This window comes from Somniosus microcephalus, chromosome 14 (assembly GCF_052327205.1).
Source record: "Somniosus microcephalus isolate GS21.2 chromosome 14, FLI_Smic_1.0, whole genome shotgun sequence".
Classification (NCBI taxonomy): domain Eukaryota; kingdom Metazoa; phylum Chordata; class Chondrichthyes; order Squaliformes; family Somniosidae; genus Somniosus; species Somniosus microcephalus.
The window spans coordinates 14,834,014-15,122,371 of NC_141000.1; the positions used below are offsets into that span (position 1 = coordinate 14,834,014).

Below are 288,358 nucleotides of genomic sequence, written 5' to 3' on the forward strand. Positions count from 1 at the left end.
CTGAAGGAATTCTTTAAATGGCTAGAGTAAACTTGGTGAAAGAACCCATTCATAAACACATTAGCTGTGTTGCGTGCAAAGCAAGACACCTCCCAAGCCACTGCCTTATTCACCATAGTCCGGGCCATACAACTGCAACATTCCAATGTCATACAAACTGTGCAGCTCTCTGCTATTGATACAGTGTCCTCTCCTTTGCCTTCTTTCATGGCTTCTTCTACTTTCAGGATGGCATTGAGTAGGAGCGAACAAATATGCATTGGGAGAGCATCATGGGAATATAGACCCCTGAACGTGATTGAGTAGTGCAGCATGCATATCATTGGAAGGGAGATCATAGAGGAATTAACAACAGAAAATGCTGGAAAAAGTCAGCAGGCCAGGCAACATCTGTGGAGAGAAAATAGAGTCAACGTTTCGGGTCAAACCCTTTGTCAAGACTGGAAAAGCACAGGAAATGAAATAGATTAAGAGGCCAGGCTGGGGGAGAACAAAAGAGAAGTGAAGAGACATTAAGAGGTATTCAAAATGAGACGAGATGATGATAGGACTAGTGGAGACAAAAGACGGCTCTAGATCTAGCCCTATCACCATCTCGTCTCGTTTTGAATACCTCTTAATATCTCTTCACTTCTCTTCTGCTCTCTCCCAGCCTGGCCTCTTAATCTATTTCATTTCCTGTGCTTTTCCAGTCTTGACAAAGGGGTTTGACTCGAAACGTTGACTCTATTTTCTCTCCACAGATGTTGCCTGGCCTGCTGAGTTTTTCCAGCATTTTCTGTTGTTATTTCGGATTTCCAGCATCCGCAGTATTTTGCTATCAGATCATAGAGGAAGTGAGAGGGTGCTGAAGTTGGAAGCCACCACAGAGCAGATGGCTGGTATCCTCATACATTACGTTCACGTTAAGTAATACAGCATAACTGCATCTCACAGTGCACTGAACATCTGTCACATTACTATAAATACAAAACAATGTCATTGCTTCTATGAATCTACATACAGGAAACTCTTTATTATCCAGCACCAAAGGGACCGGCGTGGTGCCGGTTTATCAAAAAGTCCGGATTACAGGGAGGTATAATTAAAAGGTACGAGAGCTCCATACACAGCAACAAATCCAGGCTTCCCTGTTGCTTAGCAACATGTGCAGGAACTCCGGCCACAGACCAAGCATCCCTGTTGCTTAGCAACAAGTGCACGAACCCCAGTTACACAGCCACAGATCCAGGAACTGCCACTAATATGAAGTAAAACTTACCTGAACCTACTCCTGAATTTTGCCGGTTAACAGAGATTTCCGGTTATTTAGGTGCCGGTTAAAAGAAAGTTTCCTGTTGGTATTTGTCTTCTTCTCTTCTACATCAGAGTGAAACCCCTAATGGTGTCTCCCAAGAAACCAACAGCTGAAGACACAGAACATGCACCATCTCAGCCCAGCACCAACACGTTGACGTGTAACATACTGAGTGCCTGTGTGAGTTAAATATGGAGTTAGGGTGAGCCACAAAACTAGACAGTGGTTAGAATGTGGAACTTCCAATACATGGAGTGGTTGAGGTAAATAGCATAGATACATTTAAGGGGAAGCTAGATAAACACATGAGAGAAAAGAATAGAAGGACATGCTGATAGGGTTAGATAAAGTTGGGTGGGAGGAGGCTCGTGTGGAGCATAAACGCCGGCACGGACCAGTTGGGCCGAATGGCCTGTTTCTGTGCCGTAGACTCGATGTAACTTGACTAAATTTGATATTCTAGTGATCGGGGGAGGGGGCCTGTACTGTAAGACCTCCTTTATGGATCCAGGCAGCTGAAGCATTAATCAGGAGGTCAATGGTATGCTGTGTCAGTACTCTTGTCATAGCATAGCCTCATTGAACCTGGGCTCTGGCCTTTGTATGTTATTCATGCAAAGGTGTCAAGAGCCAGGATTGCCAAGCTTATTGTGTACCTCCCACAATGGGGCACAATGGACATGATCTTCACCGCACGTCAATTACAAGAGAAATGCAGGGAACAGCACCAACCACTGTACATGGCCTTCTTTGATCTCACAAAGGCCTTCGACACTGTCAACCATGAGGGATTATGGAGTGTCCTCCTCAAATTCGGCTGCCCTCAAAAGTTTGTCACTATCCTCCACCTGCTTCACGATGACATGCAAGCCGTGATCCTGACCAACGGTTCCACCACAGACCCAATTCACGTACGAACCGGGGTCAAGCAAGGCTGTGTCATCGCACCAACGCTCTTCTCGATCTTCCTTGCTGCAATGCTCCATCTCACCCTCAGTAAGCTCCCCACTGGAGTGGAGCTAATTTACAGAACAAACGGGAAACTGTTCAACCTCCGTCGCCTCCAGTCCAGATCCAAGGTAGTCCCATCCTCTGTCGTCAAATTACAGTATGCAGACGATGCTTGCGTCTGCGCACACTCGGAGGTCGAACTCCAAACCATCGTCAACACCTTCACCGAAGCGTATGAGAGTATGGGCCTTACACTAAACATCCATAAAACAAAGGTCCTCTACCAACCTGCCCCCGCCACACAGTGCTGCCCCCCCGATTATTAAAATCCACGACAAGGCCTTGGACAACGTGGACCACTTTCCATACCTCGGGAGTCTACTGTCAACAAGGGCAGACATCGACGACGAAGTCCAACACCGCCTTCAGTGTGCCAGTGCAGCCTTCGGTCACCTGAGGAAGAGAGTGTTTGAAGACCAGGACCACAAACCCGGCACTAAGCTCATGGTCTACAGGGCAGCAGTGATACCCGCCCTGCTGTATGCCTCAGAGACATGGACCATGTACAGCAGGCACCTCAAAGCACTGGAGAGGTACCACCAATGCTGCCTCTGCAAGATCCTGCAAATCCATTGGCAGGATAGGCGCACCAACGTCAGTGTTCTTGCTCAGGCCAACATCCCCAGCATCAAAGCTCTGACCATGCTCAATCAGCTCCGATGGACGGGTCACATTGTCCGCATGCCCGATACGAGACTCCCAAAACAAGCACTCTACTCGGAGCTCTGGCACGGCAAGAGAGCCCCAGGTGGGCAGAGGAAACGCTTCAAGGACACCCTCAAAGCCTCCTTGAAAAAGTGTAACATCCCCACCGACACCTGGGAATCCCTGGCCCAAGGCCGCACAAAGTGGAGGAGAAGCATCCAGGAAGGCGCCGAACACCTCGAGTCTCTTCGCCAGGAGCAAGCAGAAGCCAAGCGCAGGCAGCGCAAGGAGCGCACGTCAACCCAAGAACCCCACCCACCCGCCCCTTCAACCACCGTCTGCCCCACCTGTGACAGAGACTGTCGGTCCCGCATTGGACGAATCAGTCACCTGAGAACTCATTTTTAATGTGGAAGCAAGTCATCCTCGGTTCCGAGGGACTGCCTAAGAAGAAGAAGAAGTACCTCCCAGCAGACAACCTTCCACCTGCCCTTCTTCTTCATAAGAAGGGGCACAGAAGGTTGTCTTAATATGAAGACATTGTGGGAGCTGCTGGGAAAGCAGGCATTCATTTGCCCATGGACCAGCTGGATATTAATAGACTATAAACCATTTTGGTTGAGGCCGGGCATAGCATTACGCAAAGGACTCAAATGGCATGCAATTGATGATGTCACCACAAGAAAATTGTGTTACCATGCCCTGCTAACTTGCTTGGTCAGCAGGAAGGAGACGTAATCGTGTGCCCTGTGGAATAACACATCCGTCACTTCCTTGAAGCATTTGCGGACAGGAAACAGACTGATGCAGCACCCCGAGGGCTAGCTGAGGTCTGTGGTGACTTTGAGAGTCGCTTGTAGCTCTGTATGAATTGTAGATGTGGTCTCCTGATTAAGCAGGTAGCAGCATCCGTCACTGCTTCCCAAATTAGCGTAAGTGTCATAAGACTCTGCTACCTGACATTGGGTGATGTGTTTACCTGTTCTTCATCCTCCCTGCACTAAGAGCAATAAACAATGCACTGAACCCATTCCCATTCTCAATGCGTCATAATTTGCTGTGGAAGGGCATCTAACGGCGTCTGCTATTAGTTGCACTTGCCCTTGCACATTTAGATTTTAAAATGTTGGCGTAGCAAGTTGCTGAATGTGCAAGCTGCTAACATCGCAGCGAGGGAAACAGTAGCTCTGGGACCTGAGCAGCTGTATATCTCCTTAACCAATCAGATTGAAGGATTGTGAAATTAACAGCGAGAGGAAGTGTAAATTAGATTGGATGAATTCAACATCAAATCAGGTACAGAAAGAGAAATAAAGGTAGGGAAAGAAAGATGGGATTAAGAGAGAGAGAGAAAAAAAAGACAGAAAAGAAAAGTAAAAAAAGAGCAAAAATTTTACATTTTAAAAATCTCCAACAACAATTAAAGCCTGAAGGAACAAGACTTAATTTCAGTGCCAGAGAGGTTGACTGACAGTAATTAACGCTTATCACGTCGTTAAAAGTGTACTTGGACAGAAATGGACAAGACTGAACTTTCTGTGGTGAGTTTAGTTTGTATCTACTGTGCAAATACAGCAACGTCACGCCGTTCAATGCATTTCAATGGTAAGCCAGAAGGGAGATGCTGTCTTCACAAAGCTATCAGCGGAGTGGCACACCTCAGACAGCAACTTTTGGACATTTGAGTTTAACCCTGCATCTGAAGTTGCTGTACCATTTGCCCATAAATAATGCCAATCACCATTGGCCACGCCATTATTTTGACAGCAAATTATGACCCAATATTTTGCCTATTAAAGCAGTCTCCAGCCTTGCAGCTGATACCTGGCACTGAAATGACACAGTCTGCAGCCATTACTGTAGTAACCATTTGAGATGGGAGTTAGCCCGGCAACAGTGAAATGAGGAACTGCTGCCTTAGTAAACAATAATCCCTTCCTTAGTCCTCTTTAATAGTGACTGATTTGGGAGCTATAATGCACAACAGTCACTTGTCCCCACCAGCATCTTTGATGTGCTCCCAAAGCAGAAAGTAATCTTCCATTATCGTGCAATCCGAAAAGTACTGGCAATTAGTGCGCAAATAGTGTATGGCTCAACACTAAGGAAATGGTCATTTCTATTCTCATGTGCATTAACTAATCAGTTTGACTCAATTCAGTATAAAGCAGCTAAATGTGATGCTCAACAATTGCTAATTCATGTTTAATGTATTTTACCATTGTATATTTAGTCAACGATGATAGATTAGGCAGTTTGGCTCACTAATGGAACCTGTACCAGCAGACGAGTCACTATGAGTGGATATTCTTCCCTCTCATCTCCAGATAACCCTGCAAGCCAATGAGAATGAAAGAAAGAAAGAGCCCCATCACATTGATCGTAATAGTTCAAAAATATTCAAATGCAAAGCATCTGCTGGTCTTTCGGAATTATATTAGATTCCTAAGAGTTGGTAGCAATGGTCACTATCAAATTAAAACAAATTACAGACTAATGTATGGAGTAATGGTAATAGATACTGTGGAGAGTTGCAAAATTCAGTCGAGAGTTCTGATGGTGTCAATCACAAGGTAGAAGTTTGTCATTTATGAACTTGAGGTCTTACATCCATTTGTTATTTGATATATACTGAATATATTGATTCTCCTCTACCCCTCTCTGTTGAGAGGTTCTGACTCACTGAGGTATGGTCCCATGGGTGCCCTCCAGTACTTTGCTTAATTGGCCATTATTTTGATATATGTAAAGGTATTGAATATTGATTAGGTGCAGGAAATCTGGCTGATGTTTTTTCCCTCTCTAGCCCAGGAACAGTGAGGCTAATTAAAGCATCCCTGCAGACCCCTAGCTAAGATCAACGAACTCAACATTGAAGAGGGCTCAAACTGGGTGTTTCCTGATTTGTGCGTTCCACACTGGGCAAGACATTTACCAACTGAATTTACTGTGACTGTCATGAATCTTACCATTCATGTAGAAATGACTCATGAGATAACACTGGGCGGCCAGCTGGTGGCGCCATCCAAGGAAAGTATAAATACTCGGGCGTGGGCCCAGCTTGCTCAGGACGTTTTTGTAATCAGGAACTAGTGATGTAACTGGGAACTCATGGTTGTGAAACAGTTGATTAAAGCCTTGTTTTATACTCCAACCAAGTGCTCAGTAGTTTTCTTACGTCAGTGACCATTGTACATTATTCCACCATGTCCTCCTTGACCACTCTGCAGCATTTGATAGAGTTTACCACACCTCTCCTTCACCGGCTCTCCTAAATTGTCCAGCTGCATGGAACTGTCCTCGTATGGTTCCCATCTCCACCTGTCCAGACAAAGCCAGCACATCTCTAGGAATAGCTTCTCCTCCCTCCTGCAGAATCACCGTCCCTCATGACCCCTTCTCTTCCTTGGAAACATCATGTGCAATCACAGGGTGAGTTTTCACAGGTACACTGACAACACCCAACTCTATTTCGCCACCACCCATGCCCATTTCCGTGCTGTCAATCTGCTCGTCTGATATAAGGTCTTTGTTGAGTCACTTGCTTCAGCCGAACATCATTCTTGATGCTCGTCATAAACACCGCTCCCAGCCACTCAGGCTGAACAACACCATACACAACCTTGCCATCGTGTTCAACCCAGAAATTAACTTCATCCCCCACATCCTCTCCGTTGCTATGTCTGCTTTTGTCCATCTCCAGAATATTTCCCTTCTCCTCAATTACCTCAGTTCCCCCACCATCAAAACCCTTATCCATGCTTTAGTCGCCTCAAGACCTGATTATTCCAACATTCTCCTTGCTGGCCTTCCATCCTCCATAAATTACAACCGCCTGCATTCTGTCCCATACTCAGTCCTGTATCCTGTCACCTCCTTCTTTACTGAGCTACATTGGCTCCCTGTTCCCCAACTCATCCAATTTAAAATCCTTGTCTTCAGATCAGAGTAATCTTTCTTCACATGGAGCCCAGGCACTGGGTATTCAACTGCAGGGGCATCACAGCCAAGCCTGATCCTGCCCTCATTCAACCTACACACCCACACACACACACAAAGGGGACGACATTTGTTTATGCACCGTATGAGGGCGGTAACCGAATTATCGCTGGCGATTTAGCACCCGGCGCGGAAGTACCACCCCGGCCGCTAAATTTGGCTTACCGCCCCGGTGAGGAAACGGAGCACTATCTCAGGGCGGTGTCGGGGGCGCAAAGCGCGGTAGCGCTGGATCGCGCTCCGCATAGCGCTGACGCATTTTAGCGCCCCACCCCTTCTGTTAAAGGGGAGGGACGATGTGAGCTCTGCATGGCCTCTGGTGGCCCACACTAGCCCACCAGGGCAGCGTGGTGCCGTGGCTGCAGCCCGGAACCGAGACACCGAGCCGGGCTGCGCAATGGCGGTCACGGACCATGCCAAGGGCCACCACTGAGGGCTGACCAAAAAAATAGAATGGTGGCGTGGGTCGCGGTCGCACCTCCCTTTAATTAACGCTCCACGTGCGGCGGTCGGCCCGGCTTGTGACCCGCAAGGCTGGCACTGACACCGCCCGTGGCAGCATCGCGGAGCGCAGCACAATTTCTGCCACGGGGTGGTATGGCGTCGCTGTGGGGCGCTATGATGTCATCGCCGGCAGTGCAGCGGCCCGGGGCGTTATTGGCTAGCGCCTCAGCAGCGCCCCACCAAATTTCTCGGGAGGCGCTCACCCCCACCAGGGCGATAAGCCCATTGCGCCCTGTTAGCGCCCCCCGGAGGCATTAACGACAAGCGCAATGGAGCCGAATTTCGCTGCCATACACTTTCCAGGTGGTCACTACCCATTGGTTAGTGATAGGAAGCAGGATCTCTAGCTATTATTTCCCTCCCTAACCTTGGTCTCTAATGCCAACTTTTGCAATCCAGTGTCACCCTAGTTGAAATCAACAAAATCTGCCCCATGTCCCCATGTGTCACAGGTTATAAACATCTGCCCCATGTCCCCATGTGTCACAGGTTATAAACATCTGCCCCGTGTCCCCATGTGTCACAGGTTATAAACATCTGCCCCGTGCCCGTTTTTCAGCCTGCGCCTCTGCTACATGTATAAACTTGACAAATATTTAATGAGCTAACATAAAACATTTTCAATACCAGCAGCTATCATAACATTATGAAAATGGGGCCAATGAACTTTAAACAAAGCCGATATAAGCCCAGTTCCAAGGAAACCACGGCCGCCCTTAAAAAGGACGCAAAACTTTTTATAACCTTTTGTGTCTCAATAAACGAGCCAACGTTTTATCCCTTTATTGGGTTTTATTTTCTAACTGGTGCCTCCACTGCTGCTTATCATTGTTTGCAGCACATAAATTCGTATAAACTTTCATAAACCAATATATTGTGTGATTCACAGCAGATACAACCCTAGATTGCATCCTTCCACTCCGCGCTTGTCAGCAGCCATGTTGAACTGCTACTAAACATTTAATGAGAAATCAGGACAAATTCTCTCCTGGTGTACGTTTTCTGTGCACAATATTGACTTTTAAAGCTGAACAAAAGGAAAGAAAATATTAAATTACAGACATACTATCAGCAGGGAAGTTATGTTTCTGCCGCTTTCTACTTTACTCCACTCTCTACCACTTAATCCAGCAAATCAGGCGTGTACCAGTTTCACAGGTGGTTCAGTGCTCTTTAACCGGACTAACTTGTTTTCTGGCGTTACACCAGCATGCACCAGGGCCAACGAGGCCAGACTGATGTCACCTTCGGCAGATCAAAAGGTGTAGTCAAAGCAAGGGTACAAAATACTAAGTAGCCTGTCATGTGATTTGGTCGCATTCTGCTGCATTCACATGCTGCAATGCAGTCCTCTAGTGGCAGGGTGACCACATAACAGACAGAGTACCAAATGCATTCTGCTAGGTTCGCAGTGACCACAAGTGTGCTGGGTGAGGAATAAAGTATACATCTTGTTTGGGAAACACAGCAATTACCAATACAGCAGGTTCATCAATGAATTACATACACCTTCTCTTTAGGTATGCTCCCTTATTTCCCGCCAAATATTTCTCAATTTTAACGAGAAAAACAGCCACGAAACTCCAGCTTTCGGTCTGTCTTATAAGAAAACAAAATGCAGCATCTGAATACAAAGAAATCATAAGATGATCTTGGTTATACCCAGTATTATCACTCGGAGAGTTGCAAAAATAAGCTGCAACCACCAAATGTAAAAGATGAAATAATAACAATAAATCACCGATCTGTTAACTATCTCATTTATTCAAATTCATTCTCGGAATGTGGGGGTCGCTTCCAAGGCCAGCATTTATTGCCCATCCCTAATTGCGATCGAGAAGGTGGTGGTGAGCCTCCTTCTTGAACTGCTGCAGTCCGTGTGGTGGAGGTGCTCCCACAATGCTGTTAGGGAGGGAGTTCCAGGATTTTGAACCAGCGACGATGAAGGAAAGGCGATATCTGTCCAAGTCAGGATGGTGTGTGACTTGGAGGGGAACTTGGAGGTGATGGCGCTCCAATGCATCTGCTGCCCTTGTTCTTCTATGTGGTAGAGGTTGTGGGTTTGGGAGGTGCTGTCGAAGAAGCCTTAGCGACGCTGCAGTGCAGACAGTAGGTGGTACACACTGCAGCCATGGTGCACTGATAGTGGAGGAAGTGGATGTTTAAGCCAGTGGATGGGGTGACGATCAGCTGGGCTGCTTTGGCCTGGATGGCGTTGAGCTTCTTGAGTGTTGTTGGGGCTGCGCCCATCCAGGCAAGTGGAGAGTATTCCATCATACTCCTGACTTGTGCCTTGTAGATGGTTGAGAAGGTTTGGGAGCCAGAAGGTGAGCTACTCACCACAAAATATGCAGCCTCTGACCTGTTCTAGTAGCCACAGCATTTATGTGGCTGGTCCAGTTCAGTTTCTGGTCAATGGTGATCCCTAGCATGTTGATGGTGGGGGACTCGGCGATGGTAATGCCGTTAAATGTCAACAGGAGGTGGCATCCTACCAGTAGCTGCTTAATTGCCTATGGAGTTTCTGCCAGTTGTTCTAGTTACAATGGTTTCCACATAATTGCTGCAAAGGGCTACTTCACACCATTCAGTCAATATTTTCTCCATTCACCAAAATGTACTCTGGGAATGAAATACCGTACAGTGTGTTATATCACGGACCATTGTTTCAAAACGATTCAGTCAAATAAGTAGCCGTTAATAAATGTCTAGAATATTACAGACGTCTCCCCTCCTCTATTCTGAGTATTTCCCTCTCCCCTCCGTACTCCACAGTGTTCCTATCAAGCAAGTTTTGGAATCATGATATGGATCGTTTAACATTTCACACAACTCAGTAAAGAGCCACTTATCCTGTACCCCTCCTCCATTTTGGAGTTAACGTACAGAATGATAACTTTACAACTGCAACAATTTATGGGCATTTTGGTTTGTGCTTCCTGCCAAATCAGTGGCCAGCTGAACAATGTCCAAACACAAACCTCAGCCAATTAATCCACCTCTCAGCAATTCCATTAATGTTCCTTGTAATATATTTACAAGGTGCAAATGTGGTGTTGAGAATGAGCATTTATCACATGTACTGTAAGCAGTCCCAGCCTTTTCAATACTGATTGATCATTACCAGTCCATGCAACATGTAGGTCACCAGCACTAAGAATGACAATGATACAGGCATGAATTATTACCCAACGCATTAAAGGATGTGGTTGTGCCCAACATTTTCCACATTGTTTTAAGGGTTTGCAGCCAAGACATACTTCATGCAGCTTAGTTAACTGAATTTCTTCTGCAGGACATGCACTGTTACAATTTAGGGAGACAATTGTCATTTCAAGAGGTAATTATCGTTTGTTTGGTAAGATATTTTGCAGTATTACACATTCAATATCTTTGACAAACAATAAACATCAACTTATAAGAAACATGACTTGCTATGTAGCATTAGCCATGGCTCAGTTGGTAGTACTCTTGCCTCTGAGTCAAGAAAGTTGTGGGTTCAAGTCCCACTCCAATAGGTCTGAGTGCAAAATCTAAGCTGGCATTTGAGTGCAGTACTGAGGGAGTGCTGCACTGTCAGAGGTGCTGTCTTTTAACTGAGGTCCTGTCTGCCCTCTCAGCTTGCTGTGTGCAAATTGGCTGCTGCATTTCCTACATTACAACAGTGACTGCACTGAAGAAGAACCTCAGAAGTTCATCAGCTATAAAGTGCTTTGAGATGTCCTGAGGTTGTGAAAGGTGCTATATAAATGCAAGTCTTTCTTACAGCATGCAAAGCAAGACCAAGGTTGCTCAGATAAACCTACATGGTGCTTTGGATGCAACGCTTGAAAATACCTTCTAGGTGGTGTCGACGCTGGAGTATTTTAACTTATATTTACCTCTGAGTCCATATTAGTTTCATGTTCCTGTGCTACTTTACTTTCTCTGGGCTTTGTGAGTACTGGGCAACTTTGCAACATGGGAGTGGGAAAGGGGGAAGGGCAAATATTGACCATCCGACCACAATGGAGAAATGGGGAAATATTTAGGCAAATAGGAAAATGTGACCAAAATGTGAATGAATTATTAACCAGCTCATTAGCAATGGGGTTGCTAGAACAACAGATTAAAATTCCACAAAAGGCAGTGATCTCATTCAAATATTTTGGGTATATGTTCCCTAATCATTGTATCTGGACAATGACACTAAAGTTAAAGTCTTCGCTGGAGGCAGCTATTGACCTAATCCCCTTCATTGTCTTTCTTGAATATCCCTTTTAGGCCTATATCTGCTAATGTATTGGCCTCTTTCCTTGTGCTGCCAGTGCCTAGGTTTAAATGTGTGGAAGATACGATAGTCAGGGATAATCACGTGCAGGTGCTCCAGTTATACAAGGCTAAACCTCTAAAAGCACAAGGCCTCGGCTGAGGAGATAAAATGCTCATCCTTTGAAATGTTTGAGTGATTTTCAGTGTAGAGTTTGTGGCGCATCTGTGGTCCCGCATTGGACTCATCAGTCACCTGAGAACTCCTTTTTAGCGTGGCAGCAAGTCATCCTCGGTTCCAAGGGACTGCCTAAGAAGACGAGAAGAAGTAATGTCCTGTATCCTTTGCTTCAGAAAGGATCACTTTTAGTTGATCAATATTGAGACTTTCTTTTTAAAGAGTCTCTTGTGATGAGACTCTTTCTTTGAAATGGGTAGTCGGTGAAACCCCCTTTGTAAAAAGGGTTCCTAATGGTGAAAGTTCCTCTTTAAAAGGGTTCCTGATGAAGAGGCTTTTTCTTTGAAATGTGAAATTAAGGTGGTGAAAATTTCTGTTTACTGATAGAGACTCCATCTTTCAAAAGCTTGATTTATGCATCCACCCACCCAGATAGGTTAACTGGACTAACTGAGATAGGTTTAGGGCTAGAGCAAGAGTTAGGGCTAGCATTGTTATAGTTAAGGTTAGGGTTAGGGCTAGGACTAGGGCAAAGATTAGGATTAGCATTGGGGTTGGGTTTAAGGTTGGAGTTAGGGTTAGAGTGAGGTTTAGGGTCAGGGTCAGGGTCAGGGCTAGGCTAGGGTTAGGCTAGGGTTAGGCTAGGGAAAGTGCCAACTTAGTGTTGAGTCTCTCTTTTTGAAAGGGTTTCTTGTGATAGAAGTTAACTAGTGTCTTAGTGTTACACCAGGAATAGCTCTCTGTCTTAGTGGTGCACCCGGGATAGCTCTCTGTCTTAGTGTTACACCAGGGATATCCCTCTGTCTTAGTGTTACACCTGGGATAGCTCTCTGTCTTAGTGTTACACCTGGAAAATCCCTCTGTCTTAGTGTTACACCTGGGATAGCTCTCTGTCTTAGTGTTACACCTGGAAAATCCCTCTGTCTTAGTGTTACACCTGGGATAGCTCTCTGTCTTAGTGTTATACCTGGAAAATCCCTCTGTCTTAGTGTTACACCTGGGATAGCCCTCTGTCTTAGTGTTATACTCGGAATATCCCTCTGTCTTAGTGTTACACCTGGGATAGCTCTCTGTCTTAGTGTTATACCCGGAATATCCCTCTGTCTTAGTGTTACACCTGGGATAGCTCTCTGTCTTAGGGTTACACCTGGGATATCCCTCTGTCTTAGTGTTACACCTGGGATAGCTCTCTGTCTTAGGGTTACACCTGGGATATCCCTCTGTCTTAGTGTTACACCTGGGATAGCTCTCTGTCTTAGTGTTATACCTGGAAAATCCCTCTGTCTTAATGTTACACCTGGGATAGCTCTCTGTCTTAGGGTTACACCTGGGATATCCCTCTGTCTTAGTGTTACACCTGGGATAGCTCTCTGTCTTAGTGTTATACCCGGAATATCCCTCTGTCTTAGTGTTACACCCGGGATAGCTCTCTGTCTTAGTGTTACACCTGGGATAGCTCTCTGTCTTAGTGTTATACCCGGAATATCCCTCTGTCTTAGTGTTACACCTGGGATAGCTCTCTGTCTTAGTGTTATACCCGGAATATCCCTCTGTCTTAGTGTTACACCTGGGATAGCTCTCTGTCTTAGTGTTACACCTGGGATAGCTCTCTGTCTTAGTGTTACACCTGGGATATCCCTCTGTCTTAGTGTTACACCTGGGATAGCTCTCTGTCTTAGTGTTACACCTGGGATATCCCTCTGTCTTAGTGTTACACTTAGGATATCCATTACCCACTGAACCATTGGTGAAACTATTAAAGCCAATAATTCAGCTGGTTTACTGTCTTGAATCATGAGGGGAAAATTGAATTTCTACCACCAAGTACTGTCAGGTAAGTTTTATTTAATTCATTTTATGGGGATGTGGGCATCGCTGGCAAGGCCAGCATTTATTGCCCATTCCTTATTTCCCTTGAGAAGGTGGTGGTGAGCCACCTTCTTGAACCACTGCAGTCCGTGTGGTGATGCTGCAGTCTGTGTGGTGATGCTGCAGTCTGTGTGGTGATGCTGCAGTCCGTGTGGTGATGCTGCAGTCTGTGTGGTGAAGGTACTCCGACAGTGCTGTTAGGTTCCAGGATTTTGACCCTTCTAAGTCGGGATGGCTTGGAGGGGAACTTGGAGGTGGTGGTGTTCCCATGCTCCTGCTGCCCTTGTCCTTCTAGGTGGTAGAGGTCGCGGGTTTGGAAGGTGCTGCCAAAGAAGCCTTGGCGACTTGCTGCAGTGCATCTTGTAGATGGTACACACTGCAGCCACGGTACGCCGGTGGTGGAGGGAGTGAATGTTTAAGGTGGTGGGTGGGGTTAGGATAATAATGTATAATAGCTTTGGAGTTGGTTTTGTTGAATCAGTATGGCATGAGAAATATGGTAATAGAGATTGTAATAGTGGAAGGGTGAAGGAAGGCTGCAGAAGGATCAGGGTAAACAGGCCTAAAGTCCTTTGCTGTGGATTAAGCTGGGTTAACGGACTTATGTCCTTTACTGTGGATCGTTCAGGGTTAACAGACCAAATGCCCTTTTTATCTGTGCTTTTTTATCTAATGATCAGCTTATATTTTCTTGTTCCCAGTAGAACAGCAAAGGCTAACAAAGAGATGTTGAGAAAAAGAGAATATATAGCTACATTAACTTATTCTCACACTATGCCATTTTCTGCATTTTAAATAACTGCAGCATTGGCTGGCTGCACTGTGAACTATAAGCAGTCCTTCACGGCAGGGTTGTGAGTTTTGTTGCTGTCCCAGCCTGCTGCTAACTGTGGAGACTGGCTCAGGTCTGGTAGTGACTGATTAATTGAGAGGAGCAGATTGCGAAACAGCACAAGATGTCCCCTCACTCAGTAATTCTCATCAGACAATACAAGTGCTGAAACACTATTGTTACTATGGTCAAAGCCTGAATTAGACATGCTTCATTAACATCTAGTTCACCATAATATGACCTCTCCCAACTGTGAAATATTTGAAACAATCACTCCTGATCACTGAACTAGTTTGAACCGGGCCCTGTTTAATAAATGCTGCTATTTCTATTGTTTACTCCCAGGCCGTGTCCTCTGTTCTCCTCACATTTTAATTTGTTCCGCGTGACGAATAACAGGGCTTTCTCCTTCACAAGTCCTAGGATTTGCTGTTTAAAAAAGTTGAAGTGCCCATTTTGAGGGGTTCCCAAATAAAGTGGGCCTTAGATCTTACACTCAGCCCTTCTCCAGTCCTCTGACCGGAGCAGGTAATGGAACTTTCTTTTTATTTCCTAGGCACCAGGACAGACGAGGGAGTCCTTCTGTCTGGTGTTTCTGAAATCCCTGGCATCATTGGCCTTGACCACTGCTGCAGGCCTCCCCTCACCTCCCTCCCCTCGCCCCCCTCCCCTCGACCCTTTCCCCTCACCCCTCTTCCCTCCCCTCGCCTCTCTCCCCTTGCCCCCTCTCCTCGCCCCTCCCATCGCCCCCTCCCCTCGCCCCCTCCCCTCGCCCCTCCCCTCACCCACCTCCCCGCGCCCGTCTCCCCTCACACCCCTCGCCTCGCCCGTCCCTCCTCGCCCCCTCCCCTCGCCTCCACCCCTCGCCCATCTCTCCTCACCCCCCTCCTCTCACCCCCTCCCTTCACCCCCTCCCCTCGTCCCACTCCCCTCACCCACGCCCTGTCCCCTCGCCGCCTCCCCTCGCCCCCATCACCCCCTCCCCTCACCCCCCTCTCCCCCTCCCCTCGCCCCCTTGCCCCTCTGCCCTCGCCCCTCCCCTCCCCTCCCCTCGCCCCCTCCCCTCAACTCCTCCCCTCACCCCCTCGCCCCTCCCCTCCCCTCGCCCCCTTCCCTCACCCCCACCCCTCGCCCCCTCCCCTCACCCCTCTGCCCTCACCCCCGACCTCGCCCCCTCCCCTCGCCCCCTCGCCTCCTCCGCTCGCCCCTCTCTCCATGCCCCCTTCCCTCGCCCCTCCTCTCGCCCCTCTGCCCTTGCCCCCTCCCCTCACCCCCTCCCCTCACTCCCCTCCCCTCACCCCTCTCTCCACACCCCCTCCCATCACCCTTCTGCCCTCACCCCCTCCCCTCGCCACTCCCCTCCCCTCGCTCCTCTTCCCTCACCCCCTCTCCTCGCCCCCCTCCCCTCACCCCTCTCTCCTCACCCCTTCCCCTCGCCCCCTCCCCTCGCTCCCCTCCCCTCACCCCTCTCTCCACGCCCCCTCCCCTCACCCCCCCCTCGCCCCCTCCCCTTGCTCCCCTCCCCTCACCCCTCTCTCCTAGCACCTCTCCCCTCACCCCCTCCCCTCGCCCCCTGCCCTCGCCCCCCCTCCCCTCGCCCCTCTCTCCATGCCCCTCTGTAACAATTCTGGTTACATTTCTACTCCTTTATCCAGACAAAGGGAAGTGCTAAATGCAGGCCTGCACCTGAGCTAACCTCCAAATACAGGTGGGTTCAGGTCAGGTCAACTCAGGTGCCTGTGCCTGACTAGTGCCCTAACAGAGGGTGGAGGTGTAGGAGAGAAAAATCAGCCCCTAAATTTCTAACAATCAGCTCTTTTCTAATTTTAAGATGGTGTCATTCATGGTTAAATTGGTAGCATCCTCCCTTCTGAGTCAGAAGGTCATGGGATCAAGTCCCACTCCAGAGACTTGAGTACAAAATCTAGGCTGACACTTCAGAGCAGTACTGAGGGAGTGCTGCACTGTCGGAGGTGCCATCTTTCGGATGACATGTTAAACCGAGGCCCCGTCTGCCTTTTCAGGTGGACATAAAAGATTCCATGGCACTTTTCAAAGAAGAGCAGGAGAGTTCTCCTGGTGTCCTGGTCAATATATATCCTTCAACTAAAAACGCACGATCTGGTCATTTATTTCATTGCTGTTTGTGGGAGCTTGCTGTGCGCAAATTGGTTGCCATGTTTCCTGCATTACAACAGTGACTACACTCCCAAAGAACTTCATTGGGTGTGAAGTGCTTTGGAACGTCCGGTGGTCATGAAAGGTTGTGGCGTTACATAAAGACACATCATTCCCTTTAACTTACCTTTTGGGGCCGTTGCCCTTTTAACTTACCTGTTGGGGCCATTGCCCCTTTAAGAAGCGCCCTAGCGCGCTGACGTCACGTCACGTACGACGTGACATGCGTGCGCCGGCACAGCCCGGCCTCCTGACTTCGGCCTCAATGGCCAGCGACGCAATGACGCACATCATGTGACGCCCTAAGCGCGGGAAACGCGAACAACGTGATGACGTCACAACACAAACGCGATGACGTCATCACGCTCTCCACAGGACTGCGAACTCAGTCCTCGTGGAGTCCCCGCTGGGACAAGACCTATACCACGGTGCTCCTACAGTCAGCCATCTTACCTGCCATCTTACCTGATGTAATTAGTCTGTTCCTGTAAATAAACAACTTGTTAATAGTTCGTCGAAGTCAAACTCTCTTATTTAGTGGCGATCTACACGAACCGCTACATTGGTGACCCAACGACGTGAGTACGGGAGCTCATCAATTCCAACGCTACAATTGGTGAACCCGTATCCGTGAATGATTTTCACGGTAGCAACGCGCGCCTGAACCTCGTCTTCCCACAAGACGACCGACGCACAACCGACGAATAACCACGGAACAGCAACCGCCTAACACCGATTCCACCAAAAGCGACCCCGTCCTTGCGAACATCTTCGCAAAGGAAGCGCAGCTTGGAGGTGAGCCCGTTTTTCACGAACGATTTCACAGAGGTAGAGCACGACCAACGGCAACCGTCGACAACCAGCGCTTCAATTGGTGGGTTGGTGAACGTCTTTCACAAACGAAGCACGCTATGGAAGCATCAGCCGTTCCGCTGTCGCTACCGCAATCCAGGGAGCCACAGTCTCCCTCGTGCTTTATGACGGTAGAAGCCCCGTTCGCCGAGAACATCGATGCGGCACAGACCATGCACATGCTCACGGTCTCCGTATTCGACTTTTCTACCGCCGCACGGATCGTCCGCCTCTACGTCCAAAGCAACAGCAAGTATAAATCTCTCCAAGCGCGGGGTACAGCATGTTCGGGCCCACAAGATCGGAGCGCGCCCTGTGGGGATACCATGAGGACTCACCCCTGCAAAACACGAGGACACGCTCCTGGCGCACGAGGACCCATCCCTCGCGAACCACGAGAACCCATCCCTCGTGAACACCGACGACTCCTTCCCCGCGGTCGACGCACCAGCCCTTCAGCCTGCTGGTTGTGTTACCTACTACACGATTCGGCGTGAACAAAAAGCGTGCCGCCCTCCCGGCTGTTTTCTCCTAAATCTACAACTGTTACAAGTGTTGCCGCCCTCCAGGCAGAGTTTACCCCGCCCGAAAGCAACAACAACCTGGACTGTTGCTGCCCTTTATCCAGTTTTCCCTTTAGCAAACACAAACGTCTACTGAAGCTGCACACATCGAGGACGGGTCCAACGGGCATCCTGCGGCCGCGATCAGCCACGTGAAAGTTGCTGGCCTCACCGATCACTGATCAACGCAGCAACTCTTCACCCTCCGTTGTGTTATCGTCGTAGCACTATGGCACGCACCGTTCCGTGCGTTCCAGCCTCCCGAAGGTTTTGCTCACCTGTCGGCGAGTTCACCGACCTCGCCTGTCAAGTCCTTCTGGATCGCTCGTTTGGCGTTCCTGCAGAGTTCGTCGGAACAAGGACTTGTTTCAACATCAACGGAGACATCGCCCACGTCCGCCCAACCTGCCCATTACTCTGACAAGGCCTGCTGTTTCGCACGTCTCCACGGTCCTTCGCCTGACGGATACGTTTTATTCGCCACGACGCGCGTAAGGATCCGCTCACGAGCAGCATCTTCATACCTCGCCTACCAAGTCGAGACAGCACGACCGCCGTGACCACCAGCTCGTCAGACCATCTCATTCTTGGACTTTCGTTAAAGCGAATTCTGGGGGGGCCCATGTGGCGGTACCACCGGTTGTACCTTGCATAAAAACACATCATTCCCTTTAACTTACCTTTTGGGGCCGTTGCCCTTTTAACTTACCTGTTGGGGCCATTGCCCCTTTAAGACGCGCCCTAGCGCGCTGACATCACGTCACGTACGACATGATGTGCGTGCGCTGGCACAGCCCGGCCTCCCGACTTCGGCCTCAACGGCCAGCGACGCAACGACGCGCATCACGTGACGCCCTAAGCGCGGGAAACGCGAACAACATGATGACGTCACAACACAAACGCGATGACGTCATCATGCTCCCCACAGGACTGCGAACTCAGTCCTCGTGGAGTCCCCGCTGGAACAAGACCTATACCACGGTGCTCCTACAGTCAGCCATCTTACCTGCCATCTTACCTGATGTAATTAGTCTGTTCCTGTAAATAAACAACTTGTTAATAGTTCGTCGAAGTCAAACTCTCTTATTTAGTGGCGATCTACACGAACCGCTACAAGGTGCTATATAAATACAAATTCTTTCTTTCTACAACTGTTACCAGCAGTTGCAAGCAGGCAATACAACTCTGTGCTGACCACTCAAACGGTACTACTGTCAAATGGAGTAACTGCATTATTAGGTTCATCACTTTAACTCCACAAAACGATTATAATCTAGTTCCGCTGAAAGAATGGACCAAACAGCGATGCATCCTATCATCACGGGCAATAGCAAATTTTGGCCATTCAAATCATGCAGAATGAATGATCCTGGAGAAATAATAGGTAGAGAAAGCTGCTTGTAAAAGGAATGTCAAACATGCCTGCATTAACCAAGTGAACCCTGTAATAAAATTTTATGGCCATCAGCTGACCAAACCACACACCAAGCCAAGGTAAGAAATCAAAACAAATTCAAAGGTGTCCCTCAGTACAGGCACCTCTTAGGAGGCAGATATACTGCCACTTGTGCATTGCCGTAAAAAGGTTTCCACTTCGCAGCAATGCATTGATGCTAGTTTAGAGGTAATTTTAAAAAGCTGCACTCCCGGTGTAGAGCCCACCATAGAGTCATAGGCCTAGAAATTCGGTTGGTTGCGCCAGCGATTAGCGCCTAAAGAGCCCGAGAATTGGGGCGTTACCCAATGTTCGGGCGGGCGCAATGAAGATAGCGCCACCTCCCATATTGAGTATCCTTTTAGCGCCTGCACTAACTCTTTGCGCGCGCCCACGTGCGCAGGCAGATCATGACGTCATTTCAGTGTGCAACGCCTTTTTGGCGCCCCTGACCGGATATTCGGTGGCGCCCGCAACCTTTCCACCTGGCGCTATTAGTGACAGTTGGATGGAACGTTCCCAGGCCCTTCTCGGAGTCGGGGGGCGCTATTTAAAGGGGACAGCTCTAGTATAAAAGCTGCAGCCACTTGGCCTGTTCATTCTGATCGTTGCTGGAGAGAGTTGCTGACCTTCTGTTGCACAGTAATTTTCTGATTTAGCCTTCGGAGTCTTGGGACCTGCAGCCCTGTCCGGAGCAGTTGGAGCGCTAGACATTACTGCATCTTGCCCGTCTGGCATAGCAATGGGAGCCGCTTTGGAGGGGAACGTCCTCATGGCCGGACATTTGGAAGGGGCACAGAGACGGCAGGAGAGAGGGCCGGGATTGGCCAGAAGGAGGAGGGGCAATGGAGGTCGCCCAATCCGACGATACGCTGCGAGGGTTTTCAGGCAGCAGGTGTCATACCTTACCATGTCGGAGGAGCAGTGTCTGCGAAGGCTCAGATTCGGTAAGGAGGTTGTGACTGAGCTGTGCCACCTGCTTGCTGAAGATCTGCAGCCGCATCTACGGTGCAGGACCTCTCTGTCGGTGGCCGTCAAAGTGACTGTTGCTCTCAACTTTTACGCCAGCGGATCCTTTCAGTCAGCCACTGGGGACATCGCGAATATATCACAATTTGCAGTGCATTGTTGCATCCGGCAAGTGACAGCTGCCCTCTATAGAAGGAGGTGTGAATTAATCACCTTCCCTGTGACCCTGGAGAAGCAGGGGGAGCGTGCGCAGGGCTTCGCTGCTATTACGGACTTCCCCATGGTGCAGGAGGCCATTGATTGCACACACGTGGCTTTGCGGGCGCCATTACAGAATCCTGAGGAGTTCCAACCGCAAGGGGTTCCACTCCCTCAATGTCCAGCTGGTCTGTGACCACCGGCAGATGATCATGGCAGTCAACGCACAATTCCCTGGGAGCAGCTACGATGCGTTCATCCTGCGGCAGACCTCAGTTTCTGACCTTTTTGAGGGCCCGGCTCACCCACGAGGCTGGCTTCTTAGCGACAAGGGCTATCCTCTCTGCCCATGGCTCATGACCCCACTCCATTTGCACCGCCACCCCGGCAGAAGAGCTTTACAACAGCAGCCATCAGGCGACCAGGAACATTGTGGAGCACACTACTGGTGTGCTCAAACAGCGTTTCCGCTGTCTAGACCATTTGGGGGGAGCCCTGCAGTACTCGCCGGAGCAAGTGGGTCGCATCGTCGTCGTCTGCTGCATGCTCCACAACTTGGCCATTCGACGAACCCAGCCAATGCCAGCCGACCCTCAAGGTCCAGCAGAGCAGGCGGACGAGGAGGAGGAGGAGGAGAAGGAAGAGCAGGCGGACGAGGAGGAGGAGGAGGAGCATGCGGACAAGGAGGAGGAGGAGGAGGAGGAGGAAGATGGGAGGGCTCCTGAAACTGGAAGGGCCGTCCGTCAGAGGCTCATAAGGACTCGGTTCTAGGCCCCTCTGACGGAATGATGGGTGTCATTCGTACCGCGCACTTCGGCTCGTACAAAGCCTATGAAGGCCACCATGATTGTAAATAGTTACGAGTACCATTGTAAATAAAAAAAATTCTTTATTGTCAAAAAAGTGCTTCCTTCCAGCATAACAACGTCATGTCAACAGAAACCATGACTAACAGATAACTCTCTGGCAAAGCCGCAAAACTAAACAAACCATCACAAACAATCACAACAGGTGAAGGCGACCTTGAACTTGGAGAAAGAAACGTCTCAGCACCTCCCTCTACTGTTGGCCCCTTGATGGAGGCCGACTTCTCTTTCGCGGTCGGCCCCTTCCCTCCCTGCAGCTCCTACGTAATTGAACCCCAGTGGCGGCGTCAAGGCTGGGGGACGCCTGCTGACTGTCTGGAAGCGCAGGAGCCCCTGAGGGTCGGCCTGGACGACCTCTGGGCTTGGAGGGCGCGGAAGCTGGCTGCTTGAACTGGGCATGGCTGGAAGCAGTGTGCACTGCAGGTGGTGGCAGCTGCACTGCAGACGTTCCAGCGGTGGCATGAGCAATGCTCACCTGCCGAGAGAGGACACCTGCACCATGGTCGGACGACACACTGGCTCTCTGAGGGGACCGGTTTGGATCATCCGCCACAATTGACTGCTCCACTGATTCATGGCCTCCTGTGGTACTGGAAGGGCCCGGGGTGATCCTGGCTGATGCAGATAGGGTGGCAGCAGTGAGAGTTCGCGTTGCCTCAATCTGGGTGTGGACGAGGCCAGCAAGTGACTGCGTGGCAGCAGTGAGGACCTGTGTGGCAGGTGCCAGTGCTTCGGAGAAGCCCTGGACAGTTCTTTCCATTGCTTCAGACAAGGCCGGAGCAGTCCGTTCCACTGCCTCGGACAAGCCCTGGACAGACCTTTCCAGGGATTGTCCGAAGCTCTGAACAGTCCTTTCCATAGCGGCCTCGAAGCCCTGGACAGTCCTCTCCATTGCTGCCCCGAAGCCCTGGACAGTCCTCTCCATTGCTGCCCCAAAGTCCAGCACACTCTTTCCCAGTGTGTCGATCGACTGAGGCATCCTCCCCACTGCAGCCATAAGCTCAGTGTGCCTGAGCCAGGCCTGGGTGCTCATTTCGGCAAGGCTACGCACCTCCTCTGCACTCTGTGCAGCAGTCATCGTGCCCTGCCTTGCCCTCCGGAGAGCCGGTCCCTGAACTTGCCTACCCCCCTTGCGTTGCTGCAGGCCGCTTGTTCTGGCAACTGGCTCCTCATCAGAGCCCCCCCTGCCCTCCCCTCCAGGGAACTACTATCCCCAGTCTGCAGATGTGTAGGCTCCCCTGAGGCTGGAACGGATGTTCCGGCTTCCTCCTGATCCTCGCCTCCGGAGGCACTGGCACTGGCAGTTTCAGGGCCCGGATCCCGAGCTGGTGATGCAGCATCTGAAAGCAGGGAGGTGGAAGAGTGGCTTTAGCAAAAGGACAGCTTGGCAGCAAGGGATGCCAGATTGCGGCAAGGCTATGACATGGCTCCACAGTGAGAAAGCATGCTGGCGGGGGGGCCAAGTGGAAGGAGACAGTTGTAAAAGGTGAGAACCTTACCATCGCTGTCGACAATGGGGTCGGCAGCTGCAGTGGTTACAGGACCACTCAGACGTCCTCCAAGAATCTGGTGGACTCTCTCCTCGAGATCCTTGAGAGTGACCACTTGTGGAGGTCCTCCACCGGTTCGAAGCTGGTCTTTGCGAATCTTCGCCAGCTTGGACTGCAGGGGAAAGGAGGGGAAGTTATGTTACATGATGCCCTGAGTGATCATCTCATGCCCCCCATGGTGCAAGAGCCCTTGCATGATGCCCTGAGTCAAATGTGGATGTGTGTGCCCAGAAAGGGCCATCGGTGCTTGCTGGCAGATGGCCAATGGGGCACAGGCCACCCTGTAGCCATAAAGACAGGTGTAAATGAAGGGATGCAGAAGTATACAGAAACAACACTCATCCTGACGACCCGAGTGAGGTCGTTGAATTTCTTTCTGCATTGGACAGGGTTCCTGGTCACCATGTTGCTGGAGTTGACCCTCTGGCATACATCCCTCCAAGCTCGTCGGTAGTCCTTATGATTCGGCCTCCTGCCATTGTCTGGGTACAGAACATCTCGACGGCGCTCCACTGCAGCTACCAATTGCTCAGAGCCTCATTGGTGAAGCGCTCTGCTCTCTGTCTCACCTTCTCCATTTGGTCCAAGTTTTTAGCGCCAGAGAAGGGCCTGCGCCGATTCTGAGGCCTACAAGGCGCTGAGTGTGGAAGCTGAGGCTGACTGACTCACCCCTTTAAGAGCCGGCCGGCGCCTGGAAGTCTCGTGGTTATCGGTAATTGAGAGCACCTGCGCTGCGCCCATCCACACCGATATTGGGTTGCGCCAGAAGTTTAGCGCCTTAGGAGTCCCGTGCAACGCCTGAATTCGCGTCTGAATCACCTTTGGGGGCGATGCAACCCAATATCGCGCCAGGCAGCGATAAGTTGCGTCTGGCTATAAACTTTGCGCAGCGCCAATTCTAACGCCTCAAGCGGGGCTATACCGAATTTCTAGGCCATAGAGTCATAACGGCACAGAAGGAGGCCATTCGGCATATCGAGTCCGTGCCGGCTCTCTGTAGAGCAATCCTGCCAGTCCCATTCCCCCGCTCTATCCCCATAGCCCTGCAAGTTTATTTCCCTTAAGTTCCTATCCAGACTCCCCTTGAAAATATTGAGGCCTAGAAATTCAGTGGGCTTTGCGCCCAGTTACCACCCAAAGAGGGCTTCTGCGCCAGTCTGCAAACTTCGGGCGAACTTCATTGACGCGCTAATTGCGGCGGTAGCCGTTAGCGCTGCGCCGCCACCGATGACGTCATCGGTGTGCGCAGCGCCCCGGTACCGCCCCGACACCGGCCCGACCCCCATCTTCAGTAGCGGCCACCTCTTCCGTGGCGGCCGCTAATAACATTCGGAGACCGGGTCCGTACAGCAGCCTTAGCGGGGCGCTTTAAGGTGGAGGTGCGGCCGGCCGCTTTTTCGGCGGCCGCCTGCCCGCACCTCCTTCCCCGGCCTCCTCCACCTCCCCCCCCGCGGCATTGCCGGCTGGTTTCCGGGAGCCCGGCACTTCTCCGTTGTGCCGGGCTCTTTTGCCGGCACTCGCGATCGGGGCTCCGGCTGCTGCAGGCACCTCCCCCTTAAGAGAGGGAGGAAGGCCTGCAGTACCGCAGCCTGCCGCTCTGCTGCGGGTGGTGCTGCGGCCACTAGCGCGCCGGTATTCAGTTTCAGCGCCCCAAGTGGGGGCGGCCACACCCTTGAACAGCGGCCGTCCTCGACTTTGGGCGCTGAAACTGAATATCGGCTGGGCGCGAGTGGCTCCGCGCCCAGCGGTAAATTCTGGCCGCCAGCGAGCTGGCGGGGCTATAACTAATTTCTAGGCCTGAGTGTCTCCGCTTCCACCACTTCCGTCGGCAGCGAATTCCAGGTCATCACCATTCGCTGTGTAAAAAAGTTTTTCCTCACATCCCCCCTGTATCTCTTGCCCAAAACCTTAAATCTGTGTCCCCTAGTCCTTGTACCATCAACTAGTGGGAACAGCCTTTTCCTGTCTAGCCTATCCAAATCCGTCATAATCTTGTACACCTCTATCAAATCACCCCTCAACCTCCTTTGCTCTAATGAAATCAAATCCAGCTTCTCCAACCTGTCCTTGTAGCTAAGATCCCCCATCCCCAGAACAATTCTGGTAAATCTCCTCTGCACCCTCTCAAGGGCCTTCACATCCTTCCTAAAGTGTAGTGACCAGAACTGGATGCAATACTCCAGTTGTGGCCTAACCAGTACTTTATAAAGGTTCAGCATAACTTCTCTACTTTTGTACTCAATATCTCTATTTATGAAGCCCAAGATCCCATATGCTTTGTTAACCACTCTCTCAATAAGTCCTGCCACCGTCAGGGACTATGCACATTAACTCCCAGGTCCCTCTGTCCCTGCACACTCTTTAAAACTGTGCCATTAAGTGTATATTGCCTCTCCCTGTCCTTCTGCCAAAATACATCACCTCACACTTCTCTGTATTAAACTTCATCTGCCACTTGTCTGCCCATTCTGCTAGCTTTTCTATGTCCTGTTGCAGTCGATTGGCATCATCCTCACTGACTGCCACACCCCCAAGTTTGGTGTCATCGGCAAATTTAGAAATTCTTCTCTGTATTTCAATATCCAGATTATTTATATATATCAAAAAAACAGTGGCCCCAGCACTGACCCTTGGGGAACACCACTGTCTACCATCCTCCAGTCTGAAAAGCAGCCATTTACCACAACTCGCTGTTTTCTGTCCTTAAGCCAATTCCTTATCCAATCTGCCACTGACCCACCTATTCCATGAGCCTCAATTTTGTTAACCAGCCTTCTATGTGGCACTTTGTCAAATGCCTTCCAAAAATCCATGTAGACAACATCCATTGCATTCCCTTCATCAATCCTGTCTGTTACTTCATCAAAAAATTAAATTAGATTAGTCAAACACGATCTGCCTTTTACAAACCCATGTTGGCTCTCCTTAATTAACATAAACCTCTCCAAATGCCCATTAACTTTTTCCTTGATTATTGTTTCTAAAACTTTACCCACCACTGATGTTAAATTGACTGGCCTGTAGTTACTAGGATTGTCCTTACACCCTTTCTTGAACAATGGTGTCACATTTGTCACTTTCCAATCCTCAGGCACCTCCCCCGCATCCAGGGAAGATTGGAAAATTATGGCAAGCCCTTCTGCTATCTCCTCCCCCAATTCCCTTAGCAACCTGGGATGCAAGCCATCTGGACCAGGTGACTTGTCCACTCTAAGCATACCCAGCCTTTCTAGTACATCCTGTCTATCAATTTTCACCCCTTCCATGCTTCTACCTTTTCCAATTCTATCGATATTTTGTCAGTAACCACCTCCTTAGTAAACACCGATACAAAGTACTCATTGAGTATTCTAGCCTTGCCCTGCGCCTCTAAGCATATATCACCTTCTTTGTCTCTAATAGGCCCCACCCCACCTCTTACTACCCACTTACTGCTTACATGCCAGTAGAAAATGTTGGGGTTCTCTTTTATGTTCACTGCCATTCTATTCTCATATTCTCTCTTTGCCAATCTTATTTTCCTCTTCACTTCCCCTCTCAACTTATTGTATTTGGTCTGGTTCTCTCTTGAAGAATTCACCTGACATGCATCATACACCCTCTTTTTTTGTTTCATCATCTTCTCTATCTCCCTCGTCATCCAAGGAGCCCTTGCTTTGGTTCCCTTACCCTTCCCTCTTGTTGGAATGTACCTAGCCTGTACTTGGAACATCTCCTCCTTAAAGACCACCCATTGTTCCGTTACAGTTTTTCCTGTCAGTCTTTGGTTCCATTTAACCCTGGCTAGATCCTTTCACAACCCATTGAAGTTAGCCCTATTCCAGTTTAGAAGTTCCACTCTAGATTGTCCCTTGCTCCTCTCCATTGCTAATCTAAATCGTATGATACGATGATCACTCGTACCCAAGTGTTCTCCCACAGACACTTGGTCGACCTGGCCCACCTCATTCCCCAGCACCAGATCCAGCAATGCCTCCTTCCTAGTTGGATCAAGAACATACTGGTCAAGGAAATTTTCCTCAACACATTTCAGAAATTCCTCCCCCTCCTTTCCCTTTACCCTAGCATTATCCCAATCGATATTTGGGTAATTAAAGTCCCCCAATATCACCACTCTATAGCTCTTGCATGTCTCTGTGACTTCCCTGCAGATTTGCTCCTCTACTACCCTCTCACTATTTAGAGGCCTGTAGAATACCCCCAATAGCGTGATCGTACCCTTTTTGCTCCTCAACTCTAAACAAATGGATTCTGTCCTTGTCCCCTCAAGAACATCCTCCCTTTCCAACACTACAATGTCTTCCTTAATCAGCACTGCCACCCCACCTCCCTTTTTTCCTTCCCTATCTTTTCTGAACACCTTGTACCCATGAATATTAAGTGCCCAGTCCTCACCGTTTTTAAGCCACGTTTCCGTTATTGCCACATCATCATATTGCCACATGGCTAATTGTGCTTGTAGCTCACCAACCTTATTCACCACACTTTGTGCATTTACGTACATGCATTCTAAACCCACTTTTGAATTTTTCGTAGTCTTTCTCAGCCTGCTCCTATCTAATATGGTACTACTACTGCTTCTAGTACAATTTTCTCTAGTACTATCCAACACACTCACTTTTATGCACCTTATTCCTCTTTTCTACTCCTATATGCTGGTGCCCATCCCCCTGCCAAGCTAGTTTAGACCCTCCCCAACAGCACTAGCAAACCTCCCCGCGAGAATATTGGTCCCAGCTCTGTTGAGGTGTAACCAGTCCGGCTTGTACGGGTCCCACCTTCCCCAGAAACAGTCCCAATGCCTCAGGAACCTAAATCCCTCCCTCCTGCACCATCTCTCCAGCCACACATTCATCTGTTCTATCTTCCTACTCCTGCACTCACTAGCCCGTGGCACCGGGAGTAATCCGGAGATTACTACCTTTGAGGTCCTGCTTTTTAATCTCTCTCCTAGCTCCCTAAACTCTGCCTGCAGGACCTCATCCCTCTTTCTACCTATGTCGTTGGTACTGATATGGACAATGACCTCTGGCTGTTCACCTTCCCCCCTGAGAGTGTCCTGCAGCCATTCAGTGACATCCTCGACCCTGGAACCAGGGAGGCAACATATCATCCTGGAGTCATGTCTACGGCCGTAGAAACGCCTGTCTGCTCCCCTAACTATCGAATCCCCTAACTCTATTGCTCTTCCACTCTTTTTCCTCCCCCCCTGTGCAACTAAGCTACCCGTGATGCCGTGGACTTGACTCTGGCTGCACTCCCCAGAGGAACCATCGCCCTCAGAACAGAATACTGGTTGGAGAGTGGTATGCACTCCTGGGACTCCTGCACTACCTGCCTGGACCTCCTCTTCTATCTGGCGGTCACCCATTCCCTCTCTGCCTGCATACTCTTAAGCTGCGGGGTGACCACCTCCAAAACCCAGAGCTCGAGTTGCTGTAGCTGGCGACACATCCCGCACATGTGGTCATCCAGGCTTTCCCACATGGCACAGGATGTGCACTCCACGGGACTGAGCTGCCCTGCCATGCCTCTATTTAATAGACTAAGAACTAACCCAGCAGAAATAAACTTAAAACGTAACATAAAACACTCCCCAGCTACTCACCAATCAGCTCTTTCCCTCTATTTAATAGGCTATTAACTAACTTAGCAGAAATAAACTTAAAAAAATACACTCACCAGCTACTCACCAATCAGCTCCTTCCCTTGTGCTGATGTCACTTTTTTTACTCTGACGTCGCTTTTTCAAAAACTGCCTCTGTTGAGTTGCTGCCACTCCTTTTAACTGCTCCACTCTCGCTGTGCTCCCTCCAGGTCCTCTCCTTCCAGTCTATATTGTGAATTCGGAAGTGCCTCCCATGAATTTCCATCCTTTAAGATGAAGGCATGGAAAATCGCCCGCTCGAATTCCCGATACGCGCTCCAGCAAGGCAAGACACCACGCTGGGAGCACAATTTCATGAAGTTTACCTCTTATAACTCCAGGGTCCAGTCCCAATTTGACTCCAAGGGGTTGATTTTAACCCTCAGTGAGTTTCAGGTAGGCAGGTGACGGGGGCGAGTGCAGGATGTTTTTAACTGCCCACCCGCTCGATTGCCGCCAGACAAGTAGTGTTAAAATTGACCCCCAGAACATGGTAATGTGCAACCTTCTCAAGGAGGCTGTCTCACACTGCTTGGGATTGACACCACATGGAGTATAACCTCAGTGCGATGTGAAGCCAGATTTAAAACGTGCTCAGGGGTCCCGTTATTGTTCTCTTTCAGATTCCCATCGACCTGCTGTGCGTTTTTAGCATTTGCTGTTTGTATTTTTCATATTTCATCTCATTATATTACTGCATTTTCTACGTACAGGTTCCAGAAAGGGGGTCACCAAGGTGCTTCCCCCCATTCTTTGACATGACATTGGAAATTTTCTGTTATATTCAACTAGAGAAGTACAACTAATCTTAGTCAGAGCAGGCAGTTGTGTCCTCCAGTACACAGAGTCCTATGCGTATCACTGGATTCTGAACAGATATTGGGCCAGCTCCATATTTTTGAGTGTTCTAGTTGTGGGCCATTCAAAGGACAGGGATCACTGTCCGCAATCTATAATTCATATCGGAAACTTTCCTGACAATATATTGAGTTATACCTTTCATTAACCACACATCTATCAGTGATCCAAGTTAAGCCATTGCATGTTCCATCTGGGAAAAATTATTTGCCTCCTGTCAGACTATTTCAGTAAGACTGGCGGTGTTAGCATGGCGGTCCCTAATGGAATATCTGAGTGTTTTTCCCGGTCCCTAATGGAATATCTGAGTGTATTTTCCAGTCTCTAATGGAATATCTGAGTGTTTTTCCCGGTCCCTAATGGAATATCTGAGTGTTTTTCCTGGTCATAGAAACATAGAAACATAGAAGATAGGAACAGGAGTAGGCCATTCGGCCCCTCGAGCCTGCTCCGCCATTCAATGAGATCATGGCTGATCATCCAAATTCAGTACCCTGTTCCTGCCTTCTCCCCATATCCCTTGATCCCTTTAGCCTTAACAAATATATCCAACTCCTTCTTGAATATATTTAATGAATTGGCCTCTACTGCCTTCTGTGGTAGAGAATTCCACAGGTTCACCACTCTCTGGGTGAAGAAATTCCTCCTCATCTCAGTCCTAAATGGCTTACCCCTTATCCTTAGACTGTGACCCCTGGTTCTGGACTCCCTGACCATCGGGAACACCCTTCCTGCATCTAGTCTGTCTAGTCCTGTTAGAATTTTATAAGTTTCGATGAGATCCCCTCTCATTCTTCTAAACTCCAGCGAATATAAGCCCAATCGACCCAATCTCTCCTCATACGTCATTCCTGCCATCCCAGGTATCAGCCTGGTGAATCTTCGCTGCACTCCTTCCATGGCAAGAACATCCTTCCTCAGATAAGGCGACCAAAACTGCACACAATACTCAAGATGTGGCCTCACCAAGGCCCTATACAACTGCAGCCAAGGCCCTATACAACTGCAGCAAGACATCCTTGTTCTTATACTCAAACCCTCTCGCTACGAAGGCCAACATACCATTTGCCTTCTTAACTGCCTGCTGCACCTGCATGCTTACTTTCAGCGACTGGTGCACAAGGACGCCCAGGTCTCGTTGCACTTCCCCTTCTCCCAATCTATTGCCATTTAGATAATAATCTGCCTTCCTGTTTTTACACCAAAGTGGATAACCTCGCGTTTATCCACATTATATTGCATCTGCCATGCTTCTGCCCAATCACCCAACCTGTCCAAATCATACTGGAGTTTCTCGGCATCCTCCTCACAGCACACACGCCCACCCAGCTTTGTGTCGTCTGCAAACTTTGAGATATTACATCTAGTTCCCTCGTCCAGATCATTAATATATATTGTGAATAGCTGGGGTCCAAGGACCGATCCCTGCGGTACCCCACTAGTCACTGCCTGCCACTCGGAAAAAGAACCATTTATTCCAACTCTTTGCTTTCTGTCTGCCAACCAATTCTCTATCCAAGTCAATACCTTGCCCCCAATCCCATGTGCCTTAATTTTACACACTAATCTCTTATGCAGGACCTTATCGAAAGCCTTTTGAAAATCCAAATACACCACATCCACTGGTTCTCCCTTATCTATTTTACCAGTTACATCCTCAAAAAATTCCAGTAGATTAGTCAAGCACGATTTACCTTTTGTAAAACCATGTTGACTTTGTCCGATCCAGTCACTTTTTTCCAAGTGCTCTGCTATTACATCCTTTATAATGGACTCTAGCATTTTCCCCACTACCGATGTCAGGCTTACCAGTCTGTAATTCCCCGTTTTCTCTCTACCACCCTTTTTGAACAGTGGGGTAACATTAGCTACCCGCCAATCCATGGGTACTGTTCCAGAGTCTATCGAATTTTGGAAGATGACCAGCAATGCATCTACTATTTCTAGGGCCACTTCCTTAAGTACCCTAGGATGTAGATTATCAGGCCCTGGGGATTTATCGGCCCTCAATCCCATCAATTTCCCTAATACCATTTCCCTACAAATACTGATTTCTATCAGTTCCTCCCTTTCATTAGACCCTATGTTCCCCGACATCTTTGGGAGGTTATTTGTGTCCTCCTTTGTGAAGACAGAACCAAAGTAAGTATTTAATTGGTCTGCCATTTCTTTGTTCCCCATTATAAATTCCCCTGATTCTGACTGCAAGGGACCTATGCTTGACTTCACCAATCTTTTTCTCTTCACATATCTATAAAAGCTTTTACAGTCAGTTTTTATGTTCCCTGCAAGCTTACTCTCATACTCTATTTCCCCCCGCTTAATTAATCCCTTTGTCCTCCTTTGTTGGATCCTAAACTGCTCCCAATCCTCAGGTTTACTGCTTTTTCTGGCCAATTTATATGTCCTCTCCTTGGATCTTATGCTATCCCTAATTTCCCTTGTTAGCCATGGTTGAGTCACCTTTTTTGTTTTATTTTTATGCCAAACTGGGATGAACAAATTCTATAGTTCATCCATGTGATCTTTGAATGTTTGCCATTGCCCATCCACCTTCAACCCTTTGAGTGCCATTCCTCAATCAATCCTACCCAACTCGCACATCATACCATCATAGTCTCCTTTATTTAAATTCAGGACCCTAGTCTCTGAGTCAATTATTTCACTCTCCATCTTAATGAAGAATTATATCATATTATGATCGCTCCGTCTCTAATGAAATGTCTCTAGTGCGAGTTGTGTATAGGCCCCCTGGTAGCAGCTATGAAGTGCTAGATTGTATAAATGCAGAGATTAGACAAGCATGTAGTAAAGGCAGAATGGTTTTAATGGGAGATTGTAACTTTCATATAGAATTGGGATAAGCAGACTAGCACCTGTAAGAAAGGTAATGAATTTCTTGGGTGTGTCCGGGATAGTTTTCTACAACAATATGTCCTAGAGTCAACAAGGGGTAAAGCCATATTAGATTTATTAATGAGTAATGAGCCAGATTTAGTTAACAGCCTAACTGTGCATGAACGTTTATCCAATAGCAATCATAACATGATCAAGTTCAATACAACGTTTGATAGGGAGAGATGCGAAACAGCTACTAAAATTCTAGATTTAGGTAAGGCCGACTTCAACAGGATGAGGCTGTGACTGTCCACAGTAAACTGGGCAAATCTGTTAATGGGTAAAACGACAGAAGATCAGTGGGAGGTGTTCAAAAAATATTTAATTGTGATACAGAACCAGTTTATACCCGAGGGGTTAGCGTGCTACTTGCCAAAAAAAACAGCCATGGATGACTAAAAAGTAAGGGACAGCAGAAAACTAAAAGAAAAAACATACAAAAATGCAAAGAATAGCACAGATCCTGGCGAATGGGAAAGACACAAAGAACAGCAAAGGGTCACAAAACAGATAGTAAGAGCTACAAAAGGGAGTATGAAAAGAAACTTGCGAGGGATAGCAAAATCAACACAAAGAATTGTTACAATTATATTAGGAAAAAGAGGGTAGTCCAGAGCAATGTTGGCTCCTTAAAAACTGAAAGCGGTGATATTGTCAATGATAATAAGGAAATGGCGGACATGTTGAATAATTACTGTGCGTCATTATTTACAGTAGAGGAAGAGGATAGCATGCCAGAAATCCCAAAGAAACGAATGTTGAATCGGGGACAGGGACTCAATAAAAATAATGTAAGTAAATTAACAGTAATGAAGAAAATAATGGTACTAAAGAGTGACAAATCCCCAGGGCCAGATGGTTTCCATCCCAGGGTTTAAAGGAAGTAGGTGACCACATTGTAGAAGCCCTAACAATAATCTTCCAAAGTTCTCTTGGTTCAGGAACCATTCCTTTAGATTGGAAAATTGCGCATGTCACTTCGTTATTTAAGAATGGCAAGAGAGGGAAACCAGGGAATTATAGGCCAGTTAGCCGAGCATCTGTTGTCGGGAAATTGCTAGAGTCTATAATTAAGGATAGGGTGACTGAACACCTTGAAAATTTTCAGTTGATCAGAGAGAGTCAGCATGGATTTGTGAAAGGTAGGTCATGCATGACAAACCTGATTGAGTTTTTTGAGGAGGTGACTAAATTAGTGGAAAAGGGAATGTCTATGGATGTTATTTATATGGACTTCCAGAGGCATTTGATAAAGTCCCACATAAGAGAGTGTTATCTAAGGTAGAAACCCACGGAATTGAGGGCAAATTATTGACCTGGTTCGGAAATTGGCTGAGTGACAGGAGACAGAGAGTAGGGATAATGGGTAGGTACTCAAATTGGCAGGATGTGACTCGTGGTGTCCTGCAGGGATCTGTGTTGGGGCCTCAACTATTCACCGTATTTATTAATGACTTCAATGATGGGATAGAAAGTCATGTATCCAAATTTGCCGATGACACAAAGATAGGCGGCATTGTAGGCCGTGTAGATGGAAGCATAAAATTACAAAGGGATATTGACAGATTAAGTGAATGGGCAAAACTGTGGCAAATGGATTTCAATGTAGGCAAATGTGAGGTCATCCACTTTGAACCTAAAAAGGACAGAACAGGGTCCTTTCTAAATGGTGAAAAGCTAAAAACAGTGGCGGTCCAAAGAGACTCGGGGGTCCAGGTACATAGATCATTAAAATGTCATGAACAGGTACAGAAAATAATTTAAAAGGCTAATGGAATGCTGGCCTTCATATCGAAAGGACTAGAATACAAGGGGGTAGAAGTTATGCTGCAGCTACACAAAACCCTGGTTAGCCCACACCTGGAGCACTGTGAGCAGTTCTGGGCACCACACCTTAGGAAGGATATATTGGCCTTGGAGGGAGTGCAGTGTAAGTTTACCAGAATGATACCCAGACCCCAAGGGTTAAATTACGAGGAGAGATTACACAAAGGGTTGTATGCCCTAGAATTTAGAAGGTTATGGGGTGATCTGATCGAAGTTTTCAAGATATTAAGGGGGACAGATAGGTTAGATAGAGAGAAACTATTTCCGCTGGTTGGGGATTCTAGAACTAAGGGGCATAGTCTAAAAATTAGAGCCAGACCTTTCAGGAGTGAAGTTAGGAAACACTTCTACACACAAAGGGTAGCAGCAGTTTGGTAGATCAATTGTTAATTTTAAAACCGAGATTGATAGCTTTTTGTTAACTAAAGATATTAACGGATATGGGCCAAAGACGGGTATATAGAGGTAGTTCACAGATCAGCCATGATCTTATTGAATGGTTGAACATGCTCGAGGGACTCAATGGCCTACTCCTGTTCCTATGTTCTTCCTGGTCTAATTGAATATCTGAGGGGGTGAAAGTGGGTGCTTTTGTGCCTCCCGTTAACGTCCCCAGGGGGCGCTAACGGGGTGCAAATGGCTTTGCGACTTACATCGACCTGCGGCGGCGCTACGGTGTTGCGCCCTGATCTCCTTCGCCCGGAGATCGTGACATCATCGGCGTGCGCATCACCCCGGTAGCGCCCCGGACCCGAAATTGACTTCCGCCCCCTTCAGCAGCACCGGTCGAAAACACCGACAGCTGCAGGAGGCATGCATCGGGCGGCCGGCTGCTCCGGGGGCGATGATTAAAGGCAAGGTGGCCAAGGCAAGTAAAAAAACACTTACCTTTACTGTTCCAGGTTTTTTCGCAGGTTCCTGCCCGCGATCGATCAGCTCGGCACTCTGCAGGATCGCGGCTGCCTTGGTGGTCCAGGTAGGTAATTTTTAAATTGCAGAGCCTGCAGCGATGGCCGTTTTCCTGGTCTCTACTGCTGGTGTGAGAATGTAGTTGCGCTTTGCTGGTCTCTAGTGGTCACCTTCAGCTACATCTTAAGAGCTTCATGGAGACTTTAGTTTAAGGCCAGTCAGTCTGAAAATAAAGTTGAATGTTCCTTTCTAACTTGTAAGAACTTTACAGGCTGTTGGAAACCTTATCACCACGAGCAGGAATGTTTGTCTCAAATATGTGGAATGTATTTCTGTTGTAAATGTTATGCACGTTCCCTCTTCTTTTCATTTAACTTCAATTTGTCCCACCAACATGTGGCGTGGCTCACTGATGGACTGTTGCCACTGGAAGTGATACAACTTTTACTTTACAATACTAACCTCCTGTGGGTTTGCACAAAGGGGGATTGAAATTTGTCCTGGGCGATAGCACAAAACGGGCTCTATCGGATCGGCTATCTGTTCTACGATATTCAGTTCCACTGAAGTCGCGACCAATTCTAATCCTCAGGTATAGTGGGGTTGGAGGGTGAGGGACAAATTGGACCAGGGAAGGCAGATATAATTCAGTCCCAATTTTAAAGTTGTACGCTCTATGGGAGACTTCTAACTCTGTGCGACTGATGGAAACGGGACAGTAGCAGAGTTAAAATGGGGTTGGTCGCCTTACCGCTCCGTCCCCACTCCACCGCCATTATTCCCAGAGCCTGATTGAGGTAGGCCCTGGCGCCCACCTGAATCAGGCAGGAGCCTCATTCATTTATGCAATTCGGGGTCCCATGACGTACATAGGACCCCGATGCAGTTTTGAGGCCGACTGCATGGGGTGTGCTCCACAAACGCTCTGGTCAGTAAAACTTGGCAGTCACGAGGATGAGGCCCCAACACGGTAGGTGAAAAATCCCCCGGGCTCCACAAGAACACTGCGGAGAGCTGTCGCCTTGGGCTCCACCCCCCCACCCCCCGCTGGGATCACCCACTCCTCGGATCATCCTGCTGGCTGGGTGGGCCCCCGGGCCGCCCGATATTGTGCCAGCCCGGAGCCAGCACAACGCCCGTTTGGAGCATGTTAATGGGCTCCAGCCTCAAAATGGTCCAGGCCTTCCGTCAGAGGGATCGGCCGGCCATTCCGCCTGCTCCGTCGGCCATTCCGCCTGCACCACCAGCTGCCTGATAGTTAAAGCTACACAGGAAACATAGGAACAGCTAGATGAAAAAAGACCAAGGCCCATCTAGTTCGCCTTCTACCATCCTGGTAGTCACATGATAAAATGATAATGCAGTTGTCAACTAGTCACAGCAATCAATCTTTATCAATTAGTCGACAACAGACCCAGACATGACGCAAAGAAACCCCCAGTGGTGGAGAGCTTTAGGAACCATGGCTCGGAATTCCAATCACGCCCGAAAATGCGCAGGGCCGGTTAACGTGCATGCAGGCAATGCACCATATTCCTGCTGCCTGCTGATTTTAATGCAGCAGGCATGCAGCCAGCATTACCCGCGTAGTGACTACATGCCTATCGAGAGGGGGGGTGGATATTGGGCGTCTATGCCACCACTTAAAGGCAGCCAACACCTCTTAAAGGGGAGGAGCTTCCTGGCTGCACAGAACATTGAAGTAGCTGGGCCATAAATGGCTGAAGGAGGTGTTGTATCTATGCTTTAATACGTTCAATCAAGCATGTAGATACGTTGAATTAAATCAGAGTCAGGCAGACAGGCTTATAACTGCAATCTTCTCTTTATTGGTAAAATAGCTGACTGCTGCTTTCCCGGGTAATTCCCATAATGCCATGCACATTACATTACCATATTTACTGGTGTTAAACTCGCACATTACATTACCGTATTGACTGGTGTCAAACTCGCAATCAATACACGACAGGAGGGAGTGAGCGGGCACCAATGTTCTTCGATGCTGCACTTGAGGCCTTGGTTCAGGCAATGGAGAGGAGGAGGGACATTCTCTTACCCCCAGGGAGCAGGAAACCTTCTAGGCATCTTCTTCGTAGACAGCAAGATGAAATATGCTGTGTGTAAATGCCAGGAGCGTTGCACTAAGGACATGGCTGCAATGCCAGAAAAAGTTCAATAATCTAACTAGTGTTGTTGAGGTTAAGAAGACTTTTCCAATACTTTCTGCCCACAGCTGTACAACTTGCAGCCTCGTTAATTATAATACTGACTGCACTCACAAGACTACTCATCCCCATTACCCATCACTCTCCTACTATCACTGCACCGCACTTCACCACGCCTCCTTCTCCTCATGCTCACACACTCACCAGTATTACAAGCCTCACTTGCCTACAATTCGCACCTCACACACTGACTGACATGAATCAGTCATTCATGAAAGGAACTTATGAAATAATACTGAGCAGCCTGCGGGTGGCGCTGTCCAGGGAGAGTATAACTACTCGGGCACTGGCCCAGCTTGCGCAGGACATTCTTAACAGGAACTAGTGAAGGACGCAACTAGACCTCCATGTTGTAAAACAGTTGATTAAAGCATTGTTTAACGCTTAGACTAAGTGCCTGGTAGTTTTCTTACATCACTGACTATCAGCTCTTCCATCAAGACAGCCACATTCTCCAAAACAACTCACAAGACTCTCACTAACACACCCCTCTTTCTTGCAGGAGATGGTTGCGCACAATACAAGGCAATGGAGGAGGAAGAACCCGGCTGGTGGCTCTCTCCCCCCTTGAAGAGAGCGTGCTGGCCATTGTGGGAAGGGCCAGAATGGAGGCCGTGCCAACTGGCAACGCCAGTGGAGACGTTGCGCTTAATTTCTTCATACCTCATCCTCTGTGTCTCTTCTGGCTTCCCCTTCACCCCACACACTCTGCATGACAAGCTACAGGTGCTTTAAACACCCACTTCTTTCTCTCCGCTCTCCCTCACACCACAAGCTAACCCTTGTCCCTCTCTTGCATTTCAGCTGCTGAGAATGTTGACGCCAATGTTCCCGCTAAATTTTTTTGGGCCTCCCGGCCCCTTTAAGGGGCCATGCGGCCCAATCAAAAATCCGTGCGCGCGCGGTTTTCTTATGTTCTTATTTAAAAGCCGGTGAGCCAGACAGCCACGCAGCTTAAAGGGGACATTGGTTGATGCCCCTCAGCCAGTGGAGGAAGAGGAGACCAGCCTTCCAGAAGATGCACTGTTACTTGATCTGACTCTCGCAAGCTCCAGCTCAGACATTGGCACAACACGAACATTAGAGGCTAGGTTAGAGGAGTGTGCGGGAGCTAGAAGGGGATAGGACGCCAGCGTGTAATTTGTGGATATGCCACAGGAGGGCGGCAACAGCCTTTGCTGGTGAGCACCGATAATCATACAGATGGTCGATGATTTTAGAAACGTTATTACTTACTTTGGCTCTAGCCATGAGTTTTTTTTTAATCGATTCAAAGTCTGGCCACGGCATGAGATTTTGAAAAAGAACACTAATCAGCCAGCGTCTGTTATCCAAATAACTAGTCTGAGGATGTCTGGGGTCACCGTCTCTGCGGCATTGTGTCTGCCTTTTGTCTATAATGTTATTCTCTGATTTTCATGCAAGCGCTTGTCTAAAAGCCTGATTTGCAACCCCACTACCTAACTACTAAACACAAGAGATCCAGAATGATACCTTCACACCCCTGCACGGGGAGATGTGAGTATTCAGTGAAATTCACCACATCATAACAGTGTTATGGAATATTAAAAATAACAACAGACGACGCTGGAAAAACTCAGCAGGCCAGGCAACATCCGGCAGAGAGAAATAGAGTCAACGTTTCCAGTCGAAGACCCTTCTTCAGAACTGAGAAAAAAAGGCAGGAAATGAAACAGATTAAAAGGCCAGTTTGGGGGCTGGGAAATGGGGGAGGGGATGAAAGAACAAAAGAGAAGTGAAGAGACATTAAGAGGTATTCAAGGCGAGACGAGATGGTGATATCACAGGTAAAGAGACAAAAGGCGGCTCTAGATGAGGTGTGAAATGCGCTGGCAGAATGAGAGACAGTTGCCATGTGGGAGAGAAAAAAGGAAAAGGCATAATCATAATCATAATCATAATTATAATCATAATCAACTTTATTGTCATTGTTAGTGCACAAGTGCAGTACGACGAAATGTAGGCTTGCGGCTCCCGAGAGTGTACATTTAGATTAAGACATTTAAACATTCAACATTCATTTGGCTTGTAATACATTAACATAAACATAACCCTAATAAAGTGCATTGGCAGATGTGCAGGCTTTAGAGTTTATTTGTGGAGTTCAGTAGGATGACAGCCCTGGGAAAGAAGCTGTTCCTAAATCTGGTCGTTCGGGTGCGAATGCATCTGTAGCGTCTCCCAGATGGCAGGAGGGCGAACAGACTGTGGCTGGGGTGGGTAGGGTCTTTGATGATGGTCCGTGACCTCCGTAAACAGCGTTTCTGGTATATGTGCTCTATGGTCGGTAGCCGGGTGCCGGTAATGTGTTGGGCAGTTTTGACTACCCGCTGCAGGGCTTTCCGGTCATAGTAGCTACAGCTGCCGTACCATACTGTGATACAGTTCGTCAGGATGCTCTCTATTGTGCAGCGGTAAAAGTTAGAGAGGATCAGGGGTGACAGGTTACATCCCTTCAGCCTCCTTAGGTGTGGATAAAAAATGTATAGAAATCTAATAATAGGGGCCGAGGTTATGATCTGAAGTTGTTGAACTCGATATTGAGTCCAGAGGGCTGTAAAGTGCCTAATCGGAAGATGAGGTGCTGTTCCTCGAGCTTACGCTGAGCTTCCGTGGAACAATGCAAGAGGCCGCGGACGGTGAAGTCTGAGTGGGAATGGAGCGGTGAATTAAAGTGACAGGCGACCGGAAGCTCGGGATCCCCCTTACAGACTGAACGGAGGTGTTCCGCAAAGCGGTCACCCAATCTGCGTTTGGTCTCCCCAATGTAGAGGAGACCACATCGTGAGTAGCGAATACAGTATACTAGATTGCAAGAAGTACAAGTAAATCGCTGTTTCACCTATTAAACTTGAGCTTTCAAATGCCTGTCAGAAATGTGGACTAACACTGGTAAAACGGGACACGGATGATCGTATTCATTCTTCCTTCAGTCGCATTAGTCACTCGATACGTGTGTATCTTCCACACGTGCTCCACATCTTCCGAGCTGGGAAATGTGGAGATCCCACATCAGTGAGATTTTTAGTCAGGAGCCATATATCTGAGGTATCACCTCACACCCAAAAACATAAACACGATTAAAAGTGACAAGCTGCGTGTATTGTTTGGGCCACAAGGGACAGACAGCACATTCATGCATTCTTCACCCCTCTCTTTAATCCTCTTTTACTTGTCTTTCACTTTTGCTCTTTCTCTCTCATTCATTATCTATCACTTTCTTTTTCTTTTTTCTATTGTCCTTTTCGATTTCTGTCTTTCACATCACTGATTGAGATTTCCTGGACTTTCCTCATGGTTTTACTGACTGAACAGAGAAAAAAAACAAGAGGGAGCTTCAGAAGCAGGGCTATTCCAGCATTCATAGCTGGAGAAAGTCCTCTCATAAAACTATAGGATCTAGTGCGAGAAAGCAAGGCAAATATCTGGAACTACCGGTACACTCCATAAAAACATAGAAAAATAGGAGCAGGAGTCGGCCATTCGGCCCTTCGAGCCTGCTCCACCATTCAATATGATCATGGCTGATCCTCTATCTCAATACCATATTCCCGCTCTCTCCCCATACCCCTTGATGCCTATTTTGTCTAGAAATCTATCTATCTCCTTCTGAGATGAGGAGGAACTACTTCACTCAGAGGGTGGTAGGTCCATGGAATATGCTGCCCCAAAAAGCTGCAGAAGCTACATCATTACATAAATTTAAAACAGAAATAGACAGTTTCCTAGAAGTAAAGGGAATTAAGGGTTATGGGGAGCGGGCAGGAATTTGGACATGAGTCTAGGTTCGGATCGGACATGGCCCTGTGGGTAGCGGAGCAGGCCCAGGGGCCGTGTAGCCTGATCCTGCTCCTATTTCGTGTGTCTAATTCTGTTAGATTCAGGAGATGGTTCTGTGATAGTGGATTGGCGGTTAGGATCAGATCAGCCATGATCTTATTGAATGGCGGAGCAGGCTCGAGGGGCCGATTGGCCTACTCCTGCTCCTATTTCTTATGTTCTTATGTTCTTAAATATATTCAGTGACTTGGCTTCCACAGCCTTCTGTGGTAGAGAATTCCACAGGTTCACCACTCTCTGAGTGAAGACATTTCTCCTCATCTCAGTCCTAAATGTCCTACCCCGTATCCTGAGACTGTGACCCCTCGTTCTAGACCCCCCAGCCAGGGGAAACATCTTCCCTTCATCCAGTCTGTCTAGCCCTGTCAGAATTTTATATGTTTCAATGAGATCCCCTCTCATTCTTTTAAACTCTAGTGAATACAGGCCTAGTCGACCCAATCTCTCCTCATACGACAGTCCTGCCATCCCAGGAATCAGTCTGGTGAACCTTCGCTGCTCTCCCTCTGCGGCAAGTATATCCTTTCTTAGGTATCCTTTCTCCACACAGGAGTGAGCTTACGATCATATGCCGGGAGAGAACTATCTCACATGAGAACGTCCCATCAAATGTGGAAAGATTGGTAGACCTGCGTATCTTATGGAGGGCTCACAATCCTTGTGGGAAATTTTTCTTTATTCTTTTGTTATTATTTGTTCTTAAGATGTGGATGACACGGGCAAATCTGCATTTATTGTCCATCCCTAGCTGCCCTGAGAAGGATGTGGTGGGCCTTCTCTTAGAACCGCTGCAGTTCTTGTGGCGATGGTGCTCCCCCAATGGTGTTAGGTAGGGAATATCAGGATTCTGACCCAGTGACAATGAAAGAACAGCGATATATGTCCAAGTCGGGATGGTGTGTGACTTGGAGGGGAACTTGGAGGTGATGGCGTTCCCACAACAACGCTGCTGTTGTTCTTGGCGGGAGAGGTCATAGGGGAGGGAGATGCTGTTGAAGTAACCTTGGTGAGTTGCGGCAGTGCATGCTGTACATGCTGCAGCCACGGTGCACTGGTGCTAGAGGGGGTGGATATTGAGTCCCGTGGCAGGGGCACTAATCAAGCAAACCTCTCCATCCTGGATGGTGTTATGCATCTTTTGTATCATTGCAGCTACACCCATCTGCGTGGGAGTTTGGGACGCTGCTAAATTGGTCGGGGCCCGATTTTAGGCAGCCGCCTGAAATGAACACAGGCCGCGTTTCAATATCGAAATGAGGCTCCTGCACTAATTTCAGATCCGGAACCCTAAATTTGTTTGCCCTAGTTGGGGCTTGCGATGCGCAATCTCTCACTGGCATTTCTGGGCCTTGAGCTGCCTTACCAAAGGGACCACTGGAGGCTTCTCAAAAAAAGGCCCCAAAACTTCAAAAATGTCGAGTTGCAAGGAACAGGAGCGCTCCACAAAGTAACTGCTTGCCCCATCCCCATGGTTTCCACCCTACTTCAGTCATTTCTAAATTTATTATTGCTGCAAGCCACACCTTTTGTGTACTTCAGTTTTTTATGCCTGCAGTGCAGGCGATTGACTGTTGGGTATACCAGGTTATGACAAGCCCATGTTCCATTACACTTTCAGTTTAACTACTCGTCTTCACGTGTCTCAAGACCCAGACTCGGGGCTGTTTTTGAGTTTTTGTGTGCTGCATCAGTTTTTTAAAACTGTTGGTCTGCTTTTGCTAGCATTCTGAGATGCACAACCGGAGCAAGTTTGAGCCAGAGCTCTTTGCTTTGTTTGATTTATATGTGGTATAAAGAAGTTTATATATCTATATATATAAACCGGTACGTCTCTCTGTCTGTCTCTCTGTCTGTCTCTCTCTCTGTCTCTCTCTCTCTGTCTGTCTCTCTGTCCGGCTATACAATCAAAAGTTATAGAGCGTACCTACACGTATGTTATATCAAAAAAAAGCTTATCGTTAGGGGACTCTCGTAGGCATATTTACTTTTTCATCAGACATAAATTGTTTGGACAGTATACAAAAAACGTTCAAAAATCCTCAAAAATCCACTCATTAGCGGTTGACCAATCCTACCTCTCATTAGCATTGAGTGACGTGCTGCTTGACCAATCCTACAGTTCACTCACCTGATGGTTGACCAATCAGTGCGTCACGGGCGGGTCCTAATCCTCCAGTCTCCCTAAACTTCGCCGCCATTTTTTCTATCCCCACAGGGACAGCAGCAGCAAAAGAAACCTTCACATTGCAGCTCCCGATCCCGCTCCCGTCCCGCCGGAGTGGCAAGTAAGTTGTGCTCACTCGGGCTGTGCCTCGCAACCGCTTGGCCCGACACACACAGTGGTCAGGGGAGCGGCAGCGGCCGGCCGTCAGCCGCGCGATCCGCGGGGGAGCTCAGCTCGGGTCCGTCTCGGCCCAACAGCCCAGCCGCGCCTCAAGCACGAGGCCCCACACGGCCACTATCACAACGGCACCGGGCCTCAGGCGCTAGGCAGGGAGAGGGGAGGGAGGGGGAGGGGAGGGAGGGAGAGGACAGCACAGGGAGAGGGGAAGAGGGAGAGAGAGGGGGGACAGACAGGGGCAGGGAGACCGCGTGGCCCAAAATTGCCCTGGCAATGCCGGGCACCCCCAGCTAGTATCTATATATATAAAAGGATCGTGGTGTCTGTCTGTCTGTATGACCGGGCTTAACTCAAAAGTTATAGAGCGTACCTACACATATGTTATATCAAAAGAAAGCTTATGATTAGGAGAGTGTCATAGGTGTATTTACTTTTTGGTCAGACAAAAATTGTTCGGACACCTATACAAAAAACGTTCAAAAAACGGACAAAATCCGCTCATTAGCGGTTGACCAATCCTACGGCTCATTAGCGTTGAGTGACGTGAAGGTTGACCAATCCTACGGGGGGAGCGTGCTGCATCACGGGAGGCATTTCATGGCATGTGTGGGCGGGGCCTAATCCTTCAAACTGCCGTTAGTGCAGGAGCGCGAAAAACCAGAGACCGGAGCGGCAGGGGTCCATCGGGCCGGGCCTAAGGCGCTCTTTCCCCGCCTCTCTCTCCAGGCTAATCCCAAAATAAATCCAGCAGTGGAGCGGCGTCGGAGGCCCGCAGCAGGAGCTCATCAGGGCTCACTCGGGCCGGGCCTGAGGTGCTAGGCCACGCACGGGGGCTCGGGCCAGAGCGGGAGCTCAGCTGAGGTGAGTCAGGCCGGGGGCCTAATCCTTCAAACTGCCGTTAGTGCGGGAGCGCGAAAAACCAGAGACCGGCGTGGCAGGGGTCCATCGGGCCAGGCCTGAGGCGCTCTTTCCCCCCTCTCTCTCTCTCTCTCCTTCCCCCCTCTCTCTCTCTCCTTCGCCCCCTCTCTCTCTCTCCTTCCCCCCTCTCTCTCTCTCCTTCCCCCCTCTCTCTCTCTCTCCTTCCCCCCTCTATCTCTCTCTCTCCTTCCCCCCTCTCTCTCTCTCTCTCTCCTTCCCCCCTCTCTCTCTCTCTCTCTCCTTCCCTCTCTCTCTCTCTCCTTCCCTCTCTCTCTCTCTCTCCTTCCCTCTCTCTCTCTCCTTTCCTCTCTTTCTCTCCCTCCCCCTCTCTCTTTCCCTCTCTCTCTCTCTTTCCCTCTCTCTCTCCTTCCCACATAGACAGACAGACTCATTTATATATAGAAAAATTATTTTTTCTTTTTTCATAACAGCGTGCCCTCAAGAAAACGTAGCAGACTTGGACGCACCACTTCTGACTGGCGATCTCCATTAACAAAAAACGAAGTTAAAGAACCACCTCCTGGGTGCTTAGGAAGAGTTCTTCAATCCCAACAGTCTCATAAACAGTTTTATAAACATGGCACAGGGTTCTTGAGTTCCCTCGGCACCGCCGGGCACTCCAGCTAGTGTATATATATATAGTAAACACCTTTGAAGTCTCATTTATCTCCACTGTTTTTTGCTGAAATACTTAAGAAACCTCATTATGTAACTCAAAGTTAAAATAACAAATTGGTCCATTAATTGCAATGGATTTGGACTTAATGGGCTGGATTTTCCAAGCCCCGAGGAGGCGGGTTTGGAGGCGGGAGTGGGAGGAAAATTGCAGAATCAGGGGGCAGGAACCCTTCCCGCCCCCAACCCGCCTCCATGCCCATTTCCCAGGAGGCGGGTACCCGACCCGCGCTGGGAGCCGCCTCCCCGAAGCGGGAAGGGGATTAGTGCCAATTAACTGCCTGTTAACAGGTAGTTAACAGGCAGTTTTTGGCCTAATCCCTATTTTTAGCCCTGAAGTGTGGGCTGCCCGACGGCTCCAAACCACGCCAAGTTAGCGAGGCGGACCGTCGGGCTGAAGGGCTTGGAGGGTTCGAGATGTCTGGTGTTCAGGTGAGTGATGGGTGCATGAGTGCAGAGGTAAGTGTGTTTGGTGTGTGTAAAGTGTTTAAAGAAGTTTTACTTACCTTTACTTACTAATGCAGGCTTCCTTCCTTCAGGTCTCGGGAGTCCCTCATCTCACTGGCACAGAAAACAGAATGGCCGCGAGCTGTCAAAAGTTGTAGCATTCTGCCTTCTGTTCTGGAGAGATTTCTAACTGAGTCTGTGGAGAAGGACTCAAGTTAGAAGTCAGATTGTCAGCTGGGCGGGCTCAACAAGGTCAATCAAGGGAAAATCACATGGGTTGGCCACAAATCGATGGAGGCGGGACAACAACCCAAAAAGTGGGAGTCCCGCCTCCATCACGTCCCCATTGACAAAATCCAACCCATTGACACAAAATGTCACTGGTTGCAATGATTTGACCTTATCAACAACAAACAACAACTTGCATTTATATAGCGCCTTTAATGTAGTAAAGTGGCCCCAGGTGTTTCACGGGAGCAACTATCAAATAAAATTTGACACTGAGCTACATGAGGAGATATTAGGACAGGCGATCAAAAGTTCGGTCAAAGAAGTAGGTTTTAAGGAGTGTCTTAAAGGAGGAGAGAGAGGGAGAGAGGTTTAGGGAGGGAATTCCAGAGCTTAGGGCCCAGGCAGCTGAAGGCTCAACTGCCAATGGTGGAGCGAATAAAATCGGGGGATGCGCAAGAGGCCAGAATAAGTACTTTGAATTTTTATTTGAGAAGGTTGAATGCTGGGTAAAAAAATTTGCCTCTAGTTTAAATTCTCACCATTTCAATTGTTGCTTTTGAAATTCAACGCTGAAGAGATGGGGCTGGATTTCCCACTGGTTCCAGAGCATGTGCCAGAGGAAAATGTGTAAGGGAGGCCTTCCGCTGAATCCCCGCCCCCAAAAACGTGGACCTCCATTTCCCTCTGACCCCACTGGGGGTGGCCTTCTTCAGTTGCTGCTTGCCACTGCGGGCAAATGGTGGCAGGGTGGGGGGTGTAGCTTGCTGAAACAGCCAATTTCCCTCCCCTTACCACCCTGGTCCACCTTGTTAAAAGAAATGTCTCATTGGAAGAGGAGATGAGGCCTGCTTGTGAATGGCCAGAGGTGCAGCCGACCTGAAGGCCACAGGGGACCCAAAGCAAGCAGCAGCTAAGTTTTTAAAATATTTTATTTTAAGTGTATTTAAACTATATTCAAGCTTATTAAAATTGTCTTTCCAAGTACAGGAAACTCTCTTTTTACCGGCACCTAAATAACCGGAAATCTCTCTTAACCGGCAAAATTCAGGAGTAGGTTCAGGTAAGTTTTACTTCATATTAGTGGCCGTGTAACCGGGGTTCCTGGATCTGTGGCCGTGTAACCGGGGTTCCTGGATCTGTGGCCATGAAACCGGGGTTCCTGGATCTGTGGCCGTGTAACCGGGGTTCCTGGATCTGTGGCCGTGTAGCCGGGGTTCCTGCACCTGTTGCCATACAACAGGGACGCCTGGATCTGTGGCCGTATATGGGGCTCTCGTACCTTAGTAAGTATACCTCTCTGTAATCTGAACTTTTTGATCAACCAGCACCACGCCGGTCCCGTCGGTGCCGGATAAAAAAGCGTTTCCTGTATTTGTAAAGTACATGTATGTTTATTTGGATAGTTTTTTTTAAGTTTTAAGGTTGCAGACTGGGAAGCACGGGGGCCTCCCTCGGGCTTCCCCTTTTCCTCGGCCTTAAGAAGAGTCAAGAGGAGCACCGTAGGGATGCCTGGCTGTACAGGCACTGTAGGTGGCCTCTTGTTCCTATACGTTGGTATTTACACCTCCCTGTCTGCAATTCCAGGTGGAACGATTGCACTGTCACCCTCAGCAATGCTGCAGAAGCCTGCACCTCTCTTCTGTTGAAGTACCTGAGTTGTGCCAGCTGCTAACTGCTATGGGCACAGCTCATAAGGGAGACATTCAACGCACTAAGGTCCAAGCCCACTTCCAAACGATGATGGTGTCCCTATGGCAACAAACTCACCTTAGTCGATTGCTGGCATTCAGCTGTATTCCACATCTACCAAGGCTTCCATTCCGCTATTCCTTTGTGCAGGCATTGCCTCAAATCAATCCACGCACATTCATCGGTGACACAAATATTTCACGGAAAAACAAATTGGAAAACGTTCCTTTTGTTTAAGACCACCGTGCCACCCCTGGTGTCTGATCTTGTGTGGCCGTTCAATCCCAGCCTCCTACTTCCCTTACAGTGGCTGGAGGTTCTGAGGTGGCTGGCTAATGATTTGCACCAGACTTGGAGGCATTTCCCCTTTAAGAAGAAAGTAGAGAGAGTGAACACACTCTGCAAGCCATGACATGCAAGCCAGCTTTCAGGAGGCGCTCCTTAATGGGGTGAGAACTGGTGCTGGCAATGAAATATCCTGTCACGTGAGCGATCCACTGCTTCCCTTCGTGTTCAACTGTCAGTAAAGGAACAGTTGCACAAAAAGTAAGGGGGTATGAAGGGTATTGTGGTATCTGCACATAGGTGGTAAGATGCAGATGGTGTTACAACTGGGTAGGATGCTTATTACAGTGCATTGTTGCAAGGCATGACAGCCTTCTGTTATCTTGGCTGTCCTGGAGAGATCAGTGAATTTTCAGCATTGAGTAGCCACGCTGGGGTTGCTAGAGGTGGCACACACTTCCAAAGCTACCTCCTTCTATGGATCTGGATCATGCCCTTTGTGACCCTTGGCCCAAAAGGTTGAGTACCCCTTCGTTAGATTACAGACAGTAAGGCTGCGAAATTCGTTGTTGTGGCGCTGGCTGTTAAGGCTGGTTTTGTTGAAAAAATGGTGGCTGCCTCGCTTCCAGTGCAGAACACATCAGCCGCCATCTTGGAGAGGTCGGCAATGTTGCTGTTGCCTGTGTTCGCCTCTCCCATATAAATATGCAGATCGTGACGTCAATCGCCTGAATTGACGTGCTACGGCAATTTTGGGCATCGCCGTACTCTATACCACCCTCTCCTAACCACGTACGGAAGAACGTGCGTGCAGCAGTTGTACAGAGACGCTGTCAGCGCTTCTTAAAGGGACACACATCTTTCAAGTAAGTTTCGATTTCAGCTTTTGGAGTGGTTTGTTTATATTTTATTTGACTTGGTGCAATACATTTAAAAAGTTGTTCAAGTGTGCAGGTAGTGCAGGGAGTGCTGCTGGACATCTGCAAGGTTTTGGCTGTTAAAGTAAAGCCTCTGAGAGCACCACTTGCTCCCAGTCTTGGGGGCTCTAGCTGCAGTCCCCCTTGGGCTGCAGCATCACATGGAGATGGAGAAGAGGCAGCAAAGAGGACAAGCTGCTCTCAGAGGGAGGAGGAGGAGGAAGAGGAGGAGGAGCAGGAAGAGGAAGAAGCAGAAGAGTACGAAGCAGAAGGAAGGAGGCAACCCAGACAGCCCCTTTCTGACTGGGATATAGAAACATAGAAGATAGGAGCAGGAGTAGGCCATTCGGCCCTTCGAGCCTGCTCCGCCATTCAACGAGATCATGGCTGATCATCCAAACCCTAGCACCCGGTCCCTACACCGACAGCCATCCCACCCAAGCCCTATCCCCGTAACCCTGTAACCCCACGTATTTAATCCCCGAATCATCCACCTGCGGTACCAGTGAACGCAGCCCCAATTTTCCTTTCAATATTTGTCTCACATTTTACCTTCCCTCTGTTACTCTCCATCACAGCATCCTCTTGGCCACAATGCTGAAATAAAAGCCACCACAAAGCAAACTTTCCAATCCAACTTTATCCATATATGCATCCAATATTACATCAAAAAATCAACTAATCAGCCTTGTGCATTCCCTTAGTGACTGTCTTGTGTGTACCTTTGCCTATCCTACTGACGTCATGCAGAGCTACCCCAGTGGCTGCAGCATGGCTAGTGGAAGGCTGCTGACTTTCAGTGAGGGACACTGCAGGTGGCCTTGCTGGTCGATCTCAAGGAGCTGGTGGCTGGGAGTGTGAAATCGTGTGACGGTGTGTCTTCTTCTTCTTTGCTCTCCTCTCCCTCTTCTTGGTCAACCACTGGTTGGGCAGGCTGCCTTTCTTGGGTGTCTGAAATGAGGAAGGCACAAGGGTAGGGTTGTGGTGAGGGGAGGGTGGGAAAGCAAGAGTTGCATGCCTACACCATGTGCAGCTTGTACATCAGAAGATATTGTGGGATGAGGGGGAAGTGGGATGTGAGAAGGAGGATAAAATATGAGGATACCGGCATCTTGTATTCTTTCAGCCCCGCTGCTGGCCAAGGGCTCAGCCATGCCCCTGCCAAGAATGACCCGCACCGTCTCCTCCAAGGGGGTGAGGTGAAGCTAGGAATGGGAGGTGTGCCTCATGTTTTGTAGATATTGTTGGTATGTGAGTGATTGAAGCGGGGGGTGGGAGTGGAAGGGGGATCATGCATTGAGCAGTGTGTGAGGCTAGTTGGTAGGACGCAGCTTTTGCAGATGCATTCACTGACCTTGACCACTCGTCTGGGGTCATGAAACCTCTTTGGGCACTGGAGCCAGGTCGTGGGTGCGGCACTGCTGGCCGTGACCGCCTCGGTGATCTGGCCCCGCATCCTTCCTTCTAGAGGACCTCCTTGCCCCCTGTGGGTAGAGGGTCTCCCTTCCAGTGTTGACTTCAGCTTTAAGAGCTGAAGACTGCCTAGTTTCGGAATGATCATTGAAGGGTTTTTATTTTCAGAAGGCAGTTGAGCTTTAAGGGCTCGAGACTGCTTTCAAAAACGACAGCCTTGCTTTAAGAGAATGCAGCGACGCGACCTTGGGCCTCCTGCTGAATGCACAGCCTGGAGCAGCGTGTTCGTCACTGGGCTGTGCGCTAAAATCATTCAAATCAGCAGGCAGCACCAAATTAATGTGCTGCCTGCACTTTCTAAACGGACGGGAACAAATCTCGCCCCGCGGTGCCACCGCCCTTTCTCGGGCCCTATCAAATTTCACCCCCCCCCCGATACCACAACTGAAGGGTCCTTAAATCTGTGGGCTCAGTGCCCTGAAGGAGCGTCAGCCTCAGACATTGCAGTTACCCGCAGTGTTACAGACACACAATGGCTGTCTTGGTCCCGTCAGCTGCTGCAGCGACGCTAGATTTTATCCCTGCTGAGCTCCCGTCAAGGGTGCTCAGAGTATCGGAGTCCACCATGAGCATTTAACGAAGATACATTGAGGAGGGTTAAGCTGGTGCTTGCCAAAGTCACACTGGAGAGCCGCAGTGCAGTTTCCGTGCTATTTCCATGTAAATCCACCGCAGAGAGTAACCCCTCAGTATTTGTCGTGCAGCATAATCTGAATTGAATTGAACAAATTGAAACTTATAAAATTCTAACAGGACTGGACAGACTAGATGCAGGAAGGCTGTTCCCGATGGCAGGGGAGTCCAGAACCAGGGGTCACAATCTAAGGATAAGGGGATAAGCCATTTAGGACTGAGATGAGGAGGAATTTCTTCACCCAGAGAGTGCTGAACCTGTGGAATTCTCTACCACACATGGCAGTTGAGGCCAATTCATTAAATATATTCAAGAAGGAGTTAGATATATTTTTTAAGGCTAAAGGGATCAAGGGATATGGGGAGAAAGCAGGGACAGGGTACTGAATTTGGATGATCAGCCATGATCTCATTAAATGGCGGAACAGGCTCGAGGGGCCGAATGGCCTACTCCTGCTACTATCGTCTACGTTTCTATGAGACTGCACCACATCCAAAAGAGATTAGGCATTTACTTCTTTCACTATGTTATAGGCAGTAAACTAGGACCATTATATGGATTCTCTAAAATGTGTGGCTGTGATTCTCCTGTCAATCATGAGCAACGGCATGGTGCCTCAGGTAAACATGGAGAGACAGCAAGGCAAACAGCAGAGAGAGCGCGGTCTACGGTTCTTTGAAGTGCCAGGATGATTGAGAACCAGGCTCTTGCCTTTATCAAGTAGTTTTGTGTGGGTCCTGAAACTATTAACATGAGCTGTGGAGTAATTAAAGCAGCCTGCAATGCCAGAGATTTCTCGAGACCCCAAATGCCAGAGCAAAAGCCAGGGACCATTCTGCATCCATGTGGATCAAAGCATCAAAACCTTCCAATGCTGGTTAGATTCCTGGTGGAAACTTGAGAGGTGGTGCCACCAGATTGCTGAACAGGCCACATGGAGTTCGATGGCCACGTTCGATTGGTTGCAGCATCTGCTGTCGTCTAAATCCACTTTGTACCCCACCCCCACCCACCCCCATCCCCCCACGATGATTTGAACCATTTCTTCCACTTGATGCGTTGCTGTTGCTTCACCAGCTACGTATCAAATTACCTGAAAGAAAGCAAATAAATTAGCCTAAATAACAACAGAAAATGCTGGAAAAACTCAGCAGGCCAGGCAACATCCGTGGAGAGAGAAACAGAGTTAATGTTTCAGGTCGAAACCCTTCTTCGGAACTGAGAAAAAAAGCAGGAAATGAAACAGATTAAAAGGCCAGTTTGGGGGCTGAGAAATGGGGGAGGGGATGACAGAACAAAAGGGAAGGTCTGTGAGAGGTGAAGAGACATTAAGAGATATTCAAGGCGAGACAAGATGGTAATAGGACAGGTAAAGAGACAAAGGATGGCTCTAGATGAAGTGTGAAATGCACTGGCAGAGTGAGAGACAGCTGCCATGTGGGAGAGAGAAAAAAGGAAAAGGCACAAACCAAAAGTGTGGATAAAAAATATATAAAAATATAATAGGGGCCGAGGTTATGATCTGAAATTGTTGAACTCGATATTGAGTCCGGAAGGCTGTAAAGTGCCTAATCGGAAGATGAGGTGCTGTTCCTCGAGCTTACGCTGAGCTTCCGTGGAACAATGCAAGAGGCCGAGTACAGTGAGGTCTGAGTGGGAATGGGGCGGTGAATTGAAATGACAGGCGACCGGAAGCTCGGGGTCACCCTAACGGACTGAAAATTAGCCTATTTGGTCTCGTGACAAAAAAGGCCCCGCTGATTTTTGGCAAACCGGGAAGAGAATGATCGACTCTTTACTAAGGTTATGCCACGTTGAGTGCGGAGAGAAGCCTTTGAGGAACAGTTAGTGCAACGTGAGAGCGCAGTTTCTGTTTCCCCTTTTTAACTGACAGCAGAGAGAACGCTGAGCAGCAGCTAGTCATTAGTCACCAAGATAGAGACTGTGGACAATTGCTGGAAGCTGCGTGCCAGATGATTTTAAAATTCTGGGCACTGTGGCTACTGACATTCTTTCTCACTGTGGATGGCAAATTGGCTCCAAACAATCGATCTGTCTTCAAACCAGTCCTGTTCCCATAAGCATTTAATAGACTCTGGTTGTGTAAAATGAAAGTCGCTCTATTTTTGCAGTATTTGAATAGGACCATTTATATCCAGGCTTCAAATGATTAATTTTGGCTTGTGTGCAGATGCAGAATTCCGGCTCCTATTTATCACAATGGAGACCATTGGCAGGAACGGGCTGGCTGACAGAATAATTAAAGAATTACTCTGGGAGGCTGAGATCCAGCAATCTGTTCTCTTTTTAAAAAAAATCTGTTTCTTTTATCAGCTTGAATGATCAAAGGCCCAGGACACAGTGTTCAAAGTCTGAGAACATGCTCTTATGTTTTTCTTTCTTATAATTTATTTTCCCCCCTTTTCTGCTATTTTACCCCCCCTCCCCTTCCCCCTGTCTTGAAAGCATTGGGGTAGATTTCAACCCCGCCTGGCAGCAACAGGGTGGGCGAGAGGTTAAGATGATGGTGGGATGGAGTTGTGTCCCCTTCCTGGCTTGTTCCCCCACACCCCCTCACTATCTTAACTTGCCTGAGAACAGCACGGAGGGATGCTCGCCCCCCCCGCAAGGCAGGGCCTACTTTACAGTGGAAGGTTGCGGGCTGGTGATATCATCGGCGCCATGACGCCATTTTAAATTCTGTGTTCGGACCCCAACAGCCGAACCACGGCGGCAGTCGCAGAGAGTCGCCAGAAGAGGCCAAGGTAAGTCTTTTTATTTAACTTTTCTGTGGAATCCTTATGGGCCCTGAAGAGCAGAAATGCTCCTCCCGGGGCGCCACAAGGAGTCCCTGGGCCTCCACGGTCCCGGCCTTGCCTCTCCCTCCCAGCGTTGCTCCTCCCCAGCACTAACTTTATGCCGGGGACCGTTCCCTTGGGTCCCAGCGTCCTCGAGCTCCCAACCCAAATACAGTCCTGCTTTATTCAAAGGAAGCCCGGGAGTTATGAATGACCTGCGCCTCACGTTGAGCTCCCCACAAGGGTTTCCCTCCTGCCCCGAACGTGCCTCCAGTTTAAATTGACCCCACTGAATCTTTTGCTAGGATGCAGTCCTACAGGCTCCAACTGCTTCCTAGTACCTCAACTAATCCTCATTTGTGAGCTTCGACAGTGAGTGTCAGCAAACTATTTAACCATGTGGGCATCACAGCCAAGCCTAATCCTGTCTTCGCCCGGCATCTACACATGTGCACTTTCAGCAGGAATTGCAGGATACCAATAGGGAACAAAAACTTTGATGGTTTCCTCCCAGCCCAAGGGTGAAACTGTAGCCCCCCTACTCCTGCCTTGGCTGAGATCAGTTAGCTCAACACAGGCATTCCTGGACAGTACGGTTCAGCCGGTCACTGCATAAAATTCCTGAGCTATCAGGTGAGCATCATTTTCCTTTATTTGAGGCATTGTAAATATTTATTATAATGCAGTATTTGGGGGTGGTCTGACTGACAGATTGGATGTGGGGAAGGAAGTTGAGCCAGGGTCAAGCAGAACACTGAGGCTTTGCATCTGTGGGCTTAGTCCAGTAACATAGCCACTGACATGAATCAACTGAGCGGCCTGCAGGTGGCGCTGTCCAGGGAGAGTATAAATACTCGGGCACGGGCCCAGCTTGCGCAGGACATTCTTAACAGGAACTAGTGAAGGACACAACTAGACCTCCATGTTGTAAAACAGTTGATTAAAGCCTTGTTTAACGCTTAGACCAAGTGCCTAGTAGTTTTCTTACGTCAACCACTACAACTACTACAGGTAGACTATCCTTTATCCGAAAACCTCGGGACCAGCCGAGTTTCGGATAAAGGAGAATTTCGGATTTCGGAAGGTGGGTCGGCGGGGGTCCGCGGGGGGGGTCGGCGGGGGTCCGCGGGGGGGTCGGCGGGGGGTCGTGCGCACGACTTACGCTGACGCTCAGCGTAAGTCAGTCGGGGTCGGCGGGGGTCGGGGCCGGCGGGGTACGCGGGGGGGTCGGCGGTTGTCGGGGCCGGGGGGGTCGGCGGGGGGGGATCGGCGGTTGTCGGGGCCGGCGGGGTCCGCGGGGGTGTCGGCGGTTGTCGGGGCTGGCGGGGTCGGCGGTTGTCGGGGCCGGCGGGGTCCGCGGGGGGGGGGGGTCGGCGGTTGTCGGGGCTGGCGGGGTCGGCGGTTGTCGGGGCCGGCGGGGTCCGCGGGGGGGTCCGCGGGGGGTCGTGCGCACGACTTACCCTTTATCCGAACTTCCGAAACCGGAACCCTCTAAAAACCGAAGGTTTTTTCGTTCAGCGTAAGTCGTACGCACGACTTACGCTGAACGAAAAAACCTTCGGTTTTTAGAGGGCTTCGGTTTTCGGAAGTCCGGATAAAGGGTAGTCTACCTGTATACGTAACATCCCATATTATTCATACGTGAGAAATTAGCTTTCGTTTTCATATTTTCAGCAGTTCCACGCAGCAGTTGGCTCATTCACACTTATTCATATGACTCTCAAACCGATTCCTAATTAGATATTCATTTAAGTAAAATAGACAGTAACTTCTCTTCAAATCCATTACTCTGTGGGCAAAAGTTCCTTCCAACCCCAAGTCTCGCTCAGAGTCCAAGTTTAATAGTCTGCTACAATTTCCACCCCGTCAGCCTTTGAAAAACCAGATTATATCCCCACGTAATCATTTTCCCAATGAAAACAAGTTCAGTTCTGGGAGTGCCTCTTCATAACTGAGAGCCGTAAATCAGACTCTCAGCCATTTTAAGGCAAGTACAACTGTTTTGTGCAAGCAATCTTACCGATGGCTCTATGCTCGGTGGAATGGGTGGGATTGCTTGAGGAACAAGGCATCCCACCCGCCCCACCTCCAATGTGACATCACGAGAGAGGAGGCACCCACTCACCCTCCGTTGGAATTCTTGAACCTGGCCAGAAAGGGACAGAAATCCGGCAAAAAACGAGTCCACTCCAAGTTCGGCCCCCACACAGATTATGCCAATTTCATGCCCAAATCAGTCTGGAATTTTTAACTTACAGTATTCCAAATGTAGCCTCACCAATGATAGAAGATAGGAGCAGGAGTAGGCCATTCGGCCCCTCAAGCCTGTTCCGCCATTTAATGCGATCATGGCTGATCATCCAAATTCAGTACCCTGTCCCTGCTATAGAAACATAGAAGATAGGCTACATGATAGGATACACGTGTACTAGAATAACTTGTCCCAACTTACTATAAAATATCCTTGAGATGCTTTACAGGGAAATTCCTCATCATTTAAAAAATATATATAGCAAGCAAATTAGTAAGACCTCTAAAAATATTATACTAATACTTCAACTTGGCAACATCTATTTTTGGGGGGCAGATCAATAACTGGAGCAGTTGCCTGATCAGATATGGTTTCATTTGAAGTTTACAAGCTTCTGACCCTCTGGAAATCTGATATTAAAACGAAAAGGGACAAGGGAATAGAAATCAAACAGAATCAGTGATCAAAGGGCTGGCAGCCGGGAAGGATGTTTGAAATGTTTAATATGTCATGATTTAAATGTCAGACCAGAGACTACCCAGATGATACTCCTGGTTTTTTTGGCGGGTGGGTGGATAGTAAAAATATTGAAATTTCCAATTGAAATTTCTGGGTACACATAAACTACCGTGGTTAATCCTAGATGAACAACGTGGGCACCTGAAGTAAATGGACATACTTTCTACAGGGCTTTCATCAACTATCCATCACTTTACAAGGGAAAGTTGAAAGGATTTTTGTATTTACATTAAATCTTAATCACTTGTGGACTTGGTCTGTTCATTAGAATATGCTGTGGTTTTAGCACATAGAAAAGACAGAAAGACTTACATTTATATAGCGCCTTTCACGACCTAAGGACGTCCCAAAGCGCTTTACTTCTAAACATCTGAGAATAACTGTAATTTTCTTCTGATTCTGGCTTTTTATCACAAGCATTTTTCCCTGTGTTGGTGTCTGGTTGGCAATTTGTTACAAGCAGGCCACATCTCTGTGAACTGAAATTTGCATCTGGGTGTAGGTTAGCACGCCCAAGCTGAAAAATTAACCACTTGCTGGAGAAATACATGGGACGTCCCCACCCATGACCTCTTGTCCTTCCTAAACTTCACTCAGAGGGTAGTAAATCTATGGAATTTGCTACCCCAGAGAGCTGCGGAAGCTGCAACATTAAATAAATTTAAAATGGAGATAGACAGTTTCCTAGCAGATAAGGGAATTAGGGGTTACGGGGAGAGGGCAGGGAAGTGGACGTGAGTCTAGATTCGGATCAGCCATGATCCTATTGAATGGCGGAGCAGGCCCGAGGGGCCGTATGGCCTACTCCTGCTCCTACTTCTTATGTTCTTATGTTCGTATGAGGAAAGTAGCATATTGCCAGACCAATAAAGACCCAATTTTTCGAGTCGTTCCTCGTATTTGTGTATTTCCTCACACCCGGCAGCATCCTAGTGAATCTGCAGTGTACCCTATCAAAAGCCTCAGTATCCTATAGTGCGAAGCCCAAACTGCACACAATATTCTAACTGAAGTCTTATATAGACTCATCGCCATAAATAAGGAGAAACTGTTTCCAGTGACAGGAGGGTCGGTAACCAGAGGACACAGATTTAAGGTGATTGGCAAAACAACCAGAGGCGAGATGAGGAAACATTTTTTACACTGCGAATTGTTGTGATTTGGAATGCACTGCCTGAAAGGGTGTTGGAAGCAGATTCAATGGGCTGGATTTTGTGAATGGAGACAAGTTGGAGGCGGGACTGCTGCTTGTCGTGTCAATGTCCCACCTCCATCCTCGCCTGACCAACCAGAGGGATTTTCCCCTGATTGAGCTTGTTAAGCCTGCCCTGTGGGCTCAGCAGGCTGATTAGGGAGGAAGTCACTGATACAGCACATCAACGTCAGACGTGTTATCTGTCAAGGCTTCTTGAAAGAAGAAATGTCAGCGTTTGACAGCTCTGTGAAGTTGTCAAACACTGACATTCTCTGTAGTTTGATGAGTCCTTGTGTTCAGGACTCATCAAACCTTTCAACTTTATTGATTTCACATGGCTGTTGGTTCGGAGGATCCAACAGCCAGTCTGTGAAATCAACAAGGAGGATGTTGGCTCTCTTGATCCAGCGCGGCTGAAGGCTGTAGGAAGAAGGTAAGTGAACATTTTTAAAAACTTATCACTCACCTTGCATACTTACCACTCCACACTTGCACCCATCACTCACCTCTACATCTTACTTCCAGGTGCCTCCGACCACCGCAGAACCCCTCCACATCTCCTCCAACCCTGCGAGGTTCTCCGAGGTCGGGAAGCCTTCACCTGTGACGGTAAAATCGCACTAATCCTTTTTTCTGTCTGTTAACTACCTGTTAACAGGCAGTTAAAAGGATTAAAAGCCTTTCCTGCCTCCAGGTGACGGGACCCGAAGCTGCACATCTTCCCGCCTCCTGGCAAAAGGGCACGGAGGCGAGATGGGGGCGGGTTTGCCATCCGCCCCCACTTTCTCCAATTTTACGGCAGTCCCACCTCCATGCCCGCCTCCTGGGGGCTTGGAAAATCCAGCCCAATGTAACTTTCAAAAGAGAATTGGATAAATATTTGAAGGGAAAATATTTACAGGGCTATGGGAAAAGACCAGTAGAGTGGGATTAATTGGATAGCTTTACCAAAGAGCCGGCACAGACACAGTGGGCTGAATGGCCTCCTTCTGTGCTGTATCATTCTATGATTCTACAATTATAAATCTTGTGATAAAACCTAGAATTTCATTAACATTTTTCACAGCCTTATCAACCTGTCCTTAATATCTCATGAACCTGTACCCCCAAATCTTCTGCTCCTCTACAGCAGCAAGTCTACTTCCATTCAGAGGTTTTCAGGATACGTGCAAAGGAAGAGAGATAGCGAGAGACAGAATGCATTGGATCGCACATGACAATCACCTTCTCCTTGGTGAGAGGTATAGAACGTAAGAACTTAAGAAATTGGAGCATGAGTAGGCCATACGACCCTTCAAGCCTGCTCTGCCATTCATTAAGATCATGGCTGATTCTCATACAGTCCAAAAATCCACCGATCTCTGCCTTGAATATACGCAACAACTGAGCATCCACAGCCCCCTGGTGTAGAGAATTCCAAAGATTCACAGCCCTCTGAGTGAAGAAATTTCTCCTCATCTCAGTCTTAAATTGCCAGTGCCCACCTTGCCCCTTCTGGTCAGTGGACTTCTTTTGGTGCAGGAGCCACACGCATTGGCTGGCAGAGCCAGGGGTCAGTTCCTCCGTTACCTGCTGCTGCGCATTGCGTCTGCCTGCTCTTGAGACGTTTCTGCCCGAGGCAGGGTAGAGCATCTCCCCCTTCGCTATGCCGCAGCCCGCAGCAATGCTTCCGTGCTGGCCTTGTCAAACCGTGGAGCCCTTTGCCATTGCCACACTCATCGTGCCAGTGAAGCAGAAGAACAGTATCGAGGGATTGAATCTTAAAGCCAGCAGAGTCTTGGCTCGGTGGGTAGCACTCTCACCTCGGAGTCAGAAGATTGTGGGTTCAAGTCCCACTCCAGGGAACTGAGCACAAAACCTGAGCTGATACTCAAGTGAGGGAGTGCTGCAAGGTGCCGTCATTCCAATGACATGTTAAACTGCCCTCACAGGTGGACATAAAAGATTACACGGCACTATTTGAAGAAGAGCTGGGGGGACTTCTCCCTGTGTCCCGGCCAATATTTACCCCTCAACTAACATCACTAAAATAGATTACGATAGCAAAATACTGCGGATGCTGGAAATCCGAAATAACAACATAAAACGCTGGAAAAACTCAGCAGGCCAGGCAACAACCATGGAGAGAGAAACAGAGTCAATGTTTCGGGCCGAAACCCTTCTACAGAACTGAGAGAAAAGGCAGGAAATTAAACAAAAGGCAGTTTGGGGGCTGGGAAATGGGGGAGGGGATGAAAGAAGAGACATTAAGAGATATTCAAGGCGAGACGAGATAGTAATAGGACAGGTAAAGAGACAAACAATGGCTCTAGATGAAGTGTGAAATGCGCTGACAGAGTGAGAGACAGCTGCCATGTGGGAGAGAGAAAAAGGAAAAGTCACAAACCAAAAGTGTGGATAAAAAATATAAAAATATGATAGGGGCCGAGGTTATGATCTGAAGTTGTTGAACTCGATATTGAGTCCGGAAGGCTGTAAAGTGCCTAATCGGAAGATGAGGTGCTGTTCCTCATTGTCTGTTTCTTTACCTGTCCTATTACCATCTCGTCTCACCTTGAATATCTCTTAATGTCTCTTCTTTCATCCCCTCCCCCATTTCCCCGCCCCCAAACTGCCTTTTGTTTCATTTCCTGCCTTTTCTCTCAGTTCTGTAGAAGGGTTTCTGTTGTGTATGTACCTGTAAGAGAATAACTGGTCTCAGACTGCAGTACCGGCAGTGACCACCCCTGTATAAAAGGCGCTAGTGAGCCTCTGTTGTTCCAGTTTCACTATTGACTTCCATCAGTAAAGACTTGTTTTGTTCAACTCCTGCTGTCCGTGTCTCAATCATTCACGGACGTAATACTGGCGACGAGCAGATACGAACCTACCTACAGTCTGCACCACCTCCTGGGATCCATTCCTACAGCGAAGTGAGCAGAGGTCGAGGCCAGAAAGAAAAGAAAGTAAGAGGCAGTAGAAACGGGCGTCGACCGTGGGCATCCGCCCCTGTGTTGCGGAGTTGAAGATTGCTGGAGAAGCTGTCGGAAGCGGGGCCTGGTTCCTGTCGATGGTGCTTCAGCTAATCGGGCTGGTGGCAAGTAGTGCACTGATCCTTCCTGGGCTGCGGCGGTCGCGAACTCGAGCGGGTGGTTTGCAACGGGGCCGAGCAGCATTGTCGGGAAGAAGAGAGAGAGAGGGTGGAGCACACAGGGCGCGGCCGGTGCTACGAAGCCGGGCTGCGTATAGACCCGAGAAGAGGGAGGCAAGAGTCCCACAGGGTTGTTCCACGACGGGAAAATAATAAAAAAAGAAATATTAAACGCGCAAGAAACCGCGAGGAGCTGCAGGTTGCAACGGGAACTGCGGAAAGCAGCGCTAGCAACAGCGGGGAAGAAGGCAAAGCGTGGGAGGCACCATCTTAATCAGCGGGGAAGAAGGCAAAGCGCGGGAGGCGCTATTTTGTTAAATCGGGGAAGAAGGCAAAGCGCGGGAGGCGCCATTTTAGATTTGCAAGATGCCGAAGACTGGCTGTATCACTGCTTTTGATAATACAATAGAGGACTGGACCCCGTATGTGGAAAGAGTCGAGGTATATTTCGAGGCAAACGAAATAGCTGAGGAGAAAAAGGCATCGATATTGCTAAACTTAATGGGCACTAGAACGTACGGCCTATTGCGGGACCTGATTACTCCAGCCAAACCGAAGGCGAAGAGTTTTAATGAAATTGTTGCTGTCCTACAGGAACACCTAAACCCTGCACCGCTGTTGATAGCAGAAAGATTTAAATTCCACAGGAGAACTCAGCATAAAGATGAGAGCAATGCTGAGTACCTTACGGAACTACGAAAGCTATCAAAGCACTGCCAGTTCGGAGCAGGACTGGCAGATACCCTACGGGACAAATTTGTCTGTGGACTCCTGAGTGAAGGAACACAGAAGAAGTTACTCTCAGAGAAAGAGCTGACGCTAGATAAGGCTTTCAGCGTGGCAGTATCGTATGAAGCAGCAGCCAGGGGAGCTGCAGAAATTCAACAAAAACCACAGGAATACGGCAACCACGAAATGACACGGGGATTTGCAACATGTTATCGCTGCGGCAGAACTAACCATGACCAGAAGGACTGCTGGTCCAAAGACAAAATATGCAGGCAATGCGGGAAGATGGGACACATTGCACAAGTTTGCAGGTCTGGGAAGAAGACCAGCGACAACAAAAAGGCTACTAAGGAACCGTACAAGAAAGTACAAAAGATGACGGACAGTAGTTCCGAAGACCAGATGAGCGATAGTGAATGCGGGAACAGGAGACTAAGCTGTCTCAAACTTCACAATGTAATCGCAAAAGAGGATCACCGAACCATTTGGGTCACCCTCACGATAGCAGGGTCGCAAGTTAAAATGGAATTGGATACAGGATCAGCGCTAACCGTCATGAATCGACGAGACTACGAGCGGCTATTTTCACACATACCCTTGAGAGAGACATCCATCGTCTTGACGACGTATACGGGGCAAAAAGTATACCCCAGAGGAAAAATAAGGGTGCCTGTCGAATACAACGGCAAGAAAATACGGAAATTGTATCTCTACACAGGGTAGGGCAGCACAGGGGGTGACCATCAGGCGGAGCAACAAAGGCAGGCAGGTAGTGCAGGGACCCCCTGCGGACATCCCCCTTTCAAACAGGTATACCAAGTTGGATACTGTTGAGGGGGATGACTCACCAGGGGAAGGCAGCAGCAGCCAGCTCCCTGGCAGCAGGGACGCTTCTGCTGCTCAGGAAGGGAGGAAAAAGAGTGGGAGAGCAATAGTGGTAGGGGATTCTATCGTAAGGGGAACAGATAGGCATTTCTGTGGCCGCAAACGTGACTCCAGGATGGTTTGTTGCCTCCCTGGGGCCAGGGTCAGGGATGTCACTGAGCGGCTACAGGGCATTCTTAAGGGGGAGGGTGAGCAGGCAGAGGTCGTGGTCCACATTGGGACCAACGACATAGGTAGGAAGGGGGATGAGGTCCTGCATCAAGAATTTAGGGAGCTAGGTAACAGATTAAAGAGCAGGACCTCAAAGGTTGTAATCTCTGGATTACTCCCAGTGCCACGTGCTAGTGAGTATAGGAATGGGAGGATAGAGCAGATGAATGCGTGGCTAAAGAGTTGGTGTAGGGGGGAGGGTTTTACTTTCCTGGATCACTGGGCCTGCTTCTGGGAAAGGTGGGACTTGTACAAGTCGGACGGGTTGCACCTGAACCAGAGCGGGACAAATATCCTTGCGGGGAGGTTTGCTAGCACTGTTGGGGGGGGTTTAAACTAACTTGGCAGGGGGATGGGATACAGAGGGGAGCTGAAATAGGGGGTGATGTGCTGCCAATTATAGAGAAAAAAACAAGTCAGCTTGGTAGACAGGGCAAATATATAAGGGCAAGGCTGGATGGCATCTATTTTAATGCAAGGAGTCTTGCAAATAAGGTGGATGAACTGAAGGTGTTGATAAACACATGGGAGTACGATATTGTTGCTATCACGGAGACGTGGTTGAGGGAGGGGCAGGACTGGCAGCTCAATATTCCGGGGTACAGAATCTTCAGGCGAGACAGAGGGGGAGGTATAAGAGGAGGGGGTGTCGCAATATTAATTAAGGAGTCAATTACTGCAGTAAGGAGGGATGATATATTAGCAGGTTCCTCTAATGAGGCCATATGGGTGGAGCTTAAAAACAAAAAGGGGGCAAGCACTTTGATGGGAGTGTACTATAGGCCTCCAAACAGTCAGGGGGAGATAGAGGAACAGATATGTAGGCAAATCTCAGAGAAATGTGCAAATAATAGGGTAATAATAATGGGGGATTTCAACTTCCCCAATATTAACTGGGATAGTCAGAGTGTGAAAGGCTCAGAGGGTGTAGAATTCTTAAAGTGCATCCAGGAGAGCTTTTTGAGCCAGCATGTAGAAAGTCCTACAAGAGAGGGGGCGGTACTGGACCTAATTCTAGGGAATGTGGCCGGCCAAGTGGAAAAAGTGCTAGTAGGTGAGCACTTTGGTGACAGTGACCATAATGTGGTAAGATTTAAGGTGGTCATGGAAAAGGACAGGGATGGGCCGGAAATAAAGGTTCTAAATTGGGGGAAGGCCGATTTTAATAGGATAAGGCAGGTTCTGGCCAAAATGGACTGGGATCAGCTACTTGTAGGAAAATCCGCATCAGAGCAATGGGAGGCTTTCAGAAGGGAGATTGAGATCATACAATGGCAACATGTTCCCGTAAAGGTCAAGGGTGGTTCCAAAAACCACAGGGAACCTTGGATGTCAGGGGATATACGAGAATGGATTAGGAAAAAAAGGAGGGCTTTTGGCAGATACAAAAGGCTAAAGACGGAGGAAGCCCTAGAGGAGTACAAAAAGTGCAGGGGGATACTTAAAAAAGAAATTAGGAGGTCAAGGAGGGGCCATGAAATAACACTGGCGAGCAAAATAAAGGAAAATCCTAAGATGTTTTATAAGTATATTAAGGGTAAGAGGATAACTAGGGAAAAAATAGGGCCCATTAGGGACAAAAGTGGCAATCTGTGTGTGGAGCCAGAAGATGTAGGAGGGGTTCTAAATGAATTTTTTGCATCTGTTTTCACTATGGAGAAGGACGATGTAGACATAGAAATAGGGCGGGGGGACTGTGATATGCTTGAACATATTCACATCGAGAGGGAGGAGGTATTGGCGGTTTTAGCTGGCCTAAAAATGGATAAATCCCCAGGCCCGGATGAAATGTATCCCAGGCTGCTGTGTGAGGCAAAGGAAGAGATTGCGGGGGCTCTAACACATATATTCAGGACCTCTCTGGCCACAGGGGATGTGCCAGAGGACTGGAGAACCGCTAATGTAGTACCATTATTCAAGAAGGGAAGTAGGGAAAAACCGGGGAACTACAGGCCAGTGAGCCTAACATCAGTGGTAGGAAAATTATTGGAAAAAATTCTGAGGGACAAAATTTGTCTCCACTTGGAGAGGCAAGGATTAATCAGGAATAGTCAACATGGCTTTGTCAAGGGAAGATCATGTCTGACTAATTTGATTGAATTTTTTGAGGGGATGACTAGGTGTGTGGATGAGGGTAACGCAGTGGATGTGGTATATATGGATTTCAGTAAGGCCTTCGATAAAGTCCCGCACAGGAGACTGGTCAAGAAGGTAAGAGCCCATGGAATCCAGGGTGCCTTGGCACATTGGATACAAAACTGGCTTAGTGACAGAAGGCAGAGGGTGATGGTCGAAGGTTGTTTTTGTGACTGGAAGCCTGTGGCCAGTGGGGTACCACAGGGATCGGTGCTGGGTCCCTTGCTGTTTGTGGTCTACATTAATGACTTGGATATGAATGTAAAAGGTATGATCAGTAAGTTCGCGGATGATACAAAAATTGGTAGGGTGGTAAATAGCGAGGAGGGTAGCCTCAGTCTGCAGGACGATATAGATGGGTTGGTCAGATGGGCGGAACAGTGGCAAATGGAATTTAACCCGGAAAAGTGCGAGGTGATGCACTTTGGGGGGACTAACAAGGCAAGGGAATACACAATGAATGGTAAGACCCTAGGCAAGACGGAGGGTCAGAGGGATCTGGGTGTGCAAGTACACAGATCCCTGAAGGCGGCGGAACAGGTGGATAAGGTGGTAAAAAAGGCATATGGGATACTTGCCTTCATTAGCCGAGGCATTGAATATAAGAGCAAGGAGGTTATGATGGAACTGTATAAAACACTGGTTAGGCCACAGCTGGAATACTGTGTGCAGTTCTGGTCGCCACACTACAGGAAGGATGTGATCGCGTTGGAGAGGGTGCAGAGGAGGTTCACCAGGATGTTACCGGGGCTGGAGCGCTTCAGCTATGAAGAGAGACTGGGCAGATTGGGTTTGTTTTCCTTGGAGCAGAGGAGGCTGAGGGGGGACATGATTGAGGTGTACAAAATTATGAGGGGCATAGATAGGATGGATGCTGAGGAGCTTTTTCCCTTAGTAGAGGGGTCAATAACTAGGGGGCATAGATTCAAGGTAAAGGGCGGGAGGTTTAGAGGGGATTTGAGAAAGAATTTTTTCACCCAGAGGGTGGTTGGAGTCTGGAACTCACTGCCTGAAAGGGTTGTGGAGGCAGGAACCCTCACAACATTTAAGAAGCATTTGGATGAGCACTTGAAATGCCATAGCATACAAGGCTACGGACCAAATTCTGGAATATGGGATTAGATCAGACAGGGCTTGATGGCCGGCGCGGACACGATGGGCCGAAGGGCCTCTATCCGTGCTGTATAACTCTATGACTCTATGACTCTATGACATACTGCCAAATGGTGGACCACCGTTATTGGGACGGGAATGGATCAGGAAGATAAACTTAGATTGGCACTCCATTCATGCAATGACGGTGGACGGTAAAAAAGATGAAGACGTCACTCCTGGACGATTGTCAACAATCTTAGCTAACGCCAAAGAGGTATTTCAACAAGAACTGGGCACGCTTAAAGACGTAACCGCCTCGATAAAAATAGAAGAGAATGCAGTTCCCAAGTTTTTCAAAGCAAGACCGGTGCCATATGCAATTCGCCCAGCCGTCGAGGCAGAGCTGGAGAATCTGGAGAAGGCAGGCGTGTTGTCTAAGGTCGACTGGAGCGAGTGGGCGACACCCATCGTTCCTGTCATGAAGAAAACGTTAAGCAATAAGTCCGGGGAGCCAAGGAAGATTCGCATCTGTGGGGATTTCAAGGTGACGGTGAACCCAGTCCTTCACACAGTACAATATCCTCTTCCAAGGATAGAAGACATCTTCGCCTCACTGTCTGGAGGGAAGCGTTTTACAAAAATTGACCTAGCACAAGCATATTTGCAGATGGAGGTTGAAGAGTCCTCTAGGAAGTATCTCATGATAAACACTCACAAAGGTCTTTACCAGTATCATCGATTGGTATTCGGAGTAGCATCGGCTCCGGCGATATGGCAAAGAGCGATGGAACAAGTCCTGCAAGGGATTCCGGGGACTCAGTGTTACTTGGACGACATCCTTGTGACAGGTGAAGATGACAGTGAACACCTTAACAACCTAGAACAGGTGCTCACTAGACTACGGGAACATGGGCTGCGAGCCAACCGCCCCAAGTGCGAGTTTTTTAAGAAACAGATGTCGTATTGTGGCCACGTGATTGATGAAGAGGGGTTACATAAGTCCCCTGACAAAATTGAAGCGGTTGTTAAGGCCCCAGCACCTGAAAATGTGTCGCAACTGAGGTCATTCCTCGGATTGGTGAATTACTACCATAAGTTTTTGCCGAATTTGTCGACAATTCTGCACCCACTGAACGCCCTGCTACGAACGGGAGTAGCATGGGAATGGAGCAATGATTGTAAGCGGGCTTTTCAGAAGAGTAAGGACTTAATCACTTCAAGGGAAGTATTGGCTCACTACAACACAGCACTGCCGATCAGACTGGCGTGTGATGCGTCTCCCTACGGCATTGGGGCGGTACTGTCACATAAATTCCTTGATGGTTCAGAGAGGCCGATAGCTTTTGCGTCACGCTCGTTAACTTCTGCCGAGCGTAACTACGCCCAGATTGACAGAGAGGCCCTCAGCCTAGTGTGGGGGGTGAAGTAGTTCAATCACTACCTGCACGGTCAAAAATTTACTCTACTAACTGATCATCAACCTCTTGTCTCCATTTTCAACCCTCAGAAGGGCGTACCGATAATGACAGCACAACAGCTGCAGAGGTGGTCCCTTTTCCTAGGGGCACACCAATATGACATTGAGTACAAAGGAACTAAACAGCATGGGAATGCTGATGGATTGTCACGCCTACCGTTGCCGACGGTGGAAGAAGAAGACCTTGCAGTGGATCCAATGGAGTTATTCCACTCGACCATAGTCGAATGTCTCCCTGTGACGAATGCAAACATAGAAAAGGAAACACAGAATGACCCGACACTATCACGGGTCTATGATTTAACGGTGACGGGATGGCCAGCACATGGCGAACCACTGCTGCCAGCATTCTCGCCGAGAAGAGAACAGCTGTCAGTGTGCAGAGGAACCTTGATGTGTGGATCCAGAGTAGTAATTCCACCTAAGTTGATGGATAGAGTGCTCAATGAGCTTCATGAGGGTTATCTGGGTGGGGTAAAAATGAAGAACTTAGCCAGAGCGTTTGTGTGGTGGCCGGGAATCGATAGAGAAATCGAAGAGATGACCAAGAGCTGTGCAGGATGCCAGAAGGTCCAAAACGCCCCACCACAAGCTCCTCTGCATCCATGGGAGTGGCCCTCATCTCCATGGCAAAGGGTGCACATTGGTTTTGCTGGTCCCTTCATGAGCTCGATGTTTTTAATTGCGGTGGATGCACATTCAAAGTGGCCAGAGGTAATAAAAATGTCCTCAACAACCACGGAAAAAATTATCACAGTTTTACGAACCATATTCGCCAGGAATGGACTGCCTGAACAGATTTGCTCTGACAATGGACCACAGTTTGTGTCTGAAGAGTTCCGGAGGTTCTTAAGGAACAATGGTGTTAAGCATTACACATCTGCCCCATATCATCCAGCCACTAATGGATTGGCCGAGAGGTTTGTCCAAACATTCAAGAAGGCTATCAAGGCAATGTGTAATGAAGATATACCCCTACAACACAAGGTGGACAACTTCTTGTTTGCCTACCGGAATGCGACACATGCGGTTACCAACCAAACTCCAGCCATGATGTTCTTCAATCGAAGACTACGATGCCGCTTGGATTTGGTTAAGCCAAACGTCCGAAGAGATGTGGAGAACAGGCAGTTTCAGAATATGAATGAAAGGCCGACCAGGAGTTTTAAGATAGGTCAACCAGTTTTGGCCCGGGACTACCGCACTGAGAAATGGCAGCCAGGAACGATTTGTACACGGCAAGGACCTCTCATGTATACCGTGGACGTTGGCGAGAGCATTGTAAGATGCCATGCTGACCAGATTCTAGAGTCACTGGAAAATGTCAACTCCACACCACGATCTGATACACCTGGTAATGAAATCGACGTTCCAATTGCAGCTACCGCAGAACCGGTAATATTGGAAGCAGATGAACCAAACAACGACATTGATCCCGACTCAACATTGCCAGAAGAACCTGATACCCCAAAGAGGCGTTATCCAGACAGAATCAGGAAGCCTCCTCAAAGACTGAACTTATAATTGCTTAAACTTAACCAATGTATCTAGCAACCGTAATTGTGATTGTAATTAGTTATCATTTAGTTGTTAAATGAATGTTATGTACTGTTTATCTAAAAGGGGAGGAATTGTTGTGTATGTACCTTTAAGAGAATAACTGGTCTCAGACTGCAGTACCGGCAGTGACCACCCCTGTATAAAAGGCGCTAGTGAGCCTCTGTTGTTCCAGTTTCACTATTGACTTCCATCAGTAAAGACTTGTTTTGTTCAACTCCTGCTGTCCGTGTCTCAATCATTCACGGACGTAATAGTTTCGACCCGAAACGCTGACTCTATTTCTCTCTCCACGGATGTTGCCTGGCCTGCTGAGTTTTTCCAGCATTTTCTGTTGTTATACTAAAATAGATTATATGGTCATTATCACATTGCTGTTTGTGGGTCCTTGCTGTGTGCAAATTGGCTGCCGCGTTTCCCATATTACAACAGTGACTACATTTCAAAAGAACTGCATTGGCTGTAAAGCGTTTTGGGACATCCTGAGGTTGTGAAAGGTGCTATATAAATGTAAGTCTTTCTTTTCTTTAGCATTTGGATTCCAGGGCAGATTTCAGTCACTAATACTTTGAAAGGATTTTATATCAAACTGTCAACTGGCTTCAATTTTTTTCCTGCCCTTTATAAAACTATCAGAAGCTGCCAAAACAGTCATTTAAGGTTCTTGCAAGAACCTCAGGGTTACTCAATGGTGATTGCACCTCCTTAGCTCTGCCACCTTTTACTCCGTGCCCCTTTAAATCTGCCTCTGGCCTTTAAGGTGGAACGTGGACTCGGACTGGATGACCCTGCTCCAATTACGCACCTCCACCCACTCGATGCAAATAGGCAACTCCAGGAAATCCAGGCACTCCGGTACGGCCCAATAGCGCTGTGCGCACACTGCGCCCCCCTCCCCCCCGCCCCCCCACCGATCCACATCCACCCTGGAAAAATTGGCCCTTGTGATTTCAAAGGAAGAAGGGGAAAAAACTGAGAGGAAAAGTCTAAGTGGATGATTTGCACGAGCCCAATGGCAGCCATTGCTGCTTTGTCATTAAATGAATGATGTCATGATGCCAGCCAGACCTTGGTGATCTGCATGGGAATTCAGCTTTGTGCATTTTACAGTTTTATTCCCCCCAGAGTATGGCTTTTACCACAGAGATTATGCCTTTTATGATTAACCCCCAGTAACTTATCTTACCCAGTCTCCTAATTAATAAAGATCTTGTATATTAACACTACTCACCCATGTATTTCTAGCAGCAGCAGCTGGCAATCCGACAGCATCATTATTTGATGATAAAATTCTGCGAACAAGCTCTCCAACAATAGCTGGAATACAGAAAATGTCAACTATGAAATCTTGTGTATAATTGGGCAGACCATAATTCATTAGCAAAACAAAATAGATAGCTTGATGGGAAATGTTGTGCATCAAAACTATTCTGTTTGAACCTGAATTTTCCTCTTAAAAAATCCTCAGTCTAATGTTAAAAAGCAAATCAGTCCTTCCATCCACCAGACGGTGGAATCTCTTAGCTAAGCACTTGCAAGCTCACAGTGCCCAGATTCACCAAAATTTCTGAGCAAAGCTTTTGCAAACTCATTGGGGGAAAAATTCTGTTGTTTGCGCCTCCCGTTAGCGCCTTAAGAGGGCGCTAATGGGGTGCAAAGCAACTAGCGCCCGGGCGCGGCGATGTTTGCGCCGCTCGTGAAATTAACTAGACATTTTGCGGCGGTGCTAAACACTACCGCCACGATCTCCTGATCGGCAGATCGTGACGTCAGTCGAGTGCGCAACGCCCCGGTAGCGCCCCGGACCAGATATTGAGTGGCGCCCCCTGCCTTACCGCCTGCCGCTAGCAACGACAGGTTGAGGGGAGCGTTTTGCAGTCAGAAAGGGACTGGGGGAGCGCTATTTAAAGGCGACCACTTCCTGCCTTTTTTTGTTGGTGACATTTTTGCACCACGCATTCTGAGAGAGAGAGAGACTTCTGGAGAGATTCAACGCTGTGTGAAGGAGTTTTGGGTACTGAGCAGCACTTTGCAGGTTCATTTTGATTTGCCCTTCCTTGCTTCGCCAACGCTCTGAGGTAGCGCCTCGTTCCTCGGCCTTTGTGCCTTAAGACAGGTGTGAAGCGCCTGCTTTAGCGCTCCAATCAACTCCAGTGGCGATAAAAGCCAAGTTTGCTGTCGGAGGCGATAATTAGCGCCAGGCGCTAAACTTTGCGGAAGGCCGATAATGGCGCCCCAAACGGGGCGATACTGAATTTTTCCCCCATTGGCTCCAAAAATCTGCAGATCCTGATCCCTAGTTACACCAGTTTCACACCCACCGCTGCCCTCCAGAACTGTCCCCTGCCATACATTTGCATCTTATTTGCATAGGATTAATGGGCACCCGCTCCACTACGGGCGTATCTCTGGTACCTGACTGCCAGACGCTGCCAGGAAATCCGTCTGTGTCGGATGGCCTCATGGAGTCTCCCCTTGCTCCATGTGTATCGGGACCATCCTAGAATTTTTAAAGAAATTAATGGCCCAGAAATTCGGGTCTCCACAGGTGAGTACGCATGGGGTACTCACCCGTAGGCCCAATGGAAGTGCCGGTTTCGTGCATGCACTGCGTATGTGCGGGAAACCGGCACTTCCATTCCCCTGAAAGAAGGGGTTCAGAGGTCGAACGCGTGCACAGGAGAGGCAGCACGTGCACATCAAACTTACGTTTTATTTGCAGGTTTTCCCGGGAGGGTAAGTCTCCAGAAATTAGACATGTAAAAAGCAGTCGCAAGGCCTGCTTTTTACAAGGTAAGTGGTGAATTAATTAAAATTAAAACATTTTTTCCACAGGTTTATTATTTTTAAATACTTTAAAGAAAGGTAAGTTTATTTTTAGCCCCGTTAGAAAATGTAATACATTTTTTCAAAAATTTAAATTATTGTTTAAAATAGTTATTTCATGTCATTTATAGTTTATTTTAAAAATGTGATTAAAAAAAAAATTTATTTGAAGATTTAGTGATGTTTTGGGGCTTATAGTATTTATAGGTTTGACAGGTTCCTGTCAAACTTATGAATGAAGCATTCCCTGCTACCATTGGCTCTCCATGGCCCACGTGATCCCAGGGGGCGCATCGAACTAACTGCGCCCCTGGGATACGCAAGTACTGCACGCCGGCAGTTGGAGGAGGCCCAGGATCGGAATCCCACGCGGGCCCACAGCTCAACAGCCGGCGCGCCAGGTAAGTGCAGGTCGGGGGCTTGCACTCGCGGGAAGCCTCCGACCTGAATTTCTGGGCCATTACCTTACCTTCAGGGATCCAGGCCCTATCTGTGGCCTGCACCCCCCTGTGAGCCAGTTGCTGCCTTCTGGAAGCTGGTATGCCTCATCTCTCTTGCGTAGTACCTTCCAGTCTTATCCTGGGTCCTTTCTAGGCTAAGGAACCCCTAGGGTAGGGAGTCGGCACCCCTGGCTCTGCCCTCTTGGCTGCAATGGCCTTGTAAAGAGGCACAACCATCATACATCTTTCAGCAGCCACTGTTAAACAGCAGCATTAGCAGAGGTCTCTCTCACACTCAGGAATACTGCGCTGCATAACAGAATAGGGGAATCAAATGCCTTGTCTCAGTTAAACCAGGCCACTCTGTAGAAAGATAAATAATAAATGAGAAGGTAATCATTCTTATTATAACATTTGAAATTACTTTTCCTGGAGCAGGAAGAGACATCAAAATTAAAAAGAATTCAGCAAAATAAGTTGGTCACGTAAATTGAAATCTCACAGACCCATATTCTGCCCATTAATGTTCTATTTTAGGACAGTATCATGAATAGAATCGTTGTGAATTCAAAATTCCTGAACTGCAAAATGAATTAAATTAGAATTAGAGTTGACTCTCACACATTACAAACAACCATGACCATTGTCTTGATCATTGACCAAGTTAAAGAGAAAAAATTCATCTGCCTTAGCCTGTCTACTGAATCCCCAATTAGTCAGACATCTGTGCTTCCCTGGAAGAATGCTAAAAAAAATTGGCTTTAACTTATAAAGAGGGCCAGGGATCGATCAACAGCAACATCAAACAACCTTTTATATAGTGCCTTTAAAGTAGAAACATTTCCTAAGGCACTTCACGGAGACGTATTCCAAAAAATTGACCCCCAAGCCAAAAAAGGAGATATTACAAGTTACAAAAAGCCTGGTTAAAGAAGTGGGTTTTAAGAAGGTGGGGTTTAGGGAGGGAATTCCATGGCATGGAGTCTAAGCAGCTGAAGCCAATGGTGGGGCAAAAGGAGGAGAGATTCCCAAGAGAAAGGGAGAGTTTGGAGGAAGTTATAGGGATGGAGGAGGTCACAGGGATAGGGAGAGGCAAGGCCATCAAGGGAGTTAAACATGAGGATAACAATTTTAAATTTGAGGCACTGGGAGATCAGGAGCCAATGCAGCAAGGACAGAGAAGTAGAACCTGGTGCGGGATAGGATAGGGGCAAGAGTTTTAATGAGCTGAAGTTTACAAAGGATGGAAGACGGGTGGCTGGCCAGGACAGCATTGGAATAGTCGAGTCTTGAGGTGACAAAAGCACAAATGAAAGTTTCAATGGGAGATGGGCTGAGGTACGGGCCGGCGACGGGCGATGTTACAGAGGTGGAAGTAGGTGGAATTTGTGACGGTGAAGATATGGGGGTCGAAAGCTCAGCTCTGGGTTGAATAGGACACCAAGGCTGGTTCAACCTGAGCCAGTGGCTGGCGGTGGAGGATGGCAAGGGAACAAAGTTTGTGGCAGGAGGCCAATGATGATGGATTCAATCTTCCTAATGTTGAGCAAATTGTTACAGATCATTGAAAGGAAATAGTAACAACATGCCACCCTGATTGGAGTGGTGGGGTGGACGGTGGAGTTATCCAGCTTTCAAGTAGGGAGCTATAGAAACATAGAAGATAGGAGCAGGAGTAGGCCATTCAGCCCCTCGAATCTGTTCCGCCATTTAATGAGAACATGGCTGATCAAAATTTCTGTCAATGTCAACATTTCTGTAATCAGGCTCAATTTTGGGGCTGTGCTGAATTAGCCGATCTTAACCAAGGCAGTAAAACAATTGTTAAACTGTGCTCTGTGTCTCTGTGCCAGGGAGGGGGATAAACTGCACTCCTGCAGCTGAGCACTGTGCTGGGACTCCCGCTGGAAGTCCATACATGTGGATGTTGGATGAGGATAAGATCACTTTCAGCTACAAGGCTGCCATTTGTTGAATATCCGGCAGAATAGCCTGCAGCGGTCGAGTCAATAGAAATATTAAACCGAGAGAGATGTAAAACAGGCTGCCAACTCGCTATCACCCCTTTTACACTGTTGCACAAAGTCAAGGTCTATCCCAAGGACTTTAAATAAGTATTGACCTTATTACATCTTAATACTCAGCTGTTGATTATTTCTTGATGAACTGTAGTGATTGACATGAATCGGTCATTCATGGAAAGAAAGACTTGTGAAGTGATGCTGAGCGGCCTGCGGGTGGCGCTGTCCAGGGAGAGTATAAATACTCGGGCACGGGCCCAGCTTGCGCAGGGACATTCTTAACAGGAACTAGTGAAGGACACAACTAGACCTCCATGTTGTAAAACAGTTGATTAAAGCTTTGTTTAACGCTTAGACCAAGTGCCTAGTAGTTTTCTTACGTCAGTGATTACATAAAAATTCTCATGCCGTTAGTGTGAAAGTTAACATGCGTCAAAAGGAAAAAGTGTCTTGTCATCAGAAAAGTGGCATAAACTGAATATGGCTACTCCTTGAGTTCCACTATTGGCCGAGAAATTAACCTCGACACTCGTGGAGTCGGGGGAGCACTACTGCTTTTTAAAATTTTACACTTACCAGTCGTTGGTGGCCGCTGACTTATCCTGAGTAAGTCAAAAGATTTATTTTCCAAAAATAGTTCTGTTATAAGTAAAATATTTTTTTTTCCCACCTTATGAATAATTCAGCATTTAGAAGCAAGGTAGGTGGCCTGTTCTGTTCCTGAAATATGATGTTTCTTATTATAATATTTTTATCTGATGTCTGTGTGCTGCGCACAAAAACTGGAAACAGATTTCCGAAGGAAAAAAAAAAATTCCTCTTGGGAATATTGGATTTCGTGCTTCATGTCAAGTTAGCCTACTTTGAACATTTGCACTCAACATGGGTGCATTATTACAGTAAATATAGCACTAGTCATCACCAGGGTCCCCACGGCACGCATGGCAAGAGTAGAATAGACAGACCTCTTATTGTTTGCTGTAGGTAGCCCCTCAGTCACACAGGCTAACATGGTTTATGCTTCGCTTTCGGTGTCTGCGTAGAAGATTGTAGCAGTCCGGTTAAATCCCTGATGATGTGTATCCTCCAGGGTAGTGTGAAGTTAAAAAAGCTTTTCCTACCTGTAATCAGGTCTCAAAATCAGGGTCCCACATCAAAACAAAATTAGGAAGAAAAACAGTGCTACGGACCAAAGCCATGCAGAGCTATTCCAAAATAAACTGTTTGGATGTAAAGGGCTTGGTGGTATATCTGGGACATTTTGTTACCGGTCAGCTCCAAATACAGGAAATCAAGGTTAGTTGAAATCAGACTTTGTTACAGAATTTGACATGCTCCAATGCGTTGAGTCTGCACGTGAAATTCCCTTACCATTGAATTCCTGAGTTCAGAGAAGAGGCTGGGTTCTTCTCGATGGAGAAAGAGATGAAGGGAAATGGTCGAGTCACCCAGGAGCTCTTGATTGTGCCCCTTGACAGCGGATTTTGTCTGAATTGAAAAGTGAAAAATACATTTGAAATGGGGGCAATCATATTGGGCCAAATCTTGCTGGAGCGGGGCATCTTGCGCCGTTATTTTCCCGCACCCTTCAACTCAAAAATGTTTTGCATCGTAAATTGCTGGAAGTGAGAGCTGATAACGGGGCCAACAGTGTATCTCCTTAACCAATGAGATTTAAGGATTCAGAAAGAAACAGAGGAATGTCAGGGAAGGAGAGTGAATTAGAGTCAAATCAGGTACAGAAAGAGAACTAGAGATGGAAAGAAAGATTGAATAGAGCGAGAGAGAGAGAGAGATAAAAGAGACAGAAAGAAAAAGTAAGAAAAAATGTAAAAGTTTGAAATTTGAAATTTTTTAAATCTCTAACAACAATTTACTACATGCAGGAATGAGACTCAATAGTTAAAATTTTTCCCTTTCTGGGCCAGAGAGGTTGATCGGCATTACATTAACAATTATCACATAGTTCAAAAGGTAATTACACTACTACTTACGAGCTCTAACTTTCTGCAGCAAGTTTAATGGGCAATTAATGTGCAAATCCAGTAAGTTCTTAAAAATAGTGGGGAGGTAAAGATGAGATGCTGTTTGTGTGAAGCAAATGGCAGAGCAGCATAAATGGACCAGCAATTTCTGAAGATTCGCAAGTCACGGCGTACCTCCTCATCCCCTGAACTCGCTAGCCGATGTGTGCATTAATAACAGCGTGCATCGTGAACTCACCTTTATTTTTCCAGAAAGATTTGGCCCAATGTGTTGTGATGAGGTCATTACTTGGGAAAAATTGTATCAAATCATTTCTCCTATTTATTCATTCCCCCATACAATAAAAGTGTTGTCTGTGTACCAAAGAGTCTTTTTTGATGTTAATGTTTGTAAAATGTTAAGAACATATGCGTGTATTTTGTAATGCAACAGGGTACAGTCAGGGAAACAACATAACAAGGCCATATATGGTTCATATATTTGTCCGCAGTAATTCATGGACTGAGCGATGCTGCTGAGAAACGTAAAATTAAAAAAATGATTACAGTCTCAACTTATGGAAGCAATGCAGCTTTAAAGTAGGAAACGACAACAAGAGATCTTTCTTGTCCCCGAGATCCCAGCTTGTTAAAGTCTCACACAGTTTTCAGCAGCCAGACAGACTCCCCGCAGTGAAACAAGCAACAGGTTAAAGAGGCAGGAGTTGTAGCCCTGTGCACACATTGGGTTCTCCCATTTCTGTCCTGTAATGAGCAGCACAAGCCGCACCTTTAAATCACGCTCTTTAATACTTCTGGTGAGAGGGGGGACACGGACAAGGACAAGAGAGCAGACCAGAAAGGAGCGTATCAAATAAAAAGTGAATTTATTCCAAATGGGGAGGGAAAACCCAGCAGTCACCTTTAAAGGGACATTCTTATCGTCTGTTCACCATTTAAGATAGAGAGGGCTAACTGTATTCACTTCAAAAGCACTATTTTAAAAAGGTTTAAATATTAGCCCCAATTTATTAATAATGGGGAAAATGTCATTGAGATAACTAAATGTGTGGAGGACGAAACTCGTGTAGTCCACCTTAATTTTCCAATGGAAGATGCTTTTCCGAATTTGAAGAGGCTACAGTGTAGAAAAGGCTTGCCCAGAGACCTTCACCTGCAATGCACATGGCTGGGGATTGGAAATACTCAGTGAGGGAAGCAGCGTGAAAAAGGCCATTAAAGGGGAAGTTGTGGCGGGGTCAGATAAAATAAGTAGTTGATGACAATGGCACAGCAGAGACATGTGGGCAGCACTGCTCCCTTTGATGCTCAACGGTTGGAGATCCTACTGAAGGAGGTGCAGCAACGGAGGATAACCATCTGTGGCTGAAGGCCACACTCCAGTAAAAGCAAAGAAGCAAGCTGCCTTGAGGGAGATTATTGATCAAGGCTCTGTAGCCACCCAGGTCCCTTGCACCTGCCGAAAATGAGAAAGAATGACGTAAGAAAACTACTCGGCACTTGGTCAGAGTATTAAACAAGGCTTTAATCGACTGTTTCACAACATGGAAGTCTAGTTATCCTTCACTAGTTCCTGTTTACAAAATGTTCCTGAGCAAGCTGGGCCCGTGCCCGAGTATTTATACTCTCCCTGGACAGCGCCACCAGCAGGCTGCCCAGTATATTTCATAAGTCCTTTCTACATGAATGGCACGATTTTATGTCAAAGAAGTTTGCTGGCATCAGGAGGAAGGTGAAGGTAAGTGTGTTCCTCATTTTTGCACACACTTCTTCTGAGATCCATGAATGGCCTCCTTCTGTGCCGTAAACTTCTATGATTCTACGACGAAGTGTAGCACAAACAACAGTCGAGACCTACTATGCCCTCTGAGAGGTACCATTTCAAACATTGTACACAACCATTGCCCTTTTGCATACACCCTTTTACTACTACTTGGCACACTTTTCCCATAGGTGGAGGTGACACGCATGGTACAGCAAACACAGACTTCCAGCCCAGGCCTTTCTCTGCTGTTAGAAGGTTTTTCTCTGGAGTCAGCAGCTATGGGCACAGAGATCAGCCTTGTCTCCTAAGAGCTAACCTATGCCCCGCCACCGCCCCCTGCAAACCCCCCAGGTAAGTGTTTGGTTCCCTTCTAAAAATATGACTTCCTGGATAACAGATATTAGTACGCATACGGATATTTCTGAGGTCGGCCATCACCTGAACATTAAATGAGTGCAAACTCTTTCTTTGTATGTAGGCCTTAAGGTTGATTTAAGAAAGCCTAATGCCCACATGACTATCATCTGCAACACCTCACACATAAGGGAAGCCTACCACCCGGCGCAAGCTGTGCATCTTATCCGGCTGATGCCTCCTTTCCATGGAGAAAGTAATGAAGGTGTTGCAAACACAGCATTTGTCACCAGCTTGATGCAGCTGTGCACCATAGACTGCCTGATGTCCCTTGGAAGGATCTGGTAGCATGAAAGCTTAATTTTTACAGGAAGAACTATCCCTGTTTCAGATGCTGTCTGTTGGTCAGGTGGGACAACTATATGGCAGCCTGTCTTATGAAACAGACGTAGCCTCTTCTTGTCCAGCACATGTGGAGGTATCTATTGACACAGCTCCCAGGGCAGTGACGGGTGCAGATAGAACTCCTCAGGTGTCACTGCACCTGTAATTAACATAGGAAACATTGGAACAGTCGGCCTTTCAGCCCCTCAAGCCTGTTCCGCCATTCAGTTAGATCCTGGCTGACCTGTACCTTTGTTCTGTATCCCTTTATACGCTTGCCTGAAAAAAATCTGTAGTTGCCTGGTTTCTCTCTCCCTCCTTTATTAAATAATATAAACTGACATTTGCAATTTTCCAATCCAAAGTCACAATTCCTGAAACTAGAGAGCTTTGGAAAGTTATGATTAATGCATCTGCCATTTCCTCACCTATTTCTTTTACTACCTTGGGGTGGAAACCATCAGGTCCTGGAGAGTTTCTATCATAAGTCCCATTATTTTCTTCATTCCAATTTTTTTTAACATATTGCCCCTTGAATTATTTTTAGGTTCCCTTGTACCACTGGTATTTTGTCCTCTGCCTCCACTGTGAAAACAAATACAAACTACTCACTTGACAAGTCTGCCATTTCCTTATTGACCATTATGAGCCCACATTTCCCTTTACCACTATCTTTCACTTAATATTTTTTATTAAAACCTTTGGCTTTGATATCCCTTGCAGGTTTATTTCCAGAATCTCCTTTTGCCCATCTCATTACTTCCTTTGTATCCCTTTGTTACTTTTTACAGCTCTCCAAGTCTACTGAATTCCCACTTTTTCTTGCATTTGTGTAAACTTTTACTTTCAGCTTGATACTGCCCCTTACTTAATTTGTTGACTGTGGTTGCTTAACTACACAAGTGGAGCCTTTGAGGGAAAAATTCAGTTGGCTAGCACCTCCCGTTAGCGTCTGGCAGGGGTGCTAATGGGGCGCTGATGCAGTAGCGCCGGGGCGAGGCGAATCCAGCGCCACATGGCAAATCCGCCCCCCCCCCAGTGCCGCCGCTAACAGTTACCACCGGGGACTTTAGCGCCAGGCAGATCGTGATGTCAGTGAGCGTGCAACACTCACTGGGCACCCGATCTGCAAAATTTATTGTCGCCCCCTGCCTTAGCGCCTCGCCCCGACACCGACAGAGAGAGGAAGCATCAAGCAGGTGGATGCCAGCTCCAGGGGCGCTACTTAAAGGGATCATGAGTAATGAGTCGCAGCTGTCGGGTTATTGCTGTTTCACTGCTTCCTTGTCAGTTTGACATTGTGCAACAGTTTAATTCAGTAATTTAAAGGTTGTTTAGTATCAGGAGTGGTGTGGCTACTAACAATTAGTTACATTTGTTCTCACAACATATCAAAGTGCTACACTTGGTTACATTAATGGGGGCTGTACTGGCAGTCAATCTCGCCCTCTAGGATCTACGGCGGAGGGAGCGGAGGCACCGAGAAAGATTGGAACATGTGGCCAGAGGGAGGAGAAAGGCCATGAGGGCTGCTTGAGTTGTCCAGCTCCTTCTCCTTGACCTGCTGCTGCTGGCTGAGATGGCTGCACAGCCAGCAATGATGAGAATGAGGTTCTGCAGCATCAATGAACCTCCCCTTTAAGAACTGGAAAGTGCCTATGGCAATGATGACTTGTGATTAGACTGCACCTGATGTTGGTCGGCGCTGCAAGTTTAACACCACTGAGCTAGGCCATTAGCGCTTGATTTAGCACTCCAATCCTTTCTTTGTGCAATGAGACTTAATCAGTCTGAAGCATTAGTGCCTGACGCTAAATCTCAAACTCTTCCAAAGTTACCGCCCATTCCTGGGCTATAATGAATTTCTCCCCCTTTGTCTTTTAGGGATTAGGATTGGGGTTAGGGTTATGGTTTTGTATCATATCAAATACTTCTTTGAATATTTCTCACTGGTTGTAGGTTTACCCATTTACAGTTCAGCCCAGTTTACTTTTTGAATTCTCATCCCTCGAAGTTTGCCTTACTTAAATTTAAAACCTTGGTAGGTGACTCTCCCTCTCAAACCTAATATCAACAACAACTTATATTTATATAGCGCCTTTAACATAATAAAACGTCCTAAATATCAAATTCAATCAGATTATGGTCACTATTTTCAAGAGGCTCCCTTACCGTCAGATTGTTAACTAATTCCGGTTCATTACTCATTCACTAAATCCAGCATGGCCTGTGCCCTTGTCCGTTCTGAAACATATTGTTCAAGAAAACTGTCCTGACTACATTCTAGAAAGTCATTGCCTTTACTACTTGAGCTTCTCCCAGTTTGTGTGGAAATTAAAATATTCCATTATAACCAATTTGTTTTTGCTCTGCCTGCCTGCGCTCCCGATTTCCCAACCCCTGCCCGTTGGCTGCAAGGCTCTGCACCACACAGCAGAGTCTTGGGAACTCGGAGGAGCTGTGATATCTCCACATCTTCCCCCTGTTATGGAATGCCGTCAGACCACACACTTCGTCTCTGCCACTGAGAGGGAAGGGGAAATACTTGGCTAGGATCCAGACCATCATTTATATCTTTCACAGAACCAAGGAGCGCGAAGACCATGACTTCCATATTGAGAGGCCCTATTTCTACATAATGCCTAATTGTGCTAAGCAGTTAAGGTCAGCAACTAAGCAGGAGATCACTCCGGTCTTATTCTCATTTTCACAAAGACGCTGCTGGCTGGTCATAAGAAATAGTGATGATAAAAAGACTGCGACAGGCCCACTGGGTTTACAAACTCCCTGATGACATTTGCCCCATTGAGTTTTTTTAAGACTCTATGGGGGATAAATTTGATAACCCCCGAAAACGGGCGCGGGTCTCTCGATGCGTGATTAGCCCGCGCCCGTTGGGTCCAATGCAGGCAGCATGTAACCTTTGTGCTGCCTGCTAATTAAAATGATTGCAGCGGTGAGGAAGCGCTAAACGCGTTGTTCCGTGGCTCAGCGCCTCAGCAGGGGGCCCAAGTTCATGCGTGACTAACACCACTCAAAGCTAGCCTGCACTACTTAAAGCCAGCCTGCACCTCCTAAAGGGGAGGTGCATTCTGGCTGGAGCAGGTTCTGGAAGTGGCTGGGGAAGAGAGTGTGAGCAAGAAGAACACTGAATTATGGTGCAATAGGGCAGAGAACGTGATCCAAGGTTCAGTCGCTGCTCTGGAGGTCTTGGTGGAGGAGGTAGACAGGAGGAGAGAGGGGGCCGGGAGGCCCTCCAGACAAATTCGAAAAAGGCAGTGGGAGCAGATAGCCGTGGCAGTCAATGCCAGAAGTCAAGCCCCTGAGGGCCTGGATGCAGTGGCGCAAAGAGTTCAATGACCTCAAATGAGTGGTCAAAGTCAGTGAATTCATCTTAAAATGCCATATTCCACCAACTGCACCACTAGCCTCACATGTTGCTCAATGCACCATACCCCGTTACTCACCTACCAACAATCGCTATCAATCACGACTCATACCTCACATTCATAGCTTCACCCAAACATATTGCACCACACTCACTGACACACTGTGGTAAACCACTTTTATCGTTCACTATCGTTACACTATAGTTATCACTGTTATATCGTTACTCTATGGTTATCACTGTTCACACTGTTGTATCACTATACGAGGTCGCCTCTTGTCACGCTGTTATACCTGGGCTGACCACTGCTGACTCCGCCCATGACTCCACCTACCTGCCCAGGTATAAAGGTAGTCGACTGGCTGGCATTCCTCCTTGTTGTATCCGATCACCCACGAGGGTGGGCTCTGTTATTTAGCCAATAAAAACCTATAGTTACTTTCTTAACTCGTCGCTTTTCATTGGATGAATTGATAGGTATATCACACACTTCCCTGTCTCTTGCAGGACAAGGTGGCTTATAACCGGCGGCAGCAGGGGCTACCTGCAGGGAGACAGGCTTGCCTACATCAACTCGCCCCCATGGAGGAGATGGTGCTGGAGATTATTGGAGTGGCCATCGCTGAGCCCTTGGCTAGTGGTGGGGCTGGAACAATTGAAGATGAGGGTGTCCTCCTACCTAATCCTCCTCCTTACATCCCACTTCCCCCCTCATCCCACAATCTCTTCCGATTTACAAGCTGCAGATGGTGTAAGCATGCACCTCTTGGTTTCCCCCCTCCCATCACCACAACCTGACCCTTGTGCCTTTCTCCTTTCTGTTGCCAAGAGCTGCAACCTGGCCAGGCAGTGGTGGAGGAGCAGGAACTGGAAGAGGAAGAAGGAAGTAATGCTGAAGACACAGCACCGTCACTCGATTTCACACTCGCAGCCACCAGCTCAAATACTGACACTCCGCGTTCTTTAGAGGATAGCTTAGACATGGGATCTGCACGTGATGAGACACCGGGCATGGGGAAAGAATAGCGCAGGTGGCAGCTCCCCGGAGGCCAAGGTCGCACACGAGTTCTGCTGCAGAGGACTCAGATAAGGACTTCAATGGGGCAGGCTTCAGAAGAAGGCTGATGGGTAAGTACAATGAAATGCTTGGTGCAGTGACAGGCCTGCGAGAAAGCTTGCGTGTAATGTCAAGGTGCGTGTAGAAGTCCAGCACCAACTTGGCTCATGGCTTTGCGCAGAGCTTGGAGCCCATCCTATCCAGCATGGAAGTGATGGCCTATTCCATTAACACACTTGCGGACCCAATCAGGATGCAGCATCTGATGACCAATGTCTCAGCCTCCATTGCAGCACAAGCAGAAGCCACCCAACGTCTGGATGCTGCAGTGGAAGCTCAAACTCCTGTCATGCAAGATCAGCTTGCTGCCACGCAAGTTCAGACTGCTACCATCGTAGCTGCGCTTACCAGTGTTCAAAGGGGCTTGCAGGGTGTCACAGCAGTTCATCAGTCTGTCCTCCAACAGAATACTAGGATTGCTGAGATGCCGCCCCAGGGCAGTGGTGGTGGCTCTGTGGGGCACGACCCTGCTGTCCTCTCTCAAGTTGGCAGCATTCGTCCTCCCACTCCTGCCACTCTGCCAGTGCCTTTGCTGTTGCCTGTCAGCCAGCCAGCCCGCCCAGGCTGCCGAGGTGGTGCAGTCCAAAGCCAGGCCTTCTAGGCCCAGAGCTGCTCAAGGTCATCCTCAAAGGCCATCTGCAGTCTCCTCCAGTGAAAGTCAGCAGCCTTCCACCAGCCATGCTGCAGTCACTGGGGTAGCATCGCGTAGGAGCACTAGAACAGGCAAAGACACACAGAAGACAGGCACTAATGAAATGCACAAGGGTGATTAGTTTACATTTGTATGCAACATGGCATGATTTCATTTAAAATTTGGTTTGGAATGTTTATTTTGTGTTGGCTTTTATTTTTGCATTGTGGCCAAGCGGACGCTGTGATGGTGAGTGACAGAGGGAAGGTAAGGTGTGGGACTGTTGGTGAATGTGGAATTAGGTTTGCATTTACTGGTACCGCAGCCGGGTGAGTCTGTAATGGGCAGCCCGGCCAGAAAGGGACTGTATGGTTTGCCTCGTACCTTCCTCTTCCTCCTCCTACTCCTCAGCAGGTCGCTGTATGGCTGGTGGTAAGGGCTATGCTCTCATGCCGCAGCATGCAGCAGACCACTACGAATCCCGACACCTGCTCTGCCGAATACTGTACAGCTCCTCCAGAGCAGTCCAGGCAGCGGAAGTGTTGCTTTAGCACATCAGTGGTCTGCTCGACGAAATTTCGTGTGGAAGCATGGCGTTCGTTGTATGAATGCTGCCCACATGTGCACAGGTTCCGGAGTCATGAGCCATGTTGTTAACGGATGGCCCTTGTTGCCCAGTAGCCACCCTCTGGCTTGTCGTGGTGGCTCAAATGCAGATGGGACAGCGGGCTGCCACAGAAAGCAGTCATCGTGACTGAATCATAGAATCATAGAAAGTTACAGCACGGAAGGAGGCCATTTCGGCCCATCGTGTCCGCGCCGGAATACTGCCGCCAGGATACAGAGCATTGACCTGCATGATTAGCTGAGTATGGTCGCACACCAGCTGGATGTTGAGGGAGTGGAATCCCTTTCGGTTACAGTACATCTCAGAGTTTACATACAGAGCAACGTACATGCAGTCATTGGTACCCTGCGTCATGGGGAAGCTGGCAATCCTCGCAAAGCCGCGTGCTCGCTCCGCCTGCTGCTCTCTGGGTAGAGAGAAGGAAATGTATTCAGCTCTCTTGGAATACGCAGCCTCAGTTACCTCCCTTATGCAACAGTGCACGGCAAACTGGCAGAAGTTGCAAATATCTCCAGCTCCAGCCTGGAAGGAGCCCGACGCATAAAGGTTCATGGCCACGGTCACTGTCACAGGCACTGGCAAAGCGGTCCTCGCCCTGCTCTGAGGATGCAGTTGTGGTTGCAGCAGGTGGCAGATTATAGTGAGGACATCCTTGGTGAAACGCAGACGTCTGGTGCACTGTTCCTCACTGAGGTTCAGGTAGGGGTATTGTTCTATGAAGGATATAGCATCGTGCTGAGAGCCCTTCTCCCCACTCTTCCTCCTCCCTCTTCCAGCAGCTTGTCCTGCTCTGTGTCACCTCTGGTCATTCTTCCAGTCATTCTGTAGTCCAAGTGGAAGGCCTACTATGGCACCTGACATGAATCAGTCATTCATGAAAGAAAGACTTATGAAATAATACTGAGTGGCCTATGGGTGGCGCTGTTTAGGGAGAGTATAAATACTCGGGCACGGGCCCAGCTTGCACAGGACATTCTTAACAGGAACTAGTGAAGGACACAACTAGGCCTCCATGTTGTAAAACAGTTGATTAAAGCTTTGTTTAACGCTTAGACCAAGTGCCTAGTAGTTTTCTTACGTCAGCACCCATGTCTGGGAGCATGTGGTCTGTGTAGAATCCTTGAAGTCAGGACAAAGTCCTTCTGCACCCGCCACACCACTCCCTGTAGACTTTAGCAACTTGAAATAACTGTACAAACCACCAAACACTTCTACAAACTCAGCAACGGCCAGTAGAAATCAATCAGCAACTAAGCTGCAAGTTGGTGATGATTCCTTAAATAGCGCTGGTGGGGGCTCCTTCCTGCTGCTCAACACGTGTTCAGCGGTGCGTGTTTAAGAGAGGGCGTTAGCTGGAGCATTGAGCAGCGCTGGCATCACAATCTGCTTACTCTGCACACTTCTGCCGCATGCTCCCTGCACCCATGCTAATGATTGATCCAAGGTTGCACCCAGCACGGCCCGCACCAGAAGTGTGCGTGCATGCCACAGATGCCATTTTGGAACCAAATCGGCAGCCGTAGCCCCCAAATAACAGGCGCTACAGAGCCGAACTTAGCGGCCTACCATTATAACTAACAACTCTTCCTATTATAGGTGACCATTATGAGTTTGTTAAATGTCCATCAATGATGTAAAGCACAGGCCAGAAAAATGTAGGAAAAGACAATTGATTTAAACACAAAATTAGTCTGGGCCCATTTTCTCGGCCATGAGAGACCACACCGCTTAAACTGAGAGGCTGTGAACTATGTGATTCTTTTTTATGTCCGCTATGTTATACATTTTAATTTACATCAATATGTCCTCATGTTACTGACAAAATAAGATGATAGCCAAAAGGATGTCAAAAAATATCTTGCATCATTTCCTGGGTTCCTACATGCTAGTCATTTTAGTTACAGCTGTTTGCTATTTATTGCTGATTGGTGATTTTGTACTTGCTTGGTATCTCTTGATTGGTTGGTTTTGTTCCCGCTTGCTACTTGTTGATTGGTAGATTGCCTAATTGTTCAGTTGTGATTTATTGCTGTCCCAGGAATATGACATTTGAGACAATCAGATAGAAGTACCCTTTCACAGGTGATACTTTGAGATGAGGCACACATGTACTATGTGCATATAGATTGATAAGCATAAGAGGTGATCACAATGAGATAAGGTGGGATACAACGGTAACAAGGATAGCTATCTCAGGAATTGGACCCTGGTGAGTACTGGGAGCACATAAATGTAAGTGAGCCATCAGCTAAACCACTGTAAAAAGTGCTTAAAAGGGGCTAACACCAAGTTTCCATAAACATATTAATTTATAATTTATGAATAACGTGTCAGATATAACATTTATGGAATATGTTTTCTGTATTTATAGACGGTATCTATTTTCCTGGTAATGAATTTATCTAGGTTTTGCAATGAGTCCATTTCAACATTTAACTCCGATAATACTACTATCTCTGATTAATTAAAACCCACATTCATTGAACGCCTTCTTTATCCTTATTGCCTAATTTGGATTCAGTGCCCTGAATTGAGAAGATGGCTCTTAAGCTCGATATTCAGGAACGTAAGCTGATCAGTTTTATTCGTCAAGTAGCAGTTATGAATTGACTCTGTTATTTTTTTGTGGGGGGTGAGGGCTGTGTACAGTGATGACAGTGTAAAATATTGGTTCTAATTACTAAGCCAAATGGTATACATCAATGAGACCGGCGGCAGCTGCTATGATGGAAAATGAAAGCAAACAGGAGTACTTTGCGCAATGTTCTACAATTCTGCTAAGTGGTTTTCCTTACCCTCTCCTGCGGCTAGACATTTTGGAAACATTTCTGGCGCACTCCATATAAAGGATTCTTCCTCTTCCATTGCTAAATATCCACAAGCCTTCTGCTAAACGCTTTAACTGAATAATGTTAAAACAGATAATGCAGTCTGGGGAAAGAAAGTCTTGCATTTCTGTAGCACCTTTCATGACATCAGAACATTTCAAAACGCTTTACAGCCAATTAAGTACTTTTCAGGTGTACTCGCTGTTGTACTGTAGAAAATGTGGCAGCCAGTTTGCGCACAGCAAGGTCCCACAAACAGCAATGAGATAATGACCAGATAATCTGTTTTAGTTATGTTGGTTAAGTAATAAATATTCTCTTCTTCGCCTCAATGCCATGGGATCTTTCATGTCTACCTGAGGACAGACGGGGTCTCGATTTAATGTCATCCAAAAGACAGCACCTACGACAGTGCAGCACTCCCTCGGTACTGGACTCATGTCAGCCTACATTATGTTGCCAAGTCACTGGAGTCGGACCTAAACCTACAACCTTCTGACTCAGAGTCAAGAATGCTGCCACTGAGCCAAGGCTGGCACCCAAGAGAAGATGTAGACTGGCAGAATTTGACAAGATTAATGAAAGATGTAGACCCTAAAACTCCGCTGAGGTTCTCCCGCTCTCTTGCATAACTCTGCTGGGAGATTGGCGGCACCCCCCCACCCCCACAGAGAAACAGTATAAACAGCCATTTCTATCCATTCACTGTGTTTCCCTGCGGTTCCTGCCAGTCTCTCACCGAGACCCGGAGAACCCCTGTAGAATTTCAGGCCTATGAAGTTATACAAAAAATAACCTCACTGGCCTAGAAATTGGATCACGCTGTGCCCATTGTACGGGTGTAAAAAAGATGCCTAAGGGTCCAATATGGCAGAAGTGTGCTACCCGCCATCTTGGTAAAGGCTCCTCCATAGGCGTCCAGGCGCCCACGCCTGAAGCGGATGTTAGGGCCTTTGCGCAATTGGATTGTGAGTGACCACAGCGTGCGCCATGCATGCTGCGGTCAGTTTCTTCAGGCACTCGGCAGCCAGTGGTCTTCAAGGAACCGCTGGAGGCTGCCACCGCAAAAGTAAGTTTTAAGTTTTTTTTTTACTTACCTTATTGTGGAGCCGGGCGAAGCAGAAGTGCTCCCGCCCACCCCGTCCCACATTAAATCAGCAGACTATTGCCGGCCGGCAAAGGAGGCCGGTGGACCAATTACCCGCGACCCTGCCACCGGCCGATTTTGACACACGGGCTGCATCCGGATCACGATCCAATTTCTAGGCCACTGATTCTGCGTGGCAAAGTGGAATAGGAGTTACAGATATGCTAAAAAATGGTACTGACATTGATGGAGCGGCCTGGCTCGCAGAATACATTTTCCTTCACTCTCTTTTTTAATTTTTTTTTGGTTTGCTAATAAAATATTATTCTTTTTATAAAGAAAAACAACATTTCTGCTTTCATTTCCTTATTATTTCTGCCTGGCTTAATCTGTCACTATCTCCCAGTGATTTAGCGGTGTGATTTACGGGCCTTCGGTCAGCTCACTAGTCCAGACACATCCAGCCAGTACAGTATTATTTCATGGAGATTTCCATTTTAGAAATGGCGACGAACTGCCAAAATCAATATCCAAATGAAATTGTTTCATTACCTACCCCAGGATCTCATTACTGAGATGGAAACTGTCTGGGATCTACATTAAAGGCTGTAACACTATCGGAGTGTTCAGCAGACTTCATAAACTGAGAGTGCTTGACTTTCCTGATCAATTATATCATCTGAACAATTGTGAGAGATATTTATTTATGATTTGTAAGTAGATGTGCTATACTTGGGACTCTCTCAATGGCTGAGTTAGGAAATGCACTGCCTAATGTGGCAATTCACCATACAGACCAACAGGCCCAACATACAGACCATCAGACCTAACAAACAGACCATCAGATGCAACATACAGACCATCAGACCCGACACACAAACCAGCAGACCTGACATAAAAACCATCAGACCCAACATACAGACCAACAGACCAGGCATACAGACCAGGAGATCTGACATTCAGACCCGACATACAGACCATCAGACCTGACATACAGACCAGGAGACCCAACATATACACCAGCAGACACAAGATTCATCCCCAGTCCCTCTTAAGAATAATTTTTCAATTAGTGTGGCATTAGGGCTACTTTTCCCTAAATCCAGGATCATATAAGGTGATATCATAAACTACTGATGATAAAAAATGATTGAAAATATTAATAACCTTAAGAATTAATGGGCTAAAAGTTTGTTTACCCCGAAAGCTGGTACGAGGATCATGATGCACGATTCAAAGGAATGGAGGCAGCACGCTAACTTTGTGCTGCCTGCTGATTAACGTGATTGTGGTGTTCAGCCCAGTGCTGAATGCACTGCTGAGTGGCTGAACATTCAGCAGGGGGCCCAAGCTCGTGCGAGGCTAGCACCAATTAAAGCTAATACAAAAACAAAATACTGCGGTTGCTGGAAATCTGATATAAAAATAGAAAATGCTGGAAATACTCATCAGGTCAGGCAGCATCTGTAGAGAGAGAAACAGAGTTAACGTGTCAGGTCGATGACCCTTCGTATCTCTCACAATTTTTCAGATAATATAATTGATCAGGAAAGTCAAGGGTCAACGACCTGAAACATTAACTCTGTTTCTCTCTCTCTACAGATGCTGCCTGACCTGCTGAGTATTTCCAGCATTTTCTGTTTTTATACCAATTAAAGCTAGCCTGCACTTCTTAAAGGCAGTCTACACCTCTTAAAGGGGAGATGCATTCTGCCTGCAGCAGGTCATTCAACTGGCTGGGAAAGAAAGTCAGAGCAGCAGAAAAAACAATGATGTCACAACAGGGGAGAGAGCATGCACCAAGATTCTCTGAGGCAGCACGGGAGGCCTTGCTGCAGGAGGTGAACACGGTGAGAGAGGTTCTGTTTCCAAAGGGGGCCAGGAAGCCCTCCAGGCAAATGGGTAAAAGGCAATGGGAGCAGATAGCCGCTGTGGTCAATACCAGCAGTATAGCCCCAAGGACCTGGACGCAGTGCAGGAAGAAGTTTAATGACCTCTCAAATGCCATATCCCACCATCTGCATTACTAGTCTCACCCACCGCTCAATGCACCACACTCGCATCACTAGCCTCACCCTCTGCACAATGCACCACACTCCCATGACTAGCCTCACCCTCTGCTCAATGCACCACACTCCCATCACTAGCCTCACCCTCTGCTCAATGCACCACACTCCCATTACTAGCCTCACCCTCTGCTCAATGCACCACACTCCCATCACTAGCCTCACCCACCGCTCAATGCACCACACTCCCATCACTAGCCTCACCCACCGCTCAATGCATCACACTCCCTGACGTAAGAAAACTACTAGGCACTTGGTCTAAGTAGTAAACAAGGCTTTAATCAACTGTTTTTCAACATGGAGATCTAGTTGTGTCCTTCACTAGTTCCTGTTAAAGAATGTCCTGAGCAAGCTGGGCCCATGCCCGAGTATTTATACTCTCCCTGGACAGCGCCACCAGCAGGCCACCCAGTATCATTTCATGTCATTTCCACATGAATGACAAGATTCATGTCACTCCCATCACTGACCTCACCCACCGCTCAATGCACCACACTCCCATCACTGACCTACCAACAATCTCTACCAAACACAAGGCATACCTCACATTCATAGCTTCACCTCACCCTCACACACTTGCCACTGCTGCAAGCCTCACGCTCACATCTCACAGCTTGCATGCACTATCAGCTATTCAACAATGACAAACCTCACCCAAACACATTGCACCAGACTCACTGACACACTGCCCTTTCTCTTGCAGAACAAGGTGGCTCATAACCAGCGCCAGCAAGACCTAACCAGCGGGGGATAGGCATGCTTGACTAACCTGACCCTGATGGAGGAGACGGTGCCGGTCATTATTGGGAGCATCATCGCATTTATTATCATCACTAATTGCCCTTGAGAAGGTGGTGGTGAGCCGCCTTTTTAAACCGCTGCAGTCAGTGTGGTGAAGGTACTCCCACAGTGCTGTTAGGGAGAGAGTTCCAGGATTTTGAACCAGCGACAATGAAGGAACGGCCGATATATTTCCAACTCAGGATGGTGTGTGTGACTTGGAGGGGAACTTGGAGGTTGTTAAGTCTGTGTGTTCCAGTTGTATTAAGATTAATTACTGACACAGACTACAAGAATAAAGTTCAACAGGTCTTTACTAGTTGGAGGTCAGGACTATACTAAATACAATATCACTACACAGTACTTATATACCGGTGGTCACCACCGGTATTACGTATACAGCAGCCAGAGAAAGTAGTACATCTCTTAAGGTGGAACAGGCTTAAGTTCTCTTAAGGTGGAACAGGTTACATACACCACAGAGGTGGTGGTGTTCCCATGCGCCTGCTGCCCTTGTCCTTCTAGGTGGAAGAGGTCGTGGGTTTGGGAGGTGCTGTCGAAGAAGCCTTGGCAAGTTGCTGCAGTGCATCTTGTAGATGGTACACACTGCAGCCACGGTACGCTGGTGGTGGAGGGAGTGAATGTTTAAGATGGTGAATGGGGTGCCAATCAAGCGGGCTGCTTTGTCCTGGATGGTGTCGAGCTTCTTGAATGTTGTTGGAGCTGCACTCATCCAGGCAAGTGGAGAGTATTCCATCACATTCCTGACTTGTGCCTTGTAGATGGTGGAAAGGCTTTGGGGAATCAGGAGGTGAGACATTCACCGCAGAATACCCAGCCTTTTATCCACTTGTATTTATGTGGCTGGCCCATTTAAGTTTCTGGTCAATGGTGACCTCCAGGATGTTGATGGGGTTGCATTCACTGGTACCACAGTTGGATGAGTCAATCACACACAGCACAGGCAGAAAGGGTTGCCTCCTCCTCCTCCTCCTCCTCCTCCTCAGCTGGTCACCATATGCGTGATGGCAAGGGCTGTGCCTTCCTGATTGCCAGGTTGTGGAGCATGCAGCAAACTAGGATGAATCTTGAGACGTGCTCTGGTGAGTACTGCAAGGCTCCACCAGAGTGGTCCAGGCAGTGGAAGCGTCGCTTAATGACGCCAATGGTCTGCTCTACCAGATTCCATGTGGCAGTCTGGCCTTCGTTATATGCATGCTGCCCACGTGTGCATAGGTTGCACAGCGGAGTCATGAGCCAGGTGGTCAGCGGATAGCCCTTGTCGCCCAATAGTCACACTCTGGTTTGTCGTGGTGGCTCAATGACTGAGGGGACAGCGGACTGGCGCAGAATAAAAGCATTATAACTGTTGCCAGTATACCGGGCATTCACCATCATGATTTGCTGCGCATGGTCGCACACCAACTGCACATTCAGCGGGTGGTAACCTTTACGGTTACGGTACATCTCAGCATTTAGATGCAGTACCCGCAAAGCCATGTGTGTGCAGTCGATGGCGCCCTGCACTATGGGAAAGACCAATATCCTGGCAAAGCCACGTGCACACTCTGCCTGTTTCTCTTTAGTCAGAGAGAAGGCAATGAACTCCCCTATAAGAACATAAGAATTCAGAGCAGGAATAGGCCATACGGCCCTTCGAGCCTGCTCTGCCATTCAATAAGATTATGGCTGATCTTCGACCTGAACTCCATTTCCCGCTGATCCCCATATCCCTTGATTCCCCTAGAATCCAAAAATCTTTCTATCTCAACCTTGAATATGTTCGATGACTCAGCATCCACAGCCCTTTGGGATAGAGAATTCCAAAGATTCATAACCCTCTGAGTGAAGAAATTCCTCCTCATCTCAGTCTTAAATGGCCGACCACTTATCCTGAGACTATGCCCCCTAGTTCTAGACTGTCCAGCCAGGGGAAACAACTTCTCAGCACCTACCCTGTCAACCCCCCTCAGAATATTATGGGCTAGAAATTCATTACAGCCCAGGAATGGGCGGTGTCATTAGAAAAGTTGGAGAATTAGCGCCAGGCGCTAATGCTTTAGACTGCACGTGAAATTCATGCTCACTGCTCAAAAAATTGATTGGAGTCCTGACTCAAGTCTTAAAGCCAAAGCTCATTGGCATTACACTCAAAGGGTTTTTCTGCAGCCTGGAGGAGTCCGTGTTCCACGTATATATGGAGAGTGAGAGGTTGCAGCCCCTCTTTCATCACTTGAAGGGGCTGCTCCTCGATTTTTGGTTGCACTTCAGTCCCACGCTCTTGATCTATGGTCACCCGGTGCGGAGGGGAGCGGGCAGGTTGGAGGACCTCCTTGTGGGCCTGCTCCTGGGTCTGGCTAAAAAAGCCATCAATTGGTCCAGGCAGCGGGCGGTCGAGGGGGTCGTTCAGCCGGATTGCCTGCCTCTCTTCCGCGGCCATGTTCGCGCCCGGGTGGCCCTGGAGATGGAGCACGCGGTGTCCGCCGGCACGCTTGAGTATTTCCGCGACCGGTGGGCGCCGCGGGGACTGGAGTGCATCATCAACCCGGATAATCAAATTCTAATTTAATTTGTTTAAGTTTCATTTGAAGTTTGTTTAATTTACAGTTAAATTTGTTTAAAGTACCCAATAAAAGAGTACACTCAAAGGGTGGACGAATATCAGGTGCAGTCTAATCGCAAGTCATGATTGCTGCAGGCATTTTTCAGTACTTAAAGGGGAGGTTCATTGATGCTGTAAAACCTCATTCTCAGCATTTCTGGCTGTGCAGTTGCCTCAGCAAGCAGAAGCAGAACAAGGAGAAGGAGCCAGAGGACTGAAGCAGCTGTGCTCCTGGCAGATCCACGCCCCAGGGAGCGAGCCCGCAGATTCTGCAATCAAGCACTGGAGGCATTGGTGTTCGCGGTGGAGAGACGGAGGGCGGTGCTCTACCCAGCAAGTGGCAGGAGGCCCTTGCCGCAAGTCTTCCAAACCATGTGGAGGAAGGTAGCCCAGCACATCTCAGGCAGCACTGTGGTCCCCAGGACCCACACACAGTGCAGGAAGAAATTTAACAACCTCACTCGGGTGGTCAGGGTGAGTGAATGCTTCAACAAGTGCTACATACCACCATCTGAACCACAATCTTCACAGACTGCCCAAAGCAGCACACCCCCAGCACTCGCCCACTAACAATCTCTACATACCAACACTCACACCCACATCTCACACCTTGCACAAAATGACAGCTATTCAACTATGACATGCACATCATTCAAACACATTGCTCCACACTCACTCACACACTTTCTCTTGCAGGCCAAGGTGGCTCACAACAGGAGGGAGCAGGAGTGCACAGGCGGGAGACAGGCCGACACCCAACCATTGTCTGCGCTGGAGAATCGAGTGCTGCAGATTATTGGGTGCCAGGAGGTTGGCACCATGGCCACCAGCAACATTGACCCGCTTGGGGAAAACAAGGGTATGTTCATCCCTACTCTTTCTTCTCACATTCCACTTCCCCCTCACCCCACAAGCGTTTTGCACTTTCCAGCTACTCATGCTGTATGCATGCATTCCTCCCTTCCTGCCCTCTTCACTTCATCTTAACCTGACTCTTGTACCTTCATGCTTTCACATAATGAGCAAGCATCTGAGCAGCCTGTACTTGAGGGTATCGTAGAGAGCGAGGCGGGAGAAGAGGAAGAGGAACACACCACATCACTGCGTGTCTCACCCACAGGCACCAGCTCAGATACTGGCTCTACGTGTTCTTTAGAGGCTAGTATAGTAGCAGGATCTGCACAAGGTGAGGCACCGGGGACAAGTGGGCTGCAGCAAGGCCATGGGGAAAGGGTAGCTCGGGGGCCAGCTCCCTGGAGCGTGATTTCTGCTGCACAAGACTCCGATGGGGACCTCGATGGGGAGGCATTTAGAAGAAGGGTGATGGGCATGCACATGGAGATGATAGACACAATGGCAAGGGTGCCCAAGAGCCTCTCGACAATGGTAAGGAGCGTGGAGGAGTCTGCCTCCAACATTGCACAATGCCCTAGGCATACCATGGAGCCCATCATCTCCAGTCTGCAAAGGATGCTAGACTCCCAGAGAGACTGTGGCGACCCAGACCTGATGCCGTGATCGGCGATCTGGCAGCTTCCATTGCAGCACAGGCAGAAGCCATGCAACGTCTTAGTGCTGTAATGCAGTCTATGCTTGGTGGCATCCAATCTCAGACTGCTCTCATGCAGTCTCAACTTGATGTCACGCAAGCTCTGACTGCTGCCATCGTGGCTGGGTCAACCACCGTCGACCAGGACTTTCATGGTGTCACAGCAGGCCAGCAATCTGTGCTGCAACAGATTGGTAGGGATGCTGAGGTGCTGCCCTGGGGGAGTGGCAGTGGGTCAGTGGAGCAGGAACCTGCTGTCCCCTCTCAGGATGACAGCATTCCTGCTCCCACCACTGCCACTCCGCCATTGCCCTTGTCGCTGCCTGTCATCCAGCCAGCTCAGACTGCTGCCGCACATGCTGAGGTGGTGCAGTCTACAGCCGGGCCTTCCAGGCCCAGAGCTGGTCGAGGGCATCCTGCAAGGCCATCTGAAGTCTCCAGCACGGACATTCAGCAGCCTTCCACCAGCCCTGCTGCAGCCACTGGGCCATCACTTCATAGGAGCACTAGAGTAGGCAAAGGCACAGTAACAAGAGGCACTGAGGGTTTGCACAAGGGTGAATAGTTAATATTTTTGGTGTAAATATGTGTTCACTGATTTTTGATAAATTTATTAATTCAGTTTGGATTCTTTTGTGGTGTGTCTCATTTCAGCTTTGCACTGTGATATGGTCTGTGACAGGGATGGAATGATGGGGATGTGGTGAGCAATGGGGATCTGGGGTTTAATTCATTCGAACCACAGTCTGATGAGGCGGTCATGGACCGCCCTTCCGGAAGGCCAATTGAGTGGCTGCCTCCTCCCTTGCTCCTGTTCCTCGCCCTCCTCATCCTCTTCATCCTCCTCGTCTTCCTCTTCATCCTCCTCCTCCTCCTCCTCTCCGTCTTCCTCCTCCTGAGGTGGTCCCACAATCCCTGGTGGCAAGGGCTGGGCCCTCATGATGGCCAAGTTGCAAAGCATGCAGCAGGCCACCACGAAATGGGACACCCGCTCAGCTGAGTACTGGAGGGCTCCTCCCGAGTGGTCAAGACAAGGAACTGTTGCTTGAGCACCCCAATGGTCTGCTCGATGATGTTCCTGGTGGCGGCATGGCTCTCATTGTAGGAGTGTTGGGATTGTGGAGGGGAGTCATGAGCCAGGTGGAGAGCGGATAGCTCTTGTCTCTGACCAGCCAGCCACGATCTTTCTCGCTGCCTCCGCTCCCACCACTGTAGATCCTGGAGGGCGAGGTCGACTGCCAGTACAGCCCCCATTAATGTACCCAAGTGTAGTAGTTTGATTTTTTTAAAGAATAAATATAACTACTTTTTTACAACACTCCTGATACAAAATAATGTTGAAATTACTGAATAAAACTGTTGGACTATGTGAAACCACTGACTCTCCACTAACCTGACAGCTGCGACTCTTACTGATGATCCCTTTAAATAACGTCCCTGGAGCCGGCTTCCTGGTGCTTCACCCCAGCTCTCCCTGTCGCTGTTTACTCCAGGTGCTAAAGTAGGTGGCGACAACCAATTTCGCAGATCGGGCGGTCAGTGAGCGTTGCACACTCACTGATGTCACGATCCACCTGGCATTGAGGCTCCCAGTGGTGCTACAGGGGGTGGGGTTGAGATTTGGCGTGCGGCACTGGATTTGCCGCGCCCCGGCGATAATGCACTAGCGCCCCATTAGCACCATCTGCTGGCGCTAACGGGAGCAGCTAAGGAGACTAATTTTTCCCCTTATATGTTTCAATGAGATCCTGGCATAAAGAGCATCTGTCACCTCTCTAATGCAGCAGCGGATGGTGAACTAGGAAATGTTACAGATATCGCCTGCTCCAGCCTGGAAGGATCCCGTGCAAAGAAATTCAGGGTCACGGTCACCTTCACAGCCACTGGCAGCACTGTCCTTGCGCTGGTTTGAGGCTGCAGGTAGCAAGAGGTAGCAGAGTTCTGTGAGCACTTCCTTCATAAAGCGGAGACACTTCACTCACTGCTCCTCTGCCAGCAGCTTGTCCTCTTTGCTGCCTCTGCTCCATCTCCCTGTCATGCTGCAGGCCAAGAGGGGTGACAACTAGAGCGACCCATGACTGGGAGCAAGTGGTCTGACCAGAACCCTTGAAGTCAGGACCAAGGCCTTCTCCACTTGCAGCACCACTGCCTGTCACCTCACCAACTTTAAACAACTCTGGAAAGTATCAAACACTTCTACAAACTTAAACAGAGCCAGTAGAAATTAATTAGCAGCTAACCTGAGAGTGGTTGTCCTGATGGGGGAGGTCCTTGTTGCTGCGGAATGCGTGTTCAGCTGTGCGAGGGTAAGACAGGGCGTTAGCTCCAGCGTTGAGGACGAAAATGGCAGCGCTGGCGTCAAATCAGCATTGCACGCTGATTGACGCCACAATCTGCTTACTCAACATACTTCCGGCGCACGCTCCTAATGCCCGCCCTACCGCCCTCACCAAAATGGCGTCTGGCGCAGCCCGCACCAGAAGTGTGCGCGTGCGGTGTGGACGCCATTTTCGACACAAAACGGCACCGAAAGATCGGTCACTACGGAGCCAGATTGCTAGCCCAATGCCTCAGCATCATACACACAGGAGTCACTGGGAAAGATGTGTAATACCCACTGGAAATGTTATGTACGCTAAGTATGGTTATCAATCTTTAACTTAGACACTGTGTTATCATTGTTATAAATCCCTGGGTTAAAGTTGCCCATGTGAAGGTACGGCAAGAACTTTTAAGGACACAATGTGACTAAGAGCAGGCTTTCCATAATTCTGCACCAGTATCAACTGTTGCAGACAGTGAGGCTGCGCAGTCTCCAGGCAGAAACCCCAGGAGGAAGGGGTGGAGTCGGGGTTTTCGAGCGGGAAAAAGGAGCAACTGGAAGAAAAGAGGGCAGGAGCTCTGAAAAGAGGGCTCAGGAGGCAAATGGCTGCCGCATCCCGTCCCGGGTTTCCAAACTCGGCCGCCGCCCTTCGTATTAGTAGCTCTGCATCCAGAACTCAAAGTGGGATTCAGTGATCGTGAAGAGAATTCAACGAAGGGGTTCGGAGTCGTAAGTCTTGCAGACATTATACATACCATGAGCTCCAACGAAAGAGTGCACTCAAATTTGGACACAGGGACAGATTCTCCTTTGAATCCATGTAAATGGAGAATGTATGTTTATTATGTCTAGATTCATTCTAATGTATGCAAATGTCTAATTTAGTTCATTGACCTGTAATCTTCTTATACTGTCTGACGTTAAAACTATAAAGTAAGATAATTAGAATTAAGCCATTGTAGTAGTGATCTCCTTACTGGACTATAGAATACTGTCTACAACAGAGACCACATCTCACATATATCTAGAGAACCGTGAAGGGGTTACAGATGTATTTCTATTCTAACAGCTGAACTAATAAGGGGCAATTTTGTGACTCTGTGCTTCTGGCAGGGTGTCTCGCCTGTGGAGAGTGCATGCTGGAAATTTGGGTGTACGCTGCACACAATTTTACACCCATTAATTCAGGAAGCTGCCTGAATTTCTAACACGCGCTCCCAGATGGCAAGACTGCCTGCCACAAGCGTGTCATCGGAATATTGTCCCTCGAGTAGCTGACCTTTTTTTAGAGACTTCCAGCTGTAAAGTGCCTTATACAGGGAGCAGTACTCCACAAAACCATAGTCCCTGTTTCAACATATCAAAAAGTAAATCAAATGAAGGCCCTAGTCAGTCTAGCCCCTTGTTGACCGATCTAGGGAATGGCTTGAGGATAGACACCGAGGAGAAAGTCATACAGCGATTGATTGTCCTGTAAGTTGATAGTGAACATTCCAGACATGAGCATCTGGATAGTAGGGTTGCCATTTGTCCAGATTTGAACCCAACAGTCTGGCTTTTGAGCAGATTGTCTGGAAGTTTTAAAAATAAAATCCTGACACCAAAAATCAGAATATTAAAATTAATGATTTACTTCTTCCATTAAATTCCATGTCTTATGATGCGGAAACACTAATTCTTAAGATTATAAAGGTTTTCAATACATTTTCTAAAGCAGCAAAGCAAATATCCGAACTAAGATCATGTGCTCTGCCTATGTCCCAGTCATCAAACGGTAAAAATCCGACTGGAAAGAAAGATGGAAATTGTAGGGTGATAGTTTATTTCTTTTAAAAGAATGAAGTCTTGTATCCTGTTAAAGATGATTTGACTTTTATTTATTTTTACTTTTCTTGGTGCATTAGTTCTTTCCCCTCAATTATTCCTTCATTTCCTTTTCCAGTCTCTCACTGTGATACTGTGCAATTCTCTTTGGAGTATGTACAGACAAGAAGATATATTCACTGCCTGCCACTGATTAATACCGCACGTTTAAAATTTAAACACTCCAATCTCACCACATCAATCTCTATAACAGTGTGGTTTTTTAATTATTTTACTAGATGAAGTGGTTGAGTACATGTAAAATACAGCCTGCTTCACTGTTTAAAGTGTTTGTCTGTGCTGTATGATCCTAGTTTATTTTAATTATGTACTTGAATATTGATGAATTACTACTGACCTATTCATTGAAGTCTGTTTCTCTCTTACTGCAACATTTGTTTTATGGGTTAAAATTGCAAAATAAAAAAAATCCCAAAGTAAACAGGGAATTGAATATTTCACAATGAGTTAACCCTTTCATTAGACTAGCAGAAAAAAGAATTTCATACCTACCCATTAACATGGTTGGTACTAGCATCGCACAGAGCAGTGAAACCTATGTACCTCGCACCAGTTGGAGACTAGGGCTGGATTTTGATTCTGGAGGCGTGTAGGAGGCGGGACTACAACTTTCAGGGTTGTAGTCCTGCCTCCATCGAGTTGTGGCCAGCCCACGCGATTTTCACTTGATTGACCTTGTTGAGCCCGCCCAGCGGGCTCAGCAGGCCAGTTAAGGGCCACCCGGCAACAGGTGACATCACAGATTGATATTTCATCTGTCAGGAGCTTTTGACAGATGAAATATCAGCGTTTGACAGCTCTTTGAAGCTGTCAAACACTGACAATCTGTACTCCAAGTTAATTCCTTCCTCTCAGGCTGATTTAGAGATCTCTCCAGAACAGAAAGCTAAATGCTGCAACTTTTGACAGCTCGCGGCCATTCTGCTCTCTGTGCCGGTGAGATGAGGGACTCCCGAGACCTGAAGGAAGGAAGGCTGTAAAGGTAAGTAAAAGTAAGTAAAACTTCTTTAAACACTTTACACACACCAAACACACTTACCTCTGCACTCATGCACCCATCACTCACCTGAACACCGGACATCTGGAACCCTCCAAGCCCTTCAGCCTGACGGTCCACCTCACTAACTTGGCATGGTTTGGAGCCATCGGGAATCCCACACTTCAGAATAAAAATAGGGATTAGGCTAAAAACTCCCTGTTAACTACCTGTTAACAGGCAGTTAATTGGCACAAAACCCCCTTCCTGCCTCAGGGAGGCGGGTCCCAGCACAGGTCAGGTATCCGCCTCCTTTGAAACTGGCATGGAGGTGGGTTGGGGGGTGGGATGGGTTCGTGCCCCCCTGATTTCGAGATTTTAACCCCCCCCACACGCCTCCAACCCCGCCTCCATGGCCCAATGGAAATCCTGCCCCAAGAGCAGCAACGGTACAGCAGGCAAGCGGATTGACCGTCAGTCCTCTTACATGGGCTTGTGCGACCTGGAGTGGGGAATGGTCATGGGAGAAGCAGGGAGACTGTGATAACAGGTTGTGTGCTCCTCCTCAGTGGTTGGAATAACACACACTGTACATTTTAAACCCATGTTGTGAGTCAATCAAGCCAAAGAGGAACTAAGGAGGCATCATATGTCCTCTCCAGGGCTTCTGGATTTCTGCTGGTTTTAATATCTGTCTGCAGCGAGACAAGTCGCATCCCAACCATGAATGTCACAGTTGGGAGGTAGAACAAAAAGCTTTAAATGGATGTACAACAGTTGTGGTTCTTATGGCTGGGTTACTTTTCAAACTATCAAGTTATTCAAAGTTGTGAAAAAAGAATATACACAATATCCCACTACAGTGTATTCAGCTGGCGACGTATCATATGGAAAGGAACATCCTGCTTCACCTGCAATATGCAGAGTTCAAAAACAAAATAAATCCTGACTGTCAGAGAGCTAGTTAGATAAAATAACTGCTCATGTACAAGTAAATTCTTTAATAATTGTTGCTGATAGATATAAAATAATGAATAACTAATTAACAAACAAAATAGTAATATGTAATTATAGTTCATCCGAATACCATAATTAATAACTTTTCTTAGTGCAAGAAAAGTTATTAATGATTCAAAATGTAATTGCAATAATTAATAACTGCACTTAGTTTAATAACTGACATCTCTGAAGGCAAATTAAATAATTAATAACTATTGTTAGTAGAGATAAATAATTGTAATAAATTGTATTGCACTCCTCGTGTAAAGGATATGTCTCAGAGCAACTTTACGAGGCGGATAGAGGAGGAAAGTTGGGTGGGGAAGGCCAAAGGCTTGGTCAAATCAACAGCTGCTCTTAATTCAAGTACAATAATTGACAGCTGTTTGTAATATGAGAAAATGTCCAGGGCTTTTTATAACCTTTCAATATGTCAACCCATCCAAGATACATTTACATATATGTAACATAGCATTCAGATTCTCAAAGTATGCTTTTCATTCTTTGAAAACACATAAGAAACCAGGGATAAACACAGAGGGCCAGAAATTAGGATCGGGTGCTTGCCACGCGTGCAAGCCCCCGATGTGCACTCACCCTGCGCGCTGACATCTGAAGCCCGGGCCTGCCCGCATTTCCTGTCACAGGCCCGGTTCCGATGTCGGCGCGATGTGCTTACCTGATCCAGCGGCGTAGTTAGTGCGATGTGCCGGCTGGGATCAGGTGAGCACTCTGCAGCCAATCAGGGGAGGGGAAACTCATTCATGAGTTTGATAGTAAAGACTGTCAAACTCATGAAAAGTACGGGTGCCCAAAAGACTAGTTTAACTTTAATTAAAATTTTAAAAAACATCCCAATAATTAAATAAACTATAAATAACTTTAAAAAACTATTTAAAACAATTAATAAAATTTTTGAAATTTTTTTTTTTACGAATTCGGGTCTAAAAATAAACTTACCTTACTGTAAAGTCCTTAAAAACAATGAAGCTGTGGAAAAAATGTAATAATTTTAAATAATAGACCACTTACCTTCAAGAATCCACTGCTTACGCCTCCTTTTTTCATTTCCAAAAAGTTCAGTCCCTTGCACACGCGCAAACCTGTCTAAACGAAGGAAGTTCAACGCGTGCGCGCAGGACTCGCTGGACCTCTTAACCCCTTAGTTCGATGGAGAGGAAATGCCGGTTTCCCGCGCATGCGCTGTGCATGCTGGAATCCGGCACTTCCAACGGGCCCACGCGTGAGTACACCGTCCGTACTCACGTGTTGGGACTGGAATTACTGCACCAGAGCATTTAACCATTTGAGCTTCTCTATTCTCTACGTCCATGTACAGGATCCACTCAAGTTAGATTTACCTTGTCCTGCCTTCAGTTCAAGCTGGTATCCCTCCACTCCCTGTTCTGTTAGCAATCAGCCCATGTCCATCTTTGAATGTTTCGCCTGACTCCACATTGATCATGCCAGAGAGTAGTCTATTCCCTAACATAACAATTTTCATCTGATGTATTTACTCCTTATGATATGTTTAGTTCAGAGCATTTTCAACTTATAATCATGTCCCTTTTCACTTCTTGCACCTATTGCTGCTGTATCAGCACTGCAGGCATTATACATAGAAATACATAGAAGCCCATACCAGAAGGGGAATTCATAAGAGGATAAAGTGTTTCATGAGATGAGGAGGCATTCAAACTTGGGTGCTTCTAGCATTGGGCATACTTGTGCTGTGAGAATGAGTGGTGGTGAAAGAAGATTTAGAGGAATGAAGATAGGAAAGTTACAACATGGAAACTGGTCATTAGGCCCAACCAGTCCATGTTGGTTTTTACCCTCCATGCAAGCAAATAGTTCTAATCACATTTACCCACCTTGTTCCCAAATCGCTTCCCTCCCTTTTCCTTCATCCACCTATCCAATCTAATCTTGAATGTTGACAAAGCTTCGGCCTCCACCACTTTTGTTCATTCATTGAATGTGGGCGTCGCTGGCAAGGCCAGCATTTATTGCCCACCCCTAGTTGCCCTTGAGCTGCCTTCTTGAACCGCTGCAGTCCGTGTGGTGAAGGTGCTCCCACAGTGCTGTTAGGGAGGGAGTTCCAGGATTTTGACCCAATGACGATGAAGGAACGGCAATGTATTTCCAAGTCAGGATGGTGTGTGAGTGAGAGGGGTACTTGGAGGTGGTGTTCCCATGCGCCTGCAGCCCTTGTCCTTCTAGTTGGTAGAGGTCGCGGGTTGGGGAGGTGCTGTCGAAGTAGCCTTGGCGAGTTGCTGCAGTGTATTCTGTAGATAGTGCATGTTATAAATCTCACCATCATAAAGAAACTACTCACGAAATAACACTGGACGGTCAGCTGGTGGCGCCGTCCAAGGAGTATAAATACTCGGGCGTGGGCCCAGCTTGCCAGGGACATTTTGTAAGACAGGAACTAGTGAAGTACAACTAGACCTCCATGTTCTGGAACAAGTTGATTAAAGCCTTGCTTTATACTCAAACCAAGTGTGTAGTGAGTTTTATTACGTTAGTGCACACTGCAGCCACCGTGCACCGGCGGTGGAGGGAGTGGATGTTTAAGTGTGGCGGATGAGGCAGCCATCAGACTTAGGCGGGAGCCTCATGCATAAATGCTAATCGGGCCTATGAAGCAGGTCAGCAACTGGTGGGAAGGACAAAGAGGCCCTCCAAGGTAAGTGTAAAACTTTCCTTTGTGGCAAGGAGGAGCAAGACGCTCCTGAAACCCCCATCCTGCCACTTACCTGCAAGCCACGGGCTGCCAAAAGCCGCTCGATAGTTCCCTGCTGGAACCCACTCTACACCCTCTCCCCACCCATTCTTTGTGGGAAGTGGACGAGCAGCATTTAAATGAGGCACAGGAGTTAGAATAACGCAGGCTTGAAACGTAAACCAATGAGTGCTTTTTGCATTTTCCCCACCCCTTGACTGCCCGAAACCCAGTCGGGGTTAAAATCGACCCCCTGATTTTCTGGGTTTGATCCAGTACCTTGATAGCTATGTATAAGTGAAGATTATTCAGCAGTTTCTTCACATACAGATTCAAAGCCGCGCAGACATACAAAATGCCGCCATCCATCGACTCCGTGAGCCCCGGAGTAACCAGAGCCAATCCACAGATTATCCGCTGGCAGATGTTAAAATAAATCTCCACGCAGCTTGATTTATATTGCGGTGGATGAGACGGACTAATGATGAAAACTGATGGCTGGGGTCACTGCTTCTCAAACATTTCTCACAGTCACTTTATCTGTCAAAAGTATTGAAGTGCATTCTCAGCATACACAGGGGAGTGTAGTGAATAAGTAATGCCAAGTGTAAGCCTACTGTGTATTTATCACTGTTATTTCAGTTGTACATTTTAAGGATAATTAAGTTCCCTTGACTGTGAATGACAGGGATAAAGTTTCTAATGTACGAGACTGACTCCCAGACAGATAATGCACTAACACTGGAAAGTCTATTCTAAAATAATAAATATCCTTTTCTTTTCTTTCTCTTTCTGACACGATGAAAGGAGCTCCGAAAGCTCAGCTAAATCAAAGGTAACTAGTCAGTTCAATAATAAATATTACATACAGCACGTTGAATGTTTTTTCTTTACAACATTCACCAACATGACAAATGATCTATTTTTTGAATCAGGGCTTCAATAACACATTGAAGGAATGCACTTTAAAAGAGGATCTTACTTTTTGCTGATGTGCGGTGAAGTGGGCTATGCAATCTCCGCAGTGCTTCAAATAATTGGCCAATGGGAGTGGCCATGGGGAGAGACGTATAACGGGCGGCTGAATCAATATCGCCCGTTTTACATTATCGCCCAAAGTCAAAATGACCCCCTGTTGAGTCCACCTCCTTTTATCTCCGTCTCTGTCGCAAGACAGTGATAAGGGAGCCCAAACTGAGAAAAGATTGCAGTATTTATTTTTCTGTCGGTCAGACACTGAGCATGGAGCTGCCCATCAGCACCAATATTGGACACCCTGCATGAAGTGCCTTCTACAACAGATTCGCACCCCACCGCGGGTCAGTCATCCCAACTGGGCAGCTGTGCCCTCCTTCTCAGAGCTTTTAAAGATTTTTAACACAATTGACAGAGAGCGGCTGAACAGCTATGAGTTAGTCCTCCACCCCTTAATTGTTTCAATTGATACATCCAGCAGCCTGGCTTGTTTGTTGACGATCTTCTCTCCAGTAAACAGTGAGGCAGGAAAGCATTGCCTCCCCCGTAGCTTCTCTATGGCCATGCATGCTTTCTTCAAATGTCATTAAAAACATCAGAGAAACAAATAAACTCAAAAGTCACACCATTTACATAGTTCCAGGTCTAAATAATATGTATTCCATCTGCATTGCCTGCTTCCAACCATGCAGAAACCATTTGAACTAATCAGCATACAGGCCAGGAACAAACGCCTATAAGGAAATATCAGAAAATGTAAGGTTAAATTTTGTGAGGCTCCTAGCGTGGGGCCTCCATAGATGAGAGTGCAGATCATAAGAACATAAGAAATAGGAGCAGGAGTAGGCCAATCGGCCCCTCGAGCCTGCTCCGCCATTCAATAAGAGCATGGCTGATCTGATCCTAACTGCCAATCCACTATCACAGAACCATCTCCTGCATCTAACAGAATTAGACACACGAAATAGGAGCAGGATCAGGCTACACGGCCCCTGGGCCCGCTCCGCTACCCACAGGGCCATGACCGATCCGAACTCATGTCCAAATTCCTGCCCGCTCCCCGTAACCCTTAATTCCCTTTACTTCTAGGAAACTGTCTATTTCTGTTTTAAATTTATGTAATGATGTAGCTTCTACAGCTTTTTGGGGCAGCATATTCCATGGACCTACCACCCTCTGAGTGAAGTAGTTCCTCCTCATCTCAGTTTTGAAAGAGCAGCCCTTTATTCTAAGACTATGCCCCCTAGTTCTAGTTTCACCCACCATCGGGATCGTAGAATCTTACAGCACAGAAGGAGCCCATTCGGCCCATCGTGCCTGTGCCGGCTCTTTGAAAGAACTATCCAATTTGTCCCACTCCCCTACTCATTCCCCATAGCCCTACAATTTTTTTTATTTTTTAAGTATATATCCAATTCTCTTTTGAAGGTTTATTGAATCTGCCTCCAACACCCTTTCAGGCAGTGCATTCCAGATCACAACAACTCGCTGCGTAAAAACAATTCTTCTCATCTCCCCCTTAATTCTTTTGGCAATGATCTTAAATCTGTGTCCTCTGGTTACCGCCACTGCTGCCAGTGGACACAGCTTCTCCCTAGCTACCCTATAAAAACCATTCATAATTTTAAACACCGCTATTAAATCGCCCCTTACCCTTCTCTGCTCTAAGGAGAACAGATGGGAGAATTGACGGCAGAGGTCAGTGCGCCTGAATTATACTAATCCCAATTTTCCAATCAATAACTTTAATTTAATTTAAGTGACCAGAAAATTTCGAGCACACTGGCCTCTGATCTGTGCTCCTGGTGGGTGAGGTCGTGCGCTGGGCATGGAGCCTCAGAAAGTTTACTCTACCGAGTCTTTCACGATTTGAAATGGGACGGATTTCTGATCCGTGGCAGGTTTTCCCTCTAAACGTTCCTTCCCCTTTAATGATAATGCCAGGAGAAAATGCAAACTGATGGGAATTCGAGCACGTGCACATTTACTGTCCAATGAAGCACTATAACTGCTGTAAAATCCACCCAAACAGCGCTGCATGTCCGAAGGCTTACAGCAAGGAAAGAGTGAATTCCTCTTTGCATTTCCATCTACAGGTCCTCAAATCTGTCTTCTATGCTTTATGATCATTGAGTTTAGTGCTCTCTACATCACTGCTAACTCTCAGTAAATTAATGTTAGGAAAATACTTCCATTTCTAGCACCCAGTAATAAATCTGTACTTTACAATAATACATTATTGCTCCAATATGACAGTGAACATCTGGGAAAGTCAAATAACATTTGTTTTGAGCAATTCTGGGTGAGCAAATGTTAGCAGAGTAAGTGCCGCTAAAATAATCCGAGTACAACAATCATTTTCTGCAATAAAACAACTGCCTAACACCATGAAATTGGGTCTAACGTTCCTCAATTTATAGGAACAAGCAGAGGTAAAGCACCATTTCAAACGTTTAAGAGATTTAATAATAAACAGCCGTAACGCATCACTTTCCTCAATGACAACTGTGAAATACGTCAATTTTGAAAAGTCCGAGTGTCTAGCTGTGGAATGCGGATTGGTGATGGAAGGTGATTCCACAACAAAACTACAAAGCCACTTTCAGTAAGGAGGTGTTGCAAGTGCTGGTGACTGCAGCTAGGGCGATGGAAGCACATTTTTGGTGATGGAGAACAGCCCCCGAAGTAACAAAGAAGATGGCAAGTATGGCAGTGCATTAGTGGAGCAGTCAATGCGGCTTCCTAAGTTCAGAGCCACTGAGTTCCAGATGAAGGTGTACAGCCTAAAAAGAACTACATTAATATTAATATGATAGCAAAATACTGCAGATGCTGGAAATCCGAAATAACAACAGAAAATGCTGGAAAAACTCAGCAGGCCAGGCAACATCGTGGAGAGAAATTAGAGTCGACGTTTCGGGTCAAAACCCTTTTTCGACTCTAATTTCTCTCCACGGATGTTGCCTGTACATTAATATTAACGTCAGTTGGGAGCAGAGGACATACATGCACATGATGCAAAAGAGATATTGTCACCACCGTTTATAGTAGGCACGTTGGTGTTAAAGGCGATTTGCCGCTATATGGAGGGGACGGTAAAATCGCTAAGTGTCAAATAAAAGCTCTAACTTCTTCATGGAGGAGTCATCAACAGCCTAAAGAGGAGAGGTACACAGTGACGTAAGAAAACTACGAGGCACTTGGTCTGTGTATTATACAAGGCTTTAATCAACTGTTTTTCAACATGGAGATCTAGTTGTGTCCTTCACTAGTTCCTGTTAAAGAATGCCCTGAGCAAGCTGGGCCCATGCCGGAGTATTTATACTCTCCCTGGACAGCGCCACCAGCAGGCCGCCCAGTATTATTTCATAAGTCATTTCCACATGAATGACAAGATTCATGTCACACAGTACTTTGAAAGACAATGATCTGAGCGATGGTCGGTAAATACATGTCATTCCGTCACTCAGCCACCATTTCACCACGCTCCCCCACACAAACAGCGGCAAACTGTACTACTGAGGCACTCAGCTCCTCAGGTGAATAGTTAACAGTACAGAGCGATTACATTCAATAAACTATCCAATTTGCCTGAAATCAGTGGAGCTTTTAAAATGGTAACCAGAATGGATTAAGTAATTAAGGTATTTCAGCGTATTGCATTGTCCGAAATAGCCATCGCACTTAATGGGCCTGAATTTATGGTCGGAGGCTTCCCGTGGGGAAATGCCTCCGATCCGCAAATACAATCCGCGCCTGCCTGGGGCCTCGGGATCCACGGCGACTCGCGGTCCTGGGCCTTTCCGGGAACGCGCGGGAAAAGGCCCATGTATCCCGAGGCCCAGTCGTTCACAAGCACACCTGGGATCACATGGGCCGGCCCAGCCATTTAAAGTAGGGGGATCCTCATTCATGCTTATCAGGGTTCTGTATGTACGGAATCCCCATAAGCATGACTGGGGATCACATAAAAAACACAATTACATGCCAATTAAATTTTAAAAATTACATTTAAAATACAATTTAATTAAACATTTGGAACAAAAATTTAATTTTTTGAAAAATAAATGTAAACATTTTAAAGGGGTTAAAAATAACCTTAACTTATTTTACAGATTTTTTTAATGTGTAAATATTTTTTTTAAATTATTTTTATATTCATTTAAACTCTTACGCTGGTAAAAGCAGGCCTTAAGAGTTTCATGGGCATTCACTGGGCAGTAGTTGGGCAAATAGCCTGACTCCCCGCCCACGGATGCCCTTTTCCCGGGGATGCGTTGGTTCGGGTTCAAGTTCCGGGTTTTCGCGCATGCACTTCGCGTGTGAAAACCAGAAACTTGCGGGGCCCTTATGGGCGCATACGCACCACATACACACCCGTAGGGGCCGCAAAATACGGGCCAATGTGTTATAAGCGCCGTCTTTGTAACTGACAGTAAAAATGGCAAATGGTCAGCCCCATTTGCCCGATATAAGCGGCTGGCCCACAGTAAGCGTGGAGTCTGTAAGTGATGGGGACTGTAGATGTAAAAATTCCTGTACTGACACAGAGGAGTATATAGCAATGATAGCAAAATACTGCGGATGCTGGATTGCTATATTGAAGTATATAGCAAGTATGGTATCAGAGGTGAGAATAGCGTGGTTATATAAATTACATTTTACATGCTGCGATGGCTAAGTAAATGTCCCACAGGAAGCAATTTTCACAGGCCATCTCATTTGCGCAGCTCCTTCTGCCCTTTTGTCTAAAAGCAGAAATCTCACAAAATCGGAGGGCACCACATGCAACTGATGGTCGGCACTGAGACCGAAAGGGACTCACATTGTGTGAGGAAAGAATGTTTGAAAGGGCGGGTCAGGAAGACATCATCGAGTCTGTGGAGACTGGAATACCACAAGGCGATCATGGTAAGTAACGTGTTAATCATTATTCTGGTTTTCACTCATAATTGCCCCACTTCCTCTCTTCACAGATTAAGAGATCAGCCCATCACCAGCCACAGCCAAAGAGCAGCATCCACCTGAGCACCAATCATTACTGCCCTGACTTGAAGCAGAGACCAGCACATACAGGTATGTGGAGGTGTTGGACCCCAGTGGGGCAGGGGTAGCAGTGATGATGGTTCATGAGGGACCAATTGGTACAGGGCAGGAGCCTAGAATGCCCCTGTTGGGTTAGATGGGGATACTTATGTTGCCTGCTTTCAAGCAGTCACTTGCCTCCTTGCACACTGTACCGAGAGGCGGTTTGAGTAGTTTGAAGGAGCAGCACGGTGGCATAGTGGTTAGCACTGTTGCCTCACAGCGCCAGGGACCCGGGTTCAAATCCGGCCTCGGGCGACTGTCTGTGTGGAGTTTGCACATTCTCCCCGTGTTTGCGTGGGTTTCCTCCGGGTGCTCCGGTTTCCTCCCACAGTCCAAAGATGTGCGGGTTAGGTTGATTGGCTATGATAAATTGACCCTTAGTGTTAGGGGGATTAAATGCGTGGGGTTACAGGGATAGGGTGGGATATGTGTTGGTGTAGGGGTTACGGGGATCGGGTGGGATATGTGTCGGTGCAGGCTCGATGGGCCGAAATGGCCTCTATCTGCACTGTGGGGTTTCTGTGATTCTGTGAGTGCAGCACCCAGATATGCACTGGCATTTTTGCACGAGTGATGTCATTGAGCAAAGGTTACTGCTCCACTGTCTGCTATTAAGCGGCAACACCAGGGTGTCTGAAGGTCTTTGTGGACCAGATAACACTCTTCTCTGATGAGCCTGAGCTTGCTAAGGCACTGCTCCTCTGCTGTACTGAGCCGCTGACTCTATTGTAGAAGGCCTGCTGCCTGCTCAAGCTATAATGCATGAGCCTCCCATGATCTCCGCACTCCTGGCACATCCTTTCCACCCCCTCTACCACAATAGGTGCAGTAATGTCACTAGGTCACTGCTCCCCTATAATCATAACTCTCTGCATTTATACCAGGTACGAACCTCCACACAATACTCACCTTTCAATATGCCCCGTAGCTGCAGATTGCTGCATTAATGCTCCTGTGTGACCTTTAACAAGGCCTTAACAAATTCAGTTGGCCTTTTTTCATATTTTCCTAAAACCTTTTGAGGGCTAAGAATGGTCAATGAACAGATGATAGGCTCCAAAGTTGCCCAAGGTAACCACTCCCCGCTTCTGGTCTCCTGTAAAAAGAACATGGGGGAAATTTTCAATTTCAGACCAAAATTTAACTGCAGTCAATGGAAATAAAACTGGGGGGAGATGTAAAACGGGCTGCCAATTCGCTATCAACCATTTTATACTATTGCACAAAGTCGAAATCAATCCCAATGACTCTTTGCAAATGAAGACTGCTATCATCCAAAACCACCCAGTAGTGCCTCACCCACGGGTGTGGGCCTTGACCATAAATGTCAACAGGGAGAGTGGGACTAAGCCTGAACATGTCCTCAACCTACATCCCGAAACTCACAGTTTAGAAGCAGGAACCCTGGACAGTTTTCCATTCACTATGACAGGGGTACTGAGGCTAATTGTAGCATTCCTATCATTGCCTCAACGCAGCTCACCTAAATCAGCACAAAAACCGGGATTATACCTGCGATTTTCTCAGTCTGTATGACTCACTGAGCAAATTTCCTCAGTCTTTTAAAGGTCACATCGTGTTGGGTTGATCAGTAATATGCAATTTAAATATTTCTTTGTGTTCTTCAGAGTTTTCCAGTCATTCTCAGAACAACATTGAGCTGTGAATAAAAAGACTTGATAACTATATGACAGAATAAGAAATGTTTCTTTAATGTGTTATGATTTTTTTTACAGACAATATAAAATTTGTAGCATAAATGGGTAACACAAGCCAAGCGTGAAGAGATTAAACTGAAGGGAAAACAGAAGTAACCACATAAACAAATTAGTAACATAGTGTCATAAATCTCATCATTGAGAAACTACCTATGAAATAACACTGGACGGCCAGCTGGTGGCGCCGTCCAAGGAGTACAGGAAACTTTGATATCCGGCACCGACGGGACCGAGCTGTTGCCATCCCATCAAAACTGCCGGACAAACCAGCGCTAATGTTGAAACATAGAGATTTTGAGCTCCATATCTGGCAACAAACCCTGTTGCTTAGCAACAGCTTCTAAACAGTCGGCCGTACCTTGCAAGCGTCTCTGTAGCTTAGCAACAGCTTCAGTGAGACCCTGCAGAGCCTGACTGGTGAAAAAAAAGCAACGAGAAGAAAAAAAACCTAACGAAACGGCTCCTGATTTTTGCCGGTGGATTGAGCATTCCGGACAGTTAACCGCCGGATAAACCAAAGTTTCCTGTATAAATACTCGGGCGTTGGCCCCAGCTTTCCAGGGACATTTTGTAAGACAAGGGAGCGAGTGGATACAACTAGACCATGTTCTGAAACAAGTTGATTAAAGCCTTGCTTTATGCTCAAACCAAGCGCGTAGTGAGTTTTATTACGTCACATAGAAACAATCATCTCTGGGTTTCCCAGTACAAGTTTCTCCCATAATCTCCATTCACATTGTTCACATGGAAAAGGAAAATATAACCTTTGAACCTTTACCTATATTGGGCTTTGTAGAGAGCATGGGGGAAAAATTCAGTATCGCCCCGTTTGGGGCGCCATTATCGGCCGTGCGCAAAGTTTAGCGCCTGACGCTAATTATCGCCTCCAACAGCAAACTTGGCTTTTATCGCCCCGGTGGTGATTGGAGCGCTAAATCAGGCGCTTCACACCTGTCTTAAGGCGCAAAGGCCGAGGAGCGAGGCGCTACCTCAGAGCGCTGGCGAAGCAAGGAAGGGCAAATCAAAATGAACCTGCAACGTGCTGCTCAGAACTCAAAACTCCTTCACACAGCGTTGAATCTCTCCAGAAGTCTCTCTCTCTCTCTCTCAGAATGCGTGGTGCAAAAATGTCGCCGACAAAAAAAGGCAGGAAGCGGTCGCCTTTAAATAGCGCTCCCCCAGTCCCTTTCTGACTGCAAGACGCTCCCCTCAACCTGTCGTTGCTAGCAGCAGGCGGTAAGGCAGGGGGGCGCCACTCAATATCCGGTCCGGGGCGCTAACGGGGCGTTGCGCACTCGACTGACGTCACGATCTGCCGGTGCAGGAGATCGTGGCGGTAGTATTTAGCGCCGCCGCAAAATGTCTAGTTAATTTCGCGAGCGGCGCAAACATCACCGCGCCCGGGCGCTAGTTGCTTTGCGCCCCATTAGTGCCTTCTTAAGGCACCAATGGGAGACGCAAACAACTGAATTTTTCCCCCCATATTTTCAAGAGGATTTGGTTTTCCAGATTGACAAACATTATGAGTTTCTCAATGTAAAATTGCAGCTAGTCCAACAGAAACCAACAACAACAACTTACATTCAAATAGCACCTTTAACTTAGCAAAATGTCACAATGCGCATCACAAGAGCCTTAGCAATCAAAATTTGACACCGAGCCACAGAAAGAGATTAAAATCAGGGACACGCAAGATGCCAGATTTGGAGGAGCACAGAGGTCTCGGAGGCTTGTAAGGCTGAAGGATGTTACAGAGATAGGAAGGGGCAAGGCCATGGAGGGACTTGAAAACAAGGATGATCATTTTTAAAATTCAGCCTTCAGCTGCCTAGGCCCTAAGCTCCGGAATTGCCTCCCTAAACCTCTCCACCTCGCTACCTCTCTCTCCTCCTTTAAGACGCTCCTTAAAACCTATCTCCCCTGTCCTAGTATCTCCTTAAATGGCTCGGTGTCAAATTTTGTTTGATAACGCTCCTGTGAAGCACCGTGGGGCATTTTACTACGTTAAAGGCGCTATATAAATGCAAGTTGTTGAATCGTGGCATGTGACCTGTTGCCATCTACCTGCGAGGGCAGACAGGGCCTCGGCTTTACGTCTCACCTGAAAGACGGCACCTCCAACAGCGCAGCACTCCCTCAGCACTGCACTGAAGTGTCAGCCTAGATTATGTGCTCAAGTCTCTGGGTTAGGATTTGAACCCATAACCTTCTGACTTAAAGGTGAGAGTGGTACCACTGAACCCAGGTTGACACCTGAACTGGGAACTGGCTTTGCCCGTCTATGATGAACATAAACATTGTCATTGACAAAAGTCACTGAGGACCAGAGGTAGCTTGGAACATTTGACACAGATTTCAAATGACGAGTTGCAGTAGTGACATCTTAGCAGTAAGATACAGGAGGAGACAGACAGTGTCATCAGCTGCAGCTGAATGTTCCATAAAGTCTGATTGATATCATAAAAGATGCTGAAGGTGAGTTTATTACCAGAAAATTATGTAGCCACTTAAAGGGGCATTAAACTTCACACAAAAAACACGAAAAAATAATGTGGTTTTGCAACAGACAAAATAAAATAACAGACATGCTCGCTTGCTCCTGTTAAACATATTGGGGCTGAAAATCCATAGACCCGACATCCCAGTGTAACTGCCAGGATGCGCCAACTCATGAACTCTGGTGCTGACGCTGCCAACGTACGCGAGGTCAGGAGAAGGTCATCGCATTTATATATCACAGGCCAACACTTACATCACTCAGAGCACATCTCAGGCACCAGTCAGTTGGGGGAAACCGGGAGTCCCAGCCCACATCGGGGTGGGTAGGAGAGCGGGAGGCAGTTCCAGATACCACTGGAAGAGGGCCGGAAAATAAATCATAAAAGTTTCAAATCTTGTGAGGCCTTGTCCCTAAGATGGGCCCCAGTTGTGCCAGCCATAAACTTCCTCCCAAACCACACACATAGGCTGCGGCTGTCCCGCCAGGCTAGGGACAAGGAAACTCCTGGCTTCGAAGTTTCATCTGATGCTGGTCACCTTGTTTTGGGGGTGGCGGGGGGGGGGGGGGGGAGGTGAAGGCTCCATCCCAAACATGTTTTCACAGTGCAAGCTGGCTTGGAGGACCAGGACCGAGTGTATTGGGATCCCGGCCTAATATCTGGCCCATCCGCCACGCTCCTGCCAAACCTACATTGGAAGTGCACTGAAAAGACCACAGACCTTTGGCCCCATTCGTTTTTCTTTGCCCGTCACACTAGGTCTCCCCCGCCCCCCCAGCCCCAATTTGCGTCCGGCCCAAATTGCACCGGAACTGGGGTTAGACGCATAATACGCTCAACCACGTATGGCCGGGTGTACCATGATGACATGCAAATGAGAGAAATACATTGGATGACAAATTTCTCGTTACTTTCCTCCGAGCAACGCTATGCACAAGGACTCTTTGCATTCAACAATATTATGGGCGTCAGAAGGGGTTGCAATTTTAAAAGACCGGTTTCCTGAGAGTAATCGACTGCAGAACGATCAACAGTTGTAGGGAAAGCAGCAAATTAACACTCAGGGCCATCTAAAACCTGTTTTAAAATATTCGACTGGAACCAAGGGCCCACTCACACTGTGGCAGCACATAGTCCCTCTCTCCCAGGTTCCTCAGCAGTGCCTGGCACCCACCCCAAAGTATTTCAATACTGCTGACCCTGGGGAATTGGCCATAGTCATGTGTTTCCAGCGGTTCACTGACCCGAGTGAAGAAGGGAAATGGCTGCCGGACACAGTGTGAAGATATTATTTGATTGGCTGATTCTGTGGTACATAGACTTACATGGAACTTCCAACACCGAAACAGGCCATTCGACCCAACTGGTCTATGTTTATGCTCCACGCGAGCCTCCTCCCACCCCTCTTCATCTAACCCCATCAACATATCCTTCTATTCCTTTCTCCCTCATGTGCTTATCTAGCTTCCCTTTAAATGCATCTATGCTCTTCGCCTCAACTACTCCCTGTGGTAGCCAGTTCCACATTCTCACCACTCTCTAGGTAAAGACATTTCTCCTGAATTCCCTATTGGATTTATTAGTGGCTACCTTATATTTATGGTCCTTAATTCTGGTATCCCCCACAAGTGGAAACATCTTCTCTACATCTACCCTATCAAACCCTTTCATAATCTTAAAGACCTCTATTAGGTCTCCTCTATTCTAGTACTTGCCAGCTCATGAATTATAGCTTTAAAATAAAAATAAAAAATAAAAGAATAAAACCTAACTGTTTGGTTTACTGATGGTTATTCATACCTCATCAGTACTTTTTGCTGCTTCTGATTTGCAGCAATCGAATATTTGAGTTGTGCATTAGCTAGGTATTTCAGTCAATAAATCCCCATTTTGTACGCTTTGGATGTGTAAAGCTCTGGTAGTGAGACACCTTAAGGGGTGACAATTTTGAGGTTTGACACAACTGAGGCCTTTGAAAGAATGATGTGATGTTACAGATGTGCACCAGACTTTAGATTATTGACAGACTTTTAATTGTGTAGATAATTGCCTGTCCATTGCTCACTTCGAACAGGCAGTAAGATAAGTTCACACAGAGAGATGTGGAAGTTTGCACATTTGTCATTATGGTGCTACCAATGTGCCATTGCAAGCTGTGCGTAATAAAAAATGTATCCAAGTCAATGTGGGACGGTGTTACTTTTATTTGATGGGCACACCATCTAAAATGGGCCAAAGTTAAGATCATTTTGAATTTATCTGAATTGGTCCAACAGTGCTAACCACTATGCATGGTGGCATAGTGGTTAGCACTGTTGCCTCACAGCGCCAGGGACCCGGGTTCGAATCCGGCCTTGGGTGACTGTCTGTGTGGAGTTTGCACATTCTCCCCGTGTTTGCGTGGGTTTTCTCCGGGTGCTCCGGTTTCCTCCCACAGTCCAAAGATGTGCGGGTTAGGTTGATTGGCTATGATAAATTGACCCTTAGTGTTAGGGGGATTAAATACGTGGGGTTACGGGGATAGGGTGGGATATGTGTTGGTGTAGGGGTTACGGGGATCGGGTGGGATATGTGTCGGTGCAGGCTCGATGGGCCGAAATGGCCTCTATCTGCACTGTGGGGTTTCTGTGATTCTGTGATTCTGTGAATTTCAAACCGTTCAGATTTCATATAGTCTTCACCATCTCTGACTCCACCACCAGCAGTCCTGGATCTATCTTTACCGACCAAACTAAAACTGCAGCAAGAGAAACCGAGTGGAAAGAAAATAAGCAGAAAAACAATGTGTAAAAATAAAAATGAATGATCAAGTTCAGAGGTCTCAACAAAGCCAAATTGCCCTGCGTCTTGAACTACTCCAGTTTTACCACAGTTCAATAAATGAACTCTATACGAGCAAAAATAAAATACTGTCTGCGGTTTGGGCTGGACTCGGTGGAAATTGCTCCACACATGAGAACAAGCATGCCTTGAATACATTATTGTTGGATCATTTTACACAGAAAAGCACAGATTTTCCGCAATGCTCACAGATTGAACGGGAACTTTGTACCTTTCAGCCTTGTGCGTGCCTAACCCCCTCCCTCTCCGACTCTGGTGGGATCAGGCTTAATTATGTAGGCGCAGCAAGCTCCGGGTGTGTAATATGCCAGTCACTGTGAGCTCGCTGTTCACTGGGGCTGGAATATCTGGTGCTGCTGCAATGATTTAAAAGCCTGTCGCAGCACTTTGAAAGGGTTGGTGGATAAAATGTTTGATCACATTGCAAATCATAGGCAAGTTGGAGCAGAGGCATCAATCAGTTCCTTGGTTTGCCTATACGTCAGTAAGGATGCTGCTGGAGAAAGCGCAGCAAAGGAGGATGGCCCCATGCAAGGCATCGTCCACATAGATGAACCATAGAGAATGCACGGGAGGTGGTAACAGTCCATGTTTCCACAGTGCAATGGACCTGGTGGCAAATGCAGAAGAAGGTTGCAGACCTCGGCAGGTAAGACTACCCACCATGACCTTATACTAAGTAGACTGGCAAAGACTGCATGCCACAAAGTTTTGCTCCCATTCAGACTACCTTACAGCCCTCTGAATGTTATACCATTCATGCCCAATCTGCAGCAGGGTAAGCTTTACAGCAGTAACTTATATGCCTCTAATTTCTTGCCATTCTGACATCCTCAAAGGGCTTTGTCCAAAAAATACATCAAAGACAATCTAACTGCATGATGTACGTGCACGAACTCACACTCATTATGGGCCCCAGAATGAGCACATGTGTGTCACTGTCTGCTGCCCACATCCTGACTTGCACCAAGTCCCGTTCACCCATTACTCCTGTGCTCGCTGACCTCGATTTTAAAATTCTCATCCTTGTTTTCAAATCCCTCCATGACCTTGCCCCTCCCTATCTCTTTAACATCTTCTCACCTCCGCAATCTCTGCTCTCCCCCAAATCTGGCCTCTTCAGCACCCCCGGTTTTTATCCACCGTTGGCGGCCATGCCTTCAGCTGCCTAGGCCCTAAGTTCTGGAATTCCATCCCTAAACCTCGCCGCCTCTCTATCTCTTTCTCCTCCTTTAACACGCTCCTTAAAACCTACCCCTTTGACCAAGCTTTTGGTCATCTGCCCTAATGGGCTGGATTTTTATTCTGGAGGCGTGTATGAGGCGGGACTACAACTTTCGGGGTTGTAGTCCCGCCTCCATCGAGTTGTGGCCAACCCACGCGATTTTCACTTGATTGACCTTGTTGAGCCCACCCAGTGGGCTCAGTAGGCCAGTTAAGGGCCACCCGGCAACAGGTGATGTCACAGATTGACATTTCATCTGTCAAGAGCTTTTGACAGATGAAATATCAGCGTTTGACAGCTCTTTGAAGCTGTCAAACACTGACAACCTGTACTCTAAGTTAATTCCTTCCTCTCAGGCTGATTTAGAGATCTCTCCAGAACAGAAAGCTGAATGCTGCAACTTTTGACAGCTCGCGGCCATTCTGCTTTCTGTGCCGGTGAGATGAAGGACTCCCGAGACCTGAAGGAAGGAAGGCTGTAAAGGTAAGTAAAAGTTCTTTAAACACTTTACACATACCAAACACACTTACCTCTTCACTCATGCACCCATCACTCACCTGAACACCGGACATCTCGAACCCTCCAAATCCTTCAGCCCGATGACCCGCCTCGCTAACTTGGCATGGTTTGGAGCCGTCGGGAATCCCACACTTCAGGAATAAAAATAGGGATTAGGCTAAAAACTGCCTATTAACTACCTGTTAACAAGCAGTTAATTGGCACTAATCCCCTTCCCGCCTCGGGGAGGCGGCTCCCAGCACAGGTCGGGTCCCCGTCTCCTGGGACATTGGCACGGAGGCGGGTTGGGGGCGGGATGGGTTCGTGCCCCCCGATTTTGAGATTTTAACCCCCCACACGCCTCCAATCCCGCCTCCACGGCCCAATGAAAATCCTGCCCAATATCTCCTTATGTGGCTCGGGAATATGTTAAAGGCGCTATATGATGCCACACTGTTGTTGTTGTCGTGTTGTTTGCACTCCTGACAGTTCAAGCCACTCAACTCTTGCAGGACAATGTGGCACATGACAGAAGGGAGCAGACCGGGACAGAGGAGGAACACATAACATAAAGCCTTTGAGTTCCGTCGACAAGGTTAGACTGGGTCATTGGCCTGAAGGAAGATGGTGAAGCCGGAGCCTACTAAGTTCAGGGCGAGTAACATTCTTCTCACGTTCGTTCTTCACACAGTACTCACTTATTCACTCACTGCCCACAGTTTTACAATCAAGCACAGTACTGTACCATTAAAGGGAAATTTTACTCCTGATTGTTGTTCAGGGACTCTTGCTGAAAAGATTGCGTGTGAGGACGTGGTCAGTGAAGCAGCTCATTGATAGTGAAATCATTGTCTAAGCTCACATTGTGAAGAATCACCATCTCGACGAGATGGCAGAAGGTATCCTGGTGCCTGTGGAAGTGCAACATGGAACTGAACCCAGCACCAGCCATTGCCTTCAGGAGACGAGCAAAGGAAAGGAGAGGAAATCTGGGGGTGGGGGGAGGGGGGGGGGTCTTGATTTAAAAATAAATGAAATAAAATTTTTAGAAATATTTAAAAGGCGGTGAAGGAGTTTAACCATAAAAGGGAAAGCTGTGAACAGTAAAGTTAGATAGTGATATAAAGGAGCGAAGAAGGAGACACAAACTGAAAAACCAATTGTGTAGAAAAACAAACACGATCATTGTCCTTTATTTTTATCTGGGTAAATTACTTCCCTTCAACACTTATCAGTAATTCCACTAAAACAAAACTTGTTTCGCCATTATAAGGTGCACTCCGCATATGTTAAATCAAGAGAAAAGAATGCCTTGTGCTACTGTGAATATTAATAATAAAATATTTTCAATTTAAGAAGTCTCAACAGAAGGGACTTTAACTGTGGTTTGCATCTGACTGGGCAGCAGGGGGCGCTGTATCAATCAATCCAATTATTGTCTCTGGGAGGCAGAGCATGGAGCCCTCTGGCTCTGGCCCACCTACCCCCAGCAATTCATTTTAGCAAGCCCACCTCAGGAATTCGTGCTGCTCCAGCCCCCCAGAACGGCAGGCAATCCTGAGAGCAGAAACGTCATCGAGTGCTTTCCTGTATCATTTACATAACTACTACCAAGCAGTCAGGGGGGGAGTGAGCAACAAGAGCTGCAAGAGAGGTTCTTTTCAGTGCAATAGTGTTACCACCAGAAGCACTGTGTGTGTATGAGCGAGAGGGCAAGAAAGAGGGAGAGAGAAAGAGGCTGAAGTCTTTCCAGCTGGAAGCATTTAGATTGTGCTTACCCGGTGGAGTATTTTATAAAGGGTTTAAAGAGAAAGATGCTGCAGAGTGCGTGGATAAGTCTGTTAGCATTTGCAGAAATTGCTGTCAGCGGGAAAACAGAAATAAACAGGTAAGAATTTTGTTAATAGTGAAAATAAACAAGAGTTTAGGAAAGTAATTTTTTTCTTCTTCAAATAAACCTGGATTTGTTCATTCTAACCAGAAAGATTTCATCAAAGTAAAAGTACAATATTGAATGAAAACCTTTCTGTTCAATGAACAGTTCTGACTCTCTGGAGAAGTTTTGTAACCGATTAAGGTGCTATATAAAATGAAATACTTTCCAATATTAATGGGTTTCCATTCACCTCAATAAATGTTCATTTTAATAGTCCAAAGATGCGAGTCCTGTTCAGACACTGTGACATTAAATTCTGTGTGTACTTTCACTGAATGATTGGTCAAAGTGATAAATAGGAGTAGAGTTTCCACATTGGGTGCAATTGGAAAATTGCGCCCGCAATACACTTGAAATTGCGCTGGTTAGGTTAGGCTTAACGTTTCCGCTAAGATTCATTTGCATAATCACAATTGTAAAATCTTCCATCAAGCGCAATTGGGCAGCGTAATAATTTCTTTTTTTCTCTTTCCATTAAAAAGTATTCCTTGATGTATTGAAGAATGATAACCTGGTGCAGTTTTATTAATACAGCTGAAAATGGGATTATCAGCAAAAAAAGAAGCATTTTTAATAAGGGTGTCCAGTCCTCACCCGTGAGTAACCTGATTTAAAATCACTGAAAGTGGCTTAAAAACTATACTGCACCATTTAATAGTTTCATTGGTGTACACTGGTCAGTTTCTTAGTAAATTAAATATTTTTGATAGGAAAAAACTTTAAAAGCGCGCCTACCAGTGCCCGTGTGACTAAGAAAATGAGCGCAATTTGAAGAGTCCTCCCGAACCAGCATAATCGGCAAAATTTCACCATTTCGACCTGGTGGTGCGGCCAGCTTTGTGGGCAGGGCCTGATTCGGGGGAATGAAATCTTGAACCAGCATAAAAGATTGTGGAAAACACGAGCTAAGTGGTTTTGGGCATAACTCACCCACGTTTTAAATTTCCCAATCTTCTTTTGCGCTGGTTCGGCCGAATGCGCTGGAGCCTGTGTGCGTAAAAACAGCAGAAACAAGTGGAAACTCTACCCCATAATAGTTTGTCACTTTCTGTTCCGCAAGTGCACTGAGCTCCTTACTTAAACCATGCCGGCTTTCTTTACTTGAAATGTTGTAAAGTAGATTTCATGCAATTTTGGGTTGAAATATTTGGGATGCGCGTTACTGATGTGAATGATTGTTGTGGGACTTTGTGTGATAATGGGGGGGGTGGGGGGAATCTGACGGGCTCTATCCTGTTTCCATGCATGGGTAGTGTATGTAATTAACTGTGTCAGCCTTCATTTCAAGGGGTCAGTGCCAATTTTCAACATTTACACAGCTGTACGAACCATACTCTGTAAAAGTGGTACTCTCTTGAGTTTGAGTTAAGAGAAGAATAGCAGTGTACAATTACTGAATGGAACAGAAAAACTAACAGAAATTTCAGGTAAGAATCGTACAGCCTTTCCTGCTTAGGGAGAGCAATCCAGTTAGTCTCACTCCCCCCAGCTCTTTCCCCATAGAATATAAAAATAGGGAGGTATTGCTTCAGTTGTACAAGGTATTGGTGAGACCGTACCTGGAATACTGCGTACAGTTTTGGTGTCCATACTTAAGAAAAGACATACTTGCTCTCGAGTCAGTACAAAGAAGGTTCACTCGGTTAATCCCGGGGATGAGGGGATGGACATATGAGGAGAGGTTGAGTAGATTGGGACTCTACTCATTGGAGTTCAGAAGAATGAGAGGCGATCTTATTGAAACATATAAGATTGTGAAGGGGCTGGATCGGGTGGATGCGGGGAAGATGTTCCCGATGATGGGTGAAACTAGAACTAGGGGGCATAGTCTTAGAATAAGGGGCTGCTCTTTCAAAACTGAGATGAGGAGGAACTACTTCACTCAGAGGGTGGTAGGTCCATGGAATATGCTACCCCAAAAAGCTGTAGAAGCTACATCATTACATAAATTTAAAACAGAAATAGACAGTTTCCTAGAAGTAAAGGGAATTAAGGGTTACGGGGAGCGGGCAGGAATTTGGACATGAGTTTAGGTTCGGATCGGTCATGGCCCTGTGGGTAGCGGAGCGGGCCCAGGGGCCGTGTAGCCTGATCCTGCTCCTATTTCGTGTGTCTAATTCTGTTAGATTCAGAAGATGGTTCTGTGATAGTAGATTGGCAGTTAGGATCAGATCAGCCATGATCTTATTGAATGGCGGAGCAGGCTCGAGGGGCCGATTGGCCTACTCCTGTTCCTATTTCTTATGTTCTTATATCCCTGCAATCTTTTCTCCCTTTTTGGCTTCACTCACCCTGACGCAGCACATTCTGCTAATCATGGGTGCCAGTATTGCCCTGATTGGAGGGACAGTTTGAGGAAGTGCAGCAGCAGTAACCGCAGCAACCAGGACGACCAGCAGCTGGGCCTAGTAGATCACAGCAGGTGAGGGGGTCAGGCAGAGAGGACTGGAATCAGCTGACACAGAAGCCTCATCCATTAACCTACAATGTCCATGGAGGTGGCCACATACTCCATGGTGGACTGCAGGGTGTAAGATGACACCACGCAGGTGGAACAAGCTCCTCCATACTTTCTGCCATGATGTGATAACACCTTGGTAGGCCTTCCAGTACCTCGTACAATTGCTTGTGTTCCTCAAGGCATCCTTTTTTCAAGGCTGGACTCCTGAAGTCTACACCTCGGTCCTAAACAATAAAGCTGGGAGATGAATTCACTCTCCAATGAGCCGTCTCCTGGGCTGTCCCTAGCACCACCACCTGCTCGAGCTCACTTGTACTCGGTGCTTCACCACCTCGGACCTCTCTAACTCACTTTCTATAATGCAAGAATGGAGTGCTCGGCCTCTAATATCCAGACCTTCCTGCTCCACTTGAGTGAGGACTTGACGTCGGGAGTGCTTCCTCTCTCTTGGCTTGCTCCTCTCTCTTGCACTTTGTGCTATTTTATCCTACAGAAAGAGAAGGTGATGGTTAGTCCAAGGCTACTGTAAAGGAAAGTGGACACGTGTATAGCTTCTGCATATAGTGCAGCTGCTGAGAGCTGGAGAGGAATCAGGATGGCGGGGCGGGTGATGAATGGAAAACCATGTCTGGAATGTAAAGTGAAGGAGGAGTCCTGGGAGGGGTTGCTGTTTCTGCAAGTGCTACTATATGAGAAGAGAATGCTGATAGTGTCTGGTGTGAAGACAGCAAAGGAAGAGGTGAGTGTGTTTGGAATGAGAAAGATAGGCGGTACCCTGTGACCTTGAGACTGGTGGTGAAGGATGTGATGGAGGGGAATGGTTGGGAGTGGTGGTGAAGGATGTGATGGAGGGGAATAGTTGGGAGTGGTGGTGAAGGATGTGATGGAGGGGAATAGTTGGGAGTGGTGGTGAAGGATGTGATGGAGGGGAATAGTTGGGAGTGGTGGTGAAGGGGTGAACGGAGTTGTCAGGTGTTATTGAGAGAGATGAAGAGCTGTACTGACCCTTGCTGCTCTTGTCATTGGACCTCTTCCTACATTGAGCCCAGGTCCTGGGGGTGATGCTCCTGGCACTGACCCTCTCAGCTACCTCTGCCTGGGCCTGCTGGATATTAGTCCTGGGTATCTATGAGTGCTGGGGAACAGAATTTTCTTCCTTTCTCCGACCTGAACTAACCAGGACCTCCACAGAGCCACGTCAGAAAACCTGGGGGGAGCGCTCGAATAATTTCTGAGATTCACTTCCTTACCGCTGTATAACAATGAAATCTGAAAGCAGACAATGCAACCTCCACTAAAGAGGCGGATTCCAACTTCAGATAAGCCTCGGGAGGCCCACCGGCATTGCGCCGCAGAAATGAGCAGGTTGCCCGTTTACCGTGCTATTGGCTGGGCAATCACATACAATTGAGGTCCGGGAGCTAAAATTATCCGGGCTTCACAATGGCGACATCAAACATGATGGGCGCTTGCACCCCCCACCCCCCCGTCTCCCCGCCCACCTACCCCAATCCTACTGCAGATTCAAACCCTGGGCTTTAAACACAAATATTTAAAACCCGTATGGCAAGTAATCAACTATTTGTGCTTCTAAAGTTTTATAACTAAACTTGGCTACTTACATAAAATTGTACTTCCAGCTGTGCTGTAATTCTAGCCATTTTTAAGGGGCTTTTATTAGAGGCTGAAGCACTTGCCTGTATTCTTATGTCTACATTCATTCCATTGTAGTTGGTTGCAAAGTAAAACATTAAGAAGGTCTGGGCCATAAATGCAATGTATTGACAAAGAGGGGGGCCTATAATGACCCAATTTGTGCTACAGTGATGTCATTGTGTCTGTCGCCACAAATAACTTGTGGAACTCGCTCCCACATGGAGTGGTTGAGGTGAATACTGTAGATGTGTTTAAGGGGAAGCTAGATAAGTACATGAGGGAGAAAGGAAGAGAAGGATATGTTGATGAGGTGAGATGAAGTAAGGTGGAGAGAGGCTGGTGTGAGCATAAACACTGGCTCTGGCCTGCTGGGTCGAATGGCCTGTTTCTCTGCTGTAACTACTATGTAATTTAACACTGGGCCAGGAATTCGGGTCCCCACGGGTGAGTACGCGCTGGGTACTCACACATAGGCCCAACGAAAGTGCCGGTTTTGTGCATGCACTGCGCATGCGCTGGAAACCAGAACTTCCGTTCCCTTAAAGGAAGGGGTTCACAGGTCGAACACGTGCGCCGGAGAGGCAGCGCGTACACCTGGAACTTCTGTTTTTTTTGCAGGTTTCTCCAGGAGGGTAAATCTCCAGGAGCTACGCTTGTAAAAAGCAGTCACAAGGCCTGCTTTTAACAAGGTAAGTGGTGAATTAAGTAAAATTAAAACATTTTTTCCACAGGTTTATTATTTTTAAATACTTTAAAGAAAGGTAAGTTTATTTTTAGCCCCGTTAGAAACTGTAATTAATTTTTTCAAAAATTTAAATTATTGTTTAAAATAGTTATTTCATGTAATTTATAGTTATTTTAAAAATGTGATTTAAAAAAAATGTATTTGAAGTTTTAGTGATGTTTTGGGGCTGAATTGTGTTCATAGATTTGACAGCTCTTCCTGTCAAACTTATGAATGAAGCATTCCCTGCTACCATTGGCTCTCCATGGCCCATGTGATCCCAGGGGATGCTTCGAACTAACTGCGCCCTGGGATACACAAGCACTGCGCGCCGGCAGCTGGAGGAGGCCCGGGATCGGAATCCCACGCGGGCCCACAGCACAACGGCCGGCGCGCTGGGTAAGTGCAGGTCGGAGGCTTGCACCTGCGGGAAGCCGCTGACCCGAATTCCTGGGCCAATGTTTTTGTTAAAACCAAAATAAAAATCAGGATTAGTAACACCATGACAAAGTTGTTGAAGCAGCTGACTTACATCTACTGCAACTCAAACTTGCCGCCATTGCCAAAACGGTCTGGGCATGGTAGGTGTTCTGGGCATGCAAGCGACATGACACCAGAAGCAGGTCTTTGAAGGACATCAGCTTCATTGAGACAGTCCTTGAGGGCTCCATCAGTACAGTGCCATCCACAAACTTCACAACCTCTTTACACTGAGGTAGCACCACATAGGTGGAACAGGTTAGGGTCATGAGTGAAAAGTGTTTTAGGCACAACGGGTAGTCACAGTGTTAAGAGATAGCAGTAGTTGTAGAATACAATGCAGGGCCAAATTTGATGTATGTTCTGCAGGGTGGCCTCCTGTTGTCCATCTTATATGTTTAATGATTATAACTTTCCTCTTCCAGAGAAGATATTAGATGTATTACAGATTAGATGAATGATTGTTTGAGAGCAAGGCAAGGGGATCATGAAGGGGTTTATTTATCATGCATATGCTTAGATGATTGGAAGGTGGTCCCCTGCCTGATGGCATGTGCTGCTGGCAGAAGGGGTGTCAGGGTGTAACCCCCTGAACTTCTTCATCGTCAGTGGAGGATTGGTCTCCAGCTTCTTCGTGCTCTTTACCGTCTGTGTTTAGAAGACCCAATCCCTTTCTAATGGCCAAATTCTGGGGAATGCAGCAAGCCACTACAATCCTGGAAATCCTTACTGCAGGGCTCCCCCGGACCTGCCCAGGCACCAGAAACAGGACTTGAGAATTCTGATGATCTGTTCAACAAAGATTCTGGTCGTGCCCAAGGCCTTATTAATTTGTTTCTGGCCTCTGTCCTTGGATTCCTAAAAGATGTCCTCAGCCAAGGATGAAATGGATACTCCTGTTTCCTACCAGCCATCCTGTCACATTGCTCTGACTGAGCAGTACAGGTATCATGGATTGCCTGTGAATAAATGAAGCATGGCTACTCTCTAGATAGCATGCATTGACAGGCATATTGAGGAGTCGAGCATCACTCACTAGCTGGACATTAAGGAATGAAATACCTTCCTGTTCATGAAGTTGATGAGGCCTTTATAGCCACAGGAGTGGCATCACTAGCACCCTGCACTTGTGAGAACCCAGCCACGTGGGAGAAGTCGGTTGCTCTCTCTCTGTGCTTTGGTGGGTCCCCGTGGAACTGAATAAACTCAGAGGCATGCCTAACCAGGGCATCCGTGACCTGTCTAATACAGCGATGAACTGCTGACTCACTGATGTGACTAATGTCATCAGACGCTACCTGGTAGCAAGCCTGGTGCTATTATCACCTTCACAGCCACAGACAAGGCAGTGTCCCTGGCAGCAAGAGTCCACAAGGACAGTTCCAACAACTAGCATATCTCTGTCACCGTATCGGGGGGAAACGCCACCTTCTCAGACATTGCCTATAGTCAAAGTCCAGATAGGATATCCGTAGTCTGTAGGCCTTGTGGCGGGTCAGGTGTCACCTCTGTGTTAGCTGCTGCACGCTCCCGGCTTCCAACCCTTTCCTTCTCCATGTCCTCATCGTCCTCCTCCTCAAAGGGAAATTCATTATCAAGAGAGCTCACTTTAAACAGACAACAAGTTTCACAGAGTACCTTTTTAAATGTTCAGAAACTGTAAGCTTCAAAATACTGGAAAATGACTCCCTGTCAAAACAATACTGCCGAATCGCTCTGCTGCGTGACCTTTCACCTTGCCAAACTCTTCCTGCCTATCAGGCACTGTACAGGCTCAGCAACGCCACCTATATAGTGATGGTTATTTGTGAGGGCAGTAAGTGGGTGGAAACACAGGGAAATCTCCGGGTTGGGGGGGGTGGAGGCACTTGGCCAGCCCCCACTTCACTTAAGTGTATCGGGGCGTACTTCTAGCAGGCAGGTCAGGATCATGGGAGGGAGATTGCGGCGGGCATTTTTAGGGGCAGAATGCCTGCCCACATCATTTTGCTTGCCAAACCGCCTCAACGCTGCCTGAAATTGGTGGGATTTTTTGTAAGAAAGTCTAGGCCAGAAATTCCAGTCCTCCTTCTGCTCAACCTGTAGGGCCCAGGCCCGCTCCTGTCCTGCATATAATGCACCCATCCGGCTCCCTTGAAAATGCAGCTCCACAGAAAATAACACTCTCTGAGCGCAGCACACATGGTGCTGCAGCTTCAGTTGCTCAGCTAGTCATACTACAGTCACGTGGCCATAGGTCAAAGAGGCACACGCGGTTCATGAGCCGCTGCTGGTATTGTTGATCCGGAAGGCTATCAGCTTCAGCGCACAAGCTTTTAAGCAGTCTGAGGAAAAAAGACAGATCACAACTCTAATTAAATGGTGACACATCTGTGTTTTTATCCTCCAGTTTTCGAGATCGAAGACATTCTGGAATTCAGTCCGGAGTTTGTCGTTACGGATCCCGACTTGAATGCTGCTACGGGTGGAAAAAGAATTACAAGGGACACTGCGAAGGTACAGCACTCACCTTCCTCTGCCGTTCTGACACAGTAAACTGCAGCTTAATCCTTACCCGAAAATGTTGCAACATGAATTCATTTTATGGGGTCAGTAGATCAGCAGCACATCTTGTCACTTCAGAGTGAAAGAAAGAAAGCATTGTAATTATATAGCGCCTCTCACAACCCTCAGGATGTCCCAAAGCACTTTACTGCCAAAGAAATGCTTTTGAAGTGCAATCTCTGTTGTTATGCGGGCAAATGTGGCTGCCAGTTTGTGCACGGCAAGGGCCCACAAACAGCTACTTGAATTTACAAAGCGCCTTAAATGTAGAAAAATGCTTCAAAGCACTTCACAGAAGCATGGAGGAAATGGCTTTCAAGCCAAAGAAGTTATTAGGAGGAGTGACCAAAAGCTTGGTCAGAGATGGCTTCTAAGGAGGGTCTTAAAGGAGTAGAGGAAGATGGAGGGGTTTCTGGAAGGAATTACAGAGAGTTGGACCTAGACGGCTAAAGGCACAACCACCAATGGTGGGGTGAAGGGAGGGGCGGGGGCGGTGCACAAGAGGCAGGAGTCAGAGGAACAGAGAGTTTGGGATCGATTGTGGGGCTGGTGGTAGTTATGGCAACAGGGAGAGGTGAGGCCATGGAGGCATTTAAAAAACAAGGATGAGAATTTTCAATTTGTAGCATTGGTGGACCTGGAACTAATGTGGGTCAGCAGGGTGACGGGTGATGGGTCAGCAGGGTGACGGGTGATGGATGAGCAGGGTGTCGGGTGATGGATCAGCAGGGTGTCGGGTGATGGATGAGCAGGGTGACGGGTGATGGATGAGCAGGGTGTCGGGTGATGGATGAGCAGGGTGACGGGTGATGGATCAGCAGGGTGACGGGTGATGGATGAGCAGGGTGACGGGTGATGGATGAGCAGGGTGACGGGTGATGGATCAGCAGGGTGACGGGTGATGGATGAGCAGGGTGACGGGTGATGGATCAGCAGGGTGTCGGGTGATGGATCAGCAGGGTGACGGGTGATGGATGAGCAGGGTGACGGGTGATGGATGAGCAGGGTGACGGGTGATGGATGAGCAGGGTGTCGGGTGATGGATCAGCAGGGTGTCGGGTGATGGATGAGCAGGGTGACGGGTGATGGATGAGCAGGGTGACGGGTGATGGATGAGCAGGGTGTCGGGTGATGGATCAGCAGGGTGTCGGGTGATGGATCAGCAGGGTGTCGGGTGATGGATGAGCAGGGTGACGGGTGATGGATGAGCAGGGTGACGGGTGATGGGTCAGCAGGGTGACGGGTGATGGATGAGCAGGGTGACGGGTGATGGGTCAGCAGGGTGACGGGTGATGGATGAGCAGGGTGACGGGTGATGGATGAGCAGGGTGACGGGTGATGGGTCAGCAGGGTGACGGGTGATGGATGAGCAGGGTGACGGGTGATGGATGAGCAGGACTTGGTGAGAGATAGGATGCTGGCAGTAGAGTTTAAGGAGGATGAATGATGGGAGACTAGAAAAGAATGCATTGGAGTAATCAAATCTGGAGGTAACAAAGACATATATTAGGGTTTCAACAGCACATGAGCTGAGGTTGGGGCAGAGGTGGGCGATGTTACAGAAGTGGAAGTAGGCAATCTAGAGAGGATAAGGGGTTAAAAAAAAAAAACTGTGTTTGAAAAGGCCACTGATGTTGCAGACAGTCTGGTTCAACCTGTGTCAGTGGCCCAGTGGGCCAGGAGGGTGGGGGAAGGATTTGTTAGCAAAGGAACAGAGTTTGTGGTGGGTGCCAAAGATGATGGCTTCAAACAGCAAATTAGATAAATGACCAGTTAATCTCCTTTTGGTTTATTGGTTGAGGGATTTTTGTTGGCCTGGAGACCAGGAAAACTCCCAGCTCATCTTCAAATAGTGCCATGGGATCTTTTAGGTCCATCTGAATAGGCAGATAGGGCCTTAGTTTGACACCTGATCTGAAAGGCAGTTCCTCTGACAATGTAGCACTCTCTTAATACTGCTCTGAAGTGCTCGTCCATGGTGGGGCTTTAACCCACAACATTCTGACTCAGGTGATAGCCACAGATATTGCCCACTGAGCAATATAAGCACCACAGAATTCACACTCGGATTCATAAGGGTCGATTTCAACTTCCCCCCCCCCCCCCAGCTGGTGGAAACCAGGCCCCTCCAGAAGCAGGGAGCAAAACCACCTTCCAAGGTGATGTTCTGCACCACGTCTCATCTATACAATGAAAGTTCCTCCAATGGATGTACTTTAATAGCACAAATAGGGTATAAAATATCTCCAAACATGAGTCTTTATCTGTTGTCATTGGCCTCCTGTGTGGTACTTAAGTTGTTGAAGCTCACTGCCAGATGGAAAGCAGTAGCTGAACAATAACAGTAATTGGAAAACCTTGTGGAGATTTTTTGTCCTTGAAGTCTGATTACAATTCCTGGATCACCAGCCTGAGGGAAGCTTGTGAGAACATGCCTGTGCAAACCGACTGCAGGAAGTGCACACACCTGGTTTGCCAATGGCTTGAAGTAACTGTGTAAAGCATCTGATGAAAACTACGGCACAGGTCGTAATTTTGTGCCTAGAACTATTTTCCCAAAACTCAGATTTAAATCTTAGCCGCGTTAGTATCTACGTTTGGCTCCAATCTCATGTCGTAGACAAGTGAGGCTAGCAGCTGTGTCTGATTGACTCAGTCTGAACGGTTTACCTCATGTCACATCAAGCCATGACTTCGATGATTATCCCAGAGACCCCGATATGGATTGCTTTTAATTTATCTGGTGCATGATGTTGGAATAGATACACCATGCAGCATTATTTCCTGATTAACACAGTATTGTTCTTAATGCTACCCTTCATTGACAAGTATATTGATAGCATGAACGACATAATGTCGGGGCGGCCTGTGGTTTGAGGAAGATATGAGGCTGAATGCAGCTTTGCAGCCAAAATTTCTTCTAACATATGGATTTGTATTTAGACTTGCACAGTGAGCAGAACTAAATAGTTTTGGGGATGTGCAGGAAATATGGCCGCCGGCAGGGATGCTTCCTCCTTCACCCCAGAGAGGGTGAAACGATTGCGAGCCACAAACTTCTCAACCACTATTGCCAATGCCGTAGTGTAATAAGCTGATAGGATGTGTGAGGCAACACTGTTTTGGTCAGCTATTTTCTCTCCTCTCCCAACTCCACAGTGGACTATTCACCTCAAAGTATTTGTTTTTTACCCCAATTTTCCCCTTTCATTTCTTCCCTTCTCTCTAGAAGATGCTGAAACCAGAACCCTGTGGACCCACTGGTGAATCTGGGGTGGAGGTTTGGCGCCACAGGCCTGGAGGGGACAGAAATTCTGGTGCGATTCAGAACTTCCAGGTGTCCAGGTCTCCAGAATCCTAGCGGCAGCCAATATGTGCAGGGCCCTCGGGCAGGCTGGACTTCTGTCTGCCCAAAACATGGCCCCCAATATCAGAGGAGAAGGGTTCGAGGGGAAGATTACCCACACAAGGAATTCCCTGGGCCCAGGCCTCCCTTCTGCCCTGTTGTGTTTGTACCGCTAAATAATAAAGCAGCAGAGACTGAGAGTAACTTCAAGTGATCTTTACTGGGTAACTGGAACTTCGGCACTGACTATACAAATCGATACGCGTCTGTTATATACACTCGCAACTAAGGATGTACATCCGCAATACAAAGTAGTCCCTTCAATGTTGTATACATTACACTTCCTCCCCCTTTAGTTTAATAGTATATTAATGCAAAATTTCTATAATTAACATACAGAGCCTGTCTTTACAGTAACAAAATTCAAATTCCAACATAACATTTTATTTTGTCAACAGCCCTTTTACAAGTCAAGTCTCTGGGGAGGCCTCCTCTGCCTCTCTGGGTAACGTCTCTCCAGACTCTCTTGCTTTGGGGAATGAGACTGTACAGGTACAGTTGCATCAGATGAGCTATCAGCACAGGTAGAGCTCTCAGCTGAGGATGAGGCTGGTGCTGATAATGAATCAGGAGTGTCTGTTTCCATGTCAGGTGAGTCTGGGCGAGGTATAGGGGTGTTTTCCACCTGAACGTCCAGAATTTGGTCCACATGACGTCTCAAAATGTTCTCTCCCACATCCACAGTATACATCAGTGGTCCCTCTCTTATGGATATTATACCTGGTTGCCACTTTTCCATCCAGAAATCACCGAGCAAGAACTGACTGTCCCACACTGAAGCTTCTTGTTGGCTTAGCATTCAAATGTTTGAACTGTTTGTTCTCTACATCACGACATACATTCGGTTTAAGAAGGTCCATGCGAGATCTTAGGTTCCTGTTCAGAAACATCATCGCTGGAGTCTGATTAGTGGCTGTGTGTACTGCATTCCGATAAGCAAAGAGGAAATTGTCTATCTTGTGTTGCAGTGGTAGACTCTCGCTGTACATTGCTTTGATGGCCTTCTTGAAAGTCTGTACGAATCTTTCTGCCAAGCCATTTGTAGCTGGATGGTACGGGGCAGATGTGTAGTGCTTGATTCCATTTTTCCTCATGAAACCTTGGAATTCGTCAGAGACAAATTGTCATCCATTGTCTGTGCAGATTTGTTCTGGTAGTCCATTTCTAGTGAACATGGTCCTCAGAACTGAAATGGTCTTTTCAGATGTGGTTAATTTCATTTTAATGACCTCTGGCCATTTGGAATGTGCATCAACTGCAATCAAGAACATGGAGTCCATGAACGGTCCAGCAAAGTCGATGTGCACACGTTGCCATGGTGATGAGGGCCATTCCCATGGATGGAGAGGGGCTTGTGGTGGTGCGTTCGGGACCTTTTGACATCCTGAGCAGCTCTTTGTCAGGTCCTCGGTCTGTTTGTCAATTCCCGGCCACCACACGTATCCACGGGCAAGACTTTTCATCTTTACCGTACCTAAGTGGCCTTCATGCAGTTCATCTAGCACTCGGTTACGAAGCTTGGGAGGAATCAGAACTCGTGAGCCGCATATCAGTGTTCCCCGACACACTGATAACTGCTCCCGCCTAGCTGAGAATGCTGGAAACAATGAGTCACCATGCGCTGGCCATCCCTTCACAGTGATGTCATAAACTTTTGACAATGTAGGGTCATTGCGTGTTTCTCTTTCAATGAGGGAGTTTGTCACTGGTAGCTGCTCAACTATTGTTGTGTGAAATACCTCTGCTGAGTCAACTGTGGTAGTTCTCTCTGAGGTCGGCAGTGGTAAACGTGAAAAACCATCGGCGTTGCCATGTTGCTTGGTCCCCTTGTATTCAATATCATACAGGTGAGCCCCTAGGAAGAGTGACCATCGCTGTAGCCATTGTGCCGTCATCACTGGAACGCCCTTCCTTGGGTTGAAGATTGAAACGAGAGGCTGGTGGTCAGTTAACAGTGTAAACTGTTGACCATACAAGTAGTGGTTGAATTTCTTGACTCCCCACACAAGGCTGAGGGCCTCTCGGTCAATCTGTGCATAATTGCGTTCAGCTGTAGTCAATGATCTTGAGGCAAAGGCTATTGGTCTTTCTGAGCCGTCTGGGAACTTATGTGACAACACGGCACCAATGCCATGGGGTGAAGCATCACATGCCAGTCGAATAGGTAAGGATGGGTCAAAGTGAGCTAGCACCTCTTCTGAAGTAATGAGTCTTTTACTCTCTTGAAAAGCTTGTTCACAGCTGTCACTCCACTTCCATTGTGACCCTGTCTGTAGCAGTGCATTTAGTGGATGTAACACTGTGGATAGGTTGGGCAAGAACTTGTGATAGTAGTTCACCAGTCCAAGATATGATTTCAACTGAGACACATTTTCAGGTGTTGGTGCATTAATCACAGCTTCAATCTTGTCTGGAGACTTGTGTAAACCGTCCTTGTCAATCACATGTCCACAGTATGAGATTTCCTTTTTGAAAAACTCACGCATGTCTCGGTTCGCTCGGAGCCCATACTCCCGTAACCTGATGAGCACTTGTTCAAGGTTGGAAAGGTGGTCATTGTCATTCTTGCCAGTAATGATGATGTCATCAAGATAACACTGAGTACCTGGAATCCCCTACAGGACTTGGTCCATTGCCCTTTGCCAGATTGCAGGAGCTGATGCTATTCCGAATACCAGCCGATTGTACTGGTAAAGGCCTTTGTGCGTATTTATTGTCAGGTACTTCTTTGATGCATCATCAATTTCCATTTGGAGATAGGCCTGGGCCAAGTCAATCTTTGTGAAGCGTTCCCCTCTTGACAGGGAAGCAAAGATGTCCTCAATGCGAGGCAATGGGTACTGTACTGTGTGGAGGACTGGGTTAACAGTCACCTTAAAGTCTCCACAGATGCGCACTTTTCTTGGCTTTCCTGGTTTTTTGCTGGAGGTTTTCTTCATCACTGGAACTATAGGTGTGGCCCATTCACTCCAATCCACCTTAGACAGGACCCCTAACTGCTCCAAGTTCTCCAGCTCTGCTTCTACTGAAGGGCGAATTGCATAAGGCACTGGTCTGGCCTTGTGGAACTTTGGATTTGCATTCTCCTCAACCTTAATTTTTGCTTTCATGCCCTTAAGCGTTCCTATTCCCTTCTTGAACAGTTCCTGAGAGTCCTGGAGAGTATTTGTGACAGTCTCTCAGGAGTGGCGTTGCTGTCCTCCTTTGCTGACACAAACAGTGCTTGGATGGTGTGCCAATCCAACTGTATTTTCCTGAGCCATTCGCATCCCAGCAATGGTGGTCCTCCATTTTCCACTACATAGAGGTTCAATTGTGGTATTTTTTTTTCTTTGTATGTCACTGTCACTTTTATTTTACCTTTGGGGCACACTTTGTCCTGTGTATGTCTTTAACAGTACTTTAGTTGGCCTTAGCGGTATGTGTGAAAACAGTCATTTGTAGTCATGTACAGAGATCACTGTTAAAGCTGAGCCTGTGTCCAACTCCATTTTCAGCCTAATTCCTGCCACTTCTGGAGTAACCCATATTATTCTGTGATCCTCTGTTTCTTTCACACTGTATAGTTTTAGACAAGCCAGATCCTCTTCCTCTGAGTCTGTGTCACTTTTTTCTTTATCTGAACTGTCTCCAGTCACGTAGTGTACCTTCTTGTATCTATCTTTGAAAGGTTTCTTGTTTTCAGTCACTTGGTGTGCTTCTTTGGTGTATCACTTTTCTGCTTCTTTGCTTTGCAGACCCTTTCAATGTGCCCTCGTTTGCCACATTGTCTGCAATCTTTGTCTTTAAACCAACAGTCATTGTGGTCATGTGACATTTTACCACAGCGATAGCACTTCTTTTCTTGTTTCAGTGACATTTTGTTAGTGGAATATTCCAGGGATTTTTGTTGAATTTCTAAAGTGCCACCTGCTGCTGCTTCCATTGAAATTGCGATACTCAGAGCCTTCTCCAATGTGAGGTCTTTTTCAGACGAGCTTCTTTTGTGTGCTTTCATTTTGCATGCCACACACAAATCTGTCTCTCAATGCGTCTGATAAGCCCACTCCAAATTGGCAATGTTCTGATAATTTGCGCAACTTTGCCAAATATTCAGAAATGCTTTCATTTTTGCTCTGGTTCCGTTTATGGAATTTAAATCTTTCGGCTATGAGCAGTGGTTTGGGGCTTAAATGGTCTTGGAGTGTGTCCACTATTTGTTTGAATGTTTTGTTTGCTGGCTTTTCAGGGGTTAATAAACTACGTAGTAGCCCATATGTCTTCACGCCCATAACACTCAGCAAAACAGTGGCTTTCTTTTCTACCTCCACTCCGTTAGCCTCACAGTACAACTCCACTCTTTCAATGTAAGTTGCCCAGTCTTCAATGCTGCTATCAAATGCTGCAATCGTGCCAATCATTTTTTTTTCCAAACCCGTTTTCTTTCTTTACTAGTTAGCTAGCGTCATGCAAGTCCTGTGCACTTTTCACTTGACTTACGTATCCCCTGCCTAGCTTAGCAAGCGTGCTCCGTTTTCTCTGCCTTCTCGCTCCTTTCTTCCAAGTTTCGGTGTCCTCTGGATGCGATGCCAGAATAGGAAGACGTAGGTTCATAATTCTCGTCGCCAATTTGTTGTGTTTGTACCACTATACACAACTACATAAAATAATAAAGCAGCAGAGACTGAGAGTAACTTCAAGTGATCTTTACTGGGTAACTGGAACTTCGGCACTGACTGTACAAATCGATACGCGTCTGTTATATACGCTCGCAACTAAGGATATACATCCGCAATACAAAGTAGTCCCTTCAATGTTGTATACATTACATGCCCATTAACCTGGATGCAGGGATTAACTCATCATACAAGTCACCCAAGAGATGGGAAATGAGGACTACTGGGGTCTCCAGGCTGAGGCTATGGCCTAGAACACACTAGAAATTATTGTTTGGATTGGTCTGCCTATAAATTTACATCAGTCTACAGCACAGAAAAAGGTCATTCGGCCCAACTGGTCTGTGCCAGTGTTTATGCTCCACACGAGCTTCCTCCCACCCTTTTTCATCTAACCCCATCAGCATACCCTTCTATTACATTCTCCCTCATGTGCTTATCTAGTTTCCCCTTAACTATTCCTTGTGGTAGCAGGTTCCACATTCTCACCACTCTTTCGGTAAAGAGCTTTCTCCTGAATTCCCGATTGGATTTATTAATGACTATCTTATATTAATGACCTCTAGTTTTGATCTCCCACACAAGGGAAAACATTTTCTCCACTTCTACCCTATCAAACACTTTCATTATCTTAAAGACCTCTATCAGGTCACCCCTCAGCCTTCTCTTTTCTAGAGAAAAGAGTCTCAGCCTGTTCAGTCTTTCCTGATAGGTATAACCTCTCAGTTCTGGTTATCATCCTTCTGAATGTTTTTTGCACCTTCTCCAATACCTCTGTATCCTTTTTATAATATGGAGACCAGAACTGTACGCAGTACTCCAAGTGTGGTCTAACCAAGGTTCTATATAAGTTTAACATAACTTCTCTGCTTTTCAGTTCTATCCCTCCAGAAATGAACCCCAGTGCTTGGTTTGCTTTTTTATGGCCTTATTAAACCGGCATCACTACTTTTTGTGATTTGTGTATCTGTACCCCTAGATCCCTTTGCTCCTCTATCCTGTTTAGACTCTTATTATCCAAGCAGTGTGTGCCCTCCTTCTACTTTCTACCAATTCCACCACCTCACACTTATCTATATTGAAATTAATTTGTCAATTACACGCCCATTCTGCAAGCTTATTAATGTCGTCTTGTATTTTGTTGCATTCTTCCTTTGTAATAACTACACCCACCAATTTGGTGTCACCACAAATTTTGTAATTGTACTTCCATTTTGAAATTGCAAAGGGGGCCAATCAGCTTGGTTGCCTGCACGTCTGTGTTAGCTTGCCTCCAAGCAGTCATCGGGCACCTCATTTCCTGCTCCCTCCTCCAGCAGGTGCCCAAGATGTGACCATACCCGCTGGCAATATTATACGGCACTGACCTCACCGTGACCTTGGCTGCTCTGGTGGGGCAGCGGTGGGTGTGAGCCGTGCCCGCCGCACCGCGGTTGTGCCAGTGGAGCGGGCTCCAGGATCGTGAGGCCCGCTGACTCTGGCTGGGGTACAGTTCCACAGGTGCCGGTACACGGTGCCTCACCCAAGTGGCTGGTCTTCCCTCATGTGTGCGCCTACACAGTGAGTATTAGCAGGCTATTTGACCATTGAGGGCATAGCATTGGGAGACTGATCTTGTTCTCACTCAACATCCACACATGTATGGGTACAGTAATGCAGTGGTTATATTATTGGACTATTAATCTGCACTCATAATCCAAAGATAAGTGAGTTCAAATCCCACCATGGCAATTGGAGAATTTGAATTCATTTTTTTTTAAAAAGTGACCGTGAAGCTGTCGGCTTATCATTAAAATCACAACTGGTTCACTAATGCCCTTCAGGGAAGGAAGATTTCTGTCTTTACCTGGTCTGGCCTTTCTGTGACTCCAGTCTTGACTCCTGGCGGCTGATAAATGCCGGTCTTGCCAGCGATGCTCACATCCTGAGAATGCTTTGAAAAGAAAATTAAATAAAACTCGAGGGGAATCATCAGATTGTGTGATCAGCAGAGGGAATCCTGCCCAATTTTACACCTTTCTGGAGTTGCCGAGGCCATTTTCCACCTATGCCTTATCCTGCAGAGAGGTAGCGAGGCTTTCAATTAATTTTCATCAGCAGAACAAACATCAAAAATTCACCAACTCCGTGGCCTCACCCCAATTTGGATTTGGTAAAAAAGCGGCAGCCCTTTGACACTGATTAAGAGTGACTCAATCATTTTGCTTAAAGATTGATCCAATTTTAATATCTCTCACTTCCAAATAAGCACCGCTCCTACCTATAAATAGGTTTAAATTATAACTCATAGGAGGGATGTGAATAAACCTCGGACAGAACTGATCAGCTGATCAGAATCTGATTTAAAACTAGATAAATGCTGTAAATCCACAAACAGTCCATCACGATCCAAAACGAGAAAAAACAAATTCGGATTTTGAGTAGAAACCCTTTAGCAGAATTTAACTGGTTCATTCTACTTGGACTGAAAAGCAAGTTTCAGCTTCAGCTTTGTATTTTTTTAAATGATAGGATGCATGAATGATAGGAAATGAATCCCTCTTTGAGTAAAGCATTATCCCTGAAATTAAAAACAGAAAATGCTGGAGATACTCAGCAGGTCAAGCAGCATCTGTGAAGAGAGAAACAGAGTTAACGTTTCAGGTCGATGACCCTTCGTCAGAACTGGAAAAAACAGGAAATGGAACAGATTTTTAAGCAAGTGCAGGGGCTGATCTCTGATGTCTGCTGTAAATTTACTTTTTACTAATATCTACTTAAGTTCTCTGGCCCTACTTTCTTGGTTACTTTGAAGTAAACATCTCCGTTTACTTCATAGAAGAACGTAGCAATTCTAATTTGCTTTATTTCTGTTGATTTCATCTCTTTTCAGCTATCTGTGAACATGGATGTAAACATGGAGAATGTATCGGGTTAAATAAATGTAAATGCTACCCAGGATTTACTGGTAAAACATGCAACCAAGGTGAGTGCCAAGGCAAACTTCTAGTGGTCTAAATACTTACTTTAAGCTGAGTGAAACCGTGGCCCCGATATTGGCGGGGAGGGAGCGGGGGGAGTGCGGGGTAAACTCGGTAAGGCTTGGGACGTGGAAGTCCTGCTGAATTTAACGGCAGGACCACGTTATAATTTTTTTCTTCTGTTTCCCACTTGGCAGCTGGCCAAATTGACAGGAGCCCAAGGATGTGACATTCTGCCTCTTCCACTCCCAATGTGCACAGATAATTTGCACTGTGCCCTCATGCTGCTTTGTAACAAGTATTGGTGTTGTTGCTGGGTGCCCTGTAAGATAGGTCTAGATAACTGGAATTTAACCTCTTTTATTTGTTTCACAGTCAGTGAAATCAATGAAGTCTTTAAATTAGTTTTTCAGTAATTTTACTTATTTGACTGTTGAGCACCTCCCAGACCCGTGACCTCCATCAACTAGAAGGACATGGGAACACCATCACCTCCAAGTTCCCTTCAAAATAACACAGCATCCTGACTTGGACATATATCGCCGTTCCTTCATTGTCGCTGGGTCAAAATCCTGAAACTCCTACCAAAGTGGGACCACCTTCACCACATGGGCTGCAACACCTCAAGAAGAAGGCCCATCACCACCTTCTCAAGGGCAGTTAGGGATGGGCAATAAATGTTAGCCTCGCCAGCGACGGCCATATCACAAGGATGAATTTATAAAAAGACTGGCATTACTCCTCTCAGACTTAGATTAGAAATAGGATGCTCCAATGGACAGTGGAATAAATGTATAGAAAGAGTTCATCGAACATAACACCGCAACTAATGAATCTTAAGTGTGATATATTTAGTCCTCTCCATGTGGATGTAATATCACATTGTATATAGGTCGTAGGGGCCGATATGGCAATGGAAAGCTCCAGAACTTTGGGCAGCAGGGTCCCGTATTATCAGAGGCTTGAGGCCTGCTCCGGGCCCACATGGGCTGAGCAAGATCATAAAGTGCTTTGAGCAGTCAGGCCGTCATGCAAGATGTGGGCTGTGGACTCGCCATTGATGCCTCCAAACTGTACAGGCTCGTTGACACACTCCAAAATGGCTTGCTGATGTTCAGCTACAAAGGTACATGTGTGCACAGGGGCTGTGAACTCTGAAACGCTGAATGCTACTTGGTGCTCGTTAATGGCCATATTTAATGGGTGACATGGTTGACACTTTCAGCCGGCAACAAGATGCACTGCAATGTAAGAACACGAGCGTATTTGAGCATTTAGAAAGCTGAACATATGGCACAGTTCACTCCATTCTCCCTGTGATGCTGTTCCAAGTTTACAATGAATAGCAAGGCAAGATGTTGCAGCATGTCTGCACACTTATCTTGGCAACCTTGAGTAGGCAAAACAAAATTCTTCCTCTTGCTCCCATGTTCAGGCCACAGGCGAGATTGCATTTATAGCCGTCAACCTTAGCTGCCTGGCCTCTCCCTCTCCCTGTGTTCCCTATCCAGGATCCCAACTTTTTTTCCCTTTTGTCTGCCTGCACCCTTCTGGTCTTGATTCGAGCCTCCTCCCTTCATGTCTCCTTGACTTTTGATGCCTCATGTCCTGCTACTCACTGATCAGGTTTTAATTAGTTACTTATTGGCATTTCTCCCCGATTCTCTACAAGCCCACTTTTAATTCCTCGGACCCGCCTGCTAAATTTATTAATTGCTGACTTCTGTGCCTCATTTTATTTTACTTATTCTCTGATAAGGTCATTTTTAATTAATCAATCCAACCTATTTATTTAATTCATTAATCGGGCATCTGTACCTCAATTTATTATTTCATTTCAGCAATTGAGGGTGACACTCTCCGCCCTCCCCACCCAGTTCTAGGGGGCCACTCTTCTTCCACCGCCCCACCCATTCGTACGTCCGTATTGCACAGCATGCTCTCACCCCATCTGTGCTTTCAAAGGCCTTTGAAACACTTTGCACATTCGCGGGCTGCTCAGGGGTGTTAAAAAAATCATCTTGTCACACAAATGAAAGCGGTTCTTTCAGCTATTCCTGTTTTTTTGCTCCAATGTTTTTTTTGGCTGCTACAGATTTTAACGAATGTGGACTGAAGCCGAGGCCCTGTGAGCACAGATGTATGAACACACATGGCAGCTACAAGTGCTACTGTCTGAATGGCTACATGCTGATGCCAGATGGCACATGTGCGAGTGAGTAAAAACATCCCTGGAATGGTGCGATAAAATATTTCTGTTGCATGAATCATCTGTTGGGTTCATTATGTTGCACTCCTCGCTATTTTGTAACATTACAGCACTTAGCGTGACCTTTGGCATTTTGGAGGCCGTTTGGTACTCAAATCAGCATTTCTTAAAAGCTCAGCGGCAACAGCTCATTTGATGTTTCGCGAAAGCAGCAGCATAATGGGCCACAAATTCGGGTCGGAGGCTTCCCACGGACACAAGCCCCCGACCTGCACTTACCTAGTGCGCCTGCCATTGTGCTGTGGGCCCGCGTGGGATTCCGATCCTGGGCCTGCTCCAGCTGCCGGCGCGCAGTGCTTGCGTAGCCCAGGGGCGCAGTTAGTTCGCAGCGTCCCCTGGGATCACGTGGGCCATGGAGAGCCAATCGGAGCAGGGAATCTCCATTCATAGATTTGACAGGAAGACCTGTCAAATCTATGAATAGAGATCACCCTCAAAACATAAGTAAAACTTCAAATACATTTTTTTTAAATCACATTTTTAAAATAACTATAAATTACATTAAATAACTATTTTAAACAAAAATTAAAATTTTTGAAAAAATGTATTAAAGTCTTTAACAGGGCTAAAAATAAACTTACCTTTCTTTAAAGTATTTTAAAATGATAAACCTGTGGAAAAAATGTTTTAATTTTACTTAATTAACCTTTTACCTTGTTAAAAGTAGGCCTTGCGCCTGCTTTTTTCATGCGCAGCTAATAGGGATTTACCCTCCCGGAGAAACCTGTTTTTAAAAAAAAAAAAAAAAAAAAAATCGGCAGGCTTATGCGCTGCCTCTCTGGCGCATGCGTTCGACCTGTGAATGGAAGTTTCAGTTTCCAGCGCATGCACAGTGTATGCACGAAACCGGCACTTTCGTTGGCCTTACGGGTGAGTACACAGTGCGTACTCACCCGTGGGGACCCGAATTTCTGGCCCAATGTGTTAGGATTTGCTGTCAAAATGGCGATGAGGCTAATGGCGCTTGCACAAATGGTACAGCAACTTCAGGCGAAGGATAGATGCGCGGTTAAATACAAATATCCAAAAATTGTTGTCCAATTTGCGCCGCTTCGCTGTTAGCTTCACAAAAATGGCTTTGCGCCTCTGACTCACCGTTGAAATGCATTGAACGGTGTAAAGTTGTGCGGTAGGTTCGAACTAAACCCATCGCAGATAGTTAGGGCTAGTAATTAGTAGCGTAAGTACCCCTTTGGCAGCAATTAACACTTAGCATGTTGTTAATCAACCTCTCTGGCACTGAAAATGAAATATTACAAGTGTGGAGTCTCATTCCTTCAGGATTTGAAATTTTTGGGGAGATTTTAAAAATGTTAAATTTTAAACATTGTTTCTTACTTTTCCTTTCTGTCTCTTTTTTCTCTCTCTCTCTCTCTCTCTCTCTCTCAATCCAATCTTTCTTTCCCTCTCTTTATTTCTCTTTCTGTACCTGATTTGACATTGAATTCACCCTCCTTCTCAGACCTTCCCCGTGTTTATTTCCCAATCCTTAAATCTGACTGGTTAAGGGGATACCCTGTTGGTTGCCCTGTTCACTCAGGTCCCAGATGCCCTGTTCCCCCTCACTGTGCCATTATCAGCTTGCACTTTCAACTACCTTTGGGTCAAAAACATTTTTTGAACCGAAGGGTGCTGGGGCAAGTCTAACTAACAGCAGATGCCGTTAGATGCCCTGCTACAGAACCTGCCCAATACTAGGGGCAGCGCTGGTTTTACACACTGCCCGATTGAAGTCAATGGAGAGGAATATCGGGCGGGGTGTAAAACCGGTGTTCCACCTGATCCCATGGATTTCCCACCCAGAGAGTCAAGTTAAAATTACCCCGTACTTTTTGGAAGTACATAAGATCATAAGAATTAGAATCAGGAGTCGGCCATACAGCCCCTTGAGCCTGCTCCGCCATTCAATATGAGCATGGCTGATCCTCTATCTCAATACCATATTCCCGCTCTCTCCCCATGCCCCTTGACGCCTTTTGTGTCTAGAAATCTATCTCCTTCTTAAATATATTCAGTGACTTGGCCTCCACAGCCTTCTGTGGTAGAGAATTCCACAGGTTCACCACCCTCTGAGTGAAGAAATTTCTCCTCATCTCAGTCCTAAATGTCCTACCCCGTATCCTGAGACTGTGACTCCTCGTTCTAGATCATGGCTGATCATCCACCTCAACTCCACTTTCCCGCCCGATCTCCATATCCCTTGATTCCCTTAGAGTCCAAAAATCTATCGATCTCAGCCTTGAATATACTCAAAGGGGGATAAATTCGGTTACGCCCCATTTGGGGCAGTAACCAAATTAGCACCAGCCATTTAGCACCCGGTGCAGGAGTACCGCCCGGCCGCTAATTTGGGCTTACCGCTCCGGCAAGGAAGCAGAGCGCTATCCCGGGCACTCCACTTCTTCTCGGGGCGGTGTCTGGGGCGCAAAGCGTGGTATTGCCGGAGCGCTATGCGGCTCAGGGACGCTGCTAACACTGCAGGCCATTTGATGACTTCCACTAGCCTATCAGGGCGGCGTGGTGCCGTGGCCGCAGCCCAGCCCTGAGACGCGGTGCCGGGTCGCGCAATGGCAGCCACAGCCCACGCAAAGGGCCGCCACGAGGTCGGCCAAAACAATAAAATGGCATCGTGGGGTGCAGCCGGGCTTCCCCTTTAATTACTGCCTCGTGATCAGAGGTCGGCCTGGTTCACGACCCGGGAGGCTGTCGCTGACATCGCCCGTGGCAGCTTCGCGGGGTGCAGCCGAATTTCTGCCGCGGGGCACTAAGGGATCGTGTCACTCGTCGATGACGTCATCGCCGGCGGCACAGCGCTATGGGGCACTACCGACTACTGCCGCCACTAACCTCCCACTGAATTTCACGGGAGGCGTTAGCGGCGCCATGCCTGGGTGCTAGGGGATTTGCGCCCTGTTAGCGCCCCCGGGGGCGCTAACTAGAGGCACAAGCCAACCCAATTTTTCCCCCAAAGACTCAGCATTCACAGCCCTCAGCGGCAGAGAATTCCAAAGATTCACAACCCTCTGAGTGAAGAAATTCCTTCTCATCTCAGTCTTAAATGGCCTACCCCTTATCCTGAGACTGTGCCCCCTAGTTCTAGACTCTCCAGCCAGGGGAAACAACCTCTCAGCATCTACTCTGTCAATCCCCCTCAATCTTATATGGTTCAATGAGGTCACCTCTCATTCTTCTAAATTTCAGAGAGCATAGGCTCAATCTCTCATCATAGGACAGCCCTCTCATCAGTCAATCTAGTGAACCTTCGTTGCACTGCCTCAAAGGCAAGTATATCCTTCCTTAGATAAGGAGACCAAAACTGTGCACAGTACTCCAGGTGTGGTCTCACCAAGGCCCTGTACAATTGTAGCGAGACTTCCTTACTCTTATACTCTAACCCCCTTGCAACAAAGGTCAACATGCCATTTGCCTTCCTTATTGCTTGCTGTACCTGCATGCTAGCTTTCTGTGTTTCTTGCACGAGGACACCCAAATCTCTCTGAACACCAACATTTAAAAGTTTCTCACCATTTAAAAATATTCTGTTTTTCTATTCTTCCTACTAAAGTGAATAACCTCACATTTGTCTACATTATACTCCATCTGCCACCTTACTGCCCACTCACTCAGTCTATCTATATCCCTTGTGTTCTCCTCGCAGCTTACTGTCCCACCTAGATTTGTATCGTCAGCAAACTTGGATACATTACGCTCGGTCCCTTCATCTAGGTCATTAACATAGAAGTGCTTCCCCCCCCTTTCAGTGATTCCACCTAACATATCTTAGACTATCTTTCTTAATGGTAACAACAATCTGGATTTATATAGCACTGTTTACATAGAAAGTGTCCTGAGGAGCCTTACAGAAGGGGAGAGATCAAAAAAAGAATAAATAAAAGAGATAAAGTGCTAAATGCTGAGCCATGGTGGGAGAGTTAGAAGAGATGACCAAACGCTTGAGAAGGTGGAAAGAGAAGTGGAGATATGGAGAGTAGGGCTAGGTCTTTCCAAGATACACACCAGCCCACTGCCAAGCCCCCGACACTGCCGCTAGGAGGTGTATGCAGCGACTAGGGCTGATTTTCTTTTCCCCTCTAATTTTCTCGACCTTCTTTTGGGGAATTGGTTTCCAATCAGTACATCTCCAACAGCGTGGCTGAGATCGGGTGTTCACTGTGTGGGCAATCGCAGCTGCAAACTCATGCTCTGCCAGTCCGTGGCACAGCACCCTGGAACTCCAATGCCACTGAAGCAGCAATAATGCCAACAGGGCACCCACCATCTTTGTTCCTGGCAGGATGACAGCTATTTAGCATAAATTGATGAGACCTGCTTTGATTAGTGACTGACATAAACCTTTTATCTGTTTCAATTCATGTATTAAATTCATTAATTCCCGTCAAACTCAGTAATTCCATTTTTTATAATGATTTGTTTCATCCAACTATAAATCGCAAATTAATAAATTGATGCTACCATGAAGAAAAATTAAACTAACAGTTTACTCCTCAGCCCTCTCCCAGTCGACCTTTTATGTAGGAAATGACCTCGAGCTCTAAAATGTAAATGATTGAATAAGGAATGCACTTTTCAGTTGTCATTTTTCCTTGTGAACTGTGAAGAATAAAAATATTGAAATAAAATATAGTTTTTTTTCCCCAGTACACAGCTCATTGTACCTCTTCTTCTTCTTTTCTTAGGCAGTCCCTCGGAACCGAGGATGACTTGCTTCCAGACTAAAAATGAGTTCTCAGGTGACTGATGAGTCCAATGTGGGACCTACAGTCTCTGTCACAGGTGGGGCAGACGGTGGTTGAAGGGGCGGGTGGGTGGGGTGCTTAGGTTGACGTGCCCTCCTTGCGCTGTTTGTGCTTGGCTTCCGCTTGCGAAGAGACTCGAGGTGTTCGGCGCCTTCCCGGATGCTTCTCCTCCACTTTGTGCGGTCTTGAACCAGGGATTCCCAGGTGTCGGTGGGGATGTTGCACTTTTTCAAGGAGGCTTTGAGGGTGTCCTTGAAGCGTTTCCTCTGCCCACCTGGGGCTCTCCTGCCATGTTGGTGGTCCGAGTAGAGCGCTTGTTTCGGGAATTCTCGTATCGGGCATACGGACGATGTGACCCGTCCAGCGGAGCTGATTGTACCTATGTAACTTGCATCAGCGAAGGATCAGAACAGGATAAAATTTTGGTTACCCAGAAAAAGGAGGAGAAAAGAACTTTGTGAATATTGAGCGTTTCCTTTTGTGCATTTTCGTGTGTGCTTGTGGCTCCCACATGAACTCACTGATTTGGTGTTTTTTTAGATTCTAGGACATGTACCGTGGCAAACTGTCAGTATGGCTGTGAGGATGTGAAGGGAGAGATCCGTTGCCTTTGTCCATCCTCTGGACTTCAACTTGGACCAGACGGAAAAACCTGCGTAGGTCTGTGCATCACTCTGTAATCTTACATGTTAGAACAAGTTTACCAGTAAAAAGAAAACCTGATTTACAGAAAAAAACTTTCTTTGAGGTTTTTTTTCATAACTTATCAGAAAGAAACGAGCTTATTATTTGCTGCTAATCAATTTTGGATTATTATTCGATAAACATACTTCAATTGTTCCACAATCATGTTTAGTGTTGATTCTACTAAAACTTCCAGGTCTCTTTCAACTTCGTCCTTAGCTTGTTCCACACCATTCATGGAGTATGCTTGTTGACTATCTTTTCTTCCTATGTGTTATCGTGCAGTTTGTGCAGACAGAAAGCTCATTGCTTTGCAACGCTTTCAGTGTTCCATCACTTGATTTAGAAAAGAGGACAAGTGGGAGCAGAGCAAGACTTCAATAGGTGTCAGGTGATAGCAAAGATACACTGCCTCCACCCACCTCTAGTCCACACGTTGCATCTATAGTCTGAGACGCATCTGCCCAGCAATGGCTGAAGAACACTTACTACAGAGACTTGGGGGAGAATTTTCCCAGCCCTGGGGAGGTGGGTATGGAGGCAGGGCTGCCGGGAAAATGGCAGAAACTGGGAGCGAGTACTGACCCCGCTCCCAACCCGCCTCCATGCCATCTTCCCGGGAGGCGGGCCCCCGACTCGCGCAGGGACCCGTCTCCTCGAGGCGGGAAAGGGATTACAGCCAATTAACTGCCAGTTAACAGGTAGTTAACAGGCAGATTTGAGGCTTATCCCCATTTTACCCCTGCAAGTGCGGACTTCCCGACGGCTGCGAACCTCGCCAGGGTCAGTGAGGCGAGCAGTGGGTCTGCGGGGGTGAGGGGTCGAAATGTCAGCTGTAGAGGTGAGTGATGGGTGCAAGTGTGGACTAAGTATGAGAGGTGAGTGTAAAGTGTTAGAAAAAGTTTCCTTACCTTTGCTTCTTCCTGCAGGCTTCAACCCTTGGGGATCCGGAGGTGCCTCATCTCAATGGCAGAGATGACAGAATGGCTGCTGCATTCTCAGCTGCAGCAGCCATCTGATTTCTGCTGAGGAAAGAGGTTTTGGTGAGCCTTTGTGCAAGGGCTCACCTTAGAACAGAGATTGTCAATTCATCAGTCAAAAATTTTCGACAGACGAAATGTCATACGCTGGTGTCCTCTGTCACCAGCTTTCCCTTAATTGGCTGGCTAAGCCCACAGGGCGGGCTTAACAAGGTCAATCGAGGGAAAACAGCGTGGGTTGGCTGGACATCATTGGGGGCGGGACTGAAACCCAGCAACCAGCAGTCCTGCCCCCAATGCACCCCCATTGAGAAAATCCAGCCCTTAGATTTAGCATTTGCCTAAGTAAGACCTGCAGGAACCTCAAACAAATGGTCTATTAGTAGGGATTAAGGTGACCACAGTGCCTACCTTTTATACCTCTGCTCCTTCCAGGCTAGTGCAGAGCATTCCAGCTGTATTAACTAATTTGCTGTCCATAGATGCATTCAACAGGTGATTGATGCTTTATTCACGATGAACGACACTTTCCTCTCCTTTCCTGCTGACCATAATAACAACAGGACACCTGGGGGAAAAACTTGTCAGCTTAGCCATCTCCCATTAGCACTAGACCAGTATCACCGGGGCGTGCCAAATCCACCCCCCCCCGTAGCACCACCAGTAAGAGGCATTGCCAGGAATGTCAACACCAGATAAACCGTGACATCAGAGAGTGTGCAACGCTCACTGACCGCCCGATTTGCAAAATTGATTCTCACTGCTTACCTCACTGCCTGGAGTAAACACCGACGGGGAGAGCTGGCATGCAGCACCAGGAAGTTGGCTCCAGGGATGTTATTTAAAGGGATCATCAGTAATCACTTGCAGCTGCCAGATTAGTGCAGTTTCAGTGATTCTTTTGTTACCTTCACCCACTGCAACAGTTTAATTCAGTAATTTCAAGGTTCTTTTATATCAGGAGTCTTCTGGCAACTAAGAGTAGCTTCATTTATTCTTCAAAGATTCAAACTGCTACACATGGTAGCATTAATGGGGAATGTACTGGCATGCCACCTCGCCCTCCAGGATCTACAGTGGAGGGAGTGTAGGCAGTGAGAAATACAGGAACATGTGCGAAGAGGGAGGAGGAGGGCCATCAGGGCTCTCAACAGAAGACTTTACCCTCCAAGGGTATTCCGAGAGCACCTCTCCTACCTTCAATTAAGCAAAGAGCAGTGTATTAGAAGGCTTTGCTTCACCAAGGAGGTGGTCACAGAACTCTGCCACCTCCTGCAACCAGACCTCGAGCCTCAGACCAGGACAACCACAGCTCTCCCAGTGGCAGTCAAGGTCACTGTGGCCCTTAATTTCTTCACCAGCAGATCCTTCCAGTCTGCAACAGGAGACACAGCTAACATCTCAGTGTGCTGTCCATTGCTGCATCCAGGAGGTCACTGAGGCTCTCTACAGCAGGAGAAGGCACTACATTGGCTTCCTGATCACCAGAGAGAAGCAGGATGAGCATGCAAGTGGCCTTGCCAGGATAGCGGGCTTCCCCATGGTGCAGGGCACCATCGACTGCACCCATGTGGCTTTGCTGGCACTGCATAACAATCCTGAGATCTTCTGTAACCGCAAAGGCTACCAATCACTTAATGTGCAGTTGGTATGCGATCACAGACAGCAAATCCTTAATGTCAATGCCCACTGTCCTGGCAGCAGCCATGGTGCCTTCATCTTGCACCAGACCGGTGTGCCAGCACTCTTCCAGCCACCACGTCAAGCTCGAAGATGGCTGCTCGGAGACAAAGGCTATCCGCTCTCCACCTGGCTCATGACTCCCCTCCGCAACACCAACACTTATGCCCAGCAGTCATATAATGAGAGCCATGCTGCCACCAGGAACATCATCGATCGGACCATCGGCTTATTGAAGCAATGGTTCCACTGCCTTGATTGCTCGGGAGAAGCCCTCCAGTACTCGCCAGAGCGGGTGTCCCATTTCGTGGTGTTCTGCTGCATGCTCCACAACTTGGCCATCATGAGGGCCCAGCCCTTGCCACCAGGGATTGCAGGATCACCTCCGGAGGAGGACAAGGTAGAGGAGGGTGAGGATGAGGAGAAGGACGAGGAGGAAGAGGACAAGGAGGAGGAGGAACAGGAGGAAGGGAGGAGGCAGCGAGACAATCAGCCTTCTGGACTGCGATTCACATGAATGAAACCCCAGATCCCCGTAGCTCACCACATCCCATCATACAATCCCTGTCTCATGGCATATCACAGCGTCCTCCTGGGTGCAAAGGTGAAATGAGAGAGACCACAAAATATTCCAGAGACTATTAATAAATTTATCTATAAACATATCACATGAATGCTAATAACTAATGACCCTTGTGCCTGCCATAGTTGAATAGCTGTCATTGTGTGCAAGGTGTGAGGTGTGATTGTTGGTGGGTGAGTGCTGGGGTGTGGTGCTTTGACCTGTGTGTGAAGATTGTGATACAGACGGTGGTATGTAGCATTTGTTGAAGCATTCATTCACGCTGACCACGCGAGTGAGGTCGTTACCTTTCTTGCTACACTGTGTGTGGGTCCTGGGGACCACAGTGCGGCCTGAGATGTGCTGCGCTATCTCCCTCCACATGGTGCGGAAGACTTGTGGTGAGGGCCTCCTGCCATTTGCCGGGTAGAGCACCGCCCTCCGTCTCTCCACAGTAAAAACCAACGCCTCCAATGCTTCATCAGAGAATCTGCGGGCTCTCTCCCTGGGGTGTGGATCTGCCATGAGCACATGTGCTTCAGTCCTCCGGCTCCTTCTCCTTGTTCTGCTTCTGCTTGCTGAGGCAGCTGCACAGCCAGCAATGCTGAGCATGAAGTGCTGCAGCATCAATGCACCTCCCCCTTAAGTAATGAATAAAGCCTGCGGCAACCATGAGTTGCGATTAGACTGCTCCCGATATTGGTCCACCCTTTAAGTCTAACACCAATGAGCTTGGGTTTTAAGACTTGATTTAGGACTCCAATTATTTTATTGAGCTGTGAGCACAAATTTTTTGTGCAGTCTAAAGCATTTGCGCCTGGCGCTAATTCTCCAACTTTTCTACTGACACCGCCCATTCCTTGGCTATAATGAATTTCTAGCCCATAGGGTTGCCAACTCTGGTTGGATGTATTCCAGGAGGTTTCATCACATGACTTTATGCTAGCATCATAAGTCGCAGTACGAGCACATCAAAGACAGGTAAATGAAGTTGCGCGCTCCAAGTTGGCCATGATCTGATTGAATGGCGAAACAGGCTTGAGGGCCTGAATGGCCTACTCCTGTTCCTATGTTACTGCACCAAAAGAATTGTTGAGAGAGGGTGAGCACACGATGCCTTGATATTTTAAAGACTGCCTGGACTATAGAGTCTCCAGGAATGTATGAAACTAACGAGAAGCTGATAACAAGAGAAATCTAATTCACCATTCAATATTCATTTTGAGAATTCCCTATTATTTTTCTCCCAGGCTGCTTGTAGCAGTGTCCAGGAAATTAATTTTTATGTAACCCCTTCACGGTTCTCTAGATATATGTGAGATGTGGTCTCTGCTGTAGACAGTATTCTATAGTCCAGTAAGGAGATCACTACTACAATGGCTTAATTCTAATTATCTTACTTTATAGTTTTAACATCAGACAGTATAAGAAGATTACAGGTCAATGAACTAAATTAGACATTTGCATGCATTAGAATGAATCTAGACATAATAAACATACATTCTCCATTTACATGGATTCAAAGGAGAATCTGTCCCTGTGTCCAAATTTGAGTGCACTCTTTCGTTGGCGCGCTTAAGTTGGAGCTCATGGTATGTATAATGTCTGCAAGACTTACGACTCTGAACCCCTTCGTTGAATTCTCTTCACGATCACTGAATCCCACTTTGAGTTCTGGATGCAGAGCTCACAGCAGCAGCTGGAGTTGGTGACTCTCTCTCTCTCTCTCTCTCTCTCCAGCTTTTCCAAGTAGATCCCCATCAGCACGAGGCAAGCAGCTCTCCCCAGACCTCTGCCTTGCAGATCTGGGTTCAGACGACGATCCCCCCGGTACTGGTGACTTGCAGCCAGCCAGTTCAGGATGCAGTGCTACTAATACGAAGGGCGGCGGCCGATTTTGGAAGCCCGGGACGGGATGCGGCAGCCATTTGCCTCCTGAGCCCTCTTTTCAGAGCTCCTGCCCTCTTTTCTCTTCCAGTCGCTCCTCTTTTTCCCGCTCGAAAACCCCGACTCCACCCCTTCCTCCTGGGGTTTCTGCCTGGGGACTCTGCAGCCTCACTGTCTGCAACAGTTGATACTGGTGCAGAATTATGGAAAGTATGCTCTTAGTCACATTGTGTCCTTAAAAGTTCTTGCCGTACCTTCACATGGGCAACTTTAACCCAGGGATTTATAACAATGATAATACAGTGTCTAAGTTAAAGATTGATAACCATACTTAGCATACATAACATTTCCAGTGGGTATTACATTTAATTCCTGAAGGCTCCACAACAATCCAAGAGGATTGAAAACCCTAATGGCACGGCTACTCAAATCCATCGGACTCCCTGGTTTTCCAAAGGTGCAGAGGGCGATCTCTAATTAAACTGTTTTGCAAAACGTTTCTTCAAAAAGGTTCTAAGACCCCTTGGGAGTAAAATTTATCTTGGGTGATAGCACAAATCTGGCGATAGCATATCGGCAGCCCAGTTTACACCCCACCCAATTGCCCAAGACAATTTCACCCCCCTCGAACTCTAACCTGTGAGGCAATTCAAAACAGTAAATTAATTCAAAATTAAGGTCCCATCAGTCCAGTCCAGTCCAGTGCAAGAGTTTCCTCACCGTCCAATATTTAATTAAACACATAACATGCAGCAAATATAGGAAACTCTCTTTTTACCAGCACCTAAATAACCGGAAATCTCTCTTAACCGGCAAAATTCAGGAGTAGGTTCAGGTAAGTTTTACTACATATTAGTGGCCGTGTAACCGGGGTTCCTGCACCTGTGGCCGTGTAACCGGGGTTCCTGCACCTGTGGCCGGGGCTCCTGCACCTGTTGCCATGCAACAGGGACGCCTGGATCTGTGGCCGTGTACGGGGCTCTCGTACCTTAGTAAGTATACCTCTCTGTAATCCGGACTTTTTGATCAACCGGCACCACGCCGGTCCCGTCGGTGCCGGATGAAAAAAGAGTTTCCTGTAGCATATTAAGCTGCTAGCTGAAAAGAATATGCAAGTGTATCTATTTCTTTTACTGTTTCCTCTTCTAGACATTGATGAATGCACAACTGCCAAAGCTCTTTGCCCTCCTCTGCGGAGATGTGTGAACACATTTGGCAGTTACTTCTGCAAGTGCCAAACTGGCTATGAGCTTAAATACATCGACGGCAGATACAAATGTATAGGTAAGGTTAATACTGTAGCTTCTCAGCGGTCAGCTGACAACCTTGTGGTTATGCAAACAACAATTATGAAACAAATTGTGGCAACTTCCTGTTCCTCCCTCCTCCTCTCCAGAAGCCATTCATTGACTCATTCTGGGATGCAGTTCCATGAATACCATTTATTATCTCACACAACTGTTTATTTTGTATGTGTAAGCCAAGACAGCAAGAGTGGGCAAGTTATTGGCCCATAATTTCCGATAGGCGGCTTCCTGCGTGCAGATGCCTCCCATCGGGGAAAAAAATCTACGCCCTTACCTGAGGGCTCCCGAGGTCCGGACACTTCCGATCCTGGGCCTCTCCACAGTTGAAATGCGCAGGGCCCACGTATCCCAGGGGCGCAGGCGGTTCACAAGCGTCCCTGGGATCACGCGGGCCAGGCTAGCCAATGAGAGAAGGGAATCTCCCTTCATGCTTTTTGACAGATAGACCTGTCAAAAGTATGAATGGGGATCACTTAAAAAAGACACTAAAACATTAAATAATTTTTTTTTTAAATCACGTATTTAAAAAGAGTTAAAATTACATTAAATTAAATATTGTAAACAAAAATTTAATTTTTTGAAAAAAAATTAAGGCGTTTTACAGGGCTAAAAATAAACTTACCTTTTTAAAAGTATTTTAAAATTATAAATGAGTGAAATTTTTTTTTAAAAACTCTTATGCTGGTAAAAGCAGGCCTTACGCTGCTTTTACCAGGCGTAAGATTTCTAAGGGTTTTCAGCGGGCGGAGGTTCTGCAGAAAGCGGAACTCTTTCCCCCGCCCCCCCCCCCCCCCGCAGAGGCCCTTCTCCAGGGCAGGCGTCCGATCTGTCGAGGATTCTCGACAGATCGGCAATGCCGGTTTCCAGCGCGTGCGCTTCACGTGCCTGAAACCGACATTTCCGATGTCCCTACGGGTGTGTACACAGCGCGTACCCACCCGTAGGGATCGGAAAATACGGCCCACTAATTTTTGGGGGGCTTCACAGCCACTCCCAGTCCTATCTTTACTGAAGTCCATCCATGCACATTGGTTAGTGATCAAGAGCAAGAACCCTGGCTGATTTTCTGCTTCTTATTATCACTGAGGCTTTGTGGCTTGAGGCTATTGCCATCCCAGCTGAGGTCAACTAACTCAACACAGACTGGGAATAATGTTTTTACCAAACAAACTGTGTTACTGTTTTTAAACAGGTCTATTGACAATTGTGTTGTTTGACAGATATCGATGAATGTGCGACCAATACGCACTCCTGTAGCGTACATGCAGACTGCCACAACACACAAGGATCCTTTAAGTGTAAATGTAAGCAGGGATTCAGAGGAAGTGGCTTTCAATGTTCTGGTAAGTCTTAATAATTATTGGCCTAGAAATTGGGTTGGGGCGCCAAAGTGGCGCAAAAGTCGCCTTAGCGCAGCGTTCGAGGCTTCAGCGATCGTCAGATATTCAGTTTCATTGCCCCTCGAGGGACACGGGGCGAGGCTCGAGGCGCTCCGCGTCCCTCTTAGGGCGCTGAAACTGAATATCGCAGCGCAACGTGCCGCAGCGCCACACGCTGCGGCACGGCACGCTGTGGTACTGCAGGCCTTCCTCCCACTGTTCAGGGGGAGGTGCCTGCAACAGCGCGATCCCCGCTCGCGAGTGCCGGCAAATGAGCCTGGCACCAAGGAGAAGTGCCGGGCTCTCGGGAAACAGCTGGCAATGCCACGGGGGTGGGTTAGGAGGCCGGGGACGGAGGTGCTGGCAGGCGGCCGCCGAAAAAGGCGGCCGCCCCGCGCCTCCACCTTAACTTGTGCCGCTGCCGGCACAGTAAGGCCCCGTGAACCGGGCGCGGGTGGCGAACGGCGCAACTGCGCCGTTCGCTACCAAATATCGCGAACGGGGCGCGAATGGGGTGCTGCGCACACCGATGACGTCATTGGTGGCGGCGCAGCGCAAAAGGCTAACGCCACCATTATCGCCCCAACTCAATATCGCGGGAGGCGCAGCCAGTGGCGCTACAGCCACTGCCTGCCTCTTTAGGCGCTAACAAGTGGCGCTACTCACCCAATTTCTCCCCCATTGTATCTAACACTAATTTTCCAAATGCATGCTCCCAGTGAGGAGCCTCACCTGCTGGGAGTACAGATCAGGAAATCACAGGTACATTCCCTGTGCTTTTCCGCCCATTAATACATCTAGCCTTTGGAAAATTGGCCTCTAATGTAAAAGTTTTTAATAAATACAATTGCCATCTTTATATCTGGAGAAACCTGTTACAGGTAAAATCACATGGCACTCATGTACACATAGAAACATCTACATGGATAGATAGATAAATAGTGAGGTAACATTAAAAAATAGATAAAGCTAGTAACACATCTTTATACTGTAGATGGTACAAGGTCAGACAGGGAGAAGTCAGTGCATGTTGGATAATAAATGCAAGTGGCTTAGAAGTAGTTTGAGGCTTTTATTGGTACTTGTATAGGCAATAGGGAATTAGTGCATCCCCAGACTCAGCTTTCTATGTTTCTATATTCAAGAAGGAGTTAGATATATTTCTTAAGGCTAAAGGGATCAAGGGATATGGGGAGAAAGCAGGGACCGAGTACTGAATTTGGATGATCAGCCATGATCTCATTAAATGGTGGAGCAGGCTCGAGGGGCTGAATGGCCCACTCCTGCTCCTATCTTCTATGTTTCTATGTTTCCTAGGTCTGGAGCACTGAAGGGAGCTCGGGTGCTGGAGGGACCTGGGGCGAAGGAGGGACCTGGGGCGAAGGAGGGACCTGGGGTACTGGGGGGTTGGGTGGAGTGAGCCCATGCAGTTGGTGTATTTTAATAAATCCCTTCATGGCCTCATCCTTCCCTGCTTCTGTAACCTCTGCCAGCCCTACAACTCTCCATGCCTCCGACCTTTTATGCATGCCTCCTTCGCCGCACCACCATTGATAGCCAAGCCTTCAGGAACCTAGGCCACATGCTCTGGAATTCCCTCCCTGAAACTCTCGGCCTTTCCACCTCCTCCTGGTCATTTAAGACCCACCTTAAAACCCATCTCGACGACTGGTCAACCCTCCTAAAATCTCCTTCTTTGGCTTCGCGTCCTTGTTTTAATTACAGTACATCTCTCTGAATGTTTTTTCTACGTTAAAGGTGCAATATAAATGCAAGTTATTGTTGCTGTTTTCCCAGCTTCAGGTACAACCATGTATTATTAGTTCAATTTGGCATATGTCTCGCAGGGTCTTGTCCATTTGTCATAGTGGGGAAAGTCGGGTTGCACCATAGTTGGGGTACACAACTTCTCACTGTGGGTTTGCACATTATAGGTGGACTCTATCTGCCAGGCAGCAGACAATGCAACATTCTGAGCAGCTCTGGGTGGTGGGGGTGGGGGGCAGGATTGTGAGCCCAGTCATGCTCCTTGTGTCTCCAAAGCCTCTTCCCTGAGGGTATGACTAGAATGTATGCTCTTTGGCCACAGCCCGTAAGGCAATGGCCTTACAGAAATAATTGCATCCGAGGTCAGATATGACAACCCACATTGCCAACATGGGGTTATGTGCTGTCGCCTGCACCAGCTCTGCACAGATCCTTTAACACCATCCTAATGAATTCCAGGAAGAGAAAAATAAATAACACCATAAGCCATCAGCAACGAATGAGTTAACTACATATTATAAGAAACTACTCATTTTTAATATATGCGTTTGTTCTACAGGGTTCCAACCAGTGGGGGGTTAATTATATGTGTAAGTAGTGATGGTTATAAAGGAGTTAAATATGAACGGTTTAGGGTTAGAACTAGCTTTGGTTCAGCAACTTCCTGTGTAATAAAATTATGCTAATTTTCTATTAAGTGCATAAGATTATAATGTACGAGATACATTATGGGTCATACCAACAAACCTAGATAAATCTTCTTATACTTGAGATACTTTCAACATAATGATTTTGACACATGTGCGCACCAGTCAAGAGCCAAGCAAAATCTCTAGGTGAAAAGACTTTTCTAAGAACATAAGAACATAAGAAACAGGAGCAGGAGTCGGCCAGTCGGCCCCTCGAGCCTGCTCCGCCATTCAATGCGATCATGGCTGATCCAATCTTGGCCTCAACACCACTTTCCCGCTCTCCCCCCATACCCCTTGACTCCCCTTGTAGTTCAAATGTCTGTCAAGCTCCGCCTTGAATATATTCAATGACCCCGCCTCCACAGCTCTCTGGGGTAGAGAATTCCAAAGATTCACGACCCTCTGAGAGAAGAAATTCCTCCTCATCTCCGTCTTAAATGGGCGACCCCTTATTCTGAAACTATGCCCCCTAGTTCTATATTCCCCCACTCGGGGAAACATCCTCTCGGCATCCACCCTGTCGAGCCCCCTCAAAATCTTATGTTTCAATAAGATCACCTCTCATTCTTCTAAACTCCAATGAGTATAGGCCCAACCTGCTCAACCTTTCGTCATACGCCAACCCCTTCATCCCAGGAATCAACCTAGTGAACCTTCTCTGTACTGCCCCCAATGCAACTATATCCTTCCTTAAATATGGAGACCAAAACTGTACGCAGTACTCCAGGTGTGGTCTCACCAACGCCCAGTAAAGTTACATCAAAACTTCCCTGCTTTTATACTCCATACCCCTTTGCAATAATGGCCAACATTCCATTAGCCTTTCTAATTACTTGCTGTACCTGCATGCTAACCTTTTGTGTTCCATGTACGAGGACCCCCAGATCCCTCTGTACCGCAGCATTTTGTACTCTCACTCCATTTAAATAATGATTTGCTTTTTCATTCTTCCTTCCAAAGTGAATAACCTCACATTTTCCCACATTATACTCCATCTGCCACCTTACTGCCCACTCACTCAGTCTATCTATATCCCTTTGCAGACTCTTTGGGCTGGATTTTCAGTGTGCCGTGAGGTGGGCTTTTAGGCGTGCGGGGGGCTAAAATCCCGAATTCGGGGGTCCCGACACCATCCCGCCTCCACGTAAGTTTCAAAGGAGGCAGGTACCCGCCCCGCACTGGGACCCGCCGACCCGAGGTGGGAAGGGATTAGTGCCAATTAACTGCCTGTTAACAGGTAGTTAACAGGCAGTTTTTAGCCTAATCCCTATTTTGAGGGATGTCGTGTGAGATTCCCGATGGCTCCAAACCACGCCAGGTTAGAGCAGGCGGGCCGTCGGGTTGAAGGACTTGGAGGGGTCGCGATGTCGGTGTTCAGGTGAGTGATGGGTGCATGAGTGCAAAGGTAAGTGTGTTTGGGGTGTCTAAAGTGTGTAAAGAAGTTTAAATTACCTGTACTTACCTTAACAGCCTTTCTTCCTCTAGGCTTCGGGAGTCCATCACTCAGCCGGCACTGAAAGCAGAATGGCTGCGATCTGTCAAAAGTGACAGCCTTCAGCTTTCAGTGCCGGTGAGAGTTCTAACTGAGTCTGTGTAGAAGGACTCAGGTTAGAAGTCAGACTGTCGGTGTTTGACAGCTTCAAACAGCTGTTAAACACTGATATTTCATCTGTCAAAACCTCGTGACAGATGAAATTTCAGTCTATGACATCACCTGTTGCCGGGTGGCCCTTAATTGGCCTGCTGAGCCCGCTGGGCGGGCTCAACAAGGTCAATCAAGGGAAAATCGTGTGGATTGGCCGGACTTCGATGGAGGCGGGACTAAAACCCAAAAGTTGTAGTCCCGCCTCCTTCCCGACTGCTGAATGAAAATCCAGCCCTTTGTGTCCTCCTCACAACTTGCTAACCCACCTATCTTTGTATCATCAGCAAATCTGGCTACAGTACACTCGGTCCCTTCATCCAAGTCATTAATATAGATTGTAAATAGTTGAGGCCCCAGCACTGATCCCTGTGGCACCCCACTAATTACTGATTGCCAACCGGAAAATGACCCATTTATTCCGACTCTCTGTTTTCTGTTAGTTAGCCAATCCCCTGTCCATGCCAATATATTACCCATAACACCGTGCACTCTTATCTTGTGCAGTAACCTTTTATGTAGCACCTTTATCGAATGCCTTTTGGAAATCAAAATATACTACATCTACTTGTTCCCCTTCATTCACCCTGTTTGTTACTTCCTCAAAGAACTCTAGCAAATTTGTCAAACACAATTTCCCTTTCATAAAACCATGTTGACTCTGCTTGATTGTCTTATGATTTTCTAAATGTCCTGCTATTACCTCCTTAATAATGGATTCCAGAATTTTCCCAATGACAGATGTTAGGCTAACTGGCCTATAGTTTCCTGCTTTCTGTCTCCCTCCTTTCTTGAATAGTGGTGTTACATTTGCAGGGACCTCTCCAGAATCCAGGGAATTTGGTAGATTACAACCAACGCAACCACTATCTCTGCAGCCACTTCTTTTAACACCCTAGGATGCAGGCCATCAGGTCCAGGGGACTTGTCAGCCTTTAGTCCCATTAGTTTGCATAGTTCTTTTTCTCTAGCGATAGAGATTGTTTTAAGTTCCTCCCTGCCTATAGCCCCTTGATTATCTATTATTATTGGGATGTTTTTAATGTCTTCTAACGTGAAGACCGATCCAAAATAATTGTTTAGAGTCTCTGCCATTTCTCTATTTCCCATTATTAATTCCCCAGTCTCATCCTCTAAGGGACCAACTTTTACTTTAGCTATTCTCTTCCTTTTTATATACCTGTAGAAGCTCTTACTGTCTGTTTTTATATTATTTGCTAGTTTACTCTCATACTCTATCTTCTCTCTCTTTATCATTTTTTTAGTCATCCTTTGTTGGTTTCTAAAAATTTCCCAATCCTCTGGCCTACCACTAATCTTTGCAACAGTGTATGCCTTTTCTTTCAATTTGACACCATCCTTAATTTCCTTAGTTAGCCACGGATGGTTCATCCTTCTCGTAGAGCCTTTCTCAGTGGATTATACCTTTGCTGAGATTGATGAAATATCTCCTTAAATGTCTGCCACTGCTGATCTACTGTCTTACCCTTTAATCTATTTTCCCAGTCCACTTTGGCCAACTCTGTCCTCATATCCTTGTAATTGCCTTTATTTAAGTTTAGGACACTAGTTTCAGGCCCAAGTTTCTCACCCTCAAACTGAATTTGAAATTCTACCATGCTATGATCACTCTTTCCTAGGGGATCGTTTACTATGAGATCATTAATTAATTCTGTCTCATTACACATTACCAGATCTAAAATAGCCTGCACCCTGGTTGGTTCCTCAACATATTGCTTTAAGAAACCATCCCAAATACACTCTATGAACTCATCCTCAAGGCTACCCTTGCCAATTTGATTTGTCCATTCTATATGATGATTAAAATCCCCCATGATTATTGCAATACCTTTCTTACAAGCCCCCATTATTTCTTGATTTATACACTGTCCTACAGTATAGCTACTGTTAGGGGGCCTATAGACCACTCCCACCAGTGACTTCTTACCCTTACTGTTTCTTATCTCCACCCAAACTGATTCTACATCTTGAGCTTCTGAGCCAATATCATTCCTCACCACTGCAGTGATCTCATCCTTTATTAACAGAGTTACCCCACCTCCTTTTCCTTTCTGCCTATCCTTCCAAAATGTTCCCAGCCTTGGTCACCTTGCAACCACATCTCTGTAATGGCTATCAGATCATATCCATTTATTTCTATTTGTGCCATCAACTCATCTATCTTGTTACGAATGCTGCGTGCATTCGGATAAAGAGCCTTTAATTTTATCCTATAATTTTTCCTTACTCTGACTCTATTTTCTGGTGCACTCTTATGCTTGTACGCTCTGCCCCTTCCTGATACATTCTGGTTATCGTTACCCCTGTCATTGCCCGGCACTATTGCCTTCTCCTTTCTCTTTGCCTTCCTAAATACCCCTTCACCTGAACCCCTATCATCTATTTCCAGCTTAGCTTTTCTCCCTTCTGATTCTACCCTCAGGTTCCCATCCCCCTGCCAAGCTAGTTTAACCCCCTCCCCCCCACAACAGCACTAGCAAAACCCCCCGTGAGGATATTGGTCCCGTTTCTGTTGAGGTGCAACCCGTCTGGCTTGTAGAGGTCCCACCTCCCCCAGAAACGGTTCCAAGTTCTCAGGAATCTAAAGTCTTCCCTCCTACACCATCTCTCCAGCCACGCATTCATCCACTCTATCTTCCTATTTCTGTACTCACTAGCACGTGGCACTGGTAGTAATCCAGAAATTACTGCCTTTTGAAGTCCTGCTTTTTAACCTCTTTCCTAGCTCCCTAAACTCTGCCTGCAGGACCTCATCCCTCTTTCTACCTATGTCGTTGATACCGATATGGACCACGACCTCTGGCTGTTCGCCCTCCCCCCTCAGAATGCCCTGCACCCGTTCAGTGACATCCTTGACCCTGGCACCAGGGAGGCAACATAACATCCTGTCACCTCTGCAGCCGTAGAAACGTCTGTCTGCTCCCCTAACTATTGAATCCCCTACCACTATTGCTCTCCCTCTCCTCTTTCCCCCCGCCCCTGTGCAGCTGAGCCTTCCATGGTGCTGTGGACTTGGCTCTGGCTGCACTCCCCAGAGGAACCATCTCCCTCAGCAGTACTCAGCACCAAATATTGGTTGGTGAGCAAGATGGGCTCAGGGGACTCCTGCACTACCTGCCTGGTCCTCCCCTTCTGTCTGGCAGTCACCCATTCCCTCTCCGCCTGCACATTCTTAAGCTGCGGGGTGACCACCTCCCGAAACGTGCTATCCACGTAGCTCTCAGCCTCGCGGATGCACAGCAGTGACTGCAGCCGCCGCTCAAGCTCCGTAACCCGGTGCTCAAGCTGTTGTAGCTGGCGACACTTCACGCACATGTGGTCGTCCAGACCACGGGGGGTGTCCAGGACTTCCCACCTGGCACAGGATGTGCATTCCACGGGTGTGAGCTGCCCTGCCATACCTCTAATTAACAGACTATTTACTAACCTAGCTGGAATAAACTTAAAACTTTATGAAAGCCAAGTATAAACACTTACCAGCTACTCACCAATCAGCTCCCTCCCCTTGTGCCGATGTCACTTTTTGATTTCTAACGTCACTCTTTCATAATTCTGCCGGTGCTGAGTTGGTACCGCTGCCGCCTCACTGCTCCTCCTAGGTCTGCTCTGCCACCGCCGCTTCTGGATGAAAGAAGGCACCAGTGCGCTTAATTTGTTTGTTTTACAATTCTTACTCAGGTGGCTTAATACTATCATAGAATTGTTACAGCACGGAAGAAGGCCATACGGCCCATCGAGCCCGTGCTGACTCTCAGCTAGTCCCACTCCCCCGCCCTTTCCCCGTAGCCCTGTCATTTCTTTTCCTTCAGATACTTATCCAACTCCCTTTTGAAAGATAAAATTGAGTCTGCCTCCACCACCCTTTCAGGCAGTGCATTCCAGATCTTAACCACTCGCTGTGTAAAAAAGTTTTTTCTTACGTCGCCTTTGGTTCTTTTGCCAATCACCTTAAATCTGTGTCCTCTGGTTCTCGACCCTTCTGCCAATGGGAACAGTTTGTCTCTATCTACCCTGTCCAGAGCCCTCATGATTTTGAACACCTCTATCAAATCTGCTCTCAATCTTCTCTGCTCCAAGGAGAACAATCCCAGCTTCTCCAGTCTATCCACATAACTGAAGTCCCTCATTCCTGGAATCATTCTTGTAAATCTTTTCTGCACCCTCTCTAAGGCCTTCACATCCTTCCTAAAGTGTGGTGCCCAGAATTGGACACAGTACTCTAGTTGAGGCCGAACCAGTGTTTTAACCAGGTTCATCATAATTTCCACACTTTTGTACTCTATACCTCTATTTATGAAGCCCAGGATCCCGTAAGCCTTTTTAACTGCTTTCTCAACCTGCCCTCTCTGTTTGTGCACCCCCTTTAGGATTGTAACATTTTGTTTATATGTCCTCTCCTCATTCTTTCTACCAAAATCAATCACTTCACACTTTTCTGCGTTAAATTTCATCTGCCACGTGTCTGCCCATTTCACCAGCCTGTCTATGTCTTCCTGAAGTCTATCACTCTCCTCCTTGCTATTCACTATACAAATTTTGAAATTGTGCCCTGTACACCCAAGTCCAAGCCATTAATATATATCAGGAAAAGCAGTGGTCCTAGTACCGACCCCTGGGGAACACCACTGTATACCTTCCTCCAGTCTGAAAAACAACCGTTCACCACTACTCTCTGTTTCCTGTCACTTAGCTAATTTCGTATCCATGCTGCCACTGTCCCTTTTATTACATGGGCTTCAACTTTGCTGGCAAGCCTATTATGTGGCACTTTATCGAACGCCTTCTGGAAATCCATGTACACCATGTCAACCGCATTGCCCTCATCAACCCTCTCTGTTACCTCATCAAAAAACTCGATCAAGTTGGTTAAACACGATTTGCCTTTAACAGATCCATGCTGGCTTCCCTTAATTAATCCACCCCTATCCAAGTGACTGTTAATTTTGTCCCTGAATACTGTTTCTAAAAGCTTCCCCACTACTGAGGTTAAACTGACTGGCCTGTAGTTGTTGGGTTTATCTTTACACCCTTTTTTTTGAACAATGGTGTAACATTTGCAATTCTCCTTTCTAATACCTCTATCAATTTTTATCCTATCAACTGTCTCTACTACCTCCTCCTTCACTATGTCTATGGCAGCATCCTCTTCCTTGGCGAAGACAGATGCAAAGTACTCATTTAGTACCTCAGTCTCCATGCGTAGGTCTCCTTTTTGATCCCTTATCGGCCCCACCCCTCCTCTTACTAGCCTTTTATTATTTATATGCCTATAGAAGACTTTTGGATTACCTGATTGTACTTTGCTGGTACCTACTTTAAGGGAGTTTCAATTTGGAATGTGCTTAATATTTTTTTAACAACTCTGTCAGATGGATTAACATTTTACCTGGCGATATGATTGTACTGAGAAATAAACCATTAACAAAAAAAAGCCTATGTTCCTAAGCAAAGGGCTATTCTCTTGGACACAGAGCACAACACTGACCAATGAAGGTTTATTGGTCTATTGGTTTTTGCTTATGTTTCTAAAGATATCCAAGGCACTCTGTGTAGCATGGATCTCACTCCTGAAGCCTAGGTGTGGTGTTGGGGGACGGGTGAGGGGACTTCCAGCATCATTGATCATGGTCTCCAGTAAGTAGGTGGTAAAACAAAACATCTTTTACAAACTGATTTGAATTGCAGTGACAGACATGTTTGATCTGAAGTTAGACACTTATGACATAGATAATGTAATTATGGGGGTCTCACAGAGCTGAGCCATTTTGAACAACTGCATAACAACCTTGGAGATCTTCGTGCCAAATAATTATTTCGGTCTTTAGGGGTATTGCCCACAATTTTCTGATGAGCACTGGTCGCTTGTGAAGCCTCATCAGTGGCCTAGGCTCGTATAATCTCCAGCCAGCTTAAAGAGCCAAAGTGTGCTGTCATACCATCAGCTGACTAGCACGTTTGTCTTCCTCCGATTCCTGTTCTGAGATACAACAAGCAAATATCTGTAAGAAGCTAACAAATAACTCTTTCTCTTATAGTTAAACCTTTCCTACAAGGAACCTTGGAGGGAGAACAGGGCAGCACTGATGAAATCCTCAACGGTGAGAACCCGATTAATATAATGCCATCTCTCAAACTCCCTCTACATATCCCACGGTCATATATAGCCATCCCTCCCACGCCTGCAGCCAAATACTGTGTGGTATCATTTCTTTCTTTAACTATCTTCCATTGTTAATCATATTTTGTGTCTAAAAACATGCAGACCACATCCATCCATTTCCCATGGAATGCCAATGGTTCAGATGTTGTGGTTAGACTTTGCTTGTGCTGTTTTTCAAGTGTTTGACTGAATTGAGGTGCAGTCACCAACTTTTTAAAGTGTGGACAATGTTTTGTCCTCATGTATTTGCCACATGTATTTTCTACATTGTTGGTCTGTTCTACTGCTCATGTCCAATTACTCATTTATTTTTGGTCTGGTTTATGCTGAACAAGAATAGGAAGCTGATACTTAGGCCTAGAAATTCGGTGGGCTGCAGCACCAGTTAGCGCCCAAAGAGGGCACTTAGTGGCTTTAGCGCCACGGGCCACGCCCCCCGTGAAATTTAGCGGGGCACTAATGGCGGTGTTGGCCTGTAGCGCTGCGCCACCACCGATGACGTCATCGGTGTGCGCAGCGCCCCGCTACCACCCCGATCGCGATATTGGGTCACGCCCCCCGTTGTAACGCCGGTCGCAATCTGCGACCGGTTCAGGGGGGCCGACCTGCGGCGGTAGTGGCGCTAATTAAAGGGGAGGTGCAGGACGGCCATTTTTTTTGCTGGCCACCTGCCAGCACCTCCTCACGCTGCCATCCCCAGCCTCCTGAGCAGCCCCCCCCTCCCGGGCAGTGCCGGCTGTGTCCCAAGAGCCCGGCACCTCTCCTCGGTGCCGGGCTCTTTTGCCGGCACTCGCGATCTCTGATCGCGCTGGTGTAGGCCCCTCCCCTTTAAGAAGGGGAGGAAGGCTTGCAGTACCGCAGCGCACATTGCGCTGCAATATTCAGTTTCAGCGCCCCAAGAGGGATGCGGGGCGCCTCGAGCAGTGCCCCGCTTCCATTTGGGGTGTTGAAACTGAATATCGCGCTGGCGCAATCGGCTCCTTCCGGGGCGGAACTTCTGGCGCCCAGGTGAGCTTGGCGCCCCAAACGGGGTGCCACCGAATTTCTAGGCCTTATTATCTTCTGTTGTGTGGTTCATTGTCTGGTGTATGGACAGAAGACCAGCAGGGAGGGTTGATTTTTAAATGAGATTTCATCCCCTTGAATTTTCATTGCTCCTTCCTGAAGGCACTAGTTGATATTCGCATATAGGCCCAGGGGTCATGTAGACGAATCACTGAAGGCTAGTGCACAGGTATAAAAAATAATCAAATAGACGAATGGAATGTTGGTCTTTATCTCAAGGGCACTGGAATTGAAAGGGAAAGAAGCTATACTTCAGTTGTACCGAGCCTTGGTCAGATCCCATCTGGAGTAGCACGTTCAATTTTGGGCACCGCGCCTCAGGAAGGGTATGTTGGCTTGGGGCGGGGGGAGGGGATACAGTGCAAATTCACCAGAATGATACATGGGCTTAAAGGGTTAAATTATAAGGACAGATTGCATGAACTTTGTTTCTATTCCCTTGAGTTTAGATGGTTTAAGGGAAGGTGTTTAAACTGATAGAGAGTTTCGATAGGGTGGACGCAGAGAAACTATTTCATCTACTGGGGGATTCCAGAACAAGGGGCACAATCTTAAAATTAGAGATAGGCCATTTAGGAGCAAATCCAAGAAGCACTTTTACATACAAAGAGTAGTGGAAATCTAGAACTCTCTCGCTCAAAAGGTAGTGGATAATAGGTCAATTAAAATCTTCAAGACAGAGAGCAATAGATTTGTTAGGTAAGGGTATTAAGGGATATGGATCAAAGGCGGGTACAGATCAGTCATGATTTGATTAAATGGCGGAATAGGCTCAAGGGAGTGAATGGCATGCTCCTATTCCAATGTTCACATGTAGGCCCCGCAGGACCTCTGATACCTCACCTAAAATGCCTTTCCACAGTTGCAAACCAAGTAAGTGTAGGCAGGCTATTTGATCACAGCCAAACCCATTGCTGTCCTTACCTGATGTCCACACACTCTCATTTTCCAGTAGAAGTCCCCAGATAGATAGAAATGGGGACTTTATCTGATTTTTCTCCTCCCTAGCCCAGGATGCTGAGGCCAAATGTAGCACCAAAACTACCATCCTAGCTGAAATCAACTAACTCAGTACAGAATATGGATTGAATCTGCAACATTCCTGGTTTGTGTGGCTAAGCAATTGGGAAGCATTTCTGACTTTCTTTTATTAATCACGTATTTCATTAAGCTACATTGGAGCAGCGGTGTATGTATAAGGCGTGGGTGGAGTTGGAATTAATTAGTTCGACAGTGTGTTAAATTGGAGTTAAACTTTTAGACAATTTTTTATAACTTTACTCAGTGCACTTTCTGGAACCTTGGATGTGTTGAGGTGCACTATAAGTAACGCACATCTGCAAGAAAGCTGCTTTACCACCTAGATCACGACCAGGCACTTGACCAGTACAAATAATGGACAATTTTCTGGGGCAAGTACATGGATTGCAGAAGGCATCAACCAAGATTTACAGATAAAGAACTGCAGGTCATAGCAGGTGGCTTGAGAAGACGTTGAAGTTCTTCCTACACAGTAAAGGAACAAGTCAGTATTGCCCAGAGCAACAATCAACATGGCTAATGTATCATGAGATATTCAGGAGGATATCCAGACTTGGAAAGAAAGTGGCAGGTGTGAATAACTGGAGAAATGTAGCTTGCCATACATGGAGGCCGTCATTTATATAGGAAACTACTAATGACAATCAAAGTAAGTTACATGTATCAGATGAATTTCCTTAATTACTTTTGTATACATAATCTGAATTGATTCAGTAACCTGTAGCAAATGCAATATAAAGGAAAGGTCTAGCACAGCAAATAGGACACCCTATAATGATGTACCTGAAAATAAGACTGATTCATAATTACTCACACGTAAGCTGACAATTACAATGCAGCCACAGCTCAAACACTCTCTCAAACCCGCTGGAGGCAAGATACTTTACACTCCGGTCAGCTATAAATCTGTGCTGCGACCTAAAATACATAAAAGAAAATACCCACTCATTCAATCCATCTTCATTTCTTGACTGATAAAGGCCACCTTTATCAGAAGGCATAGACCACAGATCGAAGAGGTTGGGGGAAGAGGACAACAGGCACCCTCTTGGCACCCATTGAAGATACTACCCTGGAGGCCATCCGCTAGGAAACTGCACATGGTGTGGGTGGCACACAAGAAGAGGAATATGCTTCAGGTTTGCAGCATTATAATTGCATACCTTCTCTGTGCCAATGTGTTTCAGCGGGTGTAAAAGAGTGAGTATGTTGTGCCATAAAATGTGTCACGTACTGTTTGCACAGTGACAACTTATCCAATTATGTGCATTGACATATCATGTTCCTTTTCTTGTTGCAGGTATATAAGAACTACAGGAGCTGGGCGCTTTCAGTAACAAATATCACCACAGTACTTGGCATCATCACCTCTTTAAGCAGGCAACAGATCAGAGATGTATAGTCTGGGGTGTTTTACAGATGTACAGAGGAGCTATTGGGTGGATCACCTCACACAGATGTGGACGGTGCAGAAATGGGGTCTGACAAAGGGCTGGTCACTGGTGAGCAGAGGCATCATATGGCCAAGGACCCTAATGAATCGTTTTGGGAGTGCAGTCTCTGAAATCATCAGTACTATTGGGTCCGCCAGTCAACTTGCCGCCTTGTGGAACACACAATAAATTTGGTTCAATACAGCTGCAAATTCTACTATCCAGCTGAGCATTATTGTGAAGCAAGGGTTCTCTCTTCTGCAGCTGTCAGCATCAGTGGCATCGACAAGGGAGACCACATGCCCACAGACAGCGAGCACCGTTGCAGCATCTCAAGAATGCTCCCACTGATGATGTCAAGGTGTTGTGATCCACACTCCATGAATGATAATAACTGACTTCGACATGCTCGAAGACAGATTCCATCACGAGTGAAGGATTCAGAGATCTCGTGGCAGTAATTAGGTGATCAGGTGCCAACTTGAGGACTCCACCTCCAGCAGGGTCTTGCAGCCCGAAAGGCAGGAGCAGGCGGGTGATTCTGATCTCGAGGCCTGTTCCTTGCCTGCAGATGTCCCTGACCAAGTACCAGGAGACGCTCCCAAAAGCAAGCAAACCTGCTATTGCTGGCAAATAACCTAGTCTTCCACATGACAAGGCAAGTGGGAATGTGTATCACAGGGAAGATCCTAGCAGACCTCTCGGGAATCTCCATGCCTAGTCCTTCCAATAGCGCATCACATGAGAGTTGTAGGGTAGAAATAGTATGTGCACTAGTTCACATACCACAAAGGGTTGACACAGTGGCACAATGGGCCAGAAATTAGGATCGGGTGCTTGCCGCGCGTGCAAGCCCCCGATCTGCATTCACCCTGCGCGCTGACATCTGAAGCCCGGGCCTGCTTGCATTTCCTGTCACAGGCCCGGTTCAGATGTCGGCGCGATGTGCTTACCTGATCCAGCGGCGTAGTTAGTGCGATGTGCCGGCTGGGATCAGGTGAGCACTCTGCAGCCAATCAGGGGAGGGCAAACTCATTCATGAGTTTGATAGTAAAGACTGTCAAACTCATGAAAAGTACGGGCGCCCAAAACACTAGTTTAACTTTAATTAAAATTTTAAAAAACATCCCAATAATTAAATAAACTATAACTTTTAAAAACTATTTAAAAGAATTAATAAAATTTTAGAAATATTTTTTTTTACAAATTCGGGTCTAAAAATAAACTTACTTTACTGTAAAGTCCTTAAAAACAATGAAGCTGTGGAAAAAATGTAATAATTTTAAATAATAGACCACTTACCTTCAAGAATCAACTACTTATGCCTCCTTTTTTCATTTCCAAAAAGTCCAGGCCCTTGCACACGCGCAAACCTGTCAAAACGAAGGAAGTTCAACGCGTGCGCGCAGAGTCCTGCGCGCACGCGTTGGACCTCTTAACCCCTTAGTTCGATGGAGAGGAAATGCCGGTTTCCCGTGCATGCGCTGTGCATGCTGAAAACCGGCAATTCCTCCGGCCACACACGTGAATACACCATCCTTACTCACGCGTTGGGAACGGGATTACTGGCCCATTACATTAACACCAGCACTATTATACTCAATAAATAAACAACTTGTCACTTAAACTTTACAGTCACTGTTTACTTCCAGAATTAATGCTTTCCACATCAATAGTACTATTGAGATAGACCTCAAGGAAAGAGATGCTCAATAAAAACCAATACTACTTCTTGTCATGGCTACTGAGCATCTGCTAGCTTTTTGTCTTCATCCTCTAACTTATCCTGCTCCTTCTCCTATGCCGTGGCTTATTGCTGTTTATTTTCTATAAAGACATGTATCTCTTTTGCTGACCATGTTATGCAGCGCACCATTACCATTATGCTAATTCTTTGTGGCACATTGTAGAGCATGTCCGGTAATGTCCAAACATCAGAACCAATGTTTGAGCATACCATATATCTGATTGACGATACTTCCAGCTCTCAAATGTGTTTCATACTATACTCTTTGCTCCGGGGTACGGGGATTGTCAAGTGGTATCATAAGCTATGTTCCGAGCAGTTAACCCAAGCAACCAAATATTCAAGTTGTCTTCACAAGTAGGGAACCCATGATTTTCTTAAGCTATGGATCCTCCATGGAAATAGTGAATTTAACAATAATTATTCAGTGCTGGTCACAGGCCATTTGATGTTGATTGAAGGATATTTTTGTTGATGAACACCAGGGGACATTGCACTGTGCTTGAATGGTCACATGGGCACTGATGGTGTCCTGTAACCTGGGGTCGATTTTTCGAAAAACTCTTGTCAGCCTTTCCTGCTGCTAATGCAAACTGGCGCCAATACTAATGTAGTCACCAGCGTGTCAAAATAGGGCCTCTGTGATCTGGGTAACCTAGCAGCAAACCATAAACTGACTGAAATAGAAACAGAAAACGCTTGAAATACACAGCAGATCAGGTAGCATCCTTGCCAGGTCTCCTGATATTGCCTGGAAGAATCCAATGGCAAAAGAACAATGCCATGATCACTTTTACTGTGTGCAGCGCTGATGTTGCCCCTTGTTTGCAGGCCTGATTCCAGGAGATGGTACAATTCATCTGTGCCTTCCTTGGTGAAGCGTTCCCTCCTTGGCGAGGTTGAGGCAGCTCACGTCACTGGGAGTAGACATGCTGCCAGGGCGTAGTGGTGGATCCTGGTGCTCCTCCCCCATGGCTGAGGGTTTCGTTGAACCTTCTCTGCTGATGCTCATCTTCCTTCGCCAAAAATGTCCCGCAAAGTAAGACTAACGGATGCACTCATGCTGCTGTGAATTGAAATGTTTGAGTCACTCTTTACAGTGGCTCTTGCTCTGCCTCATGCTAGACTTCAGCCAACCCTCACCATTGGTTTACCACCCCACCGCCTTTATAGCGGGCATCACTAACATGTGAACTGAAAGGCCGGCCTGAACAAACTTGCACATTTGCAATTTAATTGATGTGCAACAAATCCCTTAACAGGCCTTTGGGCCACGAGCAATAATGTGCTTTAAACTAGTTTAGTCTTTGGAGTTTCTTGGGAAAGTGGGTAAAAATGCACTAATGCTCAGCTAACATTAACACCTCAAGTTGTTACACATTAACACATACTAAGCGCATGTAATAACTGTAACACAGAGAGTGATTTAGTACCCCTGGAATGCTATTGAGCCATATAGATAGGACCCTGAAATTCTGAGGGGATTTGTTGTGGAGTATTTTAAACCAACACTCGACACAAGGTTTTAGATCGATAGTCAAGTTGTCTTTATTGCACCGGTGGGGAAACTATCTGCTCTGTCTTAGCCACATCTTTCCAAATTGGTACAGCAAACACTACATTTTTATACATTACAATACACATGTCAAAATTCATTCCTGCCACCTGATTGGACCTTGGCCCGCGTTACATTAAAGTACCGCCTTTATTATCGGAAAAGTATATGTCAAGCTGTTGTTGCGCCTATGACCTTTGTTTATGCCAAATGGGGTCTCATCAACATTGTACTTCTGACTCATTGTCCTCCTTTCCTGCCTCTCTCGGCCTCTTTCATTGTTTTACTTTCCTGCCAGAACAGAACTTACATCCTCTTAGGCCTCTTATGGTTTCCACATCCAACTATGTTATCAACTTAGAAAAAGCTTACTACTGAGATTCTTTATTACACCACTGAGTGAAACTGCCAACGATGTCAGTTTAACTCTTTCCTCACTGCAGGGTTCTATCAGTCTCCCAGCATAACTTCAGCTGGAGATCAGCGGAAGCTCCAGGGCATTGTTAACGGGAAGCAATACTCACGGGGAACTCTGATTGGGAAATCACAGCCCCAGATGTTCCATTCATTAAGTTAAATAGACAAAAGATTAAGGTCTGCGCATCACAGTTCCCAACTCCTCGCCAAGGACATGCAATCAGGGAATCGGGGCCGTGCATGCTTCACAAGATTTTAAGGCTCAGCATGTCCTGTAAGCTTGTCTCAAAGTCTTTAAAGTTCCACCTATTTTTTGCAGAATTTGTGGTATTGGTGTCTGAGCACACAGTGTTCCTCAGAGCTGTTGCTCTCCATGCGGCAGAACACACCACAATTAGGACTCATAAGCTAAATGCTTGTCATCTAGTGTTCATATTCTGAGCTAGTGTTCTTAATCTTGCTATTATGATAAAAAATGGTTGTAAAATAGTTCAAAAAATGTTCTGCACAATAGTGTTAATAAAGTGAGTGCTAACCTTTGCCCACACTCCTTGAATTGCATGAATAATTTCTCAAAAGAATACTGTTAACCCAAACTGCTTAAGTAAGATGCTCAAAATGGATCACAAAAGAGGTATTGAGAATATTTCAGAAGTTTTAGAACAGGCTATGCTTCTGCCTGGTGCCTAATGGGGAATGTGTTAATAAAACAAGCGATGGCATTCATTGCCAGGTGTCCAGTCCAGGGCAACTCTCCCAAATCTGGCGCTACAGTGTACGAGTAATTTAAGGAGTGTGGGCAAAAGTTAACACTCACTTTATTAACAGTATTGTACAAAACTATTACATCTGTGCACACACAATTAGCGCCTGCATTAACTCGAATCCAATTTAGCACCCATAAGCATGGCAATTATGGTCATCAACTCTCACAGATCTGCAGTAATAAATGGGAAATGCAGAGTAACACACATTTCCCGAACATTTAGCACATGCTGGGAAATTGCTGCAGGGGGAAGCAGCTTCTGAATCCTACAGGACTGAAGACACGCGTTAAACTCGTTGAGCTTGTTACCAGCATTATAGATCAGTAAGGCGAGAGTGCGTCACATTGAAAGGCACAAAACATTCCTAAAGCCCGTATACAGTGAGTGTTGTAGTAGAAGTGCACACTGCTTGACAGGAGAACTGGTGCTTAATAGAATTTCAAGATACTGAAACCTGTGTGATCTGAGTATTGCATTCAGTGTTCCCCTAACACTGGGCTTGGCTGAGAAAGACCAGCAAGAGGAGGAAAGGGCTGCTGGAGGTGTCAGGTAGTAGGCAAGATACACAATCTCTTTCCAAGCTTGCGCTTAGGACATTAAAGTATTTACAGCACAGAAACAGGCCATTCAGCCCAACGGGCCTGACGTAAGAAAACTACTAGGCACTTGGTCTGAGTATTAAACAAGGCTTTAATCAACTGTTTTTCAACATGGAGATCTAGTTGTGTCCTTCACTAGTTCCTGTTAAAGAATGCCCTGAGCAAGCTGGGCCCATGCCCGAGTATTTATACTCTCCCTGGACAGCGTCACCAGCAGGCCGCCCAGTATTATTACATAAGTCATTTTCACATGAATGACAAGATTCATGCCAGTGTTTAAGCTCCACACGAGCCTCCTCCAACCCCTGTTCATCTAACCCAGTCAATATATCCTTCTATTCCTTTCTCCCTCGTGCTTATCTAGCTTCCCCTTGAATGCATCCATGCTATTCGCCTCAACTATTCCTTCTGATGGCAAGTTCCACATTCTAACTATGCTCTGGGTAAACTAGTTTCTCCTGAATTCCCTATTGGATTTATTAGTGACGATCTTATACTTATGGCCCCTCGTTCTGGCCTTGCCCACAAGTGGAAACATCGTCTCTACGTCTACCCCCATCAAACCCTTTCATAATCTTAGCGACCTCTCACATCACCCCTTCGACAGTGCAGCACTCCCTCAGAACTACACTGGAGGACCAGCCTGGATTTTTGTGATCAAGTCTCTAGAGTGGGACTTGAACCCATAACCTTTTGACTCCGAGGTGAGAGTGGCTACCAACTGAGCCACTGCTGACATAAAGGAGGTGACAAATGCATTATGTTGTAGGGCCAACACCTCCTTCACACGCGCTACGACCCAGCAACAACAGCATGAGAGGGCTGCACAATTCTACTGGTCTGCTAGCTTTCATAGAGTCCCGGGGGGTCATTGATTGTGACCATTGATGAGTCAGGCCCAGTGAATGATACTGTGGTCTACATGAACCGAAAGAGTTTTTACTCTATCAACGTGCAGCTAGTCTACCAGCATCAGCACAGTAACATGCAGGTCAATGCCTGGCAGCTCTCTCAATGCTTCTAGCTTACACCAGTCATCTGTACCAGCCTTATTTGAAGAGGAAGGAAGAGTGGAAGGATGGCTCTTGGGAGAACAAAGCTACCTTCTGCATCTACGGTTAATGATACTCGCACAAGCAGAAGCTGAGTACAGATATAAGGCTCACACTACCATCAGGGTGGTCATATGGCCTGCCACTGGGATCTTAAATCAGTGCTTCAAATGTCACATCAGATTAGGAGATGCATCAGAGTATAGCCTCCCTGCGGTCTCAAGAGTCATGATTGACTTGAAAGCACTGAATAACTTTGCTCTGCGAAGAGGTCTCAGTTTGGACTAAGGACAGCAGAATCCTGAAACCTATTGGAGCAGGAAGGCAACAGACTCAACGGGGAAGTCAGTGCCGCAACACCAATACAAACTGGAAGACTGGTGGCAGACAGGCACTAATATGTAGTTACCCCGTTCCTGAAACCTTTAGTACAGAAAATAAATCGGCCCACAATACCTTCTGCTATAGTTTCATGCCCACTTGCTCAACTGCCATCAGTGCCCATCTTTTGCTAGCCTCCTGCTTCATTTTGATCAGCACGGTGGCATAGTGGTTAGCACTGTTGCCTCACAGCGCCAGGGACCCGGGTTCAAATCCGGCCTCGAGTGACTGTCTGTGTGGAGTTTGCACATTCTCCCCGTGTTTGCGTGGGTTTTCTCCGGGTGCTCCGGTTTCCTCCCACAGTCCAAAAATGTGCGGGTTAGGTTGATTGGCCATGATAAAAATTGACCCTTAGTGTTAGGGGGGATTAAATACGTGGGGTTACGGGGATAGGGCTTGGGTGGGATGGCTGTCAGTGTAGGGACCGGGTGCTAGGGTTTGGATGATCAGCCATGATCTCGTTGAATGGCGGAGCAGGCTCGAAGGGCCGAAACTCCTGCTCCTATCTTCTATGTTTCTATGTAATTACAAATAAATACTCAGCCCAATGTTCAAATCAAGTGCAGTACATTAGTTAATCCATTTTATATGGTGCGTGAATGTTGTCAGCATGAATTGCCATGGTAAGTTGTGCTTGTGGTTTGTTTTTGGCATGTGACACCTAACCTAGGCTGCTTCCTTGTGGAAGGACTAAGTGTGCTGGGCGGCTACAGGGTGTGATTGCCAACCTGCTGGGAGTCTGGGATTCTAGCCCTCCTTGTGTGCGTTGCAATGGATGACTTTGGGTGGGATGACAAAAGCCTCGAGAGACTCTTTGAGAGATCGCCACCTAGTAAAGGCATCACCTAGCATGTTCACTGATATGTGTAAGAGCACAATTTTAGGCTTCTTATAGTTCTGTGAATGCATGCATCAAGGTTGTCTGCACACAATCTCCCAGTGTGTATAAGCCAACTAAGAGACCAGCATTAAGACTTATCCCAAGGCCTCTATAAAAGCTGTGTGTGCATTCAGGACACACGTTTCTACAGCTGGCACCATTAGGGCATCTGCTGCTGACACCACAGAAGTAGCCACGTGCTCCATGGCAACCTGCAGTGCAGACAACCATTTATCTTTTATTGTGCAAATCCTCCACACTCTTTACAAAGTTACAGAGTAGACATGAGGAGACTCACTCCCAGCTGTAGAGATTATGGGGCAAAACAGTATGCTAGAACTTTGAGATACACATCTTCCTGTGTGAAGCCCCTTTAAGAATTGCTGCTATGCACTAAGCACTTGGTCATTGTAAACAGAGGATGTATCCTAAGTGTCCCCATTCATACAAAGCATTCTATTGGGCTGCTTGTAACCTGGGCAATCTCTTTTCTCAGTTTAGTATTTTACAGCAGTAAAGGATGAGTTAACAGAGTAAACTTGCTCACTTACGTACTTGTGGCATTGCACATAATGTTCCAACCATTTAAAATTAATGGTCAGAAAATTGCGTGCAGCAAAGTTACAGCATGTGCTTCAAGCAGCAGGGCTCCCGGCCGGACAAGCAGCACTGGATAATGAACCCTAATAAGTGCTCTTATTCACTGATTGATGTGGCTCCCTATTGAGTGGCCCACTGTGAGAACATTAAAGTGCACGTATTAGTGCACTTACTCAAACCAGAAAGATCAGGTGTTACACAGCTTCTTTGTAACCCAAGCAACACTCGGTTAACCTTAGCTAGCACACCAGATGTGAGGTCTGAGCTATATAGTGTCAAATTAACCTCCTGTTTAAAATAAATCCATAAAAGACCTAAGAACGTAAGAAAGGCATTTGATCCAGCAAGGCTTGCCCTCTATTGTGTTAACAATTCCATCGTGGTATCTATTTGGATTTTGACTAACCCCAGTGTTTTTGCCTCTATCACCTTGTTTGTAGATTATTCCAAATATTTATCACTCGTGTAGTAAAGAAGTTTTTCCTGATATCTCTTCTAAATATATTTTCCACCAATTTCAATTTATGTCCCGCTTTCCTGACTTACTTTGAAGTAATAATTGAGTTTAACTTATCTATACAAAATATTTATGAACTTTGATGAGATCCTCCTTAATGGCCTTCTTTCTAAACTGCAAAGCTTAATCTTCACAACTCATCCCCTTTACACTCGTGGTCAGTCTATTGCGGGTTTCTGCAGGCTTCCTAATGAAAGTATATCTTTTTTTATGATGTCATCAAAAACTGAACACTGTTCTCAGTGCAGTCTGTGCAGTGCATTGAAAAGCCTTAGCATAACTTCTGTACGCGAATGTTCTACTGTACCGGCTACATATTCTTTTGTCCCTTTTTGTTTTCGCTTTTTTAGTAACTCTGCCAAATTGTCTGGACATTGAAAGTGCTGTGTTAATGCTAGGCCTCAAAATAATCTGACAGGTTATCTTTGAGTTGAAGGACTGAAGAACTTGTTTAGAAATGATGCAAGTATGCTTGGAATCCACTAATCTGCTTTTAGACTTGGCTCACAGGAACACCTGCCACTGGTCGGGATTTGGATTACCAAGTCTGATGCAGACCGAACTTCTCGGCAAGGACGGATCAGTGGCTGTGTTGACAGAGCAGTTAATGTTCCTAATGACATCTGATCCATCTCAATAAATAGCTGGAAGAGCAATGCTCAGCATAAATACGCAGGATATATGGTGGGGCAGGGAAGTACCAAGCATGTTACAATTCCCAAATCCAATCAATCCATAAGGGAGTGATTTATGATGGCTGGGAACGGAGTTGACCATTTGTGGCATTCAGTGATCTTCTGACATATGCTGTTGCTACTGTGCGTCAGCAAATTGTCAATCTTTTAATCCTTTCTCAGTCCTTTTCCCCCTTCATGCTGCCATTTTTCAGTCAGGAAGGTAACAGTCTGGGCTATGGACTTCCCCATGTCACTTCAAATCAGTCAACAGGAGGCACACTTTACCAGATATGATATAGTTCCTCTGCCATTTTGTCTTCTTAAGATGAAGAAGACCTTTATTTCAAGGTGCTTTGTCTAGTGAAAGGGGAGTGGTGGAAGCATTGGGAGGGAAGGAGGTAATTTATTTACAACACCTACAACAGCAAAGAACAATATTGTGCAAGCCTTTAAGCCTCAAAACCCATTAAAAGAGTGCCAAACCTCCACCCAACCTCCCCTGACTGCAGCTGAGGATCCCGTTAATGGACGTTCATAATGGCCGCCTCCCAACTTCTACCGTCCATGTTTGGTGGGTGGGAATAGGAACTGGCAGCAATCTGGTGGGCAGAGGTGAAAGTGCGTTGGGGGTTGTAACTATGTCATCTGACCATGATTAACGTATATTCACAAGCCTGATCCCGGCAGGAGCCTCCTAGATCGAGCTCCACCCAAAAATTGGAACAGAAGGGAACTAAGCGGTAGATCGGCACTTCAACCAGGCGCGGTGTGTTGGTCCTGCAACCGTGGATTTCTAGTAGCAAACGGGGCAGTAGAGACACGAAAATCATGCCCAAATGATCAAAGTTACCCTCGTCTGTCCTTCTGCTCTTGATTTAAAATTAGATCGGCTGATTTCCAAGTAAACATCCCTTATTAAAGCTAACCTATCCCATTACAGTAATTATGCAGAGTGCTGTTCTCTGACACTGCCACCACCACTGCCCCCCCCCACCCCACACCCTTAGTGAAAGGATGAGAGTCTAACAGGAAAGAAAATAAAAGTTGCTGACTTGTATTGGATAACAATGATTTGTTATTATCGTGACTATAAGCTTACGTTAACCCAGTCCCCATTTACACTTGTCCCGACAGAATAGTATTCAGGAAAGGAGGTGTTAGAAGGTTTCTCTACTTCCAATACCATGCATTGGATATTAATTCTGAGGCAATATTGGGGGAAAAAAGACTTAGAAAATAATGTGGCCCTGAAAATCCACAGGCCGTTACACTGGGATCCTTGTCGCCAGTGCTGACCCCACCAGAGTTTGCAGTGTCAGTGGAAGGGCGCCTCATTTGTATCTCTAATACCTGCCTACCCCATGCAGCTGGACAATTCAGTACCTGCTCACCTTCAAGAGGAGGTGCCCCAGCCACCCCATCCCCCGAGACCCTCTGTGTAAGGGAGTTGACAGATTTTTTTTTAATTTTCCTTTCTTAGGGGTTCAGGCCATTTCTCTGGCTTGGGCTCCCCTCCCTACCCCTTTCCCACTAGGACCCGCACTCCCATTTGGAGGCTGGTATACCTTATCTTGGGGAAGTGGAAATGTCCAGCATAGCGTCATTGGCCTTATAAGGGCTGGGTGACGTAAGAAAACTACTAGGCACTTGGTCTGAGTATTAAACAAGGCTTTAATCAACTGTTTTTCAACATGGCGATCTAGTTGTGTCCTTCACTAGTTCCTGTTAAAGAATGTCCTGAGCAAGCTGGGCCCATGCCCGAGTATTTATACTCTCCCTGGACAGCGCCACCAGCAGGCCACCCAGTATCATTTCATAAGTCATTTCCACATGAATGACAAGATTCATGTCGCTGTGTTTCTTGTGTACGGGAGATGATGGGGGGTACTTTACATAACTAATAAATCACGCGATTTCTTTCGCTCTCAGCTGTTCCTGAAATCCCTTACAAAGAAGGACCTGTGATTCTGGGAGGAAGCAGAGAAGCCATAAAGAAACTCCTGGCAAATAGGAATAATGAAAGAAACGGAGAAGTGATAAAGAATGCCATCCCTCGGCCTGTATCCACCCCTCCTTCCCAGGGCCGGCTCCAGCCATTTGACTATGAAGATGGTATTTACATCGGGAGCTATGATGAGAAGGAACTTGACGTGGCTTATGAGGGCACCGAAGACGAGGTTGAGAACTACATTGACTCGGAGGAGCTGAATCCCAGGGGAGATGTGTTTGGTAAGTCAAGCCTCTTCCACAAGATGTTGCAGTTCACAGCATAGACTGTAAAGATAAATCAAAAACATCTGTTGTTGTCATTGCTCTATGGGAGTATTTAGTACCATGAAAGACTGAAGATTATAGCTCTTCAGGGACAGCATTTGAAAAAAGAGTTTTATTGTACTTGTCTTATTCCATTCTGTAATAATTGAGCATGATTGTACGAAGGATCATTCTGTTACACATTAGGAAATGAAACCTTACATTTTACAGGTTTAAATTTGGGGAAAATAACAAGTGGGCAGGATAATTGTAGCACACTTGAAGGACCTAAATAACATTATAAACCATAAAAGCAGAGTTCAAATATTTATGAATGTCATGCAAACCCAGAGAGTATGTTACACAGATGAGCATTCCAAGGCATCTATTTTTGTTCTTTATCCCATACATAATCTGCTGATATTATTATTTACTTTCTAATTTTCAATAGACTGGAGTTGTTTGCAGGTGCTAGTGCTCAGCAAAAGCCTTTAACAAGCGTGTTTGATGGACACAAGTTATACTGCTGCTACACTGCAGGTCCGATACTACTTTAGAACAGGGTGAGCTGTCAGCAGTAAGCTATACTGCTGACTATGCATCAGTCTGTATTCAAATAAAACAAGGACTGTGCACATAGAGGTAAACACATCCACAGAGCTCTGCTCACAGGTATTGGAATGTCAGCTAAGTTTTTGATGTTGGGACATAAGAAACATTGGAAGGAGAAAAGGCCATTCAGTCCAGCGAGCAACTCCTTCCACAGTCCATACATAAGAACATAAGAATGAGGAGCAGGAGTCGGCCATACGGCCCTTCAAGCCTGCTCTGCCAGTCAATAAGATCATGGCTGATCTTTAACCTCAACTCCACTTTCCTGCCCGATCCCCATATCCCTTTACTTCCCCTAGAGTCCAAGGGGGAAAAATTTGGTACCTTAGCGCCTCCCGTTAGCAACAGCCCTAATGGGGTGTTAGCACATTATCTCCGGGGTGAGGTGAATCCAGATCCACACGCCAAATAGCGCCGCCGGTAACCGTTATTGCCGGAAGCCTCAACGCCAGGTGGATCGTCACATCAGTGAGTGTGCAACACTCACTGACTGCCCGATCTGCGAAATTGATTGTCGCCACCTATCTTCGCACCTGGAGTAAACAGCGACAGGGAGAGCTGGCGTGAAACAGCAGAAACCCAGCTCCAGAGACGTTATTTAAAGGGATCATCAGTAATGAGTCGCAGCTGTCAGGTTAGTGGAGTTTCATTGGTTTCATGTCAGTTTCACATAGTTCAACAGTTCTATTCAGTAATTTAAAGGATCTTTTGTATCAGGAGTGTTGTGGAAACTAAAAAGTAGCTACATTTATCCTAAAAAAAAATCAAACTACTACACTTGCTAACATTAATGGGGGCTGTACTGGCAGTTGACCTCATCCTCCAGGATCTATGGTGGAGGGAGCGGAGGCAGCAAGAAAGATTGGAACATGTGATCAGAGGGAGGAGGAGGGCCATCAGGGCTCTCAATAGGAGGCCTAACCCTCCGAGGGTATTCCGAGAGCACTTCTCCTATCTCCAATTCAGCGAAGAGCAGTGTATTAGAAAGCTCCGCTTCACCAAGGGGGTGGTCACAGAACTCTGCCAACTCCTGCAACAAGACCTCGAGCCTCAGACCAGGGTGACCACGGCTCTCCCATGTGGCAGCCAAGGTCACCGTCGCCCTCAATTTCTTTGCCAGCGGATCCTTCCAGTCTGCAACAGGAGACATAGCTAACATCTCACAGTTCGCCATCCATCACTGCATCTGAGAGGTCACAGACACTCTCTACAGTAGGAGAAGGGACTACATTTCCTTCCCCATCACCAGAGTAAAGCAAGATGAGTGTGTATGTGGCTTTGCCAGGATAGCGGGATTTCCCATGGTGCAGGGCGCCATTGACTGCACCCATGTGGCTTTGCGGGCACCGCATAACAATCCTGAGATCTTCCGTAACCGCAAAAGCTACCGGTCGCTTAATGTGCAGTTGGTGTGCAACCACAGCCAGTGAATCCTCAATGTCAATGCCTGCTATCCTGGCAGCAGTCACGATGCCTTCATCCTGCACCAGACCGGTGTGCCAACACTCTTCCAGCCTCCACGTCTAGCTCACGGCTGGCTGCTCAGAGACAAGGGCTATCCGCTCGCCACCTGGCTCATGACTCCCCTCTGCAACCCTAACACTCCTGCCCAGCACTCATATAATGAGAGCCATGCTGCCACCAGGAACATCATCGAGCAGACCATCGGCCCGCTGAAGCAATGCTTCCGCGGCCTTGACCGCTCGGGTGGAGCCCTCCAGTATTCGGCTGAGCGGGTGTTCCATTTTGTGGTGGTCTGCTGCATGCTCCACAACTTGGCCATCATGAGGGCCGAGCCCTTGCCACCAGGGATTGTGGGAGGAGGAAGAGGGAGAGGAGGAAGCCGAGGAGGACGACGAGTAGAATGAGGAACAAGAGGAACAAGAGCGAGGGAGGAGGCAGCCACTCAATCGGCCTTCCGGAAGTACGGTCCGTGACCGCCTCATCAGACTGCGGTTCCAATAAATTAAACCCCGGATCCCTGTTGCTCACCACATCCCCATCATTCCATCCCTGTTGCAGGCCATATCACAGCGCAAAGCTGAAATGAAACACGCCACAAAAGAACCCAAACCGATTTAATAAATTTATCAAAAATCAGTGAACACATATTTACACCAAAAATATTACCTATTCACCCTTGTGCAAACCCTTAGTGCCCCTCGTTACTGTGCCTTTGCCTACTCTAGCGCTCCTATGAAGTGTTGGTCCGGTGGCTGCAGCACGGCTAGTGGAAGGCTGCTGAGTGTCCATGCAGGAGACTTCAGATGGCCTTGCAGGACGCCCTCAACCAACTCTGGACCTGGAAGGCCCGGCTGTAGACTGCACCACCTCAGCATGGGCGGCAGCAGTCTGGGCTGGCTGGTTGACAGGCAGCGACAAGGGCAATGGCGGAGTGGCAGTGGTGGGAGCAGGAATGCTGTCATCCTGAGAGTGGACAGCAGGCTCCTGCTCCACTGACCCACTGCCACTCCCCCGGGGCAGCACCTCAGCATCCCTAGCAATCTGTTGCAGCACAGATTGCTGACCTGCTGCGACACCGTGAAAGCCCCAGTGGACAGTGGTAGACCCAGCCACGATGATAGCAGTCAGAGTTTGCGCAGTATCAAGCTGAGACTGCATGAGAGCAGTCTGTGATTGGATGCCACCAAGCATAGACTGCATTACAGCACTAAGGCGCTGTGTCGCTTCCTCCTGTGCTGCAGTAGAAGCTGTCAGATCGTCTGTCACATGCGGTGTCAGATCTGGGTCGCCACGGTCTCTCTGGGGGTCTACCATCCTTTGCAGACTGGAAATAATGGGCTCCATGGTGTGCGCAGAGCCTTGTGCAATGTTGGAGGCTGACTCCTCCACGCTCCTTATCATTGCCGAGAGGCTCTCGGGCACCCTTGCCATTGCACCTATCATCTGCGTGTGCATGCCCATCACCCTTCTTCTAAATGCCTCCCTATCGAGGTCCTCATCTGAGTCCTGTGCAGTAGAACTCGCGTGTGTACTCGCCCTCCGGGGAGCTGGCCTCTGAGCTACCATTTCCCCCTGGCCTTGCTGCAGCCCACTCATCCCTAGTGCTTCACCTTGTGCAGATCCCACTACTATACAAGCCTCTAAAGAACGTGTAGTACCAGTTTCTGAGCTGGTGCCTACGGGTGAGACATGCAGTGACGCGATGTGTTCTTCCTTCTCCTCTTCTCCCGCCTCGCTCTCTACCATGCCCTCAGGGACAGACTGCTCAGGTGCTTGCTGATTATCTGAAAGCATAAAGGCACAAGAGTCGGGTTAAGGTGAGGGGAGGGAGGCAGGAAGGGAGAAATGTATGCATACAGCATGATTAGTTGGAAAGTGCGAAAGGCTTGTGGGGTGAGGGGGAAGTGGAATATGAGAAGAAGGAGTAGGGATGAACATACTGTTGTCCCCAATGGGGTCAACGTTGCCAGTGATCACGGCACCCACCACCTGGCACCCAATAATCGTCAGCACTCTATTCAAGAGAAAGCGTGTGAGTGAGTGTGAAGCAATGTGTTTGGGTGATGTGCCTGCCGTAGTTCAATTTCTGTCATTGTGTGCAAGGTGTGTTATGTGATTGTGAGTGTTGGTAGGCAGAGATTGTTGGTGGGTGAGTGCTGGGGGTGTGGTGCTTTGGGCAGTGTGTGCAGATTGATGTTCAGATATTGCACCCACCCTGCCCACCCGAGTGAGGTTGTTAAATTTCTTCCTGCACTGTGTGTGGGTCGAGACGTGCTGCGTTACCTCCCTCCACATGGTGCGGAAGACGTGCAGCGAGGGCCTGCCACTTGCCGGGTAGAGCAACGCCCTCCGTCTCTCCACAGCGAACACTAATGCCTCCAATACTTGATTGCAGAATCTGCAGGCTCTCTCCCTGGGGCGTGGATCTGCCATGAGCACACGTGCTTCAGTCCTCCAGCTCCTTCTCCTTGAACTGCTTCTGCTTGCTGAGGCAGCTGCACAGCCAGCAATGCTGAGAATGAGGTTCAGCAGCATCAATGAACCTCCCCTTTAAGTAGTAAAAAAGCTTGTGGCAATCATGACTTGCAATTAGACTGCCTCTGATATTGGTCCACCCTTTGAGTGTAACGCCAATGAGCTTGGGCTTTAAGATTTGATTTAGGACTCCAATCATTTTTTTGAGCAGTGAACACGAATTTTGCGTGCAGTCTAAAGAATTAGCGCCTGGCGCTAATTCTCTAACTTTTCTACTGACACCGCCCATTCTTGGGCTATAATGAATTTCTAGCCACAAAAATCTATCTATCTCAGTCTTGAATATACTCAATGATTCAGCATCCACAGCCCTTTGGAGTAGAGAATTCCAAAGATTCACAACCCTCTGAGTGAAGAAATTCCTCCTCATTTCAGTCTTAAGTGGCCGATCCCTTATTCTGAAACTGTGCCCCCTAGTTCTAGACTCTCCAGCCAGGTGAAACAACCTCTCAGCATCTACCCTGTCAATCCCCCTCAGAATCTTTTATGGTTCAATGAGATCACCTCTCATTCTTCAAAACTCCAGAGTATAGGCCCAGTCTACTCAATCTCTCCTCATAGGACAACCCTCTCATCCCAGGAATCAATCTAGTGAACCTTTGTTGCACCGCCTCTAAGGCAAGTATATCCTTCCTTAGATAAGGAGACCAAAACTGTGCACAGTACTCCAGGTGTGGTCTCACCAAAGCCCTGTACAATTGTAGTAGGGCTTCCTTATTCTTGTACTCCAACAACCTTGCAATAAAGGCCAACATTCCACTTGCCTTCCTAATTGCTTGCTGTACCTGCACGCTAACTTTCTGTGTTTCCTGTACGAGGTCATCTAAATCTCTCTGAACACCAACATTTAATAGTTTCTCACCATTTAAAAAAGATTTAGGGCTAGATTTTCAGTTGCTTGCGCCAGCAGTTAGCGCCTTAAGAGAAGTGATTTCCGGGCGCTATGCGTGTAGCGCCCGGGCGCAGCGCAGTTTGCGCCCCGCCCCAAATTAAGTTGCCCGTTAGCGCCGGCGCAAAGTTTAGCGCCCGCCCGGATGCGCGCGCAGAAAATGACGTCACATCCTCGTGCAACGCCCTTTGGCCGCCCCGATTGCAAACTTCAGTCGGACCGCCCCATTGTGCGGCGGGCGGCCGGAGCGTTTGGAAAAAGGAACGCAACACAACCAGCGCGGGCCCCGGGGGGCGCTAATTAAAGGGAACGTCCTCTCCAGTATAAAGGCCATCCTTTTTTCAGAAAACAGTCTTGTGCAACGCATTTCTGGAGACACAACAAGGAGGATAGCTAACTGGTTTCAAGCAGCAAGAGCCAGGTATTTTTGGACTCAGGCAACAGCGCTGCAAGTGGCCATTTGGAAATTAGAGTGTTTGCCAGGATTTGATGGGGGTTGCATGGGGTGCCAACGCGGAGCTGCAGCTCCATGTCCATAGGGCTCGCAGACGCATTGTGAGAGGGGCAGCCCTGGCTAGAGGCAGAGGGGGCTACAGGCGTCGGCCACGTAGGCCTTACCCAGTCAGGCTATACCGCCAGCAGCGCTCCTACCTAAACATGAGTGCCGCGCGATGTGTTAAAAGGCTCCGATTCCGAAAGGGGGTGATTGCAGAGATCTGCCACCTGCTTCGCCGAGATCTGCAGCCAAAGCTCAGGTGCAGGACGTCTCTGTCGGTGGAAGTGAAGGTGACAGTGGCATTGAACTTCTATGCCACCGGCTCCTTCCAATACGCTGCTGGGGACATAGCAAACATCTCCCAGTACGGCGCGCATCGCTGCATCCGCCAGGTGACCGAAGCACTGTTCAGAAGGAGAAGCCAATTCATCTCCTTCCCCATGGCCCTGGAGAGCCAGCATCAGCGCGCATTGGGATTTTCCAGACTCGGGGAATTCCCCTTGGTCCAGGGCGCCATTGACTGTACGCATGTGGCTTTGTGGGCCCCTCTGGAGCATGGCGAGCAGTATCGCAACAGGAAGGGCTACCATTCTCTGAATGCGCAGCTGGTCTGTGACCACAAGCAGCGCATCATGGCAGTCAATGCCAGCTTCCCAGGCAGCAGCCACGATGCCTTTATCCTGCGGCAGAGTACTGTGCATGACATGTTCCAGGCACAGCCTCCCCCAAGAGGATGGCTACTCGGGGACAAAGGCTATCCTTTGTGCACCTGGCCCATGACCCCGCTCCACGCGCCCAGGACCGCTGCTGAAGAGGCCTACAACGAGAGCCATCAAACCACCTGCAACATCATCGAGCTAACTATTGGGGTCCTCAAGCAGCGGTTCCGCTGCCTTGATCGCTCCGGAGGAGCTCTCCAGTATTCGCCGGACCGGGTCTCCCAATTTGTGGTGGTTTGCTGCATGCTACACAACCTGGCTATCCGCAGGACTCAGGCACTGCCACCTGACGTTGGACCAGCACCTCAGGAGGAGGAGCAGGAGGAGCATGAGGAGGAGGAGGAGGAGGAGCAGGAGTACGTTCCCAGGAGGGAGCGACCAGGGCCAAGGGCCGCACGACGCCACCTTATCAGACGGTACTTCTAAGCCCCCTGTCAGGGAATGGCCAGGGGCCATGAGGGAAGATGAATGCAGCCGCTCCGCAAGCCCTCAGCCGGCGAAGCCAACAAACACTAAGAAGAACAACCATGGAGACTGCATGAATAAAGATAATTTTTTATTGCACAAAAATGAAAAGCCCTTCCCACATGAATCCCCAAAAACAATAAACGGGCCCCACAAAAAGCCCAACAAACGACTCACTCGCACAAACTGGGGAGGAGCCACTCCAACTTTATTGAAACCGGGCCTCAACGTCGGCCTAACGCAAAAAAAAAGCCCTCCAAAAGCACAACCATGGGCAAAATAAAGATGGCCACCGCCATATTAAAGGAATGCTGGCCACACCCTCTACTGAGTGGCCCGCGAGGGCGAGACCTTGGCCAGCATTTTGCCTCCCCTGCCCTGCCTGCTGCTCCTTCGCAAGCTCTGCCCAGTGGCTGCTGCGAGGCTGGGGGAAGGCGCCTGAGTCTCAGATGCCCTTCCGCCAGATGCCACTGGGGGGCGGCCTACACGGCGTTTGGGCCTCGAGGGGCCATCTGCTGAGTGGCGCACCTGAGCCTGGCCACCATCAGCTGCAGCCGCTTGCCCTTGACGCCCCAGTGGGGGAATGGCGGCGACGGATGGCGCAATGTGGGCCAGCTGGCGTCTGGGATGCGCTGGCTGGTGCTGTGGCGCGGTGGCACTCGGCCGGGCCCGCACTGCAGGATCCGCAGCAATCAGCCGACGGGCGGCTTGCTGGGATGGTCCAGCGCGGCGCCTGCCCTGGCGATGCCTGCCTGAGACAGCGCGTCTGGCAGCAGTGAGTGGCCCTGTGGCCCTGGTGTGCGCGCGCATCACATCCGCCAGGGTCTTGACGGCATCAGTCAGCATGCGGCCAGTCGCGGCAGTTGCTGCCCCGAACTCGCGCACACTGGTCGCCAGCGACTCGATGGCCTCAGGCATGCGCCCCACCACGCTCATGAGCTCCGTGTGGCGCCGGTCCGAGTCGTCGGCCATCTTATCCAGCTTCCGCACCTCCTCCGAAGTGAAGGTGTCCGGACTGGAGTCGCGACTCTCCCGCTGGGGAGGAGGGGGCCGAACTAGGGGACCCTTGCCGCGTTGGTGACGGCGAGTGTGCCGAGCAGCAGCACTCCCCTCTGATCCTTCCCCACTTTGGGGAAAGGCCGCGGGCCACGCGCACGGCTGCTGGGTGGCTGGACGCCACTGGTCCCAGAAGCTGCATTGCCCTGCGACAGTTCCTCCAGGCACTCGTCCAGTGAGGAGGTGTCAAGCATTTCCTCCTCTCCTGCGGGACGTGACTGTTCCCCCGAAGGTCCGGCTTGCTCCTCCTCCTCCTCCTGGTCGGAGGTGCTGTCACTGGCAGCCTCAGGGTCCTGGCCGTCACCAGCTGAAAGCAGGAATGCACAAGAGTAGCTTCAGAGTGAGGAGACGGCGTCAGCGAGGGTGTTAGGACTGGTGGGATTCAGCGCATTGGTGGGACAGTGGCAAAGGAGGTAGCTCGGATGGGCCAGTGCGACGCGAGAGGGCCAAAAGGCGAGGTCCTTACCATTGCCGGGCAGTGGAGGGTCGGATACACCGCACGCTGTGGGGACAATCACACGGGCTCCCATGAGCACACACACGCGCTCCTCCAGCCGAGTGAGCTTCTGCAGCTTGGCGCGGCCACCCCTGGCACGGGCCTGGCGATTAAACGCTACTTTAGCCTGCAAGAGAAAGGACGGGCTGTAAGTGCGCAGTGAAGCCCTGATGTAGTGTGCACTGCCTCCCATGGTGGAATAGCTTGAACAGAGTGAAGCCCTGATGTAGTGTGCACTGCCTCCCATGGTGGAATAGCTTGGACAGAGTGAAGCCCTGATGCACTGTGCACTGCCTCCCATGGTGGAATAGCTTGGACAGAGTGAAGCCCTGATGCACTGTGCACTGCCTCCCATGGTGGAATAGCTTGGACAGAGTGAAGCCCTGATGCACTGTGCACTGCCTCCCATGGTGGAATAGCTTGGCCAAAGTGTAGAGTGCCGAATGGCCATTTGATGCTCATGACTGTCCCAATGCTGCTGGCTGAGGGCTGGCCAATAGGACTTTCAGGTCCCTTTGCCCATCATGTCAGGTGTACATGCAAGAATGAGGAGGAGACTGGAAAGGCTACTCACCCTCACAATCCTGGTCAGATCGTTGTATTTCTTACGGCATTGTACGTGGGTCCTGGGGGCCTCGCCGGTGAACGTCACCCTCTGGGCGATCTGCTTCCAGGCTTTGGTGTAGTCATGGTGGGTTGGATTCCTCCCACTCTCTGGAAACAAGATCTTGCGCCTCACCTCCAGAGCTGTGACCATTATGTCCAGATCACCCTCTGAGAAGCGCAGGGCACGCTGACGGGCCTTCTCTGGCGTTGCCATGACTCCCTGGGGCTGAGCAGTAGTGTTGAGGACTCTTTGCAAGGCTGCAGTGTGCAGGGCGTGGCAGCAGACCAATTCGTCCCTTCCCCCTTTAAGAGCTGGTCGGCACCACGGGGTCTGCTGTCAGTGCAAAAATGACCGCACCCGTGCTGCGCCCCGCCTGGGCGCTATCCCTCTGGACCGCCGGCTTAGCGCCTAAAGGTAGGAGTGCAACGCCTCTTTTAGCGCTCCACCACTCTCTTAGGGCGAAGCCACTGAATTTCCGGCAACGGGGCGCTACTTTGGGGCGGGCGCTAACTTCGGGCGGGCGCTAAGGTTAGCGCCCCAAAACTGTCTATACTGAAAATCTAGCCCTTAGTTTTTCTATTCTTCCTACCAAAGTGAATAACCTCACATTTCCCCACATTATACGCCATCTGCCAGCTTATTGCCCACTCACTTAACCTATCTATATCCCTTTTCAGGCTCTTTGTGTCCTCACAGCTTACTTTCCCATCTAGCTTTGTATCGTCAGCAAACTTGGATACATTGCACTCGGTCCCTTCTGAGTCATGAATATAGATTGTAAATAGCTGAGGCCCAAGCACTGATCCTTGCGGCACCCCACTAGTTACAACCTGCCAACCAGAAAATGACCCTTTTATCCCTATTCTCTGTTTTCTGTCCGTTAACCAATCCTCTATCCATGCTAATATATTACCCCCAACCCCTTATCTTGCATAGCAACCTCTTATGTTGCACCTTATCGAATGCCTTTTGGAAATCCAAATATACTACATCCACTGGTTCCCCTTTATCTACCCTGCTAGTTAAGAACATGAGAGCATCAGAATTAGGAACAGGAGTCGGCCATTCGGCCCCTCGAGCCTGTTCCGTCATTCAATAAGATCATGGCTGATCTTCAACCTCAACTCCACTTTCCCGCCCGATCTCCATATCCCTTGATTCCCCTAGAGTCCAAAAATCTATCTATCTCATCTTTGAATATACTCAAAGACTGAGCCTCCACAGCCCTTTGGGGTAGAGAATTCCAAAGATTCACAACCCTCTGATTGAAGAAATTCCTCCTCATCTCAGTCTTAAATGACCTACCCCTTATCCTGAGACTATGCCCCCTAGTTCTAGACTTTCCAGCCAGGGGAAACAACCTCTCAACATTAATCCTATCAATCCCCCTCAGAATCTTATGTTTCAACGAGATCACCTCTCATTCTTCTAAACTCCAGAGAGTATAGGCCCATTCTACTCAAAAAACTCTAATACATTTCTTAAATACGATTTCTCTTTCATAAAACCAAGTTGACTCTGCCTAATCATATTATGATTTTCTAAGTACCATGTTACCACTTAACAATGGATTCCAGCATTTTCCCGACGACTGATGTTAGGCTAACTGGTTTGTAGTTCCCCGTCTTCTCTCTCCCTCCTTTCTTGAATAGAGGGGTTACATTTGCTACCTTCCAATCCGCTGGGACTATTCTAGAATCTAGGGAATTTTGGAAGATCACAACCAATGCATCCACAATCTCTGCAGCCACCTCTTTTAGAACCCTAGGATTTAGGCCATCAAGTCCAGGGGATTTGTCGACTTTTAGTGCCATTAGTTTCTCAAGTACTTTTTCTCTACTGATATTAATTACTTTTAAGTTCCTCACTCTTATTAGCCCCTTGGTTTCCCCATTATTTTTGGTGTGCTTTTTGCGTCTTCTACTGTGAAGACAGATACAAAATATTTGTTTAAAAGTCTCTGCCATTTCCTTATTCCCCATTATAATTTCTCCTGTCTCAGCCTCTAAGGGACCAACGTTTACTTTTGCTACTCTCTTCCTTTTTATATACTTGTAGAAGCTTTTACAATCTGTTTTTATATTTCTTGCTAGTTTACTCTCATATTCTATTTTCTCCCTTTTAATCAATGTTTTGGTCATCCTTTGTTGGTTTCCCAATCCTACCTCAATCACAGACTGAAATCCCTCCCAAGATCTCTGTACTCTGGTGCTAATTTTTATGTGAATCAAAGATGTTGGTGTTAGATCCGTGATTCAGAGGATATGCTGTTATTAAATAATCACACGGATGCCGTACATTAACAATAAACAGGTCTTTACTGGAGGAGGGTAGTCTCAAGACTGGGGATACAGAGGCATGCGCAAAGCTTATATACCGGTGTGGTCACTGCCGGTACTACAGTATACAGGAGCTGTAAAAATAGTTCTGACTTAAAAGGCACATACACTACAATTCCTCCCCTTTTTAGATTAGTAATACCCCTAATATTCAAATAACAATTAACATTTCAACATGTACATTAAACAACAAAAGTCCATTTATAGATTCAGGCCTAGAAATTCATTAAGGCGTTGCCAGCTTTGCGGCCAGTTACCGCCTAAAGAGGGCTTCTGCGCCAAAAATGAGTTTGCGCCGATATTCAGCGCAGTGGTATTGGCGGCGGTAGCCGTTAGCGCTGCGCCGGCACCGATGACGTCATCGGTGTGCGCAGTGCCCCGGTTCCGCCCCGAAACCGGCCCGATCCCCATATTTAGTAGCGGCCGCCTCCTCCGAAGCGGCCGCAAACAGCGACCAGAAAACGGGGCCATGCTGTAGCCTTAGTGGGGCGCTTTAAAGGGGAAGGTGCGGCCGGCCGCTTTTTCGGCGGCCGCCTGCCCGCACCTCCTTCCCCGGCCCCCTCCACCCCGCCCCCCCGCGGCATTGCCGGCTGCTTTCCGCGAACCCGGCACTTCTCTGTGGTGCCGGGCTCATTTGCCGGCACTCTCCAGCGGCGATCTCCCCGTTGCAGGCAGCTCCCCCTTAAGAGAAGGAGGAGGCCTGCAGTACCGCAGCCTGCCGCTCCGCAGCGGCTGGCGCAGCGGCGCCAAGAGCGCTGAAATTCAGTGTCAGCGCCCCAAGCGGAGGCGGGCACACCCTGGTATAGCGCCCGGTTCCGAATTGGGGCGCAAACACTGAATATCTGACGATCGCTAATGGCTCCCCGCCCAGCGCTAACTTTTGGGCGCGAGCGAGCTGGGCGCCCCAAAGTGAATTTCTAGGCCTCAGTCTTTGGGGCGGCTTCCTGACCCTTTCGGGATAGCGCCTTTCCGGAGGTTCTTGTTCTTGGTGCAGAGGCGATCCTGACCCCTTTTCATCGGGTAGTTCATCGGGTTCCACTGCTACTGGGTCTGAAGTAGATGCTACCGGTATGTCGGGTTCATCCCCAGGTACTCGAGACATGGGGTTGACACGTTCCTATGACGCTAAGATCTGATCGACGTGGCGTCTCACAATGTTCTCCCCGACAGCCACTGTGTACATTAATGGCCCCTGCCTTGTACATATCGTTCCGGGTTGCCATTTCTCTGTTCGATAGTCACGGGCCAAGACTGGTTGCCCTACATTGAAGCTCCTTGTCGGTTTCTCATTGATGTGCTGGAATTGTTTGTCCTCAACATTTCTTTGCACATTTGGTCTGAGCAAGTCCAGACGAGATCTCAACCTTCGGTTAAAGAACATCATGGCCGGGGTCCGGTTGGTAACTGCATGTGTCGCGTTTCGGTAGGCTAATAAGAAATTGTCCATCTTATGCTGTAGTGGAATTTCATCGTCGCACATGGCCTTTATCGCCTTCTTAAAGGTTTGTATGAACCTCTCAGCCAATCCATTTGTGGCTGGATGATACGGGGCGGATGTGTAATGCCTTACCCCATTCCTTTTCATAAATTTTTGGAACTCGTCAGACACAAACTGTGGTCCATTATCAGAGCAAATCTGCTCTGGCAAACCGTTTCTGGCAAATATGGTCCGTAGGACTGCAATCGTTTTCTCTGTAGTGGTTGAAGACATTTTTATCACCTCAGGCCACTTTGAATGAGCATCCACTGCTATTAAGAACATTGGGCTGGAAATTCAGTTGGCTTTGCGCCCAGTTTTCGCCCAAAGAGGGCTTTTGCGCCAGTAGGGGTGGTAGCGCTGATATTGAGCGCCACGGTAATGGCGGCAGTAGCCGGTAGCGCTGCGCCGGCACTGATGACGTCATCGGTGTGCGCAGTGCCCCGGTTCCGCCCCAGTACCGCCCCGACCCCCATATTTAGTTGCAGCCGCCTCCTCCGTGGTGGCCGCTACTAACATCCGAAGACCAGGGCCTTCCTGCAGCCTTAGTGGGGCGTATAAAGGTGGAGGTGCGGCCAGCCGCTTTTTCGGCGGCTGCCTGCCCGCACCTCCTTCCCCGGCCTCCTCCACCACCCCCCCCGCGGCATTGCCAGCTGCTTTCCGCGAGCCCGGCACTTCTCCGTGGTGCTGGGCTCATTTGCCGGCACAATCCAGCGGCGATCTCCCCGTTGCAGGCACCTCCACCTTAAGAGAAGGAGGAGGCCTGCAGTACCGCAGCCTGCCGCACCGCATCGGGTGGTGCAGCGGCACCTAGAGCGCTGAAATTCATTTTCAGCGCCCCAAGCGGAGGCGGGCACACCCTGGAACAGCGCCCGGTTCCGACTTGGGGCACAAAAACAGAATATCTCACGGGCGCAACTGGCACCGCGCGCAGCGCTAACTTTTGGGCGCACGCCAGCTGGCGGGCCCAAACTGAATTTCTAGGCCATTGAGTCCATGAATGGACCAGCGAAATCAATATGCACCCGTTGCCATGGAGAGGAGGGCCACTGCCATGGGTGTAGAGGGGCATGTGGTGGTGCATTTTGGACCTTCTGGCATCCTAAGCAGCTCTTAGTTAGGTCTTCGATTTGTTGATCGATTCCCGGCCACCACACATAAGCCCTAGCAAGGCTTTTCATTTTCACTCCCCCCAGATGACCTTCATGTAGCTCATTTAGCACTCTCTCCCTTAACTTGTGTGGATCCAGAGTGGTGATTCCACCCATCACTGTCCCCTGGCATACTGACAGCTGTTCTCTTCTGGATGAGAATGCTGGCAACAGTGAGTCGCCATGTGTTGGCCATCCCCTCACCGTCAATTCATATACCCGCGACAACGTCGGATCATTTCGGGTCTCCTTCTCTATATCTGCGTTTGTTACTGGCAATCGTTCAATTATTGACGAATAAAATATCTCGATAGGGTCCACTGCTGGTGCTTCCTCCACAGTAGGCAGTGGCAGGCGCGATAGCCCATCAGCGTTGCCATGCTGTTTCGTGCCTTTATATTCTATTTCATATTGATTCGCCCCTAGAAACAGGGACCATCTTTGTAACTGCCGTGCAGTCATCACTGGAACGCCCTTCTTAGGATTAAAGATGGAGACAAGTGGTTGGTGGTCAGTCAGCAAGGTGAACTTCTGCCCATGCAGATAGTGGTTGAATTTTTTTACTCCCCATACTAGGCTGAGGGCCTCCCTGTCAATCTGGGTGTAGTTGCGCTCGGCTGAGGTTAGTGACCGAGACGCAAAGGCTACTGGCCTCTCCAACCCGTCTGGGAATTTGTGCGACAGCACCGCTCCAATACCATAGGGTGATGCATCACATGCCAAACGAATTGGTAGTGCTGGGTTGAAATGGGCCAACACCTCTTTTGATGTGATCAATTCTTTACACTTCTGGAAAGCTCGTCTACGTTCGTCATCCCACTTCCATGGTACCCCTGTTTGCAGTCGGGTGTTCAGTGGGTGTAATACCGTAGACAAATTTGGTAAGAACTTGTGGTAATAGTTTACCAGCCCGAGGAACAACCTCAGTTGTGAAACATTTTCCGGTGCTGGAGCCTTGACTGCTGCCTCAATCTTGTCAGGGGACTTATGTAACCCCTCTTCATCGATGACGTGGCCACAATACGAGATCTGTTTCTGGAAAAACTCGCACTTGTGGCGATTAGCTCATAGCCCATACTCCTTTAATCTAGTGAGTACCTTCTCCAAGTTGGCGAGGTGATCACCGTCATTTTCGCCCGTGACCAAGATGTCGTCCAAATAACACTGGGTCCCTGGAATCCCTTGCAGGACTTGATCCATTGCCCTTTGCCAAATAGCCGGAGCTGATGCTACTCCAAACACCAGCCGGTTGTATTGATAGAGACGTTTATGAGTGTTGATCGTAAGGTATTGTTTCGAAGCTTCTTCTACCTCCATTTGCAAGTACGCCTGGGCTAGATCAATTTTGGTGAAGCGTTTACCTCCAGATAGCGAGGCGAAAATATCCTCAATTCGTGGAAGCGGATATTGTACCGTGTGAAGGACTGGGTTCACTGTCACCTTAAAATCCCCACAGATGCGGACCTTCTTTGGTTCCCCAGGCGTATTACTCAACGACCTCTTCATTACAGGAACGATGGGTGTAGCCCACTCGCTCCAGTCCACTTTGGACAGTACTCCTGAATGTTCCAACCCTTCCAGCTCTGCTTCAACAGCTGGTCTGATCGCATAAGGTACTGGTCTGGCCTTCAGAAACTTTGGGCTTGCATTTTCCTCTATTTTAATCATTGCTGTTATTCCTTTTAGTGTTCCTAGTCCCTCCTGGAACACTTCTTTTGCGTCAGTTAGCATTTTTGACAGTCGTCCAGGTGTGACGTCGCCATCCTTTTTGGCCTCAACCTTCAGTGCCTGTATGGAATGCCAATCTAATTGTATCTTCCGGATCCATTCACATCCTAGCAGTGGTGGTCCTCCATCTGGCAATACATATATATCCATTTTAGGTATTTCCTGGCCTTTATATGTCACTTTCACCCTTATTTTTCCTTTGGGGCAGACTTTTTGCCCCGTATACGTCTTCAAGACAATCTCTGTAGCTTTCAAGGGTATGTGTGAAAATAGCCGCTTGTAGTCTCTTTGATTTATGACTGTTAGAGCTGACTCTGTGTCCAATTCCAATTTCACTTGGACTCCGTCTATCTTGAGTGTAACCCAGATAGTCTGGTGATCCTCCATTTCGGTTACCTTATGTAGTTTCAGACAACCCAGCTCCTTGCTTCCGGAGTCTGTGTCACTTTTCTGTTCGTCTGAACCACTGTCCATCACCTGGTGTACCTTTTTGTACTTCTCCTGTGGAGATTTCTTACTGTTGGTTTTCTTCCCAGACCTGCAGACTCTTGCTATGTGTCCTGCTTTCCCACACTGTCTGCACACTTGGTCCTTGAACCAACAATCCTTCTGGTCATGTGTTGTTCTGCCGCAGCGATAGCACTTCCCTGTTCCATAGGACATTTCATTGGTGCCATATTCTTGCGGTCTCCGTTGTATCTCTGCAGCGCCCCTTGCGGCTGCTTCGTGTGATACTGCCATACTGAAAGCTTTGTCCAGCGTAAGATCCTTTTCCGACAGAAGCCGTTTCTGGGTTCCTTCGCTCTGTAGCCCACACACAAACTTGTCTCTTAACGTATCTGCTAGTCCCGCTCCAAACTGGCAGTGTTTCGATAGCTTGCGCGGTTCCATACTCAGCATTGCTTTCGTCTTTGTGTTGGTTCCTTTTATGGAACTTAAATCGTTCTGCTGTCAGCAGCGGTGTGGGGTTTAAGTGGTCCTGTAGGATTTCTACTATGCTTTCAAAATTCTTGTTTACCGGCTTCTCTGGGGTTATTAGATTTCGCAGTAACCCATAAGTTTTTGCACCCATGGAATTTAACAGAACCAGTGCTTTATTAGCATCTGGCACTTCATTCGCCCTGCAGTACACCTCAATACGTTCCACATATGTCGCCCAATCTTCGACTTCATTGTCGAACGTAGAGATACTGCCACTCTTCGGCATCCTTGGGTGTGAGTTAACTGTCAAAAATGGCGCCTCCCGCACTTCCCCTTCTCCGCTGGCACAAAATGGCGTTTCCCGCGCTTTCCTTCCTTCCCGCGCTCGCCCTTCTTCTCCGCTGTGGCTTCTAAAAATGGCGTCTCCCGCACTCTTCCTTCTTCTCCGCGGCTCAATGGCGCCTCCCGCGCTCTTCCTTCTTCTCAGTGTCTCAATGGCGCCTCCCGCGCTTCCCCTTTCTTCGCCCCGCGGACCCTGTTCAGCCCGTGAGCCCTGGCTGTGCTCTGCGCGTTCTTCTTTTTATATTTTTTGACGCCGCTCAGTCTAGCACCCGGCTGTTTCTTTTCCCTCTCTCTCTCTGGTTTGTTTTCTTTTTCTCGACGCCGCTCGGTGTTCAACCCCCGGCTGCGCCCTGCGCTCTTCACCCTCTGTCTTACCCCGTCGACGCTGCTCGGCTTTCTCACCGCCGTCGGTCGGCTTCAGCCGCCGCTGCTCGGGAAGGGTCTGCGCTGGACCTGTCGTCGGTCTCTTGCTGCTCGTCGTGGCTGGGGAACCAAGCCCGGCTCTCCACAGCCTCCCCTGCGAAGTTCAATCTCTGCCTGACGGCTGGGCAGTTGCTCGTGGTCGACGCCCATGTTCCTGGCTTCGACTATTTTTTTATGTTGCAGGTAGATTCGAATCGACACTCGTCGCCACTGTTAGATCCGTGATTCAGAGGATATGCTGTTATTAAATAATCACACGGATGCCTTACATTAACAATAAACAGGTCTTTACTGGAGGAGGGTAGTCTCAAGACTGGGGGTACAGAGGCATGCGCAAAGCTTATATACCGGTGTGGTCACTGCCGGTACTACAGTATACAGGAGCTGTAAAAGTAGTTCTGACTTAAAGGCACATACACTATAGTTGGCTCTTCACAAACACTGAAAACATAAAAGCAGTACAGTAGGCTGCCTAGGATCTTTTGAAAAGATTATTTTGTGCCAATTATCATTATCCTGCACAAGGGGGTAGATCATGACTTTGAAGTCAAGGGATACAAAAATGGGGAGAGGTGTGAAATGGGCTGCCGACTCGCTGCCGTTTTACACAATTGCACTAAGTCAGGATCTACCCCAAGAAGTGTGAGATGAAAAGGTCAAAACTGCAAAGGCTGTAAATCTGAATAATAACAGAAAATGGTGGAAATACACAGCAGGCCTTATCAGCGCCTGGGAAGATACATATGAGATAGAAACCTTTGGTCCGTTCTGATGAAGCATCTCTGCCCAAAATGTCAGTGCGTTTTCTCTGTTCAGATGCTGTTATTTCCAACAGTTTTTGTTTCTATTTTGGTGTGAGCCTACCTCCAGATCACTCCATTTGCCAAAATTCAAATAACCCTCAGCTCTCCAATCCCAAACTTGAGTTATACTGTGCTTCCTGCACTGACCAGAATACAGCAGTGTGAGAGAATTGGTGGAAACTACAAACATCTGGTTGTCAGAACTGTCTCTTCAAGTGCCTGCTGACTGAAGAATTATTGATTTTTTTTTTAGGCTTTCCGTTACATTTTTTCATAAGTGATATATTCTTACTGAATTTCAGGGATTGAATAAAATGAAAACCTCAAGCCCTGTTGCTTCAGACACTGTAATTATGCTAATGAGAACATCAATATACTGGTGAACTTCTTTCTATTTACCATAAAAAAGTCAAAAAGTGTAAAATTAATACAGGATGGAACATGGGACTAAATATAACTAGAATAAAGTAAAGTTCCAATTATTATTGCACAACATATAATTGTTTAATACATTGGTTCATTATATAACAGACAAAGGAAATACTCGTGGACACATTAAAGCATTCATTACTAATATCACCCAGTGTGATTCAACGCCACAGAATCTAATTTTGTTTTCTTACAATGAGTCTGTTGAGGGGTAGTTCCTTTGTTCAAGCCATATGGAATATGCCAGAAATGAGCACTAAACTCACCCAACAGAGAATCCTTCAGTATAAAGCACATTTCTTTTGTTTACTATTTCTTGGGAAAAGAACATTACAAACGGTCCATATTCTGTATTGTACATATACTGAAACATAAGAACATAAGAAATAGGAGCAGGAGATGGCCATTCGGCCCCTCGAGCCTGCTCCGCCATTCAATAAGATCATGGCTGATCTGATCTTGGCCTCAACTCCACCTCCCTGCCTGTTCCCCATAACCCCTGACCCCCCTGTTCAAAAATCTGTCTATCTCCGCCTTGAATATATTCACTGACTCAACCTCCACAGCTCTCTGGGGTAAAGAATTCCAAAGATTCACGACCCTCTGAGAGAAGAAATTCCTCCTCATCTCCGTTTTAAATGGACGACCCCTTATTCTGAGACTATGCCCACTAGATCTAGATTCCCCCACGAGGGGAAATAGACTTACTAAATGTGCTTTCCCCTCAAGCCACTCACTGCTTAAAAAGGACTGCACGGATTTTCATCTTGAAGTCCAAACCCTGGGTGGAACAAGATGATCCCTGATTTTTTGACTCAGCTTAATATTCCCAAACTAAAAAAGCAGCAAGTTATTTCTCGGCCATTAGGAAGAAGCCTTTCCTTCGGACCCAGCCCGATCTGCATTTCACAGTGCCTGACAAGCTCTGTGATGTACATTCCCAGTGTACAACCTTCAGCTGAAAGTTCACTTCTCTGATTATTGGTCCAAGGCGCAACAAAAGTATGCAGCAAGGCCCAGAAATTCGGGTCGGGGGCTTCCCGCGGGTGCAAGCCTCCGACCTGCACTTACCTAGCGCGCCGGCCGTTGAGCTGTGGGCCCGCGTGAGATTCCGATCCTGGGCCTGCTCCAACTGCCAGCGCGCAGTGCTTGCATATCACAGGGGCGCAGTTAGTTTGATGCATCCCCTGGGATCACGTGGGCCATGGAGAGCCAATGGTAGCAGGGAATGCTTCATTCATAAGTTTGACAGGAAGGGCTGTCAAACTTATAAATACTATAAGCCCCAAAAATCACTAAATCTTCAAATAATTTTTTTTTTAAATCACGTTTTTTAAATAAACTATAAATTACATGAAATAACTACTTTAAACAATAATTTAAATTTTTGAAAAAAATAATTTTATTTTCTAACGGTGCTAAAAAATAAACTTACCTTTCTTTAAAGTATTTAAAAATAATAAACCTGTGGAAAAAATGTTTTAATTTTAATTAATTCACCACTTACCTTGTAAAAAGCAGGCCTTGCGACTGCTTTTTATATGTGTAACTCCTGGAGACTTACCCTCCCGGAAAAACCTGCAAAAAAAACGTAAGTTCAATGCGCACGCGCAACCTCTCCGGCGCACGCGTTCGACCTCTGAACCCCTTCGTTCAGGGGAACGGAAGTGCTGGTTTCCCGCGCATGCACAGTGCATGCACGAAACCGGCACTTCCATTGGGCCTACGGGTGAGTACCCAGCGCGTACTCACCCGTGGAGACTCGAATTTCTGGGCCATTGTATTGTTCTTTAACATTACACAAAGAGGAAAATACACAGTGCTTCTAACTGTACAAAAGCAAAATACTGCAGATGCTGGAAGTTTGAAATAAAAAGAGAAAATGCTGGAAACACTCAGCGGGTCAGGCAGCATCTGTGAAGAGAGAACAGTTAACGGCCTCGATATTGACCCCTCCACAACGGGCGGGAGAGAGTCGGGGAGGGGGGTTAAGCTGTCAAATGCTGGAATTGCGACCCTAACAAGCAGTGCACGCGCCCATTGCCATTATTACAGTGGTGGATTTCGTGGCATCCGGGTGTCCCACCATGGAGAGGCGGGGCACTTCATTAACATATTTAAATTGGGCTCCCACAGTGCAATTGGGAGCCCGATTTAAAATTTACTGCGGCTGCGCGGGTTTCCCAGGGGTTGGGAAACCCGGCAGTGAAAGGGAGGCGGGAGCTGTCGGCTCCACAAGGTTACTGCCTTTTTTAGCACTCCCTGTGGGCCAGGAGGAGCAGGCGCGCTCCCCCCCCCCACCCCAGGCCAGCCCCTCAAGGAAGACCTCGGTCTCCACTCTGCTGATCGCAGCTTCTCTTTGACCACTTCCTCCCAATCACTCACCTCGCCCTGAAGATCTCCTCTCTCTCCCCGCGATGTCCTCTCTCTCTCCCCGCGATCTCCTCTCTCCCCCCACGATGTCCCCTCTCTCCCCGCGATCTCCTCTCTCCCCGCGATGTCCTCTCTGTCCCCCCGCGATGTCCTCTCTCCCCCGCGATGTCCTCTCTCCCCGCGATGTCCTCTCTCCCCCGCGATGTCCTCTCTCCCCGCGATGTCCTCTCTCTCCCCGCGACCTCCTCTCTCCCCCCGCAATGTCCTCTCTCTCCCCACGATCTCCTCTCTCCCCCCACGATGTCTTCTCTCCCCCCGCGATGTCCTCTCCCTCCCCGCGATGTCTTCTCTCCCCCCGCGATCTCCTCTCTCTCCCCGCGATTTCCTCTCTTCCCGCGATTTCCTCTCTTCCCCCGCGATGTCCTTTCTCCCTGCGATCTCCTTTCTCCCCGCGATCTCCTTTCTCCCCGCGATGTCCTTTCTCCCCGCGATGTCCTTTCTCCCCGCGATGTCCTCTCTCCCCGCGATGTCCTTTCTCCCCGCGATGTCCTTTCTCCCCGCGATGTCCTCTCTCCCCGCGATGTCCTCTCTCCCCGCGATGTCCTCTCTCCCCGCGATGTCCTTTCTCCCCGCGATGTCCTTTCTCCCCACGATGTCCTCTCTCCCCGCGATGTCCTTTCTCCCCGCGATGTCCTTTCTCCCCACGATGTCCTCTCTCCCCACGATGTCCTCTCCCCCCGCGATCTCCTCTCTCTCCCCGCGATCTCCTCTCTCCCCCGCGATTTCCTCTCTCCCCCCGCGATCTCCTCTCTCTCCCCACGATCTCCTCTCTCCCCCGCGATGTCCTCTATCCCCCCGCGATGTCCTCTCTCTCCCTGCGATCTCCTTTCTCCCCGCGATGTCCTCTATCCCCCCGCGATGTCCTCTCTCTCCCTGCGATCTCCTCTCTCTCCCTGCGATCTCCTTTCTCCCTGCGATGTCCTCTCTCCCCGCGATGTCCTCTCCCCCCGCGATCTCCTCTCTTCCCCCGCGATGTCCTCTCTCCCCGCGATCTCCTTTCTCCCTGCGATGTCCTCTCTCCCCACGATGTCCTCTCCCCCCGCGATCTCCTCTCTCCCCCCGCGATGTCCTCTCTCCCCCGCGATGTCCTCTCTCCCCCGCGATGTCCTCTCTCCCCCCGCAATGTCCTCTCTCCCCCCGCAATGTCCTCTCTCCCCCCGCGATCTCCTCTCTCCCCCCGCAATGTCCTCTCTCCCCCCGCGATCTCCTCTCTCCCCCCACGATGTCCTCTCTGTCCCCGCGATGTCCTCTCTCCCTCTCCCCGCAACCTCCCCCCGCGATCTCCCCCCTCTCCCCCCACGATCTCCCCCTCTCCCCCCACGATCTCCCCCTCTCCCCCACAATCTCCCCCCTCTCCCCCCACGATCTCCCCCCCTCCCCCCACAATCTCCCCCCTCTCCCCCCACGATCTCCCCCCTCTCCCCCCACGATCCCCCCCCTCCCCCCAAGATCTCCCCCTCTCCCCCCACAATCTCCCCCCTCTCCCCCCACGATCTCCTCTCTCCCCCCGCGATGTCCTCTCTCCCCCGCGATGTCCTCTCTCCCCCGCGATCTCCTCTCTCGCCCCGCGATCTCCACTCTCGCCCCGCGATGTCCCCTCTCCCCCCGCGATGTCCCCTCTCCCCCCGCGATGTCCTCTCTCCCCCGCGATCTCTCTCCCCCGCGATGTCCTCTCTCCCCGCGATCTCCTCTCTCCCCGCGATTTCCTCTCTTCCCCCGCGATGTCCTTTCTCCCTGCGATCTCCTTTCTCCCCGCGATCTCCTTTCTCCCCGCGATGTCCTTTCTCCCCGCGATGTCCTTTCTCCCCGCGATGTCCTCTCTCCCCGCGATGTCCTCTCTCCCCGCGATGTCCTCTCTCCCCGCGATGTCCTCTCTCCCCGCGATGTCCTTTCTCCCCGCGATGTCCTTTCTCCCCACGATGTCCTCTCTCCCCACGATGTCCTCTCCCCCCGCGATCTCCTCTCTCCCCCCGCGATCTCCTCTCTCCCCCGCGATTTCCTCTCTCCCCCCGCGATCTCCTCTCTCTCCCCACGATCTCCTCTCTCCCCCGCGATGTCCTCTATCCCCCCGCGATGTCCTCTCTCTCCCTGCGATCTCCTTTCTCCCCGCGATGTCCTCTATCCCCCCGCGATGTCCTCTCTCTCCCTGCGATCTCCTTTCTCCCCGCGATGTCCTCTCTTCCCCCGCGATGTCCTCTCTCCCCGCGATCTCCTTTCTCCCTGCGATGTCCTCTCTCCCCACGATGTCCTCTCCCCCCGCGATCTCCTCTCTCCCCCCGCGATGTCCTCTCTCCCCCGCGATGTCCTCTCTCCCCCGCGATGTCCTCTCTCCCCCCGCAATGTCCTCCCTCCCCCCGCAATGTCCTCTCTCCCCCCGCGATCTCCTCTCTCCCCCCGCAATGTCCTCTCTCCCCCCGCGATCTCCTCTCTCCCCCCACGATGTCCTCTCTGTCCCCGCGATGTCCTCTCTCCCCCTGCGATCTCCTCTCCCCCTGCGATGTCCTCTCTCTCTCTCCCCTACGATGTCCTCTCTCTCTCCCCGCGATGTTCTCTCTCTCCCCGCGATGTCCTCTCTCCCTCTCCCCGCGCGATCTCCCCTCTCTCCCCGCGATCTCCCCCCGCGACCTCCCCCCGCGATCGCCCCCCTCTCCCCCCACGATCTCCCCCTCTCCCCCCACGATCTCCCCCTCTCCCCCACAATCTCCCCCCTCTCCCCCCACGATCTCCCCCCCTCCCCCCACAATCTCCCCCCTCTCCCCCCACGATCTCCCCCCTCTCCCCCCACGATCCCCCCCCTCCCCCCACGATCTCCCCCTCTCCCCCCACAATCTCCCCCCTCTCCCCCCACGATCTCCTCTCTCCCCCCGCGATGTCCTCTCTCCCCCGCGATGTCCTCTCTCCCCCGCGATCTCCTCTCTCGCCCCGCGATCTCCACTCTCGCCCCGCGATGTCCCCTCTCCCCCCGCGATGTCCCCTCTCCCCCCGCGATGTCCTCTCTCCCCCGCGATGTCCTCTCTCCCCCGCGATCTCCTCTCTCCCCCCGCGATGTCCCCTCTCCCCCCGCGATGTCCCCTCTCCCCCCGCGATGTCCCCTCTCCCCCGCGATGTCCCCTCTCCCCCCGCGATGTCCCCTCTCCCCCCGCGATGTCCCCTCTCCCCCCGCGATGTCCCCTCTCCCCCGCGATGTCCTCTCTCCCCCGCGATCTCCCCTCTCTCCCCGCGATCTCCCCCCCCCGTGATCGCCCCCCTCTCCCCCCACGATCTCCCCCTCTCCCCCCGCGATCTCCTCTATCCCCTCTCCCCCGCGATCTCCTCTCTCCCCCGCGATCTCCTCTCCCCCGCGATGTCCTCTCTCTCCCCCCGCGATGTCCTCTCTCCCCCCGCGATGTCCTCTCTCTCCCCGCGATGTCCTCTCTCCCCCCGCGATCTCCTCTCCCCCTGCGATGTCCTCTCTCTCTCTCCCCTACGATGTCCTCTCTCTCTCCCCGCGATGTTCTCTCTCTCCCCGCGATGTCCTCTCTCCCTCTCCCCGCGCGATCTCCCCTCTCTCCCCGCGATCTCCCCCCGCGACCTCCCCCCGCGACCTCCCCCCTTTCCCCGCGATCTCCCCCCCTCCCCCCGCGATCTCCCCCCTCCCCCCGCGATCTCCCCCCTCTCCCCGCGATCTCCCGCTGCGATCACCCCACTTCCCCCGCGATCTCCCCCCGCGATCTTCCCCCTCTCCCCCCACGATCTCCCCGTCCGATCTCCCCCTCTCCCCCCGCGATCTCCCCCCTCTCCCCCCACGATCTCCCCCTCCGATCGCCCCCTCACCCCCCGCGATCTCCCCCCTCTCCCCCCTCCCCCCACGATCTCGCCCCTCCCCCCACGATCTCGCCCCTCCCCCCACGATCTCCCCCCTCCCCCCACAATCTCCCCCCACGATCTCCCCCCTCCCCCCACAATCTCCCCCCGCGATCTCCCCCCTCTCCCCCCGCGATCTCCCCCCGCGATCTCTCCCCTCTCCCCCCACGATCTCTCCCCTCTCCCCCCACGATCTCCTCTCTCGCCGTGATCTCCTCTCTCGCCCCGCGATCTCCTCTCTCCCCCCTCTCGATTGTCGGGCAGCGTCACCAAAGGTTCCTGGATGCGGCCTGTTCTCTCCTGCCACCGGCCAACCTGTTGATTTGATCGGCTGCCGAGCAGGACATTGATCCAAAGGATGATAATGAGGTCCTGCCATTAAGTTCAGCAGGACCTTCACATCCCCGGCCTTGCCGTGGACTTTGGCCATTTTTGACCTCCCCGCACCCTCCCCACCATTATCGGGGACGACGTTTCAGTTTTGATGCAAGGTCATCGATCAGAAACATCAGCTGTTTGGATTGCAAGTTTGTCATCCGCATTGGGCCCTGGCCTGCTGAAAGTATTTAGACTTCTTGAGCTTCTTTGGCTGGACTGACTGAGCTGCTTGGTTGTGAGTCAAATGAGCAACTTGTCATTTTATTCGCCCTGAGGACACCGACGAGAACAATTAAAGCGGCCAACTTGCGACTGTTGACCTGGGTCGGAAACAATAATACGTTCAACACAAAAGCTGTCGAATGCCACGCACATAAAGTATAAAATGAGAGCTCAAGCAACAGGGTCAAGCAGCTGACAGGACAAAGAGCAAGTGTACTAGGGATTGTAGTGAATGTAAATGATCGGGACCAGTGGTGTAGACTTTCTTAAACAAGGGCCTCTTCTAGTTTTCACTATCCAGTGTCTAGTAGGAAGGTTTGGGGTGACATATTTTAAGAAAAAGAAATGAATGTAACTGGCTTCCTGAACTCAATAATTAGTACGGTATGTAACCATGTCTGAATGAAACACGCCGCCAGTACTTAGTTCTTTAACATTTGAGAAGAAGGAGAGCCACATCAGTGCCTTGCAGCAAGAGATGTCAAGGATCAGCTCATGAGCTTCTCACACCCCTACCCTGAGAACTCAGACAAAGCCCCTCTGCATAATAGTCCTTGTTACATTCCTCCCTTCATCCTGCACTGAAGTACATTCAAACTATTCAGGCAATTTCTATATTAATTCCATTCTGACCATGCAGACTCAGAAGCTGCTATTAAACCATTGTGCCGACCAAAGTCCCAAAGGCCATAAAGACGAGCAATTTAATGCCAAACATAATGGCCCAGAAACTCGGGTCGGGGGCTTCCCGCGGGTGCAAGCCCCCAACCTGCACTTACCTAGCGCGCCGGCTGTTGAGCTGTGGGCCCGCGTGGGATTCCGATCCTGGGCCTGCTCCAACTGCCGGCGCGCAGTGCTTGCGTATCCCAGGGGCGCAGTTAGTTCGAAGCGTCCCCTGGGATCACGTGGGCCATGGAGAGCTAATGGTAGCAGGGAATGCTTCATTCATAAGTTTGACAGGAAGGGCTGTCAAACCTATAAATACTATAAGCCCCAAAACATCACTAAAACCTCAAATAATTTTTTTTTAAACCATCACATTTTTAAAATAAACGATAAATTACATGAAATAACTTTTAAACAATAATTTAAATTTTTGAAAAAATTAATTACATTTTCGAACGGGGCTAAAAATAAACTTACCTTTCTTTAAAGTATTTAAAAATAATAAACCTGTGGAAAAAATGTTTTAATTTTAATTAATTCACCACTTACCTTGTAAAAAACAGGCCTTACGACTGCTTTTTACATGTCTAACTTCTGGAGACTTACCCTCCCGGAAAAACCTGGGAAAAAAATGTAAGTTCGATGCGCTCGCGCTGCCTCTCCTGCGCACACGTTCCACCTCTCAACCCCTTCTTTCAGGGGAACAGAAGTGCCGGTTTCCCGCACATGCGCAGTGCATGCAAGAAACCGGCACTTCCATTGGGCTTACGGGTGAGTACCCCATGTGTACTCACCCGTGGAGACCCGAATCTCTGGGTCAATGTAAATTCCTTCCATTCATTCCCCACCCAGGTGAGCAACCCATAGCACTTTTCGTTAAAGAACGATTCCTAACTCTGCTGTTCCTGCGAGGTGCTCCTCCAGAGGCCACAGCCAAGCTGGTGGAGGGCCGCTGTTCCTGATGTGGGGACCCTCGAGATGCTCATGGCCGGTGACTTCTGCGAGCTCGAGCCTGTGAGGGTTCGGCTGCAGACTACTGCAACGGGGCTGATGCCAGAGCAGTCTGGCCCAGCTGACCGGATTGTCCTCCTCCGAGGTCTGTTCTTCTGTTGGGGAATTCCTCCAAACATCCTGTTCCTCTACCCTGGCATTATGCACATGAGAGTTAGTGAGTGTGTGCTAAAGGATAAGATCTACCCTGAGTAAAAATGGGCCCTTGTCTATTGGTAAAATGCACATTCCCAGGTCATGATTTTCCATCGGTTAATTTTAATGGAATCGGAAATTTTTCCCTTAAATTGCCTGAAGGCACAAATATGGCTTGTGTACGAGATTGAAAAACTGACATCAATATAGTGAGAGGATGGGAAACATAGAAGATAGGAGCAGGAGTAGGCCATTCGGCCCCTCGAGCCTGCTCCGCCATTCAATGCGATCATGGCTGATCATCCAAATTCAGTACCCTGTCCCTGCCTTCTCCCCATATCCCTTGATCCCTTTAGCCTTAAGAAATATATCTAACTCCTTCTTGAATATATTTAATAAGTTGGCCTCAACTGCCTTCTGTGGTAGAGAATTCCACAGATTCACCACTCTCTGAGTGAAGAAAGTCCTCCTCATCTCAGTCCTAAATGGCTTACCCCTTATCCTTAGACTGTGAGCCCTGGTTCTGGACTCCCCCGCCATCGGGAACATCCTTTCTGCATCTAGTCTGTCTAGTCCTGTTAGAATTTTATAAGTTTCAATGAGATCCCCTCTCATTCTTCTAAACTCTAGCGAATATAAGCCCAATCGACCCAATCTCTCTTCATACATCATTCCTGCCATCCCAGGTATCAGTCTGGTGAATCTTCGCTGCACTCCCTCCATGGCAAGAACATCCTTCCACAGATAAGACGACCAAAACTGCACACAGTACTCAAGGTGTGGTCTCACCAAGGCCTTGTACAACTGCAGCAAGACATCCCTGCTCCTGTACTCGAATCCTCTCGCTATGAAGGCCAACATACCATTTGCCTTCTTAACCACCTGCTGCACCTGCATGCTTACCTTCAGCGACTGGTGCACAAGGACACCCAGGTCTCGTTGCACTTCCCCTTCTCCCAATCTATTGCCATTCAGATAATAATCTGTCTTCCTGTTTTTGCCACCAAAGTGGATAACCCCGCATTTATCCACATTATACTGCATCTGCCATGCATCTGCCCAATCACCCAACCTGTCCAAATCATACTGGAGTTTCTCGGCATCCTCCTCACAGCACACACGCCCAGGAAGGGGAGGCTCATCTGAGATTGGGGTCAAGGGATATCGTTGAGATAGGGTAAAGACAACTTTATTTTGCATCTGTTCTTCCTCCATCTCTCCTCGCAGTGCCTAGTGCTGACGCTGCGTGACAAAATGTTTCATTCTTCATTAATGCCAATTTTCATCGGGAAAACATAGAGTCGATTTTACAAATTCATGGTTCCAGCGCAGAACTCCGTACACCAAAAGCGGGTTTTGGAGAATTCGAGCGTGGTAGTCAGTGGGCTTCATGAGACTTTCCATCTCTTCAAATGAATGAATAGAAAATCCTAGGATGTGCTGGTCTTTGCCCCCAAGTTTCTGGTTTGTGTTCCCAGGAGCATGAATTCATAAAGTTTGGGATTTCTGCAGGGAGGGGGGGTTCTCCAGCACAAGATCGACAAACCCCCCCCTAGAGAATTGGTGTAAAAACAGTTAAAATTCTCCTGATTAAAGAAGCTGTGTTTCTCAACTTTGGAGCCGAATCATTAATATCGTGATTCCACCAAGAGCAAACTCCCAAATAAAATCTAATTCTTCTGTTCTTTTAAAAATAAATGGGTGTAAAGTACCACTTCCGCTACACCACAAGGTCTCCATTTTGAATGTGACGGAGCATTCCACGCTGCAGTTTCACACTCCCACTATCTTCGCCTCCGGGGCTGAGAACTTGCGTTTACTTTAGCAAGTCTCTCAGCGTGTCTCAAAGCTCTTCCCATACATTAAGTTACCTTGCGGTGCAGCCACGGTTATGTAGACGAATGCAGCAGCACTTTGCACACAGTAGGTTCCTACAAACGGCAATTAGCTCAGTTCATTTGTTTTGGGTGGTTCCTCCTCCTTCAGAAAGTGCCGTGGGATCGTCCCCTGAACAAGCAGCTGTAGCCCCGGTTTACCATTTTATCTGAAGGGCAACAGCTGTACCAGTGGCAGCACTCCACTGGAGTGCCCTCTTCGATTGGGTTCTGTACACAAGTCTTGCTGTTGGGCTGAAAGCAGAACCTGCTGCCCCAGAAGAAGTGCAAGGACCATCAACCAAGCTGAGTTGCTGGAGCAACAAGTGTGGCAAAGTCACTACGACAAGTTTCACTTTACGTGAAGTGGACCAGTTGGGTTGTGGGATCAATACTCTTGCACTTTAAAATAAAATTGACAGAAAAAACGATTTAAACATTACCCTCGGATTACATAAGATAAAGTATACTCCTGCTTCAAAGAGGCGCAGGGGAGTTCTCCCCAGTATCCTGGCCAATATTTACCCCTTAACCAACATCACTAAAACAGAATATCTTGTCATCATCTCATTGCTGTTTGTGGGAGCTTGCTGTGCGCAAATCTGCTGCCGCGTTACCCTACAGTACAACAGTAACTACACTTCAAAAGTACTTCATTGGCTGTACAGTACTGAGACATCCCGAGGTCTTAATTTTCCCAAAACAGCACGGGTGCTATCTGCATATTAATTAATATTCTGCAAAATGTGCTAATTTAACATTTTACAGATTTTCATTTCCCTTAGACAGCACCCTGGCAGCACCGTCTGGAAAGGATAAACTCTTAACATTCTCTTCAAAAGACTTAGCGGACGTCACCAGCTCGGTGAAAAATGTCCAGCTTGAAACTGGGGTCACCAAAGAGCTAATCAAGATGAATTATTGCTACGAATTAAACATTGGAAGAGTTCTCTTTATTAAATAAAAGTTATTTGGAGCCTGGAATTTCCCTTTAACACAGCAGCTACTGCTGGCAGCTGTTTTGTAGCTCAAGGAGATACACAGACTAAGGATTAAGCAAGGGATCATATGACAGAGAACTTGTTTCAAAGGATCACTACTGACAATTTGTTTGAAGTAAAGAAACAGTAACGCAAATGACTGCCCTACGGTAAGATCATTATCATAGTTATTTTCAACAATAGGCTAAAGATTACATTCTCCCAAAACAGGAGGCTACAGGTCTAAGAATTCCATCATTAATCATGTGAGCTCCCAGTGAAGGAGTCGGGTGCTCTGCGGAAGATTACCCAGAGGTAATGGTCCTCCAAATAGACCTTACATTAAGCAGTTTAATGTGTGTTTAGAGGCCAGGCCTGATAACAGTCTCTGAGAACAGCTGGTGCAAAATCCACAGATATGTCAAAAGGCCAGTCACTCATTTTACTTTGTCTTTTTCCCTATACAATGGAAACAGGTGAAGCTATGCACAAAACATTGGTTTTCCTCATTCCTTCACCAGAGTGTCCCATTAGTACTGAGCCATAGTAAAAATTAGCACATGGTACAACTTTGCATTATATTGCAAGGCAATTTTGAGGCACAACTGCAAGATATGGAATGTTCAATTTAACCCCAAATGATTTTGAAAGGGCTTCATCCCCCCTTTAAAATTAGCTTTGGGGAGTCATTGACTCTGGTGTCACGGTGTAAAGCACTTAATTAATGCTTTTTACTGTGTTTACTAAATATTACATTTTGTGGGACTTTGCAAGTTATGGACCCACAGATCCAAAGGAATAACGGCCTAAAGTGCATGTGTGGAATGTAAGGGGGAAAAATTCAGTTGTTTGCACCTCCCGTTAGCGCCTGAAGAGGGCGCAAAGTAACTGGCGCCTGGGCGCAGCGATGTTTGCACCGCTCGCGAAATTAACTAGACATTTTGCGACGGTGCTAAAAACTACCACCACGATCTCCTACACCGGCAGATTGTGACGTCAGTCGAGTGCGCAACGCTCCGTTAGCGCCCAGGAACGGAAATTGAGTGGCGCCCCCTGCCTTACCGCCTGCCGCTAGCAATGACAGGTTAAGGGGAGCGTTATGCTGTCAGAAAGGGACTGGGGGAGCGCTATTTAAAGGCGACCGCTTCCTGCCTTTTTTTGTCGGTGACATTTTTGCACCACACATTCTGAGAGAGAGAGAGAGAGAGAGACTTCTGGAGAGATTCAACGCTGTGTGAAGGAGTTTTGGGTACTGAGCAGCACTTTGCAGGTTGATTTTGATTTGCCCTTCCTTGTATCGATTTAGAAGAGACTATGGGGGCTGCACTCTGAGCTCTTTCCCTGGTTCTCTCCATTGTTCTTTCCAGCAGATTTGATGTACAGGTCTCTCCAGGCTGAGATTCAAGGCTACAATGAGCAGGATGTGGATGGAGTGCAAAATCAACCCTCCCCTTTAAGATAAAAATAGAAAAATGCTGGAGAAACTCAGCAGGTCAAGCAGCATCTGAGAAGAGAGAAACAGAGTTAGCGTTTCAGGTCGATGACCTTTCGTCAGAACTCCCCTTTAAGAACTGGATGGTGCCAGTGTGTCTGTATTCCATTGCTGACTGACATCACAAGAGCTTCGCCAGCGCTCTGAGGTAGCGCCTCGCTCCTCGGCCTTTGCGCCTTAAGAGCGGTGTGTAGTGTCTAATTTAGCGCTCCAATCACCTCCAGGGGCGATAAAAGCCATGTTTGCAGCCAGAGGCGATAATTAGCACCAGGCGCTAATCTTTGCGCCCGGCCGATAATTGCGCCCCAAATGGGGCGATACTGAATTTCTCCCCCTAAGTCTTTAAGAAGGTAGGAATGGACAGGTCACATTGTCCGCATGCCCGATACTGTAATGATCAGTAACATGTCATTCTAGAATGGTACACTAGGTGGAGATGTATGTTTAGTAAGGGGCTACCCACAAGGCAGTAGTCAAGATGGATGCCTGTACACTAGTCCACATGGCTGAATAAATGACTAGCTCAAGCTAGCTGTTCATAATGAAAACGTTTATTTATTTATGAACATAACATAGTACCAGGATTGGTAATATCTGCTGAATATTGTGAAACGCGACATGGAGAATTTGAAGCCACCAGAGGGTTTGAAACTCAGGGGAATGTCGACTGCAATTGGCGGACTTTCAAACAACAATTCAAACTCTACATTGCTGCCATCGGGTTCGGTACGATGCCAGACGCAAGGAAAATAGCGTTACTGCTCACGGTTGCAGGCCCGCAGGCGATAGAGGTATTTAATACGTTTGTATTTGATCAAGAGGAGGACAGAGAAAAAGTGGACGATGTGCTAAAGAAGTTTGATACACATTGTTCTCCCAAAAAGAATGAGACCTATGAGACATACGTGTTCCGTTCACGGACACAGCAGCAAAATGAGACTTTTGATAGCTTTGTGACCGATCTGAAACTGAAAGCACAGACATGTAATTTCTCTGAACTGAAATCATCCATGATTCGTGACCAGATTGTGTTTGGTATTCATGATAAAAAGGTCAGGGAACTTTTGTTGAGAGAAACTGAACTAACATTGGAGAAAGCTCTGAAAATATGCCATGCCAGTGAGCTAGCTCAGAAGCACGCGAAGACTTTCAGTGAAATTAATAATAATGCGACTGTAATGAGTGACAGTGCTGCTGTCAGTGCTGTGTTCTACAAGGGGAAGAAACAGGGGCAGAACAGAAATGCAAAGCAATCGGAGGATGGAAATTTTAATTGTAAACGCTGTGGTTACCAGCACCAGCCAAGACAATGCCCAGCGTTTGGGAAAATGTGCACAAAATGTAATGGAAAGAATCACTTTGCCAAACAATGCTTTTCAAAAGTAAAAACAAAGAAAGAACATAAAGTTAATGCAGTAAAAGAGGACACTGATTTAAGTGAGACATTTTTTGTAGGAATGGTGTCATGTGACAATATCAAAAAGGATACAGAAAATGTGCAGCCCTCAGGAATGGACAATGCTGAACATAAAGTTAATGCAGTAAAAGAGGACAAATGGATAATGCCACTGCAGGTAAATGGAGCATTAGTTACATTGAAACTAGACACTGGGGCAAAAGCAAACTTAATCAGTGTGAGTGACATTAAAAATATGAAAGAAAAGCCCAAAATACAGAAAAAGTCAGTACTACTGAAGAACTATAATGGACAGAAAATAGATAGCTTAGGTGTATGCAGACTTAAAGTGACAGTCAAAGACAAAGTGCATCACCTCATGTTTTCTGTTGTGGCTGAAGGACTTGATTCACTATTAGGTGACAAAGCTTGTGAGGACTTAGAACTGGTCAAGAGAGTCTACCGTATAAACTGTGCCATAAGCAGACCAGATGACTCAGTGGATTCTGTAGTGAATAATTTCCAGGATGTGTTCAAAGGATTTGGAGTTCTACCATTCACTTACAAGATCCAGCTAAAGGAGGATGCTCAGCCAGTGGTACATGCTCCTCAGAGAGTTCCAGCACCCCTACGTGACCGGCTCAAGAAAGAACTGGATAGAATGACCACACTAGGAGTCATCAGGAAAGTCGAAGAGCCAACAGACTGGGTTAACTCCATGGTATGTGTAAAGAAAAAGAACAATGATCTAAGAGTATGCATGGATCCAAAGGACTTAAATGCAAACATAAAACGTGAACAATACCAGATTCCCAAGCGAGAAGAAATCACCAGTGAAATGTCAGGTGCCAGATACTTCACAAAGCTCGATGCCTCACAAGGATTTTGGCAACTAAAACTGGATGAAGAGAGCACCAAATACTGTACCTTCAACACACCATTTGGCAGGTATTGTTTCCTCAGAATGCCTTTCGGGATAATATCTGCATCTGAAATCTTTCATAGAGCGATGGAACACATAATTGAAGGTCTGGAAGGAGTTCGGGTCTATGTTGATGACATCATCATCTGGGGCTCCACACTGAAAGAACACAATGAGAGACTGACTAAAGTGCTACAGAGCATACGCCGGAATGGACTGAAGCTTAACAAAGCCAAATGTCAGTTTGGCGCCCAGGAAGTCACTTTCCTAGGAGATAATCTATCTGGTAAAGGAATAGAGCCAGATATGGAAAAAGTAAATGCCATACTCAACATGCCCCGACCCACTGACAAAAAAGGAGTGCTACGCATCATGGGGATGATAAACTTCACAGGAAAGCTCATTCCTAACTTGTCAGCCAAGACAGCCTGTCTGCGAGACCTGCTACATAAAACAAATGAGTTCGCATGGACAGAAAGACATGAACAAGAGTGGATGAACCTTAAAACAGTGCTGACAACCACACCTGTACTCACCCTCTTTGACCCAACAAAGAGGATCAAAGTGTCAACGGATGCATCAAAAGGTGGCCTAGGCACGGTCTTGCTACAAGCAGAGGGTGAAGATTGGAAGCCTGTTGCCTATGCCTCCAGGTCTATGACTGATTCTGAGTGTCGATACGCCCAGATTGAAAAGGAATGTCTAGGCTTGGTAGTTGGACTAGAAAAGTTCCATGGCTACATATATGGACTTCCCACCTTCACAGTTGAGACAGACCACTGCCCACTGGTTGCCATCATAAAAAAAAATCTGAATGAGATGTCTCCAAGAATTCAACGACTCGTGATGAAGCTGCAAAGATATGACTTTGAACTGATCTACACACCAGGCAAACATATAGTGTTAGCAGATGCACTATCCCGAGCACCCACAATGAGTCATGTGAGCTCTACTGAGGAAGACGTGGATGTTCATGTGAGTATGGTCACTGCTGCGCTGCCCATGTCAGACACAAAATCAAAGCAAATAGCAGAAGAAACAGTAAAAGATACAGTGTTACAAACAGTAGAGAGCATTCACAATGGTTGGCCAAAAGGTTCCTGTCCAAAGTACTATCACATTAGGTCAGAGTTAAGTGTCGCAAGTGGACTATTACTAAAACAGAACAGAATAGTCATTCCACAGGCTCTACGTCAAGACATGCTCAAAATAATTCATGAGGAACACCTCGGAATTGAAAAATGCAAAAGGAGAGCAAGAGACACTGTTTATTGGCCTGGCATAAGTAAGGACATTGAGAACATGATAGGCATATGTGAGACATGTCAGAAACACCAAAACAAACAAGCAAAGGAGCCAATGGTAGTAGCTGACTTACCAACAGCACCATGGCAAAAGGTTGGTGTGGACCTTTTTCATTTGAATGGTAAATACTATCTAATAGTGATTGACTACTATTCTAACTATCCTGAGATGGTGCTGCTCTCAAGCACATCAGCAAGCAGTGTCATAATGCATGTTAAATCCATCTTCGCCAGACATGGAATTCCCAGGATTGCCGTTAGCGACAATGGTCCGTGCTTCAACTGTAAGGAGTGGCAACAGTTTGCAGCACATTATGACTTTCAGCACATCACATCCAGTCCTCTGTATGCTCAGTCGAAAGGTAAGGCAGAGAAAGGTGTTCAAGTTCTCAAACAGCTACTGAAGAAAGCAACAGAAAGCAAGTCTGATCCTTATCTCGCCCTGCTGAGCTACCGAGCCTCCCCTTTAGACTTTGGTTCTTCACCTGCTGAACTCCTAATGGGTCGCAAGTTGCGCACCACGCTACCCTGCTGTGCAAAAGAAAAGCAGAGTAAGGAACTGAGACAGAGACTTCAACTATTAAAGCTGAAACAGAAATCACACTATGACAAGTCATCCAAAACTCTGAAACCATTGACAAGGGATGATGTTGTCAGGATTGAGGATCCAGATGTATGAGGAAGTAGGACCAAGGTCATACACTGTTAGAACTGAGGAAGGACAGATTCTCAGGAGGAACCGCCGTTCCCTCCTGAAAACACAAGAAACTATCCAAGAGCAAATCGATGACAATGCCGCAACTGAATCTTGTCACTCACCACCAGAACAATCTAACACAAACACACATACAGGCTCTCATGAAAACACATCAGACTTACCTGTGCTGAGAAGATCCACACGTGAAGTAAAAAAGCCTGATAGACTTAATCTTTGAGTACAAAGAAAACTATAATAAAAGAATGAAAAGCTTAGAGTTCATAAAGTAAAGCTTTGAAAATGTGTTGACTGTTGTGAAGATGTTTATGTCGTTATGATTGATTGATATTGATTTTGTTTAACCTCAAAGAAAGGGGGATGTAATGATCAGTAACATGTCATTCTAGAATGGTACACTAGGTGGAGCTGTATGTTTAGTAAGGGACTACCCACAAGGCAGTAGTCAAGATGGATGCCTGTACACTAGTCCACATGGCTGAATAAATGACTAGCTCAAGCTAGCTGTTCATAATGAAAACGTTTATTTATTTATGAACATAACAGATACGAGACTCCCAAAACAAGCGCTCTACTCAGAGCTCCGGCACGGCAAGAGAGCCCCAGGTGGGCAGAGGAAACGCTTCAAGGACACCCTCAAAGCCTCCTTGAAAAAATGTAACATCCCCACCAACACCTGGGAATCCCTGGCCCAAGACCGCACAAAGTGGAGGAGAAGCATTCGGGAAGGCGCCGAACACCTCGAGTCTCTTCGCTGGGAGCAAGCGGAAGCCAAGCGCAGGCAGCGCAAGGAGCGCACATCAACCCAAGCACCCCACCCACCCGCCCCTTCAACCACCATCTGCCCCACCTGTGACAGAGACTGTAGGTCCCACATTGGACTCATCAGTCACCTGCGAACTCATTTTTAATGTGGAAGCAAGTCATCCTCGGTTCCGAGGGACTGCCGAGGAAGAAGAAGAGGAATGATGCACTATCATGCCACAATGTGTTGGAGTACCACGGAGTAGTGCTGTGGAGGTTCTATCTTGGAGTGCTCTGCGCTTATAATCTCAGCTTTACTGTACAGAGGCCAAGGATCTCCCCAGAGGAAGATCAGGAGAAAGTGCTGTCACTGGGTCACTTTCACACACTTTGGCAGCATGAGGTCCAGGTGATTTTAATCCCGGGCCTCATCTGCATCCCCACCCACCTCCCGAGATGGACAGGGAGCAGCAGCTGGCCGGCCGTGTAATTTCGGGCTGCAGGAGGCCACCAGCCAGGACCAAAGGAACAGTCGGCCGCAATGAGCTAAGTTGCAGGGAGGGGGTTTCGGGCGAATCTCGTGTTTGGGAAGTGGGGGGGCCGTGGAGCCTGCGGTAGGGCAGGCCTAAACCTGCTCGTCTTGGCCCCACAAAGAAAGTAAAATAAATGTACCCGTCTGGGCCCCTTCCTGCTGTCTTCACCTGGTGGGAAAGCCACAATGGCTTCCTCACTCAGGCCGCTGGTAAAAAATAGCAGCCGGTCCCCGACGATGATTCCTCGTAATCGATTGTGAAAATTCCTCAGTCACATTAACTGGAGGAAAAATTATCCGCACAAAACAAAAGTAGCAAGCATCCAGGGGAACCTTCTAGCTTCGCTGTTTTATCAAATCACATCGCAATGTGTTATTCCGGAATAGTTTTAAAACTCGTACAGTTTTATAAATCCGTTTCATTTCCTCATTTCCCTTTATGGAAATATTTCTAGTTTCATGTTTCAAAGATATTCATTGACAGTTTACAGCTGTGTCGCTCAGTAACAATTTTATACATGTGCAACATTGACTTGTGAGCTGGAGTTTAGAAGAATGAGAGGGGATCTCATTGAAACTTATAAAATTCTAACAGGACTAGACAGACTAGATGCAGGAAGGATGTTCCCGATGGCCAGGGAGTCCAGAACCAGGGGTCACAGTCTAAGGATAAGGGGTAAGCCATTTAGGACAGAAATGAGGAGGAATTTCTTCACCCAGAGAGTGGTGAACCTGTGCAATTCTCTACCACAGAAGGCAGTAGAGGCCAATTCATTAAATATATTCAAGAAGGAGTTAGATATATTTCTTAAGGCTAAAGGGATCAAGGGATATGGGGAGAAGGCAGGGACAGGGTACTGAATTTGGATGATCAGCCATGATCTCATTGAATGGCGGAACAGGCTCGAGGGGCCGAATGGCCTACTCCTGCTCCTATCTTCTATGTTTCTATACAGGAAAAAAATGGAAATTTATTTGAATAGATTTATATAAATTGAACTTTCTGAGAGGCGGCAGTCTTGTAGTATCTTGTATGTTTGTTTATTATCCGGCACCAATGGGACCGGCGTGGTGCCGGTTTATCAAAAAGTCCGGATTACAGAGAGGTATAGTTAAAAGGTACGAGAGCTCCATACACAGCAACAAATCCAGGCTTCCCTGTTGCTTAGCAACATGTGCAGGAACTCCGGCCACAGACCAAGCATCCCTGTTGCTTAGCAACAAGTGCACGAACCCCAGTTACACAGCCACAGATCCAGGAACTGCCACTAATATGAAGTAAAACTTACCTGAACCTACTCCTGAATTTTGCCGGTTAACAGAGATTTCCGGTTATTTAGGTACCGGTTAAAAGAGAGTTTCCTGCACTGTGTTTAAATATGCAAATACCTGAAGTTACAATATCAAGTCTAAGTGGTTTAAAAATCTTTTTTTCCCGACCATTAGATTTCCCTCATGCAATTGCTTTTTAGTGAGTGATGGGCAACTATGCGTGAACAAATGTGTCGAGAGCTGTGATTTTTATTTCTGCTTGCTGCACCTTCTGAGAAAGATCTGCACGGGCCAGCAATGGCCGCGGGTGGTGGCAGCATTTATACCCGCCCCCAGTGACCCAACTGTTCCCAGAGAAAACCATCTCTCCAGGTCATTCTCAGCACCTCCGGAAACAGCAGCACCAGCGCATTTACTCACCAGTAAGAGCTGCCACTGCTGGCAGCACCATCTGGGGATTATAACATTAATTGGGATAAAGAGTGCAGTATTAAGTCCAGGGAGCAGTAGTGTCATGGTTATGTTACTGGATGAGTAATCTAGAGGCCCGGACGAACAATTCGTGAGTTCATGGGTTACAAGTCTAGCACCATAACCACCACACCACCAAACCCAATTTAGTTAACTACTAGCAGGTGCCCAACACTCTCCTTTGATTTTACCTCCCTGTGGGAAGGGCCTGGCAATGACTCAGTGTTGTCCTATGGTTGAAATGATTGGGAGCTGAACATGTGTGTGGGGGATTGCCAGGGCAAGCTCGGTCCCACCACACAGAATTGTATAATATCTAATATTAATTCACTTAAGAGTATGATCACGAGATTTAAAAATATGTTGCCAACTTTGACAGGAAATTCGTTTCTTCCCCCCCAATTTTTTCAGTTCCCAGGCGGAATGAAGCCGCAGCATTCAGTCTTCTTCTGGGCCAGAAAGAAATTGCTGTACGAGAACCACGTAATGAAGGTACGGCTGTAATTTGCTTCTGTTGTGTAAGCTCTGAAAGTGGATGACTTCAGTACTGCAGCTACCTGCCGGCACTCTGCCAACACCGGTTTTACTGATGTTCTAAAGGGATACTCGCCGGAACTTCTCAACTGCGGCAAGGGTACAAGACGGGCGATATCGGATCGGACGCCCGTTACAGGCCCCGCCCAATTTTCCTTTCCATTATATTACACCCCCGTTGAAATTGAAATCTCCGCCTGCCAGGGGGTCAGTTTTAACTTTTGGGCTGCCGACTGACGGAGCGCATCGGGCAGGAGGGCCCGGGCTTCATTTAAGTGGCAGCGGCGAGCTGCAGACACCAAATGAGCATCACTCGCCGGATTCAGGCCCGGGTCGGCAGTGAGGTAAGTCTGGAGGGGGAGTGGGTTAGGGTGGCAATCACGGGCGGGGGAAGCCCAGGGTAGCAGCGACCCAGATTATTTTTGTGGAGACGGGAGGGGCAGTATTACCCATCTAGGCCCCACAAGAATAATTTAAAACGTACTTTTTTGGGGGCCTGCCAGTGAAACGTCAGAGAGTGCTCCGGCCAGTTCTGTCCTAAAATGGCAGTCGGGGTCCTGTGTCTGGCATATTAAAGGGAGCCTGAAACAGGTGGGCACTTCGGCCTCCCAATGGTAGGACCCTGTAAAAAGCCAGCAGGCAGAACGTCAACATTATAGGGCGGTAAGTCTACCGACCCTATTTTGAGGCCGTTACCACCCTGTAAACGCCGATTACACCAAGTTAAAACCGAACCCACTGTTTTCATGGCAAAAATCCATTTGGTAAACTTCTATTGTGTGTTTTACAAACAATCGATTCAGTCACATGTATTCCACTGAAACACATAAGCACATCAGTGCTGCATAATGCTGTGTGATAAAAATCACGCACAGCTCTCCCGGCTCAAACCCCTCCCCACATAAAAAAGATTGGTCACACTTTTTCATGGAGGTGGTGCGCCTTTAAAATGCACAACTCTGCAATTTCTCCATCAGTCAACTTCTCTAGATGTGTCTGCCAAAATGAGGGGAACAGAGTTGCTCTAAATTGGCTTTATGCGGTATCCTATTGATCCAACTCACTGGCCTACTGGCCTGCTGCACAAGAGATCCAGAAAGTGCGCCTATGCCAATGAAATCCTAGCCTTTGCTAGGCTACCTGGGAGATGTGGCCATGGTGTTCTCCCAGATCATTTGAAGTCAACTTATTTTTTCAGAAGCCAGGATGAAGGGTCAAGGTTCATAGTGTAGGGCACTATCAAGGTTTAATGGAGAAAATGAGGTAAATTAAGAAATAGCGATGAGGTGGCACAAGACTTGCCGCGCAAAACGGGGGTGGGGGGGGTGGTTGGGTGCGGTGGCAAATCGGCCGCCCATTATACACCCTGCCTGATTTTCCTTTCCATTCCGGAGTTGAATTTTAATTGGATTTTAAAGTCTTGAAGACTGTAGGAGGAAAGAAACGGAGGGAAAGGTTAAGTTAGAGTAGGAGACTGCGTGACAAGTCTTCATTTCAGCACAGTGGAGATATAGGGAGGAGGGTGAGTCTATAGCACGGGACATTTAGAGTTCAAAGGAAATGAAAAAGGGACGTTCAGAGGAGCACTGGCCATCGAAGAACTGATAAAATAGAGAAATACCAGAAAGGTTACCTGAGCCTGTACTGCTGATGGGCATCTCTTCACAGCGGTAATAGCAGGGGCCTTTCAGCAGCTCACCTGTCAACTATTTCAAGGGTGACAATGTGTGGCACAGGGAGCCTAAACTAGGTGGGAGAATCTTTAAATGTGAAAATGAAAAGAAATCTCTTCAGCAACCTACAGTAAAGCCTTTTTCCCTTCAAAGTAAGATTTTCAAATAAATAAATATACGCCAGTTGGTACTGGTTAAATAATCAAGTCTCTGTGTTTCTTTTTAGATATTTCTGTGGACTGCAGTTTTAACCAAGGAGTTTGTGAATGGATACAGGACACAGAGGATGACTTTGACTGGGACGTTGCTGATCGGCCGAATGGTAATTATTTATTTAATTCAGGTACAGCTTATTGGAATGGAATTTAGTTTTTTAAGTAAAAACATCGCTATTGAACATGTACTCAGTTGTATTTATACTTTTTAATGTCACAGAGAGAAATCTAGAAACTAATATAATGGGGCCGTTATTTTTATCATAAGATCACTTCCATTAATTACCATTTCCCAATCCCATTGTACCCAGAGAAGCACATGGGTTAGTACCTACCATGGCACCTAGGTTGGTATCTCTTAAAGATACTGCTACGTCTTAGAGAATTGGCAAAAGCACCAGGGAGGAGATGAGGAGGAAATTTTTTACGCAGCGAGTTGTTATGATCTGGGAAACATTGCAGGGCTATGAGGGAAGAGCAGGGGAGTGGGACTAATTAGATAGCTCTTTCAAAGTGCCGGCACAGGCACGCTGGGCCAAATGGCCTCCTTCCGTGCTCTATGATTCTGTGAAATCCTGGTGTGATTACTAGGCCTCTTTTTACTCTCTCGCTTTCCCTCCATTTACTTTCTTACAATCGCTCTGTTGAACTTTATCTTGCCTTCCCTTCTCCCCCTCCCCTCCCCCGGCTCGTATGCTATTATGGAACTCCTCCGTCTTCCCTTCCTCCGACAATGTACCATTTTTTAACACCCAAGTTTGTCACCAGCTGATCACTACTTCTTGAATTAGCTCAAGGTGGCATGAATTACAAGCTTCAGCCTTCAACTAGGTTTCAACTGAGAAACATTAAAGGATAGATGGATTTCTAGAAGACAGCTACTACCCTGGATTGAGTCCCCGTCATTAACCGATGTTATCTTCCACTCACAAGGTGTTGGACACTACATGGCAGTCCCTGCATTTGTCGGTCTTAAGAACGAGGTTGGTCACTTGAAGCTTCTCATCGGTGACCTGACTCCGAAGAAGGATTTCTGTTTGACATTTAAGTATCGGCTTGTGGGAGAGAGGGTCGGAAAACTACGGATACTTTCCAATAATGAGGATCCTTGGGAGATGAGTGGAGACAAAGAAGAAGGCTGGAAGGTTGGAAGCGTCACAGTATCAGCTAAAAACAGCTCTGAAACCCAGAGAAATGTAAGTCAGTAGCTGCTTGCTACTTCTAATAAGGCAAATAGTTTGAGTTTTTGATTGATAGCAGTAATGAGGAAGAGGACTAGGATTCCTGTTGTTTTGGTGGATATATATTATCTACGCTGTATAAAGTGCCTCGGGTTAGTTAGAACCTGTAATCTCAACAATAAAATGATTTAGAAAATTGTTGGGATTACATTAAACACACATGTAACTGAGATAAATCATGTAAAAATTAAACAAAGTGATTTAAGCTTTGACAGCTGACTCTCCCTCATTGGTTTCGCAGCACACCCAATACGATCTACCACACACTGCGATGTAACTCACACAGCTGGGAGTTCCGGATTTTCTCTCTCCAAAAGTTTAATTATCTCGCCATATTCTGGAAATAAAATTGAGGGAGAAAGTTTTTTTTCTTTGCTTTGATGAAATGAATTGAAAAGATCCAATAATGAACACACGCAAGCTTTTAAATATAACTTCCCCCCCAAACCCACAAAATTTGTAGGGGAAATGAGTGGCTTTTGGAAAGCTCACATGGTTTCATTAAAGAGGTCAAACACATGGGTGAAACTATGGAAACGCCTGTTTTTCTCTGTAATTAACAATCTGCTAAGAAAAATCACAGGAACACTGTTTTGAAATGTGAATTGCTGAGATGCCGATTTTCTTAGCGTGTCACAAATTATGGAGACAACAGGTGCTCTCCTGTTGTTCGCTGCGAGACATTTCAGCTCCCCACCCTGCATGATTAGATAGAGGCAAGCATGTTCCAAAATGCCATTACAAAGACATGTTTTAAAAGCTCTGGTGATGGCCAGACAAGTAGTCATTTCTTTGTGAAGCAGAATTGAGAGGGGATCTCATTGAAACTTATAAAATTCTGGCAGGACTGGACAGACTAGATGCAGGGAGGATGTTCCCGATGGTTGGGGAGTCCAGAACCAGGGGTCACAGTCTAAGGATAAGGGGTAAGCCTTTTAGGGCTGAGATGAAGAGGAATTTCTTCACCCAGAGAGTGGTGAACCTGTGGAATTCTCTACCACAGAAGGCAGTTGAGGCCAATACATTAAATATATTCAAGAAGGAGTTAGATATATTTCTTAAGGCTAAAGGGATCAAAGGGTATGGGGAGAAAGCAGGGACAGGGTACTGAATTTGGATGATCAGCCATGATCGCACTGAATGGCGGAGTAGGCTCGAGGGGCCAAATGGCCTACTCCTGCTCCTATCTGCTATATTTCTATGTTTCTATGACTTTATGTTTTGAGATCACACAAGTCACCAAAGATCAGGAAGATGACAAATTACTAAATGCATTTTGCCTTGTGACAATAAGACATTTGGCAGAAAGCAAGTGGGGTAAGTGGATATTACTCATTCTGAGCAGAGTGTTTAAACGATGCATGTCAGAATTCCCCCCCAGGGATCCATGGAAAAAGCAAATACATCTGATCCTTCATTTGAAAGCAAAAGTGGCAGGCATTTTATTTTAAAATATTTTACAGATACAGCTCCTCAGTGATGGAGTTTCTGAAAGGGGCACTGTCTTTATGAAACAGTGTTTGTCAAATGTGGTTTTCTATGCGGAGAGGACTGTGGTAGAGCAGCCCTGCCTCACTTCCACCAGGATAGTGTCACAGACAAGTGATGTGACAGTGGGCTAGATTTTTGCCTTCACCGCCTGGGCAGTAATCTGGCAGAGACGGATCGCCCGCTCGTCATAGAACCCATCTGAATGCAATCAATGGAATGAAAATCAGGCAGGTTCTATAAAGTGCGAGCAATCTACTCTGTCAGATTACTGTTACCGTGGGAATGGTCCCCGGGCATCAGTTGAGAGATGGGGCTCTGGAGGCAATCAAGGGGGTGTGCTTTCCTGGCCGTGACTGAGAGATGGGGGTGGAGCCCAGGACAAGGAAGGCCCAAGGCTTCCTTGTGAGGCCCGGAAGAACACACTTAGAGTTACATTTTACAAACTTACCTGCTGGGCCTCTTCCGGCCTTCAATTCGGCTCCCGGCAGGTCTAGCCTGATGGGGAACTCGTCACTGCATCCCCCACTCAGGTCTGCGACTCATATCGCACTCATCGAGACCCGGAATGCATATTTAAGGAAGGGCCCCATTTCCTTCCTGCCAGTTTTGTGCTCGCCTGCTAACTAGAGCAGGTCAAGATCGGGACAGGGCAGCAAGGCAGTGGGGTTAAGTGACTGGCCTCATTTTAATTGCCCCCCGCCCTGTTTCTGCCAGTCAGCAGGAGTTTAAATCAGGGCCACTGAATCACACTGCACAGAAGGAGGGTCACATAGTGGTTATGTTACTGGACTAGTAACCCAGAGGCCTGGACTATTGATCCAGAGACGTGAGTTCAAATCCCACCACGCCAGCTGGGGAATTTAAATTCAGTTAATTAAATAAATCTGGAATAAAAAGCTAGTATCAGTAATGGTGATCATGAAACTATCGGATTATCTGGTTCACTAATGTCCTTTAGGGAAGGAAATCTGCTGTCCTTCCCTGGTCTGGCCTATATGTGAATCCAGACCTACTGCAATGTGGTTGACTCTTAACTGCCCTCTGAAATGGCCCAGCAAGTCACTCAGTTGTACACAACGGCTACGATAAACAAGAAGAAGAATAAAAGGACCACCGGTCATTGACCTAAGCACCGGCTTCGGACACGACAACGGCACACCCAGCCCAGTCGACCCTGCAAAGTCCTCCTCACTAACATCTGGGGTCTTGCGCCAAGATTGGGAGAGCTGTCCCACAGACTAGTCAAGCAGCAGCCTGACATAGTCATACTCACAGAATCATACCTTTCAGCCAATGTCCCGAACTCCTCCATCACCATCCCTGGGTATGTCCTGTCCCACCGGCAGGACAGACCCACCAGGGGTGGTGGCACAGTGGTATACAGTCAGGAAGGAGTGGCCCTGGGAGTTCTCAACATTGACTCCGGACCCCATGAAGTCTCATGGCTTCAGGTCAAGCATGGGCAAGGAAACCTCCTGCTGATTACCAGCTACTGCCCTCCCTCAGCTGATGAATCAGTACTCCGCCATGTTGAACACCACTTGGAAGAAGCACTGAGAGTAGCAAGGGCACAGAATGTACTCTGGGTGGGGGACTTCAATGTCCATCACCAAGAGTGGCTCGGTAGCACCACAACTGACCGAGCTGGCCGAGTCCTGAAGGGCATAACTGCCAGTCTGGGCCTGTGACAGGTGGTAAATGAACCAACAAGAGGGAAAAACCTACTCGACCTCGTCCTCACCAATCTACCTGTCACAAATGCATCTGTCCATGACAGTATTGGTAGCAACGGCCACCGCACAGTCATGGTGGAGAAGAAGTCCCATCTTCACACTGAGGACACCCTCCATCGGGCTGTGTGGCACTACCACCGTGCTAAATGGGATAGATTCAAAACAGATCTAACAGCTCAAAACTGGGCATCCATGAGGCGCTGTGGGCCATCAGCAGCAGCAGAATTATACTCCACCACAATCTGTAACCTCATGGGCCGGCATATCCCTCACTCTACCATTACCACCAAGCCAGGGGACCAACCCTGGTTCAACAACAAGTGAGAAGAGCATGCCAGGAGCAGCACCAGGCGTACCTAAAAATGAGGTGCCAACCTGGAGTAGCTGCAACACAGGACTACATGCATACTAAAAAGCGGAAGCAGCATGCTATAGACAGGGCTAAGCGATCCCACAATCAACGGATCAGATCAAAGCTCTGCAGTCCTGCCACATCCAGTCGTGAATGGTGGTGAACCATTAAACAACTAAAGGGAGGGGGACACTCCATGAATATCCCCATCCTCAATGATGGTGGAGCCCAGCACGCGAGTGCAAAAGACAAGGCTGAAGCGTTTGCAACCATCTTCAGCCAGAGTGCCAAGTGGATTGTCCATCTTGGCCTCATCCTGAGGTCCCCACCATCACAGAAGCCAATTCGATTCACTCCACGTGATATCAAGAAACGGCTGAGCGCACTGGATACAGCAAAGGCTATGGGCCCCGACAACATCCCGGCTGTCGTGCTGAAGACTTGTGCTCCAGAACTAGCCGCGCCTCTAGCCAAGCTGTTCCAGTACAGCTACAACACTGGCATCTATCCAACAATGTGAAAAACTGCCCAGATATGTCCTGTCCACAAAAAGCAGGACAAATCCAAACCAGCCAATTACCGTCCCATCAGGCTACTCTCAATCATCAGCAAAGTGATGGAAGGTGTCGTCAACAGTGCTATCAAGCAGCACTTACTCACCAGTAGCCTGTCACTGATGCTCAATTTGGGTTCTGCCAAGACCACTCGGCTCCCGACCTTATTACAGCCTTGATCCAAACATGGACAAAAGAGCTGAATTCCAGAGGTGAGGTGAGAGTGATTGCCCTTCACATCAAGGCAGCATTTGACCGAGTGTGGCATCAAGGAGCCCTATTAAAATTGTAGTCACTGGGAATCAGGGGGAAAACTCTCCATTGGCTGCAGTCATACCTAGCCAAAGGAAGATGGTTGTAGTTGTTGGAGGTCAATCATCTCAGCCCCAGGACATCGCTGCAGGTGTTCCTCAGGGCAGTGTCTTAGGCCCAACCATCTTCAGCTGCTTCATCAATGACCTTGCCTCCATCATAAGGGCAGAAGTGGGGATGTTCGCTCATGATTGCACAGTGTTCAGTTCCATTCTCAACTCCTCAGATAATGAAGCAGTCCATGCCTACATGCAGCAAGACCTGGATAACATTCAGGCTTGGGCTGATAAGTGGCAGATAACATTCGCGCCACAGAAGTGCCAAGCGATGACTATCTCCAACAAGCAAGAGTCTAACCACTGCCCCTTGACATTCAATGGCATTACCATCGCCAAATCCCCCACCATCAATATTCTGGGAGTTACCATTGACCAGAAACTTAACTGGACCAGCTACATAAATACTGTGGCAACAAGAGCAGGTCAGAGGCTAGATATTCTACAAGGCACAAGTCAGGAGTGTGATGGAATACTCTCCACTTGCCTGGATGAGTGCAGCTCTAACAACACTCAAGAAGCTTGACACCATCCAGGACAAAGCAGTCTGCTTGACTGGCACCCCATCCACCACCTTAAACATTCACTCCCTCCACCACCGGTGCAACAAGGCTGCAGTGTGTACCATCTACAAGATGCACTGCAGCAACACGCCAAGGCTTCTTCGGCAGCACCTCCCAAACCCATGACCTCTACCACCTTGAAGGACAAGGGCGGAAGTTTGGGTACGTTTCGAGAATGGGAACAGCTAGAATACCTTTCATGGCCCTGCACACGGAGGTACATGGAACAAGAAGCCGAGAAAGCGCTGGATAGACAATCTCAAGAGCCACTTGTCATAGAAAGAGATACAGATGACAGAAGTAGCCAGGCTGGTTCAGAGCCAACAACAATGGAGTGAATTCAATCATCACTCCTAAGCTGACGGACGGGAATTTAGCATTATTAGTAGTAACATAACCACTACGTGAGCTGTGGATGGTTCGTGGTGAGGTATAGTCTAGAGTCTATTATAAAAGATGTAATAGCAGAGCACTTGGAAAGCAGTGACAGGATCGGACAAAGTCAACATGGATTTACAAAAGGTAAATCATGCTTGACTAATCTACTGGAATTTTTTGAGGATGTAACTGGTAAAATAGATAAGGGAGAACCAGTGGATGTGGTGTATTTGGACTTTCAGAAGGCTTTCGATAAGGTCCCGCATAAGAGATTAGCGTGCAAAATTAAGGCACATGGGATTGGGGGCAAGGTATTGACTTGGATAGAGAACTGGTTGGCGGACAGAAAGCAAAGAGTTGGAATAAACGGGTCGTTTTCCAAGTGGCAGGCAGTGACTAGTGGGGTACCGCAAGGATCGGTCCTAGGACCACAGCTGTTCACAATATATATTAATGATCTGGACGAGGGAATTGGATGTAATATCTCCAAATTTGCAGACGACACAAAGCTGGGTGGGAGGGTGAGCTGTGAGGAGGATGTCGTGAAACTCCAGTACGATTTGGACAGGTTGGGTGATTGGGCAGAAACATGGCAAATGCACTATAATGTGGATAAATGTGAGGTTATCCACTTTGGTGGCAAAAACAGGAAGGCACATTATTATTTGAATGGCAATAGATTGGGAGAAGGGGAAGTGCAAAGAGACCTGGGTGTTCTTGTGCACCAGTCGCTGAAGGTAAGCATGCAGGTGCAGCAGGCGGTTAAGAAGGCAAATGGTATGTTGGCCTTCGTAGCAAGAGGGTTCGAGTACAGGAACAAGGATGTCTTGCTACAGTTGTACAGGGCCTTAGTGAGACCGCACCTTGAGTATTGTGTGCAGTTTTGGTCGCCTTACCTGAGGAAGGACGTTCTTGCCATGGAAGGAGTGCAGCAAAGATTCACCAGGCTGATACCTGGGATGGCAGGAATGACGTATGAGGAGAGATTGGGTCGATTGGGCTTATACTCACTGGAGTTTAGAAGATTGAGAGGGGATCTCATCGAAACCTATAAAATTCTGTCAGGCCTGGACAGACTAGATGCAGGAAGGATGTTTCTGATGGTTGGGGAGTCCAGAACCAGGGGTCACAGTCTAAGGATAAGGGGTAAGCCATTTAGGACAGAGATGAAGAGGAATTTCTTCACCCAGAGAGTGGTGAACCTGTGGAATTCTCTGCCACAGAGGGCAGTGGAGGCCAGTTCATTAAATATATTCAAGAAAGAGTTGGATATATTTCTTAAGGCTAAAGGGATCAAGGGATATGGGGAGAAGGTAGGGACAGGGTACTGAATTTGGATGATCAGCCATGATCTCATTGAATGGCGGAGCAGGCTCGAAGGGCCGAATGGCCTACTCCTGCTCCTATCTTCTATGTTTCTATGTTTCTAAAAGGGAAGAGATCAAACACACAGCATCAAGGGGAAAATATTTGTTGTTATCACTTATGACTTATGCATTTGAATTTTGTGCTTTTTTTTAAATGATCTTGTAGATTGTATTTGAAGCAGAGAGAGGAAAGGGCAGAATTGGCGAAATTGGATTGGACAATGTTATTCTGACCTCTGGACCTTGCCAAGAAGAGACCTCAAAGAATGACAACTGAGAGACATACATTAAATTTAAAACTCCTGAATTCTTGGGCCTGCAAACATGTGAGAGCACTGCAACCCACTTCAGACCAGACTGCTCTCCAGCGGATAAAATATGACATTTTTGCAGTGAAATACTCATATTCTGGTGCCTGCATTTCTTTGGCATTGCAGGATTTTTACACTCAAGGTTGTGGTATTAACTATTACGAGCATCTTATTGTATGTTTCCTAACTGTACAATTGTAATGTTGTTGTATCAGTCTAGCCAAGGTGCTGTGTATATCAGGTGTGCACTCTCCCAATGATCTTAAAACTAACTACTCACCTGCCAGTTCTTTTACTTGGCCCATTGGAGATTCCGTTTTCTAATTGGTTTTTACTGTCATGGGTCATTGACAACAATATTTTGTCCAATGCTATACTATATGCTAACCAAGCAATGTGATTAAACACAAGGCTTTTGTAAATGTAAATCTATTAAAAAAAAGTACTCTATGATATTTGAAAAATAATAATAATGTAATTTTTAAACTTGACACAGCCATTACCTTCAGGGTTTTAAGACATTTCCCTTGGTTTTTAATTAAACAGTGGCTCCTAGATTCTTCTCTATAACACCTGGGAAAAGTTAATTTTCTGGACACTACAGAGAGGAAAAAGGGGGAAAGACCCTTATGTCAGATCTGCGCCCCCCCCCCCCTACTGATGTTGTCCCAGGATTTCCGGGGCCTCCATAAGAAGGAGGATCTTGGCCAACATCTGCAATAGGTGCAGGCCCAGCATATCCACCTAGAGGGGGCATTTCAGGTCCTCGTGCCTGAACCTCCTTTTCTAATGACCAAGGGATGCCCATTTTCAGTGATGCCCCAAGAAGCTGGCGATGCCCTTTGCATCCGAGACCCCTCGGATCAGACAAACTGAGGCAGACTGGCAGCAAAGCGAGGAGGGCCCAAAAGATAGGATTCAGCTTTTATTGCAGGTACCCACAAGATCTTTGGGCCTTTGGGCCTTCCATCTACTGTTCTCCAACAGCAGCCAGTAGGGTCCCAAGACTGGCACATGGCGGCCCGGATAGTCAGAGAAACGTCAAGGGCCAATGTGTTTAATGGTGGGAAAATCAAAGTTCTTCAGAAAATCAGTGTGAATAGACCGCTTTAATATGATGGCTAAATCACTATCTGTACCTCTATAACTCCAGTGTTCTGTACCAGTGTTGAATTTTGATACCGATATTTTGTATTATTTCTTGTGTATTTGTACAACATTTTGCAATAAAATTTTCTCTTTATAGAAAAACGCCTTTTTCTGAACCTGACGTCTGAGATTTTTTTAAATGCCATTATCACAGAGCAATGCCTCAAGTTGCTGAGGTTACAGGAGGGTGAGTGGCAGCCCTGCCTCTCACACTCACTTGAGTTGGCTGGGTTCCAGCTGTTCTTAGTCAAGCTGTTAAGTCTAAGAGTGATCTATCTCCTGGGAGGATGAATGAGAAAGCCGATAGTACACAGCTCACTCCAGCTGAATCCACAATTGTAGAGAGGTCCTCAGTCTAGGTCCGTCCTTTGCTCACAGTGGAAGAAGGATATCTAGTAATACGAACATACAAAATCGATGGGCAGAAAAGGACCAGCTGGTCCATCAAGCCTGCTCCACACCGTGATGGCCGGAGCATCATGACTAAACATTTCCTCCCCGCCTCCTTCCATGTCTCTCCACCCACACTCCCCGCCTCCCTCCGTGTCTCTCCACCCACACTCCACCGCCTCCCTCCGTGTCTCTCCACCCACACTCCACCGCCTCCCTCCGTGTCTCTCCACCCACACTCCACCGCCTCCCTCCGTGTCTCTCCACCCACACTCCCCGCCTCCCTCCGTGTCTCTCCACCCACACTCCACCGCCTCCCTCCGTGTCTCTCCACCCACACTCCCCGCCTCCCTCCGTGTCTCTCCACCCACACTCCACCGCCTCCCTCCGTGTCTCTCCACCCACACTCCCCGCCTCCCTCCGTGTCTCTCCACCCACACTCCACCGCCTCCCTCCGTGTCTCTCCACCCACACTCCCCGCCTCCCTCCGTGTCTCTCCACCCACACTCCACCGCCTCCCTCCGTGTCTCTCCACCCACACTCCCCACCTCCCTCCGTGTCTCTCCACCCACACTCCACCGCCTCCCTCCGTGTCTCTCCACCCACACTCCCCGCCTCCCTCTGTGTCTCTCCACCCACACTCCCCGCCTCCCTCCGTGTCTCTCCACCCACACTCCACCGCCTCCCTCCGTGTCTCTCCACCCACACCTCCACCCCCACCACCAACTCCACCCCCCTGCCCCCTCCACCCTCCCCCCCCCCCAAGAGAAAAGAAAATGGTTGGAAGGAATTCTTCAATCTTTGGAAAATCTGCACCCATTTTCTATGGACGCTTCTTTGGAATGTCACGAGTTTAGTTTATACAAACTCAAAGTGAAGATGGCTAACCGATCGCTTACGGCAACTCAGTGGATCAGTATTTTGGTTGGGCAGACATTCCATTCTGAGCAACGTTGGTTAAAACCCCCATTTTATTGTTCCCCACAGTTGTGTATTTTACACCCACATACCAGACCATTCAGCTGTGTAGCTGAAATTTTGCTAAATATTTATGAAAAATGGAGGACTGCTAACTTAGGAAAGTAAAAGTTTACTGACCAGGGTCTGGAAGTCCTGCTAGATGGAGTGATGGACGACCCTTATGGGACCGATGGGAGGAGGAAGCCAGAAGAGTGAATGTTGTGTCCAGAGCCCACAGGGGTTGGTGAGGTATTAGAGAAAAGATGTTACTGCCGTAATCCTGCCCCAAAAACCGGCAGTTCCCCCCTGAGCCTGCCATGCCATATGTAAGTCGCAGTATGAGCAACAGCCCAGAGGTGGGTACAGCACTGAGGAGGCCATTGTTGGAGAACGTATTACCTCATTCACTGAGGAATTCTCCTGCCATTGAATAGTGAGCACCAGATAAATTTTCCCAAAAGAAATCTCTCTCTTCCCGTGTCATGAAGAGGATGTTGAGGATATGGCTAAATTGGAAAAACATAGGCCTAGAAATTCGAACCTTTAGCGCCTGGAAATTAAGGCCGGTTTCGTTGAAAAAAAGGCAGCCGCCTTGCTTCTGCTCACTTCGGGTGCGGAACGCGGCGGCCGCCATATTGGGCAGGTCGGCAGCGCCGCCATTGCCTGCGCTCGCCGCAAGTATTTTGAGTACCAGGAGTGTGACGTCAAGCAGCGAGCAACGCCAAATTGACGCACGCTCAGCGATTTTGGACGTCGCCGCTCCTCTTCCTGCTCTCTCCAACGCACGCCCGTGCATGCAGCCATTGACAGCGCGTTGAGCAGGGGGAAAGCGGCGGTGAGCTATATACCATACAGGAAACAGCTGCTGAGATAACTGGTAACTGTGGGGAGCTCAGACTTTGTAATCGGAGTGAAAACTGCTTCCAATGAGATGCATCAAATCTTCCCCCTGATCAGTCAAACATAACAGGTGGTAAATATTTTAAAATAAACTGTACTGCACTACAGTTGTAAGAATCTCAGGGAAAAAAATCAAAGCTGCAGCATTTCCTTAAATTTTATAAATTAGGTTTTCTAGTTTAGGAACTGAAAAATAAAATACAAAGTTTTGAAGTCTGTTTTTAAAAGGCCAAGAATTAAGGAAAATTTACCACCATATTCTCACCAAGACTTCTTCAAAAGTCTTTTGTTGTTAAAAATTTAACTGAACTCTCCTCTGCACGATTTACACCAGTAAACTCCTGACAAGAGGTACATCTTTCCCTTTTAAAAAAATGTATTTCAATTGATTTCTCAGGCAATGGTTTAACGACATCCAGACCACAGTCTTTCACTGTTAATAGGTGACTGCCCGAGAACATCGCACCGATCCTTCAGACTCAACCTTCGGCCTCCTGCTGACGTTAACGCCAGATAGAACACATTGCATGGGAGCTTAAGAACATAAGAAATAAGAACATAAGAAATAGGAGCAGGAGTAGGCCAATCGGCCCCTCGAGCCTGCTCCGCCATTCAATAAGATCATGGCTGATCTGATCCTAACTGCCAATCCACTATCACAGAACCATCCCCTGCATCTAACAGAATTAGACACACGAAATAGGAGCAGGATCAGGCTACACGGCCCCTGGGCCCGCTCCGCTACCCACAGGGCCATGACCGATCCGAACCTAGACTCATGTCCAAATTCCTGCCCGCTCCCCGTAACCCTTAATTCCCTTTACTTCTAGGAAACTGTCTATTTCTGTTTTAAATTTATGTAATGATGTAGCTTCTACAGCTTTTTGGGGCAGCATATTCCATGGACCTACCACCCTCTGAGTGAAGTAGTTCCTCCTCATCTCAGTTTTGAAAGAGCAGCCCCTTATTCTAAGACTATGCCCCCTAGTTCTAGTTTCACCCATCATCGGGAACATCTTCCCCGCATCCACCCGATCCAACCCCTTCACAATCTTATATGTTTCAATAAGATCGCCTCTCATTCTTCTGAACTCCAATGAGTAGAGTCCCAATGTACTCAACCTCTCCTCATATGTCTATCCCCTCATCCCCGGGATTAACCGAGTGAACCTTCTTTGTACTGACTCGAGAGCAAGTATGTCCTTTCTTAAGTATGGCTTCTGCGCGCCACTCATTTAAATCAGCAGGCGGCACCAAAACACGGCCTGCACTCTTGTTGCGAGCGGTCGTTAACCTTGGCCCACGGTGGCACCGCCCGTTTTCGGGTTTAATTGAATTTCCAGGCCTTAGAGTGGGACATCATAGAAGCCATTATTCCCAGCACATCAATAACACCCCTCCCCCCCAAGTTTAATGACCTCGAAAGTCCAATTTAAGATTTCTCGACCCACTCAATGCCTCAGAAGGCTGCACGTCCCCATGGACGCTATTGGGAAGCTATTCCTGCTGCTGGTTGCCGACCTACAGCCCACCTCAATGAGAACAGCATTGCCTGTGGCAGTGAAAGTGATCGCTTCCTTAAATTATTTTGCCACCGGATCTTCCCAGGGAGCCTCAGATGCCCTTTGTCATATTCGTCACACAGCAGCTCACCATTGTATAAAGGTCACTGATGCTCTATACAGAAAAAGTGTAACATCCCCACCGACACCTGGGAATCATAGGCCCAAGACCACACAAAGTGGAGGAGAAGCATCCGGGAAGGCGCCGAACACCTCGAGTCTCTTCGCCGGGAGCAAGCGGAAGCCAAGCGCAGGCAGCGCAAGGAGCGCACGTCAACCCAAGCACCCCACCCACCCGCCCCTTCAACCACCATCTGCCCCACCTGTGACAGAGACTGTAGGTCCCGCATCAGTCACCTGCGAACTCATTTTTAATGTGAAAGCAAGTCATCCTCGGTTCCGAGGGACTGCCTGAGAAGAAGAAGAAGATACAGATGGGCCACTCAGTTTATTCGTTTTTCAAGTGAATCCACAAAACAAAGAATGAGCAGTGAATTTCTATAGTTTAGCAGGGTTGTCACAGGTGGCAGCACACGTGAGGCCTTGAAAGCCCCTAAAGCAACCCCCTCAATTTCATTAATAGTTCATTCCACTAACATCCAGCTAGTGTTGATGTAAATCACTTCATCCTAACCGTTAAAACTCACTACCCAGGAACATGTCATGGCATTTTTTTTAATGTACCAGGCTATTATTGCAGTCCTGTTGAGTCAAAATCAGGTAACAGGATGGTTAATTGGTGATCGAGAATACCCCTGCCATCATGGCTAATAACTGCAGTAGGGCATCGCAGACAGAGGGGAACAACAGATGTAGTTCCATGGGCCTCACTATAAGAACTGTTCAAGTAGACCATTGGCATTCCAAAATCTCAGTTGAAGTGCCCAGGCAAATCTGGTGAAGCCTTGCAGTGTAGCTCAGCAAGAGTGTCCAGAATTATTGTAGATTGCTGCATCCTGCATAACGTCATTATGCATTAAAGCTTACTATTGATACAATAGAGGATGAAGATAAGGAAGAAGGTGGTGGTCTTTCCATTCCCACATCGTGAAGAGGTTGCACAGGAGGGAGAGGATGTGATCTAATTGAATGGTGGAACAGGCTCGAGGGGCTGAATGGCCTACACCTGTTCCCATGAACCGAAGAGCCATTTGCCTGCAGCCAGAGAAAAGAGGCAGCAAGTTACTGAAAAATGCTTTCAATATGATACATGAGAAGACAAATAAAAATATTTCCCTCGTAGCTGATCCATCCACACCTCTAATTGCCTCATCAAGACCTAGATTCTCAACAGCAGCTGAACCTTGCCTAAATAACATAAAACTCACAGGGCTAGAAATTCATTATAGTCAAGCAATGGGTAGTGTTAAGACAAAAGATGGTGAACTAACGGCAAGCGAAAATGCTCTAGCCTGCACACAAAATTCATCCTCACTGCTCAATAAAATGATTGGAGTCTTAAATCAAGTCTAAAAACCCAAGCTCATTGGCGTTACACTTAAAGGCTGGACCAATATCGAGTGCAGTCTAATCGCAACTCATGATTGCCACAGCCTTTTTTCACTCCTTAAAGGGGAGGTTCATTGATGCTGCAGCACCTCATTCTCAGCATTGTTGGCTGTGCGGGTGCCTCAACAACCATAAGAAGGACAAGGAGAAGGAGCACTTATTTACAAATCCTCATGGCAGATCGCCGCCCCAGGGAGAGAGCCTGCAGGCTTTCCCATGAAGCTTTGGAGGCATTGGTTTTAGTGCTGGAGAGAAGACGAGCAGTCCTGTACCCACCACCTGGCAGGAGGCCCTCGCCATAAGTCTGCCGCACTATGTGGAGGGAGGTGGCACACCACATCACAGACCACCCGTCTGGAAGCCAGATTGTCCGGCTGCCTCCTCCCTCCATCCTGTTCCTCATCTTCTTCCTCCTCGTCCTCATCCTCCTCCCTCTGTGCACATGTTCCCATCTTTTTCACTGCCTACACTCCCTCCACTGTAGATCCTGAAGGGCGAGGTGGCATGCCAGTACAGTCCCCATTAATCTTACCAAGTGTTGCAGTTTGAATCTTTGAAGAACAAATGTAGCTACTTTGTACTTGCCACAATACTGATACAAAAGAAACTTGAAATTACTCAATTAAACTGTTGCAATAGCTGAAACTAACAAAAAGTCACTGAAACTGCACTAACCTGACAAGTGCGAGTGATTACTGATGATTCCTTTAAATAATGTCCCTGCAGCCAGCTTCCTGGTGCTGCACACCAGCTCTCCCTGCCAGTGTTTACTCCAGGCAGTGAGGCAAGTGGCTAAAAGCAATTTGGGAAATCGGGCATTCATTGAGCGTTGCATACTCAATGACGTCACAATCTCCCTGGCGTTGAGGTCCCCATTGATAGCTGTTACTGGCAGTATTACCGGGGGTCCCGATTTGGCGTGCGGCGCTGGATTCACCTCGCCCTGTCAGTACTTGTCTCAATACTGCATTAGCACCACGGGCAGTGCTAAGGGGATGAATTTTTCCCCCATTATCTCACAATTGAACAACTCAGTACACTAAGTTGCATACATCCACATAAATTACCTATGAAGTCTGCGTGATCAAGCAATTTTTACTTTCATTAGCAATCTTTCCCAAATTAATCCAACAATTTCAAGCATTCTAACTACAATTACTTCTTACTGCCATGTCTACCCCTTGTGCTAGCTAGCTAGGCTCCTATTCCTCTACCTCTATGAGGTGCTGCCTGAGGGATAGAAAGTTCAGAGGTGGTTAGCTGGGAGGATTCACTTGGAGCCTTCAAGAACGGAGGTGACATTCCTCTCAGTGAAGCTGCTATCCGTGAGGGCCCCACTTCCAGTGCCTGGTGAAGCTCCCCCTTGTGCTGCAATTGGAGCAGGTCATAAGGGAGTCGGCTCATTGTCACTCGAATGAGAGACAGCAACAGCTTGCAGCCCATTGGGCACAAGGACAGATGTTGCTACTGGTCAGTGTGAGAACAGACCCATTAGTTCCAATCAAGTCCCAGAATCCCATAGAAAATGTCCTGTTAAGGCTGACTCACCACTGTCAGTGTCTCCTCCAGACACCCTGTTGCCGCAGATATTACTTGGACTGCCACACTCTCCAGAATGTTCTGCATAGCAGGACAAACTTCCGGGAGTGTGCTGCATATGGTTTTACTGGACTCCTCCCACTTTACCATCATCTCCACCATATTTGTGGAAACCCTTTCAACTGCTTGCAGATGAGGTCAATGCTCCCGAATCAAAGACCTTTTAAACACTGGACCTGGAGATTTGGATCCTTAGGGTACTCAGCTGAGGGATGTTGTTCTCCTCTTTTGCAACCTTGCTTCCACTCCCAGGTCTTCATGCACACCACTGCCCAGTCAAAAACCCTTTGACTCACTAAATACTTCCTCCCAATTGGATGTATCTGGGCTGGTGCAGGATTAGATAAGATGCCATGATACCGCTAGTAAGCATCGGGCAGGAGTTGCATCAACCCACCCCAAACTGGGCAGGGATGGGGGATAGTCAAACCAATTACTATCTGCTACAATGGGTAGATAATGCAATGATACATACCCTATGTGCTTAAGCATCCACTTCCCAGAAAATCAGACATGAAGGCCTGAGGCCTGCAATGCACTTGAAGCACTCAGTGTGCCCACTAAGTCACTCAACCCAACTCAATGCAGGCAACCTTGATTTCAATCCTGTGGCTGGGGAGCATTATGGCACCTGCCCTTTCCCCCTCCTGCCGAAAACCTCCTTGTTGCCTATCCCAGTATCTCTCTGCTGCCCAAAATGACTGCATCACAGGGCGTGACCAGAATATATGGAGGAGGGTACCCTTCTGATCACAGCCCTGCCAGCAAAAGCCTCAGCCTTCTCAGGCACATCTTTTCAGACATTCCTCATTAGCCATGCCTAGTACAGTTGAACCAGTGTATTATGCACCAGTAGGATCTAAAGGCATGCCTTGCATGGCCCGGACATGAAAGCAGCTCTTTCCTGCTATTGCTGGTCCTCCTCTGCCAATTATAGTGCTAGCAGAACATTGAATCCAAACAGCATGGTGTAACATTTGCATATCGAATTATCATTGGCCCGCAGGCATCTGTAAGGAATACCTATTATATTCACATGTGATCACATGCTGAGTTGTCATTGGCCTGCAGGCATCTGTAAGGACTACTATTGTTTTGAAGACCCAGGCTAGGGGTCCTAATGCCAGGCTTTTCCCCATGGTGCTGTATGAGTAAGACCACAGACCTAATGCTTATTAAAAGAGTTAAACTGTAATACTCCATTGTCCTGCAAGTTATTATTTTTATACAAAGTGTGTAAAACAAGACATGGTGTCAGAACAGGGATTTGAAATGGACATCGTTGGAGCTCCCTTGCCTCGAATCGATTGGGAATCTTTGAACTTACCTGGAGAATGGCGCAAGTTCAAGCAACACGTGGAGTTGATGTTCTCGGGTCCACTGAAAAGCAAAGGGGAGGAAGAAAGATGCAGCTATCTACTCCTGTGGATCGGAGAAAAAGGGAGAGACATTTTTAACACATGGTCTCTCACCGCAGATGAAGCAAAGGTACTGAAAAGTTATTTTGACTGTTTTGAATCATATGTGATGCCCAAGACAAATACGATATTCGCTAGGTACAAGTTTCAGGAGAAAGTACAAGGAGCTAGTGAGTCGTTTGAACAGTTCCTGGCTGAGTTAAAACTGCTGGTAAAAGACTGTGAATATGCAGATAAAGATGAGATGGCCAGAGACCACATCGTGTTTGGAATACATTCAGCTAAAGTGAGAGAGAAACTTTTGAATGTTGGGTCCGGGCTAACGCTGGACAAAGCTATGGACATAGCTAGATCACACGAGATAGCCCAAGCACAGTTGAAAACCATAACCGGTGCCATGAGCAGCTCGCGTGAACAGACAGTGCACGCAGTTAATAGACACACACCAAAGAACACCGCCCAGAGAGCGTGTTTCAGAACAGAAAGAACAGAGAGAGTTCTGAAAATGAGCAACACAGACATAAAACGCTTCAAAAACTGTGAATATTGTGGAAACAAGGTGCATGGGGAAAAGGAGCATTGCCCTGCCAAAGGAAGGCAATGTGCTAAATGTGGTAAACGGAACCACTTTGCTAAAGTTTGCAGGACTGTTTTTGGAAAAACAGTACACACAGTGAGTGACAGCCAAATGCCAGATAGAGAGCCAAATGCAGAGGAACTGTTTATTGATTCTGTTTCATAGAAAAAACAGATTTCAGAGACTGAACAAGCCTTTGCCGATATTGAGATAGGAAGACAGGGCACAGAGCTTAGGTTTAAACTAGACACTGGAGCTCAGGTTAATGTAATTCCTCTGAGTGAGTATCACAGCTTGAAGGATGAGTGTGAGCTACAGCCCACCTCACGCAAACTGACCAGCTATGGGGGTGAGCAGCTCATTAAGGCACATGCGTGATGAAATGCAAGTACAAAGAAAGCGACATGATGTTGGACTTTTACATTGTTGACACTCGAGCACCTCCAGTGCTAGGTCTAAAGGCATGTTTAGACATGGACCTCGTCAAGCTAGTGCTATCATTGACAGCACCAGTTGAGAAGCAGACAGTCATGGAGGAGTTTGCTGACGTTTTCAAAGGAATCGGATTATTCCCAGGTGAATGCACTATTCACCTTGACCCAGCAGCAACCCCTGTGGTTTGCCCACCGAGAAGGATACCCCTTGATCTACATAGTCACTTGAAGGAGGAGCTGCAGAGCATGGAGAATACAGAAATCATCGTCCAGGAAACAGAACCGACAGAGTGGGTCAACGCGTTAGTAGTGGTTGAGAAACCACGTACAGGCAAACTCAGAGTCTGTCTCGACCCCAGAGATTTGAACAAGGCTATCAAATGCCCTCACTACCCTCTACCAATGCTGGATGACATCACACCCCAAGCTAGTGGGAGCATGTTACTTCTGTGTAATGGACGCACGATCAGGATACTGGACTATCAAGCTCACAGAAGAGTCATCTAAGCTAACAACGTTCAACACACCATTTGGACGCTACCGATTTCTGCGTTTACCATTTGGTCTTATCTCAGCTCAGGATGAATTCCAGCGGAAGATCGACGAAACCTATGAAGGCCTTGATGGAGTAGTCGCAATCGTAGATGACATCCTCATCTATGGCAGGAATAAAGAGGAACATGACAGGAACCTCCATGCGATGCTACAAAGATCACGGGAGAAAGGTATCCGGCTCAACCCCGAGAAAAGCATAATCAGTTATTTCGGGCATCGCCTCTCAACTGATGGCATTAAGCCGGATCCAGAGAAAATCTCCGCCATCAAGAAGATGGAGCCGCCAAAGAACCGCGCAGAGCTAGAGACAGTACTAGGCATGGTTAACTACTTAGCCAAGTTTGCCCCGAGCCTCTCCGAAATCAACGCACCCATGCGTCAGTTGCTCAAACAATCCAATGAGTTCCTGTGGGACAAACAACATGACACAGCATTTCAGAAAATGAAAGACCTAATCACCAGAGAACCAGGACCAGTTCTTGCCTACTTCGACCCCAACAAAGAGCTCAGACTATAAGTGGACACGTCAAAGTATGGACTAGGCTCAATATTACTGCAAGAAGGAAAGCCCATCGGCTACGCTTCCAGATCTCTCACAGACAGTGAAATCAACTATGCTCCAATCGAGAAAGAGCTATATGCAATTCTGTTTGGATGTAAGCATTTCCATCAGTACGTCTATGGCCGACAAGTCATTGTGGAATCCGACCACAAGCCCCTCCAGTCAATCATGAGGAAACCGCTAGCTGCAGCCCCACCAAGGCTACAGAGAATGATCCTTCAGCTACAGGAGTACAACTTCACAATCATTCACCGTCCAAGCAAAGACATTCCTGTCACAGACACGCTCTCCAGAAAGTCTCTTAGCTACCAGGACAGCAGCCTCAGTGAAGGCATGGATGTGCAGGTGCACATGGTGTACAACAGCTTACCTGTGAGTGACTCAAAACTGAAGGAGATCTGAGCAGGAACAGAGAAAGATGCACAACTCACACTGCTGAGCAAAGTCATACATGAAGGATGGCCTGAGGAAAGGAGGAAATGCCCTCAGAGCATATCTGAATTCTGGAACCACAGAGACAAACTGTCACAAATCAACAGAATCGTCTTCAAAGGGGAGAAAATCATTATTCCTACCAGTCTCAAAGAGATGTTGACAAAAATTCATGCTGGACATATGGGCATGGAAAAATGCAAACAAAGAGCACGTGACATTATGTTTTGGCCCGGAATGTGCAAGCACAGTGAGGACATTGTCGGAAAATGTTCCATTTGTCTAGAACGCCGCCCATCAAATGTCAAAGAGTCCATGATACCTCACCGTATCCCAGACAGGCCCTGGCAGGTCACGGCAGCGGATCTGTTCACATGGAACAATGAGGACTACATAGTGACTGTTGATTACCACAGCAGATTTTTTGAACTGGACAAGCTTCACAGCACCACATCTGCAGCTGTGATCCACAAGCTAAAGGCAGCCTTTGCCAGGCATGGCATGGTAGAGACTTTAGTCTCAGACAATGGCCCCCAATACAAATCAAAAGAGTTCAAGTCGTTTGCCAAGACATGGGATTTCACACATGTCACATCTGTATTGATTTGTATGTGGGTTCAATGACGAGACATTTATGAAAGAGAATGTCTTTTAATCTAAAGTCTGTTCAACTCTTTTTAACAGCATTACAGGAGACACCATGCTAGTGATCCATCTAAAGCGAAACCAAAACTAAACTAAACTGCTTGTCTCTGTCACATGCCCTCTGCTGGTCAGGCATAAGTAATCAATCAGGCAAACATGCTGGTAAGGCATCATAATCAAACAGGCAAATACCATCACTATTTGCTGATATCATTACATCTCCCTTTCTTAAAACAAAAGTATTTTACTTTTAACTAACATGTTTTCTTTGTATTAATCTGCATTTTACCTGTAACACTTAATGAACTTACATTAACATTATCATTATCAAGGTTTTTTAACCTTGTTTTGTGTGTTCACATGAAATATGAAAATACACTAGAACTTGAAGAAAGAATAAGATAACATTACTTCCTTCTATAACAAGAGTCTTTAAATTTGCTCAATGAGTCTCTCAGGAGGCTTCACATGTCTTGAGGATTTTCTGATTGATTGTCCTTGAATCTGAGTTGTTGCCTCAGATGATGATTTCTCAGCTGTGTGATCAGGTTGTTCAACAGTATCAGTCTTTTGACCTGCTGTGTGATCAGGTTGTTCAACAGTATCAGTCTTTTGACCTGCTGTGGCTGGTCCCATGAGAAGATCTCGACAATTTCTTCTCAGAACAGCACCCTCATCTGTCTGAATGGTGTATGATCTTGGTTGAACTTCACTCAGGACAGTTCCCTTCTGAGTCCATATGTTTGCTTTGTCTTTGAACCTTACTTGGTCACCAGTGTGGAGTTCAGGTAGGTTTTGTGTTCCTCTGTCATAGTAGTACTTTTGCTTTTCTTTCTGTTGTTCTTTGAACTTCCTCACTTTCTCCCCCTCTTTTGTTTTCAGGAGGTTCTCCGGGATGGGTAGGTTTGACTTTAGCCGACGTCCCATAAGGAGTTGGGCTGGTGACTTACCACACTCGAGCGGCGTTGTGCGGTATACAAGCATGCTTTGGTAGAAGTCAGTTCCACTGTCTTTTGCCTTGTACATCAGTCTTTTCACTGTCTGGACCGATTTTTCCACTAGTCCATTGGACTGTGGAAAGTGAGGACTTGACGTTGTGTGAACAAAGTCCCACTCTTTGGCAAAGTGTCGGAAACTTGCATTGTAAAACTGGTGTCCGTTGCCTGTGAAGACCTCGCTTGCCACGCCATGTCTGGAGAATATGGCTTTCATACATCTTATCACAGCATCTGCAGTGGTGGTGTACAGTCTACAAACCTCTGGATACAGGGAGTAATAGTCTGTGACTACAAGATAGTCCTTCCCTTGACATACGAATAGGTCAGCGCCTACCTTCTGGTAAGGTCTGTCTGGCGCTGGGTGTGGCTTTAGTGGTTCTACCGGATTGCTTGCTCGATATTTCAGGCATATTGTGCAGTTTGACACCTCATTTGTCACATCTTGGTTGATTCGTGGCCAGTACATCACCTCTCGTGCTCTTTTCTTACACTTTTCGATTCCCAGATGTCCTCCATGGATCCTTTTTAGCATCTCTTTTCTCAGACTCTTTGGGATAACTATTTTACTTCCTTTGTAGGTGATGTCTTCGACCACTGATAGTTCCGCCCTGCAGTTCCAGTACTCTGCCATGTCAGGTGAGCAGTCTTGCTTCATGTTGGGCCATCCATCCAAGATGCTTTTCCTCAGTCGTCTCATTGTTTCATCTTTGTTTGTCTCAGTCTTTATGAGCTCCATTTTTGCATCTGTTATGGGCAGTGCACTTGTGATCATGTCCACGTAGGCGTTCACTTTTTCATCCATTTTGGTGTTTGCGGGCTCACTTGGGTCAACAGCTCTGGACAACGTGTCTGCTGTATACATAAGCTTACCCGGTGTGTACGCAACATTCAGTGTATAGCGTTGCAGCCTGATCATCATAGAAACATAGAAACATAGAAACATAGAGATAGGAACAGGAGTAGGCCATTCGGCCCTTCGAGCCTGCTCCGCCATTCAATGAGATCATGGCTGATCTTCGTCTGAGATCATAGCTGATCTTACCAGTTCAGTACCCCGTCCCCGCCTTTTCTCCGTAACCCTTAATCCCCTTAGCCTTCAGAAATATATCCAATTCTCTCTTGAAAATATTTATTGAATTAGCCTTCACAGCCCTCTGTGGCAGGGAATTCCACAGGCTCACCACTCTTTGAGTGAAGAAATTCTTCCTCATCTCTGTTTTAAATGATTTGCCCGCTATTTTTAGACTGTGGCCCCTGGTTCTGTGCTCCCCGGCCATTGGAAACATTCTCTCTGAATTCAGCCTGTCCAGGCCTGCCATAATTTTATATGTTTCGATGAGATCCCCTCTCAATCTTCTAAACTCCAGTGAGTACAAGCCCAAACTATTTAATCTCTCTTCGTAGGTCATTCCCGCCATTCCAGGTATCAGCCTGGTGAATCGCCGTTGCACTCTTTCCATGGCAAGAACATCCTTCCGCAGATGGGGCGACCAAAACTGTACACAATACTCCAGATGCGGTCTCACCAGCACCTTGTACAGCTGTAGTAAGGTATCCCTATTCCTATACTCGAACCCCCTTGATATGAAGGCCAACATACCATTTGCCTTCTTAATCGCCTGTTGCACCTGCATGCTCTCCTTCAGTGACTGGTGCACAAGAACACCCAGGTCCCTCTGCACTTCCCCATCTCCCAATCTATTGCCATTTAGATAATAATCTACCCTCCTGTTTTTACCCCCAAAGTGGATAACCTCGCATTTATCCACATTATAGTGCATCTGCCACGTATCCGCCCATTCCCCCAACCTGTCCAAATCGCACTGTAGCCTCCTGACATCCTCATCAGAGCCCACCCCTCCTCCTAGTTTAGTGTCGTCAGCGAATTTGGAAATATTGCATCCAATTCCCTGATCCAGATCATTTATATATATTGTGAACAGCTGGGGTCCCAGGACAGATCCTTGCGGCACCCCGCTGGTCACTGCCTGCCACTCCGAAAACGAGCCGTTTATTCCAACTCTCTGTTTTCTATCCGCCAGCCAGTTCTCTATCCACGTTAATACTTTGCCCCCAATCCCATGAGCCTTAATTTTGCATGATAATCTTTTGTGTGGAACCTTATCGAAGGCTTTCTGGAAGTCAAGGTACACCACATCCACTGGCTCTCCCCCATCTATTTTACCAGTTACTTCCTCAAAAAATTCCAGCAGATTAGTCAAACACGATTTACCCTTTGTAAATCCATGTTGACTCTGTCCGATCCTTTCCCCATTTGTCAAGTGCTCCGCTATTTTATCCTTAATAATGGACTCTAGCATTTTGCCCACAACCGATGTAAGGCTTACTGGTCTATAATTCCCTGCTTTCTCTCTACCCCCCTTTTTAAATATTGGGGTAACATTAGCTACCCTCCAATCCACGGGTACTGTTCCCGAGTCAATGGAGTTCCGGAAGATGATCCTTAGAGCATCTGCTATCTCCAGGGCCACCTCCTTAAGAATTCTTTGTATTCTAAGCGGACAGCTATTTAGTGGCTTTTGGAACAATGCAATCAAGGGCTTATGGTCAGTCTCTACACTGATTGCTTGTCCTGACACAAACTGGTGAAATCTTTCACAGGCGTATGTGATGCTGAGCAGCTCCTTTTCTATTTGAGCATATCGCGTCTCCGCGTCTGTCATTGAGCGCGATGCATATGCAATAGGTTGCCAGTAGTCATATTTTTGCAGAAGAACGGCTCCGAGCCCACTCTGTGATGCATCTGATGATATCTTGATGGGTCTCGCTGGGTCATAAAACCTCAGAACTGGTTCCTCTGTGAGCAGTTTCTTTAGATCGCTCCATGACTTCTCATGCTCATGAGTCCATTCCCATTCTATGTTCTTTTCAGTTAGTCTTCTCAGTGGCGCCATCTTATCTGAGAGGTTGGATATGAATTTACCCATGTAGTTGATCATTCCATTAAACCTCTGCATGTCCTTTTTGCATTGTGGCTTTGGCATATTCTCAATGGCGGACACCTTTCTGGGATCTGGTCTGATGCCCTCACTGCTAAGGATATCTCCCACGAATGTCAGTTCTGTTACCCCGAGCTGGCATTTCTCTCTATTCAGCTTCAGGTTTGTTTTCCTTGTTGCTTCCAGCACTTTTTTCAGTCTCTCGTCATGCTCAGTTCTCGTGGTTCCCCATACTATGATGTTATCCATTGATGTATCAACTCCCTCCAGGTGCTCATAGATCATATGGATAGTTTTGTGATACACTTCAGGAGCTGAGGCAATGCCAAATGGTAACCTTAGGAATCTGTATCAGCCAAATGGACTGTTGAACGTGCACAGTCTTGAACTTGCTTCGTCCAGCTTCATCTGCCAAAATCCTGATGATGCATCTAACTTGCTGAAATACTTTGCATTTGCAAACTGTGCCATGATTTCCTCACGTGTAGGAAGCTTGAAGTGCTCTCTCTTTATTGCTCTGTTTAGATCTCTTGGATCCAGGCAAATTCTGAGCTTTCCATTCTTTTTGTCCACAACGACGAGGGAACTCACCCACTCAGTTGGCTCATCTATCTTTTGAATCACGTTCAGGCTTTCCATCCTGTACAACTCTGCCTTCAGTTGCTTTTGAAGAGCAAACGGAACTTTTCTGCATGGATGTATGACTGTTGGCATACTTTTATCTACTCTGATCGTGTGTTCTCCTGGAATGCAGCCTAGACCCTTAAATAGGTCGTTGTACTCTTTCATGAGTTCATCATAGACTGTCTCTCCTTCGCTTTCCACAACGAGGACTCTCTTTACCAGGTTCAGTCTCTCACAGGCTTTTAACCCTAGTATGGCTTGCACATCCTTTGGCACCATGATTAATGCTAGCGTGTGCTCTCTGTCCTTGTGTGTTACTTTGACAATGCATCTTCCTTTCACTGGTATATCAGTACCTGAGTATCCTGTCACTTTCACTTTTATTCCATGTATCTTTGGTCTGGGTCTAATTTTCTTAAAATCAGTCTCTGATATCACATTAACTTGTGCTCCAGTATCCAATTTAAATGGAATGTGTATGTCATTCACTTTTAGTGTCAACATCCAGTCTCTTTTTTCTTTTTTGTTTTCAGACACAACATCTACATAGAACTCCTCTATCTCGCTTTCATCTACTGTATGGACCTTGCTTTGTTGCGCTTGGTTCTTACAGCAACGGGCATAATGGTTGTTTTTGTTGCAACTATTGCATGTTTTACCATATGCTGGACACTTTTTTGGTGTATGCTGTGTACCGCATCGACTGCATGGCTTTCGATTGCCCCTTTCATTTTTGTTCGCTGGCCACGCCTCTTTTTTCACATTGGCGCTCTTTTTGTTAAACGGTTTGTGTCCGTTCTTTCTCACTGCATCCACGTTGCAACTACTGTCACTGAACAGCTCCTTTGCCTGCGACTTCACAATCTCTGTAGCCCTACACAGTGCTATGGCTTTTCCCAGGTCTAGATCTTGCTCTCTTAGCAGTCTTTCCCTTAGACCATTATCTGGAATACCACACACCAGTCTGTCTTTTATCAGCGAGTCTGTCAATCCCCCAAATTCACATGTTTTGCTTCGGTTTCTCAGTTCAGTCACATACTGATCAATAGTCTCACCCATTTTCTGTACACATGTGAAAAATCTGTGCCTCTCAAACGTCACGTTACGTTTAGATATGCAGTAGGCCTCAAACTGTTCCATTATTTTATCTAGCTTCATATTGTCTCCATCAGCAGCGAATGTGAAGTTATTATACACCTCCAGCGCTTCATCACCCACGACATGTAAGAACACTGACGCTTTCATTTTATCACTTTTCTCGTCAGCTCCGATTGCCGCTAAATACAACTCTATACGTTGTTTGAGCCTCCTCCAACTTTCAGCCACATTACCTGTCAACTGAAGCTTCGCCGGTGGGTGTAATCCTACCATTTTTCACTTCGTTAGCTATTCTCCAATGGTATGCGACCCTTAGTGTTAGTGGAATTAAATACGTGGGGTTACGGGGATAGGGTGGGATATGTGTTGGTGTAGGGGTTACGGGGATCGGGTGGGATATGTGTCGGTGCAGGCTCGATGGGCCGAAATGGCCTCTATCTGCACTGTGGGGTTTCTGTGATTTCTCTGTGATTTCTGTAAGTAACGATGTTCTCTTTTGGCTTGCTAATATATGGAGAGCTGATTTAACTTCAGATTTTTCCTCTTCATTTCTTTCAATCACTTCTGACACCATGTATTGATTTGTATGTGGGTTCAATGACGAGACATTTATGAAAGAGAATGTCTTTTAATCTAAAGTCTGTTCAACTCTTTTTAACAGCATTACAGGAGACACCATGCTAGTGATCCATCTAAAGCGAAACCAAAACTAAACTAAACTGCTTGTCTCTGTCACATGCCCTCTGCTGGTCAGGCATAAGTAATCAATCAGGCAAACATGCTGGTAAGGCATCATAATCAAACAGGCAAATACCATCACTATTTGCTGATATCATTACAACATCAAGCCCACATTACCCTCAAAGTAATGGCCTTGCTGAAAAAACTGTCCAGATTGCAAAAACACTCATGGACAAAGCCAAAGTGGATAAAAGAGACCCCTACATCAGTCTCCTTGAGTACCGCAACACTCCGGTTGACAACTTCAAGTCACCAGCACAGCTGTTGATGAGCCGCAGACTTCGCTCAATCCTTCCAAGCACCAACCAGCAGCTGCAGCCAGAGGTCATCAGCTGCAAGCAAGTGCATGCAAAACATGTACAGAGACAGCAACACCAAAAGAGATACTATGACAGGTCAGCTAGACTACTGCCGCCGCTGCACAATGGAGAATCCGTCAGAATCCAGGAGCATGACTACTGGAAGCCAGCAGTCGTCATCCAGCCAGCTGACACTGAGCGATCGTATCACGTCCGCACCCCAGAAGGACAGGTGTACCGCCACAATCGCAGGCACCTCCTGAACACCAAGGAACAACACCGTCATTCCGATGAGAGGATCAGTTCAACAGAGTGTGATGAACAGAGCAATACACAAAACACATCATACTTATCTGAACCTAAACCTGAACCTGAATTCCATACCACACAAGGTCGGGACGAGAGGTCAAGTTTAGAGTTATCCTTGACTTGTGAACTGTCAAAGGGTGTAGGCGGATCGCTGCCCTAAAAAAAAAACTGTACATCGTTATTGAAACGTTGAGATGTTTTCAGTGCTAGTTAAATGCTGAGTTTGCTTATATGTTTATGCTACCAAGAACATTATGTAGAAGAAAGGTTTCAAAGTAATGCATAACATTTTTCTTTTAAAAGGGGATGTAACATTTACATATTGAATTATCATTGGCCCGCAGGCATCTGTAAGGAATACCTATTATATTCACATGTGATCACATGCTGAGTTGTCATTGGCCTGCAGGCGTCTGTAAGGACTACTATTGTTTGGAAGACCCAGGCTAGGGGTCCTAATGCCAGGCTTTTCCCCATGGTGCTGTATGAGTAAGATCACAGACCTAATGCTTATTAAAAGAGTTAAACTGTAATACTCCTGTTGTGTATGTAATATGTGTGCTACTTTGAACCTATGGACAGGACTGCACTACTTGTAGGGCGTAGTGATACGCAGTACCACTCCTGGCCATAGGGGTATAAATAGTACTGTGGGTACTGATCTCCCCTCAGTTCCCGCCTGTGGGCATGAAGTAAAGACCTACGTATAGTCCCTACCTCCAACCAGTAAAGACCTGTTTTATTGTTACTGATTAAGTCTGAGTATTAATTACTTGAACAACTCACAGATTTAACACTGGCGACGAGTCTGATTCGGACCCTGCGGCAGTCACTCCACGGCAGCTTCGTCCACAGCCAGGACGTTGCAGAGAGGTTTCCACCCTCTCCACCCCACTGGAAGACATCCTGACCTCGGAGCCTCCATCGGCGACCGTCAGCTTCTTCTCCAGCTTGGTGGTGGGTAAGCCGTTGTCTGAGCCGGGCAGCGACGCGACAGGCAGTCGACCGAGTTGGCCGCACGAACGGAGCTGGAGGAATAGGGCGCGAGAGCCGCTTCGAGCGGGAGGCGTTTCAACGGAGCGATCGCATCTCCTGATAAGAGCCGAGAGCCGCTTCGCGATCCAGCGATCGCATCCGCTGATAAGGGCCGCACTCGGGCGATCGCGGCGAAGATAAGGGCCGCACTCAGGGGCTGAAGGGAGACGGCGTTGGGGGACGGGTGAAGACCGCCAAGCGCGGGAAAACCGCCATTTTGTGGGCGGAGGACGACGGCAAGAGCGGGAAGCCGCCATCTTGGATAGCAGTAAAAAAAAAAAAATCTGAGAAATTGCAAATCTACAATGCCTAAACACGGGAATATTAGCACCTTTGATAGTGACCTCGAAGATTGGGCCATATATGTTGAAAGAGTAAAAAATTATTGTAAGGCCAATAAAATTCGTGACCAAGATAAAGCTCTAACATTATTAAATTTAATGGGTGCGAAGACATACGGGCAATTGAAACACCTGTTATCACCAGATGAACCGGCGGATAAGACGTTCGATGAGATTGTTACTGTCCTGAAAGATCATCTAAACCCCACGCCGCTGATGCTAGCGGAACGATTTAAATTTTACGACAGAAGGCAGCTACAGCATGAAAGCAATGCTGAATATTTGCTGGAATTGCGTAAATTAGCGAAATATTGCCAGTTTGGAACGGGACTGACAGATGCACTACGAGACAAATTTGTGTGTGGTTTATTTAAACAGGATACACAAAAGCGACTGCTCGAGGAGAATGAGCTGACGCTTGAGAAGGCGGTCACTATGGCGGCAGCACACGAAGCCGCAGCGAGAGGCACGGCAGTAATGCAGCTACGGTCACCGGAGCTCAGTGCACACAAATTGGGTGTGAGTTCTGGCAAATGTTATCGTTGTGGAAAGACAACGCATGATCAGAACCAGTGTTGGTTTAAAAACCAAGAATGTAGAACTTGTGGTAGGCTTGGACATATAGCTAGAGTATGCAGGTCAGGGAAGAAGACCAGCAACAAGAAGTCACCGCAAGGAAAATACGCAAAAGTACACAAGGTGGCCGAACAGGAGTCCGATTCAGACGCTAGCAGTAATGAACTGGCTGGCTTAAGCAGTATTGAACTGGCTAGCTTAAGGGTACTCAACGTTGGTAAGGGTGCAGACCTCCAGACAATTTGGGTTACTCTTCAGATAGAAGGAGTCCAAGTAAAAATGGAATTGGACACTGGATCGGCATTGTCGGTCATGAATAAGAAAGATTACAGAAGGTTATTCCAACATATTCCCCTACAGGATACGGAGATTATATTGACAACCTACACGGGGCAGAGAGTGTACCCCATCGGGACAATAAAGGTTGCAGTGGCCAACAAGGGCGAAGGAAGTCAAATAATGGACTTATATGTGCTACCGGAGGGAGGTCCACCACTACTAGGCCGGGAGTGGTTTAGAAACATAAATATGGACTGGCATTCGCTAAAAGCCATAAAGAGTGAGAACTCGGTGCAGATAATCAGCCCAGACTCTAGAACTGATGATGGTAAGACCAACCCATGTGCAAAAGACAAAGTTTCAGCACAGAATTCCACTGAGCAACAACAACATAGTTTAACAGAGAATTCTGAGTCTGTCAAGTCTACTGATATGCCCATTTCTGAGGGACACCGGGCTCGAACTCAACTCCATTTCAAACTACAACAGCAATTAGAACAAATGCTTCGCCGTTTTGAGCAAGAGTTGAACGCAACGAAAGAGTTCTTTGATATAGAGTTGGAGAATCTGGAAAGACAACAGAAGCAGCTGATGGAGAAAATGGAGCAGGAGCACACAAAACGTCTGATGTCAGAGGAGTTAACGGTCAGCCAACTCCTGCATATGCTGAAGGACAGGACTCTGAAATGGGAAAAACTTGAACACGAACTTCAATATTCAAACGAAAGGGGTTCGGAGCTCTCAAAGGTTATTGGAAGAGCTGAGGTGGCAACACAGACTGAGATGACTGCAACAGAGCAGCCCTTGGATGCCAAAAGTACGCTGACTCACGTCAACGTAGAACAACAGACCGCTGAAACAGCTGCTCCGGTAGAGGGATTGAATAGTCCGATCAATCAATCTCCAAAAGAAGTTGAAGTAGTAAAATCTCAAATGAGGTCATTAGTAAACGACTTGCTGAAAGCCCAGAAAAAGCTGGATGAAGAGGTACGCATGAAGAAGTCTCTTCAGGAAAGATGTCTGGACTTGGAACAAAAGCTGGCTAACGCCCAGCTGGGTATGGAGGAAATAGAAGACCCTCTCGCTGGCCTAGATCAGGACGACACCGAATATTACTATGTCCTGTCCTGCCCAACTTGTAACTTCGACTCCCACCATACAGAAATCATGGAGGAGCACCGAAAGTCTACGGAACATCGGGAGAAGGTGGCTCTACTACGGAAAAAGGAGGAAGAGAAGGAGGAACTGCGCATGCAGCTGGCAGCTGACAGTGGAGCCCAGAGAGTCTCCAAGAAGCAGAAAAGGAAAAGTCGAAACAGAAGATGACCCATCTGAACCATTATTACCTCTACCAGATCACACACGTGGTCCCTCCGAACGGAGCCAATTCAGTTCGGAAGTTCAAACTGTTAAATCCATGGAAGGACTATTGAATGAATCACTCCAGCAACGTGAACCGACTACACCACAGAGATTGAATCTGTGAACTGTTTTCCGCAGAGACTGAATCTGTGATCTGTTTTGACATGAAGTTATCTATGTATCTATGTTATTTTGTTATGTAAACCTGAAGTTATATATGTATATATGTTATTACGTTATGTTAAATGGGGAGATGACTGTAAAGCTAGGAAGGGAGGAATGTTGTGTATGTAATATGTGTGCTACTTTGAACCTATGGACAGGACTGCACTACTTGTTGGGCGTAGTGATACGCAGTACCACTCCTGGCCATAGGGGTATAAATAGTACTGTGGGTACTGATCTCCCCTCAGTTCCCGCCTGTGGGCATGAAGTAAAGACCTACGTATAGTCCCTACCTCCAACCAGTAAAGACCTGTTTTATTGTTACTGATTAAGTCTGAGTATTAATTACTTGAACAACTCACAGATTTAACAACTCCGTTGTCCTGCAAGTTATTATTTTTATACAAAGTGTGTAAAACAAGTTTATGTATATAGTAACTTACCTTCCAGGAAGCAGCCAGACAAACAGAATGCAGCCTCTACAACAACGGAGTGTTACGAAGCAGTAATTTCAGGAGAGTTATTTACAGTACATTTCCCACCTGTTTCTTGCATGTTGCCAAATTATCAAGAGTAATGTGAGAACTAGCAACATGATGCATTACCCTTGGAATATGTTTTATTTTCCTCCCGATTTTGCAGTAATAATATCAGCCACCCTCCTACATGAAGCCACTTCCTCTAAGCGGTAATTTGGCAGCATGCGAGAAACAGGTGGGAAATGTACTGTAAATAACTCTCCTGAAATTACTGCTTCGTAACACTCCAATAGCACAGGCACTACAGCGAACACCGGAGGCACTTCGTGGACAATTGTTTGCCTGGATTTATACTCCTATCATAACAAACCACCATTACCACAATGTTGAACCGGCGACTGTCTACTTTTATAAATCTTCAAACTTATGTTACATGTTCTGCTTGATATATTTGTATTTCATCTCGTCAGTCATTTATGGCTTGATATCTTCTGGTCACCTATTATTTTATCCAGAAATATTTCTGATCGATCTTTAGTGAATGTCTACAGGTACGCACTTTCCAGCAGGGATCACTGGTTAGATGATTGCCCCTCCCCCACCCACCTAGGCCGGGAGTGCTAAGGCCAATTGCAGTTTCCTATTGCTGAAATCAGATAACTGGGTAGAGACAGGAATCACACCAGGGATCTTGTGTGATAAGATTATATAACGGCTCTTATTTTGTTTTGCAGTCTGTGTGTAGGCCAAAGGATTACTGGGTCTCTTTTCTTATCTGGATCAAGCAGAAGTTTCCTTGCTGGTTCCATCTAGGGAGCATAGCAACAGTACGTCTTTTTACTGAGTAAAACCATTCATTTCATTTATAACAATCACATTCTCACCATCATCGCAGCCTGTTCAGTGATGTGTGCCCCTTTGTTTAGGTTGGTTTCTGGCGAGCTCCGCAGTGATTAGTAACCGAAGACTGATGAACAACAACTTGTCCAGCGCTTTAACACAGAAAATGTTCCAAGGCACTTCGGAGAGTGGGTAATCACAAAAATGGATGCTGAGCCAAAAAAAGGGATATTAGGAGGAGAAGGAGGTCGGCTTTAAGGAGGCTCTTAAAGGGGTTTAGGGAGTGAATCCCAGAGCATGGGGCCCAGATGGCTGAAGGCACAACCCCCAATAGTTGGGTGAAGGGAAGGGTGGATGCACAAGAGGCCAGTGTCAGCGGAGTGAAGAGTTCGGATGGAAGCAGGTTGATGTAGGGTTGGAGGAGGTCACAGAGACAGGGATGGACGAGGCCATGAAGGGATTTAAATATGAGGAATGAGAATTTTACATTTGAGGAACAAGCAGCCAATGTAGGTCTGCGAGAACTGGGCTGATGGGTGAGCAGGACTTGGTGCGGGAAAGGATACGGGCAGCAGAGTTTTGGCTGAGCTGAAGTTTATGAAAATAAGCAAGTAACTGCTGCTCGAACACCCGAGTCTGGCTGCAGCTGCAATCAACTGAAAGCATATCATTGTGTCTTTGTCAATTATAGATCTCTTCATGTTCCACTGAATATTTAATTTCAGCGTATGTTGTAATTGGGGACAATGTGCACATTGTGATGCAATAAAAATACTTCACAGCTGAACAGAATCAATACATGTTGGTTTACTGATGTCATTGATAATGACCTAGCATTTCCCGACATCAGTTTAAGCGGCATACGGTTATGCCCCAGTTACACTGCACTAAGCAATGCTATACCTGGAGCATTTCTGAGAACAGTGTGGGTGGGTGTTGTGCTGCCAGCTTGCACCACTCTCGAATTAGCAACTCCAGGCATTTGTATTTGAAAACATGTGCACCGTTTCAAAACATGCGCACCGTTTCAACACACGTGCGCTCTTTCAACACACGCGCGCCCTTTCAACACACGCGCGCCCTTTCAACACACGCGCGCCCTTTCAACACACGCGCGCCCTTTCAACACACGCGCGCCCTTTCAACACACGCGCGCCCTTTCAACACACGCGCGCGCTTTCAATACGCGCGCCCTTTCAACACACGCGCGCCCTTTCAACACGCGCGCGCCCTTTCAACACACGCGCGCCCTTTCAACACACGCACGCCCTTTCAACACACGCTCGCCCTTTCAACACACGCTCGCCCTTTCAACACACGCTCGCTCTTTCAACACACGCGCGCTCTTTCAACACACGCGCGCGCCCTTTCAACACACGTGCACTCTTTCAACACACGCACGCTCTTTCAACACGCGCACGCCCTTTCAACACACGCGCGCTTTCAACACACGTGTGCCCTTTCAACACACGCTCGCTCTTTCAACACACGCACGCCCTTTCAACACGCGCGCTCTTTCAACACACGCTCGCTCTTTCAACACACGCGCGCTCTTTCAACACACGCGCGCTCTTTCAACACACGCGCGCGCCCTTTCAACACACGTGCACTCTTTCAACACACGCACGCTCTTTCAACACACGTGTGCCCTTTCAACACATGCTCGCTCTTTCAACACACGCACGCCCTTTCAACACGCTCGCTCTTTCAACACACACGCGCTCTTTCAACACACGCGCGCGCCCTTTCAACACACGTGCACTCTTTCAACACACGCGCGCTCTTTCAACACGCGCACGCCCTTTCAACACACGCGCGCTCTTTCAACACACGTGTGCCCTTTCAACACACGCTCGCTCTTTCAACACACGCACGCCCTTTCAACACGCGCGCTCTTTCAACACACGCTCGCTCTTTCAACACACGCGCGCTCTTTCAACACACGCGCGCGCCCTTTCAACACACGTGCACTCTTTCAACACACGCGTGCTCTTTCAACACACGTGTGCCCTTTCAACACATGCTCGCTCTTTCAACACACGCACGCCCTTTCAACACGCGCGCTCTTTCAACACACGCTCGCTCTTTCAACACACACGCGCTCTTTCAACACACGCGCTCTTTCAACACACGCGCGCGCCCTTTCAACACACGTGCGCCCTTTCAACACACACGCGCCCTTTCAACACACGCGCTCTTTCAACACGTGCACGCCCTTTCAACACACGTGCACTCTTTCAACACACGCGTGCCTTTTCAACACACGCGTGCCTTTTCAACACACGCGCGCCCTTTCAACACGCTCGCTCTTTCAACACGCGCGCCCTTTCAACACACGCGCGCCCTTTCAACACACGCGCGCCCTTTCAACACACGCGCGCCCTTTCAACACACGCGCGCCCTTTCAACACACGCGCGCCCTTTCAACACACGCGCGCCCTTTCAACACACGCGCGCCCTTTCAACACACGCGCGCGCCCTTTCAACACACGCACGCGCCCTTTCAACACACGCGCGCCCTTTCAACACACGCGCGCCCTTTCAACACACGCGCGCCCTTTCAACACACGCGCGCCCTTTCAACACACGCGCGCGCCCTTTCAACACGCGTGCGCCCTTTCAACACGCGTGCGCCCTTTCAACACATGCGCGCCCTTTCAGCACACGTGTGCTCTTTCAACACACGCATGCTCTTTCAGCACATGCTCACAGCTCACTAGTAGAAAAAAAACTTTCAACACACGCACGCTCTTTCAACACACGCGCGCGCCCTTTCAACACGTGCACTGTTTCAACACACGCGCGCCCTTTCAACACGCGCGCGCTCTTTCAACACGCGCGCGCCCTTTCAACACGCGCGCGCCCTTTCAACACGCGCGCGCCCTTTCAACACACGCGCGCCCTTTCAACACACGCGCGCCCTTTCAACACGCGCGCGCTCTTTCAACACGCACACGCCCTTTCAACACACGTGCACTCTTTCAACACACGCGCGCCCTTTCAACACACGCGCGCCCTTTCAACACACGTGCACTGTTTTAACACATGCGCGCCCTTTCAACACACGTGTGCTCTTTCAACACACGCGCGCCTTTTCAACACACGTGTGCTCTTTCAACACATGTGTGCTCTTTCAACACACGCGCGCCCTTTCAACACACGTGTGCTCATTCAACACACGCATGCTCTTTCAACACATGCTCACAGCTCACTAGTAGAAAAAAAACTTGCATTTCTGAATCGCCTTTCACAACCTCAGGAGGTCCCAAAGCGCTTTAGAACCAATGAAATACTTTTGAAGTGTAGTCACTGTTGTAATGTATGAAAGGCAGCAGCCAATCTGCGCACAGCAAGCTCCCACAAACAGCAATGAAATAAATGGCCAGATAATCTGCTTTTTTAGTGATATTGGTTGAGGAAAGCAGGGGAACTCCCATGTTCTTCTTCAAATAGTGCCGTGGGATCATTTAGGCCATCTGAGAGGGCATACGGGGCCTCAGTTTAATGTCTCAGCTGAAAGACGACACCTCCGACAGTGCAGTGCTCCCTCAGAACTGCACTGGAGTGTATGGAACAGATAAATATTATTTTTACATCATTTGTTTCTCTAGTCTTATAGTCCACGAAAGATATTTAGTAAGATTCACTCTCAGTAACTGTGTTCTGCAAAAGGGGGAGGGGCCTGCAGCAGCGCGAGCCCCAATCGCAAGTGCCGGCAAAAGAGCCCGGCACCAAGGAGAAGTGCCGGGCTCTCGGGAAACAGCCGGCAATGCCGCGGGGAGGGGACCAGGAGGCCGGGGACGGAGGTGCTGGCAGGCAGCCGCCAAAAAAGTGGCCACCCCGCAGCTCCACCTTAACTTGCGCCTCTGCCGGTGCAGCAAGGCCCCGTGAACCGGGCGCGGGTAGCGAACGGCGCTACAGCGGCGTTTGCTACCAAATATCGCGACCGGGGCGCGAATGGGGTGCTGCGCACACCGATGGCGTCATCGGTGGTGGCGCAGCACAAAAGGCTAACGCCACCATTAGCGCCCCTGCTGAATATTGCGGGAGGCGCAGCCAGTGGCGCTACAGCCACTGACTGCCTCTTTAGGCGCTAACAGGTGGTGCTACTCACCCAATTTCTCCCCCAAATAGTTAGCAGTATACAAAATATCAGATGCTCAGGGTGAGTTACAGACTCCTAATTATTTGAGGCTAATGGGTATAGTGGCACAACCCTGAATCAATACATAACCCCACAATCAGCAAGATTATCTGACACATTTGTGATTATTGCCAGCCATGAGTTCTTTTGTACAATATATACACAGGAATTCTTTCCCTTACAATTGTGGAATGCATCCAAGGTAATGAGAGTATGAGTTGACTACACTAGTGAGGACACTATCAGTAATAAAGTACACTATATGACAGTAAAATTGACATCTTAAATCAGAGCCAAACATCAGAAAAGTCATCTGCATGATACGTCAATAATAGCTTGCACATTATAATGGTATTTGTTTTCTGAAAACGCCAAGGACCAGCTGTTGAATAATTAACCGTGAATTGTTCCAGATTTTCAATGATCCACTTTTAGACTTTGAAGTCAGGATTTCAGCATTGCTGTACTCCCTGCCCTTCACTGTGACCAATGCCAAGCTCCAGGTACTCACCTTTAGAAAATACATAAAATATAAATCAATCTGAAAGCAGCAGATTTTTATGCACTGTTTTTGCTTGCTACAAGTTGCAGTTAGCTTGCTGAAGAAACCCCTTTTAACCCTTCACTTTTACACCTCATAATCACAACCCTCTGGCAATTCATCGAGAGACTCGAGCTTACTTCAGTCGCTACAGGCTACTGAGAAACATCAGCTGTTTCACTGATGATCGCCGTGCATGTCATGGAACCCTAGCAGAGGTAAATTTGATCCACTTTCTCTGAGCAGTTAAACAATTACAGCTGTTCGAATCAGTCTAAATTAATCACAAATGGTTCCGTGGGGCCCACCACTGGGTCTTTGGTGTGTTTAGGATTTGTTTCACAAATTTTAATAGGGTTCCAGCAAGGACCACCTTGATATAGCAGGAGGTTTGTAATAATCAAGTTTTGTAATGATGCCTACCTCTACAATAAGACTAATGGAAGTGACTTTAGCGTGTCATTAATCTAACTTTAGCTCTGCGCATAACAGTGATTGCCCTTTGGGTGATCAATCAAAAGTTCACATCTGTATGGTCATTAACTATAAAAAAACACACAAAAAGGATTTTGCTCAATAAAAGATTTAATCAAACCATTTTAAATGCCATGCAAACAATAAATAAACTTACTGTGCCAGGACAAGGGTTTTTTTTAAGAAAAGATCAATGCACATTTCAACGGCCCAGTAAATTATCCTGCTGAGTAAATTGATCTAAATGATTTTCATGTGAACCTGGCACCAACTTAATAGGAAACTGCCAAAGCTATTATATTGCAGGTTGTTTTACAACAAGTACTGTACTATCTTCTTGCTTGATATCCCACATGACACAGATTATGGACAATAGGAAAAAGTTGAGATATACACAGTACTCACTTAATTAATGCTGGACCATTGAAGCACTGACATAGCATTGACCATAGCCCCACCAAACCATAGTAAGTGACTCTCTTAATTACACAGTGCATACGAGCAGCACGTGGTATGGTACTGAACCATACTTCCCAGCAAAGTACCAAGTTCAGTCCTTGTTCTATGTTAAGTTGATTAGCCTCAGTTGGATTAGTAGTGAGGTCATTACAATTTACCTCAGTGTCCCGGGAGTAATGAAGAGAAAGCTAACTAGTGCCTCCACTGCCATTCACTCTCCATTGATCCCTACTAGAAAGTGTTTCTGTATGGACTTTGAGAAAGGACCAGATTGATGTCAGCTGTGATGTATCTCACAGTTGAATAGCCTGTTGATACACAGGGGGTAATTTTGACATCAGACGATAGTATAAAATATGCAATATCGGCCCGGCCGCCTGTTAAACATCTCTCCCGATTTTAGTTTCCATTGACTTTTTTTTACACTATCGCCCAAAATCCAAATGAACCCCCACATGGACTAGACTCACAGGAGGAGATTTTTAACTAACGGTCACCTGTTTCTCACCTGAAAAAACGAGCAACCGGAAGTCGAAAGCTGGGCTGGGGCAGCGCGGCCTTGCCATTGATACCCAAGGCCCAGCTAAAGCAACTTTCAGCTAAGTTTGTCAATGGGAAAGCAGGCCGCTTTCCTAAAACAGGCAAATGACTGTTTTAAATTCGCAAAATCCGGGTCCTGCGCCGGTTGTCGTGCCCCGATTGCAAACTCCAGGTACAAACGGATGGAGCAAGTGCCATGCGCTCTCCGCCTGGCTGAATTAACGGGACCACTTGTGGCTGCACAAGAAGAGGCCCAGGAAATTTTAACTTTGGATCTCCGTGAGCCCAGTTGGAGCATGTCCATCCTCAACTCAACCTGCCGGCCAGCTGCTTGTGGAAGCTGGCCAATCGCCTGCCCTCCCACAGCTGGCAAGCTGTAAGCGGGGCACCAGTTCGGTGCCCGCCAGCTCACCGGCCACATTTAAAGTGAGGCCCGAACCCGGGTATGGGTTCAGGCCTCCCGGCGCCGGCTCTGGGCAGGTGGCACAGGCCAGCTCCATGCTCAGTTTGGGAGGAGGTCGAATTTCTCCCCCACACACATCACGAACGGCCACTTGAGTGAGGTACCAGGAGCCGACTGTACCCCCAGCAAGAGGCAGCACCTTCAAGAGACGAGGGAAGAAAAGTTCCGGAAGAGGGGGATATGTGACCATTATAAAACTCAAAAAAAGGGGAACAAATGGACGACTGCGATACCAAGATGGTAACGGCTTTTTTTCCAGAACAGAAAAGAATTGAATTTGTACTTTCGTTGCTCAGGAAACTGAATACAGCCTTTCCTGCATACAATCCAAAAACATCACTTTAGTTAGGCTGTATTTCAAAACAAACTTTGCTCGAGTTCCAGCTGCATAAAAGTGTCCGTACAGGTGAACACTCAGACTGGTTTCCAGGCTATCCTGACATTTCTTGCAGAATCTTCAAATAACGGGTCCAATTTAGCAGGAACCGGATTGCTTTTGGGGAAACGTGCTTTTCTCTTCTCCACTGGGAATACCCAGCATCATTGGAATTCCTACATTGCAAGCCAAAAATTCAAAGGATGGTTTTTTTTAATGGGGATTTGTCAGGGGGGGTTGGGTGGGGGGAGGGGGTTGGGGGGGTGGAGTTGGGCGGGGGGGGTGGGGTTGGGCGTGGGGGGGTGGAGTTGGGGTGGGGGGGTTAGGGGTGGGGGGTGGGGTGGTGGAGTTGGGTGGGTTTGGGGGGTGGGGGGGTGGGTTGGGCGGGGGTGGTATGGTTGGTAGGTGGTCAGGAGTGAGTGGAGATAAAGCAGCCGCCAATAAGGCGATGAGCGATTCCATCTCCATTTTGTGCAACAACTGCATTCGATAATAGCAAATAGTTAACCATTGAGTGTGACTATAACAAGGTCGTCAATTAAATGGAAGATGTGGTGCAGATTATGTTATAAAGAGAGCAAATGAAATAGGATTAATCTCTAAAGCTCTTCTGAAGATGAAAAGTAGATTCGAGCCTTCAAATTACTGCACAAGGTATCATCAACAAATAGTATGTCACTAATGAAACAGAATGGTGCCAAGTGGCACTGAGTGGGCGGAGGATTTGAGGCAGCATCTTGCCACATCATAGCAGGGTTCTGGCAGATGATCCATTAAAAGAAAATTCTCCTTGTACTTTGAATTTGCCACTTTGACTAAAGCGATCAATTGCAATATTCAAAGTGGCCCTTAGCAATGTTGGTTGCTCGGAACGCATCAGCATTCCTTACACCTCGTGTTGCTAAGGTGCAAATTATGGGAAATACATCATATGACATCATCCCATCATATGCATCTTATAGTGTGCCTGCCCATATGATGGGTAGGCGTATTATAGCCCCGATAATAACTCCAAGGCGGGAAGGATTTGTGGACAGGAAACCTGAAAGTAAGGGTTTCCCTTAAGTCCTGCCGGATTCAATGGCAGGACCTGTTTAAACAATTTTCAACAGGTTTCCCACCCGACAACCGGCCAAGTTTATAGGGTGGCGGCCTGTCAGGTGGATAAGCAGCTGGGGAGTGATCAGGGTCTTTGGGATTTGGATCATGAGAGTCAGGGAGCGATTGGGGTTTTCAGGATTTGGATTGGGAGGGTTGGCGAGCAATCATGGCCATCGGGATTTGGGCCGTGAGGGTCGAGGAGCGATCGGGGTCTTCGGGGGGTGGGGATCGGGGAGCGTTCGGGGTTTTCGAAGTTTGGATCATGAGGGTCGAGGAGCGATCGGGGTTTTCGAAGTTTGGATCATGAGGGTCGAGGAGGGATTGGGGTTTTCGAAGTTTGGATCGGGGAATCGGAGAGTGATCAGGGTTTGATCAGAGGGGTCCGATTGCTGGGGGAAGAGAGGGTTTCCAATCATGGGGGGTAAGGAGGTTAGGTTGACGGGCCGGTGGGAAGCACTCCTGCTCCATCTGGCCCACACGCAGTGCAATTAACTTACCTGATGGATCCGGACCTTCTCGCCTACTTTCATCTGTCAGGTTTCCCGAGACCCGGCCAACAGGTGTTAAAACTAAAAGTGAAGTTACAATGGAGGCATACAGCCTCTTTAAAATATTTTAGTGACCCGCCTCCTGGGAGCAGCCTGGTCATGCAGCCCCCGACCCGCCTCCATTAAAACCAGAGGTGGGCGGGTTGGAGGCGGATTGGGGTCAGGTTTTCCATTTTTATATTTTTAATACCCCACCCGCCCTGGGGGTTAAAATCCCCCCTCTTTAGTCTGATATCACTTCTGGAAGAGAATCTTGGAAGTGGTGTTGGGTGGTGGGAGCGAGAGGAGCAGCTCCCCACTTGACTTTCCTCCCCTCCTTGTCCAGGTTACACCAGTTAAAACTGCCTCTTGGTGCCTAGAATGGGAAATGTTCCGTTCCCACAACTAAGATCACTCAATCTGATAAGCACATTTCTGAGAAATAAAAGCCACAGGTAATCTCCAGCAATTAGGACCATGGCCATTTTGGAACACCATACAGACAGTTGTACAGGAAACTCTTTTTTATCCGGCACCGACGGGACCGGCGTGGTGCTGGTTGATCAAAAAGTCCGGATTACAGAGAGGTATACTTACCAAGGTACGAGAGCCCCGTACACGGCCACAGATCCAGGAGTCCCTGTTGCACTGCCACAGGTGCAGGAGCCCCGGTTACACGGCCACAGATCCAGGAACCCCGGTTACACGGCCACAGATTCAGGAACCCCGGTTACACGGCCACAGGTGCAGGAGCCCCGGTTACACGGCCACAGATGCAGGAACCCCGGTTACACGGCCACTAATATATAGTAAAACTTACCTGAACATAGAAACATAGAAACATAGAAGATAGGAGCAGGAGTAGGCCATTCGGCCCTTCGAGCCTGCTCCGCCATTCAATGTGATCATGGCTGATCATCCAAATTCAGTACCCTGTCCCTGCCTTCTCCCCATATCCCTTGATCCCTTTAGCCTCAAGAAATATATCCAACACTTTCTTGAATATATTTAATGAACTAGCCTCCACCGCCCTCTGTGGCAGAGAATTCCACAGGTTCACCACTCTCTGGGTGAAGAAATTCCTCCTCATTTCAGTCCTAAATGGCTTACCCCTTATTCTTAGACTATGACCCCTGGTTCTGGACTCCCCAGCCATCAGAAACATCCTTCCTGCATCTAGTCTGTCCAGGCCTGACAGAATTTTATAGGTTTCGATGAGATCCCCTCTCAATCTTCTAAACTCCAGTGAGTATAAGCCCAATCGACCCAATCTCTCCTCATACGTCATTCCTGCCATCCCAGGTATCAGCCTGGTGAATCTTCGCTGCACTCCCTCCATGGCAAGAACGTCCTTCCTCAGGTAAGGTGACCAAAACTGCACACAATACACAAGATGTGGTCTCACCAAGGCCCTGTACAACTGCAGCAAGACATCCTTGTTCCTGTACTCGAACCCTCTTGCTACGAAGGCCAACATACCATTTGCCTTCTTAACCGCCTGCTGCACCTGCATGCTTACCTTCAGTGACTGGTGCACAAGGACACCCAGGTCTCTTTGCACTTCCCCTTCTCCCAATCTATTGCCATACTCCTGAATTTTGCCGGTTAAGAGAGATTTCCGGTTAAAAGAGAGTTTCTGTATTAGCCAATTAATGAGGGTCGTCGTGAATTCTGTGGCTCAGAATATTTGAACTTTTAGCGATTCTATGAAATTAAAACAGAAAAAACCAGGAGAAAGAAAATACTGAATTTTAATTATTATTTATATTTTCTGCCCTTCACCTGCATGAAGCTTTCTGTGTTACCTACCATTCCTCAGCCAACTGCAGATGGTTGATCTGCTTCCAGGTCTGCCAAATGCCAGCGGTGTTTTCTATTCAGCTGCTCCGAGAGTAGCCTTGCCAAACTTGCCCTCTAAATACCCTCCCCCTCACCAGCCATCTCTGACCAACTGCATGGTCTCAGGCCTGTGCTTTCCCTGGCTTCACAACCTTGACCAGATACTCACTATTGGGTTTAATATCCTCTGTGGGCAACACATTCGCATTAAATTCCTGCCTGTGCTATTTTAATTCATTGGGGAAATTTCAAAAAAATGAAACCCGAGCCCATCCCACCTCAAACTTCCAGTTTTAACGGAGGCAGGCTGGTGGCGGGCAACTAACCTGCTCTCGAGGGGCTGGTCAGTTATTTAAATATGCTAATGAGGCTGCGGGCCTCAAATTTTAACAGTCTTTTAGATTTAATGGCTGAAGTGAGGCTCAATCAGGCTGCTGGCCAGGAAACGGAGAAAAAAAATTCAAATTAAATTCGGCAGGACCTCCATGTTACCCGCATTTCTGGGTTTCAACCCCCTCCCCACCTCCCTGTAAATTTCAGGATCATTAAATTCCTGTCTGTGCTATTACATAGAATTCTTCTTCTTCTTCTTAGGCAGTCCCTCGGAACCGAGGATAACTTGCTTCCGCATTAAAAAAGAGTTCTCAGGTGACTGATGAGCCCAATGCGGGACCTACAGTCTCTGTCACAGGTGGGGCAGACGGTGGTTGAAGGGGCGGGTGGGTGGGGTGCTTGGGTTGACGTGCGCTCCTTGCGCTCCTTGCGCTTGGCTTCCGCTTGCTCCCGGCGAAGAGACTCGAGGTGTTCGGCGCCTGCCCGGATGCTTCTCCTCCACTTTGTGCGGTCTTGGGCCAGGAATTCCCAGGTGTCGGTGGGGATGTTGCACTTTTTCAAGGAGGCTTTGAGGACGTCTTTGAAGCGTTTCCTCTGCCCACCTGCGAAGAAGAAGAATACATAGAATTACATAGAATTTTACAGCACCGAAACAGGCCATTCGGCCCAACAGGTCTATGCCGGTGTTTATGCTCCACGCGAGCCTCCTCCCACCCCTCGTCATCTAACCCCATCAACATAACCTTCTATTCCTTTCTCCCTCATGTACTTATCTCGAGTCCCCTTAAATCCATCTATGCTATTCACCTCAACTACTCCTTGTGATAGTGATTTTCAGATTCTCGCCACTCTGAGTAAAGAAGTTTCTCCTGAATTCCCTATTGGATTTATTAGTGACCTTATTATATTTATGGCCTCTAATTTTGGACTCCCCCCGTATTTTGATTTATTCAGTTCCTGTCTGTGCTAATTTACGCAAGGGGGACCTTCGGCCAAAGGAAAAGAAGTTCAGAGCTGGTGATGCGGACTGGCCTCCGAGCAGCATTTCCTGGCTGCCCTCCTCTAGTGGACGCTCAAGATGTGTCCATAATGGCACGGGCACCTGCTGAAGGTATATTAGTGCAGTGACCGCACCTTGACCAATGTTCCCTTTAAGCGAGGCCGCGCAGCTCTCTGGACCTCCCGTGCAGCTGGCTCGCCGGCCTTTCAATGAGGAAAAAATGTGCACCCGCGGTATTTTGAATGGGCCGCACAGCACCTTAAAGGGGCCGCGCACCCAAAAAGAATTACCAGGAACACTGACATAGAAACATAGAAAAATAGGAGCAGGAGTAGGCCATTCGGCCCTTCGAGCCTGCTCTGCCATTCAATATGATCATGGCTGATCCTCTATCTCAATACCATATTCCCGCTCTCTCCCCATACCCCTTGATGCCTTTTGTGTCTAGAAATCTAACTATCTCCTTCTTAAATATATTCAGTGACTTGGCCTCCACAGCCTTCTGTGGTAGAGAATTCCACAGGTTCACCACCCTCTGAGTGAAGAAATGTCACCTCATCTCAGTCCTAAATGTCCTTTCCCGTATCCTGAGACTGTGACCCCTCGTTCTAGACGCCCCAGCCAGGGGAAACATCCTCCCTGCATCCAGTCTGTCTAGCCCTGTCAGAATTTTATACGTATCAATGAGATCCCCTCTCATTCTTCTAAACTCTAGTGAATACAGGCCTAGTCGACCCAATCTCTCCTCATACGAGAGATTGGGTGTATCATAAAGGGAAAAGATATGTCTTATATGAGCTTATTTGGGGGGTTTTTATGTATGCTTTGCTGTATTTTGCTTCATGGATTATTGATTTTTTCTGGGTAGTTCTCATTTTTTTCTGCTGATATTTTTAATTATTCCTGGTTACTACTGGCTTTGACATCACACCTTACAAAGAGATGAGGATGGGTATTTCTTTGGGGATTCCACAGGTTCACCACCCTCTGAGTGAAGAAATTTCTCCTCATCTCAGTCCTCCAGCGGGGTCAGGGGGCGGAGGTTAGCAACACTTACAATGGTGGAGCTAGGCTGAGAATTTTCTGGCCCAATGTCTACATATGAGCGCCTGATCTGAGTCAAGAGTTTGGTTAATTTAGGTCAAAAGATAAATCAGTCTGCTATTGCCCAGAAATAAAAAGTAAGGTATTTTCTTTGCATTTGCTCAGGCAGGGCTCGGTTTGAACTGACTTCTGGCAAAAGCATCGACGTGTTGGGATTGTCAAAAATCTACATAAAAATACTTAATAATGGGACCAGCATTGAGCTAACCGGAGACACGCAGTGCTGTTGCTTTACATCCTTTGCCAGTTAGCTTTCCCCACTTGACAGAATACAGAAATTCTGTGCTTTTCCCACACCGGCCAGTCACCAGGACAGTAATACAATCCAGGTTTCAAGGCCTGCACAAAGCAAAGCACAACTGCAGACGTTTCCTTACCAGATGTTTCGTCCAAAGTACACGAATGAAAAACTTTTTAAAAAAAGAAACAGTTCTGTTCATTTGCAGCAACTTCACTTAATCTCAGAAGAATAATGAGTACAACGTTTTTGGGGAAATATTGAAAATTCCATTTGGCTCAAATAGAAGAAATCTGCAAGTGTTTTTTAATGCAACAATTTGATTTCCACTCTGGCACAGCCGTGTGATATAACATTTTTCATATTACTTCATAGAATCAGGGAATCATACAGCATAGAAGGAGGCCATTCAGTCTATCGTACTTGTGCGTGTCATAACTTTTCATGAGCCTGTAATATTTTTATTATTTACTCTCCTTTGGAAAGGTGTGATTGAGGCTTAAATTTTTTAAAAACTATCTTTTTTTGCTTTATATCTTTACAAAAACATACTGCGTACTATAGTCGAGACCTAGAGCAGGTAACCACAGACAGCTCCAAAGCTTTTGCTGGTTAAATGGAAATGAATAAGCTTCTGTTTACACCCCTCCTGCTGATCGGCCACTCAAGGGTATATTTTACAAATTCCTGGCATGGAGATTCACCTACCAGGAGGACATCGTGGGGACTTGAATGCAAAGCTCAGTGGACCCTGAAGAATTTTTGCAACCCATTAAAAACTCAAGTGCGCATTCACAAAATCATCACCTGTGTTTCCACTTAATCTGTACTAAACAGTCAAAGAAATCCCAAGTACTTATTACAGGCAAGATAAGAGACTCAGATTCCAGTGGGTCTCTCAGCCATGGGAGATACTATTAATCCATTGCATTATTGCACTGCACCAGCAAAGTTTGAAATTCATTACTGTGACAGTTTTCCCTTGAAAGCTAAATGGACAAATGTACTGGTCGATGTGGCACTGAGACACACAAATCAAACAGGTTGGCCCCCTGATTTGTGACAGGTTATCTGAACTCAGCCAGGGCAGCAATGGGGTTGCTACAATTGGTTTCAATGTCCCGTTAGCAGAAAGAGGAAATACATTACCTTGGGTTCCTGCTCCTGATCACTATCTAGAAAGTACATCTAGGAACATATCAGGTGGGGGAACAAGATTTTGGAATATTTTTGAACTCCCTATGAATGAGCCAGATGACATACTGCCCGGGCTCATAAATAAAGAATGGTCATTTAGCATCTATGGAACTGTACCCCAGCATGAGTCAATAGCTTTACAAAGAGATGAGGAAACAGACACTCATTTTTGGCAATGAGACATAACCTATTGGTAAAGAAACACAACATCATCACCGGGAGACCCATACGGCCCCTCAAGCCTGCTCCACCTTTCAATAAGATCATGGCTGAACTTCTACATCAAATCCATTTTCCCGCCCTATCCCCATATCCCTTGATCTATCTATCAATCTCAGCCTTGAATATACTCAACATCTGAGCATCCCCAGCCCTTAGAAAATTCCAAAGATTCACAACACTCTGAGTGAAGAAATTTCTCCTCATCTCAGTCCTAAATGGCCGACCCCTTATCCTGAGATTGTGTCCCCTAGTTCTAGACTCCTGAGCCAGGGGAAACAGCCTCTCCGCTTCTACCCTTTCAAGCCCTCTAAGAATTTTATACGTTTCAATGAGATCATCTCTCATTCTTCTAAACTCCAGAGAATATAGGCCCGTTCTACTCAATCTCTCCTTATAGGACAGCCCTCTCATCCCAGGAATTAATCTAATGAACCTTCGTTGCACCGCCTCCAAGGCAAGTATATCCTTCCTTAGATAAGGAGACCAAAACTGTGCCCAGTACTCCAGGTGTGGTCTCACCAAGGCCCTGTATAATTGTAGCAAGACTTCCTTACTCTTATACTGCAACCCCCTAGCAATAAAGACTAACATACCATTTGCCTTCCTAATTGTTTGCTGTACCTGCATGTTAGTTTTCTGTGATTCGTGTACAAGGACACCCAAATCCCTCACCTTTTAAAAAAGTCTCCAGTCTTCCTACCAAAGTGGATAATTTCACACTTGCCCACATTATACTCCATCTGCCACCGTCTTGCCCAAACACTTAACCGGTCTACATCCCTTTGCAGCCTCTTTACGTCCTCCTCACAGCTTACTTTCTCACCTAGCTTTGTATTGTGAGCAAACTTGGATATATTACACTTGGTCCCCTCATCTAAGTCATTGATATAGATTGTAAATAGCTGAGGCCCAAGCACTGATCCTTGCGGCACCCCACTAGTTACACCCTGCCATCCTGAAAATGACCCGTTTATTTATATTCTCTGCTTTCTGTCCGTTAACCAATCCTCAATCCATGCTAATATATTACCCCCAATCCCATGAGCCCTAACCTTGTGTAACAACCTAATGTGTGGCACCTTATCAAATGCCTTCTGAAAATCCAAATATACTACATCCACTGGTTCCCCCTTATCTACCCTGCTAGTTACACCCTCAAAAAAATCTAATAGATTTGTCAAACAGGCTTTCCCTGTCATAAACCCAAGTTGACTCTGCCTAATCATATTGTGGCTATTGACATTCACTGCCTGGGCTCAAATATAAAGAATGTCTTTCACAATAGTTGCGAGGCTGCAAGGTATTCGTGTTGCTGTTTCTCAATGTGCTGTTCCAAAGAAATTTCTGTACCCCATCTGCTCTGATATTGTAAGCCAAAATCATTGAAGAAAAGACTCTGAATTGGTAATGCAACACTCCATGCCACACTGAGGTATAATAAGGGTTCATATCCATGTAAAGAAAGTGCTTAATCTTGGGAGTGGAGTCAGTAAGCAGTACCTGAGAATGGGACTGGGAGATGGTCCAAGAGAGAGAACTAGTGAGATTGCCCATCGCCCACACCTATACTCATACATCTCCTAGCTACCAATCCAAGGCCAGTATCAGCAGAAGTGTAGAAGATGTCTCCCTTGCTTTCCATTACTATTGAGGAATAACACACAATGCGGGGCAGCGATGGGAGAAGGGGAGTCTAAACAGATGGGAGAAAAGTAAACATGGAGGTACGAATATATAAACTATTCACATATTTATAATTATTTTACATTCAACGAACTTTTACTATGTAAAAATAATTCACCCACATTGAAGTAAAAGAGAGAATTTTTGTTGAAGCGTTGCAGTGTTGGATTGAAGAAGCTGTTTATGATACGATTAAAGAAGTGGTTAAGAAGTGTTTGTGAGGCAGCCTGCTGGAAATGTACAGTGGGTCTGTCAGCATCTGAAGAGGAAAGACCTGCTGAGCATTTCCAGTTTTCATTTTTAATCTCATGGGGCAATCGGTTATTTTCAATCGACAGAAATTGAATGGCAGGGCAGGAGATTACTCGAGTTTAATTTAGTTTTAATAAATAACTAAGTTAACATGTGAGTTTTGCCCTGGCATCCATCATCTTGCCTGGGTTAGTACCTGTTAGTACTAGTGCCTGAGTTACTACCTGGATAGCTCCAGCGGTGCTACACTGAGGTTGGGGGCCATAGTCATATAAAGTTCCTGTCTAACACCTTTACTTACCATACTAATCTCCCGAGGGAGGTGAATAACCACAATTAAAACATCCAAGAAGATATGAAAATTCTCACTGACTCCAAAGGTAATCGAACAAAAACTTTAAGCTTACATTTCGACCTTCACTGTTCAACACTGACCAGCTGCATTCCACAGGTGATAGTTCCATTGTCCGAGCTACAGTGTTTCACAGAGTATTTAATCATCGGTCTTTGTACTTATCTTTATAGCCTCTGAACCAAATATTTATCCAGCTCATTTTCAAAGACCTTAACTGCATTTGCTGAGAGTCTATTCCACGTAACTACTACCCTATGGTGAGTAAAAATGCTTCTGATCTCCAGTCACATTTGAAGCTTGTTCATTTTGTACTCGTATCCGCTGGTTCTTCAATCACAGCTTAAGTCAAACCATCAGCTTCCATCCATATTATCCATACCATTTATTGAGACTCTCATTGTGAATTCCCAATTAGCTTCAGCCTTGTCACTTTTCATTGAAACCAGTCTAATTACTGAGTAGTTTCAGTGAACAGTTAATCATCACAGTCAAATCTTCTAATTTGATAGATCTGAATCTTAAAGAGTAATTGCTGTGCTATCGCTAGTTTACTCATTAAAAAATCCAGATGATAATCTACATATGTGTAATACCTCAGCTGTCAGCAGTAACATGTTGCTGAGGAATTATTCATAACTTTACTTAAGCTTTTAAAAGAAATGAAAGACTTTCATTTATATAGCGCCTTACATGACCCCAGGACGTTCCAAAGTGCTTTACAGCCAATGAAGTACTTTTTGAAGTGTAGTCACTGTTGTCATACAGGAAACGCGGCAGGCAATTTACGCACAGCAAGTTCCCACCAGGAGCTCTGCACCCAGGAAATAAGCAGTGTATCCTGAGTGACAGTGAGTGTTTGACATTACTTCACGTGTGCAAAAGATCCACTGGTACACGGGTTCTGGAATTTTCATGCACAAGAAACTCTGCCTTAACTAGAATGAAAAGGCCACAAACTCAGGGGGTGCACTGCTGGTCAGACCCAAAGAGGGATAAGGACACTTGTAAAACATCAAACTGTTGCAAAACATTGTGATTTCAATGAAAACCAGTTTGAATTTTCTATTTCTATTAATGAATTATTTTAATAACTGTCTAAACTGTGAGTTATGGTGACATAATTGGGATAGTGACATAACCCAGGGGCTTCAGCAGGGGACTTATACCACTGGACCCTGCAGCTCCTCCAAGCATATCATCAGCACTCACTGTTTAAATAAAAACAAAAAAATGACAGACAAAAATTCAAAGGGATGTCAAAGCTGATCCTAATTCATTTTAACAGGTTTTTTGAGGTTTATATTCACCTCTTTAAAACATTCATTTAAGGTCCTGAATAAAATGCCCAGTATTGGATAACTTGACCATTTTGTACACCAATCCCTTCCTCCTAACACACACACACACACGTTATTATTGATATTACAACAACAAGCCCCTGGGTCCAGTTGAAATACTCCATTAGTACCTCTGAATATTGTACAGGAAACTCTCGATTTACCAGCACCTAAATAACTGGAAATCTCTGTTAACCGGCAAAATTCAGGAGTAGGTTCAGGTAAGTTTTACCTCATATTAGTGGCCGTTCCTGGATCTGTGGCCGTGTAACCGGGGTTCCTGCACCTGTTGCTATGCAACAGGGACGCTTGGTCTGTGGCCGGAGTTCCTGCACCTGTTGCCATGCAACAGGGACGCCTGGATCTGTGGCCGTGTACGAGGCTCTCGTACCTTTTACTATACCTCTCTGTAATCCGGACTTTTTGATAAACCGGCACCACGCCGGTCCTGTCGGTGCTGGATAAAAAAGAGTTTCCTGTAATTATTAAAAAATCCAGGGTTCAATAGAACTGCTCCACTTTAGGAAGACTCTCCTGCTAAATAAAGCAAACAACCAACCTCAAGTCAGACAGACGCAGAGGGGACATCGCCTGGATGAAAAGTTAATAGACTCCATCAGGAGCTATCTGAATCAGGTCATCTGTTGAATACTTGGCTACGAGGAGAGGTTGATTCTCAAATGGCTGTGGAGCAGTCAGAGGTTTCAGCTTAAAATGGAGAGGAAGGAGTACAAGACATTCATTCCCCCAGCTGTTTACTGAAGAATCAAGGTCGAAGAGGAACAGTGCAAAAAAATTTAAATCAAAAGGTGACATCTGTGATAACTTGAAGGGGGGATGACCTGAGTTTAGAGAAAACAAAGCGTGAAGGGAATTCATAAAGGATACATCTGCGAGAAGTTAAAGCAAAAAGTAGTAAATGTCAGAAGTGGGGGGACAGAAGGGGGAAGCAAAAGTAAGATGGAGGCCACAAGCTGTGTTCACTGCAGAATACTTACGAAGGCCATGAAAGTCCTGATTGTACTCCCATTTGCCCGATGAGAATGGGGTGAGCCAAGGGTTCAGATCTTGGCAGTGTGCCACTCACCATCTTCTGGCTGACCTCACGCCATGCGCCATTTTTACGGGTGCGTTTAGGTCATCGCGTGAGGGGCCTCACCCCAGGCTGGCGAGGGCCTGATCGAAAATTAAACGTCGTGATCTGATTAACATCAACCAGAACCCACCGTTACTTTAACTTCGTGTCACGTGCTCGGCACCTGGTGCCGGCTTCACCGGGGAAACTCGGCACCAAGGAGTAGCAGGCCTACGAGAGGGCTGAGAAGGTCAGTGATTTTTAATTTTTTAAGATTTTCTTGTGGGCCAGGAGTTCTCCTCCGGACCCTATAAGGTAACCTAAGGCCTCTCCTTCTCTGAGGGAACCCTCCCCCCTAAGGTGATCGCCTATCACCACCATCCCCCACCCCCGATCCACTATATGATTACCGGGGACTGTCTCCGCAGGCCCCACACTTTAATCTACAAACATTGAACAATCATTAATGCTCATAAAAATAAATTTGGTTATTTGATATCAGGTAGTATAACCCATACTGACAAGTTTTGTTTACCATGTTGAACACCACTTGGAAGAAGCACTGAGAGTAGCAAGGGCACAGAATGTACTCTGGGTGGGGGACTTCAATGTCCATCACCAAGAGTGGCTCGGTAGCACCACTACTGACTGAGCTGGCCGAGTCCTGAAGGACATAGCTGCCAGTCTGGGCCTGCGACAGGCGGTGAGAGAACCAACACGAGGGAAAAACCTACTTGACCTCGTCCTCACCAATCTACCTGTCGCAGCTGCATCTGTCCATGAGTATTGGTAGCAGTGACCACCGCACATAGAAACACAGAAACATAGAAGATAGGAGCAGGAGTAGGCCATTCGGCCCCTCGAGCCTGCTCCGCCATTTAATGAGATCGTGGCTGATCATCCAAATTCAGTACCCTGTCCCTGCTTTCTCCCCATATCCCTTGATCCCTTTAGCCTCAAGAAATATATCCAACTCCTTCTTGAATATATTTAATGAATTGGCCTCAACTGCCCTGTGTGGCAGAGAATTCCACAGGTTCACCACTCTCTAGGTGAAGAAATTCCTCCTCATCTCAGTCCTAAATGGCTTACCCCTTATCCTTAGACTGTGACCCCTGGTTCTGGACTCCCCCGCCATCGGGAACATCCTTCCTGCATCTAGTCTGTCCAGTCCTGTTAGAATTTTATAAGTTTCAATGAGATCCCCTCTCATTCTTCTAAACTCCAGCGAATATAAGTCTAATCGACCCAATCTCTCTTCATACGTCATTCCTGCCATCCAGGTATCAGTCTGGTGAATCTTCGCTGCACTCTCTCCATGGCAAGAACATCCCTCCTCAGAAAAGGCGACCAAAACCGCACACAATAGTCAAGGTGTGGCCTCACCAAGGCCCTGTACAAATGCAGCAAGACATCCTTGCTTCTGTACTTGAATCTTCTTGCTATGAAGGCCAACATACCATTTGCCACAGTCATTGTGGAGACAAAGTCCCGTCTTCACACTGAGGACACCCTCCATCGTGTTGTGTGGCACTACCACCGTGCTAAATGGGATAGATTCAGAACAGATCTAGCAGCTCAAAACTGGGCATCCATGAGGCGCTGTGGGCCATCAGCAGCAGCAGAATTGTATTCCACCGCAATCTGTAACCTCATGGCCCAGCATATCCCTCACTCTACCATTACCATTTAGCCAGGGGAACAACTCTGGTTCAATATGGAGTGTGGAAGAGCATACCAGGAGCAGCACCGGGCATACCTAAAAATGAGGTGCCAACCTGGGGAAGCTGCAACACAGGACTACATGCATGCTAAAAAGCAGAAGCAGCATGCTATAGACAGAGCTAAGTGATCCCACAATCAACGGATCAGATCAAAGCTCTGCAGTCCTGCCACATCCAGTCGTGAATGGTGGTGGACCATTAAACAACTAACAGGAGGAGGAGGCTCCATGAATATTCCCCATCCTCAATGATGGTGGAGCCCAGCACATGAGTGCAAAAGACAAAGCTGAAGCGTTTGCAACCATCTTCAGCCAGAAGTGCCGAGTGGATGATCCATATTGGCCTCCTCCTGAGGTCCCCACTATCACAGAAGCCAGTCTTCAGCCAATTCGATTCACTCCACATGATATCAAGAAACGGCTGAGTGCACTGGATATAGCAAAGGCTGTGGGCCCCGACAACATCCCAGCTGTCGTGCTGAAGACTTGTGCTCCAGAACTAGCCGCGCCTCTAGCCAAACTGTTCAAGTACAGCTACAACACTGGCATCTATCTGTTAATGTGGAAAACTGCCCAGGTATGTCCTGTCCACAAAAAGCAGGACAAATCCAATCCGGCCAATTACCACCCCATCAGTCTACTCTCAATCATCAGCAAAGTGATGGAAGGTGTCGTCCTGTTTCCTGCCCGACAACCAGCCTGATTGACAGTGGAAAGATCGTGGGGGTGGGGGGGGGGAAGCGGAGAGATCATGGGGGGAGCGGAGAGATCGTGGGGGGAGCGGAGAGATCGTGGGGGGAGCGGAGAGATCGTGGGGGGAGCGGAGAGATCGTGGGGGGGAGCGGAGAGATCGTGAGGGAGCGGAGAGATCGTGGGGGAGCGGAGAGATTGTGGGGGAGCGGAGAGATCGTGGGGGAGCGGAGAGATTGTGGGGGGGGAGCGGAGAGATCGTGGGGGGATTGGAGAGATCATGGGGGGATTGGAGAGATCATGAGGGGATTGGAGAGATCATGGGGGGATTGGAGAGATCATGGGGGGATTGGAGAGATCATGGGGGGATTGGAGAGATCATGGGGGGATTGGAGAGATCGTGGGGGGATTGGAGAGATCATGGGGGGATTGGAGAGATCATGGGGGGACTGGAGAGATCATGGGGGGATTGGAGAGATCGTGGGGGGATTGGAGAGATCGTGGGGGGATTGGAGAGATCGTGGGGGGATTGGAGAGATCGTGGGGGGATTGGAGAGATCGTGGGGGGATTGGAGAGATCTTGGGGGGACTGGAGAGATCATGGGGGGATTGGAGAGATCGTGGGGGGATTGGAGAGATTGTGGGGGGATTGGAGAGATCGTGGGGGGATTGGAGAGATCGTGGGGGGATTGGAGAGATCGTGGGGGGAGCGGAGAGATCATGGGGGGACTGGAGAGATCATGGGGGGATTGGAGAGATCGTGGGGGGATTGGAGAGATCGTGGGGGGATTGGAGAGATCGTGGGGGGATTGGAGAGATCGTGGGGGGAGCGGAGAGATCGTGGGGGGACTGGAGAGATCGTGGGGGGATTGGAGAGATCGTGGGGGGAGCGGAGAGATCGTGGGGGGATTGGAGAGATCGTGGGGGGAGCGGAGAGATCGAGGGGGGATTGGAGAGATCGTGGGGGGAGCGGAGAGATCGTGGGGGGATTGGAGAGATCGTGGGGGGATTGGAGAGATCGTGGGGGGATTGGAGAGATCGTGGGGGGAGCGGAGAGATCATGGGGGGATTGGAGAGATCGTGGGGGGATTGGAGAGATCGTGGGGGGATTGGAGAGATTGTGGGGGGATTGAAGAGATCGTGGGGGGATTGGAGAGATCATGGGGGGAGCGGAGAGATCATGGGGGGATTGGAGAGATCGTGGAGGGATTGGAGAGATCGTGGGGGAGCGGAGAGATCATGGGGGGATTGGAGAGGTCGTGGGGGGATTGGAGAGATCATGGGGGAGCGGAGAGATCGTGGGGGGATTGGAGAGATCATGGGGGGATTGGAGAGATCGTGGGGGGATTGGAGAGATCGTGGGGGGATTGGAGAGATCGTGGAGGGAGCGGAGAGATCATGGGGGGACTGGAGAGATCATGGGGGGATTGGAGAGATCGTGGGGGGATTGGAGAGATCGTGGGGGGATTGGAGAGATCGTGGGGGGATTGGAGAGATCATGGGGGCAGCGGAGAGATCATGGGGGATTGGAGAGATCGTGGGGGGATTGGAGAGATCGTGGAGGGAGCGGAGAGATCATGGGGGGACTGGAGAGATCATGGGGGGATTGGAGAGATCATGGGGTGATTGGAGAGATCGTGGGGGGATTGGAGAGATCGTGGGGGGATTGGAGAGATCATGGGGGCAGCGGAGAGATCATGGGGGGATTGGAGAGATCGTGGGGGGAGCGGAGAGATCATGGGGGGATTGGAGAGATCATGGGGGCAGCGGAGAGATCGTGGGGGGATTGGAGAGATCGTGGGGGGAGCGGAGAGATCATGGGGGGAGCGGGGAGATCATGGGGGAGCGGAGAGATAGTGGGGGGATTGGAGAGATCGTGGGGGGATTGGAGAGATCGTGGGGGGAGCGGAGAGATCATGGGGGGACTGGAGAGATCGTGGGGGGATTGGAGAGATCGTGGGGGGATTGGAGAGATCGTGGGGGGATTGGAGAGATCATGGGGGGAGCGGAGGGATCATGGGGGGATTGGAGAGATCATGGGGGGATTGGAGAGATCATGGGGGGATTGGAGAGATCATGGGGGGAGCGGAGGGATCATGGGGGGAGCGGAGAGATTATGGGGGGATTGGAGAGATTGTGGGGGAGCAGAGAGATCGTGGGGGAAATTAAATTGTGGGAAGAGGCCCAAGTAAGTTTGATTCAAAACATTTTTTTGACAGATTTCCATTTGGGCCAGGAAGAGCTGATGTGCTCCTCCCAGCCCCACTATGAGATCCTGGGATCTCCCCTGCCCCATACTTCCCACACCCTCCATCCCCTGCCACGATCGCCATCAGACCCCTCCCTGCGGAGGCTGCCTCCTGCCGCTCGAAACCTGGCTACCGCCTGCCAGCCAGGTAGCGATTCCCGCTGGGTCCAGGCAGGACACTTGGCTCCTGGATGCAGATGAGGTGCATGAGTTATGCAGCCATCCAAGCTTCTGCTCATGCCAATGCCTGCATGCCATACTCATGCCCCGAGTTAAAATTGGGGCGTTTTGTCTTACACAGGATTGTAAGAGCTGAGCTTTGTGCTACTGTTTAATTAAATGTGTACAGTTCTCCTTAAGAAAGACTCGAAAGACTTGCATTTATATAGCACCTTGCACGACCTCATGATGTCGCAAAGCACTTTACAGCCAATGAAGTACTTTTGAAGTGTCGTTACTGTTACAATGTAGGAAGTGAGGCAGCCAATTTGCGCACAGCAAGGTCCCACAAACAGCAATGTGATAATGACCAGACAATCTGTTTCTAGTGATGTTGGTTGAGGGATAAACATTGGCCAGGACACCAGGAAGATCTCCCCTGCTCTTCTTCGGAATCATGCCATGAGATCTTTTACCCCCACCTGAGAGGGGAGCCAGGGTTAGTCGGTTTTATGTCTCATCTGAAAGACGGCATCTCCGCCAGTGCAGCACTCCCTCAGTACTGCACTGGAGGGTCAGCCTAGATTTTGAACTCAAGTCTCTGGAGTGGGGCTTGAACCCACCAGCTTCTGCCTCAGAGGCGAGAGTGGTACCCAATGAACCGCGGCTGACAGTCACACAGCAGCAATCAATAAAGCCAACAGAATTTTGAACGGTAAAGCCAGAACAGTTGAATTGCAAGTCAGAGAAAGTCATGATCAAACTGTATCGTGCTCTGGTCAGATCATGGTGTGGAGATGCCGGAGTTGGACTGGGGTGGACAAATGTGAGAAGTCACACAACACCAAGTTATAGTCCAACAGCTTTATTTGAAATCACAAGCTTTCGGAGCGCTGCTCCTTCGTCAGGTGAAGTGGAGAAATGCATAAAGACACAGCTTATATAGTCAGAGAATATGCGCGATCTTCTTGGAGATCCTCTCCACTTTGAACCAGGTAGTGATTCCCGCTGGGTCCAGCCAGGACACTTGGCTCCTGGATGCAGATGAGGTGCATGAGTTATACAACGTTGAAGGCAGTTCAAAAAGAGCCACAAGGCTGATCCCTAAATTAAGAAATCTGTGTTATGAGAAAACATTGGAGGAACTGGGGCCTTTTAGGCTCAAAAGAAAGCATCTGAAAGATGTTCTTATAGAGGTATAGAAGATTGTAAACAGTATGAAAAGGTAAATGCAGAAAGTTACTTAAGTTAAATTGTAAGAGTAGGACAAGGAGGCACAGGTTCAACCTAGAGGTAAATTTAGGACTGAAAGCAGTAAGTTTTTCTTCACACAAAGAATAATCAACACATGGAATAGATATAGTCGAAGCAAAAACTTTGAAATCATTTAATAAACAATTAGATATTGCAGCGAGGAGTCTTTAGAGCCATTCTGGATGGATTAACTAAGATGGGCCCAATGGCCTTCCTCATCCTGTGACCTTGTGAAGAAATGATTACGCCATTTTGTGATTAATATGGGATTCATATGATATCATCGTATTCATCTGGATATCACCTAAAACAAGCACCAAGCTATGACAACTCACCACGGCTCTGCAGGATTTTGTCATTAAATGGCAACCATTAAGCAGTAGATTTTCATTTCAAACTCCAAAATCCTTTGTGTATATCCTGTTTTGAGCATCTATGTCTCATAAGATGGAAAAATATACATGCCTTCTATATTCTCGTGTTCTTGCCTTTCTAAATTAACAAGTTGCCAGACTTATCCGTCTGTAGATCTCTTCATTACTGTCATAAGTTGGTACTGCCCATATACTTCAACTGAACAGTACTGTGAGGTATTGATCCCTAAGCTTAATATCTTCTTCTTCTCCTTCTTAGGCAGTCCCTCGGAACCGAGGATGACTTGCTTCCACATTAAAAATGAGTTCTCAGGTGACTGACGAGTCCAATGCGGGACCTACAGTCTCTGTCACAGGTGGGGCAGACGGTGGTTGAAGGGGCAGGTGGGTGGGGTGCTTGGGTTGACGTGCACTCCTTGCGCTGTTTGCGCTTGGCTTCCGCTTGCTCCCGGCGAAGAGACTCGAGGTGTCCGGCGCCTTCCTGGATGCTTCTCCTCCACTTTGTGTGGTCTTGGGCCAGGGATTCCCAGGTGTCGGTGGGGATGTTACACTTTTTCAAGGAGGCTTTGAGGGTGTCCTTGAAGCGTTTCCTCTGCCCACCTGGGGCTCTCTTGCTGTGCCGGAGCTCCGAGTAGAGTGCTTGTTTTGGGAGTCTCGTATCGGGCATGCAGACGATGTGACCCGTCCACCGGAGCTGAATGAGCGTGGTCAAAGCTTCGATGCTGGGGATGTTGGCCTGAGCAAGAACACTGACGTTGGTGCGCCTATCCTGCCAATGGATTTGCAGGATCTTGCAGAGGCAGCGTTGGTGGTACCTCTCCAGTGCTTTGAGGTTAATATAACTTAATATAAGCTTAATATAACTACTGCCTAGTTAACAGAAAGCCATTTTATCAGTGCATCGTATGCCTAGGTTCTTGCAGTATTTACTTCACTTACTCTATAAATACGTTTCTGTAAGTCGGAGGGAACAGGTCAATGTCACTTGTAAATCCTAGCTGTTTATTATAACATCTTTCCATGTATCTTCATTCCTCACATCAGCCACTCAGAGATTCAGTCAAGATCTCTTCCTCTTACAGACTGAACAAGAGGAGAACGACAACCTAGTCCTTTCAGCATCCGGCATTCAACAGCTCTCAATCCAGCCTGTCAGGCCCGTGGCCTCCAGTATTGCAGTCCACACTGAATTATAAAGGTGTGTTATCAAGCTCAGCAAATCTTCCAGTGTTCCGTATGACCCCACAACAAGCTTAGTTTAATCCCACAATGTGTTATTAGGCATATTTGGTATGGTGGAAAAGTGGATTCCTGATAAGAACAAATGTTTCTGTCTGAGAATTTTATAAGTGACGGTTGGAGTATCCAGACAGGATGTTTGGAACACTGACTTGTTTGTTTCAGCATAATACCTATATCGATAAAATCTCTTTTTTCAAGGTTTGCCAAACTTTCCCTTCATAAATACCACAACCTTACCAAGCAATGTATATGTACTGTAATTTCTTCTGGCCCTCCCTGGTTAAAGTGAGCCTGCTTCACTGCAGAGCAAATAAAACAAGACAGCCCAGAGGTGAACCGCAAACTTTAGTGGCTAAAGTGTGACCTGTGACCTTTCAGGGTGCGCTAAAAAGCAGCACTCCTGCTGAGTGGCCAGCTGTTACACGACACTGGGGCCAGTAGACGAGACTAACACAGAGTGGTAGTTAAACCCTCAGGTGCCTGTTAAATTTCACCAGAAAGATTTACTGAAAAGTGTGAAAAGAATGCTTCTAAGTGTTAAAGCTCCTCAAAATTAAATTAACGGTAATAATACGCTGCAGTGATCCTCCCCAAACTTGAAAGATGAAACTCTCATAACTTATATGCTGTGAATGATGGCTCGCAGGGGAAATTGGAATTCAAAACATAATTAATTCTGAAGGAAGTACTTCTGTAAATTTATCTACCTGTACAGACAATGTAAAATCTTCTGTCTGAACTTTTTGTGTTCTTTATTTTAAGAGATGTCAAACCCCATTCTTTAATCGCTAACTGAGATACCTCTGTGTTTATTTCACATGTGTGGTCTATGGAAAATGGCACTGCAATTGATTTTTTTGGTCTTTCTTTCATTGTTAAATTGCAACCCCATACACAGCACGGTGGCATAGTGGTTAGCACTGTTGCCTCACAGCGCCAGGGACCCGGGTTCGAATCCGGCCTCGGGTGACTGTCTGTGTGGAGTTTGCACATTCTCCCCGTGTTTGCGTGGGTTTCCTCCGGATGCTCCGGTTTCCTCCCACAGTCCAAAGGTGTGCGGGTTAGGTTGATTGGCTATGATAAAATTGACCCTTAGTGTTAGGGGGATTAAATATGTGGGGTTACGGGGATAGGGTGGGATATGTGTTGGTGTAGGGGTTACGGGGATCGGGTGGGATATGTATCGGTGCAGGCTCGATGGGCCGAAATGGCCTCTATCTGCACTGTGAGGTTTCTGTGAACTTCTGTTCTGTGAACATCACATCAGGACCACCACACAGGCTTCCCCACATTATGCATGAGCATCAGACCTGCCTAGCTTCTTCCCTCTACTGGGCTAGATTTTGACTTCGTCCAATAGCGTAAAATGGGTGACAGCGAGTCGGCAGCCTGTTTTACGTCTCTCACAATTGAAGTCAATGGAAATAAAAATCGAGAAAGGTGTAAAACGGGCTGTTGACTCGGTATCACCTGTTTTATACAAAGTCAAAATCTACCCCATTGACTTGAGAATGCTGAAGTAAGATATTAAAATTGAGCATAACAGGGCATGTTTAATAGAACTCAATTGCAGCCACAGAATGTTTAAAGATGAAGTGTACTAATTATTTGTATGTTTAATTGCAGAAATGACCCTACCAGTTTAGAGAGATGAAACTTACAAAAAGAAACACTGGCATAACCCATTTCTGGATAAACGAAACTTAGTAGGGGCCAGAAGGGGGGATGACTCATTTCCCAGAAATCAGCCGACCTGGATGACTCATTTCCAAGAAATCAGCAGACCTGCAGGTCTCCTTCAGGGGGAAATGAAACTTATCTTATAGGTTATTCTGTATGAATTAGACACTCCCAGATAGTGATTAATGTATAGACTTTTAAATCGATTGGATCTCTGAGGAGGGAGGGCTTGAAAAATGCGTATAACTATGTGGACTTTTAGAGGCTTGTTAGAGTCCATTTCAGACGTGATCTGAAGGCTCTCCTCAGGCCTGAGTAAACCGTTTTTGACTTCAATTAGTGGTCTGTCTTTCTTTCAACAAGCCAGTGACGTCGACTTTGTATATCACTTAGTCCGCACTTTGGGGGCTTACATCAAATGCTTTGATGTCCTATGGGGTAGAAACGGGCTCAGACTCGCTCTACTGAGCAGAGAGGCCCGGGCTGTCCCCAAATTGAGTCCCAGGCCTCATTTACACCTTTGGGGTGAGCTGCCAGTGCCAGTCATGCCTCCACAGGCAGCTTGCCCCATGAGAAAAATCTGGGCCGCTAGCACTGGATCTCAGGTAAGTTTCAGGAGATGGGGTAGACCGGGCAATGAGATATATGACCAGATGATCTGTTTTTGGTGATGTTGGTTGAAGGATAAATGTTGCCCAGGACACTGGGAGAACGCCCCTGCTCTTTGTCACATATTGCCATGGGATCCTTTACATTTACCTGTGAGAGCAGACGGGACCTCGGTTTAATCTTCTCTTCTCTTAGGCAGTCCCTCGGAACCGAGGATGACTAGCTTCCACATTAAAAATGAGCTCGCAGGTGACTGATTAGTCCAATGCGGGACCTACAGTCTCTGTCACAGGTGGGGCAGATGGTGGTTGAAGGGGCGGGTGGGTGGGGTGCTTGGGTTGATGTGCGCTCCTTGCGCTGCCTGCGCTTGGCTTCCGCTTGCTCCCGGCGAAGAGACTCGAGGTGTTCGGTGCCTTCCCGGATGCTTCTCCTCCACTTTCTGCAGTCTAATATCTTATCTGAAAGAAACCAAGATGCCTCATGTTAAGCAGAGAGGGTGCAGAGAAGATTTACTAGAGGGCTGAAAGATTTCAGTCATGTGGAGAGATTAGAAAAACTGCAGTTGTTCTCCTTAGAGCAGAGAAGGTTAAGGGGAGATTAGATAGAGGTGTTCAAAATTATGAGGGGTTGTGATAGAGTAAATAGGGAGAAACTGTTTCCACTGGCAGAAGGGTCGGTAACCAGAGGACACAGATTTAAGGTTTGGCAAAAGAATCAGAGGCGAAAATGAGGGGAAAAAAATTATGCAGTGGGTTGTTATGATGTGGAATGTACTGCCCGAAAGGGTGATGGAAGCAGATTCAATATTAACTTTCAAAAGGGAGTTGGAGAAATACTTGATGGGGAAAATTTGCAAGGCTATGGGGAAAGAACAGGGGGTGGCACTAATTGGAAATTTCGTTCAAAGAGCTGGCACAGGCATGATGGGCCGAATGGGCTCCTTCTGTATGTAAAAAGGAAAAGATTAGCGAAAGTAAATGTGGGTTCCTTACAGGCTGAGACAGGCAAATTTATAATGGGGAATTAGGAAATGGCAGAGAAATTTAACAAATTTCACGAAAGAAGACACAAAAAACCTCCCGGAAATAGTGGAGAACCAAGGGTCTAGCGAGAATGAGGAATTGAAATAAATTAGTATTAGTAAAAAAATAGTACTGGAGAAATTAATGGGACTGAAAGCCGATAAATCCCCTGGACCTGATAGCCTACATCCTAGGGTTTTGAAAGATTTGGCTATAGAGATAGTGGATGTATTGGTTGTCATCTTCCAAAATTCCATTGATTCTAGAATGGTTCCCGCAGATTGGAAGGTGGCAAATGTAACCCCACTATTTAAGAAAGGAGGGAGAGAGAAAACAGGGAACTACAGACCAGTTAGCCTGACATCAGTAGTAGGGAAAATGCTAGAATCTATTATTAAGGACGTGGTAACAGGGCACTTAGAAAATAATAATAGGATTGGGCAGAGTCAACGTGGATTTATGAAAGGAAAATCACATTTGAAGAATCTGTTAAGAGTTTTTTGAGGTTCTAACTAGCAGAATAGATAAGGGAGAACCAGTGGATGTGCTGCATTTGGATTTTCAGAAGGCATTTGATAAGGTGCCACACAGAGGTTATTAAACAAAATTAGGGCTCATGGGATTGAGGGTAATATACTAGCATGGATTGAGGATTGGTTAACAGACAGAAAACAGAGAGTAGAAATAAACGGGTCATTTTCAGGTTGGCAAGCTGTAACTAGTGGGGTACTGCAAGGATCAGTGCTTGGGCCTCAGCTATTGACAATCTACATCAATGATTTGGATGAGGGGGCCAAATGTAATATATCCAAGTTTGCTGATGATAAAAAGCTCAGTGGGAATGTAAGTTGTGAGGAGGATGCAAAGAGGCTTCAAGGGGATATAGACAGGCTAAGTGAGTGGGCAAGAATATGGCAAATGGAATATAATGTGGAGAAATGTGAAGTTATCCACTTTGGTAGGAAAACCAGAAAAGCAGAGTATTTTTTAAATGGTGAGAGATTGGGAAATGTTGGTGTTCAGAGGTGTTGTGTATGTGCCTTTGAGAGCCCCAGGTGTGCTGTAATGCCGGTAATTGCCACTCGGGCTACATAAGCCTGTATATTGTGTATATCAGTGCATCGTATGCCTAGGTTCTTGCAGTATTTACTTCACTTACTCTATAAATACGTTTCTGTAAGTCGGAGGGAACAGGTCAATGTCACTTGTAAATCCTAGCTGTTTATTATAACATCTTTCCATGTATCTTCATTCCTCACATCAGCCACTCAGAGATTCAGTCAAGATCTCTTCCTCTTACAGACTGAACAAGAGGAGAACGACAACCTAGTCCTTTCAGCATCCGGCATTCAACAGCTCTCAATCCAGCCTGTCAGGCCCGTGGCCTCCAGTATTGCAGTCCACACTGAATTATAAAGGTGTGTTATCAAGCTCAGCAAATCTTCCAGTGTTCCGTATGACCCCACAACAAGCTTAGTTTAATCCCACAATGTGTTATTAGGCATATTTGGTATGGTGGAAAAGTGGATTCCTGATAAGAACAAATGTTTCTGTCTGAGAATTTTATAAGTGACGGTTGGAGTATCCAGACAGGATGTTTGGAACACTGACTTGTTTGTTTCAGCATAATACCTATATCGATAAAATCTCTTTTTTCAAGGTTTGCCAAACTTTCCCTTCATAAATACCACAACCTTACCAAGCAATGTATATGTACTGTAATTTCTTCTGGCCCTCCCTGGTTAAAGTGAGCCTGCTTCACTGCAGAGCAAATAAAACAAGACAGCCCAGAGGTGAACCGCAAACTTTAGTGGCTAAAGTGTGACCTGTGACCTTTCAGGGTGCGCTAAAAAGCAGCACTCCTGCTGAGTGGCCAGCTGTTACACGACACTGGGGCCAGTAGACGAGACTAACACAGAGTGGTAGTTAAACCCTCAGGTGCCTGTTAAATTTCACCAGAAAGATTTACTGAAAAGTGTGAAAAGAATGCTTCTAAGTGTTAAAGCTCCTCAAAATTAAATTAACGGTAATAATACGCTGCAGTGATCCTCCCCAAACTTGAAAGATGAAACTCTCATAACTTATATGCTGTGAATGATGGCTCGCAGGGGAAATTGGAATTCAAAACATAATTAATTCTGAAGGAAGTACTTCTGTAAATTTATCTACCTGTACAGACAATGTAAAATCTTCTGTCTGAACTTTTTGTGTTCTTTATTTTAAGAGATGTCAAACCCCATTCTTTAATCGCTAACTGAGATACCTCTGTGTTTATTTCACATGTGTGGTCTATGGAAAATGGCACTGCAATTGATTTTTTTGGTCTTTCTTTCATTGTTAAATTGCAACCCCATACACAGCACGGTGGC

The 288,358-nt window shown here is 47.4% G+C and overlaps 1 protein-coding gene across 3 annotated transcripts; it reads left to right on the top strand.

The window, feature by feature from the left end:
- Positions 1 to 120,637: 120,637 nt before the first annotated feature.
- egfl6 (EGF-like-domain, multiple 6) lies at positions 120,638 to 232,189 on the top strand. 3 transcript variants are annotated; one of them, XM_086006267.1, is made up of 14 exons: positions 120,649 to 121,103; positions 121,634 to 121,747; positions 128,862 to 128,968; positions 139,950 to 140,042; positions 142,133 to 142,252; positions 147,604 to 147,723; positions 154,006 to 154,140; positions 155,384 to 155,506; positions 165,700 to 165,762; positions 180,485 to 180,784; positions 220,562 to 220,642; positions 222,584 to 222,679; positions 223,506 to 223,768; positions 230,786 to 232,189. In XM_086006267.1, exons 2-14 carry the CDS (start codon positions 121,692 to 121,694, stop codon positions 230,894 to 230,896), a joined length of 1,668 nt encoding a protein of 555 aa, XP_085862393.1. In that variant the 5' UTR covers positions 120,649 to 121,103; positions 121,634 to 121,691; the 3' UTR covers positions 230,897 to 232,189. The 3 variants fall into 3 exon arrangements, with proteins under 3 accessions (XP_085862394.1, XP_085862393.1, XP_085862391.1); XM_086006265.1 differs by lacking the exon at positions 121,634 to 121,747 and having other exon boundaries at positions 120,650 to 121,103; XM_086006268.1 differs by lacking the exons at positions 121,634 to 121,747; positions 220,562 to 220,642; positions 222,584 to 222,679; positions 223,506 to 223,768; positions 230,786 to 232,189 and adding an exon at positions 217,678 to 220,552 and having other exon boundaries at positions 120,638 to 121,103.
- The last annotated feature ends 56,169 nt before the right edge of the window (positions 232,190 to 288,358 follow it).

Coding starts and splice junctions, on each gene's coding strand:
- egfl6 (XM_086006265.1), top strand. CDS start 121,030: ATGCTGCAGAGTGCGTGGATAAGTCTGTTAGCATTTGCAGAAATTGCT. Junction 180,785..220,561: donor TCCCAGGGGAGATGTGTTTG/GTAAGTCAAGCC, acceptor CAATTTTTTCAG/TTCCCAGGCGGAATGAAGCC. Junction 222,680..223,505: donor CGTTGCTGATCGGCCGAATG/GTAATTATTTAT, acceptor TCCACTCACAAG/GTGTTGGACACTACATGGCA.